This window comes from Barbus barbus, assembly GCF_936440315.1.
Source record: "Barbus barbus genome assembly, chromosome: 5".
NCBI lineage: Eukaryota > Metazoa > Chordata > Actinopteri > Cypriniformes > Cyprinidae > Barbus > Barbus barbus.
The window spans coordinates 23513230-23801587 of record NC_136733.1 but is presented as its reverse complement, the minus strand read 5'-3'; the positions used below and the strand labels follow the sequence as shown (position 1 = coordinate 23801587).

The following is a 288358-nucleotide window of genomic DNA, read 5'->3' as shown; positions in this document are numbered from 1 at the left end:
TTGGCAACAAACAGAATTGCTTGTTTCTTCATTTGTAAGTCACTAAATGAATGAATACAGATGTCTGTTTTAAACACTCCCTATGTCTTTCATTGGTTAGACAAAGAAATCCCGCCTCAAACTCATGGGTCAGTGTCCTTTTGAATGTCTTACAGTTTATAGTTCCATTTCTCGCCACTAGTAGTGCAGAAATGACACACTTCACCTTTACAACTCTAGTTGTTATCACACTACATCTATATAGTTATCACACTACATCTTCAGCATCAGTCTCTAATCCCCCAGCAGACTCTATGATGCATGATTCAGATCTAGGCTGGACTCTCACAGGAACTGGAAATAATAACATCTAAAGGACCTCAAGGTAATGATGATGATAACATGATACAGGTGTGAATTCCCTGCCCCCCTCATTCCTGCACAAATATCATTAACCCCAGTGTTAGCTGCACAACACATTATGCCAGCCTGATGCAACCACATGTGCAGTATAAATGTCCATACTGTAACTCACGCTTCTAAGAGTGTAGAGAGATTTTGAAATCTAGTCCACCGGCTGAGATTACAAGGACAGGGTGGAGAGGCGACTGGTTGTGACGGTAATGTGATCTTTCTGGCAAAAGTGAAGGACGATGTGGAATGATCAGCTCCAGTATGCTGGCACCCTCAGCTCTGTGTCATTCTAGCTGCCCTCAGAGTCCTGAGGGTTGACAGACAAGAGGAAATGGAGTAATGAAGAAGACACTATGGAAGATTTTATGGGGTGAAAACTCAAACATAGGGTTTAAACAGTGTTCTCTGTATGGGCGGAGATTCATAAAGCAAAACTGAAGAGCCACAATGGCAAGTCGCTCATTTTTGCAGTGTCTAATAAGTTGTATAACACAACACGCCAATATTATAAAATTATTCATAAATTAAGAGTCTGTTTGGAAAGCAGATTTTAGGGTTATTTACTGGCAAAATAATATTTCATATTAATTTCCTCATATTTCATGATATTTTGTGACAACTGAATTCACTTTTCTTTCTACATTATTCAGCAGCCCACTCAGCCTACTGACATCACCAAAGGTTATTTCAAAATAAGAGAAGATAAGAACTGTATAATTAAAGGTTAGTAATCTGAATAAATATATCATTATGATTACAAAATTACTCAGAATAAAATGCAACAATGAATCATTCATATTAAGGCTAGGAACGTGCATAAGAAAACTAAATGGGTCAGTTTTGATTTCATGTTGACTGAAAGCAAACAATAGTTTCTTAATAAGCAGACATTTTCAAGTAAAGACTACTGGGGTTTATGTCAACTATATTTGAAATGGCCAAGTGCTTTGGTTATGTCTTTCCTTTATGAGTTTATGGCAGTAACAAATAATTTTAGTTGAACATAAGTGTCCTAAAACAAGTCTCCATTTATTCTTTATTGAGAATCCATACAGCTTCTTAAATATTCTAGACATAATACGCCTCACATAATATTTCCATTCCAATTTGGGATGTCTGAAAGCAGCAAAGGCCACGGAAGGCCGAGATGGAGTGAAGCTATATTAATTGCCTCAATACAAGAATTCCATGAAGATAAATGATTAAGCACCACGAGTTGTCAGGGAAAAAATGATCTTACCACAGTGGAATGTCATCTTCTTCCCTTTGCCAAAAATAGGATGGAAATACTTAGCTGGAAAGCTACATGTACTAGAACAGCTAATAATTTGCTTAAAGAAGCCACATCTGGTATGCTCCTGACAGCTAAGTTTAAGAGACTGACAAAACTAGAGCTCTAGGCCCTTGCCAGGCAGTGGCTGAGAATAGGCCTGAAGTTAAACAAAAATCTTAACTACAGCAAATTAGCCTGTTATCATAACAAAAGCATTTACATTGGCCAACGGCCTGTGTCACACATTAAAACCACTTGTTTACTATTTTTAATAAAGCCAGAAGTTTACATATAAATAGTGGAGACTCTTGCAAAGCAGCTGCGGATTTCAATGGTTTATTTAGAAAAATCTCAGCCAAAAAACTGTTGCATATTCGCAGAACAAGTGCAAAAAGAGTTTGTGTTGACGCTTATCATCAGAGTTGATGATCTTTAGAGTATTACTCCTATAAACCTACAAACTGAATGAATCGATCAGCTGTGCTACAGAAGGAGAAATAATTACATCTAATTATTAACATATATAACTAAATAAATAATTATTTTCAGAATTATAAAGCACATCGCTCCATTTAAGCATCCCGCTCCGCCTGACAACAGCAACAGTTTAAAGCGGGGCTTGGTGTTTGATTTGGAAACCTGTTTGAAAGCAGTCATTATTTTTGGAATTCTATTTGGTGCCACTTGTATTTCAGAAATTAAACACTTGAGCTTTTAAGAAAAAATACTTATTCATTGCAAATCTATCGTTTGTTGTACCATAGTCAGGTTTTTATTTCAGTAAAATCTGAGCTGACGTTTATGCAGAGAGATATATTCAGATATTCCAGCCAACAATGTGGACCAGATTCACCCTGTGTCTCAGCTCTGTGGTTATTAAATCGGAGCTTAGTCACCAGTGCTTGCATGCTGACTTGAATTGTGTGCAAAATAAATGTTGGGACCCAGGGACTGTGCGGCACCCTTGTTAAGACAGAACCCTGCCGAGAAAAGTGTTACGTAAAGGGGGGGAAAGCAGCTGGGAACACTTAAAGCAAAGTACGGAAATTAAACTTCAGAAAACAAAGCAAAAAGGTTTTTCTTATGTTTCCAATTCCACTGGTAAGAAAAAGGAGAACCTATTTCTGCTTCAGGGATGTTAGCTGATTCGTCTGCCAAAACGACATGTTTCTGTTAGTTCCTCATGATTTTTTTTCAAATAAAACAGCTTGAAAAAGGTCAAGAAGGGAGTGGTCAAAATGGTGGGGATGTGACATCATGCCCAATTATCCACTGAGAAAATCAGCTTGCTTCCCAAATTAGGCACCAATCAAATTGCTCTCATTCAGCCTTATCTGAATACCAAGCTGCTTTGATCCCAAGTGCACTTAATGGCAGAGAGACTTGCAGCCTCTATCATAATGGTCAGTTGATTTTGAATGGAGATCCAAATAATTATGCTTCTCCCACTGGTCTGTTTAACTTAATACCAGTTTTCCTGAACTATTACCATGGTATTATTAACTCCGACCCTATACATCAGCGAGACAATATAGAGTCCAGTCTTCCGGTTATTTTTAACATTTAAAGAGAGATATCAACGGCTGGGAAAGCTGGATATAAACCTAATGAGACTAGTAATTTGAAAAGCATCCTAATGTATCTTTCTTTCTGTTAAATTCTCACTGAAACACACAAAACCAATCTACCACACACATTGTACCTAAATTGCAATGGTCTGAAAGGAGACCCAGAGGAAGTGCATTATACTATCTTACTGTAATCCATGTCTCGTTTTTGGAGAGGTTCTCCAAAAGAGGCCTCATCAACATACTGTACACCTATCTGTTGAATTACTGTAATGAAACAGTTTGTTTCTGGCTGCACAAGCCTCTGTTACTGCATTTTGATTTAAAACAATCAGTGCACCATTTATGAAAAATAGCCCTGTCTGGGCAGTAACTCAGATTTTTAAGCAGGGTTGTGTGTGAATGTCTTATTTGTTTCCCTCCCAAAATGCCTCCATTATTCCAAAAATGTCAAAAGGCAAACAAAGATTTTCGGCACACAGCAGTATCTCAGCATCAGAGGAAATATAACGCAGGGGACCAAACTCAAAGTATAATCTACAGTCTCTCCTCACTCTCATTTTCCCCATTTTTTTCCTGCTTCACAATGAATTCCAGATGTGTGTGTGAGTTTAAGTGAAATTGAGTTGGTGGTGGGGGTTGAACTTATTTCCTGCGTGTTGTTCACCTATTATACTGCAAGCGAAGGCAGGCGTTGAGAGTTTGAGGAACCTTTTAGGGTGTTTTGGGGGTGAAAGGATAACTGGTGTATAAATAAAACCCTATATACATATAAAAATACATTCATATCAATGTTAAACTTTGTGAAAATAACACCTGAAAGCCCTTTAAGTTCTTTGGCTTCTTACTGTAATACTGATTCATGCTGTCATACTGATTTCCATTTTGCGTGACCAGTTTTAGCAAATCATTAAGGATTTGAATTCTTGTTTTAAAAGAGAAATAGTGTGTTCCCTAAATACTGAACTAATGCTTTAAATCCTAACTCTTGTGAGTTTGAATCCAATTCACATTGTGTTCTTTCTATTCATTCACCCAAAGTATTAATAAAGTTGTGTGTTTTTTAAAGTTATAGGGTTTGCCAGAGGCTCAAGAGTTTTCCAATGTTTTACTAGTTCACTTTGTAACCTGCCATTACTGAAGCTAAACAGAATCAAATGAAAACTCTGGGAAAAGAGACTTGAAAAAACTATAAGAAAAGAAAACCTTTTCATTCTGATTTGTGTGTGTGTGTGTGTGTGTGTGTGTGTGTGTGTGTGTGTGTGTGTGTGTGTTGTGTGTGTGTGTGTGTGTGTGTGTGTGTGTGTGTGTGTGTGTGTGTGTTTGCCGTAGTGTTCACATATGTCTGTATTCATGTGTATGGGTCAGAGCGTGTGTGGTCTGCTTGCACAGTGCAACCCCTGAAAAAGAGTCATGACTAAAAGAAAAATACTCTCTCTATTTTTAATAAATCTTAAATCCTCTCAGCCTAGGGGCCAGAATGTAAATCGGCGCAGAGTTTAACCATGATGTGTTATACAGAAACAGCCCTTATTGCGTGTATCCAAGATGTGTGCACCTCAGACTTATTTCAACATTTCTTTGAATTGCCGACCAATCGGTCTTGCACCTATTTGGAAGTCTTTATATAACATAATAATCAACATATGTTAGGCTTTTTTGTATTGAGGTTTCGTATTTTCAGAAAATGACTTGAGCATTTTAAGTCACAACACAGACTGTACAAACAAGTAAAATTTTACTGATGCTTTAAAAATTTATACTTAATACCAGAGTTATCATTTAATTTTACTGGTTTGTAAATTTGGGTTTAATTAGCATAGCAGTGGACACACCAAATCTACCAAATATTGACCCAATAGGCAGCATAAATAATTAGTTTAGTTTATTGGCCTTTCGAAAATTATTTTTGTATCTGTGACAACCCTTCAGTCATCAACAACAACAGTTTACAAATACAAACAAACATCTACAGATTACAACACGTTACAAATACAACCAACAATAAACAACAACATCCCTATCACAACAAGTCACTGCCATAGATGTAAAATGACAACTGTGATATCACAAGAATTTATTTAACAGAGCTATACTGGAGGATATAAAAGATCTTTGTGCACGGGCAGTCCGTAATAATGGTACCCTTTACCTTTGACCAGATGGTAACAACGCATTTTCACTATAAAGAGGATTTTATACATCCCAAAGGATTGCATGCCTTTTCTTCAAAGCTCAAGATTCGCTATTTTGTCAGACTGTGTTGCTGTTTACCTGAAATCTTACTAGCCTTATTGAAAATAGTAACGGTACCAGAATTGAGCCCTGGGGAACATCACAAGGGAGGTGAGTGGTCACCAAGTCTAACAGAAAATCTCCTATTCAGAAGGTAAGACCATAACTATGTACAGTGCCTCTAATTCCAATACAATGTTCCAGACAAGATAAAAGAATCCCATGAATCTCAAAAGCAGAGCTCAAATCTAAAAGCACTAAAGCCATAGCATTGCCAGTATCGGTAGTCAATTTTAGAGTTTCTCAAAAATAGCCAATGCTATTTCAAAAGATTGTCATCACTTTATAAAAACATTATCTACAAGAGCTAATATTTAATGCCAACAGACACAATGCCACCCTGTTTTACACAGTCTCTCTGATCTTGTTTGTTTGTCCTTATATTTGTCACAGTGGTGCACTTTTGATTTTTACACACAGGCTTCTGGCAGCAGATGCTGGGAGAAGTGGCGAGAAGCAAAATATACTGACCGCCTGCAATCCGTCCGCAAAAGCTAAATATTGACTTAGTGACCTGTAATCAGATTCATACACATGACAGAATGGAAATAAACACCAACATGTGCACTTCGCCTCTAACTGCCAGCAGCCCACAACAGAGGGAGAGTGTAGAATGCTGGGAGAGCGAGGCCGCCTGAAGCTGTCTGTAAAGTTAATCTGGTAATGGGTGCACAGGAACGGGAGTTAAATGATCCCATTCATTGCATGTATAAATATATATTCAACACTGTACGTCAAGGTTTTTTCTGCTTTCATTTGTTCACTTTAGCATATGACGGATCGAATTTCAATGTCATTGTTGTCAAAAAATTCATGACGTGTCTCACAGTTGGAAACTGCTGGCTGTGAAACTCTGCTGCACATGTGGAGTCATACACAAGCTGTTATGTGCTGCATATGCTTTAATGTGTGTCAAGTGTTTTTTTTAAAACATTAATCTCTGCTGATTATCCATAACCAACATCAGAACAAAGGGTTTAGTGGTTTTATTCATGCTCTTTGTTCTTTATCGATGGACAGAGATTTGGTGCGATATCAGGTGTGATTTCATTGAACTTCCCAATTGCCTGTCTGGCAGAGAGAAAGAGAAAAAGAATGAGAAACAGTTTTCATATTCTTAGCAGACTTCCATGTGGCTGAAATCTGCATGACTGTGAATTATTCATTAGTGTATACATGTGCACGGCTGAGGTCAGGTTAACGTATTCATATGCCATCAGTGAACTAGAAAGCAAGGAAATGTGATGCAGGCATATCAATGCATCATAGGGCTCAGTTGACAAGGTAAGAACATAAAGGTACAATTCAATAGAGGACATTTTTTCTGTATCAGAGTTGTTTCATTATGGGATTTTTTATGACTTTTTAGACTTTTAAATAAAACAAAATAATAATACATTCTTCGTTATTTTGAAGTGAAGAAATTAAGTAGTGGTCTTGAAGTAGCCAAGTCTTGGCCAAGTTCATAGCCAAGTCTTGAAGTAGTAAAACGTTACTACTTCAAGACTTGATAGCAATGTCAGATTCACGAGTGAGTCATTTTTTGAGCCAATTCTTTTAGAAGAACTGGCTGAATTGGTTCACAAATTGTAATGAATAATTCTTTTGTGATTCAACCAACATTCTCTCAAGGCAAATTGCAACTTTTATGTTTTAACAAATTGATGGCTAACTCATATGAATTTGTACAATCTCATTCATACATTTTCTTTCGATCTGCATACGCCCTTACAGATGGTTAATTTTATGGATGGGGTTGGGGTGGAACTTCATGCTTACATTTATTTTTTTCCAAAAATTGTAGGTTTTTGTACTAATCACATTGTGCAAATTCATATATTCATATTCATTTTATCATGAGATTGGGTTGATTCAATTATAAAATTATTTAACCTGTTAACCTTCAACCCCATTTAGGGCCTCGCAGGTGAAAATAACCTACCTGAATTAAAATGGTAACAGTTTGTGACAAAGTGTGCTTACACAAACAAATTAGGTATCTTTGGAAAGAAGAGACTCTGGGCTTTACTATCTATCATCCAGAGTTGATAATGCTCAAAAAGATAAAAAGTTATAGACACTGACGTGCCTTGAAAAATATTTTTCCACACTGAATGTTTTTTTATTTCATATACAAATACATGAAATAAGTCCTGGAGCAATCCAGAAAAGTAATGGATCGAAAGCCATGTGTCTCATCAGTTCATATTTCAAATTTGAAGAAGATACCATGAAAAATGAGATTCCTGCAATATTTTTTCTGAAACTATTTATAGTCCCCCCCACCCCCCTGTTTGAGGAAAAATAACCACCAAATGGATTACAGAATTATACAAGCTATTTTAGTCATTATACATGTTCCTGCATAGTTTTTCAACTATAAAATAATAGACAGATTTATTTGAGCACTAAAAAATACAAAAATAATTATTTGAGTAATAAAAAAGGAAAAAAAATAGAAAAAAAATGCTTTGTATATAGTATGTATACTGAAGTATTCTTCGTTATTCGTTATTACAATGATAAATATCACTGCCAGACGTGAAGTGATATTGCCAGACATGGTCATAGAGTCAGTAAACACACGCTGATGTGCTTCCATTCAGATTATAATCAAACAGATGGGCCATATAATCAATAATAGCTGATCAATGAATCACAATGATAGCCGTCATAGAGTCGCTAATAAACACTTGTCTGGTCGGTGCGAAACCTCATTCAACAACTCACTGAATCTGTGTTGTGCAACTCAGAATGAGCCAAAAACCATGAACAATGTCTTGAATGTGCCGTCTCATCTGTTTGACTGGAACCCGTCTCTCTTTAAATATATATTTTAAGCAGAAGGATGGGCTATATCAAATAGCATGTTCAAAATGCCTAATGCTACTGCAGATCTCCTCTGATTATGATTTCGGTTTACCCTGCCGCACCACTAGAGAACATTTCTCAAGCATAACTCTTAATCCAGATGTTTATGAATTGTGATTTGGTCCTGTGCACTTTTCCATCTGCTCTTAATTCATTTTCCTTTATGTCTCATATGAATTGTACACCAGTAGAACTGACGTCCAAGAGCCTTTTATCACATGCCAAAACATTAAACGATGAAAGAAACAGAATCTTTTATCCAGATTGTTTTGTTTTGAATTACAGTGTCTCCAAGTGCTGGTAAGAATTCACTCTGTGTTAAGGCCAATAGATGGTGTGCTCTGAATGTGTAGATGAATGGCGTAATGGCTTTTGAAGTGCTGAGTTGCAAGTGTGCAGGGTTTTTAATGCAATGTATCGGGAGCCCCAAATGGACTTAGCAGAGCGGAAGGCTGATCATGTGACACAAGCAAACCATTAACATTCTGTCTTCTAAGAAATCTGGAACTGGTTTAGCGTAACCAAAAGCAGTCAAAATGTTTGACATAACACACACACACACCTTTCTGTACTGAATAAAGGGGGACCAGTTAAAGATGCATTTTCATTACAAACAACATGTTGCCTCTTTGCTCTGAACGGCTCTAATTGGTTCCTGAGTAAACTGTTGGCCATACAGTGAGGTTTCTTAAACAGACCTCATTTTAATGGCCCATTTGTCTTGCATCGACACTAGCATGTTTTTGGCGGGACTACACATGAAAGCAGAGATAGCATGCCGTTGACGCCAAGCACAATCCTGAGTATGTGAACAGACTTTTCTGCAGTTAGTTGGAGGGGGATTGAGGCTAATCAAGCCCTGGGTTCATAGCCAAATATGACTGGCCTTTTGGGCCTTTGGCCTCAGTGTTGCACAAGCGGAGGCTATTTATGAAGTCGGTGAAAACTATAAAAAGCCAGAGGACAAGGGTTTGATCTGAATCTGAAGGTCTTCTTCAACTGAGACTACCAGGCAAAATTAAAGTTTTTAAATTATGCTCATTATCACATATTCTACTGGTAGTTATTCATTTCTTGGCACCCATTTTAGAAATTATAGTCCTCCTTGGTTCACTAAGCATGTCTGAGAGTGTGGTTAAATCTGTGGGAAATTCCGGCTAATCCAGAATCATGCCTTAACTATTATAATATTGTTATTGCTCAGTATAAATATGAATTATTAGAAGATAAAGCTTGACAGCAAAAAAAAAAAAAAAAACTAATTTAGCAAATTTATGAGACCACAAATGTGCATGAGACAGCATAAAAAAATAAATAAAAGAATCAATTACACATGTAATTCTCATCATTTGATATTCATTTTGTTCCGCTCTTTGTTGGGAAGTATAAAACATAGAAACTAATTTGATTTCTGAACTTAATATTTATTAAAGCACATTTCAAAACAACCAAGGTTGACCAAAGTCCTGTACGGAGTAGAATAAAAAAAACACAAAACTAAGATGGATACAACAAGACTATCAAATTTAAAACGGCACTAACAAAACAACAATTCAACCAATAATCAAGGGCTACTGAAAGCTAGAGAGAAGAGATACATCTTTAGAGCAGACTAGAAGCAGAAATAGAGGGGGCTAGTCTGATATGAAGAGGTAGACTATTCCAGAGTTTCGGACCTGCAGTCTGTCACAGTGCACACAGCAGGGAGGAGCAAGGAACACGGAGACGTGGAGTAAACTCAAATAATAGTCTTTAATGAAGAAGGCAAGGCAAGACACAGACAGGAACACTGGGGAGTAACGAGTAGACCAGACCAAATCAAGCTGAACAGACAGGACTATAAATACACAGGTAAATCATAGATAACGAGACAAACACAGCTGGACAAGGATTAACTAATGATTACATATAACAAGGACAGGAAACAAACCAAATATGGACACAAGAGGCAGGAACACATGACACACACGACAGAGGACTGACACAGTCGCAAAAGTGCGATCACCTCTTTTTTTAAGTCTACATCTAGGCGCGATGAGTAGACAGAGATCACTAGATCTCAATGTTCTAGATGGGGTGTATGGATGAAGCAAGTCTGTCAGGTACTGAGGGGCCAAATTGTTAAGGGCTTTATACACAAATAGAAGAATTTTAAAATCAATTCTTGGGTAGCCAGTGCAATGCCGATAAGATAGACTGGCTCATACTTGTGGGCACCAGAAAGAAGTCTAGCAGCTGCATTTTGCACTAGCTGTAGACGGGAGAGAGAAGAAAGAGAAACACCGTAGTAAAGTGAATTGAAATAATCTAGGAATCTTTTTTTTTTTTTCTTAGATTTAATGAACAAAGTCCACCTGTTGATATCATCTATCTGCACATCTGCTGTCCTTCTTGGAGGATTTTAGCATCTAATGTGTTATTTTGCAGTGTCACTGAAAGCTTCAACAGTGTAGATTAATAAACTTGGATGTCATGTGACATACCCACATAATTGCTATACTCATGTTTGTTTCAGTGCCCTGCAGTTATTCAATCTGCAATAATAACAGGTTTGGATGTGTGTAAGCTTGGTCATATTTGAGAGGAGGAACATGATTTTAAAACACCTAAAGTCTCCAGAGCAACCACAAGATAACTTAGAAATAACAAATTGACACAAATGAAACTGAGATGACAATTTAGGGGGAATGTCAATGTCACATCTGAGATTAAATGGTAATGTATGGTACATTCAATCTGTTGTTCTGGTTGCTTGATCAGTGTTTATGTGATTAAACAATCTTCTGTATGTGTAAGTGGTTAATGATATTGAACTAATTAAAGTCATTCAAAGATGAACTTTGGTTAATTCTTAAAATCCCCTAAAAAGTACTACTGTACTACAGTACTATGAAGTGAACCGATTGCAAAATGTGTTATTGTATTGTATACATGCATTATGATTTAAACGTTTGGGGTCAATAAAATTATTTAGATGCTTTTGTAGTAATATTAATCCCAGTTATATCCCAGTTTTATATATTTTAAAATGTAATTTATTTCTGTGATGGCAAAACTGAATTTTTAACAGTCTTCAGTGTCACATGATCCTTCAGAAATCATTCTAATATGCTGATTTGGTTATTTCATTCTAACCTCGGGAAAAGTAGCCTACTGTTTTTACTTAGAACCAATTCATTTTTAATAAACATACATTAATTTTTAGACATACATTAAATAATTAACATATTGTTGCTTGACTAAACATTTAAAAATAGCACTAAAGATGTTATAATTAAGGGAACTGAAAAGATAAATGCATCTACTCAAGCAATAATTCCAAAAAGAAAGAGGCATCGGACTTATAATGCAAAACATATTCAAGACACATTGCTATGGCGTTTATTTGGAAAAGCAACATAGCAGGAAAGCTAATGTTTTCTGTTATATTAAGCACAAACTTAGAAAAGTCAAACAAACCTTAAAGTCTCAATAGGGAAAAGCACCAGTGTTTTCCGCAGTGTTGTCTGTGGCGGGGCGGGAGCGGCGCCACAGACAACACTGAAAGCGGGTAGACGCTGCTTTTATTTGGTTCAGCAGAATTTGTCCAATCGTGAGCTGCAGTCGTTAAGTGTGTTGTGTAGCAGACTGACTCAGTCATTAGGTTTGTGCTCCTCTCTGACTGTCAAAGACTAGAATCTGCTCCGGTCGATGATAAAGGTCTTTAAGTGTGTTGAGGTCAGTCTTAGAATGTTTCCGCTAGTTGTGTAGTGTGTCCCCAGCTTTACCCTTCCCATGTACCATGTAGGTGTGATGTGTGTGTGTATATATGTATGTGTTTGTTTAGTCTAGTTATGTGTTTGTGATTTAGTTATTAAAACTTTGTGCACAATAGATATGAGTATTTGTTTCTGATTCCCTTCTTGCAACAAAGTCAATTTAACGATTTCGATCTTGTTACATGCTCGGAGTAGTACTGTACCTTAAAAAAGGGTATTTCTCTTACCCTGGAAATGAAGATTTCTTTGAATTCATAAATAATCAATACTGAGCGTTCACTAGACGACCTGGTCAATTGATTGTACTGTAAATTCGGCTTAATCAAGCTAATTCTATTAACCTGATCCAAATATTATAATTAACTATAAAAAGTTATGATTAATTAATAATATTCCCCCTTAAGCTAATTTGCAACAGTGCTCAAGAAATATGTCTTATTCTTATCAATGCTGATAACAGTTGTGCTGCTTAATATTTTTGTGGAAACTGTGATACTTTTTTTTTAGGATTCTCTGATGAATAGGAAGTTCAAAACAACATTTAATTGAAGTAAAAAAAAAAAAAAATTGTGACAGTGTAAAAGTCTTGAATGCATCCTTGTTTAATAAAAGTATTAATTTATTTAAAAACATCTTACTGACCCCAAACCTTTGGAAGGCATAGTGTATATCACTGAAAAAAACATGAAATATGCATTAAATATGCATTAATATTAATAATATGATTTAAAAAAAGACTATATGCAAAATAGGCATTAGAAAACTATGAAGATAATCTAATCTAATATAAACTAATTAATCCATTATAAATATCTATATAACATCCAGCATATAAGGGTAAATATTACATAGGCCTTGATTCTCAATTAGCTTGAATAGCTCAGTGATAAGTTTAGGTCATAAGGTCATGAGTACCTATTACCTCCTTCTCAGGCACCATATATTTGACTGTGGAGTCAGAGCTGTCAGACAGGCCTCATTGTGAGGGATTACTGCAATTAAAAGGAAAAAACTGGTGGAGAGGACCTAACAGAGACCCACAATCAGCCTTTATTCAGTGACTGTCTCACTGTATGGTCAGTGGCTTTATGTGTGTATAATTTAGATTGAATTCTGGCCTACAGAACTATTTGTTTTTCTGTCTTCAGTTTTAGGTCAACACACGTTATGATCCAATGTACAGTGTTTTATTATCAACATCCACACTATCTGTGAACCAGCACATTTTTTTTCAGCATTTCATGCAAGGGTCTCTTGGTTTTGGAAAAAACAAGAAATAATGAATAAAATCTTTACTGTTGAGATTTGCTTGACATTACCTAATTACACTGACTTATCTTAATCTTAGTTTACAAATACTTCTGCACTAGATTCTAGTATCAACAGAAACCCATTCATGAAAATCCCCATTCACCAACGTTGAATAAGTATTATCTAAAGGTCCGTGAGTCTCATTTTAGCACAACGTGATGATAAACGGATGTTTACTGAACACTTACAGAGTTGCTATTGTGAAAGCAACAGTTGTTCTTTGTAATGAAGCCTGCTGAACTATAAATTAAAGGACCAGCACTCTTCCCAAAGGAATTAACTTGAATGCTATAGCGTGTGGCAGCTATCGGTCTATAATCATAGATGAAGAATCTTGCATTTGAAAACACAACATTTTTGTGGAAATAAATTATGGACATTAACTTAATTCCTTATTAAAAATAATGATTTTTGGAGTGTTAAAACACATTAGTTCTTGAGTCTTCATTTCTTCCTCCTCCACTCTCTTGACTTGGATGTGGTTCTGTGGGATTCACATATGTAAACAGCAATGTTTCCCCACAATTTACTCTGTAAACCCCAAATTTGTCAGCCTTACAAGCTATTTATTGTGTGTGGAGCCTTAAGGTGCCATAAAGGAAATGTTAATCACACACCAGCTTGATGACCAGATGTAGTTAGCACCACAGACAGAGTTTAGACCAAGAAATCCTTCTGGGAGCATTGCAAAAGCTTAATGTTCTGAACTTAGAAACAATGCATTACAGTTTCCACAAAAATATTAGCAAAATGGTTTTCAGCATTTTAAATAATAATAAATGTCTCTTGAGCACCAATTCAGCATATTAAATTATTTCAGAATGGCTGCTGAGAATTTACAATGCATTACATTAAAATAGAAAACAATTGTTTTAAATTGTAATAACATTTATAAATACTGGTATTTTTCATTAAACAAATGCAGCCTTGGTGAGCATAAACTATAAAAAATTGTCATTATTCCAAACTTTTGACCGATAGAGACAAAAGAAAAAAAGTGTCAAATGGCCTGTGCGTGTCTGATGATTCACACCTGTAAGACAGTAAATCACAGAGATCGGCGAGCCTGTGATATCTGTGTTCGCTGCTGCATAGGGCCTGTCTCTACAAGCTCATCTCTCTCTTTACCTTGCTCTTATAGCTGGTTTTCCCAAACAGGAAACTCAAATGGCTGGAATGCCTGCTGAGGTGAAGTGCCTAATTCTCATGGGATCAATCCCAGATCACGGTCTAACTCCTTCTCCTTGAATCCCATGCTGCATTTCAGATTTTAAACATCTGGACGGTTTAAGTAAAGTAACAGCCCTGCCATCTCACCACTCAGAGGCTCGTAGTGAGATCATACACAGATCATTATCATACAGTCTAGACTCCGGTATCAAGGCTACTCAACATCTACAAACAGGCCTTTAAAGAAAATGGTTAAGGGCTGGCTTTGGATTTGGCTCTGATATAGCACGCTACATCACCTCTGTTGTGTAGTTAAAACAAATCATTCCCATACAGGAAGCTTGATGCATGGAGAGCTGAATAATGTTAGGAATGAAGATGATGGCGAGTGAATAAACGATGGCGAGTGAATAAACAAACAAACAGCAAGCGAGCTATTACCTTCGGAAACTTGTTGCATTATTAGCGGCTCACGCGTGAGTTGGTCTGATTAGGCTTTGACACGGAAAATGTGAGAGCGGAGGAAGAGGAGGTATTTCCAGAGCCTCATTAACGTGTCAGGTGCAGGGCAAATTTTTTTAGTCGTGACGTATTGTCAAGTATGGTGACCCATACTCGAAATTGGTGCTCTGCGTTTAACCCATCCAAGTGCACACACACAGCAGTGAGTAGTGATCAAATGCACACACACACACACACACACACACACACACACACCGTGAACACACACCCGGAGCAGTGGGCAGCCATGCTGCGGCGCCCGGGGAGCAGTTGGGGGTTCGGTGCCTTGCTCAAGGGCACCTCAGTCGTGGTATTGAGGGTGGAGAGAGCGCTGGACATTCCCTCCCCCCACCTACAATCCCTGCCGGCCGGGGGCTCGAACTCGCAACCTTTCGATTACGAGTCCGACTCTCTAACCATTAGGCCACGACTTCCCCTAAGGGGAATCTCCACTGTGAGGAAATAAAAGAGGCATTATTACAGCCAAGATGTTAAGAGACTTTCTGGTTTTAAAGCTTGCCAACATGTGTTTACAGCACCTGACCTGAGCTTAATCTCAAGCCTAAAATGAAGAAAGCATAAAATATAGTTTGAAAAGTGATAAAAAATGACCCACCTTTTGAAACATCCCTTAATTTAATAATGTTCCCTGTTCTTTATAACTCCTCAGTGCTCCATCTGTCTTTGTCTTGGATTAAGTTTATTAATGTAAAGTGTGTTGATGCAGTCAATAAATTCTCCTATTCGTCTACTCCTTCGTCGTGCGCTTTTCTACAACCACTACACGTAACAGAATCCAAGAATCCAACTCCATGGAGTTGGCTGATCACCTGATCGCTCTGGCCCGTCGAGATCTACCGCTGCCAGAATTTGCGTGGGAGTTCAGCATGATCGCCGTCTGGACGGGGCTGGACGACGCCACACTGAACTCCTTGTTCTGGATCGGGGCGAATTTCCATCGCCCCGTGGAACTTCCAAGACATCACCGGACATCGCCCGCCATCCAAGAATGTGGCAAGCCCGCTGTCCGGGAATATGGCAAGCCCTCTAGTGCCTGCTCCTCGCAAGTGCCCTCTAGTGCCTGCCCCTCGCAAGTGCCCTCCAGTGCCTGCTCCTCGCAAGTGCTCTCCTGCATCTCCGCTGGTCCCGTCCAGCTCTCCTGCATCTCTGCTGGTCCCGTCCAGCTCTCCTGCGTCTCCGCTATTCCCATCCAGCTCTCCTGCGTTTCCGCTATTCCCATCCTGCTCTCCTGCGTTTCTGCTGGTCCCGTCCAGCTCTCCTGCGTCTCCGCTGGTCCCGTCCAGCTCTCCTGCGTCTCCGCTGGTTCCGTCCAGCTCTCCTATGTCTCCGCGCTGCCCGAGCGCCCCCAAGAGTCTGTGCTGCCTGAGCGCCCTCAAGTGCCCGCTCCTCCCGAGCGCCCTCAAGTGCCCGCTCCTCCAGAGCGCCCCACAGAGCCCGCTCCTCCTCAATGGTTCCCAGAGGGGAACTTCCCCAAGAAAATTTTAGGGGGGGGCCATATAGTCACGGTCTGTGTGGCCAGGCCAAGGGCCAAGGCCACGGAGATCCCTGATCTGCCATGGCCATCCAAGCTCCCAGTCCCGCCATGGCCTCCCGAGTCCCCTGATTCGCCATGGCCTCCCGAGTCTCCAGTCCCGCCATGGCCTCCCGAGTCTCCTGATCCGCCCTGGAGGCTTCCCTTTTCTCCTCCCTGTCCTGGCCCTGCTCCTCTAGGGCGCCCATCCCCGATGTGACTGTTACGGTGCGGGACGCACCTTCTGGGAGGGGGGCGATATCTGTAACGGTTTGGTTTCTGCTTAGTTTCCTGTTTGCCCTTATTTGGTTTTGTTCCGGTTTTCCTCATCAGTTCCTTGTTAGTTCATCATTCTCATCTCCTGTGTTGTATTAATTATCTTGTTTGCTCCTTTGTTCCCTGTTCTTTATAACTCCTCAGTTCTCCCTCTGTCTTTGTCTTGGATTAAGTTTATTAATGTAAAGTGTGTTGATGCAGTCAATAAATTCTCCTATTCATCTACTCTTTCATCGTGCGCTTTTCTACAACCACTACACATAACATTAACACATTCAATTAGATTTACAACCCGAATTCCGGAAATGTTGGGACTTTTTAAAAATTTGAATAAAATGAAAGCTAAAAGACTTTCAAATCACATGAGCCAATATTTTATTTACAATAGAACATAGATAACATAAATGTTAAACTGAGAAATTTTAAAATTGTATGCACAAAATGAGCTCATTTCAAATTTAAGACCTGCTACAGGTCTCAAAATGTTTGGATGGGGGCATGTTTACCATGGTGTGGCATCTCCTATTCTTTTCAAAACAGTTTGAGGACGTCTGTGCATCGAGGTTATGAGTTGCTGGAGTTTTGGTGTTGGAATTTGGTCCCATTCTTGCCCGATATAGGTTTCCAGCTGCTAAAGAGTTTGTGGTCGTCTTTGATGTATTTTTCATTTAATGATGCGCCAAATGTTCTCTATAGGTGAAAGATCTGGACTGCAGACAGGCCAATTCAGCACCCGGACACTTCTACTACGAAGCATGCTGTTGTAATAGCTGCAGTATGTGATAGCAAGAAGTCAAATTTGGACTCGTCTGACCACTGAACAGACAGTCTGACCACTGATGTGATATGATTGCTCTTTGGCATAGTTTTTTAGCTTTAGTTAACCAACAGGAAAGTAGTATTCCTTCTGGGCACATTTAGCCATGATGCAGTGTCATCGAAGACCATGGGCATTTAATCCATCCAAAGTGCACACACACAGCAGTGAACACACACAACGTGAACACACACCCGGAGCAGTTGGGGGTTCTGTGCCTTGCTCAAGGGGCACCTCAGTCATGGTATTGAGGGTGGAGAGAGCGCTGTACATTCACTCCCCCACCTACAATCCCTACCGGCACGAGACTCGAGACTTTCACAGATTGGAGAGCCTCTGCCCATCTTTACTTCTGAGAGACTCTGCCTCTCAAAGACATCCCTTTTATGTTACAGACCTGATGTCAATTAACTTAATTAGTTGCTAGATGTTCTCCCAGCTGAATCTTTTCAAAATGTTTTGCTTTTTCAGCACTTTGTTGCCCCCGTGCCAAATTTTTTGAGACCTGTAGCATCAAATTTGAAATGAGATCATTTAGTGGATAAAAGTGTAAAATTTCTCAGTTTAAAAATTTGTTATGTTATCTGTTTCTATTGTGAATCAAATATTGGCTCATGTGATTTGAATGTCTTTTAGTTTTCATTTTTGTCAAATTTTAAAAACGTCCCAACATTTCCGGAATTCGGGTTGTAATAGCAAAATTAAATAATAATAAAATTGTGAATTGGGTGTAAATGAATTTCCCATCTATAATAATAACAACAACAATTATTATTATTGTTGTTGTTGTTGATGATGATGATGATGCTGGTTTGTTATTTTGTTGTTGTCATTCATTTGTTATTATTAAATTTAATGGTTGAGAGAGCAGGAGGAGTAAGAGAGACAAGAGGAGTAAGAGAGACAAGATCACAGTCTACGCACACACACACACACAGGAAACACAACTGTTAATTAAATCATACAAAACAGACTAACTTATGTCCCTATGGACGTAACTGTCACGCTGTACTGGAGCAAGGAGCAAGGAGACACGGAGATTTCCAATACGGAGGTTTATTGAACTTCCAAACACACGGAACATGGAGCTTGGGGGATGGATGGACAATACAGGACATGGGAGACAGGGAGACACAGGGCTTAAGAACACTGGGAAATCAACAGGGAAGAACGGAAACAGGTGCGGGGCAATTAAACACAGGGCTCGGGACTAATCAACTAATGAACATGGAACGAGGACAGGAACGGGAAGGCCAAATATGGACACGAGAGGCGGGGAAACACGAGACACAGACTGATATGACGCCCCCCTCCGGAAGGCGTGTCCTCATGCCATACACCAACCAATGGGGAGGGGGGGTGGGCGCTCTGGAGGCCTCCGGGGATCAGGGGGCAGGGCTACCGGCCTCAAGGGTGGGGCCCATTCCGGGAGCCATGGCCGGACAGGAGACACGGGAGGCCATGGCGGGTCAGGGGACTCGGGAGGCCACGGCCTTACTTCTTCGGGCCATCCGAGGGGTTCTGTGGCCCTTGGCCCGGCCAAACAGGCCGGGACCCTATTACCTCCCCCTGGGAGCCCCTGAGGAGCGGACTCTGTCGGGCGCTCTTGCAGTGCGGACTCTGTCGGGCGCTCTTGCAGCGCGGAGCTGGACGGAACCAGCGGAGACGCAGGAGGGCACGTGCGAGGAGCCGGCACGGGGGGGCGCTCTTGAGGAGCTGAGCTGGACGGGACCAGCGGAGACGCAGGAGAGCTGGACGGCACCAGCAGAGACGCAGGAGAGCTGGACGGGACCAGCGGAGACGCAGGAGTGCACCTGCGAGGAACAGGCACAGGAGGGCGCTCGTGAAGCGCGGATTCGCGGGGGCGCTTTTGAAGCGCGGATTCGCGGGGGCTCTTTTGAAGCGCAGATTCGCGGGGACGCTCTGGAAGCGTGGGTTTGCAGGGGCGCTCTGGAAGCACGGATTCTCGGGGGCGCTCTGGAAGCGCGGATTCTCGGGGGCGCTCTGGAAGCGTGAGCGGCGGGCTCGGGGGAGTCGCGGACGATGACTGGCTGGTTCTGGCTCGGGCCCGGAAGTCTCCCAGATACCGGTATATCCCTTCTCTCCAGGTCAATCCAGTGGTGTCTGGGAGGTCCATGGGGTAGTTGTAACAGGCCCCGAGCCGGAATAGGTGGAGGATGGCCGCGTCATGCAGCCCCGTCACCGCAGCGAGCCTGCAGAACTCCCCGGCGTACTCCACAAACGAGAGATTGCGCAGGATAAGGGCGCGGAGGCGGGCGGCGAACTCCATCGCCGTGGAGGGGGAAAAAACAGGAACAAACAAAAACTTTTCAAAACCCGGAAAACAAAACGGGGGTGGAGAAGTGCCGCTTACTGTTAAGGTCCTGTATTATGTCATGCTGTACTGGAGCAAGAAGCGAGGAGACACGGAGATTTCCAATACGGAGGTTTATTGAACTTCCAAACACACGGAACATGGAGCTTGGGGGATGGACGAACAATACATGACATGGGAGACAGGGAGACACAGGGCTTAAGAACACTGGGAAATCAACAGGGAAGAACGGAAACAGGTGCGTGGCAATTAAACACAGGGCTAGGGACTAATCAACTAATGAACATGGAAAGAGGACAGGAACGGGAAGGCCAAATATGGACACGAGAGGCGGGGAAACACGAGACACAGACTGACAGTAACAAGTAGGATAATTATGCAACAGCCAACAAGTGCCCAAGTGCAACTCATTCAATATGGTTATCCATTTATTTGTTTTAGTCATTGAATCCTTCCATTTGTATGACTTTTTTAATTTTCTGGATTTTAAATTAAAATATAGACACTGAATTTTAATTTTAAATAAATAAAAAAATATAGAATTTTTGACTGGTAGTGTAAACTGATTGACATTTGAAACAGAGATGCTAATAGGGAGAGAAACAGCTGTCCAAGCCAAACTATGTTATGAACGCATTATTTTAGGCTTAGGGTCTCTTTGAGGTCCTGTCAGTCAGAGTGTGAATGAATAGCTTAACTCCTCCACACCAGCTGATTCCTTCAGACCCTTTAGTGCTACATCTGCGATCTCTTCCTGTGATATGTGAAGAAAAACTGCTAAATGACTGTATGAATCATTTATTCATGTAATGGTTTAGCTGTAATCAAATCCATTCTAATTTAGCCACAATTAAGAAAAAAAAAATTTAGTTGTCTGTACAATGCAAGGTGTTTTTAATAAATAAATAAGCACTGCGTAGGACTTTGGATTCTATGTGTCCTTAAGAGTTTTGCAGTCTCAGCACTGCTCCCATTCATTGCTAAACTCAATGGTTTATCTCGAGCCCCCTCTTGTGGTGAAAAATAAATTAAAGCAGTTTTTGGGAGTTTTTAGCATGTACTCAAACGTTAAAAATGTATCTGTGTGTAACAATAAGTTACGTTAATTTAGTAAAATTGACAAGTAGACTATGTTTGCTTTATTATAATATATTTTGCTCATACAGTAAATGTCTATGAAGCACTGACTGTAAAATGCACATATATCTCAGAATTTTCCCCACTAAAAGATAAAAAGCAGGAGTCTTCAGTTAGTTTGACTTAAGTGTGCAAATACTTTTTGCCATCACTGTTTGTGTATACGCATGCATATCTTTAATACGCAGTTTTCCTTCTACACTTTCTTCCATGTCTTGAGGCACTTACTGCAATGTTTTTCTTTATACAGGCTTTAGAAACTTAGACATGTACCCAGTGCACACAGGAGACCTCAATTAGACCAATAATTAGGCTGTGCTTAAAGACCATTACTCTGATTGGCACAGGTTGATGAAGAATAGCGGCCCCACTGGGAGGAAACATCAGCTGCCCAGTGCAAGGAGGGTTCGGATGAGAGATGGAGAGAAAACGGGCAGCACAAAGTCCCAAGGCTTGATAAATATAACCTCTCTGAGGGGGCCACAGCTTCCCCTTAAAGGGACAGTTCCCTCCAAAATAAAAAATCTGTCATCATTTATTCACCCCTAAAGAGAAAGTTCACTCAAAAATGAAAATTCTGTCATTAATTACTCACCCTCGTTCCAAACCCGTAAGACCTTCGTTCATCTTCAGAACACAAATTAAGATATTTTTTATGAATTCCGAGAGCTTTCTGACCGTCCATAGACAACACGGTTCCTACCACAGTCAAGGTACAGAAAGTTACCAAGAATATTGATAAAGTAGTCCATGTGACATCAGTGGTTCAATCGTAATTTTATGAAGCTAAGAGAATACTTTGTGCACAAAAAAACTAAAATAACTTCATTCAACAATTATTCTCCTCCACGTCACCCTAGCGCCATTATGGAGAGTACCACCAGTGTTGCCAAGTCTGTGGTTTTCCCATGGAATTGGACTACACCTGTTAACAACGCACTCTGCTCGGCCGGGCGGAAGTGCTCACAGGCGGCGCCGAGATCGTAAACAAAGGAAGCGCGGAGGACTAAGAGCTAAGCTAAAGCTAACACCGCACCGGCTCTCTTTACCCAGCATTTTCCTCGCTAATGTGCGGTCATTGGTGCACAAAATGGATGAAATACGACTTCGCATCACCCATAGTAAGAAACTTTTGGACTGCAATGTCATGGTTTTCACTGAAACATGGCTAAATAGCGACATACCCAATAATGCTATTGATCTAACCGGACGCTACACGCTCCGAGCAGATAGAACGGCAGATGACTCCGGCAAGACCAGAGGTGGAGGATTGTGCATTTATGTGAACAAAGCTTGGTGTACGAACTCTGACATTGTTGGAAAACACTGCTCACCTAACCTAGAGTTTCTCATGGTTAAGTGTAGACCTTTCTATCTGCCGCGGGAGTTCACTTCCACCATCATAACTGCAGCCTATATTCCCCCGGATGCTAATGCCAAGCTTGCTATGAACGAACTGCATGCGGCCATTAGTAAACAACAGACTGTACACCCGGAAGCTGTATTTATTGTTGCGGGTGATTTTAATCACTCCAACTTAAAGACAGTGCTCCCCAAATTCCATCAGCATGTCTCCTGCCACACTATAGGAGAAAAAACTTTGGATCATGTTTACACAAACATCGCAGGAGCTTACATCGCGACACCCCTCCCCCACCTGGGACAGTCTGATCACCTTTCTTTGTTTCTCACCCCCAAGTATTCACCCCTCATCAACCGTGTGAAGCCATCAGTGAAGACCATCAAAGTGTGGCCAATGGGAGCAGAGTCTGTACTTCAGGACAAATTTCAACAAACAGACTGGAGTATGTTTGCTTCCCAGGCTGCCAGTGGCTCTCACACGGACATTGACATCTATACCACCTCTGTACTGGATTACATCAATACCTCCATTGACAGTGTTACAACAGAGAAACAGATCACAACGTACCCTAATCAGAAGCCATGGATGAACAAGGAAGTGCGGCTCCTGCTGAAAGCCCGCAACACTGCTTTCAGATCAGATGACGCTCAGGCCTACAGCATATCCAGGGCTAACCTGAAGAGGGGCATCAAGAAGGCCAAGCACTGCTACAAGCTAAAGGTAGAGGAGCATTTTTCCAACTCTGACCCCCGGCGCATGTGGCAGGGCATCCAGGTCCTCAGTGACTACTAGCCATGCAACTCCACTCCAACGGTCACAGACGTCTCCTTCCTTGATGAGCTAAATGACTTTTATGCTCGCTTTGAGAATAACAACAAGGAGACAGCCACCAAGATCACACTCTCAGGAGACCATCAGACCCTCAAACTCACCTCCACAGATGTCTGCACAGCATTGAGCCGGATCAATGCATGCAAGGCCGCTGGCCCTGACGGCATTCCTGGACGTGTGCTCAGGATATGTGCAGAGCAGCTCGCAAAGGTCTTCACAGACATTTTCAACCTGTCCCTCACCCAAGCAACTGTGCCAACATGCCTTAAGGCCACATCCATTGTGCCAGTGCCGAAACACTCCTCCCCGACGTGCCTGAATGACTACTGCCCCGTAGCACTCACACCCATTGTAATGAAGTGCTTTGAGCGACTGGTCCTGGCACACCTCAAGAACTGCCTCCCACCCACACTGGACCCACACCAATTTGCCTACCGTAGCAATAGGAGCACTGAGGATGCAGTATGCACAGTACTGCACTCGGTACTCACACACCTGGATAATAACAACACTTATGCACGGATGTTGTTTGTTGATTTCAGCTCAGCATTCAACACCGTCATTCCCTCCAAGCTGATCACTAAACTTGGAGACTTGGGTGTTAACACCTCCCTCTGTAGCTGGATTATGGACTTTCTGACCAACAGACCTCAGCATGTTAGGTCAGGCCACACCTGCTCCACCACCATCACACTCAACACCGGCGTACCACAGGGCTGTGTGCTGAGCCCATTCCTCTACTCCCTCTACACCCATGACTGCAGGCCTGTGCATGGATCCAACTCCATCATCAAGTTTGCTGACGACACCACAGTGATTGGCCTCATCAGAGACAACGATGAGACTGCCTACAGGGAGGAGGTACAGCACCTGGCTGCATGGTGCGCTGACAATAACCTGCTCCTCAACACCAGCAAGACAAAGGAACTTATTGTGGACTTCAGGAAGAAGAAAAGTGGAACGCATGACCCCATCCACATTAACGGGATGGTTGTTGAACGTGTCTCCAGCTTCAAGTTCCTGGGAACCCACATCTCGGAGGACCTGACCTGGACCACCAACACATCCAGCCTAGTCAAGAAGGCTCACCAACGCCTCTTCTTCCTTAGGACACTGAAGAAGAACCACCTGTCTCCAATCATCCAGCGGAACTTCTACCGGTGTGCAATTGAAAGCATCCTGACCAACTGCATCACAGTCTGGTATGGGAACTGCACAGTTGCTGACCGCAAGGCACTGCAGAGGGTGGTGAAAACCGCCCAACGCATCACAGGGACACCACTTCCTGCCATTGAGGACGTCCAGAGAAAACGCTGTTTACGTCGAGCTCGCGGCATTCTTAAGGACTCCTCTCACCCTGACCATAGACTGTTTAAATTACTGCCCTCTGGGAGACGCTTCAGGAGCCTCCGATCAAGGACAAGCAGACTCAGGAACAGCTTGTTCCCTACAGCTGTTTCCCTACTAAACTCTGCCCAATGATACCCCCCTCACACACCACCACAAACTCTTCACCCCTCCCCATCATTAAAATCGGTTCAAAAACAAAAAAAACATCCACACACTGAGTACTATGCACTGGAAATTTTTATTTCTATGCACTTTCAATGTTCATTGCACTAGTATTTATATATCTTAATGTATAGCTTATTCATATCCATTTGTAATTATATTCATAGTTTTTGCTCATAGTGTACATACATTTACTGTACAATCCATCTGTATAGTATGTTCATATCACCCATCTGTATATCATACTGATAGTATTTAAAAATTTGTAAATTATGTCCATAGTACTACTGCCTTATCTGTATATTCTGTACATATGTAACTATTGTAGACACTGTATATCCTGTACCTCTGCTTATTGCACTTCTGGTTAGATGCTAACTGCATTTCGTTGCCCTGTACCTTACATGTGCAATGACAATAAAGTTGAATCTAATCTAATCTAACCCGCACCAGGACGCCAGTGCACCAAACGCTCTCTGTTTGCATGTGGCATTGTTTACAAAAGATTAGATGAAACGGGACAAATTGAATCTTGAAAAACTATATATCATTCTGAATGTCTAAGCCTCAAGCATCGACGACAGATCGCTGTTTTTCGATGGAAAGCTTATAAGGAATGTATTTGCTACATTTGTGTAAGCAGTACACATCAAAACATGCAGAATAAAAAGCAGTAGGTACCATTATCATTGTAATAACGAGCCACAAACGTGTCCACTGCTGAAATCCTGGTTTAGTTAGAAGGGCAAGCGTCCACAGAACAACATCCCATAGAGCACTTTTAGTCCAACGAAACAATAACGTTGTAATATGGATGGATATTCCTTTTGTTTACGTTTAATCTCTTCAAGGGAGTTATTGTTTGTGTCCGTTATGGTATAAATTACGCTCAAAAACAGCGTCTATAAAAAAAGTATAAAAAATAAAGTAACAGTATAAAAAAACAAAAACAAAACGACAACAACAACACGTTATAGCATACATTGTTACAAACAGAATGAGACCATCCACTGAAAAAAAGTCACAGATACGCTGAATATTGTTTATTTGAACTTGGTGCTCTCTTATGACAGTCGGTGTGAATAAATGATCAGCTATTATTGATTATATGGCCCATTTGTTTGATTATCATCTGTATGAACGCACATCAGTGTGTGATTACCGACTGTATGACCATGTGTGGCAATATCAGTTTATGTCTGGCAATCAGAGTATATACACTTGAGAATGTACTACATAAAAAGCTATTTTTTTTTCCTTTTTTATTAATTATTTTTGTATTATTTTTGTGCTCAAATAAATCACTTATATGGTGTCTAAAATTCTGTCTATTATTTTATAATTGAAAAACTGTGCAGGAGTATTTATAATGACTAAAATAGTTTGTATAATTCTGCAATACATTTGATGGTTGTTTTTCCTCAAACAGGGGAGGTGGGGGGACTAGAAATATTCTCAGGAAAATGATTGCAGGAATCTAATTTTTCATGGTATCTTCTTCAAATTTGAAATATAAGCTCATGAGACATGTGACTTTCAACCCATTACTTTTCTGGATTGCTCCAGGACTTATTTCATGTATTTGTATATGAAATTAAAAAAAAATTCAAGGCACGTCAGTGTCTATACCTTTTTATCTTTTTGAGTATTAGCAACTCTGATGATGGATAGTACAGCCTAGAGTGTCTTCTTTCCAAAGAAACCCAAATTGTGTGTGTAGCACACTGTTGTCAGGAACTGTTACCATTTTAATTTAGGCAAGTCATTTTCACCTGTGAGGCCCAAAATGGGGGGTGCTGGCTAACAGGTTAAAGGTGTCATAGAATGGAAAACTGTATTTACCTTGGCATAGTTGTATAATAAGAGTTCTGTACATGGAGCCTCAAACACCATTATTTCCTCCTTCTTATGTAAATCTCTTGAATAAAAAAGACCACTGAAAAATAGGCTAATCAGAACATAACACCGACTGTGACGTAACAGTCGGGATCCCTAATAGTTACGCCCACAACATTTGCATATACCCGCCCATGTTCCAGGCAAGCTGCCAGTCAACCATCAGAAGTTCTGCAGGTATTGTGAAGAAACAAGCGAGGACAATAAATAACGTTCTAATAAAATAACGCAAGCTACTAAAGGGACATGGCTTCTTGCTAGTGGTAGCCTGTTACACTGCAGTACATAAGATTTAACTTACCACATAAACAGAGTAAGGAGAGATGAGGATGATGGTGAATGATTTACAGATCCTGAGCACCACTGACAAGCATCTGATCTTGTAAAATGTGTGGTAAGTACTGCCGCTCCATAGTATAACATCATATTTAGCCCCTGGAGCGTGAATTTTACCTGGGGAACCCCACCCAAAAACGTGTATTTTACCACCCATAACGCAAATCTTACTGGGGGACACCCTCAAAACATGATTGGGCTAGTTTTGGGCTAGATTTGAGTAGCTATTGGGAGGGTTTTGCTGTGAAAACCTGGCAACCCTGAGTACCACGACGCAAGCGCAGCATACTTTCCTCTGAAAGTAAACAAGGCCCAGCACATGCACGTTCTACGTCAGCAGCACCACGTGCATATGTTGTTTACGTGCAGGAAAGCATGCGCATGCGTTGTGGTACTCTCCAAACACATGGATTATTTTGTCGATCTTCTTGGTACCTTTCTGGACCTTGAATGTGGTAAGACCCTTGCTGTCTACGAAGGGTCAGAAAGTTCTCAGATTTCATCAAAAATATCTTAATTTGTGTTCTGAAGACAAACAGGTCTAATGGGTTTGGAATGACATGAGGGTGAGTAATTAATGACAGAATGTTTTTTTGGGTGAACTATCCCTTAGTTTAACATAAAAGATGAAATTTTAAAGAATGTTGGTAACCAAAGAGTTGCTGGTCCCCACAGACTACCACAGTATGGAGAAAAAAAAAAAAAAAAAAAATATATATATATATATATATATATATATATATATATATATATACTCAGTATCTAACAGAAGATTTTTGTAAATATTTTATTATATATTTTCATGTGACAACACTGAAGAAATGACACTTTGCTACAATGTAAAATAGTGAGTGTACAGCTTGTATAACAGTGTAAATTTGCTGTCCCCTCAAAATAACTCAACAAACAGCCAGTAATGTCTAAACCGCTGGCCACAAAAGTGAGTACACCCCTAAGTGAAAATGTCCAAATTGGGCCCAAAGTGTCAATATTTTGTGTGGCCACCATTATTTTCCAGCACTGCCTTAACCCTCTTGGGCATGGAGTTCACCAGAGCTTCACAGGTTACCACTGGAGTCCTCTTCCACACCTCCATGACAACATGGATGTTAGAGACCTTGCACTCCTCCACCTTCCATTTGAGGATGCCCCACAGATGCTCACCTATACCTTCAGCTTCTTTAGCAAGACAGTGGTCGTCTTGGAGGTGTATTTGGGTTCATTATCATGTTGGAATACTGCACTGCAGCCCAGTCTCTGCTTCAGTATGTCACAGTACATGTTGGGATTCATGGTTCCCTCAATGAACTGTAGCTCCCCAGTGCCGGCAGCACTCATGCAGCCCCAGACCATGACACTCCCACCACCATGCTTGACTGTTGGCAAGACACACTTGTCTTTGTACTCCTCACCTGGTTGCCGCCACACACGCTTGACACCATCTGAACCAAATAAGTTTATCTTGGTCTCATCAGACCACAGGACATGGTTACAGTAATCCATGTCCTTAGTCTGCTTGTCTTCAGCAAACTGTTTGCGGGCTTTCTTGTGCATCATCTTTAGAAGAGGCTTCCTTCTGGGACGACTGTTTTATTTATATATATTAGGGCCGGGACTTTAACGCGTTAATTTAGATTAATTAATTACACAAAAATAACGCGTTAAATTTTTTTAACGCATTTTAATCGCACTTATTTTTGCACCGCAGAACGTTTCTCACTGGATGAGTTTCGGCGGACCGATTATACTGGAGCACCAACTAGCGTTCTGTTTCTCAATTCCAAGAACGCAAAGAACGGACTTGGGTTCTCGTGGAGACCGGTCTTGCCAAGCTTCCTTGGAAGAACGAACTCGTAAGGACGCGAGAACACAGAACGCACACTTATGAGAATTGAGATGTACTGCATTCCTGCTTAACTGACCGCATAGTCTCAGCATAAGAAACGGCCAATGAACAATAAATATTACAAAATGTCATAACTTATTAAAACATTTCATACTATTATAGATATTACTTTCATATAATTGTATTGTTTTATTTTACAGCGTTATATGTTTTACTGTTAAGATTCATTTTAATATGCCAATAAAAATGCAGACTTTCTCCGGGTCTTATAACTTTATTAAAATTAACCAAAACAAAACGATAAATGTTTACTTTCAACTTGAAGAGCCGTATTTGTGAGAGCGACTTTAAATCTTACACCGGGCGGCCACCCACAGCGTTTTCTGGGATTTCTAGCGGCTCGATTCTCTCAAGTCTGCACTCGATGCATCCTCAGTTTCAAGAACATATCCGGGCACTTTCATGCATCCTCTATACTTGCGTTCTTGAGAACTGAACTTCAACGGTTAATGATGACGTAGAACGAGAACACAAGGACGCAAGATCGCTGAAGAACGCATATTGAGAAACAGCCAAAAACAAACCACAGTGAACATGGACAAAGAAGCTGATGAGACCGCTTTGGTTGGCCCTGTGGATGGGAAATTTAAAAATCCATATAAAAATGCGATTAATTTCGATTAATTACAAAGCCTCTAATTAATTAGATTAATTTTTTTAATCGAGTCCCGGCCCTAATATATATACATATATACACATATACATATATACATATATATATATATATATATATATATATATATATATATATATACACATACATACATATACATATACATATATATATATACACATGCATATACACATACATACACATTATATATATATATATATATATATATATATATAAAGCCCGAATTCCGGAAATGTTGGGACATTTTTTAAATTTGAATAAAATTAAAACTAAAAGACTTTCAAATCAAATGAGCCGATATTTTATTCACAATAGAACATTGATAACATAACAAATGTTTAAACTGAGATATTTTAAACTTTTATCAACTAAATACGCTCATTTCAAATTTAATGCCTGCTACAGGTCTCAAAAAATTTGGCATGGGGGCAACAAACGGCTGAAAAAGCAAGAAATTTTGAAAAGATTCAGCTGGAAGAACATCTAGCAACTAATTAAGTTAATTGACATCAGGTCTGTAACATAAAAGGGATGTCTTTGAGAGGCAGAGTCTCTCAGAAGTAAAGATGGGCAGAGGCTCTCCAATCTGTGAAAGAGTGCGTAAGATTGTGGAATACTTTAAAAACAACGTTCCTCAATGTCAAATTGCAAAGGATTTGCAAAACTCATCATCTACAGTGCATAACATCATCAAAAGTTTCAGAGAAACTGGAGAAATCTCTGTGCATAAGGGACAAGGCTGAAGACCTTTTTTGGACACCCGTGGTCTTCGAGCCCTCAGACGACACTGCACCACCCATCGGCATGATTCTGTCATTGACATCACTAAATGGGCCCAGGAATACTTCCAGAAACCACTGTCTGTAAACACAATCTGCCATGCCATCTGCAGATGCCAGCTAAAACTCTATCATGCATAAAGGAAGCCATATGTGAACATAGTCCAGAAGCGTTGTCGTGTCCTGTGGGACAAGGCTCATTTAAAATTGACTGTTTCAAAGTGGAAAAGTGTTCTATAGTCAGACGAGTCCAAATTTGACATTCTTGTTGGAAATCACAGATGCCGTGTCCTCCGGACTAATGAGTAGGGTGACCTTCCAGCGTGTTATCAGCGTTCAGTTCAAAAGCCAGCATCTCTGATATTATGGGGGTGCATAAGTGTATACGGTATGGGCAGCTTGCATGTTTTGGAAGGCACTATGAATGCTGAAAGGTATATAAAGTTTTTTGAGCAACATATGCTCAGCTCCAGACAACGTCTATTTCAGGAAAGGCCTTTATTTCAGCAGGACAATGCAAAACCACATACTGCAGCTATTACAACAGCATGGCTTCGTAGTAGAAGAGTCCGGGTGCTGAATTGGCCTGCATGCAGTCCAGATCTTTCACCTATAGAGAACATTTGGCGCATCATTAAACGAAAAATACGTCAAAGACGACCACGAACTCTTCAGCAGCTGGAAACCTATATCAGGCAAGAACGGGACCAAATTTCAACACCAAACCTCTAGAAACTTATAACCTCGATGCCCAGATGTTTTCAAACTGTTTTGAAAAGAAGAGGAGACCTATAGCAGGCATCAAATTTGAATTTCTGTTTAAACATTTTGTTATGCTATCTATGTTCTCTTTTGAATAAAATAATGGCTCATGTGACTTGAACATCTTTTAGATTTAATTTTATTCAAATTTAAAAAACGTCCCAACATTTCCGGAATTCGGGTTGTGTGTATATATATATAGGGGACCAACAACTCTTTGGTTACCCACAACATTCAAAACACCTTTTGTGTTCAGCAGAAAAATAACTTATTACAAATTTGAAATTTGGAACAGTTAAGTAAATGACAACAGATGTTTCTTTCTTTTTTTGTATGAATAAGAAATGAGAAGTTATTGCAAAAACAAGATGCTTTATTGCAGAAAGCCAAAAAAAGTCCTAAAATGTTTTCACCGTATAACTATTGATGTGTAAAGTTAGTACAGCAAACCCTAATAGTCTGGTCAGGTTAATTTTGTAGCAATTGTGATAGAGCACTTAAGGATAACACTCTGAGGAAACTAACTGACCACCAGAAAAAACGGCCAGCCTCATAAAAAGTTTTGTCCCTCTTGATAGTATTTTTCATTTTGTTGTGGTAGAGCTTCAACCATGAGACCTCGTCTGAGGTGTGTGGGGCTGAATTTAGTGGGAAAACACTCTTATAAGACAAATCATCTGATTTTGTTCTCACACCTCAGAACGAACTGTGCACTGCACACACTAACGTAATTTGACCATATTTTGAACTTCACTCTAAGCCAAAATTTCTGAGACTTATTGTTTTAAATTAACACTATGAGATATAACTGCTTACCCATGCTCCGTCTCATCAAGAGCCAAGTTAAACAAACTACAAGATGTCACAAAACCACTACACAATAACTCTGGTTGGGAACCGAGAATGGTTTGCTTTTTTATTGCAATATTTTAAACCATGAACATAGAAAGGCAGTTACATATCACTTACATCAACTCAAAGTTGAGTTTAAAAAAGTTCCAAGTTCTTTTCAGTGAGTCAAAAACATACTGTAACCTGACAAGTCCGATTCAAACGAACAAATGACTCTTATAAGCTGGTGAATCTAAAACATTGCAACTAGCGTATTGCGATTGTTGAACGAATGACTCTTATGATCTTGTTCTTTTTAGTGAATCGAAAACATCAATTGAAGAATGAATAATTCTTATGCTGGTTCTTTTTAGGGAAACAAACACACATACTACTGTGCGACTTATTGTATGTATATGGCATCGTGCAGTTAAAGATGTCAAAATTAAAAATAATTCCACTTATTGGGTTTCATTACAAAAAAAGTCAGTAAACGCACCTTTTTCAAGAATTCTTTTACATTTACATTTAATCGTTTAGCAGACGCTTTTAACCAAAACAACGTACAAATGAGGAGAACAATAGAAGTAATCAGTCCATCGATAGAGCAACAGTATACAAGTGCCATGACAAGACATTTTTTTTTAAATAGAATAGAATAGGTAAGTGTTAGTATTAGTTGGTCAGGTGCTGGTGAAAAAGATGTGTCTTTAGATGTTTTTGAAAATGGCTAAAGACTCAGCTGTTCGAATTGAGATCGGGAGGTCATTCCACCAGCTGGGCACAGTCCAGGAAAAGGTCCGTGAGAGTGATTTGGTACCTCTTTGGGATTGCACCACAAGGCCTCGTTTACTTGAAGAACGTAAGCTTCTGGAGGGCTCATAAGTTTGTACTAGCGAGTTTAGGTATATTGGTGCATCGCCAGTTGTTGTCTTGAAGGCAAACATCAGTACCTTGAATTTGATGCGAGCGGCTATTGGTAGCCAGTGTAACCTGATGAAGAGAGGGGTAACATGAGCTTTTTTCAGCTCATTGAAGACCGCTCTGGCTGCTGCATTCTGGATCAGTTGCAGAGGCTTGATAGTACATGCGGGAAGGCCCGCCAAGAGAGCATTACAATAGTCCTGTCTGGAGAGAACAAGAGCTTGGATAAGGAGTTGTGCGGCTTGCTCTAACAGGGTCTTATCTTCCTAATGTTGTATAAGGCAAATAAAAAATCTGCAAACAAAATCTGCAGGACCGGGCGGTTGTAGCAATATGGTCTTTGAAACTTAGCTGACCATCGATCACAACTCCAAAGTTCCTGGCTGTCCTGGAAGGAGTTATGGTTGACGAACCCAGCTGTATAGAGAATGGGTTGGCTGAGACCACGAGCAGTTCTGTCTTAGCAAGGTTGAGCTGAAGGTGATGGTCCTTCATCCAGCTAGAAATGTCACGCAGACAGGTTGCAATGCGAGCAGCTACCGTCGGATCATCTGGTTGGAATGAGAAGTAGAGTTGAGTGTCATCAGCATAGCAGTGATAAGAAAAGCCATGCTTCTGAATGACCGATCCTAATGACGACATGTAGATGGAAAAGAGAAGTGATCCAAGCACTGAGCCTTGAGGAACTCCTGTAGCAAGAAGTTGTGACTTCGAAACCTCACCCCTCCAAGACCCCCTGAAGGACCTATCTGAGAGGTAAGACTCGAACCACAGGAGCGTGGTTCCTGAGATGCCCATCTTTCTGAGGGTGGACAGGAGGATCTGGTGGTTAACTGTGTCAACAGCAGCAGACAGATCCAGCAAGATGAGTACTGAGGATTTGGAAGCTGCTCTAGCCAGTCTCAGGGCCTCTGTAACCGAGAGTAGGGCAGTCTCAGTTGAGTGGCCGCTTTTGAAGCCAGATTGGTTGTTGTCCAGAAGGTTGTTCTGTGCAAGAAACAAAGAGAGTTGGTTGAACACAACTCGCTCAAGTGTCTTTGCAATGAATGGAAGAAGGGATACCGGTCTGTAGTTTTCTAAAAGTGCTGGATTTAGAGAGGGGTTTTTTAAGCAGTGGGCTTAAATGCTGTGGGAAATGTACCAGTGTGAAGAGAAGTGTTGATAATGTGAGTAAGCACAGGTATGACTGAAGAAGAAATGGCCTGAAGGAGGTGACTGGGGATAGGATCTAGTGGACAAGTAGTGGGATGATTGGAAAGGATGAGTTTGGAAACTTCCGTCTCTGAGAGAGGAGAGAAGGAGGTGAGAGAGTGTGTATTTTTTGTCGTTATGAAGGTACTGGTCACTGAAGGTTCTTGTTTTATTAGTGAAGAAAATTTCAAAGTCATCAGCTGTAGGAGTTGATGAAGGAGGAGGGGGAGGAGGACAGAGAAGAGAAAGTTTTGAAAAGTGTGCGAGAGTCAGAACAGTTGTTAATTTTGCTGTGGCAGTACTGTATGCCGTTTTAAATGTGCTCTTTCTTATTGTTGCGCAATGAGAAGGAAGATGTCACTAAATACAGTGGATTCAGAAAGTAATGCATTCAGTGTTACATCCAAACATTTATTTGATAATAACAGATAACACGCTGAAAAATCACATCCACAGATAAGCACACTTATTATACTGACACTTGCAGCTTAACCATGAGAATCTGTGTTTTTTGACTGAGTTCATGTTTCCAGTAAAACAACCTTCTACAGTGCAGTGAACACTTGGAGGTGAGCGTCGATAACACAACTGCTCAAACCCACATGTGTCAACCGGCTGTGCCTTTTTAAAGGAAATAAAAAAGCACACCCTGCGAAAATTACACACTGGCATTTTCAGAGGAGCAGAACTTGTTACGTAAACAAACAAAGCCAAAGCATAGCTAAGGTTTCCAAATTGCTATGTGTGTAACCATCAAATTACAAGGCAACATTATAGATTATGCAGCAATAAAAACGTAATTATGTATTGTGGGTTCATGAATTGGTTAGCTCTCAAATTTAGGTCGCTGCTAGATGCTAAATACCTTTCTGTTAATTTGCTCTCTCTTTCTTTTGATATGCTTTTGTGGTGAGATAAACCCCATGAAATAATAGAGCCCTTGATTGGGACACACTGCCAAAGCACACCAAGCAAATCGAGTGGAATATAAATATGTATTCTCCTGAAATATTATAGCATAATGGCAATAATGAAACATTCATAATCATAAGGGAAGTGTTCAGAAACCAAAATGGCTTTCACAGAGAAACTCTTGACCTCTGGGTTATACTGACTCGCTTAGGTTTTTGTTTGAGGCCTTATTTAAAGGTTTAAATCTTTTTAATCTTTTTATATGAGCTCAAACATTTCCTTAGAGAAAATATGACATTGCCAAGAGACATGCAAACTTTCTTTGTAGAATGTGTCATCATGACATGTAGTGTACATAGCACTCACTTCAGAAGAGTTTGTGGTACCATTACTACCACATATACCTCAGTACTAATTGGCAGATAAATCTACACCAGAAATAGTGTAACCACAGCATTAGTTTGAGCACTCATATATTCACAATAAGGAGGCTTCACTAACCAGACAAATTGAATTTACAGCATAAATCAATCTAAATCGAGCATGGATTATAGGAGAAAGTGGGGTAATTTGACCCACCCCCTGTATCTTGGTAACTGTACACTTTTACTGTCATGTATTTTGGAACCACCCATCATTTCTGCCAGACGGTGAAAAGGAGAAACACCTGGGGGGAATGGAAGGCACCCATTTAACTGTTTTTGGCTTGTCAAAGCAATAACAGCTGTAATGTCTGTTACATCAAAGCAAATTATTTATCCAGGTCTAAATTTATAATAGGGGAGAGAGATTTATGATACATATAAGTGATTTAGCAACATATAAAACAACGCAAATAATTTAACTAAATATTAACCTTAATTGGTAAGCTAGCTAGTTTTCTCTCTCTCTCTTTCTCCAAAATGGCAGCTATTATTATAGCCATTTATTCCTTCATTCTAATTCAGTTTTTATTTAAAGTGCCCCTATTATGGGTAATGAAAGGTTCATATTTTGGTTTTGAGAGTCCCCAACAACAGGTTGACATGCATGCAAGGTCAAAAACACTTTCATTGTCTTATAATATGGATTAATTTTTACCATACTTGCTCAACGATTCGCTCAACTATTCAATTTTCTAAACCCTTCTTTGCGTGATGCTAATCTGCAGTGATTGGTCCAGTTGGTCTCATTTTCATTTCATGTTGACGTCAACATGAAACATCTTGGTATTCGTTTTAAAAACGCCTCATTTCAATGATTCAGAGTCGACTCTTTCTTTTGAGAAACAATAACTTTATACACGGTGCACTTTCAGATTTAAAACTTTGCAGGATGTTTTCATTCACTTAGAGCTGTGTACACACTGCATTAATTTGACAAGTTAATTGTCAAAAATCCATAATAGGGGCACTTTAATTTTACTCAACAACTTTGGTGTACAACATATTGTTTCAGAAATGCAAACAATTAATTATTGAAATTTAATTTGGGCATTTGGATAGTTTTATGTTGTTTAAGCTGGCTTTAAGAAAATAAATATGACTGTTTTTAAATATGAATCAAATATGAAATTTGATTATTTAATCAGTTTTAAAAGAGTTTTTAATATTTCACATGGGTTTGAATAAGATTCAGTCAGATGGACAGTTTACACCCAGATGGTACATCTCACCCACTCACTGGGGTCAACTTACCCCTAACCTGGAGCAAATTGAGCCATGAGAAACATTTTTATAAGCCATATTTTTAGAACTCTGTCATAGATACATTCTGATCATTTAAAATGATAGGAAACGTCCTGAAATTACTTTACATACTTTCATTGTACTTCTGCCTCATCTTGAGGAACACATTTGTAAAAATGGCTCATCTTACCCCACTCTCCCCTATAAAAAAAGACTGAGTAGCAGTTGTTGACATTCACTCTGCCTCAACCCAAATGGCAGGAACAGAGTTATGCAGGGCCTGATTCTGTAAGTAGAATTGTGTTCACTGAAGTAGATTATGGAATTTATGAAAGCAGTGTCAGATCCTATTTGGCCTTATATCGCCTGCCCATTGGAATCACTGACAGAGGCAAAATGAAGTTAATTAGGTACAGGACTGCTTCAGCAGTGTGCTCGCTGAACTGTGGCTATGGGGTCAGACTTCACTAATCCAGGTTTGGGAGGAAAACATGAGCTTGTGGCTCTGGACTGGCTGTGGTGCTTGGGGCCGACTGCATGCTGGAGAAAGTCTCTGGGGAATCAAGAAGAAACATGCAGCAAACGATGGTTTGAATGGATCTAAAAATAGTAGATTTTTTGATTTTATTATTTTTTTTTTTTTTTATGAAAGACAAAATTAGCAATTTGATTTCGGCACTCACAAGTATCCATTGTTATTTTATATTAGTTCAGGTCCATTAAATAATCTGAACAGATATGACTTTATAACAATAATAATATATTTGCACATTTTGAAATGAACTAGGATTAAATAAAAGTTCTTGAATTTTAATTGTTAGTTCATTTTAATGTCGTTAACTGTTAATGTTATTGTAAAGGTTTCCAATATTTTATTGCACACTACAATTCAAAGAGTCAGTAAGATTTTTTTTTTTTTCCAAATTGATCAAAAGTGAGAGTAACTTTCTGAGAACTTCCTATTCATAAATTAATCCTAAAAATATCATATTTCCGCAAAAATATTAAGCAGCACAACTGTTTTCAACATTTATGATAATAGTAAAAGTTTGCTGAGCACCAAATCAGCATATTACTAAAGAATCGTGTGACACTGAAGACTGAAAAAATTCTGCTTTGCCATCACAGTAATAGATTACATTTTTAAATATATTCAAATATAACACAGGTCATTTCAATTGTAGTAGTATTTCACAATATTAATATTTTTGCCGTCTTTTTATCAAATAAATGTAGCCTTGTTGAGCATAAGAGACTTATTTCAAAAACATTTAAAAAATCTCACCACCGCAAATGTTTGTGCATTATCATCACACTTTATCTTCTTTAGGATATGTAAACTCCTAATTTTTATATTAACAAGCGTGGTCAAAGTCTGTCTTGTCGCTAATGTGTGTTGACATGTGAAGTGGGCATAATGAGAGAGGTGGGAGGAGCACATTCTCCCATGACAGGAACACCATGGGGGATATAAGTAGGGTTGAAGAAAGTGGGGATGTCTTCCGATTCTTCCGCATCCCTGCTGGGCACCTACATCTCCAGCATTACATCTGAGTCAATCTGCTGGAAAAGAGGCTTTGAAGATTTGGCTTCTTTTTTCTTATTAAAAAACATTAATTTCCTAAATTTTATTTTAGTTCAATGCATATAAAAGCAAAGTCATTTTAACACCTGTTGATCATGTGAGCACATTTGGGAATTTGTGTAGAGGTAAAATCTATAAAGCTGACTTTACTGTAATGTAAGCATGGCAGCCCAAACCTTTTTTTTTTTTCTCAAATAAATGCTTGTGAAATGAAAAGCACCAGACAATAAAAAGGGAATCTGTAGGTGCTTTATTTATTAAAGGCCTCTCCCAAAAGAAAGAGATGAAGCGAGCCTGCAAAAATGAGATGAAATTCTTGAACATATTGAAAATGTGTTCCCAGTCAAAGTTTGGATGAGTTCAGCACTGGCGTTCCTCCACATTCCCACACCCTAATCTGAAACACTGCGAAGGAACGCTGAGGTAACACAACCAATGGTATTTCCATAAAAATACACAATTTCACATTTTTGTAAATTTTTGATACATTTGTATTAAGATATTTAATTATTGCAGGTTTGCATTTTACTGTTTTAATTCATTTTTGATGAATACTAAATCAGTTTTTTTGTGAGCGAGATGAATTAACGCACATTCACATTTAGTCTAGAACTACAGTAACATCATGTTCACACAGCGCACACAATGCCTCTGTACTTCCGATTTCTCCCAACATGGGGACGGGAGACTTGTCAGTCAATAAATGGGAAAACAAAGTAACTGGCATTATTTTTTTGAAAAAGTAAGTACTTGTAAATCAAAAAGTAATGCGTTACTTTACTAGTTACTTGAAAAAAGTAATCTGATTATGTAACTTACATTACTTGTAATGGGTTACCCCCAACACTGTTCCTTTTATTATGTTAGCATGCTTTCTGCATTAGGTCATGTGATTTTAACAGTTGTTTTTACTTTTTCCATCGAGTCATCGCTATTGCATACAAAACAGATCATAAAGGAGTAAACAGATAGCACTTGCATTTCACGCTCATACAAGCTACACCTATTTCTCAAAATAAATGGGTTGAAAAAGAAAATGGATTATTACTATCATTTTTTATTATTGTGGGGCCTGGATGACTCCTTTAAAGAGAGTTCCTGTCTCTGTGCAAGGTGAAGATGTTGAGATTGTAAGTGAACAGTCAACAAAAGCTTCAAAAACGCCTGTGGCTTCTACATGGTGGCAAGAAAAGAAAGACTCTGACAGATACTGTTACTGAGATTTTACAAGTACAAGTTAAAGCCAATGTGTTTACACCTATCATTTGGATGTCAAGATGGCTGTTTGTGTAACTCTGAGGCTTAGATTAAAGACATAAACTGTGGGACATAAAATGTGCAGGTACAGACATTTGTGGGTGTTTCCTCATGGTCGTGTGCATGTCGCCCCGCTTGCCTTCATTAAAGCCTGAATGTGTGTGAACAGCTGTGAAAACAGCAGTTATTTATGGGCACCGGTCGCCACACAGAGGACAGAAAACAGCACTTTAGCTTCTAAGTATGATGTAGCTCATTCTGTCACCCTCTAATCACATTTGGCCATGTGTTCTGACACTGACTCAACAGCATAAATATAAAGTTATCATAAGGGCTATATTTGAGTGACTATAAATCACTAAAAAAAATGTTTGTATTATTGTAATAATGATAAACTTTGATGAAAAGCCTTTGAATGCCCAAAAATATTTAAGTGTAGTTAATACAGGTATGTTATGGGGGAAAAAAATTATTTGTGTGTGTGAGTGTGTCAGGAAATGGGATACCTCATGTAGTGTAATGAAATTCACTGCTATAGGGATCAAGACTAACAAAGTACATAAATTCAAAATTATTATATATTTACTAGTGCTGTCAAATGATTAATCACAATTAATCGCATCCAAAATAAAAGTTTTTGTTCGCATAATATATGTGTTTGTACTGTGTATTTATTATGTCTATATATATATATATATATATATATATATATATATATATATATATATATATATATATACACAAGCATACATGTATATATTTATGAAAAAATATGTTATATTTATATATTAAATATATTTATTTGTAATATAAATATATACATGTAAATATTTTCAAAATATATACTGTATGTGTGTGTATTTATATATACATAATAAATATACACAGTGCACACATATATTATGAAAACAAATACATTTTTATGTTGGATGCGATTAATCGTTTGACAGCACTAATTATTTATTATCGTAAAATAAATAAAGATAAATAAATGTATAAACTAAATAGAGAGTTATTCATAGATCTTTGTACAACCAGCATCTTTAGAATATATTATAAATAGAAAATATGACACAAAAACATCTGAAAATTGCAACTGCACCTGAACATGTAAATTACACAAACAAAATACATTCAAAACCACTTGCGAATCAATTCTCCATAATCATATCAGTATGGCCAGGGCTATTAAAAACAGGTCAGCGTATATCTGACTTTCCAAACTTAAAGGGCATATTGCAGGTTAGAGACTCCAGTGAGTCGATGTATAGAAAAATACTGAAAAATACTGTAGGAACTAGATTTTCTTTAAAATATACTTTAAAATACGCTATTAAGGCTTCTGGAGTCGTTTTTGTGATTTTACTTCCGCATCTGAAACGTGCCAAAACCGGAAGTGACGCATCAAAAGGGAGAGCGGTCCATTTAAACCACTGGAAAACAATGGATCGCAATGACAGTTCGGACGCTGAGGAAACTTTAAATGTGTATTTATACTCGTATGACAGACCACAGATAAAATGATGAGCCTGCTATGCAGCCAAGAGAGCAGGACAGGCCAGGATTAGACAGAACAACGGTCAGAGAAGACAAATTGAGTTGATGTGAGGAGAACAGGGCAGGTGTTTGGTGTTAACTTACAGACATACACACGTTAGCTACTGTAATCAGGCAATAGCAATGCTAGTATTGGTCATCTGAGTATTGATACTCACCAGTAATAGAAACTAATACGCGTTGATCAGGCGTGTCACACTCGTTCCCACACTAATGTTACGTGATCACCACAGGAGAAAATGCAATGCCATGGCCACAGCTGAGGAAAGTCAGTGCTGCAGGGAGTTAGATACGTTACATACTGGGTCTTAGTGGAGAATGTGACCCCCACACTTGATGTGCAGTGTCTGACTCTACACCCAGGCTTTGAGGCTTGCTGTCTGAACCCATATGTGCTACAGATAGCCTATATGCACTTCAGTCAGGAGCAGACCTCTCCAGGCCAGCAGATATGTTTTAGGGCAGAAATCATTTATTACTCTAAGCTAAATACTTGTATACATGTATAAATACATAGTTAAAGATTTTAATATTAAAACAGTTAACTCTAGAAGTTAACTCTATTTAGGTCATGACTCATGACTACCTATATATAAGTAACACTTTTTGAAGCCATTGGTATAACACGATCAATAATGATAGCATACAGACAAGTTGTCCGCTGAGCCTATGGTGCATGTGTTGTGTCAGCCATTAGAAGATAGTTTACAGAGGAAGGAGGACTTTATAAAGGTTTTGAATGGCCCCATTTTGTTGATAATCAATAAAAAATAAAATCACAATCAAGTAGATCTGCATTTATGGTTAATTCAATTCAGTTTTATTTATACAGCACTAAATCATAAATATTATTTCATAGCACTGTTAATACCCAACTCAAAACACAACATTTCAACCGTTAATATATATATATATATATATATGTACCAAACATATACTACTAAAAGAAATACCATCTGACCAATTTAAAAATATTTAACAATCTTTCAGTCTGGGTATCACACTAATGTGTTGTTAAAGTGTGTTAAATGGTGAAGGCTGTGCTAGATATACACCAACAGCCTCATCATGTTGATCCTCTGACTGGAGGGATCTGGAGAGAGGAGCAGGTGTAGTGGACATGACTGGAGGGATCTGGAGAGAGGAGCAGGTGTAGTGGACATGACTGGAGGGATCTGGAGAGAGGAGCAGGTGTAGTGGACATGACAGTGCTGTGTTCTCCTGGAGCCTGTGGTGACCTGCAGTATTCCTCTTTCAGACGGCATATGCTGGGAGAAGCAAACACAAGTTTAGATCTCATTCACTGATGACCATGCTTTTCCACTTGGCCTCCATCACATCTGCGTCTCCATTAGGAGTGGAAGCTGTGGTCCAGTAGAGGTGGTTCATAACAGCTGGCCTCCTCTGCTTCAGATCTTCACACTCCCATCTCCCAAAGCCTTAAAAACACACAACATGACAAAACAAATTACCAATTAGCTGTACAAACAATGTCACTAAGCTGTCACTAGACTTGATGGTAATAATATTAGCAAAATGAGGTTAACTTACCAGTTATGCCTTCTCATACGGTTTTACACGGTTTTAAATATATAACGATATTGCAAATGCTTACAAGCTAGCTGCGGTGCTTTACAACAACTTATACACATCTCGTTGTGACTCATTATTTAAATAATTATGTTCACTGTTTTGGTAAGTTAGTTAACAAATGTAAAAAAAAAAAACCAAGACTTACGGTGCACAGTTGACATTTTCGTGGAGCTGCATCGCTGAGGGATCCGTGAGCATCATATCTCCCGCCGGCGGCCGAACACAGGCGGGCCGGGACCCGATGCACCGAAGGAACCGCACCGAGTCTCACTAAGTTCTTGCTTCAGCATCTCATGTGAAACTCATATCGCCTGGATGATAATCCTCCGGTGTAAAGTGATCGTTAAATTACACACCACCGCGGTGTTTGAAGCAGATGCATTAGTGAAGTCCCGTCTCCTCGGCTGCACTAACGCACCGAGGCCCGGAAGATACCGTCCTAGTTCTTGTTAGGAAACCTGTGGACTCGATGTCCTGACAGGCTGGAGTTTGTGCAACCTCCACAAACACAATGATACATTGAAATAAAAATAACTACCAAAAACACACTTAACTCGCGCGCGCTCAAAGCAGAGTGCTGCACACGACTCCCTTATGTGACGTAATATGACGCGATGTTGAAAAAAAGCGTTTTTGAGAACCCTGTCAAGGAAAGCGTCACCTTTTCATCTAAATTTGTTCCCTCGCGTCTTGTAAAACCTTTTCAAATCCTGCATTAACGGTTCATATGATATTTTCATACAAGGTTATATATTCATTTGAAAAAAAATGTAACCTGCAATATGCACTTTAATAAATTGACAGTAATTTGATTAAGATTTTTCCTCGTGTAAACTGGGTTAACATGAACTTTGGACAATAAAACAAAACGGTCAAATTTAAAAGCCAGACCTAAGGTAAATATATTGAGAAGAACACAGGAGAGATAGAGATGCAGGCTGAGCATCTGTCACTTCAGGTTAATTAAAGTAGAAAAGGCCACACTCACACACACAACACTCACCCCGAGGACATGAAGGACTCCCAGATTGACTGTTTGAGAAGAGACTGCAAAGCACCGGTGGAAAAAGGATCCCTCGATAGTCACTAGTCTTACATACAGAATGGAGGGACTGTGGTGGTAATGTTGACTGACTGAATATTTTGTCTCATCAAGAGCCAAAGCCGGTCACCAAGCATGACAATCATCTCTGATTTAGTTTATGTTAAAAGAGGGTGCACAAATTTCAAAGAGTTTTCACTTGCTTGTTTGATTTAATTGTCTAAAGCTTGGCCAAAACGGCCTAATACGCTGCGCTGACCATTTTAGACACAAGATGGCGCACTAAAAGCACATGATATTTTTATTTGTAATGCTTTTTTTCACAGAGGACTTATTTCAAATCTTTGACAGGACTGTGTAAATGCGTTCAATATAGAAAAGAAATATGTGAGATATTAAGTACATATAAAATCATAAGGTTGCAGCATACTATTGCAGAAGCTCAATCGAATACTCAAGTATTTAAATAGCCTATATTCACTATTCTGTCAGTTACATGAGACTTGACAGCAAAACATAAACAGCAAATTATCATGGCAGTACAAGTCTGACACTTTCTATAAGTGCAACATATGTCGTCAATGCGGGGATGATAATAACCACCTTACTAATCAATATTTCATGAGGGCACACATCAGTCAAAACATATAAAAGACTAACGCTAACGATCTGCTGTCAACAATGAGTTGAGAGGCATGTTTATTTCAACACACTGTGAGGTTTTTAGTGAAGAAAAACACGCCTTTGTACTAAACTGAGCACAAAGTGTCTGATAAACTGGGAAAAAAGTCTAATAAGACCAGTGTATGTGCTAGGGGCCGTGGCCTTTAGCCTCCTCGTTAGAGCGCCCGCCTCCCGCGCCGGAGACCGCGGTTCGAATCCCGCTCGGAGCGAGGCGAAGTAGAACCGTTACATATGCAATAAAATCTCAAATATTATTAGACCGTATGTATAGTTGGATGTGTGTCTCTTATGCAAAATTAACCATGGTTTTATTGAAGTAAAAGTGTAGTATGTTTTTGTATAATAAATGTAAAAAAAAAAAAAAAGTACCACATAGTGTACCATCCAGTTTTACTCAAGTGGCTTTAATTTGACAGCCTTTGCCCGTGGAGATCAGCAGCACCTGCATTGTAGGCCAAATCTGTTCCAGTAGATGGTGCTAGTGTATCAGTCAATCTGCAAATAGTCAGCCATCATAGAAAAAAAGTGCTTTAAAATAAAATATCATAATACAGATATAAATATTACAGGTTTTTATTTTTAATCAATTTATAAATTGTATTGTTAGAAACCTTTCATGAGACACTACAGCATTCATTAGAGAATAATTGCTGGAGTACAGGGACCATTGTCAAGTATACAATATACATTTTAAGAGAAATATGTAAAGCGTTTATGCGGAACACGTTAAGATTTACCGACAGACAGATCAACGGACAGACAGATAGACAGACACAGTCAGATGGATGGATGGATGGATGGATGGATGGATGGATGGATGGATGGATGGATGGATGGATGGATGGATGGATGGATGGATGGATGGATGGATGGATGGATGGATGGATGGATAGATAGATAGATAGATAGATAGATAGATAGATAGATAGATAGATAGATAGATAGATAGATAGATTTCGGTCTTAGTTATCTTTTAACACGTGAAGAAAATTGAACAAAATGTCAAGACTATAATTCTGTTTATGACGAGCGTTTCTCCACAGCGCCCCCCTCAGGTGGACTGCTGGCGGTCTCATTAACCAGAGCCCCGCACCATCTACATTGTTACAATCCTCCCATTTCCTGCAACACAACACTTCCATGTCTCGCGTGAAGGGTATGCTGTTGTATCGCTTCATACTGGATCGTACCTGCCGCCTGGACATTGACAACGATGGAAATATAAAGGTAAGCTACTTTGATTCGCTTTTATCGAAGTAATAAGCATGTTACCGGTCAGAGCATGCTCTACTCTGTTAGACCGTGTGAGCAATGAAGGAATACGCCAGGTTTCTCTTACGGTATGAAAGCTACAAGGGAGGGCGTAGGTTTAATGAAACATTGGGACTTTGCGTGAGGTGTCAACCGCCAACTTCTCAGTGTGATTCGGTTATCTTGCCCTGGTGAATGAGTGAACACAGGGGTTACGTATGATCATCAAGCAGCGCTGTTCACTTGGCAACGCCAAGCGCCATAGACGCCTTAACAAATCCACTGTTACCTTCTCTCGTGTGGGCTTGGCTAGATTCTACCCAGCAGGTTATAGCAGCCTGCGCGTACACAAATACTGGCTGACATGCGGTGAGAGCGGTCAGCGTCTCAGAAGATAATTTTATGCGATTCGTGAAGACACTGAGCGTTTTTACGCACGACACGCGCGTTGCCCTCACGCGCCTCTCTCTCTCTCTCTCTCTCTCTCTCCGCAGAGCGAATATGAGAGGGGTTCGCCGCAAACTGTCATTAGGTTGACAGAGATGGGCTGCTGATTTGGGAATCCCGGAGAGCTGGAAGCGCCCAGGAGCACCATGGCCGTGTTCAACCAGGAGAATGTGGAGGATTATTACGAGATTGGAGACGAGCTCGGGAGGTAGGTGATGGGTTTCACCAGGTTTTGGGTTTGAGGTGAAATTAATTTCGTCCAGTTAGTTGTTTTGGATGAATTAGATACACAGGGGCTATTTCAGGTTAAGTGGGGCTTTTTGTTTCCAGTCATATGAATGGCACAAAGTCTCCCAGTTTACCTGAATTCACCTTATATATTTCTTACACAACTATATTATTGTGATTAACTAAAGGAGTTTTTTCACAGTGATGCCATAGGCATAGAGGAACCATTTTGGGATAAAAAACAAAACAAAAAAACTTTCAGTGAACAATTCTTAAAAGAACATTTTAATAAACTGACTTTTTCCATAAAGAATGGTTTATGTAATGGAAATGTTCCATGGATGTTAAAGGTTCTTCTTGGAACCTTGTATTCCATTTTTGAAGAGTGAAGCATTGAATACACCATCTAATGTTGTTCAGTCTGCATGCATAAGTCGTCTTTAATATATAAAGTGGTCCATATGGCTCTCGGGGTGAGCTGTACTACTAAAAAGTACCTAGAGAACAATGGTATTACTTTAGGTTGACATGGCATGGTAAGTTTATGGTATTCTTTGATGTAGCTTAAGCTGCCATGCAGTTACCAATTAGTACTGTTGTATATATCTTTATTGTCACAATCACTGTACCATGGTACCTCCACAGTACTGGTCACCCTGAAATAAAGGGAGGGGTTGTTGCCAGGGTGGTCTCAACTCATTATAGGGTGTCCCAAACCCTCCTTCAGTCGGGAAAATCACTGATTTCACTCTAGAGAGATGTTCATGCATTCCTAGTTGTAATGATCTTCAATGGCATTTATGGATTAATGGGGTTCAGATGGCTGTGAGGGTCTGCTGTGTAGATTTCTCTTCTGGGAGTCCCACTTGACAGACTGATCACGATAAATTGGGTTAGTCTGCTATGCTGAGATGCCACGACAATTAAAATTTTATTGTATAATTTGGCTGTTAAAGACATCCAGTCAGCAACTGATTTCAGTTTGCAGGGTATCGGTCTCACTGTACTTTTAATTTTATTCACTTCTGTTTATATGCTTGTTATTTTAACAATTTGTTGAGTTCATGTTTAAAAAAAAAAAAAGCCACTGTTTGACATCATGTCACGGTTGCAGTGTCGGGCTGTCTGCAGAAATTTCACACGTTCAAAATTTAGTGTGACCACCCCTTTACGCATTGCATTAACACAGTGAGTTTGTGGTGGTCCTGTGACTCTGGAAATATCAGCTGTGTAATATTATATGTAACATTTCATCATTGGTGGTCAGGAGATAGATGTTCTTTTGAACTGGTTTTCATGAGAATGCAGTTTCTTGGATTCCCATTGACTGCTGTATGTGTGGGTGATAAATCACCACGCAGAGAGGGATGAGTCTTCTCCTTGTGTGGGTTGTGGGAAATCGGGCTCTTTTGTATTTAAGAAAAATATTTTATGCTTTAGTGCTCACGTAACAGTCTATAGGATGCCAGTGCATTGCTCACGCTCAGTAAAATTGATTGCATAATGTGTATATGTACTGAGGGGACTTTGAATCGAATGTTGAAGATGTACTTGTCATTGGCTCCTGAGGGTTGACCGCATCTTTCGGTCATTCTGATTACATAATTAACTCAATGACTGCAAAGCTGACTAGCTTACTCCAGTTATTGCTGAATTAAATCGCTTTTGTTATAGAGAAGGTAGGAAGCAGTGTTATTTTTCACTTAGGGGTTCTTGCATCTGAGATTGGTTATTTGTAAAATACTGTTAATTTGCATATTCATGAGTATTGATTTCATGTTCAAATCTGGACAGGTTTTAATTGACAGTTACGTGTTTTAACTATTTAAATATGCATGATCTGTCCCTTTATTTATTGGTAATCATTGTAATTTGAATGTTTAATTGAAGACGCGCTTAAAATAATTGTGATGAGTAATTTGTTTATGCTGTCATTCTTATTCATGTGTAAGGGTTGGTGTCATTTTTGACTGGAAAAAGTTGACGAGCGCTTTTTTAGTAAAATAAAAAACTGGCAGCGTTTTGGTAACAAATAGCAGTCGAGGGCGTGTTTTGTTTCTATAACAACAGCTGCAACGGTAGCCTAGCGTTGGCTTTTGAAGTTAACGAGGAGGGTATGGAAAGGAAACTGTATGGTGCTTCCAACAATTTAGTCCAGGAGCTCCGGTTGGATGATGCACGGATTCATACAACTCCTTCTGCTCCGAAACTAGTACGATCTGTCTAACGGCTATCTTCTCCTTTTTCTTGTTGTTTTTGTTATTATGGAAACGACTCGCTTGTCATTAGTCAGCTATCAAAAAGGCGCTTGACGTAGGGCGTTTTTTTTTTCAGAAAAGTTAAACAATTTTCAACTTGAAAAGATGCTCTGAGCTGCAGAAAAAGACGCCGGTGGTGGCATTTTAAAAAGCGCTAAGGACTTTTTTGAAAACACAGTTTACTCCATAGGATTATAACAGATGCCGGCAGCTTCAAAAAAGACGCCAAGTGTGAACATAGCCTAATATGACATTTTACATATTCAAAATTATTTGAATAGTATTGAAGACAAAACATTTGAATAATATGGTCTCACCATGACGACTATATGACTATCTTGAGTTGCCAATCCCGCTATTGACATTAAGCAATGAATGGATTGAAGCTTGTTGAAGGAATCTACGACCCTGCGTCTAAAAATAAAAGTCTGACATGAAACAATGGGACCACCAATCAGTGAAGCCCACCAGCACATTTTAAGTACCCCCTTCCCTCCCCCACAGAACAAAACCTCCGAATCATCACTATTCACTGTTCTCAATTCAGCCAATAATTTCTTTACCCCATTCACCAATATTTAGTGCTTAGCTTTGATGCCTCATCAGTTGGTAAAGCGTACCCCCAGCACTGAAGCATTAAATAACTCTGCATCAGATGGTGTTTGCGTGCTACTCTGGCTGTAAGGTTAAACACACAAGCTCTCTTCATGGGGCTTATGAGGCTCCAGTTCATGGACACTCTTAAGTTAGGAGGTCTCTTTATTCTGATGGGAACTGCTCCGGGTGGTCCTCCTCAGAGTAGGAGGAGCAAGTGGTCTGTTGACTAAATTTGAAGCGGGGGGACTTGGATGGCATTGCTTTTCATGGATTAACACTATGAGTTGCTGTAACTAAAAGGTGAAGTGTGTTGTTTTTCTCCAATAGTGCCACTGAACTAAAATTTCAGATGTTTCCCAAATTCCTCCACATTAGGGTTATTATTGTTAACTAAAACTATTAAAAAATATTGTTATTTGAAATGTAGCTAAACATGTAAACACTTAAGTTTCACACTCACTTAAAACTAGAGGTGCTGTACAATATTTGAAGTACATTAAACATCACTGAACAACTTTTGAACAGGAGTATGCTTGTCTGTCTGTTTCATGCAGTATGGATAATTTCTAGCCCACTCTCAGCTATAGCACTAATGCTAAAAGAGAAGATGAATTCTCAACCAATAAGAGGCTCATCTCATTTTTCAGTTCACTGATATGCATTCCTCTATTGCATTAAGTCTCATATCTATAAGCTTGGCTGCTCCCGGTCTGTCCTGCCACTAATTGGTTCCCCTTTGTGTCTGTTTGCTCTGGCTGTGTGTGTGAAAGGGGGGGGAGCAGCTTTGCTGGATCTCGCTATCACTTCAAGAGGCAGTGCTTCTGATGGTGTAGTTTTGAAGAGTGTGCTCCAGAGAACTTATTACCTGGACCCTGATGCTAATGAGACTCCTCCAAAAAGCTGAAATCCCAAACAATTTTTAGGAGCACCACTTTAACAATTTCCCCACCCCTTGTAATGATATGCAAAATATGCAAGTTGTTTGTTGTTGACCTATTTTTGTGCCCCAGTGAAATGTGTCAGAGTGCTGGTGCTGAGGTGTGACCAGTGTGGGATATGAAAACAATTTTTACCCAACAACCATGGCGATTAGTGCATGCCAGATGTTACATACATGTACCATTTAAAAAATATATATTTTATGTATTTACTTTGTTCAACATATTTACCTTGTTTTTGACTTCTGCATTCTGACGTTGCATACAGTCTGTCTGTCTATCTATCTATCTCTATTATCTTTTTATCGCTCTTTTATCTAACATTTTCCTTAATGTGTGTGTGTGTATTTATATATGCATAATAAACATACACAGTACACACACGTATAGTATGTAAACAAATTTTTATTTTGAATGTGTGTATTATATGTATAAAATATAAATAAAATGTAATTATATTACATATTTATAAGCTCATTTATTTATTTTATGTACTAATAATGAATACTGTAGAACAATTTGAGACATCTTATAGGTCTGGTATTTATTCATTTTATTGATATATAGGTCATTGTAGACCTATATATTATATCATGCTGAAGATATATGCTGGAATCTGTGGCTTTGCACACCTAGCATCATTCTGAGTGCTCTAGTGCGTAAATGCAGCTACTCATCCGTCTGTGTTCAGTGGGTGAAGTTTGGGTGCATTTGTGAGCGAGCGTGCCGGGAGGGTCATGGTACACTGTAAGACAATCCTGCTGTGAAGTATTAGCCTTGACCAGTGAAGCATGTGTAAGACAAGAGTGAAAGTTTGTCCCCTCTGTCTGTCATTTTCTGTTTGGCATGGTGAATGCAGCTTTTGAGGGTACGAAATCTATTCTCCCCCCAGCATCCAAAACTAACCATCTTAACTGGGCTTCCTGGATAGTACAAAGGTTAAACCGACCACATCTGACCACAGCATGTTAATCAGTGCCAATAAAGATCCATTGTTAGTCATTGACAAAATCATGGAACATTTGAATTATTTTGGTTATTTAATTTAAACTAAAAGACAGAAGAATTGGGCATGTCAAAAGCTTCAAGGATTGGCTAGCTAGCATGATCCAGGCATTCTGTTGGCATAAATTGTCTTTCTCAATTGATGGCCATTCAAGAGCAGCTGTGTATTCTGCCAAAATACAATGTATATGTTTCTTGCAAAAAAGAAAAAGAAAAAAGTAACACTTTATTTCGATAGTCCACATTAGACATTCCAATAACAGTAACTTTGCAACTGTCAACTAGCAGCCATTAGAATATTAGTAGACTGTCTGCTTAATATCTTCTAACACTTTATTTTGATGTGTCCACAACAGCATGAGAAACTTTGCAAGTATAACTTATTCTACTAATCCTAAACCTACCCTAACAGTCTACTCAGAGAGTTAGTAGACATGTAGTGGCAAATTAATGAGAATTAGTTGACATGTAGTTACAAAGTTACTTATAGTTAGTAGAATGTCTAAAGTGGACTCAAATAAAGTAGTAACCGAAAAGAAAAAAAAAAGGATTCTATGCATGACAGTTACAGCCCACTTTATTTTTACATTTACATTTGTAATTTTTAAAAAATAATTCTTAAATATGCATGCTTGCTTATCGTATATTTACATTACATAGATTACCTTTGCCTTCATCTTAGCCTTGTTCTAGTGTTTTACTGTGTTAGTCATTATTTGTAATTTAGAAAAATAGTAACAATTTTATCAGTTATCAGTCATCAGTTACTAACCAAAAGATTCAATAGCTGTTGGATTATTGTTTTCAGCTAGAGTAGTAATACCATTGCATCCCGATAGGAAGATTCCCCGATTCGCTCAGTGCATCGGCATTAAAAAGTTAACGAAGTGATGCATCGGTTTATAAAGTGTGGATCAATTACAAGTCGGCATTTGTATTGTGATGCATCGTTTCTAACATATTTGCATCAGTAAAAAAATATTTATATATCATTTTATTTATATATAATTACTAGTGGATACGCTATACTTTTATTATTTAGAACAGGGGTCACTAGACTTGGTCCTGGAGGGCCGGTGTCCTGCAGAGTTTAGTTCCAACCCTAATTAAACACACCTGAACCAGCTAATCAAGGTCTTACTAGGTATACTTGAAACTTGCAGGCAGTTGTGTTGAGGCAAGTTGGAGCTAAACTCTGCAGGACACCGTCCCTCCAGGATCAAGTTTGGTGACCCCTGATTTAGAAAGTGACCAATAATCTATGACTGATTTCTCCCGTCTAAACTGTTTCTCAAGAGCGTTCTCTCACCACCTCTGCTGCTGCGTGAATATGACGAATCGCAACACCACAGAGACCCAAGGAAAAGCAGGGATTAAAGTCCAAAACCTTACTTGATATAACCTAACAAATCAATCGGGGCTAAAGCTGTTTCATTAACGACAAATTAAGTTCACACAATTTCACTACTTTGTAGACAATTATTCTTAAGCAGTCCTTAATGTCAGTCATGGATCAGATCGATCCACTTTGGCAAACAGCGAATATATTTGTGCTGTTCAATGCATTTGAGACATTGTGTTTTGAGGAAATGTTTTGTCCTCAGTGCATAACTAACATGTAACACGTATATTTTCCATCTGTAAATGTCAGAAAGTCGCACAAATATATCCATGTTGCTGTCAGGAGTGGGCGAGGCTTGCGCGAGTGAACGAGCAAAGGGACTACTGTAATGGGTAAATCAAATGTAATCGATTGCAGTCCTAATTACTGTGCTCAAATGAGTTGGTATGCGTTTCTTGTAGCAGTTAGAATAGCCATTTTCTTCATTATTTTCATTTTAATTCGGCGAATTTAGTTATTTTAATGCTTTAAAGAGCAATTTTAGATTGTAATGTTCTAATGTTATGCTATCTGTTCTGCAAAGGTACAGCTATCATAAAACCAGAGATAAAGGCTGCATGGCTAGAGACTGTAAAAAAAAAAAAAAGTAGTGTTCCTATTGGTCAGTGTTAGAGGAACTTAACAGTCTGACAGTTAACCTGCTTTAGACCAGATTAGTTTCCCAGTATAAATTGCCACAGTGACTGAGGTTGATCTATGTTAAATGTGCTTTATGGAACCAAATCATTTGACAATGAGTCAGACTAACTGAAATAAGCCTGGCTTATTTGGTAAACTTGTTTTATGAAACAGGCCTTGAGGAATTAAAAGTTATCATATTTTTTCCATTGCATTGGATTGCATCAAATCACATTGTGTTGAATCGAATCGAAATCGTATCGCACTGCATCTTAACAGAGGTGAATCGCATCGGTAGCTGCTTCATATGTATCTTTAATGTATCGTATGCACGGTGTAAAAAAAAGAAAAAAAAAAAAAGAAAGTTGGGCAAACTTAAAAGTTTAAGGCAACCAGCTTCAGCAGATTTTTTTGAGTTTTCTCAACTTCTTGTTTTAAGTTTATACAACAAAAATTAGAAAGTTCCTAAAAAATAAGTTGAGAGAACTCAAAAATGTAAAATGGAGAAGGACAACGATATATCACCATATCAATTTATTGTCCCACCCCTACTTGATACCGTCAAAGACATCAGCCACAGGCGATATCTCTGACTATCGTTGATACATGATAATATCGTCAATCGGCACAGCCTTAGTCGACATTTTAAGTGTGAGAGATCATTTTTCCCTAATTGTCTTAAAATGTTAAAATAGACTTTCACATCACAGCTCGGGATAGTCACTAGTAAACAAATTTGTAACTGTAAATTTTTCCAATACCATTAACCAATCAACATCGTCAGCCATCATTTTCCTCATTTTTGGCTTCAGAGTGAAAAGTCCCATGGCCATGGCATTCCAGCATTTTCAAATGTGCTTCCTGTGCCGGGTGAGCAACTATATGAATGATAATGCTAACGGATAGATTTATCCAGGCATTATAGACCTCCTTGCTTGTGTCTGGTTCTTGTTTCCTGTGATTTAACAGAAGCCTGGTCAACAGGAGAATGCTGTGAGCTTGGATACAGAGGAGAGTTAATGTGTCATGTAGCTGGTGGCCTGTGTTGGCAAGTGTTTATACACAATTAACCATGTGTACATAGAAACCTGGCTACTTTTTGTGCCACTCCTTTGACAGCTGGCTTGCGTGGACTGTGAGATTATAATATTCATCTTAATAACATTTGAATTTTATTCATTTAATCCTTTGAGGCATGAGTGTTTTTTATTACACAATGTTTATATGTCCAAATTTAACAGTTCTTATATCATAATGAGCTTGACATAGTCTTATTTACATTTTGAAAAAAACATTCATCATGCCTTTCGTATATTCTAACCACCTGCTAGAGTCGTTGCCACTGTGGGTATAATTATGTTTCACCATTAAATGCTGTTTCATTGCAAGAGTTAATGTCCCACGGTGTTGTCATATACACAAGAGACCCCTTGCAGAGTCCAGGAAGTGTTGCTACAGCGACCCATAGTCGATTAATCGACTTCATGTGCACAGCCAACACGTCTTCATTCATCAGGGCCTGGTGTTATGATGCAGTCACGTAATGATTGTGCGCATCAGCCATGATGGGGCTATTTAATGTCAAGTGTTAGCATATGAATATGAATAATGGGAATTCCCCTCCTGAATCATCATTCTTAATAGCAAACTGCTGCATCTTGGTACTTAAAAGGTGGCTTGACCAAGAGCTGTGAAACAGCATTTCCTCAGGCACATTTGTTAATATTCAGCAATAAATTGTGTGAACATGTTATGAATTCTTCTCACAGATCTCAAAGCAGCAGCACTGTTAATGCTGTTGCTAAGCTACTGGCGAAGTGATGTTGTGGAAGGAATTCAGACTCCCTGTGCTGGCTATATATTACTTCATATCTTGTAAGCCTTTGTCATTGCCTTGTTGTTCATTTGGTCTGCGTCTTTTTATTCTTTGTTTTCAAGTATTTGACCCTATTTAAAATGGCAAGAGATACTTTGTCACAGTTCTTTCATATTGCTCCTTGAAGCGAGTCCAGAGTAGTTAATGCTGGCTAATCACATTCCTAAAAGCTTTCTTATTTTCGTCATAATTGTTCTTTTATGGAAGGGGTTGAACTACTGTATTCTCAGTTACTGTAAAGACGTCAATACTGAAGCCGCAGAATGTGCTTTCAACACTCAAGTTTTGACAGTGAGCAGTACGAGCATCGAAACCAGGTGAATGTCAGTTTCTGTCTACATTAGGGCATTTGGAAGATAAGGCCTTCAGCAGACTTTAAGTCTCCTCCCCTGGGTTGCTATGGGAACCACCCATTTCTCTGGTTCTTTCCAGGCGTAGCTATCAGTTAGGCTCGGTCATCTGTAGGGCTTCCTCCATTAGCAACGCTTCCCCAAACGAGTTCAGATTGACTGAATGTGTGACACAAAGAGAAGAAGTCCTTCATGCTCATGGGAGATGGCCAATTAATCGGGCAATGCTGATTTTCTGATTGGTTACACCGTTTTGATTGAATTACAAATGCAAGCTTGTGTTGCAGGTGGATTTTGAGGAGTAATGGTTACTTCAGACCTGGTCGTACACATTTGCCTCTGGTGCTTCCTCACAAAATGTGTGCTTTGTCTTTAAATCCTGCAGAAAGGACAAAATTACATTCCACTGACATGTCAAATGCCTTTCATGACAAATCAAAGAGAAATGACGTGGTGTCATGAAGGTTCTGTGAGGTATTTATTCATTTTTTTCCGAATGCCAAGCATAAAATGTCACTGTTATCTGACTTGATAAGTTACTGATTTCAGAGATCACTGAAATAGGTGCTAGACTATTTCTAGAAAAAAGGGTCCCACCCTTGACTTCTCCGTGTTTACCAAGGCTGCATTTATTTGATCAAAATACGGTGAAAACAAGCTGTTTCCTTCCAACGTTACGAATTAAACTTATGCACAAAATTGGAATATTGCATAAAACATTTGCGAATAAAGCACCGTTTCCGCCCAGTGAACGAAGAGAACAAAATCATCACTTCCTGATTAACTTGCGCTAAATATCCCAAAGAAAAACTTGATTTATTTGTATACAATAAATTACGAGCTTCAGTGCATGCAGACTAAATATGGTCATGTTATCTTATTTTTGGAGACTGCTGTTTGGGAACGCGGTTCTGAGAGTTAATTATAACAAATCACTTTGAGACTTTGCATTTTAGAATGGCAAAACTAACATTTCAAATTGGTCCGTTGGTTGGCCCAGTTATGCTTTTTATGCCTATTAAGGAATTTATTCAGTGAAAGTGTTTTCTTCGTAGTTTATGTGCATGTTTTTTTACCAGATAATAAATTATTAAAGTTTTTTTTATGCAAATTTTTCGAATTTATGTGCATCTTGACGTTTCCATCCAGCGTGTTTTTTTTGTTTTTGTTTTTTAATGCAATATCCCAACATGTGCATAAAATAGGTGGATGGAAAGATAGCTATAGTAATATTTTTGTAATTTAAAATGACGTTTAAAAAATGTTTTCCATTTGAATATATTTTAAAATGTAATTAATTTCTCAGATGGCAAAGCTGAATTTTCAGCAGTCATTACTCCATTTTTAAGTGTCGAATGATTCTTCAGAAAGCATTGTAATATTTTTTTATTATTATCAGGGTGTAATTTGTGAAAAAACCAGAGGGGGGATGCTTTTGAAAACTTTTTATAGACCTATAAAACTCTACAGACAGAGGTACCCGTCTTTTTATGCAAGTACCAGATAATTGGTGGCATGTCATGAAATGTTTTTACTATGACGGAAACTGTATTTAACGTGATCACCGTTTAATAAAAACATTGTATGTTAGGCCTGTTAATTGTAGGCTAATGATCCACGGTGATTCAAACAACGAATGAATTATATAGAGAAAGCAAGCAAAGAACACGGAGGAACTGAGCTTTTTGAAACTCTGAATCAGTTAAAACATTGCATCGCAAAATGATTCACTGTTTCGAAGCGCTCCAATCGGATTGCGTATCACAAATCATTTGATTCAGATTGGGATGTCGGAGGGGGTTTGCGGGATAATTCGGCAGAGGCAGGGATGCATAGACCAGAAAAAAAAAGGTTTTTATACCAGTGTATTTCAGTTGTAAATAAACTACTAGTAATAAAGTTTTGTTTTCCTGTTGCTGAAGTCTAGCCTTTGGCTTGTCAGTGAACATTCTTAGTTGATGTGCAGTTGCGACGTGTCCAGTGTAGACTTTTTTTTTTTTTTTTGTAGAACTTCAAATAGTTAAAACTATAGGTAAAAATATGTTACGTGGCTTTTGTGTACATCTTAGAGTGGATGTTTAGCAGTACATGCAGTGTGAACTGACAAGCAAATATGAATCTAAGTGTTGCCTGTCTCTGAGAAGGATTGCTTATAAGCTCCTGCAGATTGTATACACACAAACCCAGACAATGTTCCTCTAAAGCCCTGATATCTTCAGCTCAAATCTCAGAGTGTGTCAGCTCTACTCCAACCACAGCTCCGTTTCCTTGGTTACTCCCGTGTGGCACTACGGCACTGAGAGATATTGCATAACGTGTGCAGTTTGGGCGCTAAAGATTAGTGGGCTCTGTTCTCTGTTCTCTGTCCACCCACATTAATTTTTCACTAATGAACCAGTATATGACTGACTCGCATACATTATCATTTCAAATTATGCACATCTAAACGGGCTTATTTCTTGTGTTAAGATATATAGATATGTGCCCACCATTGCTATTTAGCATATATGAGTAACCCAGCACATTGCAGACATGCTTTGATAGTTGATAGTTCTGATCACTTCACTCTGCTGAAGTGCTGAGAAATATTTAGAAAGTAGGTTGATTTTTGTGCAATGTGTCTGTGTTGCAGTCTAAAAACTCTCCAAATCCCAGTTCACATTTAATTGCGTGGGATGACACGGCAAGGCTTATTTAATTACACTTGGACTGGATCAGCAGACTACAAAAGTCAGTTCAGACTCTGCCAGATTCCTTCCAGCAGACTATTCTCTGACCCAAACAAAACTCTGTTCACCAGCGGAAAAGAGGATCGCTGTATTTTGAGAATAAAGCTAATTTAGCTGAGCATATTTGGCATTGCATTACAAAGCCACCACTTGCTTTTTGTTAGATTTAATATTTGTTAATGTAAGGCATTTTAAATGTGGTGATTTGTAAAACTTGAAGTGGGTTTTAAAATCAAGTTCAAATTATGCTAGCATAACTGATTATGCTAAAGTTAAAGGGATATTTCACCCAAAAATGAAGACTCTCATTAATTACTCACCCTCATGTCGTTCCAAACCTGTAAGACCTTTGTTCATCTTCGGAACACAAATTAAGATATTTTTGATGAAATCCGAGAGCTTTCTGACCCTGCATAGACAGTAACACATCTGACACATGAAACCCAGAAATGTAGTAAGGACATCGATAAAATAGTCCGTGTGACATCAGTGGTGCAATCATAATTTTATGAAGAAATGTTTTTTGTGCACAAAGGAAAAAAATAGGAAGGTCTTATTTGGAACAACATGAGGGTAATGAGTAATTAATGAGAGAATTTTCATTTTTGGGTGAACTAACCTTTTAAAAATTAGTCAGAAAATATAGTCAGATTTTGTCCTTGTTCTTTTTTTAATCCAATTTTGGGTCTCAAATGGATTTTCTAAATGCAATTTATCGATGAAAGTGTTCTTTTGGTTCCTGGAAAACTGGCAGATTGCCTGGCCTAGCCTAGCCTGTGATCTTCATGCTGTTTTACACTCTATTGATCTGACAGCATTCGCATTGGTCTGCCCAACCAGTTTGTATGTGCATAGTCGGCATTTCTAAAATAATCCTTTTTTTTCAGTTGGATGACAATGCTGATCACTCATATTAAAAACTGAAATCATAGAAGAAGGTTGTATTTTCAATGATGCATTTTTTTTAAAAGCCATATAACGCAGATTGATGTTTTACTATACCAGTCGATTATTGCTGTAGCAATGTCTATGCATTCAACATGTTGTGAAATAATTTGATTGAACGGCACAGTCACATAAGTTGTTCCATCACTAGTGATCTGATCTATTTGGTGGTAAATAGCAACTATTTTTTCAGCAAGGAAGCTTATATCTTCCTCTTTCTCTTTAAAAGAAATAATTGGGAGAAATGAGTCTTTCCTGTTTCTAAAAGTGTGTGTGTGGGGGGGGGGGGGGGGGGGGGGTGTTTCTATTCTAAATTTGTTAAGTGATCTTGAAACGCTGTGAATGTATCACGGCTTCCACAAAAATATTAAGCAGCGCAACTGTTGCGAAATTGATAGTGATAAGAAATGTTTTTGCATAAAGTCATGATCCTATAAAAATCATTCTTATAACATGAGACACTGAAGACTGGAGTAATGAAGCAGCTTAGCAGCATGCTAATGGCAGACTCTGTTGGAGTCAATGCGATATCTCATCATATCTCTAGTTTGTGTGGTGCACGAGTGGCACGTTTGAGTTCACTGGCCTTCTATGATATTGGCAAATCACTGGCAGCCTTTTAATGGCTCAGTGCCTTCATCATTTGTTACTTTCATGCTGTTTTCACCTCAGTAGTCAACTCATGCTCAATCTACTCTCTGTACAGCTTTTGTAATTAATTAAGCCCCAGCCAGCCAGCACAGCTAATGTTTTGCCCCACCATCTGAAGCACACCAAGTTACACTCCATTCCTTTATGATGGTTCAAAAAGTAGATGTTTGGCAGGAATGCTGACTGCTCTAGGATCTGCTGCCAGGAAGCAACTTTGTCTTGCAAAAGTCTCTTCCTTTGACCTGAGGAAGTGAGAGGAAATGAGGGTAAGCGGAAAGAGCGCCATATTCCCAGTTGTGTCTCCCTTGCTCAGAAGTTCAAAAGTTCAGGGCTTTCAATAAACGGTGGGATAAGATGTATGGTAATCCCGATACTGTAGTGCTTTCAGAATCCAAAATTGTTTATGGATCAGGCCGGCTTAAATTATGAGGCACTCTTATCGCGGCGCTCTTTGGGTGTAATAATATGGGGGTTGTTGAACGTAATCTCAGGGCCGGTGTTGTGCTAACCAGTCAGGCACCCCACTGAACAGGCTGACGAGCCAATGGTGGGCCGGCACAAAAGCTGCTTTGTCATAAAGCTTGCAGGGGTCGAAACTCAGCCGACATGATTATACAGAGTAGTTATTATCAGACTAAGTCACAGGCCAGTCTGAAATGTTCACTATAGTGTTCATGTGAGTCTTTGTTTATGGGTCAGTGACCTGTTTTTTTTTTTTTTTATCTATTAATTTATTCAAAAATACTTTAAAAATTAAATTAATACATACATGCTTGAATACAATGATGAGCAGGATTTTACTTCCAGTATCAAAATCTTTTTCAGATATTTTTTGTATATTTAATACATTTTTCATGCCATATCATGATGAAGAAAAAGCATGAAAAATACTAGTTAACCTTGTTATTTAGCTGCATTACGTCCTATTTTAAAATACCAGGTTTATTACATTTACATGTATTACATGTTTTTGAAAGCTATTTATGAGTTACTAATTTGATATTTGTAAACAAATTATTTTTCCTTGATGTATTTGAAAAAAAAAAAAAATTGTTAATTACACCACATTACATTTTTAGTCATTGAATTCCAAACCAAACCTTTATTGAAAAATTATTTAATTTTTTAAACCAATAGAATAAATTATGTATAAGTCAAAGAATTAACTTATAAAATACAGCGCATTTTTAAAGGGTTACTCCACCCCAAAATGAACATTTTGTCATTAATCACTAACCGCCATGTCGTTCCAAACCCGTAAAAAAGCTTTGTTCGGCTTCGGAAAACAATTTAATATATTTTGGATGAAAACCGGGAGGCTTGTGACTGTCCCATTGACTGCCAAGTAAATTACACTGTGAAGGTCCAGAAAAGTACAAAAAACATAGCTAAAATAGTCCATCTGCCATCAGTGGTTCAACTGTAACGTTATGAAGTGACGAGAATACTTTTTGTACAGAAATAAAACAAAAATAATGACTTTATTCAAAAATGCGGCACAGTAACGTCACCGTAGCGCCATTTTGGAGAGTTTTGCTGCACGCAAAACGCATACGCTCTTCCGTGTCAGCCGAGACACACAGATTCGTTTTCTACGTGGATTTGCGCTTTGATTTGAACACAAACAGCGCATCCCTATGTCGTGGCTGACACGGAAGAGCGTATGCATTTTGCGTGCAGCAAAACTCTCCAAAATGGCGCTACGGTGACGTTACTGTGCCGCATTTTTGAATAAAGTCATTATTTTTGTTTTATTTGAACCACTGATGGCAGATGGACTATTCTGACAATGTCTTTCTGGACCTTGACATTACTTGGCAGTCAATGGGACAGTCACAAGCCTCCCGGTTTTCATCTAAAATATCTTAAATTGTGTTCCGAAGACGAACAAAGCTTTTACAGGTTTGGAATGACAAGTGATTAATGACAAAAAATTCATTTTGGGGTGGAGTATCTCTTTAAAATATGTTAGTTTGCTTTTATATTGTAGACTTATGTGATTTGATTAAACTGAATATGTTCTATTAACTGACACACAACTGCAATTAATACGTTCTATGTTGCAGTTCTTATTTTTAAATGGTTTAATTCCTGAGAGTTTCTCGTCTTTGGTTGTTGGATCCCAGTTGAGTTGAAACCCTTGGTTGGATTTTTCCTCTCACTCATGTGGATGGAGGCCTTTGAGACCTCGTTCATCTCATTGCTGCTATTCTAAGCTTGCATGACGTTGGTTTGGCACCAGGTGCAAATGCATCTCACAGTGTAAACATACTGATGGGAGCAGAATGGGAGTAAACACATTCCCTGAGCAACCTGACAATGACTCCTTGAGGTGAGACAATAGGGAATGAAACCAAAGCTGGAAAAATCCAGCAGCTAACTTCGTGTCTTGAATTTGCTGGTGAAAAATTCTTCACCGTCAAAGTTCATTATGTTTTTCTTTCCGGTAAGCATCACAGATCTCTCTTGTGAATTGTACAAGCTTTGTTTTGTTCCAAGGTCAGTGGTGGTTATTTAGAGGAATACAATACTCTGTGTCTGTAATATATCGGTGTATGGTTTGTACTCTGAAAATGAAAAGAGGAACTGTTTCTTGAATTTGTCTTTTTTTTCTACTTCCTTGTTCTCCTTTGACTTTTTCAATTTCCCGCTCAAATGAGCAAGCTAGCGTGCAAAATTGGTAGGTGTCCTTCTTCGTAATCGACAATGTGTGTACACTACATTTTAAAAAGTGTTGACCGCTGTCTCATTGTGCACTTTTCTGAGCCATAATCTGCAGTCATTCAATATGGAATTCGTTTTATGCAGTGTTTAGGATTTACTGTTGTGTGCTTTCTTTTCCCATGGCTTCAAATAAGATTGACAATTAATTGTCGGTCCCAGTGTAAAGTGGCTTGGTCTAGTGTTTCCTCTTTGGCACACGCAGAGGAGTCTGCAGTCAACGATGAGGCCGAGTAATGGGTTCGAAGGTCACTGTTCGCGGTACGCTGACATTTTCTCTGCTATTAAAGTGTTTTGATGGGCCCATCAATCTTTTTGATGTGGATTACAGCAGGATTGGGGACAAAGATTAGAAGGATGGCTATCTTCTGCCCTCAAACTGCGTTTTTCTCATATTGCTTTGCTGAGCCTGGTCTAAGAACAGCAGGAGGGCAGCTCATCTGAGGTCTCTTACTAGAGATCTTCAATCAGTGGCAGTCTTAGAACCCAAGCAGGTATTTTTTTTGACATCTGAAGGAAAGTAAATTTAACTTTATAAATGTTCTAACAAGAAATAACCATTGCAGTCTTTAAACATTTGCTCAGTTATCGGTAAAAGCTCATTTGAATTAGTTCTACATCATTTGACTTGACGTAATCGTGCCTTGGAAGTCTCTTCAAAAGTTTACTTGCAAGGTAGCGTACAAAAACATGAAGTCACTGACTGACTGGCTTATTACTTGCATAACTAAACTGTGTATGAACAGAACTGTATTAAACGGATAATTCATTCAAAAATGAAATAATTTACTTACCCTCATATTGTTCCAAAGCCGTCTGACTTTCTTCTGTGGAACACAATAACATATATTTAGCAGACTGTTTATGCTTCTCTCTTCCATACAATTAAAATGGATGGAGACCAAGAGCTGTCAAGCTGCAAAAGTATAAAAGCTTTATAAAATAATCCTGGGACTAAATCTCAAGTTTTCTTAAGCCAGAGGTGTTATTCATTGAAAATCTTGCTTGACATTGGTCACCATTCACTTTTATTTTATGGAAAAGAGCAGCTTGGACATCATATTAGGCATGGCTCGATACCATAATTTTGGCTTCGGTACGATACCAGAATGTAGTACCTCGGTATCGATACTAAATCAATACCATAGGTGACAAATAACCAGCCTCAAAAGATAAGTGAATTAAAAAATATATATTATTAATAATAATAATAAAAACAGATTCATATGTTAATACCTTTGTATCAAACTGTAACAAAAAACTTAAAGGGAGCATAGGTTACATTTTGATGTTGGAGAAAAAAAAAATAGGCTAACTGAAGTAATAAGATGAAAATATATTCAAATCTTATCTTTTCAGTGCAAACACAGTGCAAACTAAATGTCTCCTAAAAAAAAAACCTACCGGAAACATAGGTTTCATTTTGAAGAAGTTTGAAGAAAAAAAAAATAGCACTGAAGTTGCGCAATTGATGCAACAAATGTTGCTTTATTGTAAAGTGTTATTCTAACAGTCAAAGTAATGTTCAAAATCATTTTATTATTTCTCTCTCTCAGATTGTTTTCAGATTTCAGACTCAACCAAAGAAAAAGCATTAAATATAAATCTCACTCTCTCACTTGCTTCATATTAGCGATCAGCAGCGCGTCAGAAACTTTCCTTTCATATCATTAATACTAAAATTAATATAGCAAAACTCTTGCTCAATCCATATCCAATTAAAATGTGATTGTATGAAATGCAAGTGCATGTATTACGTGACCAAAACTTCATTGATTCTAGCGTGTCTCACATGCACATTTGCGCTTACTGTATTACATCTGAATGTGCGTTGATCAGATGTAAATAAAAGGTCAAATCAAATCTGAATTTATGAATTATGCACTCACCTGTCGATCCCTTAATTCTTTGAAAAGATCAGGATGAGCAAGCGACAAATGCTTAAAAAGATTTGATGTGTTCCTGTGGCAACATGATTTAGGCCTATAGCAGCGCTTGCATACAGGTGCAGTAAAGGTCAGTTCCTTCACCTTTGTCATCTGTTTTTTTATCCAAAGTAATGCCATATTTCACTTCTACTGTTCTCTTTGTTTATTAATTTCGGGTGCGTTGATAGAGTTTCATCTGTTTGATCCATCGTGTTGTTCTGTTGTCACATTTACCGGTTGCGCAGCAATTTGGGAAGCACTGCCACCTACAGGTGCATTTTGCAACAGCAGCGTATGAAATACCGAATTGAGCAAAATTATGATATCGTACCGTTTGAAATATAATATATACCGGTATTTTTCCAGTATCGGTATACCGCGCATCCCTACATCATATCTTCTTTTGTTGTGAAGAAGAAAGTAATATTAGTTTGGAATTGCAAGAGGTGGAATAAATAATGACTGAAGTGTTATGTCTGGATGAACTGTGCCTTTAAATGCTTCAAACATGACTAGAACCTTTTTTTTTTTTTGCAGTGTGAAGGTATCCTCTGAATGTGTCTGTTTATAAATTAAAGACAAAAATATCAAACATTATCAGTTTTTAATGGTTTGTGACTTTCATATAAATATACAATAGAGCAATAATGTATGCTGTATCTTCTTTACATATAATTTACAAATATTCCCTTGGTCAGCAAGAGATGAGACATCTGTCTGTCTCTCAGTGGATGAAATGCTGCATAATGGCTGTGCAGCACAACAAAGCTGCCCTGAATCCTAATGGCATCCTGGACTGGTGTTCAGCTGGGAGGGTCATTTGGAAGAAAATGCATTAAATAGAAGAAAAGACAAAATGTACAATAGTAAAACCAAGAAAAAAAGAACAAGCCCTGAAGATAGTGGCATTTGATTAAGCCCCGTTCATTAGTCGCCTATGTTCATTTCTTCTTGGCAGTCATATAGGTGATTTTGCCATGACACAAGGTTAGGCTAATGCTGAGGATTTTGACAATGACATTCAAATCTTGAAAAGCTTGCTCAGGCACAAGAAATCTGTATTCAGATCGCGCTAACCCACTTAAATATTCATCCAGAGCAGTGCCGGCTGGTAAGGACTGTCCGTGTGTGTTACGCTAATGGTACTGAGAGCACCTGGCATTGTGTTTTCATTAGGAGCCAACCACTTAGTGAAGGATCTCTCATTTTTTTGATAGTTTCTTACCTGCCATCCTTTTTATATTTACTCTTTCATGCTCAATCTCAACCCATTGTGACACAATAAAGGCTTCCTATCTGACAGGAACACCTCTGACCTTATTTGCACACCTTGTAAAGCTTAATTTAAAACAAAATGTGATTTCATCACAACCCGGAATTGCTTTTGACACTTTTTTTACAAAAAACTTGAGTATTGAGTATTCAGAAGATAGCACCTGCAAACAAAGTGCTCCCCTCTGGGAATACGTGAAATCTTACAGCCAAAATGATCATCCTGACATCAAATTAATTGGAATTAAATGTATATAAAATTATGCATTATATTAATTTAATATATAATGTGTTTAGGTGCATATGTATTTGATTTAGTCATTTTTTTAAATATGTATTGTGGTAGGATAAAAAAAAAAAGAAAATGGAAAAAAAAAAAGATAATATAAGCAATGGATTGAAAAATAGTGTAATGATGCTATGAGAATTTGCTTGCTTCTCCGCTTGAATGGGGATTGGACTTTAACAGGTGATAGAACACATCAGTAATTAACAGTGATCCTTATAATAAAGGCATGCACAAGATTGGTGCCTAAAATCATAAATGTGGCACTGAATCAAACACACTCTGCAAATGCGGTTTTCCAGATCAGCATAACAACCCCATGTGGGTCGAGTAATGCAAATCTCTCTCTTGGCTCTCCTGGCCTAAAGATCTATTCAGTCGGGCCTGGACTGCGATAGGTACACAGAAAACAGGACGCAAAAGGGAAACAGAGGCTGTTCACATCCCTCCCTCCAGCCCTCCTCCACAACCTGACTCAAGTTTCACTGCAAACGTTGGGAGCCTTTTTGCAAAGAAGTAACAAAGAACAACATGATCCCTTGCAGTAGCGTGTCTGGGAGTGAAAAATTAAGTTGCTGGCCCTCTTTGTTTAAATAATTTTTGATGTGTCCTGTAGTTATAAACATGCAAATTAAGTCATTATTAATGATAGTTTATTTTGCCTCATTGAGGTTTAGCGGGAGTGTAACTTGCATTTAAAGCATGTGGGGTTTCTCCTTAGTATACTATGGGAATAATTACAGAGCGGGATTTTCTGCTGAATGGGTTGTTGACATTTAGGCTCGTTCATAACCTGGGTCCCGTTGCTTCAGAGCAGCCAGTTGCATTACAGAGTTATCCTATTACATTTTTCCTTTCGTTTTTATTGTTAAAATCATATTTTGACGAATTGACAGTGGCTCTAATCTACTCACATTAGCCCTTCATCATGTTTTTGCTCTGCCCTCGACATCCGTATAATATCCGTCTCATGATGAAACATTTAAATCTGAGAATTGCTATAGAATTGCAAAGAGATGGTGTTAATGATTCTGATTTATTTCAAACTCCCTCAAAATATTTTATATTATATTATATTTTATATAAGCAAATGTTAATTATGAAGGATCAGGTTTATGGGAAGTCGTGGCCTAATGGTTAGAGAGTCGGACTCGTAATCCAAAGCTTGCGGGTTCGAGTCTCGGGCCGGCAGGGATTGTAGGTGGGGGGAGTGAATGTATAGCGCTCTCTCCACCCTCAATACCACGACTGAGGTGCCCTTGAGCAAGGCACCGAACCCCCAACTGCTCCCCGGGCGCCGCAGCATAAATGGCTGCCCACTGCTCCGGGTGTGTGTTCACAGTGTGTGTGTGTTCACTGCTGTGTGTGTGCACTTTGGATGGGTTAAATGCAGAGCACGAATTCCGAGTATGGGTCACCATACTTGGCCGTATGTTACTTCACTTCACTTTATAATCCATCGTTGATAGTGTTACTACTGACTTAATTTTTTTATGCTTTGCTCTGTTTCATATGTGATGCAAGTCCCAGGTTGTAATCCTGATTATGAATCTGGAAAACTTTATCAGAGATTTTAATTTAACAAAGCCATCTTTATCTTTATCTTGTAAAGGAGTAATCAGCCTTCTAACAAGTTGTGCCTTCTGGTGCACAATGTGAAAGGGGTCATGTCATGTGACCCCATCCTTTTACACTGTGAAGTTTCATTTATATGCACTGAATAAATGTTGGTGTAGGATTTACATTGAAAAAAAATTATTCCAAAATTGCTAGTAAATTTTGAAGTAGAATGACTGAAACAGTATTTTCTTGTAAAACATGCTCCAAAAGTTTTTATTTTATTTAAAACTTTAAATTTTTAGTGTATGGTACATTTGTATTTACAGACTTGATGTTGAATTATGTAAAAACATTATAAAATACAGAGCTGTCAAACTATTGTGATTAATCATACAAGCAAATATGTCTTATAATATTGGTACGTCATGTCAGAAGATTATTATTTTTAATAAGGTTTTTCTTCACTAAAGTGCGGATGGCTCGCTTTATACCATCAAGCATATTGCAGCCGCAATGACAATAACTAGGGCCCAAATTAAAAGGTTTCATTTGTTGCACACATACTGAAATGTGCGTGATTCTCGCAATGTTTTCAGCTTCTGCCGCCTTAATATACTGTATGAGTACACACAAACACTTCACTTCATGAGCATTTTACCATTTAATTTGAGAAAAACTATCCTTATATCATATACAGAAACTTAATTACTGAAACTTAAATATCTTCAAAGCAACCCGTCAAAATAAAAGTTCAGTTTAACGTGAAGAAACTGTGACATATGTTACTTAATGTAATGATAGTACAATTATTAATAATAAAATTCTTAAAACATTATTTTTTAAAGAATAATAAAACAATTCTTCTTCCATGTTTTAATTTTAACCATAAACCTCTGTTGTGCATCACTTTGATAGCCAAAAAACGAAGGGTTTATTTCATTTTCACTTGATTTAGATTAGATAAATTAACGTGTTATGCCGCCTTTTATTTACTACAAAAATTTAAATACACAACACAGTATTTAAAAAAAGTTTAAAGTTATGTATATATATATATATATATATATATATATATATAAAATCAGTTAATTACAGGTGCTTTTGATTTATTAAAATTTAATTGAACCATAAAAATGGAACACAGAAAATTAAAATGGAAAACACAGGATTTGGTAAAAAAAAATTAAATGGAATTTGAGAATTTTTTTTTTTTTACTTTTAATAAATTGTTGTTAAATTGTGTAAGTTTCATGATTTCTATTAATTATACATGCTTTTTTTTATTCTTAATTTAAGACCAGAAAAATTTTAATGGAAAAAACTGAATCCAGAAAAATTTACATGAAATAAATGTAATTTGGAAAAAATAAAATTGAATGAGAAAAAATAAAACTGATTTCACAGGGCCTTAAATAACTGAACCAAATTCACATTTCTTCAGAACAAAGCCTGAATGGCTTACAGCACACCTAACCCTAGATGGATTCCATGTCAGCTTCAGCCTTGAAAATGTGGGCTTGTATCTTGTCCAGATCTTGCATCTTGTATGTGTTTCTTGTGCCCACTCTGAAGAGCACTTCCTCTGGGCAAGATCTTTAATGTCTGCTGTGATTGCCGTGGCTCTTCATCACCATGGCGCTCCAGATTTGAGGAGTACAAGAGCCCTGCTGTACTGACATCTTGATACACATATTTGCCCCATCTTCCATTCAGAGCGGACAGAAACCGCACTGAAAAGGACTTTGGGAACTTCCTGACTTGTATAAGGGAAAAACATGCCATATCTTTTGTCGGCTGGTTGCCGGGCTATGTGTGACGATGTTTGCAGTGGACCGTTGTGCTCCGCAGGCCTCTTTCTAGCTGACACGACCCCCTCCTCTCCCGCTGCCCTGCCCCCAGCACTGCTATGGAAACTGGCACAGCTCAGCAAAGACCCATGCCCTGCTCTTACTGAGGAGTGTCACTGAGAATAACGTTTAGACATGTCTGAATGCCAAAAGCCACGCTGTCAGAACCACTAGGCATGACTTTCTGATTTTCCAGACTTTTTTTATTCAGTTCCTGAAATGTGAAATATGCCCAAGCCTGTGCAATATTATTTGTTTATTATTTAGTATTACAATCTACAGAAAATAACAGTGCAACTTAATAAAAGCAATCTAAGAAAGTTTTGGGGGCAGTGCTGGTCCCTAATTAGTAAAGTACTTGAATATGGAAACATTCCAAACCAGTTCTTCCGTAAAGGAAGTAAATGAGGACAGGTGCAGTCAAGCTCCAAAATCTCCAAAAAGTATCATAAAAGTGATTCATACTACTTATTTTTGTGTGAGGAACAGACTGAAATGTTTGACTTTTTTTTGTGACAATACTGTCATCTGGTTCTCTACTAGTTCATGAGAGGAGCAACAATGTCTTAATGTCTTATATGTAAAAAAATAAAAAAATAAATAAATTCCCCAGTAAAATCTTTTCATTGAATTTGTTGATTCAATTCATAAAACTGGTCTAAATGTCTTCAGATGGATCAATTTTGTGAATGGGATAGGCTTAGTTCACCCAAAAATGAAAATGATGTCATTACTCACACTCATGTCATTCCAAACCCATAAGACTTTCATGTTTATTTTTGATGAAATCCGAGACCCTGAGAGAGTACCACGACACATGCGTGTGATGCTGCCGACGCAGGATCCAGCATTCTATTTATATGCATTTCTTTTACAATGTCTTTATGAACGTTTTGAAGTGTCATTGAGTTGATGAATGGACTTTCACTGTCGGGACAAACATCTGTCAGGTTTCATTAAAAGAATCTTTATTTGTGCGTTTAAGATGCACAAAAGTCTTGTTTGGAACATAAAAGGTTGAGTAAGTGATGACAGAATTTTCATTTTTGTGTGAACTATCCCTTTGAAAGTCTGCTGAAGGTGAAGCTTAGCAGTGACTTATGATTGTTGTTTTAGTCTGTTTGTTACACAGGCTTTCAAGTGGCTTTAGAATAAATGAAACTGATTTTATTATACTTTTTTGTACTTGTCAGCCCCAGTCATTATTCACTTTTAGTATGTGGAAAGAAGTGGCTAGTGCGTTCTTCAGAATTTCATGTTTTGTGCTACATAGGAGGAGTCAAATGCCTTTAAAACTTGCATGATGACACGGTTTTCATTCTTGGGTGAACTACTACTTTAAGATTACTCGGGGAGGATGTCTGCTTTCTCTGAACCTGTCAGGCCCCAGATAAAATGCAAATGTACTGTCTCTCGTTGCTGTGGGGCCTGATTGCTGTCTGGGTGACAAAAGGTGAAGCAGGCAAGAAGAGAGGCCCTGTGTTTTGTATTTGCATCAGAAAGCCCCATCCCAAGGACTCTTTTTCCTTCCCCGTGTTGTATAGCTTTTTGTTTCTTTGCCCAAAAGCGATTGTTTTTTTCCGTAGAAAGAAACCTCCCAACAGCTGTATAACAGCCACATTAAAAAGAGCCACAAATGTTGCAGAGCTGTGACATTTTGAGAGGATCCTATTGGGAAATTCCTCACAATATATGCTGCTTGCTTGGCAGAGTTATAAGCTTCAGGGTACTGAATATGCTTGTCGGTGTATTATACTGGTGTGTTTGTTGTGATGCTTTTGAATGGCATGACGTGGGAGTGATTGTTATCCACCCTGATAATATTATCCATAGAACAGCACTGAATATCTACAGCATGTGGGAAAACATAGTTAACATGCAGTTTTGTGTTTAATCTGCTGAAGTAATAGGCCTCATTTATGTCATTCAAAAGAATTCTTACATTCTCACACAGCTTGATATTAGTGATTTAAATGTGGTTGTGATGTTAGCCTGACTTGGGTGACTGTTGGTTTCTGGCAGTGGTTCAGAACGCATGTCGTGACTTACGGAGACTGAGTTGGGAACATGTCAAAGGGGAATATGGAGTCCTGCCTATTGGCAATATGTTATAGAGGAGCAAAACTGAATAAACACATTAAAGAGTCATCTTCTCTTCTAATTTTAGAGCATCATGTCATCATGAGCATCAATATTACAAACCTCTGCTTAATGTTAAGACTATTGCATTAAGATGTGTAGTGAATTTAGTCCTATTTTGTAAAATATTTAATTTCTATGTGCTTTGAATGACTGAGTATTTAGTTGTTAGTGCTTAAATATGACAACAATCATTATTTTTTTCAGTGGTCAGTTTGCCGTGGTGAAGAAATGCCGTCATAAGAACACTGGAATGGAGTATGCAGCCAAATTTATCAAGAAAAGGCGCAGCAAATCCAGTCGGAGAGGGGTCTCCAAAGAGGACATTGAGAGGGAGGTCAGCATCTTGAAGGAAATCCAGCACCCCAATGTCATCACCCTGCACGATGTATTTGAAAACAAGAGCGAGGTCATTCTCATCCTGGAGCTGTGAGTCATTATTTTTCCTTGCATTTACTGAATCATGAAATCATTACAGCCTCCATTTCTGAAAACTAAGAACTCCGACTGGTAGACACTATAGTACATGAAGAGAGAGCTCTGGAACATGATAGTATAAATAAATGTATAGAAGAAATTTTCAAGGGCTTCTCACTGAATTCAGTAGCACCAACCTTTACTTGCAAAGCAAACACTTGACAAGGTCAACAGTGGAGGGATGAGGAGAACCAGTCCACTGAGTAGGTGAACCAGTTTTGCCTGTTGTTCTGTGCACATTCATACACTACTGCCAATGTGTTCAAAGAGAAAATATATGTATTGATGTCTCTACTGTCTTAACTATACTGGTACACAAAGACAAAGACCTTTGACTGATAAAGCAAAGGTTATTTTAAGTAATATGTGCATTAAATGTAAAAAAAGCCGATATAAAAGCCATTTTACATCTAATCTCTTGATGAAGGTTACGTCCTGACTAGACTGGCTGCTAATAAAACTGGCATTACATTTGTTTTTTATTTTTTCGAACATCATTAAATATGTGTGTGCATATGTATATATGCAATTTTTTCCATTTTATATATAAATGGAAAAACTTGCACTCTGTTGGTGCTATACAATGTTAGGATGTAGTATTACCCTATTGTGCTTCAAGAATCACTTCCTAGAGTAACAAGTCTGACTTGAAAACCAACATGAAGTCTAACATTCCAATAGGGCTGCCACTAACGACTATTTTTATTCCGATTAATCTATCGATTAATTCCGATTAATCTATCGCTAATTTTTCGCCTACTCTATTAAACTAAACGATTAATTTCCCACAAAAAATAAATAAAAATCAACATATTTACTTACAAATATTTTATTAAACCAAATGAAATTCAAATTTCTATGAAATCTTTTTCTAAAGCAAAAGTGAAGTGCAACATAGAGTGCAAGAAGCAAGTGTCCATCTCATGTCCAAATCACTGAAATCAAAGTTCAGTATTATAGTGTGAGAATGACAACATATCCACGTGTTCTAGTCTACTAATAATACAATTATAATCAAAAAACACTTTTTAAAGGAGTATTTACCAGAAATATTATTTACCAGAATTTATTTAGGTGAAAAATGTAAATGTGCAGTATTTCTGAAAAAATACTTTTTGTAATATAACATCAATTAATTGGAGATGCGTTTTATTATTAAAATTTAATGGAACAATTACAATGGAATCCAGAAAATAATGGAAAACCGAATTTGGTACAGATAAAACTCAGGCTTTTTGATTTAATCAAATTTAAAAAACTGAATTTGGAAATAAAACGGATTTCATAGGGCCCTATAATTATTTAATTTATTTATTTATTTATTTATTTGAGTGTGGTAATAAAAATGGATTTAAGTGAACTATAGCTTATACACAAGACAAATGTGTTAACGTAATCAGTGTCTGGAATGTAAAACCTTAAGCTTTTCAGCAGAATAGTTTTGTTACACATAGATTATGTGAAGGAAGTGTCTTTCCTCAGAACCTCTTGAAGTGTCTCTTCACCCAACTGGTTTTCTTTGCTTCTTCATACTATGTGACAAAGGGCGTCCCTGCAGCTATGTTCTGAGCTCATATTTGTTACACGTTACTCATCAGTGAAGCTATTTTGTTTACTAACTGAGGCATCTGGAGTTAAGTACCTTGCTTAAGGATATAACCACACAATCCTGACCTCGGAACTGGAGGTCAAGTTTCATTTTCAAGTCATTTGGCGTCCTCTCAAAACCTTTGTGCTGCCAACTAATATTGTGAAGTGAGATGTTACAAGCTATAGTCTTGTGTAGTGTTGTTTTTTTAGTTTCAGATGGCATACTCATGGACCGCCCACAGTCCGTTCACTGACTGGTCTTTTCTTGATTAAGTGGCTGGTTCTTTGCCAGAACAAGCTGTAATGAGGACTAGGCGAGTCAGAAATCTGGCTACGAGACTTGTGTTGTTCAGGGTGGGGGCTGGTGTTTTTCTTTCTGTTTCTGTGAATGGAATAGAGATATATCTGCTGCCGGTGTTTTTGCAGCTGGGTGGCTCATCTCTGCACTTGCTCAACCTCACCATTAGCAGCAAGCGTTATCATGTCATCAGTGTGCAGCTGGTTTGCAGCTTCCTTTTGCTGAATAAATATATGCCCAGATCCTGTTGTTCCTCTCCCAGAAGCCATGATTATAGCACTGCCAGCATCCATTTCTGTCAGAGTAAATCACTCAGAAAAATCAGTTTAATTAGCTGGACTCACTCTGTGATTTTTATTTCTGTTTATTTATTTTATGTTGCACTATAGTGATATCTTATTCAAAATTAATTCTCTGGTACTTTTATTGATCTTTTTCTTTCTGCTTTATTCAGTGAAATTTGATTTGTAGTGTTTCTGATTCTCACCTAAATCACTTTTTTTAACCTATTTATCCATTGTCTTCTATCTATTGTCCACATCTGGCTGTTTAGTGTAGAACTGGTTCGAAAGGTTATATTGATATTTGAATTGCGAATGTTTAGAATTTTTTTTATTATTATTATTCTTGCAATTTGCAATTTGTTTTTTTTACTAATTTGTCAGTTGTATGCAACTGCTGGTTATTGTGTTCTTTGCTGCTGTCTTGGTTAAGTTACTCTTGTGTTTAAAGGAATAGTTCACCCAAAAATAAAAATTCTGTCATCTTTTACTCACCCTCATGTCATTCCAAACCTGTATGAGTTTCTTTCTTAAGTTGAGCACAAAAGAAGATATTTTGAAGAACCAAACAGTTGTTGGTCCCCATTGACTTCCATAGTAGAGAAAAAAACACGATGGAAGTCAATGGGGACCATCAAATGTTTGGTTCTTCAAAATATCTTTTGTTGTGTCCAACATAAGAAAGAAACTCATACAGGTTTGGAACGATGTGAGGGTGAGTAAATGATGACAAAATTGTCATTTTTGGGTGAACTATCCCCTTAATTCTTAATTAGTTTAGTCTTGGTTAAATGAAGATTATGAGCTAACCAAGGGCCTGTTTCATAACACAAGTTTACCAAATAAGCCAGGTTTATTTCAGTTAGCCTGACTTATTGTCAGTTGATTTGGTTCAAAATAAGTCAGACTAACTGAAATAAGCCTGGCTTATTTGGTAAACTTGTGTTATGAAACAGGCCCCAGCTGTATTGCAAGTGTCAACATCTGTCCTCTCTCTACACAGTGTGGCAGGTGGGGAGCTCTTTGACTTTCTAGCTGAGAAAGAGTCATTGAGTGAAGAGGAGGCCACCGAGTTCCTCAAGCAGATCTTGGATGGAGTCAGTTACCTACACTCCAAACAGATTTCCCACTTTGACCTGAAGGTACTGAGACATGTTTGAGTTCTACCCCAATGGCAGACTGTGGCGATTAGCATCACTGTGGACCAGCCACAACAAATCAATTGAGGTGCTTTTATCCTCCCTGCTGGTTATTCAATTATTTCCACCCTTTACATAATTGCTGGGATGGTCATAAATTCAGTCCTTGTAATTTTTGACAGGTTTTATTGCAGAATCGCATTAAAATTCTAGTAGTCTCTGTTTTGAAAGTTTCAGATGTTGATGGAGTTTTTACCTCCCACTAAAATCACTTAACCTGAATAACTAGTCTAACTGAAAAATGCAGCCAACATTCACATTAACCAACTTAACTGAGACCTAAAGAATAAAATAAAATAGTCAAGCTGTGACGGAGTTGCTCATTATTAGCATTTTATGTCTAATCCCTCATGTTACTCCTGCAACGGCGGTTATGTAATTAGATCCACTTCTTTCAGAGCAGTCATCCACACAGCTTTCCCCAACATTTCTGTTAAATATTTTGAAGTCATTGGAGCTTTTAAGAGATTAGTTCGTGCATGAATAAAGCCCACTGAAGGAAGTATTGTTTCTATGGAATGTCCAGGCAGGGATCTGTTACTGCCTGGCTTGAGTATGCCTGTGCTTTCTAGTGAACGTTTCTCTAGCTTTGCATGTGATTTCCATGTGTTATGGCAGATTTCCTGCTCGCTCTCTCTGTCTGTCTCTCTCTCACTCCTGCTGTGTTTTTGTTCTGCACCTATCATTAGTTCCTCTGATTCTTTCTTTTGCATTCTCCCTCCAATTCTTTCTCTGTTCTCATCTCTCTCAGCCGGAGAACATCATGCTGTTGAAACGGAGTGTGCCTCACCCGCGCATTAAACTCATTGACTTTGGCCTGGCCCACAAGATCGATTTTGGCAACGATTTCAAAAACATCTTTGGTACCCCGGAGTTTGTAGGTCAGTGTCATCCGCTGGTCAGTCTATAGAGATGTGTTGTAAATACACCCGCTCTTATTGTTATGGTCCTCTGTCCAATCCTCTCTTTTCTTCTTTCATGTGTAATCTGAACCACAAGCCTGACATAACTGTAAAGAAACACCAGGCATCACTGCTTTGTGACCCAATGAAATGCTTTATGTAAGCATATATATATGTATGTGTATATAAATAAATAAATAAACATATATATATATATATATATAAATAAATATAAATTTTACATACTAATAATAAATTTTCACTTTTTAAATAAATCATAATTAATCATTATTTATAATTACGTAATTATGGATTAGTGAATTGTATAGTATAAATATAATTATATAATAGTAGTATGGTAAATTATATTGTTATATATTTGTTTTTGTTATTATTTTTTGTAAATATTTGTGTATTGTTTTTATATCTTTGTTACGTTCCTCAATTTTACATGTTTTGGACAATTAGTTACCTAAACTATGAAAAAATATACCTGGAATCAAATAGAAAATAAAAATGTTTTAATATTTTAGTTTCTTCAAAGTAGGAAGAGGCATGTTGGGTTTTTATTAAAGAAATGCACATGTACACTTGGCAGTTTTGTAAAGAAATTCATGGCATAGATATGCATTTTCTTGTGTTTAAGCATAGGCTTTTAAATCAACAGGTTTTTAAGAAAAACATTATTTCAGTCAAGTGTGTCCATCCTTGTATGTCAGTGTTTGGATTGGTATTTTGGTATTTATAACTACAACCTTCCTTAAATCTTACTGCTTTTACTTAACAATATGAGTCAGCTTTGCTGTTTTCAGTCACATTTTACCAGAACAAGCTTCCAGCCATCCCAGAAAACACATAGACATGCACACCCACACCACCCCCATCCCTCTATGCAATTGGCATCCCATCCAGTCCAACCTGAATTGCAGCCAGTATGGCTGCAGGCAGTGATGATACAGCAGTCTTAATAGACACACAATGCTAAAGGCCATGGTCAAGCATCAGCTACCCCACAGTGCAGTCTATTTCAGTGCTCAAAGTTACGATCAGGCTTCATGGAGGAGAATCCGGTCAAGCTAGACACCTGATTTTAAAGATACTAATCCAATCCAATCCCAGAATAGTATTAGCTCATTACTGAGGCATGACTTCATTGATTTTTTTAAGGAGCAGCTTGCTTCCTCCCAGCCCTGGTCAATGACCAGATCTAGTGCATAATAATATAAGTAGTAATTCTAAGTCAATTCTCAGGAATAGAGAGCAGCAGCATCTCTCCCACCTCAGACTTATTTCCTCGTTTCCTCATTAACACATCAGAGATTGAGATCCTCTGAAAGCAGTGACTCATTTCACAGCTCATACAGTGAGAAACCACCAAAATATACCACCATCGACTTAGCATTTCTAGACATTTTTGCTGACATTTTATTTTATGTCACGGAGAGTGGAGTAGGTTGATGCTCCATTCCTCTTGCAAACTGTGCATTATTTTTAGAAAGAGTTTATTATATAGCTGTCATATTTAACTGTTTGAGACATGTGTGCAAGTTATAAGCATTGTTTTAATGCTTAAAAACTGTATTTTGCATGTCTAAATATATATTTTATATGGCAGATAAAACCATGTAAATTACTAGGCTAAAGATTAAGCGTTAGAAAATTGAAGTATTTTCCCAAAAATGTGTCATTTTTATCTAAATGCAGACTTGAACTAAAAATGCTAGTAAGCTTCACCTCCAAAAGCCTAAAATACTATAACAAATATTATTGGAATTATTTCATTGCATTCAAATATTAAAATGGTTGGTCTTGGTTGGTTTATGAAAATGTGAAAAATGGAGGTCAAAATAGTGTGATGTGATTTGTGAATTAGTTTTTTTTTTTTTCCTCATGTTCGTATTTTATCTGAAATCTGATGTTGCAATCTTTCTTTTTTGTTATCTTGAAGTTTAATTAGGTGTATTTAGGATTTGATTCTCATGTTTATACCAAGACAACAAATTCAGTTAAATCTATCATGGCTCACCCTAAAGTCTTCTGTATTGTAAATGATATTATTTTGTGGTTTGCAGCTCCAGAAGTGGTCAACTACGAGCCACTTGGCCTGGAGGCAGACATGTGGTGAGAATGAGCATTATATCATTATCTGACCTCGCTGTTACCTCACTTCCTGTCCTAATCATGTGTTTTTATTTCTTTCAAACTCTAGGAGCATTGGGGTGATCACTTATATTCTGTGAGTAGTCATAATCATCAGTGTTGTTGTGATGCTGTAAATATAGTTTATATCATTACAAATTAAATCTAAATGCATTTATGGATTTTCTCTTAGGCTGTAAATAGCATCCATTTTCGTAATTGCATTATTTTTCTCAAATCATAGCTGTAAATCAAATCACATTCTGCTGTAAAACGAAGGTATGACAAACAAATTTAGCTGAATATGAAGCAAATTAAGTTGAACTAAGTGTTTTCTAGTCATCTAGTATAGCAGAATAAACTCTTGTTGTGCAACAACTGTCATAATTATTGAGGTTTGAAGTAAAATGATGCATCCAGCCAAATTTGAGTTCTGGTCAATTACATTTCCCTACTTTAGAAGCATTTTTACAATAAAATAATCTAATAGGATTAGAAGTGAAGAACAGGCAAAGATTTGAAGGGGAGCACAGAAAAGATGAGGTTTTGGGGAGATAAATTAGAGTGTTTCCAGGGGGGGGGGGGGGGGGGGGGGCAATTCAAGCACTTGATAAGACTAAAATATCTCTTTCCACAGAAGTTCTTGTGATGCCAGTATGGCATTAAAAATACCAAGCACTGTAGTGTTTTAATGCCATATAAAAATAGAGCAAGACATGGAATTTATAACCCAGTCCATCAGTGTGATGGATAATGATTATTAGCACAACCTCTGGGTGCAGTGTCTAATTGTAAAGCTTGTGTTGGTCTTTCTGTGGAAACACTGAGGTAGCTCTCTCTCTATATGTGTGTGTTTTTGTTCATGTGAGAGGGAACTAAGCATATCACAGAGCAATATAAACAATGGAACTTGCCTGTTGCTTGTGATAAGACATGAGGGGACCCTCCTTTTTGATGGGAACCAAATCCTCATGTCTCTGACATAAACGGTTAAATGGGTGAATCTCACAAAAATCCAGCTCAAAAATATCCAGCTCAAAAATATCCAGCTCATATTTCACTCTGTGTTCAAAAGAGGGGCAAAAAAGAAATTATCACATAAAGAACATTAAGCCTACTTTTAGGATTGTTAGAGCCGCGTTTGATCCAATAATGCATTTCCCTTTTCTCTCTTTTCTTCTCTGTCCTATCTGTCCATCACTATCTGTCCATCAACGTGTGCTAATATTAGCAGTCTAAACAGAGCTGGAAAGTTCAATGTCTATCTTAGGGCTGTTCCTTACACTTCACTTTCATCATAGGCAAATAAAAATAGAGCTTCACACCAGGTAGATATCGCACACCATTTTCACATCTAATCCATTCCTATTCCACCGTTATTTTCTTTTTCTCACACTTTTGAAGACTTCTTCTCAACCACAGGGAATGCCATTAATTAAAAGTGTGAATTTATAACAGCTGTAATTTTACAGTAATTAATAAAATGTATCTCCTGGCAGTATTTATTAAAGCCATGCACAGATTTTTCACTTCAGATTTTTAATTCACAACAGCAATAATTTTAGAATTATTATAGTGGAAAGAGAGCATGTTGTACTCCGCGATGGTACTGTGGTCTTTTATCACAAAATAAAAAATGGAATGGGGCATGTAAAGTAAAATAAAATGCTTATGCTTATCACTAAATGGCCTTTGCCTGTTTTTTCACACTTTAATAATAATGGTCAGAAAAAAATAAGTTGGTCTGCAGCTTATAATATCACACATTGTTCCCATTAAACTTGTCTTTGTTTGAATGCTGCTATACTGAAGCCCTTCACATAAAATAAATTAGAGATAAAATGATCTTTTTCTCTGTATCTTCAGGCTTAGTGGTGCCTCACCTTTCCTGGGTGAAAATAAGCAGGAGACACTTGCCAATGTGTCAGCTGTGGACTACGAGTTTGATGAGGAGTACTTCAGCAACACCAGTGCTTTGGCCAAAGACTTCATTGCACGGTTACTGCTCAAAGATCCAAAGTAAGAACCACTGAAGAAGCTTGTTATGGTTTGTGGTGGTTTGGTAGGGTTCACCTTATCCACTAGTTGTTTCTTTTATTGAGAAGTTCCTTTTTAGAAACCAGCTGGCTTGAATAATGTCTTATTGTATTATTTTATTTTTGCTTTGTACTATTTATGTTGTTATTTGTTAACTGATTATCTGTGGTTATATTGAATCAGTGAATCCTGCGAAGAACATTCATCCCAAATCATGTCGCTTATTAACTAAGTAACTGAGGAAGTGGGTTGTGTCAACAAACAAGAACAGGTGCTTTGCACATTAATGTGGACACATTAATAATTCCTGTTTTGGTTCCATATTGGTTTACCAAGTTGCTTCTCTGCTGGTTGCTTGCTCTCATTTAGTCTTTATCTACACTGACCTCATTTTCTTCGGATGATATTTAAAAGAGAACTAAAACTAATTCTGCAGAAGTCCTGTCGGTACTTTACTAAAATGTGTTATTCACAGCATAAATGTCCGACTTCCCCAGCTGTGGGGAAGTCGTGGCCTAATGGTTAGAGAGTTGGACTCGTGATCCAAAGGTTGCGGGTTCGAGTCTCCGGCCGGCAGGAATTGTAGGTGGGGGGAGTGAATGTCCAGCACTCTCTCCACCCTCAATACCACGACTGAGGTGCCCTTGAGCAAGGCACCGAACCCCCAACTGCTCCCCGGGCGCCGCAGCATAAATGGCTGCCCACTGCTCCGGGTGTGTGTTCACGGTGTGTGTGTGTTCACTGCTGTGTGTACACGTTGGATGGGTTAAATGCAGAGCACGAATTCCGAGTATGGGTCACCATACTTGGCTGAATGTCACTTCACTTCACTTCATAAATGCTGTTTAAGTCTAAACATTGTCACGAATGCTGATATGCAACATTCCAGAGCCCAGTCCCACAATTCCTTGTGTGTGTTCCGCAATGCACACTATGATAAATATCTTTCGATTTGTATACTGAATGCCTTCTCGTTTACTCCGAAGGCTCTTTTAGGTGCTTATTTGTGGGAGCTTGTTGTTTAAGTTATATGAACAGAGGTCCACAAACTGCCTGCCTATGTTCATTACATTCTGTATGTTAAAAAAGTAAATATCACATCATGTGACGATTATGTTTTCATGTTTACAGAAAAAGAATGACAATCTTGGACAGTCTTCAACACCCCTGGATCAAGGTTTGTCCAGCAACCACTACATATGAAGCAGTTATCAAACACGTTGTTATCTTAACACTTGGTTAAAAGTGTGAATGTCTTCTTTTAAGCCAAAGGACACACAGCAGGCACTGAGTCGTAAGGAATCAGCAGTGAATATGGAGAAATTTAAGAAGTTTGCAGCCAGAAGAAAGTGGAAGGTGCTTTTTTTGTATTTGACTTTCGACTATGTATTCGGTTTAAATGTTCAAAATTCAGATAGCAAGCATCATGTTCTGCTGTGAAAAATGTAACTCTTTGACATAAAGTGTGAGCAGTGTTGTACCCTCAGTAGTGCATTCTGAGGAATCAGCATTATGTGCCACGCCAACAAGTCACGATATTTCCACACACGCTGTTAAAAGTACGCAAAACAAACCCTTAGAGCTATGAAACAATAAAGAAGCACGCATAGTTACAGTGCCCTCAAGCGCAGAATTAAGCTTGTGTCATAAAAACAAATAAAGTCGGGTTAACATGTCATTTGAAGAGTTGAAATATCATTTAATCTATTGAGAAGAGTTTTAATCGTTGTTTGATGCTTTTGATAAAAAGCCTGTTACAAATTCTATAGAATGTGTCACAAATATCATCTCTCCTTTAATATTGTTTGTTTGTTTTGTCTGACTTCCTTAGCAATCGGTGCGTCTCATCTCTCTGTGTAACCGGCTCTCCCGCTCCTTCCTGTCTAGGAGCAATATGAGTGTGGCACGCAGTGATGACACACTGGTAAGAGTTCAGTTAAAGTCATCCTTCATTTCAGTCATGTGCTACACTTTTAAAAAAGCTTGTATTAAGGATTTACGAAGATGAGGAACTGGCAAAAAGAAGCAGCAGGAACTGGTAAAAAGAACAACAAAACCTAAAAGGCATGTGATGAGCCTGGCAACAGCAGAGGAACCCCCGTATCCCTGAGCTCTGCCGTGGTCTGTATTTATGGGATGAACAGATCTAATGAGCTTCCCACACACCTGAGAATAGAAGCAGACAAACACATGCAAGAAAACTCCACACAAAATATACTTGGACAATCTTGAAATACTCTGGTTTTGGAATGGTTACTGTTTAACACATTAATATGCATGATTGCTAATTGCAGTGAAGCTTGCCATTAAGTCAGATGACTCATCCGACCTAATATGAGCAGCACATTCATTGACACTCGTACAGCCATGTGTGGGGTTTTGCATGGTCTTTATACTGGCCAGATATTTGCTTAGTGATGTGTGATAAGCCTGAAGAGAGAAGTGTTATTGCCGTAGTGCTACATAAATTATCTAAACTTTACAGCTTACGATCTCTTTTTTTACCTGCTTCTTACACGTCACACATTGCCATAAAAATTTTTTTTTACTTCACCTGAAGTGATCATATAACTTAAAATGTATATTTAATATCACCTGCATTATGATAATACTGTAACCTTAAGAAATATTTCAGCCTTTATAGTGCACTTAAATCTGTGAGAAATCTGGGGTTTTTGTGTGAACAGGAAATGGGTGTTTCATACAGGAAGGGTGTCAGCAACAATAATCAAGATGTGACATCCTTTATCATTCTAAAAATCCATCTGTACATTACCATTCAAAGGTTGTTTTTTTGAGTGGGGGATAATACTTTTATTCAGTAACAATGATACAAAAAATGCTGCTCTGTTCTTTTTAGAACTTTCTATTCCTTAAAGAATCATTTTCAGCATTGATAATAATAATAATAATAAATGTTTCTTGAGCAGCAAATCTGCATATTTCTGAAGGATCTTGTGACACTGAAGACTGGAGAAACGGCTGCTGAAAATTCAGCTTTGCCATCAAAGAAATAAATAACACTTTATTCAGACAGAATAATAATATTTCACAATATTGCTGTTTTATTATGTTTATTCTTTCAAAACCTTGATAAAATCTGACTGACCTCAAACATTTGAATGATAGTTAATGATTTTAACAAGTGCCCGTTTTTATGCAAAATTGAGAAAATTCCATTTTAAATGAATATGGCTGTCAGTACCATATTATATATTGTAAAGTGCATGGTATTATCATCTGATACCATTACTGCGTCATGGTCTTTCCACAATATTTGTTTTTCCAGGGACAGAACAAATTTACACCCAAATCACCTAAAGGTCACATAAAATGACACCAAGTCACATATAAGTCTTGTTTTACGCTCCATGAGTGACTCCAGCTTCACTCTCTTTAGAAGCCTCTGGCTGTTTGTAGAGTGTGTTCAAGTGTGCGTTGTGTAATTGGATACACTCGTCTAGTATGAGATGTGTATGTGGGTGTTATTCCAGTACACTCCTTCATTAAACACAAGCTCACATACTCTCTCTTTCTCTTTTCTGTCCCTCACGGCCAGTCCAATTTCCCTCTATAGCTTTGTATTTGAGTGCTTTGTCCCACACGTCTGAACTGTCAGATGCTGTTTGGAGGTGGTTGGGTCACAGCACACAAAGCAGCGGTCGAGCGGTGAAGAGAGAGCGCGGTCTGTACTCCGCCCCTCGTCTGCATTATTCAATAGGATTAGAACTTCACGCTGTGTATTTGCTGATAAGACCAACTGTAGTACTACTGAGCATAAAAGGATTTGCTCAAAGTGTGACTGTCAAAGGATGCTTGCTGTTGTTTTTCCCTCTAAATCTTGTTATATAGTAGCCTAAATACTGTCATGTTGGCAGTTTTTCATTTGATTTTTATCACAGTTGACCTTGTTAATTTTTTTTTATTTTTAAAAATTTCAAGTCAGAGCTGTGCAAGAGACATATTGGAACTGTGTAACTCTTAACTGTGTAATTAACTTGGTTAATACAGTATAGATTTAATTCTTACTTGTTATAGTTTTTTTTCAAAATTCTTTGAATAGAATGTTCATTAAAGCATTTATTTCAAATACAAATCTTTTGTAAGGATATAAAAGTCACTTTTGATCAATTTAATACAAAAATATTAAAAAGTCTTAACTGATCCCAAACTTTTGAATGGTAGTGTATCATACTGGCATATGTAATGTGCGCATGTAGTACGTTTTTGGGTCCATTATCATGAAGTTATTGTTTATATTCAATAATTCATCGATTTTGTTTTTGACAGGATGAGGAGGACTCATTTGTCATGAAGGCTATAATCCATGCAATCAACGACGAAAATGTTCCAGGTCTAAAACACCTGCTTGGATCGCTGACCAGCTATGATATTAATCAACCTAACAAGGTAAGGAGACAAAACAAGAATCATAGAGGTGATATGGGGATGGCAAAAAATAGAGATTTGATTTGATCACTAGCCAACTTGAGCTCGATTGAGCTGATAAGTGTATCATTGTCACTGTACGCCAATGACGTCTGAGTTTACATCGTCGTTTTCACCAATGACATTGAGAAGTGCAGCGAGTGACTGAGAAACAGTCACTGGACCATATCTCATCCCATTTGTGTGAGGCTGTGCTTTGTATGGTCATAGTCACAAAGGGAATTTTGAATAGAATGACAGAGACTTAAGGGTTAATTGCCATTATTATGCTAATAATTTCAGATATTTGCAAGGGAACACTGCAAAAAATGTCTTAGTCATTTTGTCCAGTAAAAAATATTTAAACCTCTTTATAGCAGGATAACTTTTAAAGACATTTTTAATGGATAATTTTTATATATCAAAATGACACATTTTTAATTAACAACACAGGTTTATAGAGACTATCTTGAGTTAAGGTTATTTTTTTACTCCACTTGCAAATTGTGTGTGGATCTGAACAAATTTTATTGTAAACAGGTTTTTTTTTTTTTAAAGAGGTTTTGAATGTTTTACTAGAAAACAAGACGTTCTGGTTAAGTCTTTTTCAGTGAGTGTGTCTGTATATGTTGGAATGTCTTGTGTGTATGGCACATGTGTGACACAGGAAAAAAGTGTTTGTTTAGAAGGAGGGAATGAGGCTGAGGTTGATGAAACCGTAATCTGCTCTCTGATGTGAAGAGACAAGCGTGCTTTTAACTGTATTGCTCAGAGCTGTCCAGTGCTATCTGTGTTTTTGTATGCACAGTGAGCACTATTCCCATGACTCTCATGCATTTATTCATTCAGAGGAGTTTATTGGCATTCTTGAGAAACAATTCCAGTCTTGTGCTTGCAAGAATTTTTTTACCAACCACTTTGATTGCTCTTTGCCAATTAAAACTGCTGTGCGAACAATAAAAAATGAATCAGGCTAATTTGAATTGGCATGTTCATACTGACTCAGAATTATAGGCTTAATTAAAGCTGCTTTTGAATGCTACGAGGAGCTATTAGAGCGTTGTTCTATTCAGTAAAGTGATTGCTGTTTGTGTATGTTTCTGTGTGTGTGTGTGTGTGTGTGTGTGTTTACATATTTCAGCACGGAACCCCTCCGCTCCTGATTGCTGCGGGCTGTGGAAACGTCCTGATCATTGATGTGCTAATGAAAAAAGGAGCAGAGATTCAAGCCTTTGATAAGGTGTTGTACTCCATTCTCTCAGATAATTAATGTACAAGAAAATAATGTACTATTCAAAACTTTGTGGCGGGTATGATTTTTGTTTTTTTATGTCTTATGCTCACCAAGACTAAATTTATTAGATCAAAATACAAAAAAAATATATGTATATAATATTATTTCAATTTAAATATTGATAGGATATAATATAGTATATAATATGTTAATATAATAAATATTACAGATTAGTATTTTCTATTTTAATATGTTTTAAAATGTAATTTATTCATGTGATGTTTTCAGCAAGTTACTGACCTTCATAGTTTTATCATTTTAATGTGTCTCTTCTGAACAAAAGTATTAATTTCATTCAAAAAAAATAAATAATTGTATCAACACCAATCTTAGAGTAAGACACAGAATGCATGTTTCACCAGTAGTTTTAACAGAGTTTAAATGGTAAATTTGGACATGATAGACACCAAAACAGCTGAAAATACATACAACTCCACACAACATGCCATTCTTTTCCTCAGACTGGAGCCAACGCTATCTACTACGCTGCCCGACATGGTCATGTGGGGACCTTGAGATTCTTGCATGAAAAGAAGTGCCCTCTGGACATCCAAGATAAGGTGCCTCGATCTTTCTCTATCTTTCTCACTCTCTCGCTCTCACACACACACTCAACAATCACAACCCCAGGGAGAGGACAGATTTGATTTTTCAAAGGCTTTCCCCATCCGGCACCTTTTCTCCAGAAAACCTTTCCTACTGAGTTCACACGCCTCTCTACTTCCCATTGGTAATTTGCAGTTGCTATGGTTACTCTCTGGCCTGAGGTTTGCTGTTGTATGAAATAATTGTTGACTGCCTCACTAGCCAGTGAAGTGCGCTCAGTCAAGCGAATTTGCGGGGTAAAGTGTTGTTGAGTTTGTTGGGAGTGCCATACAGAATCACACTTGGAGTGTCCGCAACTTCATTACGGGTGTAAAACGATTTCTTGAAACATCCGCCTCAGCCTGAACTGTTTCCAGGAGGAAGTCCAGCGCAAAGCTGATTTGGGAAGGGTTTTGGCAGTTCTCAGCACACAAAGATCTCTCCCTTGAATTGGTCACATTCTGTTAACGCAGCCTTTCCAGTTGCTATAACCCTACTTTGGCAGCAGGGAAATCCTTTAATGAAGTTCTTAGCTGTTTCTTGTTCAGCAGTTGTGATAGTTTCCCTTATGTACACATACACATGGTCATTGCATTTTTTTTTTCAGATCATCAAAGTGTAAACACATTAATGAAATGCCTGCTCATCACTGAATTATGGGCAGATGTCAGCATGTAATTTGTAATGTGAGTAATGTTTGATATTTTCTGTTCTAGTCTGGAGAAACGGCTCTGCATGTGGCAGCTCGCTATGGAAATGTGGATGTAGTCCAATACCTTTGCAGCATCCATGCCAACCCTGACCTAGTGGACCGGGTAGGTATCAAACACACACACACAAACTGATCTACACCACACTGAACAGTCCAAGCCATTGTAGACTAATATGACACTTAGCAGTGTGGATGCAGCATCACGCAAAAGTTCAGTTACCATTGTGCAAATGTGATATTAACAGTAATTTAATTTAATTAAATTGATTAAAGGCAGGGTAGGGGATTTTAGTAAAAAAAAAAAAAAAAAAAATTGTTACACTGCTTGAAAGTCTTTTCACATCCTGATAGCAATCAGTAACTTAAGTGGTCTAATTTAATTTATATATATTTATATTGTCTGTGGAAGGCATAGAACCATAAAATGTTCATCCAATCATATTCCTTGGTTCGAAGGATTACGATAGGCTGTCCTACCTGACTCTGTGTATGTATTTGCATATCTCTGCACACCCTGTTTGTGCAAACATGATATGTTATCACCTTACATTTTAAAGGGTAGTTATAGATATAAAAAGAGTAGTGTTGGGTTGGTCATGTGATGTTAGTTTTTTTCATCAGTCATGAGATGTTTGCCCCCATGAGGCATGTAAATAAAACCACTCTTATTAGTCTTCTGATATGACTGGAGTCTTCATGTCATGTGAGTCCACATGAAGTACTATTTTTAATGATGAAGAAATTGAGTGTATCTTTTAAGTATTTCTTCTTATTATACAATTCATAATTATTTTAAAGTAGTTTTCAATATACATTACAGTAGCCATTAAGATTATTTTTGCGAGGATACATTAAGTTGTTAAAAAGTGACAGTAAAGACATTTATAGTGATATAAGTATTTCTGTTTAAAATAAGTACTGTTCTTTTAAACTTTCTAATCATCAAAAAATGTTTCCGCAAATGTATTAAACAGCACAATTGTTTTCAACATCGATGATAATAATAAGAAATGTTTCTTGAGCAGCAAATCAGCATATTAGAATGATTTCGGAAGGATCGTATAACACTGAAGACTGGAGTAATGGCTGCTGTAAATTCATCTTTGCATCACAGAAATAAACAGACATTTTAAACTGTAATAATATTAAAAGTAAATTCAGTATTGGTGAGCATAAGTGACTTATTTTTGAAAATCCCACCAACCTCAAACTTTGAATGCTAGTGTATTTATATTAGTAACTTTCAACTTGAAAAAAAGAAAATGTTCTTTTATAAAAGAAAATACTTAATCTCAGATGTCTTTGATGACAGTGGGACATGTAAATGTAATAAATGGTTTTGCAAGTGCTGAAGTGACACGAGTGCTGAAAATGAATCATGACCAGCCCATGCCTCACTTTATTTATTCAGCACTATGAGCTCACAGCAGTAATGTTCATAGGCAGATAGTTTTCTGTGCTTTTAGAAATATTGCTTACGGGAGCATCCATCGACTAACAAGCAAAAGTGTCCTAGTCACTATTAAAAACATGCTGTACTTTAAATGAATGAGCCTGAAGCACCACTCCAGAGAAATGCAATAAAGAAAATCGTTTTAGGATAATGTTAAATTATTACAACAACAATCATTATTGTGCACAAACAAATTATTATTTAATAGTATTACGGATTCATTTTATAGTGGTTGCTTTTGCCATTATCACAATATTAGGTTACCATCCTACTTTTGCGTTTATTATAATTGTTCTCTGAAAGCCAGTATTGCAAAAGAAAACCAATATTCACATGCCATCCCAGGAGGCAGACACAGAATGTTTAAAATTGTTACATTCATTGGAGGTGTCAGGGTCACAGGCTAATTAAGAGCAATTCGTCATGTGAAATGGCCTTGACACAGACTAATGTTGTTTTGTTAGCTCCATGTGTTCAAGGTTATTTATGAGCTCTTGGTCTGAATGCCAAAGACTGTTTTCATGCCTCCACAGGAGCAGGAGACACCTCTCCACTGTGCAGCATGGCACGGTTACTCGGCGGTGGCCAGAGTCTTGTGCAAGGCTGGCTGTGATGTTAACGCCCGGAATCGTGAGGGCGAGAGCCCGTTACTCACTGCTTCTGCCCGCGGCTTCAAGGACATCGTGGAGTGTCTGCTGGAGCATGGGGCGGACTTGGACTCTGCTGATAAGGTAAGGACAGACACTTATTAAATATTAACCTGGTAGGGTGTTTTATTGTTCTTTAACGGTGAACTGTGTCGTTTTTTTTATATTAAAACACCTTCTTCTGTTTCTCCTCATGCATGCTGATTTTGTCGTATAGATTCATTGATAGCTTGTCATTCAAAATAATAATTGATTACCCTTCACCCTTGATCATGGTGTGTTTGCATGTATATATTTCAGGATGGTCACATTGCTCTGCATTTGGCTGTGAGGAGATGTCAGATCGAAGTGGTGAAGTGTCTGCTCAGCCATCACTGTTATGTGGACCAACAGGACCGCCACGGCAACACACCCCTTCACATCGCCTGCAAGGACGGCAACTTGCCTGTGGTCATGCATATCTGTGCGGCTAAAGCCAATCTGGATATTCCTAACAAAGTGAGTTTCAAACAGGATGGGTATAACCTTACTGTATAATATGCTTTTGTTCGACACCTAAATGTGTGTTTTCATCCAGTGTTATTTTAGTATCATTTATGTGTTCTTATATTTTTATTCATATTTTGTATTTTTATATTTTAGTTCCGTTTTTAGTAATTGCATCATGTCATGTCACTTTAGTCATTTTAATGTATTTTGTTTTAAAATATTGCTATTTAGGATTATAATTGTTTATTTATATTTCAATTTTAATTTATTATTAATTTGCTTCAACTTTTTCAGTTATTTTAGTTTATAGTTTTTCATCTAATATTTATATTTTATTTTATTTCAGCTTTATTTCAATTAACACAAATATTTTTAATAGTTTAACGAGACTTTTTTTTTCAACTGTTTTTATTAATTTTGTTATAGAGCCTCCATGAACCCCCCATGATACTGTTACAGAATACAATTTTCCCACCCCAACATTTATCATTTAATAAACACTTAATAAGCACTTAAAGTGCATATAAAATAATGTTAAAGAAATAAATTATTAAATAAATGAATACAAAATGTTTATATATATACAGGTTGAATGACGTATGATAAAATACCCTTAAAAATAAATAATAATTTTACGTCAAGTTTCAAATTACAGTCATCACAACTTTATCTACGTATTAACAAATTTGACAAAAGGGGACCATATTTTTAGAAACCCTCTGCTTTACCTCTAGTTACATATGTTCATTTTTCAAGAGCAGGGTTATAAGTAATCTCTTTGGTCCACTGTGAAAGGACAGGTCTTTGAATGTTTTTCTGTACTAAAGCGATTACACTTTGGCTTTTAACAAACTAAAATCCTTTAGCTTCCATATTTGCATTTAAAGAAACACTTTCAGGATATATATGTGATAAACATAGTTAAGGTTCCAAAGGGATTTTTTTCTCCAGTCATTTTTTCTTATTCAAGTATTAATGAGTGTGCTTTTTCTTGTCAGTCTTGAATCATCATCCACTCCTTTTTCAGTTCTTAAAATCCCCTCAACTGACCCCATTTACTTCGCAGTTATGCATGCTTGTTAATTCTGTGTGAAATTTTTAAATGGCACTTACATTACAGCTGGAAGACGATTTGAGTTTTACAGGTCAAGAGGAATATAATTGTAGTAATTTTGAAATTCAATCATCAGCATTCTTCAAAAGGATTTTTTCACCTTTTGTTTTCTAGTTAGCATTTGTGATGAATCATTCTCAGAAAGAGTGTTTATAGATGTTTGATGTCTCTTTGTCTGTAGTTTGGGAGAACACCTCTTCACCTGGCAGCTAGCAACGGTGGTCTGGAGGTGGTGCGTCATCTCTGTGTTACAGGAGCCAACACTGAAGCCATCACTAATGTAAGTTCAAGAACATCAGGGTTTTGATGTGAATAAATAAAATGTCATTTGTAACAGTATAATATAAAGTATCATTCAAAACAGGGTCAGTAAGATTTTTTTTTTTTTAAGAAATGAATAGTTTTATTCACCAAAGTGACAGTAAAGACATTTGTTACAAAGATTTGCTCCTCTTTAGAACTTTCTATTCATCAAAGAATCCTAAAAAAAGTAGAATTTTTCCTCAAAACCATTAAGCAGCACGACTGTTTTCAACATATCAGCATATTACAAATATTTCTGAAGGATCATGTGACACTAAAGACTGGTTGAAATATTTTTCACAGTTTTATAGTTTTTACTGTATTTTAATCAAACAAATGTAGCTTTAGTGAGATTTGTAAAATTTGTAAAACCCCAAACATTACAGGTTTCTCTATAATAAGGGTCACTCACTATATATATATATATATATTAGTGCTGTCAATAAAAACTAAATTAACTAATTAATCTCACATTAAAGTATTTAATTATACCTTTATATTGCAATAATTTCACATTCAATCTTCAAATTAATGTAGAAACAACATAAAGACAGTATTTTTTAAATATTTGTTTAATGCCATCTTTTATGACTGAAGGCAAGTATCAATGACAACAACTGATGTCTCTATGAATTTTGTTTCTGACTATTTAACCATCGATTAGCCATTCAACATTACAGTATAATTGAGAGCTATCAATTTAACATTTAGACTTTAAAAAACTTCTAATTTAAGTGAACTTAAAACAATCTTCACATAAATAAATTGTGAAAATATAGCCTAATTTAATAGTTATCAAACACTAAATTCTAAATTAAATAGAGATAAAGATTAAAACTACAGAAGTGATTGATTTCCTCTTTTTAATTTTGTTCTTTGATTAACAGACATCACTGGTTAAGGTTATTTTGGCTGCTACTTTAAAAACTGCCGCTGCTGAACTTGATGCAGAGCTGACACTGCTTTACATGTGACACATAAATAATAAAGACTTGCATGCATAGTTTTAAGGCAGCTTTAATTGCCTTTTTTGTGACTTCATGACATAACTACAACATTGCATACTCGTAGTTTCATTTGGGTTTGAATATGATACAGCTCTTTAATATAGCCTATGCAGCATTATAAGCATTTTAACGCATTAAACTGAAAAAATTAATCGCCTGCGTTAACACACTAATTTTGACACCACTAAAATATATATATACAGGGTGCGATTTGTAGTGGGGGTGGGCGGATTTCCCCCCCTCTGGTCTATGCATCCCTGCCTCTGCTGAATAATTTTTATCCCCGGTGGGGATAAAATGATTCGCGAAACGCACTATGAAGTCCCGATCTGAATCAAATGATTCGTGAAACGCGATCCGATTGGAGCACTTTGAAACAGTGAATCATTTCAAGCTCCGTGTGTGTGTGTGTGTGTGTGTGTGTGTGTGTGTGTCACATGCTCTCAAAAGCTTTTTTTTGTTTAGTTTGGCTGCTGTCTTCTTTTAGTGTTAGATATTAAGGTGTCCTGCCCTCTTAGCACATTAATCAAATTGCAGCCTCTTTATCTCTTTAAATAAGTGTTCATTTATCATTCAGGACAGCCTAGATTACCATTCTGTCCTTAGTCTTTCAGTCAGTTGTGTCTTGCCTCATATAGTGCCTCTCCCATAGAACGTGTGTTGGTTGCTGTAGGTTTGCGTGATCTTATGTGATTGTGTGGGTGTCCCTCCTTTGAGTGACTGATTTTTAATCTAACTCATTCAATTATACAAATAAACTTGAACTCATTCTGAGTCTTTGTGTTTGTCAGGATATATCTGTCTGGTATTTGTGCATTTCTTTAGTCTGTAATCTAAAGATGTGCCTTCTACAGAAGTTCTAGCCTAGTGCATTAATGTTCTTTGTTAGAGTGAAGGTTTTTAATTAAAATGTGCCAGTGGAGAATCATTGTTTCAATATCAGCAGCGGTGAAGGACAGCATGCCCCAATGAACCCCCAACCTACTCATCCTAAACAATGTATGTTTTCAACCAATAATCTCCGGCATGCCTCCCCTCGGCCGGCCCACATGGCCCTCGCTCATACCCCTTTACTCAACACCATCTCAAAGCGCTCCTCCTCTGTGTTAATATTGTATAGTGGCTGGTGCACAGTGCATGTTACAGCACACGGGAATTTTGAGAATCCATAATTCATTGCCAGAGGCGTATGGGTCGGCGGCTTAAGAAAGAAATAAAAATTGCTTCCACATATAGGACGCCATTGATTAATGTGGCCTTCACACTTTATATTTTGCTCCTTTTCTCACTGTTTTGTTAGGTTATACGTTACTGTTCAAAATATTTGAGGTTGGTAAGATTATTTAACTACATCGCTGCATTATATGAGCTAACAATGAAAAATACTTCTGAATGTTAATTTCAACATTTATTAAATGTTGCATTATTAAAATCAAATTTACTGTTATTTATGGGGCCCAGGCTAACTAACAATGTACAGTTGTATTTTATTAACAGACATTTACAAGATTAATAAATACTGTAACCAATGTATTGCTCATTGTTAATGTTAGCTAATGCATTACCTAAAGTTAAGTAATGGGACCTTGTTGTAAAATGTAAGCAATTTTTAGATAGGTCTCATATGCTTACCAAGGCTGCATTTATTTGTTTTCTGCTTTTATGCTATTTTAATAAGTAATTTATTACAGTCACACGATTTTTCAGAAATCATTCTAATATGCTGATTTTCTGCTCAAGAAACATTTATTTTATTATTATCAATGTTGAAAACAGTTGTGCTGCTTAATATTTTTGTGGAAACTGTCATACATTTTTTTTTAAGATTATTTGATGAATATAAAGTTAAAAAGAACAGCATTTTGAAATAGAAATGTTTTCTACTTTTATAAATGTATTTACTGTTCCTTTTAATCAATTCAATATATTCCCTCTGAATGAAAGGATTAATTTCTTACAAAAACAATCATACTGACCTAAACAGTGGCCTTATAAACAGTAGTGTATGTAGATTTCAGACTATGATTTTCACCTGTTTTATGATAAAATGGGGGAAAAACATCTAGGAATCAAAATATTAGAGACTTGGGAGTGGCCCTATTAGAGACTTGGGCCAGTAACCAATCACATTGCCACTTTATCAACTCTGTAGATTGTGCTAAAAGCCCAAGCATGATGGTTCACTGTCTACTATGTCATCTCTTCGTATATTTTTCATGTCTCCCTTTCCAATACGGTTATGATAAGCTGCAGTCTCAATGTGTCAAGCAAACACTAGATTTGGTTCTCTCACGTGAGGATGCTCCATTCAGCCTTGAGATTTTTAGGCATCTTTTGGGAGACAACCATGAATCAATAAACTGAATTCAAGCACATCCTCATGGGGACACATAGCTGTGCTGGAGACGAGCAGACAGACACAAAGAGAGTCTGTGAATAAGAAAATGGGCTGTTTTGTGCAGAATTTTTTGCAGTCATATCTCATGAAGTCTAATTGGCAGGAAAGCTTTGTGTTTAATCAAGCCACGTTAGATAAGAGTAATTACGGTGCAGAAAAGCTTTCCCATTACTATCCTTTTCATCAGTGCTTTAACACCTCTGCTCCATTCACCACATCCCCTTTCGCTGTCATCTGCGTGGGGTGTGTGGGGGCTCCCTTTCAGAGGGAGGCTGGTTAATTTGTCCCCATCGGTTTGAGGAGGAACACAGCTGTTTCTGGTTGTGTGGTTTGCTTGTGCTTGTGGCCCCAGGTGTTAGGTGTGGGTTTGTGTTGCTGTGTGTGAGATTGTGTACATGTATTCTGAGGTGTTAAATCATTAATGGTTTTGGTCGAGGGCTGCGACTGTGGTGGGTTTTGGGTAAACAGATTTTTTTCAGGGAACCAAGACTGCCCTGAGGTTAATGTACAGAGTCTCAAGGTTTTTCTAATGCTCTCTTTGAGTTTGTATGTTTTTGCAGCATTTTTACATATGACTTTTCTTTGGAAAATACTTCCTTCAGGCAGGTTCTCTCTGATAGTCATTCCTCCTCCACAGCTGGGGTCTCCTAATGCTGATTTCACAATCACACATGTGCTGCCATCACAGCCTCTTGGGACATTCCCATGTGTGTCATTTTGATTGTAATAAAATAAATGCAGATTTGTATTTCCTTTTTTCTTCTTTTTTTTCAATTCCAGACAAAGACAAATAGCTGTTATAGAGCTCGTGAAACAAGACAGCATAGGAAGTGCACTAGTTGTATAATTGATGCTTTCATTATGTATTTTTGTTGTTCCAGTGCTACCAAGTAAAATGATGGGAAATGTAGATTGGTCGGTTCTCGTTAACTGCCTTAAATGAGTACCATTTTCTAGGGGGGTTGCTAGATATAAATGACATGTGGGGTTTAGCTCATTAGTGCCGTATTATGGAGGCAAAGCTTCCAGGTTTCAATTTATTAGATTTTTAATTTGATGGCTAATACTGAGGTTTATATATATGTGTGTGTGTATGGATGGGAGTCGAAGTCGACTAGTCGCTGATGACATCATTAATGAACAAATAAGTCTGGAGCTGAGACAAACACCTTGTGCACAACTATGGCATATGACACAGGATTGCCCACATGGCTATTGCTCCTATAACAGTTTATTTTTATCAGTTCTTTCGTCTTTGGTCGTTTTATTTCTCACAGATTTCTGCTCGTTCTAAATCAGACACAGATAAGTAGCACATAGATTACATTCGTATGAATGAATGCATTAGTGAGAGATACATTGCGTGTGTGAATTAATTCTACCTGGCAGCGTATCTCTACTAGTAGGGAAGCTGTGGGATTTAGTTAAGAAATATATGCAGTTTCTAAGCTATTTTATTGAGAAATCACAGAATAGTGTTGACGATACATTTCCGCGCTGAATGATTCTGTGCGTGCGATCTGCGCGTGATGTAAGCGCTACTACTGTCTGAAGCCTATGTGTGTGGCTATAATTTATATAATTTATTCGTTGTTTGAATAACTGTGGAAATGAAATATCTGACCTAGGATAGGCTGACAATTCTGGAATTTCATGAAATACATGCTTATTTTACTGCTTATAAAACATACAATATGCTTCGAATGATCGTTCATATCTAGCCTATAAATACACTACCTTACCGACAAGACAAAGGGATGTAGTTGTTGTGAGAACAGCAGTGACGGCAGCAATGGTTGTCCCTTCTGTCATGTTGAAAGTTTATGACCTCGGAAACTCTGGTATCAAAATTATTTCCAAATTTCCCAGTAGTAAATACGACTTGAGGCCGTTCATGTCCAATTTCCAAATTCCGATAGCACGTGAAGGCAGCATTAATACACATAGATCACTAACAAGCTACGCAATATCGCGTTCATAATCGCAGATGAATCGCATTCGATTTTGAAGGCAATATTGCATAGCTTGTCAGTGTAAGTGTTTTTATTTATGCCATTAATGATTTTGTTAATACAGCGTATAGCACTAGTCAACTAAATGAATGTAACATGGTAAAGATGAATGCACTTTTGGAAGTTGAATGTAAGGGAAATGTCAGTTTGGAATATCTGTGGTCTAATGAGATATTGTTGTTCTTGTTCATGATGAAATTTACTTTTATTGTTGTAATTAATTTATAGCATTAACAAGATGACCCTTTGAATTCATTTTTGGAGCGATGACTGATTGAATGTATTTTTAGTCCAGTGCCTGTATATAATATTAGTATTTACCAAGATCAGAGGCTGTCATATGTGGATCAACTTGCTTTGTTGTGTATTTTCAACAGTTTCATTATGAAAAATAACATTTATATTTATTCAATGGATTTATTGCATTTAAAAAAACAAAAAAACGTGTCATGGATTTATTGCATTTTGGGGGAAAAAATCTGTTTTTATAATTCTAATCTTTAATCTTTATAATAAGCTTTGAAAATCTAAATCTGGATTTGAATTTTTAATGTTATTATAACCTAATGATGCTATGTGAAAGTTTGAAACAGAAAATAGTGCTTTTCATCTTGCCACTTTCTTGGTAAAGAAAACACATTTTTACTCAAATTAGTGTTTTGAAACCAATCTCTTTGTGTGTTGTGTGTGTGTGTGTGTGTGTGTGTGTGTGTGTGTGTGTGTGCGCATGTTTATGTGGTTTATGAGGACACAAATTTGTATAATGACATGGGTATGACAGAGGTATTACAATATGAAGGTTTATGAGAACACTGCCTATGTCCCCGTAAAAAGGCTCAAAAGGCTTACAAAACATACTAAATGGTGTTTTTTTTGAAAATCTAAAAATGCACAAAGTCTCCTGTGAGGGCTAAGTTTAGGTGTAGGGTTGGTGTAGGGCAATAGCACACACAGTTTGTTCAGTATAAAAACCATTACGCCTATGGAGAGTCCCCATAAACCACAAAAACCAACGTGTGTGTGTGTGTGTTTTTTTTTTTTTTAGGGATACACCGATACCGATACTGGCCAATGCTGAGCTCCTGTACTCGTACATGTTAAAATGCCCCCGATACCAAACACCGATACCACACAGCATGTTATAAGTGCCATATTCACACAAAGAAACACAGACAACAGAACAACAGGCAGCAGAATGGAGTTATTAGAGATTAAGGATGTCTACGAAGCAGATGTATGCAGTGAATAATGTTAAACATTCAGTATTAATGCCTGTATAGCTTATGTCCGCGAGCTGATAAGCAAAGCACGCTGAGTGGATTGAGCGCGTGGCGGCTCAGATGCGCGAGCTTGTCAAGTGAATATCCCTTTCTCACAGACATCACTGGAAAGTTTGTAGTTCGGTCAGATGTGTCAAGAACAAGTAAGTAAACAATGCACAAGTTACTTAACGAGGGGGAGCATGCACTTCTGTTTTGTGATCTTTATTGATGTTCGCTCACTTAGCACGCATCATTTGGATTAAAACTAAATCATAAATTTAAGACAATTTATAGGGGCATTCACTATAAACATCATTTAGTTTCAACCTTAAGCATACACGACTTTCTGGCGAAAGTGAAACTAGCAGCCTGTGTGAAATGCGCTAGCTAGGCTGTACTGAAGGAGCACTGTGCTATATGTCCGAACTGACTGCAATGAATTTTATGTATAATCATTTTCTTAAAATTTATTTTAAATCAATTTCTATATCATTTTAAAATTCCTTGTTTTTATTATTTTTATTTCCATGTTTTTATTGATTTTTAATGTCTTTCACTTTCTTTTATGTAAAGCACTTTGAATTACCACTGTGTATGAAATGTGCTATTTAAATAAACTTGCCTTGCCTTGCCTGCCTTACTGTACTTGCCCCTCTCCTTCTGCACCAGTACAAATACGTGCGCGTTTTGCTTGCTTCATGAGTGATTATGCATTATATGAGTGGCTTTGGAATTTAAATCGCTGCATGTTTCAGATTTAAAAAAAACGAGACTTCTATTTCTGAAATTATCACAGTTAGGAGATTTATAACGAGTGGTTCCCTGCATTATTACAGCAAAAAGTACTAAGCCGCTGTAATGGAGCAGCTCTAATGCTATTAAATTAAAGATGATGCACCATAGAGAACAGTGAAACAAATGAACAGTGAAAGTAACAAAAACTTGTAAAATACATTTTAATGTGCATAATTGCACATAAAAATTAATTGAGTGTGAAAATAACCAAAGGATATACAGTCAAACTAAAAATTATTCAGAGACCAAATATAATTTTTGATATTTTTCACTAGTGGGTGCAGGACCCTATAGTTCATTTATGTAAGTGAGGATAGCAAAATAAAGCATACTGTGACATAACTGTGACAAAAATTATTCAGACCGAGTCTGGGAAAAAATTGAAGGTGAGGTTTGCATGAACCTGGTTGACAGCATGTCCAGGAGACTACAGGCTGTCATTAAGGCTAAGGGTGGCCCGAAAAACTATTGATAGTTGTGTAAATATTGTCATACTAATGGCTGTCTGAATAATTTTGAGTTTATTTGTAAACCGTTCTTGTCATATTTTATTACCATAAACTATAGCCAATAAACTGGGATAATGTGAGAAATGTTAAAGGTGTCTGAATAAATTTAGGTTTGACTGTATCTATTTGATAAATGAAGTTGACCAATTTACATTATACCAACTCTTTTGGTTTCTGTAGCCAATATTTAAAAAATGTACAAATGCAATGGAAATATCGGTATCGGCAAGTACCAAAAATAAAAGTATCGGTATCGGGTGAGTACTGGAAAAAGTGGTATCGGTGCATCCCTATTTCTTTTCCCCAAGGACACATTCAATTGATTAACATGATAATAAAGGCATTGATTGTGTTGAAAAAGATTTCTATTTCAAATAGATGCTGTTCTTTTGAACTTTGTATTCATCAAATAATCTTTAACAAAAATGTAACATGGTTTCCACAAAAATATTAAGCAGCACAACAGTTTTCAACACTGATAATAATAAGAATTGTTTTTAGAGCACCAGCATGTTAGAATTTCTTAAGGATCATTTGACAATGAAGACTGGAGTAATGGTTGCTGAAATTCAGCTTTGTCATCACGGGTATTTATTACATTTTAAAATATTTTAAAACACTTGTATTGTAATGTTAAAAAAAAAAAATCAAATTTTGGGTCAGTGGATATACACTCACCTAAAGGATTATTAGGAACACCTGTTCAATTTCTCATTAATGCAATTATCTAATCAACCAATCACATGGCAGTTGCTTCAATGCATTTAGGGGTGTGGTCCTGGTCAAGACAATCTCCTGAACTCCAAACTGAATGTCAGAATGGGAAAGAAAGGTGATTTAAGCAATTTTGAGCGTGGCATGGTTGTTGGTGCCAGACGGGCCGGTCTGAGTATTTCACAATCTGCTCAGTTACTGGGATTTTCACGCACAACCATTTCTAGGGTTTACAAAGAATGGTGTGAAAAGGGAAAAACATGCAGTATGCGGCAGTCCTGTGGGCGAAAATGCCTTGTTGATGCTAGAGGTCAGAGGAGAATGGGCAGACTGATTCAAGCTGATAGAAGAGCAACTTTGACTGAAATAACCACTTGTTACAACCGAGGTATGCAGCAAAGCATTTGTGAAGCCACAACACACACAACCTTGAGGCGGATGGGCTACAACAGCAGAAGACCCCACCGGGTACCACTCATCTCCACTACAAATAGGAAAAAGAGGCTACAATTTGCACGAGCTCACCAAAATTGGATGGTTGAAGACTGGAAAAATGTTGCCTGGTCTGATGAGTCTCGATTTCTGTTGAGACATTCAGATGGTAGAGTCAGAATTTGACGTAAACAGAATGAGAACATGGATCCATCATGCCTTGCTACCACTGTGCAGGCTGGTGGTGGTGGTGTAATGGTGTGGGGGATGTTTTCTTGGCACACTTTAGGCCCCTTAGTGCCAATTGGGCATCGTTTAAATGCCATGGCCTACCTGAGCATTGTTTCTGACCATGTCCATCCCTTTATGACCACCATGTACCCATCCTCTGATGGCTACTTCCAGCAGGATAATGCACCATGTCACAAAGCTCGAATCATTTCAAATTGGTTTCTTGAACATGACAACGAGTTCACTGTACTAAAATGGCCCCCACAGTCACCAGATCTCAACCCAATACAGCATCTTTGGGATGTGGTGGAACAGGAGCTTCGTGCCCTGGATGTGCATCCCACAAATCTCCATCAACTGCAAGATGCTATCCTATCAATATGGGCCAACATTTCTAAAGAATGCTTTCAGCACCTTGTTGAATCAATGCCACGTAGAATTAAGGCAGTTCTGAAGGCGAAAGGGGGTCAAACACAGTATTAGTATGGTGTTCCTAATAATCCTTTAGGTGAGTGTATATTAAGAGCCAGGCAATATTTTATTCTGTGGTGTAATTGACATCACCTGAACTGTATGGCGCTAAATAGACTAGCAGCTGAAGAGACTTTTTCCATGGGCGGACAGACAGATCGCAGCAGAAGTGAGAGCTGGTGGGTGACCAGTTGAAGGAAAATATTACCCACTATATCACAACTCTCTTTCAACAAGAGCCACAGTCAGGCAGAACGGAATCACATGCAATCCCATGAAACTGTTGCAAATGAGCGAATTGACTGTGCCAGGACGCCACACTTGTTCTGACTTACTATTTTTTGGACTGATTTTTATGGTGTCTTTTATATACACCCATTTCGTAAGTACAATCATCTAATAAGTCTTGAAGGCAGCATTACACCTGTCATTAATTTCAGCAATAATCATCAGTGTACCTGCTGTTGTAATGTACTGTGAGTCACGCTGTTGCGCTGTTAGGTGATATTCTCTCTCTTCTCTTCTCACTTTCTCTTTTACACCCTACCCTGCAAACTCTCTCTCTCTCTCTCTCTCTCTCTCTCTCTCTGTGTATCTCTGTATCTATCAGAGCTTTATTAGTGTGGTGGTCTGGTAATACTGAGCAGATGAAAGGCTGACAGACTTTTATTTATCTAGCTTTACTTATTCATCTGTGTCACTGGATGCTGACGGGCCCTGCATTGCCTGTAATGTTCTGTAAGCTGCAGTTTATCCATCACTGTCATTGTCTCTCGCAGGATGGGAAGACAACGGAGGATCTCGCGATTGCAGAGCAGCAAGAGCATGTAGCAGTGCTGCTGGCCAAGCTGAAAAAGGTGCGAGTCTTTGTTTATTATTCATCTCACTGAGACTCAAGAGACATTAATTTGCATTACATGAATGATTTGTGAAGGCTTATGAGATCCTTGTTGTATTTTATATGACACCTGCTGGAGATGTCAGTTTTACTCAATAATGACCCCCACTGAAATGTATGCTGATTTTGATATTTTTTAAATAAATATTTGACTTTCAGAATATATTTTAACCCATTGATCTGCTATTGGTCTGAGTGATACTGGGTAACCCCCATTGGTCCAAAATCCAACTCCATGTAGATATCAAAGTTTGTAAGATGTTGTGAAATCCATATGGGAAAATGAATGGGAAAATACTTTCAGAACTAAACGTGGATAGGCATTGTTGAACTGTATAGTGGCATGTTCTTAATATGTTTTGTTGGATATGTACTGTGGTATTCTTTAAAGTACCATGGAATAACATGTAAATATGACGGTACAATAATATGGTAGTCAATCAGTGCATTGGTATTATAACTGAAGCTTGCAGCCTCTCAAACATGGCATCCTATCTGCTAATTAATCCCACTAAAATCACAGATGGTGTTTTGAAGCTCTTGTGTAGTCCTTTAATGTGGCGAAAACATTTTCAAGGTTACTAAAAAGAGATTTTACATATTCTAAGATATTTCACATCTAATTTGACCTTCACTCTACATCATTTTTCTTTTTTAAATCTTGCTGTTTTTATTCCTTCAGTCAAGTCAGATTTGATCTAATGTTCAGATGAACGGTTTATCTATTAACCACAGACTTGACTTTAGATTTTGGAAATCTTTTAATTTGAGATTGAATATATGGCATTTAGTGTCTTGCTATTTGTTTTAAAAAGTGGATTATGCTCAGCTAGAGGACTCTGAATACTAGCTATTAAGAGCCTATTAATTACACTTATTATTCTCAGACACATTAACATTGTCATTGGTCCATATGTCATATTGTAATGCCATTGGATTGTGTTAATTTACATACCCTTTGTGACTGGTCTTACAGGACAACCATAAGAGCATTTACATCCAGCAGCTGCGGCCTACACAGACCCTCCAACCTCGCATCAAACTCAAGCTGTTCGGCCACTCGGGAGCAGGGAAGAGCACTCTGGTAGAGTCTTTGAAGTGTGGCATCTTGCGGAGTTTCTTCAGGAGGAGGAGGACCAGGTTGACCAACCCTGTCCGGCACCCAGCCTCACCTGTCACCTCCAAACCTGCAGGTAGGATGATGAGTTTTCCTTCATCTACGTAAAAGCTGAAAATTCATTAATCTTTTCAAGATGTAGATGAGTTTGTTTCTTCATCCAGAGAAATTTAGTATTATTTTAGTATTATTACTTGCTCACCAATGGTATCTCTGCAGTGAATGGGTGCCGTCAGAATGAGATCCCAGACTGCTGATACAAAAATATCAGTAATCCACAACAAGGTTCCAGTCCATCAAATAACATCTTATGAAGTGAAAAGCTGCACATTTGTAAGAAACAAATCCATCAAGGCGCTTTACCTTTAAATTGTCATTTCTGGCCGAAATACCAGTCCATAATCCATAATAATGCTCTCCCCAGTGAAAAGGTCTATCCCCTGTTGTCCTTTCACATCAAAATCCACCAACATATTTGTTAACAACTGTTTTGGTCTGTTTTCACTTATAAATAATGCTTGATCTGTGCATATTTCTCTCCTGATTCAGACGAGATGACTTTTTCATTGGAGAAAGCAATGATTTGAAGTTAAAAACAGTTTTAAGTTTCCAAAGGCCTTGATGGATTTGTTTATTACAAACATGCAGCGTTTTGCTTCGTTTGACATTAATTGATGGACTGGAGTAGTGTGGATTACTTGATGTTTTTATCAACTGTTTGGACTCTCATTCTGACGGCACCCATTCACTTCAGAGGATCCATTGGTTAGCAAGTGATGTAATGTTAAATTTCTCCTAAACTGTTCAGATGAAGAAGCAAATCTTGGATGGCCTGATGGTAAGGACATTTTCAGCAAATGTTCATTTTTGGGTGAACTATTCCTTTAAGATGGGTAACTTGGAGTATATTTTTCTGGGCCAACTTTGTTCATTTCCTCACTCATTCCCAGATTAACACACGTCATATAGCGCTATCCTTGCAGAGCGCAATCACATCAATGTAATGCGTTACACGTGAAGCTAACTGTTTTTTCTCACAATTACTGCCACAGCCAAATTGAGGAAGTTGTCTCTAGGTTTCTATTAGAAAAGTTTTTAGAGAGAACCAAAGTTCTGTGGAAAGCGTTGATTGTGCGAGACATATGCAGCACAGTGTGACTAACACTTTTGCAAGGTATAAAAAAAGAGTTTGAGTCATCTGACTCTCTCATGTTATTTCTCCAACTAAAATGGCTGTTAGCACTTCTGTGTTTTTTTTTCAGGAATTTAGTTTTTCCCAGCTGAACTATTTTAATTATGTATATATATAGTGATACTGGCTCATCTCTTGTGGATTTTTTTAACATAAAATCTTTGTCCATTACCTGTCCATATCTTTATCCACTCGGCAACAGTTTTTTTTTTTTTTTTTTTAAATCTCAAAAAATATATATCGGCAAACGAGAACCTTTTACTAAATATTTATTTTTCTTTCAACACTGGGAAATCTGGAATCAGGCCTTTAGGAAAGAGCTCCCCCATGTGGTGGGTTTCCACATTTTAAGAATTGATTTTGAACCGCTTATTTCATTACATTTTATGAACCCTCATATTACATAATTTATCCTTTAGCTACAAACATATCCTTATTGTATATATTGCTATCTATTATAAGAAGGCAATTCCATCTAGTTTACAGTCTTTCTTTCTTTTTGCTTCCCTGTTTGTGTGTTGTGTGCCTGTAGTGTCTGTCAGCATCTCTAACCTGTACCCTGGCTGTGAGAACGTCAGTGTGCGTAGCCGCAGTATGATGTTTGAACCCAGTTTGACTAAAGGAGTGCTGGAGGTCTTTAGTCCTGTTCATAACGCTCTCTCCACGGCTGACGACACCGCCACCAAAGCCATCGACATCCAGAACGCCAATGTCAATGGTAAAAGTCGTTTATGATAAATATTAAATAAGTCTCACCGAGGCTGGATTTATTTGATCAAAAGTACATTAAAATAGTAATAGTGTGAAATATTAATACCATTTGATTTGTATTTTAATATACTTTAAAATGTAATGTATTCATGTGAAGGCAAAGCTGAATTTTCAGTAGCCATTACTCTGGTTTCCAGTGTCACGTGATCTTCTACAAATCATTCCAATATTCTTTTTTTTGTGCTCAAGAAGTATTTATTATTATTAATGTTAAAAACAGTTGTGCTGCATAGTTTGTTGTGGAAACTGTGATTCTTTATGTATAGAAAGAACAAAAGAACAGCATTGTTTTGAAATAGAAATGATTTGTAACTTTATAAATGCCTTTAATGTCACTTTTGAACTATTTAATGCATCTTTGCTGAGTAAAAAATATCTTCCTTTCCCAAACTTCTGAATGATATTGTGTATTTTATGTATTGTATTGTGCAATATTTTTTAGGTGTTGGAGACTTCAGCATATGGGAGTTCTCTGGTAATCCAGTCTACTATTGCTCATATGACTACTTTGCTGCGAATGACACCACAGCCATTCATCTGGTCTTATTCAGCCTAGAGGAGCCTTACGAGACTCAACTGAACCAGGTCACATTCTGGCTCAACTGCCTGAAGGCTCTCACGCTGCCAGAGGACAACATCGGTATGTGCAAGTGTGTGTCTCCTGAGACTACAGTGTACAATGTATGGATTTCTTCTCGTCCTTTGTAGAGGACTTTCCATTACAGTAATTACAGGGATCAGCTGAAGCTGTGAAGTGTGCGATTAAGAGGTCTAAGGAGCAGTTATACTGTTTTTCTGTTTTGAATTTAACCTTTTTACTTGGTTACTATAATAGTTATTTTGTGTAGCGTCATTTATTTATTTCTTTGATTATTTTGTTATTATTTATGCTTTTTTTAATCTCAAAAATATATATCAGAAAAATGGAATCTTTACAAAATAATTATTTTTATATTTCAATATTTATGTTCTATTAATATTTAGACCAATGGGCAACTGTACAATGAAGTTACCCCTCAATTGATTGACACATTTTTTTTAAATGCAATAATTACACGATATTGTGTTATTTTGACAAATGAGTAAAGCATTAAATAGACACAACAAAGTCTGGCTTTAGAAGTCGATATATAATTTGTTTTATTTCCATGTAATTCAACACATGTCTATAATTGGCAAACTTTTTTTTTTTTTCCCCAAATTTTAGTTTGTTCACACAGAATGCATCCTCACATTCCATTTGTGCTATTTCTACTTGGTTTTTCTGTGTACATATAAGCTAGATGGATGTTTTGACTACTGCATCCTGTCTTGCTGTTTTCACACCATGAGCACCATATATTTGTTCTCTGACAAGTTAAAAGCATTTCTGCTTTTGAAAGCATGTCTTGAGACCCTTTGCATTCCCCATGTGCTTGTTTTTGAACAAATTTTAAATAATGTTAAATATTTTTAATATAAATATTTGTATTGAATGAACAAGTTAAACTGACAGTCATGCGCTGATGCATGTTGTGGCCTAATGGTTAGAGAGTCGGACTCGTAATCCAAAGGTTGCGGGTTCGAGTCTCGGGCCGGCAGGGATTGTAGGTGGGGGGAGTGAATGTCCAGCGCTCTCTCCACCCTCAATACCACGACTGAGGTGCCCTTGAGCAAGGCACCGAACCCCCAACTGCTCCCCGGGCGCCGCAGCATAAATGGCTGCCCACTGCTCCGGGTGTGTGTTCACGGTGTGTGTGTGTTCACTGCTGTGTGTGTGCACTTTGGATGGGTTAAATGCAGAGCACGAATTCCGAGTATGGGTCACCATACTTGGCAGTATGTCACTTCACTAGAAAATGTAGTTTTGTTCTCTGTGTATCACTGTTTCACTGTTCTCCATTCTGTGTGCTTCATTAATGCTGTTTGTAGTTTTCTCATTCTTGTCTCTCTCAAACTCTCTCAGTAATTTCAGCCTAGCTTGCCTTTGCTTTCACTGTAGTGATGGTTGATGAATTTGTGTAAGTACTGTAGCAGGCACATCCATAGTGCTATGGATAATGCCAAAAGAGACTTCATTAGAGTCGGTGCATCAGTCTTAATCTAGGAATCTAGTTTTTGCTCTATGGTTCTCAGATATTTTGAGTTTATTTGAGAGTTGAGTTTATGCATAATGATCAAAGATGTTAAGAACAGAAAATAAAACTGCCTCTTTGTTGTATCCACAGCCTTTGGAGGGAAGATCAGGAATCCACTGCGTGTGGTCCTGGTGGCCACACATGCTGACATTGTGAATCTGCCCCGATCGTTTGGGGGAGAGTTCAGCTATGACAAGGAGAGATCTCTACTTAAGGAAGTCAGAAACAGGTGATTAAATCAATATAAAATGTCAATTTGAAGCTATGAGACCTATAAGTACATTAAGTGATAATTTTTGACTGACTAGATCATACTGATTAAAGTGATTTGATGGATAAGCCAAAGTACTAAACTGATTATAATGTTTGTTTGTTTTTTCCTCTCAGGTTTGGGAATGATCTGCATATTGCAGAGAAGCTCTTTGTCATGGATGCAGGAGCGTCCAACTCCAAAGACATGAAGCTGCTTAGAAACCTTCTGTTAGAGCTCCGCAGCACCATCGTCTCTGTAAGATCGGTCTCCATTCTACTACACCTCCCAGCACTTTATCATTTCAATTACTTAAAGGTAGCACTGGCATTAAAGGGATAGTTCACCCAAAAATGAAAATTCTGTCATTAATTACTCACCCTCATGTCGATCCAGACTCGTAAGACCTTTGTTCATCTTAATGAACATAAATTAAGTAATAACATTTTTGCTGAAATCTGAGCGCTTTCTGACCCTGCATAAACAGCAAGGGAACTACCACCTTCAAGGCCAAGAGAGGTCATTAGGAAATTGTTAAAATAGTCCATGTGGTTCAACCTTAATGTTATGAAGCTATGAGAATTCTGATGTAGAACCCGGATGCGCTGTGCCTTGTTTGCAAGCAGATGAATGCACACTTATGCGTCGTGTTACTCTCGTGAACACATGTCAAAGACTGACACAGAAGACAAGAAATCGTTGAATAATGTCATTCTTTTTGTTTTCTTTGTGCACAAAAAGTATTCTTGTAGCTTCATAAAATTAAGGTTGAACCACTAATGTCACATGGAATATTTTAACAATGTCCCTGCTATGTGTTTGGGCCTTGAACGTGTCATTTGCGTTGCTGTTTACGCAGAGAGCTGTGTTGTGTGAACAAAGATGAATGAAGGGCTTACAGGTTTGGAATGACATGAGGGTGAGTAATTAATGACAGAATTTTCTTTTTTTGGGTAAACACATTTTTTATTCTGATCTGGGTCTGATCTCTATAATAAAGCTCTCTTCTTTTCTTTACCATGCACACACACACACACACACACACATGCATGCATGTTCTCTCTCAGAAATACACAATATCAAGCACTGACACTCCAATCCCTCACTAATACATTCTGCTCGTTCTCCTCCTACATCTCTCTTTCTGTCTCTCTCACTCCTACACATACCTGTACAGATTACTTTCTCATCCGCCATTATATTGTGTCTGGATTTTTGTGTATATTGTGAAGAAAAAAGAAGTAATTACTATAGTTTTTTAATATGTAATTTATATAGTCTTTGAGGTGTTAAAGGAGACTTTCATTTATCAGTGGTGATTTCTACTATTGCTCCTAGTTTCACTTAATGGGGGGAAAATTAGACTGTGTTTCAGCACGAGACTATCAGAGATACCTGGGGGTCTGTTCTTTTGACTTGGGTTAGAAAATAATTACCTAGCAACCACTCAGAACAACTTAGCTACCCCATTGGCATTTTTTAAGAGATGTAAAATTGCTTTTCTCTCTCTCTCTGTCGTTTTCACAGACCTGCAGGCCAATGACTCTGCTAACAGAGAAGCTGTTGTCCACTCTGCCTTCCTGGCGGAAACTGAACGGGCCAAACCAGCTGATGTCATGGCAACAGTTTGTTGTGGATGTGCAAGAGCAAATCAACCCTCTAGCCAGTGAAGAGGATCTGCGGGAACTGGCTTCACAACTTCACAGCATGGGAGAGGTGTGTGTGTGTGTGGGCGGCCCAGGGAATGTGTGAGAGTGTGTGTGACGATGAGCAGATGAATAAATATGTATGAATGTTTGAATTATGGTTATATTGCTGTGGGTATAGCGTATATGTTTGAAGTAGATGCACTGTATCATTAATTAAAATGATTGTTTTCAGACATTATGCTATCCTATCATACACGCCCCTGCTATTAATGCCACGTCCATTACTTCAAAACCACACAAAGTATACAATGCAGAACATCTACAAACATGTTTTTATGTGGATTCAAAGGAGTTGGTGGGTGTCAGCAACTGAGTAGGGGCCTTTTGCAGTCTATTGACCACCCACAACCATTACAACAACAGCTTCACCGATAGAGAGAGCAGGTGAATGAGTCATGATCATCAATATTAGTCATTTGTGTTTTCAGCAGCAACACTTAAACACATTTTAGGGAATGTTTTGATGTTGATGTGCTGAAATGCCAAGCTGTGATTCAGTTTTATTGACATTTACTTACATAAGATACTCTGTTTAAGGCTTCAGCTCCCCTGTGTTTAACCTCGGCCCTTTTAAAATCTGTTATGTCATGTCTCTTCAAAGAATAAGCCACACAAAAACAACAATTCACATCAGCCTGTATGACTGATTTTTGTGAATCAAAATGAAAAATGTTGAAGAAGGTACTGAAAGTGCATGAGAATCTGGGCTGCCAAGCTCCAAAATGCCAGAAAATCACTATATAAATCATATATTTCATAAATGCTGTTTACCAAGTCTTCTGAATTCATAAAATAGCTCAAAATAATGAACTGACCCAAATTCAAGGCATTTCAATTGCGCTCCCATAACTATTGATTTCCTGACATTATTTTGATGATTTATTGCATTTATTTGAAAAAGAATAAGTGAGTTTAGCCCCAAAAGTGACAGTTTAGATCGACACATCTGCTGAATTGTTATGGAGCCCACACAACACAAATATTCAACATTAACTTTCAGTCTGATTTTCACATGTGATCTGTCTATTCAGGCCAAAGTGTATTCAGATTTTGTTTTTGTATTCACTATGGTCTTTATCACACACCATCAAATACAAAAGTAAAGAGACTAGAGAACCGGTTCTATTCACTGGTGTTTTGCACAATTATCTGTTTGTTAGTGCCACCTTGTTGTATTTTTATGTAACAACATCTAGAACAGCTCTGGGGATGTGACCAAAAAGCATGAATCTTGCTGGTTGGCCAGTTTTCTTGTTAGTATGATGGAAAACGGTTTAGAACACCGATTTAGAATTTTCATGACTGCCTGAACAGATGCATTAAGAGCCGTTCGTTTAAATTAAAATTTCATCTCACTGAATATTTATCTTGGTGTCTTTGGAATCTTACAATCACTCATTTGCTTGCACTCAATCCTTTTTATACCCTTCTTTCTTCTAGATTAACATCATGCAGAGTGAGACTGTCCAGGATGTTGTCCTGTTAGATCCTCGCTGGCTTTGTGGTAATGTACTCGGCAAGCTTCTCTCAATTGAAACCCCCAAAGCAATCCACCACTACCGTGGCCGCTACCGTGTGGAAGAACTCCAAAACCTTGTCTCCGAAGGTGACATTGATGAACTTCTCCAGGTGCTCGACGCCATGGATGTATGTGCCCGTGACATAGCCAACCCGGGAATGGTTGACATTCCTGTCCTCATACGCACGGGTGGCCTACAGCACACCTGGACGGACGAGGAAGACATCGAAGGCGAGGACACTTTGCTTTACGGTGGCGTGCGAGTTGTCCCTGCGGAACACTTGGCGCCATTCCCTTGTGGACTTTTCCATAAGTTCCAAGTGAACTTGTGCAGGTGGAGCCGGCAGCAGAAGCCAGAGGTCGAGGCTGAAGATGTGAGGTTGTGGAGCGGCGGAGCTCGGGTTGGACTTGGCGGCGCTGAGGCACTGGTTCTGCTTGTGAACCACGGGCAGGGCATGGAGGTACAGTTACGAGGACCTGACTCGGATCCCGGGCGTTGCTATGCTTTATTGGACACTTTGTGCGGCATGGCAGAGGGTCTGTTAGCTGCTACGTTACCTGGTTTGCTTACCGCCCGGCATTATCTTAGCCCTCAGCAGCTGCGGGAACACCACGGCCCCATCATGCTCTACCAACCCAGAGACTTTTTTCGTGCTCAGGCGCGAGGCGAGAACGCCCTTTCGAACACCATGGGCGGCTATCGTGAGAGCTTTGTCAGTATCGTAGCATTAGGTTGCACCCAGGTCTACAAACAGGGCAGTCTTGGTGGGGAAGTGCCCGTGGCGGAGGTCAGTCATCTGGCTCGACGCAAGCTCTGCCGCCTGCTGGACCCACCTGATGCCCTCGGAAAGGACTGGTGCCTGCTTGCCATGAACTTGGGCCTTAGCGAGCTCGCTGCTAAATACAGTTCTGGCACCAACGGGACCCTACCCGCTGACCCCCTTTCCCTTCCCAGTCCCACAGCCACGCTCCTGCAAGAGTGGAGTCAGCGTCCCGATTCAACCATAGGCATTTTGGTCGCAAAGTTGCGAGAACTCGGCCGACGGGACGCGGCAGATTTCCTCCTTAGAGCTGCACCGGTATTCCGGGTCAACTTGGAAATACTGGGCACCCCGCCAGAGCCCTACAGCCCGGTGTGTAATGGGGGCGGCACATCCTTCAACTCCATCAGTTCCGTGATCTCTCGTTAGGACGTCACTTGTGTCTGTAGAGAAACGTGCAATTGACCGGTGGAGCGGTGTTAAATCTCAAGCTCCCTGGTGTCCTGAGACTGAAGTATTTGAATCAGATACTCTGCTCATGTCCATTTTGTTGCCCTTCGCAAATACTGAATGTTCATTGTTGGTGTCTTTGAAAAGGTGCCTATGTGCTTTTTTCTGCAAATCTTTTATTGACCGTCTCACATTCCCAAGGTGAAACTGCAGGCGGCCTTTTTTAAATGCCCTTACTAAAAAACATTATATTACTTTTATAAATTCGGACAGCTGTTGTAGGGGAATTGCGCTAAATTTGATGACCGAATGATAGATCACCAAGTGCTTGGCAGCATTATTTAATAAACGACTCAAGCTATTGAGTGCCTTGAAGATGGTAAGCTGTTGACAAAGAGCCATCGTTATAGATTTCAAAATTGGATGTGTACCTCTGCAAGTGTTTCAGTGTTTACCTGTCTTAGGAAGCTTTTAATGCACATATCGATTAGATTTACACTTTTTCTCAAACATACAAGATTGGGTAATTTGCATTTACTACCTGATTGTTCCATATTGAAACTAAAACGCATCATTTTTCAGACAGGATTTTATTCAAATGATTGAAGCACAAAAAAAAAACATACTAAACATTCCTTTAAAAATCAAAATGCATGGTAAATTATTTTTAAGTCTGGTTTCTAAAATCCCTCACATTTGTCTTATTCACACTTATAGCCTACTTGTCACATTCACTTTTGTGAAATATTACGGTTCTGACCACCTGTCAAATGGAAATGATGAAATATTCCATGCACTTACATGACAAGTAAGATTTCGTTTTTCTTCATAAAAATTATGTCTGCTGCAGTGTCTTGATAAGCATGATCTTTGTTACAATTGTTCAGCATATTTTAATATATTCTGTTTCGCACATCTACACTGTTGTTGAGTGTTTAAGACATTTCTTTTAAACATGTAGTCATGTGTATTCTTTACACTGAAGAATTAATCATAAAATTCTATTCTAAGGGACTTAAATTGGGCAAAAGTGTCTTAAAATATGTTGACATTTGCATTGAAACTGTTAAAAGCGATGCCATTCCTCAGTTATAGGAATACCTGTCTGATTGTACTGAATGTGGTATATTGGACACAAGTGAAGTGACAACTTGAAAACTGTAGATGGCAGCAAAGACTCAAGACACAAGCTATAACTCTTGCTCTCCTTTGTAAGACAGTTGCTGTTTCATCATCATCTTTTGTAATGTCTGAAAGTCCAGAGAACTGTTCCATATTATATTTTGGGGCAGGTCTACCCTCCAACCTTTCATCATTTCCCTTGCAGGCTTAAAATCACAAACTTTTCTAAAAGGGAATTGGGCATATTGTGTTCTCTCATTCCAAAAGGTACATTTTTATATTGTGATTAAGTCTATGTATTATGGAGCTCTTTCGCTGTTTAGCTGTGGTCAAGGTTCATGATTTGCCCTCTTAAGACTTTCACAGGGTACATCAGAGGGGAACCTATCCTGGTGTATTTAAGACTTGTACAGTCATCTCTTTGCACAAGACCTTCACGTTATTGCTCTATTTATATTATGTCCGCATGTCTCTGAATGCCATGTCCTTAATACTTCCTCAAACTTTACAGTGTACTACTTTTTTTTTATAATAAATTGTTTACTCAATGAGTGTTCTTTTTGAAAAATATATTTTAGTGTTGTTCATGCAATATTTTGCCAATTACATTTCCCTATTTCAGAGATTTAGCACAATAATAATTAATAAAGTGCATTTCCCAAGAGCAGTGTTAAAGACGTCAGTTACAAATATTCACAAAAAAATAAAATAAAAAAACTACATAAACATTAGAAAGCAGTGCGCTGAAAAAAAGAAAAAAAAAGTTTTTAGCTGAGAATTGAGAGGTGTGATAGATTTCAATACATTTTACCTTACAAAATGTTAGATTTCTTAGTCCAAATTAGTTGATTTGTAACTTAACCTGTCCTAATAATAGCCCATGTATTTTAAAGTTTTCTCAAATACTTCAAAGTGCCCTGAAGTGAATTCTGGGTAAAGTGGCCTCCAATTCAACCATGAGATGCAGAGCCTGCTAAAATGAATCGGAAAAAGACAATGATGACATTGCTGTGGATGAATAATTAGTGATGTGATGTTTTTTTTTTTTTTTTTTTGAGTGGCATGACTGAACTTGCATTATTCAGCAAATGGAATTACCGCACCTATATTTCAACATGTCATATAGAAGCTTTCCGGTTCTATTCTTTTTACAGCTCCGTTTATGAAATGGTTTACATTACTTATGGTTTTAAAATATGCTAACTTCCTATTTCGTTAGAATGTAATACTGAATGCAAATACACTAATCAGAATTTTCAGAGTCCTGAATGCTCAGTTGAATTCAGGCTTGATCAATTGTACTTCTTTTAACTGCTCCTTTTTGATCATTGCTGGATTGCACTGCTGATAGGTTTAAGTGATAACTGAGCAATCTTCCCATCTATAGCGTCTGTGTGCTAGCGTCTTGTGACAAACGAGCCCATTAATCAGTCTGTTTTCCCCTTTGTTTGTATGTAGATTCAACAGCACTCTAATTCTGGCCTGCCACAAATCTTAACAGTGACCGTAAACAATGTGGAATGTTGTTACACAGTTATAGAACTAGATAACCTGCACATAGACATACTGATAATAAATTCAATATACACTGGTTTTGGTGTTCTGTTGATGTGTGAGCAGTGTCATCGTGCAAGTTACTTGTGTTCTTTGTGAATATGATAGACACCCTTTTGTTTTATAATTTTGTGATTGATTATATTAACATTTTAAATGAGATTAAATCTAGCATTCAATCAATTGCAATGTATTTCTAGCTGTGTGAAGAGCTTGTATTTGAACACTGCTGGCTAGTTAATAACAGGTATAATAACTGAAATGCCCTTGATTTCCGTATGGCAGTGCTGTGAATGGATTCAATATCTAAGAAATAATATACCGTTGCAAAGAAAACCGATCAATCTGTATGTGCATTCCAATTTAAAATGTATTTGACAAGCAGTGAGTACTGTAGTAGACTAACTCACACAGTATTGGCTTTTAACTTGTGCTTTTTAAAATAACAAATAATATACATTATTGACTTAAATGCAACATTTTTACGTGGATTATGCTGTTTTTATGACTAACACCATCTGTCGGGAAGCCATCACGTGCTGGTGGGTCACATGCTCTGACGCGTTCATCGGGGGCGGGATCGATAAATCTATAGGCAAGGATCTCGACCAATCAGAAATTGAGGAATTTGCCTTCAGATGCGTTATAAACCAGGGGCCCCTCTGAGAAACAGAATATTTCCTTCTGAGTTCAGGACCGCTGGGTGAGTCAGGAGTTTTTACATTTGTTTTGTTAAAAAAAACGTCGATATGGACAGTTCAATGTAATTTTGTAATATGCATCTATGTTTTGTTTAAGATTTTTAGCTTCATACAGAACAAAATGGAGCTTTTTAGGTCGCTCTTTTGTTGAGCCTTTTACACAATAGCCTACGGTCTTATGAATTTACTTTTTTTCTAGCGACGCTCGGTTTTACCATCTTTTAATGGATGAGTAAAGCGTGACGTTTTGTCCCATATCAATTTCTCTAAAACCGCTCCAGTTGTTTCTTTTTCGATTTCCGTGGCCTGGTTTCGGTCTTTGTTTTCTTTTCCTGGGAAACTGGGCTGTAACCAGGAACATCGTTCTGTGTCCAGACCCGTGTGTCTGTCCGGAGGCCCGTGGAAACACACACACACATACACACATATATATATATATATATATATATATATATATATATATATATATATATATATATATATAAGATAGACAGACAATGATATATGTTCGGCTCTGTAGGTCAGCGTCTGTTTTCAATGAATGTTTCATGAATAATACGTCCTCTCCCTTTAAATTACTCACTGGTTTTTATTACTATTCATAACAACTTAACTACCGGTGGCTCTGTACACGGTGTAAACAAAGATGTCGGGGCAGTAATCTGATCTCATGACACTGTAAATATACATTAACGTTTAATTATAAAGCAGTGAAGTGACAAAGGAATAACATGACATTTCAAGCAGTTTTAGCCATCTCTTGCGGTGTGACAAACTTGAAACCATCTAAAATACGTTTATGCGGTATTTGGGGACATGCAACGTCTGACCTGTTGTTGTTGTTGTTGTTTTTCCCCCCTCAGTGTTTTTCATCATGAGGGTGTATTTGGCAGCGTTCACGTTGTGCGTCAGTGCGGTGTTTGCTGCTCCTACTTTGGACAAGCAGTTAGACGACCATTGGGAGCATTGGAAGAGCTGGCACAGTAAAAAATACCATGAAGTAAGAGTTAACATTTACATTAACAAGATGAAAAAGGAGCAAGAAGTGGAACTCAGTGTGATCTCTTTCAACAGAAGGAGGAGGGGTGGAGGCGAATGGTCTGGGAGAAAAACTTGAACAAGATCGAGCTGCACAATCTTGAGCACTCCATGGGCGAACACACTTACAGACTCGGAATGAACCACTTTGGTGATCTGGTAAGACTGCAGAAGATCTTCACTTGAGGTGTTTGCGTGTTGATTTATGAAATTCCTTCAGCTTTCATCAAACTATTCTATATCTACAGACTCATGAGGAGTTCAGGCAGGTGATGAATGGCTACAAACACAAGAAGGAGAGACTATTCAGAGGATCTCTCTTCATGGAGCCCAACTTCCTGGAGGTCCCAAACAAGTTGGACTGGAGAGAAAAGGGATATGTGACTCCCGTGAAAGATCAGGTGAGGAAAAAAAATCTAGAAAAACGATGCCTTTGAACATGCCGCCTTGTAGCTCAAACAGTAGAGCATGGCAATGGTCATGTGTTTGAAAGACTGACAAAATGGTTACTTTGGTTAAATGTAAATGCATTTTAATTCCACGGGGGACAAAATGTTCTAACCACTTTGGAAATGGATGTATATGATATGTGTGAGAGACCATAGTTGTGTTTTCCGAATGTACACCAGGAAAACGTTACAAATAAACCATTTTGTATTGTGCACGATATTAAAACGCCCCCTAGTTCTCAAAACATGTTTTAATCTATAGGATCTCTTAACTTCTGTAAATAAAAATATATTTTTAAAAAGTATAAGATAAAATTATATTTATAAGAATTCATTTTTTTTATAAAATTTTCATGGTTACATAAGTTGAATTTGTTTTACTCACCCATTCTACATAAGTATTTTACATATAACTAGTAAAATGCCATAACTAGTAAAGTGTATATTCATAAAAAAATAGCTATGATGTTTTAAGATTTTAACTTTTTCAGGTTTAAAAATCACACATTTAAAATTGTTACCTCATGTATCCAGTTTTCAATCTTCTTTAAAGAAAAAAACGTTGAAGAGGAGAATCAAAATGAGAAATATTTAGATTTTTACTTGTAGCTTGCTTTAAATTATTTTAAGTCAGCTTTAAGCCAGCTGGTTGATAACAACTGGTTTCAAATGTGGTATTTGCAGGGTGAGTGTGGTTCTTGCTGGGCCTTCAGCACTACTGGAGCCATGGAGGGTCAGATGTTCAGGAAGACCGGAAAAATGGTGTCTCTGAGTGAGCAGAACCTGGTGGACTGCTCCCGTCCTGAAGGCAACGAGGGCTGTAACGGAGGTCTTATGGACCAGGCCTTCCAGTACATCAAGGATCAGAATGGTCTGGACTCAGAAGACTCCTACCCCTATTTGGGAACTGTAAGTTACATTACCTTTTATTCCTATGACATTATACTGATTAATTATATGAAGGATTACCATAACGCACATTCTGCTTATCATTTTCAGGATGATCAGCCCTGCCATTATGATCCCAAATACAGCGCAGCTAATGACACTGGATTCGTTGACATTCCCAGTGGAAAGGAACATGCTCTGATGAAGGCTATAGCCGCTGTGGGGCCGGTATCTGTGGCTATTGATGCCGGACACGAGTCTTTCCAGTTCTACCAGTCAGGTATTTATATTTGTCACCATTAGTTGTTAATGGTAGTTGTTAAATCCCACTGCTGAAGAAGTGAAGAAGATGCCATTGTGTTCTAATGGATGTGTATTTCTTGTTAGGCATCTACTATGAGAAGGACTGCAGCAGCGAGGAGCTAGATCATGGCGTTCTTGCAGTTGGTTATGGTTTTGAGGGGGAGGATGTTGATGGAAAGAAGTATTGGATTGTCAAGAACAGGTAAGAAGATCATTTACACTCTAAAATTATGAATGGGCAATGTTTAAAGCCAGTGTTTTTAACCCAATGTGCGTTTTCTGTATTCTAGCTGGAGTGAGAACTGGGGTGATAAAGGATATATCTACATGGCCAAGGACAGACACAACCACTGTGGTATTGCTACAGCTGCTAGCTACCCTCTCGTCTAAGGAAGATGCCTCCAGTATCAAGACATAGTAGCAGAAGGTCACATTAGTGTCTCAGTGCCTGAGTGGTTCACTGAAACCCACTAGTGTAGTGAATGAGTCACCTGACACAGGGGACTGTGTCTCACAGCCTGATTGAGACTCTGGGAGAGAAACCTGAAGCTCTAGGTATTGTGTGACACTATTTTAGGGAATTCATGCAATTGTTTTTGATCATTTTAATGCCACTGATTTGGTTGATTTTTGCCTCAATGTAAATATTCTTCAGTGTTTAAATGTACAAATGTGTTTTTTATTTCAACATTCTGTATGATCAATAAAACTTTTAAAAAAGTAACTTCTTTTTTGGCTTGGATTTATATTCTTCTATTAGGTTTGTATCTTGCATTTAAAAGAGTTCATAACTATGTACACTGCTGTTCAGTTGTTGTTTGTTCAGCAAGGCTACATTAACTGCCATCACAGTAATAAATTACATTTTAAAATGCATAACAAAAAAGGTTATATTTCACAATATTCCTGTTTTTGATCAATAAATTGCAGCATTGTAACTTCTTTCAAAAACATTTTCCAAAACGATTCAAACTTTCAAACTATTATATATATATATAATCGGCTCCAAAACATTTATTCCCATCACCTCATCATGATGTTTTGTTGACTGAGAAGAGCAAACAGAAATCAAAAGTAGTGTATCAGCCTACATAAACGGGAAGTTGTCTGGTTGTTTTTGAAAGGTTCTGTATTTACAGTAATGCTTTCTAAAGCTTTAACCTAAGTAGCATATCCAGGATAAGTATTTAAGTTGTTTTAAAGGGAAAAAAGGTTTCTGGAAGTGCCACAAAGGTTCTATTTTTCCTTTCCTATGCCTGTTGTAACCTGGTGAGGTGAAAATTAACTTGGAGGGCTGTTCTTTTGCTCCAGAAATACAACGTGTCCTATCTCTTGGCACATAGCCATTACATGGGCCGTAATCATGACCAACAAACTAAGACTTGCGGAGAGGAGATTATTGGGGTTTTGGCTCTTGTACTAGTAGGGAGGGCTCTGTTTGAACAAGAGGGTGTAAACGCTTTACCAGCTAACAAGCAACACACTGCTGAAGGCACAATATGTTCACATAAAGACACAGAGCAAATCTGAACTGAAAAGACCTTGAGTGAGTGATTTGTTAAATAAGGAAAGAAAATGATTTAAAATACTGGAAATTTAATGCGATTCTGTTTACAAAAGCATTGCTTCTACTATTTAAAAAAAAAAAGCTGCTGTGATGTTTTGTATCTCAATGTCATGTGGGCTTTCAATGGATCTTATCGCAACCAAAATCTTTACTTTTTATGTTTCTTGACAAACGACAAGTACTCCTCCACATCGTCTGGTGATCCCACCACAAAGGGCACCCTCTGGTGAAGTGACTCGGGAATCACATCCAGGACGCGCTGGGTGCTTGTCGTGGCGATGCCTCCGGCCTGCTCGATCAGGAAGGCTATGGGGTTACACTCGTACAACAGCCTTAGCTGGAGAGAATAAAACACGCGAGAACCTTACAAGTTGCATAATGCTGATTTGCACATTTCAAGTTAGTTTTCAAAGGGTCCATTTTATGCTAAACCATGAGCAGTTATCATAGTTTTACCTCTGAGTTTACAACCAACACGTTGTTGTGGATTTGGGTCAACTAAGAAGCATTGAACATGTTGAGTTCATTCAGAATGGATTCATTTTATTCTTATCTATGTAAAACAGAGAAACTGGACTGTGGCAATACATACTAAAGTTTGTACACTGGCATTTCTTGAAAAGCAGCATGAACTGCAGATATAATATCTGGCTCACTGCTTTCATGCAATAGTGTGTTTTTGTTCCAGTCTAGGCTCATGTCATGTGTTTCGTCACTGCCCATTATCAGAAACGACACAGCCCTCGGCTGTGAAATGAGCGGTTATCGCTTATCAGAATATGACCTGCCTGTACCTGCTCTAAACCCTAAAGTATACTTAAACTTTTCTGTGCCTTGACAGTGTAATTTACTTGGAAGTCAATGGGACAGTCACAAGCCTCCTGGTTTTCATCCAAAATATATTAAATTGTGTTCCGAGGACAAACAAATCTTTTATGGGTTTGGAATGACATGGGGTTAAGTGATTAATGACAAAATTTTCATTTTGGGGTGCAGTATCCCTTTAAAACACGTGAGCTAAAAATGATCATATCATAAAACCTTAGCCGACTCACCTTTCCTTTTGGACTCTTCTCATTGGCTGGGTACATGAATATGCCACCATAGGCAATGGTACGGTGTATATCAGACACCATCGACCCAACATACCTGGCACCATATGGGGCACTGCCATCCTATGAGACGATCACAATTTGTAAAATATAATATCAGGACTCATATACAGTGGGGAAAAAAATATTTGATCCCCTGCTGATTTTGTAAGTTTGCCCACTGACAAAGAAATGATCAGTCTATAATTTTAATGGTAGGTTCATTTGAACAGTGAGAGACAGAATAACAACAAAAAATACAGAAAAACGCATTTCAAAAAAGTTATAAATTGATTTGCATTTTAATGACTGAAATAAGTATTTGATCCCCTATCAATCAGCAAGATTTCTGGCTCCCAGGTGACTTTTATACAGGTAACGAGCTGAGATTAGGAGCACTCTCTTAAAGGGAATATGGAAGAAACACAAAATAGCTGTCAATCTCCCTCGGACTGGGGCTCCATGCAAGATCTCATCTCATGGAGTTTCAGTGATCATGAGAACAGTAAGGAATCAGCCCAGAACTACACGGGAGGATCTTGTCAATGATCTCAAGGAAGCTGGGACCATAGCCAAGAAAACAATTGGTATATGCTGTGAAGGACTGAAATCCTGCAGCGCCCGCAAGGTCCCCCTGCTCAAGAAATCACATGCACAGGCCGTCTGAAGTTTGCCAATGATTCAGAGGAGAACTGAGTGAAAGTGTCCAGCTCTTTGGCATCAGCTCAACTCGCCGTGTTTGGAGGAGGAGGAATGCTGCCTATGACCCCAAGAACACCATCCCCACCATCAAACATGGAGGTGGAAACATTATGTTTTGGTGGAAACATTATGTTTTTCCGCTAAGGGGACAGGACAACTGCACCACATCAAAGGGACGATGGACGGGGCCATGTATCGTCAGGGCCAGGGCATTGAAGCCTGCCAGGGCATTGAAAATGGGCCATAGATGGGTATTCCAGCATGACAATGACCCACAACACACAACCAAGGCAACAAAAGAGTGGCTAAAGAAGAAGCACATTAAGGTCCTGGAGTGGCCTAGCCAGCCTCCAGACCTTAATCCCATAAACATCTGTGGAGGGAGCTGAAGGTTCGAGTTCCCAAACGTCAGCCTTGAAACCTTAATGACTTGGAGAGGATCTGTAAAGAGGAGTGGGACAAAATCCCTCCTGAGATGTGTGCAAAGTCTGCAAACCTGGTGGCCAACTACAAGAAACGTATGACCTCTGTAATTGCCAACAAGGGTTTTGCCACCAAGTACTAAGTCATGTTTTGCGAAGGGGTCAAATACTTATTTGACTCATTAAAATGCAAATCAATTTATAACATTTTTAAAATGCGTTTTTCTGTATTTTTGTTGTTGTTATTCTGTCTCTCACTGTTCAAATAAACCTACCATTAAAATTATAGGCTGATCATTTCTTTTTCAGTGGGCAAACGTACAAAATCAGCAGGGGATCAAATAATTTTTTTTCCCCACTGTAAATGAAACCTCAATCTGTCTTCATATATTTGAGTTTGAATGAGATACTTATATGTATGCATGATTTTCTAGGCTTGGATCTCTGAATCCAAAAAACTCTATATGATTTCTACGACAATTGGCAAACGATCTAAAACAAAAATTGTCAGGAGCAAAGGTCACAAGTGCTTCAATAGAAGACGACAGGAAAACAGGAAGTAGTGTAAGCTCTAGGAAACTGAAACCCAGCTGGACAGCTAAAATCAAACATCTGTCATCTAATATACTGCCTTTTCCTTCAGAAAGATGTGAGCAGTAAAAATGACAAAAGTTGTAATGTTTGTCTTTAAATTTAGATTTTAAGAAGCGGCAGTGTGTTCCCTTAGCTAACCCCACTTCAAGCAATGACAGACACAATATGCAAACAAATCAATACGTCATGAGGCCAGAGATAGCAAGTTTCTGACAACACATCTACGAAAACAACATGATATCCCACATAAAACATGACTGATAAGAATGTACTTGATTAGCAATTTTTCAATTTCGTAATGCATTATTTTATCTAAGTTGAGCTCTTCAGTCTTTACTCTTGTTTACTTTTTCCTTTTTATCGCCATCAGACTGATTAAGATGATCTTCAAAAATGAACAGACAAGAACACGTATTCCTGGAAAGACAAGATCTCACACGTATTCACTAAAAAACAGTTAACTTTAAAAATTAACCAACTGACCCACAGAAAAATCATACTCAGCATATTTTATGATCACACTGCTCCCGAGGCTTGTGATTAGCAAAGTAACATGAATCAATAACATATGCTAAGTCTATGTTCCAGTTCAGAAAACAGAACATGAATTCCTGCAGAGGAAGTCGCTCTTCGCTTTCCAGCATGTGTAAACGTCAGCTGATGCTGAGCATAGCCATGCAGTCATGCAAGCTTTTCACCAGTCAGTAAGCATTATTCAGACTCACATTTTGTTTGAAACTAGGTGTTCTTGAGGCCAGCTAAGCAACATTACTTGTTCTGTCACAACTTCATGAACTTGTATGTTTGCTTGATCACATGATGTGGTACACAACAAATCACAGTGTACACAATGGTTTGATTTGTGCTGTGATCTTACAGTCACATTTAGGTAAAAAAAATGGCTAGCAATGATAAGACTTTCCCAAAATAATAAAAATAGATAAAGAGATTCTATATGGCTAGATCTGATCATATTTCTGTGCAGAACCCACCTCTGGGTATTTCTTGTGCTTTAAATACTCATTCACTGCAGGCTCAAAGTACTTAGCGTAGCCCTCGTTGATACTGTAAGTCTTCCCCTTTTTCTTGATCTTCACATTTCTGTCTGTCAGAATGAATTCTCCAATCGCCTAAAGAAGAGGAACATAAAAAGAATAATTCCCTTGATCTCCTTTGTTACACACTGACACACAACTGTACAGTGTTGAAATATTACTGAGTAACCAAATATAAAAGGGCCAACGATGAGGGGAAAAAACTAGTTCACTACAGCCACAAAATATTCAAGACATCCGAAATTGAAAAAAAGAAGTGTCCCCCTGAAGCATCCCTTTTACTGTGTAAACGTAACCATAAACAGAAGTGAAACATACAACGTTATATAAGTGTACAAAAGTTTCACAGTTTACTACATAGCTGTTTTTGTTTTTAAGACAATATTATGTTTGGCATATGTGCACTTTGTTCATAGTTGTGAATAAACTGTAAATGATTCACTTGAATCGTTCAATGAACTGATTCCTAGCACATTAAAACCCTGATCAAATAGAAGGAGATGGTCCTCACTGCAGAACACAAGATTCAGGAGGCATGGTTGGATCTAGATCCAACTCCTTCTATGGCAAGCCGTTTTAACATTTAATCTATAAGCCGCACTAGTATCTAATTTAATGTTACTGGTACTTATTTTTTGGTCACATTTTATATTAGGTGGCCTTAACTACTATGTACTTACATCAAAAATTAGTACAATGTACTTATTGTGGACATATTTTATTGCAAAACATGTCTGCTGCTATCGAGGTGGGATACGGGTAAGTTTAGGGACAGGTTTGGTGGTATGGGTAGGTTTAAGGGCGGTTAAGGTGTAAGTGATGGGTCAACAGTGTAATTATAAATGTAATTACAGAAATGAATTAAAGATGTAATTACATATAGTTTTTACATAAGTACAATGTAAAAAACATAAGTACAATGTAAAAACATGTATGTACACAATAAGTGCATTGTATCAAATGATTAATTTAAATGTAAGTACATAGTAGTTAAGGCCACCTAATATAAAGTGGGACCTATTTTTTAAATACTAGTATCTTTTCCATTAAGTACTAGTACTTAGACATTAGCTACTAGTGCTTATTCTTTAGTTACTAGTGCTTATTCTTTAGCTACTAGTGCTTATTCTTTAGGTACTAGTGTCTTTTGTAAAGTTACTAGTACTTATTCATAAGATACTAGTACTTAATCAGTAGATACTAGTATGTTTTCATTAGATACTAGTGCTTATTTATTAGGTACTAGTACTTATTCATTAGATACTAGTACATATTTATTAGGTACAAGTACTTATTTATTAGATACCCGTACTTATTTATTAGATACTAGTACTTATTCATTAAATACTAGTACTTATTCTTTAGATACTAGTACTTATTTCAGTAGTGACTAGTAACTATTATATTGTTACTAGTAACAAATTTAAAATTTTTGACATTGACTTCTATGGGGATCCGTCATCAAGATATCAACTATTCAGTTTTAACTAGTAAGTATTCCACTAGTGACTAGTACTTAATTTTTATGTACTAGTAGTTATTCATTAGGTACTAGTACGTATTTTTTAGATACTTTTACTTATTCATTAGATACTAGTACCTATTATTAGATACTAGTACCTATTAAATAGACACTAGTACTTATTCATTAGATACTAGTACTTATTATTAGATTCTAGTACTTATCCATTAGATACTAGTACTTATTCAGTAGATACTAGTACACATTTATTAGGTACTAGTACTTATTCGAAATGTTACTAGTAAGATTTTTTATTTTACTTGTACATTTTTTAATTGAACTCTACTGTAGCCATTTGGACTAGTCATAACATAAGACGAGTAAAAAAGCAGATCTGACTAGTAAGATAAGAATTGTTACTAGTAGTTATTACAAAAGATACTAGTGTCTAATAAATAAGTACTAGTACCTAATGAATAAATACTAGTATCTATTAAATAGGTACTAGTATCTAAACATAAGTACTAGTAGCTAATGAATGCTTACTAGTAATATTTAAATAGATACTAGTCACTGTTGCAATAATTACTTGTCAGAAATTAAAAGATGATATCACAAACAGAATAACTACCACTACCTGTTCATTTGGAGATATCTTCAACCTCATAAAGAACTAGTAAGAATGTATTTGGAGATATCTTAATTCAAACAAATCATTACATAAACATGAGTACCTCTCAACCGTCCAATCAGAGTCCACATGGCAATACATACATTAATATGCTGATTTAATTTGATTGTTAAGTAGGGCTAACTGGCTTTGTATATTAGCCTACCTTGCTAATTGGTTACCATAAAAACACAAAGAAAAGATTACAAACCTGTTGTCCAACAAAAGTATATTGATATGTTTTTACTCCAAATTCACATCACATCAGTCGAGCGTTGGAAATAAGTTCCTTTTGTGATCTGACATGGTTTCATTAAACAGAATGAGGCAGAAATCATGCCACTTTATATTATTACAGTGATAAAGGCTATGTCAATTAGCATTGCATTTTAAACATACTTTATTCTTATAAAAATACCCGAGATGGCTTGAAGAACATAGATAAAACCATATATTGCTGCAATCATTGTTTATTTTCTTTATGCTTCATCATTAAAACGTCTATCTGCATAGCTACTAGGCTACATAAACAGCGAAAGCTGAATGTTTTTGTCCATATGGGGAATTTTCTGGAAGTGAGTCTCACTAGTGGAGTTTCGTGAGGGAGCCCTTCGGCGAAGAGTATGAATGAAAAGAAATTACACAAATTGAGTATTCGTTATTGCTCACAAAATAACGAGTAAAAATAGCTAAAATAATTATTAACTTTGAGGTAAACATTTGCAAATCCTTACATTTTGCTTCAGTGTAGAGAAGTGTAATTGTTTTTCCCTTTTGTTGCAGCTATATTTATTATTATATTTATTCTTAAATACTCAGTTTTGTATATTATAGTGAAATAGTGTTATTACAAAAGTAATATTCCTTATTTTGTTTAATGTTTTTATTTATTGGTATATTAAAACAAATTTGTTGACCAAATCGTGCAGCCCTACACATTGTTACGAATCCTGGCCATGCTCTCCCGGTTAACCACCACTAGAGGTCACCCGTTCACCACAGTGACTATTTTCACTCACAAGCACATTGGACTCCATTTCCCACCATCCATTGCACTCCCTAATCACGCACAGCTGTTTTCAATTATCACACCCACACCTGATCACCATTTCACAATCACCACCACTCACTACTTAAGCCTGGGACTTGCTCTTGCACACGGCCGAGTATTGTTAGCATGCTACCTTACAAAGCGTTCTTAGTTTTCATAGTCTTGCCTTGCCTTGTTTTCCTTTCCGTGTCTGACCCTGCCCGATTTCTTGGATTACTCTCTCTGCCTTGCCCTGTCTGGATTTTGTATGCCGATCGTCGACCCTCGCTTGTTCCACAGATTGCTCTGTCTTGCCTCTGCCATACCTGTTTGCTGTCTCCCGACCCTGCCTGTATGGCCACGTTTTACAATAAAGCTTTGCAAATGGATCCGTACGTCTCACGTCTCGTCAGCCCTGTAACACACATACAGAAAACCTGTTTTTTTTTTTTTTTTTTTTATAATGTTTGGCCTTTTTTTCCAAATAAAGAAAATGTTTGTCTGAAATCCATAAGGTTTGGATTTTGTGTGCCCTGTACAGAACATTAATGTAAAAACATTCAGTGTCTGTAGCACCAGTGTTATATGCAAAAACATTAACGTACAGCCCTGATATGATATTTATTGTTTTTACTGGAGGAAAAAGAGGGAAATAACAGATAATAAAATTGGTGTCTTATCTCCATCCTGCCAAACACATTAGACTACTATGTTTATGTAATTACAGTGTTTACAAAACGGACAAAATAGGTTTTCTATGTGCTTGTGTACAAATGATTGTTTCTTTTCTATGTGGTTTCCACAAAAAAGTACATTCATTCATTCAACTTTCCGTTTCTTGTCTAATCTCTCTCCTATATGTTGCTGGTTCATTAATATTCAACATACGATTAGCATACTGGGCAGAAATGCTAATTTTAAAAGTACTAGTATCTATTAAGTTCAGGATATCTCTGGTCTAAAAAGTTACTAGTAACTAAAAAATAAGAACTAGTTCTATTTTGTCTTAACAAGAAGAGTATACGTAAATACTAGTCACTATTGGAATAAGTACTAGTATCTAATAAATAAGAACTAGTATCTAATGAATAAGTACTAGTAACTTTAAAAAAGACACTAGTACCTAAAGAATAAGCACTAGTAGCTAAAGAATAAGTACAAGTACCTAAAGAATAAACACTAATACCTAAAGAATAAGCACTAATAGCTAAAGAATAAGCACTAGTAGCTAAAGAATAAGCACTAGTACCTAAAGAATAAGCACTAGCTAAAGAATAAGCACTAGTAGCTAAAGAATAAGCACTATAGTACCTAAAGAATAAGCACTAGTAGCTAAAGAATAAGCACTAGTAGCTAAAGAATAAGCACTAATAGCTAAAGAATAAGCACCATAGTACCTAAAGAGTAAGCACTAGTAGCTAAAGAATAAGCACTAGTAGCTAAAGAATAAGCACTAATAGCTAAAGAATAAGCACTATAGTACCTAAAGAATAAGCACTAGTAGCTAAAGAATAAGCACTATAGTACCTAAAGAATAAGCACTAGTAGCTAAATAATAAACACTAGTAGCTAAAGAATAAGCACTAGTAGCTAAAGAATAACACTAGTAGCTAAAGAATAAGCACTAGTACCTAAAGAATAAGCACTAGTAGCTAAAGAATAAACACTAGCTAAAGAATAAGCACTAGTAGCTAAAGAATAAGCACTAGTACCTAAAGAATAAGCACTAGTAGCTAAATAATAAGCACTAATAGCTAAAGAATAAGCACTAATACCTAAAGAATAAGCACTAGTAGCTAAATAATAAGCACTATAGCTAAAGAATAAGCACTATAGCTAAAGAATAAGCACTAATAGCTAAAGAATAAGCACTAGTAGCTAAAGAATAAGCACTAGTAGCTAAAGAATAAGCACTAGTAGCTAAAGAATAAGCACTAATAGCTAAAGAATAAGCACTAGTAGCTAATGAATAAGCACTAGTAGCTAAAGAATAAGCACTAATAGCTAAATAATAAGCACTAGTAGCTAAAGAATAAGCACTAGTAGCTAAAGAATAAACACTAATAGCTAAAGAATAAGCACTAATAGCTAAAGAATAAGCACTAGTAGCTAAAGAATAAGCACTAGTAGCTAAAGAATAAGCACTAATAGCTAAATAATAAGCACTAGTAGCTAAAGAATAAGCAGCTAAAGAATAAGCACTAGTAGCTAAAGAATAAGCACTAGTAGCTAAAGAATAAGCACTAGTAGCTAAAGAATAAACACTAATAGCTAAAGAATAAGCACTAATAGCTAAAGAATAAGCACTAGTAGCTAAAGAATAAGCACTAGTAGCTAAAGAATAAGCACTAATAGCTAAATAATAAGCACTAGTAGCTAAAGAATAAGCACTAGTAGCTAAAGAATAAGCACTAGTAGCTAAAGAATAAGCACTAATAGCTAAAGAATAAACACTAATAGCTAAAGAATAAGCACTAATAGCTAAATAATAAGCACTAGTAGCTAAATAATAAGCACTAGTAAAGAATAAGCACTAGTAGCTAAAGAATAAGCACTAATAGCTAAATAATAAGCACTAGTAGCTAAAGAATAAGCACTAGTAGCTAAAGAATAAGCACTAGTACCTAAAGAATAAGCACTATAGCTAAAGAATAAGCACTAGTACCTAAAGAATAAGCACTAGTAGCTAAAGAATAAGCACTAGTAGCTAAAGAATAAGCACTAGTAGCTAAAGAATAAGCACTAATAGCTAAAGAATAAGCACTAATACCTAAAAAATAAGCACTAATAGCTAAAGAATAAGCACTAGTACCTAAAACATAAGCACTAATAGCTAAAGAATAAGCACTAGTAGCTAATAAATAAGTACTAGTACTTAATGGGAACGATACTAGTATCTAAAAAATAAGTACTAGTAGCATGAAAATTGATACTAGTATGGCTTATAGATTAAATGTTAAAACGGCTTGCCATACTCCTCCCACCTTACATTTTCCTAAACCTACCCGTCTCCACCCCCTGATCCCTAAACCCAACCATCTCCACCCCTAAACCTACCAATCTCCACCCCCTAGATGTGGGTCCAACCCAACCCCTGGAACTTTGTTCTGCAGTGAGGGGCTTCTGTTGTAAAGCCCTGGCAGTGTTATTCATGCTTAATCGATAATTTCAGCAGATTTAACTGTTTGTACTTACTGGATCCAGCATGAAGAAGTTAACTCCAGCTCCTGTACTGAGAGCCACTAGCGTGGCGCTGCCGTAAAGAGCGTAACCCGCACACACGATCTGATTGCCCGGCTGCAGGGCGTCCTTGTCAGTCGGTTCTCCTTCAGAGATCTGAAACCAGGAGAGAATCAGGCGCCTGCCATTGAAGCCTCATATAAACACAAGACGTCCATCAAAAATTATTTAAATGTCTGTTGTGACTGTATATTTTTATTAATATTATGTGAGTTAAAAACGAAGAAAGAATGAATTTAGGCTCATCGTGATTAAATGAATGTTAAATTTCTGTTAAACCCAATGTCACCATCTAGAGTGCATTTTTGTTATTGCAGAATATAATATAAAAGCACAATAAAAGTGAAGCAATAAACGAATAAGATCAGTTGTGCCGTTGCAATTAGTTACACTCAAGCGCACTTAATAAAATTTAATTAAAAGTTCAATTGAATTTATTGCTTAGCCAATGTTTGTCACCAGGCAGGGTCAAATCAATGCAGTCACCTCGTCAGTCTGTGTGGGAAAGTAGCACAAGAACACCAATCAAACCAGTCCTTTTCACACACCACATGTTTACATGAAAATACAATTATGTTATATTATTAGTGTTCATTTTTGTTTGCTTATGCATCAAAAAGTAGGCTACACAAAATGCACATGCAAATCCAAACATCAAATTCCGCCCAAACACTCACTCTTTTGTAAATGGCAAAGATGGTGCCAATGGGGGCCAAACAGTCGATGTTGGAGGAGCCATCCAGAGGATCAAAACAGACCACATATTTCCCCTATAAACAGACTGAAGTGAGTTTGCAGCTGAAATATAGACGTAGCTAGGCTACCTCATGTGATAATTATCTGAATGAACTCCAATAAATGTGCATTAGCAAAGAAAAGTACATTAGCCTGACACAAATAGTTTACGTAGCAGCCATAATTAATTTGGAACTAAATGAACGTTTCTTATGTTCTATTTATTTATTCCAGATTTTTTATATTAAATACCTGACTTTTAAAGTTTCTTTTCATTAAACTTTGACTGATGTGTGATGGAAACTACCAGGCATTTAGTTGTCTTAGTTTTTGTTTCCTTTTAAGCAAACACATTTTAAGCCACATTATTCTCTTTTACCTAATAACCTTGTTTTAAATGTTTTTGTTTGTTTGTTTTGTTTTTTGTTCCATTTAATCAGAAGCACCCATTGTCATATGCTTAATATTTACCGGTTAGACCAGGTCTAACTCACATAATAACTCCAATTCATATATATTATTTTTCTTGTCCCTTTGGTTCGTTTATAACACATATGAAAAAACATCATGTGTTAAAGAAATAGTTCAAATACATTAAAAGAGTAGGCTAACATAAACATCCTGCCTATTTTGTGGACAGAAAGAGCATCCTACACGTTTGGAACGACATAAAGGTGAGTAAATAATGACAGAATATTAATTTTTGGATCAACTTTTCCTTTATCAATCAATATGTAAAAAGTATTCCTAAGCAAGCCTATTGAGAATGATCATACTCTTTTCTCAGCAGGTGTGTAGATGGCATCCTTGTTCTCCTCAGAAACCATCAAACAGGTGCCATAAGAGGCCTGCAGCATATTGATGACCAGATCATTGGAAAGCACATCCAGCTTTTTCTGCTCATCTCCTGTAACATTCACCTGTCCCGCAAGGCCGTGACTGTGTTCAATGAAACCAGAACATATGTTATTGAAAAGCAACTACTGAGGTTCAAATGCCAAAACAGAGCAAAAATGATGTTTTTTCACTCACTGCTAGTAAAACTCATAAATAATTATAATAATTATAAAGAAATGGCAAGTAGAAAGACTAAAATCTTCTCCAATCTTTTTTAAAGTGCGATATTTCCTTGTTCTCACATAAAGCTGCCATGAGAATCACTGATCAGAGAATTAGAATTAGCAGCTTCAAATCTAATGAATCTTTTTTTAATATTATGATTATTATAATGATCATATTGATATTATTTCTTTACAAAGACAACCACATTGCTAACTAAAAGAGTTTATTGCTTAACTAACCATACTACAAGTATAACTTTAACTAGGACTTTCTCAAAAACCATAACTATGTCTGTGATCTCACATTTTGATCATTTGCTGAGCTGAAGGAACTTTCGTGTACTCAAAATTCATATTTACAGTCACAGCATGTTTTACAGTGAAACATATTCATTCACTCAAATAATGCAAAAGAATTCAATGAAACTTACAGGTGGACGAGTCCTGCTTTCCTGACAGCAGATGAAATAGCTTTAATAGCTGTTAACAGGGAATTAATGAGCTGTGTGAGTTCTCCGGTGGCCCCCTTTGCCTGCCGCCCCATCTGCATGACAAAGCGTGTGAGGGTCCATACGTCCACATCAAAGACCGACTGATCCGACATCCTTACGGTGTCTGAGTGTACGAGCAGTTGGACAGGCAGAGACTAACTAACTGTAGAGCCGCTAGGCAGTCTTTTTACATACACAGTGAGTGGATGAAGGCCAAGGTTATATTGGTGAAGCAGATCAAGTGACAGTAGTGTAGTCTGAATGCTAGCAGAGCCAGATCTCAAAGGGCCCAACTTATAAAGCACGTTCCTTGGCTCTCAGCTAATTATTTATGTCCACTATTGACACATGACATATACTCAGAGGTTAGAAGGTCATGGATCATGAAGCAAAGCTCACGATTGTTTATGACAGTCATGTCCCAATGAATACTGAAGGTCTATTAAATGGATCTCATTAATAATACTGTGTATTTATTTATACGTAAATGTGTCCCCTATAACTTAAAATCAAACCTGTAACCGTGACTAAACACATCAAACACATGTTAAGAAAATAGATATATAGCATGCTGCTCATGCATTATATTTGATTCACAGCACTGAAAAGAGCAATTAACATGCTTTCTGAAAACATCATTTAAATTGTAATCCTCAACTAGCACTATTTATGCAATACATTTCAGCATTGGTATATACGTCACACTTTAGATTCAACAGGTTGGCTGACGTATTTCCAAACAAGCACTCAATCTATTCCCTCCTGCTCTTATTACCCTAAACGTGGGTGCCTCCTCTGCTACAGAGCCCAAAATAATAAACTCATTACGATCAGAACCTTCTAGACAACATTTTGCTCACAATAGAAAAGCTGAGATCACTGAACACAGGCAAGCATTTCTCTAACCATTTCTATACTCAAACTTAACTTAGTATGCTACAAATACTAACCATCATTAGCTTTTTTTTTTTTTTTACTGTAAATGAGAGTTTAATTTATAAACAGATATGCATGCACATATGTTGACCAAGATCGTGTAGAGCAACACCCCAAAATGTGTCTCAAATGTCAGCAGGGCTCTTTGCGCCTACTGGTCTTTACAGAAAAGGTCATCTGCCCTTCATTTGGTTGCTTGAACTTGTTGTACAGCATGTCTTGTATTAAAATCTCTGTTTATATAGGAATGCATTAGGTACGATGAAGGAAAAGTTGCATTTTTCATTCAAAAATGATATTATTGTATCCTCAGAGGCTTACCGAAATGTGAGCATGGTACAGAATTTCTGTAGTTGTAATGTTTAGTGTTTGCATATTATAAATCATGTACGAGTTGTTAACACAGCACATATCTCACAAAGTCTGGTTTCGCCAAGAACTTTATTCAAAGCTTCCCTCAACAGGGTGCAATAAGGCACAAGTGATTATTTGGTCTGTACAGACAGAAACAAAAGCAACCTAAATTCAAATCATCCTCATTCCTGCCATGAACTTGCTTCTTGTCTTTTTGGCCATCAACAATTTCAACTACTGATAACACTCAGGTAGACTGTCTAATGCGTTTCTCTAAAAACAGCCTCAAAATAAATCCTCTACTTTGGTGTAAAGTTTAGATAAAAAAATAAAAAAAAATCACTGTCCTTCTTATATTCTTATTATATTTCTTCATGGAGGTATAAAGTGTATAAAACATTTGGATTTTAGGGGTAGTGATTTGATTTAGAGGTATTTTGAAAGTAAGAATGTACTTTGGTATCGTATTTGTGTCAAGTATATGTATGTTCTTCATAATTTCTCATTCTGACTATTGCTTTTCATTTATGATGTTTCTGAAAGATAGAGATGTACTCTTGGACATCATCAGGGGAACCCATGACAACAGGTACCCGCTGATGGAGGCTCTCAGGCTGGATGTCCAGGATGTTGGTGGTCCCTGTGGTGGCCATGCCTCCGGCCTGCTCCATGATGAAGGCCATGGGGTTGCACTCATAGAGCAGTCTGAGCTGAAGAGAGTGGAACACAAACAAAGTTTTACAAGTCTCTGTCAGCCTCCTCCCATATTCATTTAAGAACATTTAGTTAGGGCTCCCTTCTATTAGCAACTGGGTGCTACAGCTCCCTCTACAGGCCTTATTGTGGATGTGATGTATGTCAATGAAGACTAGCAAGTTTTCTCACCAAGGTATTTGAATCATGATATTGTGTAATGATAGTATGGCACAATGGTTTTTACACAAGGATCTACAATGTAACTGTAAGTGATCCATTTTCAGCTCAGGTCTTGAGGGTAAGAGAGAGCAAACACTCTCACACCTGTAGATGTGATGTCAAACAAAAGAACTGGAGCAAAGGTCATATATATACTTTACATGTCTTTACTTCATTCATGTACTTCACTGAATAGTACAGTGTTCCCAAAACGATACGGACACTTTTAAGTGAATATATGAATGGTACATATCAATTACCACATATAGTCAAACACAGTGGATCATGTGACAAACTGCTGTGGTTACTCTGTTTGAACTTGAGAGGAACCCCTTGGAACGTATTAGTTAAAACCAACTGCAAAATGGCTCAGAAAAGTATTTTATTAAATGCATTCAGACATTTTATTTGCAACTTTCTAATTTTTTTAGGCTGTTGAATGAGACTTTTATCAAGACCCGAGTAACAATTTGATGTGAAAATAATTATTTCAATCTAAAGTCATGTAAATGTAAACAATGTTTAGATGAAGTACCTTTCCCTTGGGGCTCTTCACATTTGCAGGGTAAAGGAAGATTCCTCCGTAAACAAGCGTTCGATGCACATCTGCCACCATTGAGCCTACATAACGGGCCCCATAGGGTGCACTGCCATCCTGGATAAATTTGAATAGATATAATATAAATGTGTCCTCTAGTATCTGGATATAATAGTATTATTCATATTTATTTTTCTGATGGACCATGGTTTTGATTATGCAAATGTGATTGAGGTGTATTTGAAATGTGAACGTTTGTTCAGCTTTTATAATGATTTGATTTGTTATAAATGAAAAAGTTGATTTAATTGCATACTGAACCTCTGGAAACTTTTTCTTCTGCAGGTACTCTGTGACAGCAGGATCAAAATAAAGGGCATAACCTTCATTCAGACTGTAGATCTTGCCTTTCTTCTTAATCTTCACATCTCTGTCAACCAGAATGAACTCACCAATAGCCTGATGTTACAATAAATAACACAATAAATTAATTTAGAACTTATTGCCTATGGACAGGACATGCTGTAACATGCTGTAACAACCACAGCAATAACTCGGATTCGTCCTTAAGAAGAAGAAGAGGAAAAAGAAGAACACACATTTACTGTAATATACTTTATAAACTTGGGCAAGTTGGGAGCAATTCAAATAAAAAATGTCTCCTAGCTTTATGAATCATATAATTTCAAGCTAGAAATGATTTACAACACAAAATAAAAATTCTTAGTTTGCTTTGTGTAGACTGAATAAACTGTACCCACTGATTCATTGCTAAATGATCCAACAATTGATAACTGTGCATGTAGAGTAAAACTGACTCACTGGATCTAACATGAAGCAGTTGACTCCCTGACCAGTGGAGAGGACAATCATGGTGGCACTGCCATATAGTGCGTATCCAGCAGCCACTACGTTTCTGCCAAGTTGCAGGGCATCCTTCTCAGACGGCTCGCTGTCTGTGCTCTGTGAACACAACAATCATTTCAGCAATGTATTTCTGCAAATCTATTAAATATATGCAGTCATACCTTCCTGTAGATGGCAAAGATGGTCCCAATCGAAGCAAGACAGTCAATGTTGGATGAACCATCAAGAGGGTCAAAGCAAACCACATATTTACCCTTGAACACATGGAAGAAGCTTTGGTTAGTTAAATATTACTAAAGTGGTGCATCTTGACTAGTACATAGTCATTTAATGATTAATGATGATGTTGCTCTATTATATGAGGACATTTGACCTTTCCATAACCTTACTACACTCAACTCCTTATTCAATCATCACAAGAAATATTTATGCCTGGCTTATGCCTGATTTTAAGTCATAGAGGGTTTCCAAAGCTTTCGACTAATATATTTCCAAGACTTTATCAGTCATTCATGACTACTTGAGAAGGATTTTGTAATCATTTTATAGAATATGTTTCTTTGAGTTGAGAACTATAGAAACATTTTATTCCAAATTAAATTTCCATAAATGTTTCAGTTTTTGTAATATTCAGGATGGAAATGCCTTTAAAAATGTCCTTGATTTACAGTTTTTTTTCTGACTATTCATAATACATCTTAGCACATGCCTCACATTGTCCTTTCCTTAGATGTCAGATTAGATTCAGGATGGGTTTCTCTCCAACAATGTTCTGAATTTCACTATTATGTACAAGTTAAGACCTAATCTTTGTTGCCAAAATCAGCTGGAGTCACGTGACTAGCTCTCCATGCTCTGCACAGGATACACAAACTTTTCCATTCTTGGAATCAAATGTGAAAAGTTACTGTAAACTAATTGGCAAGTTTTGGCAAACACATAAAAAAAAAACATTGGAGTGATTAAACAGAGTATAGTTATTCCCCAGAAAGCGTGTATAATGTCCTACTCGTGCAGTTCTTACCCGTCTGTCTGGCTCAACAATGATTGCGGTTTCATGTTCCTCAGTGACCAGCACACATGAGGTGAATGAAGATTTGATCATGTTTATGATGAGGTCATTGGAAAGGATGTCTAGCTTCTTAACCTGGTCACCTGTCACATTGGTACTTCCAGCAATGCCGTACCTGTTAGACATTTTCCAAAGTCATGAGTTGAATCAGATCAGAGGGACTGAAAGGATTTTTTAGGTATTGTTTCTCAATGTTTGTTCATAGAACTGCAATATATGCAATAGAAAGCAATATAACACAGAACAACAGCACTGTTTGCATAAATAACTTATGGATATTCTGAAATATTTCAAAACTTGTAATATAAAGAGGCCCTAGAGATACCAACCAGCTTTTTGTTCTTGCTGGCATTTCCCAACACTACAATGTCAACATGGTTCAGTTTCAAAACGAAGCTAACCACAAATTTGTAAAAAAAAAAAAAAAAAAAAAAACGCAAGTCTAAATGAGCAATTGTGCAAGAAAACCACATTTTTCATCAAAATGTGTCAGGTTTAAATGTCCAGGTCATATTTCATTCAAAAATGAAAGACAGAAGTGATATTTTGCAGAAAGAGAAGAAACAACTCACATGATACATTGTGACATTATTTTCAGAACAATTTTAGCATAATTTGACTACCAATTCTCATTATCTTATGCATATGATGTTTTAATTATTGACATTATTTTCAATGATGATTCTCATTACCATGTTGCATTATTTTTTTACTACCGTAAAACAACACTGTTATAATTTTTTTTTAAATAGTAAACTATATAAAACAAAATTACAGTAAATATGCAGCCTTGATGTATACATATTTATTATGCAAAAAAAGAAGAATAAAAAATCTTTATTGATAACTTTTTGACCTGAACATTTTCTTGCATGCTTCTTATGCTTTTATATTAAAAATAAAACAAATAGATTATTTTTGCAGCTAATGTTTTTGCATCCCAAACTTTTTGGGGTCGCAGTCGACTGTGTAGGCTATAACATACTCACAGGTGCGCGATACCTGCTTTCCTGACCGCGCTGGAGATGGCTTTCACAGCCGTGCACACCGCGTTCAGCAGGGTTGTCAGCTCACCCGTGCCTTTGGCTTTTCTGCCCTCTTCAAGCAGAAATCTCGTCAAAGTCACAACGTTAGTGTCGAAAGACCCCCGGTCTGACATGACTGCAGATTTCAAGATTCTTGCTGTTGGAAAAAATAAATAAAATAAAAATCTCGCTGTCAATAATACTGTATCAATAATATGTCTAAATCGTGCAACTCGTTCTCTCGCGGAGACAAAAATATGAAGGCGGAAATGCTGCGGAAAGGGGTGTATTGAGATCTAAACCAACGAGAAGTGCACAGCCAGAGGCTCAGAGGTGTGACTGACTGACTGCGTGGAACTTTCAAAACAATGATGCATTGTGGAAACGGGGGTGCGGATGAAGCCCCCCTCGTGCCTGGTCTGTGCTGTGTCATCATGATCATGGGTCTGACCCAGTGAAGAGCTGAGTTACTACTACACGAGTGGGGCAGTTTAGGGTGAATGGATCGAGGCACTTAACTCATTTCATCTCAGCTGAAATATTTCTGACCAAATTTTTGCATTTGAGCGGTCTAAAAAGAGTTGATGATTTTCCACAGAGTTGTCAACTAAATGCAAGTGCACTCTTCATTCTGCCATGTTTGTTGGTTTTAGTTTGTCTCCATACTAGTTAGGCTGGTTTGTTGGCTGGTTTTTACATTCTAGAGAGGCTTTAGGCACTTTTACCTCTATTTTTCAGTTCTCCTCATAAGCTTAAAATAAAGGTCAACACACAAATAGAGTGGTTCCCCTTAAGACAGTTCCCCTCATGAATTTATCTTTTTTATTATTATTATTAATGTCAGTGACTCCATACTGAACTACCTGTAACCACTAGAGGTCAGCCCTGATTAATTGTTCTGAATTCAATTAGCCCATCTTTCCTCGCAGAGCAGCATGAATGATCCCATTTCAGCATACACTTTGTTCTCATAAACTTTAAATAATTAAAAACATAGACATTAAAATAGACTTTATAAACATTAAAATCACAGCAATATATGTTATTTGCTCATTAAAAAGTATTAGTAAAGAGCAAGATACAGAACTCATGGCTGTTGGCAAGTTTGTTTGAAAGCATCCAAAATGTTAGACTTGTTAATATTTTCAGAAATTCTCTCATACTGTATAAAATGTTAATGGCCTACATGAAGCCACACATCCAACCCTCCAAGATTAGCCACATCATAAAAAAAAGATAACAAAAAAAAGTGGATGATCCAGGTAATGACATAGCATTCGGAATCAATAGCCTACATGTTTTTAATTTTAAATAGGGCATTTTGCTATTCTGTAATTCAGAAGCCTTATGTGAAAGTGCTCATTCAGGAGAGCAGTCTGTTCTAGATAAAAAAACAACAACAATGAAAGGCAATGTTATGACCCCTCTTATTTTGTTAATTATTATTAATAATTATTAATATTTTACAGATTATGCAAGGTGCAAGTCAACTTTTGACCATGACTGCATCTCTACAAGCAAAGCTCCTGCCTGATATTAGTGAGAACATTCAAGTTAAAGTTTTGGATCCTATTTAAGGCTTAACATTTCATAAAACCAACATTAAAGTCACGACTTTGCAGAGTTCATATAGCCTATTGGCAATGCATGGCTTGAGGAAAAAGTGAAAATGCCCCAGAAGAGATCTAGAGATCCCAGCTTTAGCGTAAACAATTCAACTTAAATTATAAAGCATTATAATCCTTTAAATGAAACATATAACATGTGGGTGACTTTCAGTAAGCAGTAAGAGGAGCACCTGCCTTTGTGTACTCGGCTATTTGCACTCATGTCTCACGTCAGTGAACATGTATTGTGCCTCGGGTCGAGTTCAGCGATTCGTGCTGCTCTTGTGCGCATGAGCGAAGAGGACACTTCACCGGGACTTTTACAAAGGGAGCACGGGCACGGGAGAGGGACGTATAAACAAACTTCTTTGGAAAAAAGGTAAGTCATTGTTCCGTTTTAAAAACCGCCGGCCGCATGTTTATAAACTAGACTTTATCGCTCACTTCTGGGCGCGTGCGAAACCTGATCCACCTACAGCAGGTCAGCAAACACTTGTCTTTCTGTGGTATGTTAAGCTGATTTATTTTTCTCTCAGTTTAAATAAATGAGTCCTGGCGATGATATAAGAAACACTGAAGCTGAGCTGCAGAAGTAACGTAGGAATACAAGATGTGGGGATTGCGCGTGCAATGGTCGCGCGACTCTTGTTGTTGCAAGATAAGAGATTAGCTACAGTATATAATTTTAATGGTTAATAGGGTCACATCTTTGTGGGCAAAAGTGTTTTCTTCTTTCAAGTTGTGTGTCGAGACTACTCAGTAATCCGATGTTTTGTCACACCTGTTCGATATTGATGTAAATAGTTTTTGTTTGTTTTTTGCACATTTTTGCGTCTTGAAGCATGCGTTCTTCAATTTTCCCGTTACACAGTGTGTTTGAGGTTTAAGTTGTTTTATCCGTTTGTAATTGTGTCATGTAAGTTGTTTGCTTCATGGTTGGGGTTGGTTCTCATAACTGAGAACAGTGAGCTAAAACAATTGTTTCAAGGTCTGTAGCTCGGTGGGTTTGTGTCTCAAACTTTGATATACTGTTTGTTAGAATATGTGTCTGTTACAAATTAAAGTAGTTTAAATAATACAACTCATCATAAACTGCGTAAATGAATGTCAAGACAAAGAGTTCTGGTGTGAAGACTGCAAGATGGTGTGTTACACTTATAGAAAACAGACCATTTGTGCAAGACGTTTATATTAAAAATAATTTTGATATACTAACCTCTCAGACCTCAGTCATGTGTGACAGTGTATGAGACACGCATGTATATTTATTTATTTATAACCCCTTTAGCTAAATTAGTAAAAAATAAATTGCCTGGTATACATGAAGTCAAGCAAATTTTGAAACTCTTCAGATGTAACTACAAGTCCTTAGCTCACTTGACAGGACGTAATTATGATGGTCGCCCTTCCTGTGCAGATTTGAGGAAGTATGAACTGATTTTCATGATAACCTCAGCGTAAATGACTGATATCCTAAAACTGGTGGTTTAAGTCATTGAACTGCCATTTAATTAAATTCTTATGTTTTTACCACTGAATATATCAAGCCATTATCCAGACATATGTAGAGTTGTAGTACCAAAATCTGCTTTGTACCTTTAAATTATACTGAAAACCATCATAATACAGAAAAAATAAAAGGCCACATAATGAATCAAAGTTCATCCTAAGTGACCTATCAGTAAACCGTGGCAAAGACTAGACAGTGTACAGTGCCATACAAAGGCAAAACTCCATCAGGGCAACTCACGTGGCACTGAAGTAATTGCATAAACATTCACAGAACAACATAAAATGAAACCGACCTTAATTTAAATAAAAAAATAAATTCTAACTTAAAAATGATCAGATGTCCTGTTATTTATTTTTGGTGTAAATTACAAGGTTACTCCAAGTATTTTACTGTAATGGTACATGTATTAAATACTAGAATTTTTTTTTTTTTTTTCCTGTAGCATTTTTTTCCATTATCTTCCATTTTTGTAAAATGCAGATTTTAAATTTAGCTCTAACAGAAGGCTTTTAGACAGAATCACATTGTGTGTGCTGTGTTAGCATGCCCATTCTTCCAGGTTGGCATCATTGCCATGTACAGTCTAAAAGACTCTCACAAAGACATTATTATGCTCTAGTGAAAAGGATTGTCAGCGACCTACAGATATCACTGTCAGAAATGAAACCTCTGTTTGGCGTATCTGAAACAAGGGAGCCCTTTCCCTTTTCAAACATCATTTATTGGATGCATTCACCCATCATTTCAACAGCAGACAATTTTTAAATTCTTCTTTGTTGGCTTCCTCTGATTCCTCCAGTTGCACTCCTTAACAAGTCTGTGACCTCTTAGACCACAATAAACCTGTGATAGTTTATTTTGTATGGGGCTAATCCAGAGGAAAATTGACATGTCCACAGGGTGTCAAATGTGTGCGGTTCTGCTCTGAGACTGTGAATGGAAGAAGGCTTTGTGATGCCGAGACATCTTTTGGAGGTAGTCCCAGTTGTTTAAAGAGGGAACTGTTTCAAGATGAAAGCCTCCTTTCACCAATGACATAATGAAAGACCATATTAAAGAATGTGAGATCCCTGTCTGCCTTTATGCTTGCTTTGCGGATGGATTCTTATTGTTAAAAGCGAGATGGTTATAACATGTCTTTGAAGTTGAGTGCTGTTCATGGGTGGTAATGTGACCGTTTCAAATGAGAAGAGGTTTGAATGTGCATATAGTGTGCAACTGTATGTGAATTTCTCTTCCTGTCCATGTGAACAGAATACATGCTACTATCAGTTTGAAAACAATAGGAAGGGGCTATAAACACATTGTGTCCCTCATTAAATATTTATCCTGTTCTATTTGTTTTGTACCAACATGCATTAATTAGCAACAGCGGGCTTGGTTTCTGAAAAAATTGCTACATCTACTGTTAAAAGGGATAAACCGAAAAATCATTTACTCACCTTCTTGTCATTCCAAACCTGTATGAATTTCTACTATAAAAAAAAAATATTTTGGCCATACAATGAAAATCCATCTGGTCCAGATTTTGACATTCTTCAAAATATCATATTTTGTGTTGCACAGAAACAAGGAAATGCATACAGGTTTGAAACAACATTTTCCAGTGTGAAAACATTTAGATGTATACGTTCAAGCCTTTGTGGACATATGGCAGAAGCCTCCTCAATTTGCACCTTGCTGGCAAAGCTTTGCACATGGGGGATCAAAGCTCAGTTCACAATGAAGGGAACTGTCACCTACATCTCTCTCTCTCTCTCTCTCTCTCTCAGGCTGTAAAATCCACACTGCCACTGCCGCCTGTTTATACAGGGGAAATTACTTCCGCTTTGCTGCTTGGTTAGAACTGTTTGCAAATCTAATCTACCCCCTTTACCATTGCTCCAAGCCTACCAAACATCTCTTGCTAGAGAATTGCTCACTATATTGTAGATGGGTTACTGTGACCCTGACCTTTTAGGTTGGTTTCGAACTTGCTTTGAATAGTTTTTAGTTGTATATTTATTTATTTTAATTATTTAGTCATTTAGCAGACACGCTTATCCAAAGCGACTTACAAATGAGGACAAAAGAAGCAATCAAGAGCAACAACATGCAAGTGCTATGATGAGTCTTGGTTAGCATAATGCAGTACACGTAGCAAGTGTTTTAGAATATAGAAAAAAGAAAGCTAGTGTTAGTTTTTCAAGAAAAGCTAGCAGTTACAGAATATATGCAGTTGATAGAGGGTCAAGTGTGTGTTTTTTTTTTTTTTTTTTTTTTTTTTAATAAAAAGACCGATAGATAAAATAGAATTAGAATAGAGAGTGCTAGAGTTAGAAGGTCAAATAAAGATGGAAGAGATGTGTTTTTAGCCGTTTCTTGAAGATGGCTAAGGATTCAGCTGCATAAAATTTTTTTTGTTGACAATGAAGATGTTTCATTACATATTTCTGGTCATTCGTTCAAAACATAGTTTTAATGTCTTCGAAAGAAATAATTCTAATTTGCTGATATGTGCTCAAGAAACATTTATTATTATCAGGCTTTAATGGTAGGGCTGCTTAGTATTTTTGTTGAAACCGTGGTACTTTTTTTGTCAGAATTTGTTTATGAATAGGAAGACCAATAGAACAGTATTTATTTGACATCATAAATGTCTTTACTGTTGAATAAACAGTAATTTTATTTTATTTAAATAAGTGAAATAAAGAAATCTTCAATGTCTTCAGTTTCATTAACTGGCTATGCTCTATTGTCACAATTAAACTTTTATATAATGTTTAGCAATATGCAGACAAAAATAAATAAATTAGAGTTAATCGTTCAGCTAAGTGCAGTAAAATAAGGTTAACAACTTGATAGTACTTGTCCTCTAGTAATCCTTTATAAGAGTAAATGCTGCTTTCTATCTCTTCAAAGTAGAACACATGATTTTTTTATGACTTCCTGGTGGAAAATGGTTGTTTGCCTTTTCCGTGCAGTTTTTTAATCACCTGCATTTGATGCCTCATTAACTCTGTTTTTGTGGATGTGCATTTTTAAATCAAATCAGTCATTTTCCATTAGATGCAGTAAGTGTGCCTTCAGTTAAAGCTTTTTCTCATAATAATGTACCCGTTTTTGTCCCACTAGCATGAAGGAGGGGAATATTCGAAGAAGAGACTGGTGTACAGGGCAATTAATGTCAAGAGACAGGAGGTCCTGGTCTTTTGTTGTTGTTAACCGGTCGTATCCAATCAGGGACCATCAGACTGGCTTTTTGGACAGTATTCAAGACACTCATGCTGACTAGAATCAAGACAGATTCCAGAATGACTTTTTGTTTAGGATGCTGTCTAGACGTTCATGTTTACATATTAATTAGGAATTCATTATCTAGATAAGTTCTGTGGGAACATCCTGTTGTTAATTTAATGCTTGGAATGTTTACTAGAACAAAAGTCAAATGGATTTTTAGAGTATACTGCTTTGGTTTTTGTAGTTTCTTTATTTTTTAATTAGTTACAGAAACTTTCCTCACAGCTTTGCCTTGAGAACCTAAGATAGGGCTTCAAAACAGGGTTTTGGTCTTTGGTCAGTTATAGTATCAGTACATTGCTTTCCATTTTGCTTAAGAGAAATAATTGGTGAAGACTTTTCATTAGAAGAGTAAAATAATTAAATCAGTATTGGTGATGTATCAAACCTGTGTAGTGCTTGTTTAGGTTGGCTATTACTATATGAATGGAATTGGGTCACAGACTTGCACTGCTTTGTAAGATTTGTCCTTTCTTTTGTTAGCCAGAATGGATAGATTGAATGATTTCCTGCATTCTGACACTCAATCCAAAACACTGGATTAAGAGGAACACCTGGTCATTTGACGGTCCTTTTATTTAGCTAGAAGCATTCCAGTAAAATAGAGAAACAAAGGATCAGGTTTACTTCATCCCAGAGAGCTCTCAGCACTTTAAAGTTATTCTCCTGAGATTATGTGGCTGCCTAACACAGTGACTTTATTGTAGTCTGTTTTGAAGTTTTAGTTTGAGTAGGAGGTTGAGAAACACTTTAACAATCCATCCATTGGCTCATGTTTACATGTTGAATGTGGATAAATATGAATGTAACCATTTACAAAACAAGGTGTTTAACAGTTTGTTTCCCATTTTCTTCTTATAGAGGATGTGTATGTTCAACTTGAAATAAAAATATACCCTTTTCCTTTTTTATAATGTCAGGCCCTGGCCTGCTGTGGTCATATTGTCAAGAGCATGAGTGAAGTTTCTTTTGTCAGGAGGACAGAAGCTTGCTGATCGTGTTCAGCTTTGAGGTTTCAGTCAAAGTGTGTGAAGCTCTTGTAAGGAACATCTGCTGGATCGAAGGAACAGGCTTTTGTCTAAATGTCATGTCCTTTCTGACCTGACTGTATGGGTGCACTGTCTTTAACTCTGAATGCAGACAGAACACATCAGGAGGATGCTAGAATTGAAAGTTATTTTTAAAACTGACAGATTGAGACATGGTGGCCCTTGTTATTTATTTCATGCATAAGTGGCCACCCTCCTTGTGAAAAACTGCTGTCAACATCACAAAGATGTTCAAACTAATCGGGTATCTAAGCAATTTGTCTGTACAGCTCTTTATTGCAACTTATCTTTATTTTTCATCATGTAAAATAAGTAGGGTCCTATGATTTCCACGATGCAGGAAATGCGGACGGAATCATGGAATCCAGTCATTAAAAACGGAATTTACAGTTTAATGCGGAATGTCACGGAATTTGTCAAAGTTTGGATGAATTAATCAAAAGTAGGTCATTAAACTTAAATCAAATCGCGATATGGAATAGTATCTGTAAATATTAAAGCCGCAAAAGTCGATTTAAATATTAATCCTGCATGTTCTGCACGTCTCTGTATGAATGGCGCAGACGCGCGGGTTTGTTTACTACATACTGCTGTCTCAATGAGGACATAAATACATGAACAATATCTCCAAAACTTATCTGAGAGCATTTTACGATTTCATTTGAGTAAAACTAGCTTCATATCATATACACACACAGAACTTTAAAGGTATTCACGACAACCCGTCAAAATAAAAGTTCGGTTTAACTTGAAGACATTGTGCCAGAAATAGGCTATATTACTATTATTTAGTAGAATGTACGTAATACTACTACTTACTACTACTGTTAATTTTTTTTATAAAACTTTATTTTTTTTAAAAGAAATAATCACAAAATATTAGTATTTTAATAGTAAATGCCAAAAATGTAAATGTTTAATTTTCATCAATTAAAATATAAATTAAATCAATGTTTTATGCCTTCATCTGATATCCAGTAAAATTTAAATACACAACAGAATTTCTGAGGGGGAAAAAACATTTCATAAGGCTACTGTAAGAATAAATAAAAATAGTTTGTGTGCATTCAAATAATTAGACATGCTAAAACATAAGGTGAGACAAAAATAAAACATTTCATACAAAAACATGTCATTTTTGTTACACTTTTAATAAATTAATGTTAAATTGTATAAGTTTCATGATTTTAATTAATTAGACATGCTTTTTGATTAAAAACATTTAATTTGACCATAAAAAAAAAAAGAGTCCAGAAAAATTAAAACGGAAAAAAATGGAATCCAGAAAAATTTGAACGGAAAAAATGAATTTAGAAAAAAATACAACTGATTTCATAGGGCCCTAACTAAGGAAGATAAATTCTCAAGTAACAGTGTAAAGATCTCTGCTGGTGACAAGGATCTCTCAAACACTGAGCAATGATCCAGCTGGGATTAGTGGGTGCAGAGGAAAAACTCCTACTTTCTCAATGTGCCAGTTGTTTCACAGAAGTCTTTTTGTTTGTCTTGACGTGAGACATACCCACATTTGCAAGTGACATTCATTTTTGTAAACATGGTTAAGTCTTTAGATGTTTTGTAAACTGTGCCGTTTGACAGGAAAGATAACAAAACTCAGAAGGCATACTGTTTTGTACCAGAGTGTGCCACACTTGTGTCCACTACATTCAAAATGTTGACATGCACAATTATAATTGAGTTATACTTGTGTACGTGACACAGTGTGTATAGAATATTTGAAGGACTACATGTCGAGTGTTCCCAAATCAAGCCCTTAACCCTTGCAGTCTTAATCTGAGTCCACACTTTTGTGATATAATGCCACTTTGATTATCAGGTAGAAGTCTGCCATGGAGCTCGCCTCACTGCGAGGGCGCATAGCAGTCGCAAAGGGCCCTTCTGAAAGCTAAAATGACGAATGAGACACCATACGGTCTTGTGGACTTAACGGACATGCGCACGTGGCGGCCATTGTAAGACCGCAAGTGCATGTGAAGTGTGCCATTTGGGACAAGGACTATGTCTTTAGGAGCATTCCAAGGCCAATTGTAGTACAATTAAAACCTGAAATACACTACACAACTTTTGGCCAGATTTAGAGTTTGGCCGAGTCGATGCTAGTTGCCAAGGATCATGTCAGCTGTACTCATGATGCATTAAAAGCTTAGGTGCTTGGCCCGCACATTGCAGCTGAACATATAAGTTAGAAAACACAACATAATATGATATAAAGAGAAATAATATACATAAACAGTGCAGACCGCAGAATCATCGCTACAACATGCATCACAACACGTTATACAAATAAATGGACTTCACAGCAGTGGTATAGTCAGAGCCACTCAGCCAGTCTGCAGATTTCCAGTGGAGTTAACAAACAAATATACTTTTTTAGATTCAGTCTGTGGATATGAAATATCTGCGATCTTCATTCGTTTAGTGTATGATGCCCAGCTTTTCTCTGTAAGCATTTACAAAGACGGCACCTGTAAAATGCATAAGCCTCTTTTACACAGCCATTCCGGAAAATACACGGAAAATGTGTCCCGGGATGATCTGATTTTGGTTCATACACTCTGCTAGTGATTTTCCGGAAGCTGTGTGTGCGTTCACACACAACCCGTAAAGATCCTGTAAAGACACGTGGCATTTCATGTGACATGTATAATGCGCTGCGTACCATTTCACTAAACTGGCAAACGATTTTAGCTTCAGCGCGGGTAGTGAGGAGCTCCCTGATCTCTGATTCATTCCAGTTTACACACATTTACACATCGTGAACGTTGATCTGCCTTCAAAACACCCGGTAAAACAGTCGCACGATAAAGTGTGTCATCACTACGACACCCTTTACGGCATTGATCTGGCTTTTGTTCACACAGCGCTCGTTCCGGGACTAATCCCGGCAATGCTACTAGGTCCCCAACCCCAGATTTGATCCCGGGACGTGTTTGCGTTCACACAGAAGGCACTCTGGCAATTTTCCGGAATCAACGCGCTGTGTGAAAGGGGCTATAGTGTTTTAAAATACGTTCAGATTATTTTATAATAATAATAATAATAATAATAATAATTCATTACATTTATATAGCGCTTTTCTGCTTCTCTAAGCACTCAAAGCGCTCTACATTGTGAGGGGTGGTGTCTCCTCGTCCACCACCAGTGTGCAGCATCCACCTGGATGATGCGACGGCAGCCATAGTGCGCCAGAACGCCCACCACACACCAGCTTACTGGTGGAGAGGAGACAGCGTGATGAAGCCAATCAGTGTAAGGGGATGATTAGGAGGCCATGATGGTCAGAGACCAATGGGGAAATTTGGCCAGGATGCCGAGGTCACACCTCTACTCTTTTCGAAAGACATCCTGGGATTTTTAATGACCACAGAGAGTCAGGACCTCGGTTTAACGTCTCATCCGAAAGACGGAAAGACGGAAACCCTTATTTTAGAGTAAGGGTTATTCATGTAATTTATTAGCACTAACATTATTTCAACCTCAGAAAACCCAGACTGGTGCGATTTCTGTCAGGTTCCTTTTATAGCCCATACAGCGCGTTTGACATTGTAAATTTCATTTTGTGCCATCAAATCCGCACTATAAAGATTGCCCCCTGGGAACTCTTAGAAATGTTGTGTTTGAGGCCTGTTCTAATTGGTTGTTTTGATGGCTGTTCATGATAGAGCTTATGTAGACATGAGCAAGAAAGACACAGAGTCGTTCATTAGCCGTAGATGTTTTATAATAGGATTCCTGTCTCTCACTGAAGGTCTGATTGAAGTGATTTAAAGATAATCAGGGAATGAACCCTCCCCTGATCTCCCCTACGCTGCCTTCTAAAGTTCAGCACTCAATGGAATGCAGTAAAGGGTAGCATTGATGAATACTGAGCTGAAGGTTTGGGGCAGGAGCAGGCAGGTCTGAGGAACGTAGGTTTTAACTAAAGAAAGGCAAATGCAAAATATTCCAGGGTGTGAAAAATCCTGAGAATGGTATGTGCAGGCACTGTTCAGATGAGTGCCCTCCATTTATGGAAGTCTGCCCTTTTTTTTAGCTCTTTTGGGACACGTTTAAGGCTAGCCATGAAGTAGCTAGTCTTTTCCTGTTGAAATCTGTGTGTGCTATGAACAGATATCCAATCCGCAATTGGCACTCATGTCAGCTAAAAGCCTGGAAAAAAAACAAAAAAACATCTAGATTTCATTTCTAGCAAGACCTGATTGGTTACAAACAAGAGGTCAAGGTTTGGCTGGTTAGCATGGTCTGGTTAGCCCCTGCTGGTAGATTTTTATTCTTGATGACATTTAGCAAAGATGGCAGAATTAAAAATGTATCTAAAGTTAAAGTTAGCAACTTTATTAGTCCCACAAGGGGCAATTCAAGTCTGCTGGAAAAATGCCATTGATATGAATGGGAATGGTAAGAGTTTTTCCAAGTATTATTGACCTCCTTGCTTAAAAAGTAACACATACGCCATTATTTAGGCAATGTGTATATGTAAGCTCTAATTTATTTAACCTCCCACATTTGACTGTATGTGTTGTGGCAAACTGACAACCTGCAGAGAGCTTGGTTGACTGACCACTGATCTCCTCAGGTTTCAGATGAAGGTGTCTACCGCTGCCTGTCAGACTGCTTGAGTTACTGCTTGAGTCAGTGTCGGCTAGGCTGATGTCCTCCTACACTCACTACCTTTAGTTGTCCAGTGGTCACATGCTGCCTGGCTTGTCTGAAAGCAGTAAAACTCTTTTTGGGCCCGTATGATATAAAGAATACTTGAGAACAGGTAGTTTTGAGTAACTTATTATTATAATTATTGGTGTTTATTGTGTAGACTGTAAGAAGAAAACAACAAGTTATATTTTCCTTTCACAACTTTCCATTATTAAAAATGCTTTCAGTAGTTTTTAATTAGTGTTAGCATCGTTGTGCTTTTTGTGCTTTAGGTGCCAAATGCTGTTAGATGCTGCACTGTCATCTATTAACGTGAATCACCATAATAGATGTATTTAAAGTTTTAGAGAGCAGTCTACACAACGATTCTTTAACTTACTGGTCCAACAAAAAAAAGAAACAACTTGGGCATCACTATTCAGGATTTTGTCTGTCATTAAATCTTGTATATGGTGTGCATTTTTTTTCTTTTTTTTTTTTTTCTTTTTTTTTTTTGCGGTCTTCTGGCTTAAAAGCTTTTCTGCTTTGGCCACTGATTTTTGTTTTACTGATTCTCCTGTCTTCTCCTCTGGTAAAGCACGATAAACGTTCCATTGTCAATTTTTACTCTTTGCATTGCCAAGAAACACTACACTATGAACTACTTAAACACTTACTTATCTACAAATGTGGCAGCCAGTGAGCATGAAGATTCTCTCTAACGTTTAGTGAAACAAGGCAGGTCATGTCATTTCAACATGGTAAATACACAAGCTGAAAGTGACCTGCACCATGCATAATTCATTTCCTAATGAGTTTATTAATAGTGACCTAAAATTAATTTTTTATTTTCAAATGGTTAGATATACAAGTGCCTTAATTACTGCTTTAGGTCATTCATCAATAAACACATTCATATTTCATATTTGGGGGTGTGAATGGGAAAGGCACCCTTGTTTTGGCTAGTCTTTAATACTCTGCCACTCTAAAAGAGTTTGCACACCAGATGAGAAGCATGTTAATGAGAGCACACCGAGAGACTCTGGAGGCTGTTCAAAATCTTGCCACACCACACATATAGTTTTGTATTAAATTTCATTATATTTGTCCCAAATCATTGATAAGCCTATATAATGTACATAATGACTTCACCGTATTATGCGGGAAGATTGTATATTACACATTTTTCAGAGAAAAACTTTTTCTTGAATGAAGTCTATATGCTTCATATACACTGTTATAAAAATTTGCAAAAATCATACCTTTAGGGATACACGTGCACCTTTTAGGGGTTCAAAAAGTGCAAAGGTGTCTTTCTTTTCCTATACATGTAATCAGCAGATGCTTGCAAAGTTTAAATCAGGCTGTCCTTTTCCTCTAAGCCATGCTTTCTGTTGGCTGCTTTCCTCCCTTCAAAATAAGCCTGTAGATAGATACACGGCTAACAAAGTTTTGACTAACTTTAGTGTAGTTAAAGGGACGGTTCACCCCCAAATAAATTCTTTATTTACCTCATGTTGTTCCAAATCCCTTTAATGTTTATTTTCTTCCAGTTGACTTTCTACAAATGTTTGTTGTGAACATCCTGTTAATTGCTAAACATTAAGCAATTGACTTGATTGATCAATGATCTTATCATAACTACCACAAGCCTGCAACCACAGGCTTGCTCTTTATGTTCAGACATGCTTCTGTTGATAACACATGTATAAATACTCTAACATGTGATTAAACACCACATCTGATATCAGCCTCATCTGACTCTCTCCCCTCCACAATTAATCTAACAAACCAATTGCTAACTTCATATTTCTGTTTAATATTAATCAGAAATGACCTAGCTATCTGTGTCTGTGTGTGATTCAGTTCTTAGCTTCTCTGAGCTCAATGCTGAGCTAAAGCAAAGCCCAGTTCATAATAGTCCTCTCAGGTTTCTGTTTTCGCTAATAGGTAATAGTTTCACCTAGGTAACCAAATTTCCATCTGCATTCAACTTTCTAATGTGTCTTTTCATCCACCCTTCATGCTTTTGAGAAAAATCAAACAAGTTAGTTTTCTGACAGAAAAATCACACAGAGTTTTGGAGCATTTGTAAATGACAGAGCAGGATCTCACCACCTACTTTATTGAAATGAACAGGCCACCTGCACATCAATTTGACCTTTTTAGCTCGAAATGCTCGACATATTGAATTATCTGTGGGACATAATATTCAGATTATCAGAATATTAATAAACATTCTATGTATAAATTGTTGTCGCTGATGATGCCTGAAGTTTGTAGTGAGAGAATTTGGGGTTACGTATGTGAAAGTGCATGTAAATAAAACCTGGGGGAAGTTGGTGGTCATAAGTTACCAGCCGGATCTCATTTGTCTTTTAATGAATTGGTGGTTTATGAATTCAAGTATTGCAGAAGCATGTCCGTACAAAAATTAGTTCAAACAAATTCATATGAATTTGCCACTAATTCGTACAACGTAAAATATGAACTACAATGAGTGTGTTGCAAGTTACAGGTAAATGTTGTAGATCACAACCTTTTAATCAATTGAACTACATTAAGGGATGAGAGCATATCTCACACGCTCCTGTAAATTCTGCATACACATAACCTAGTCAATGTAAGCAAACATTTTTTCTTCCAGGAGCTTGTGGTGTGATGACTTGATTAAAAATTCCTTAACCTTAACCTCAGGCCTTGGCAGACAAGTATGCTGTACAGTGACAGATCTCTCCCTGAAAGGAAGATTAATACTGTCGTGATTTGGCAAAGCCTCTAAGCAACAGAGAACTGGTCATGTTTGAAAGGATTCATTAGCTTTGAATGCATACATTTTGCATTCAATTGTTTACCTTTAGTTTTTTCAGTTCTTCTTTATAAGATTCACAAATCTCCATCCTCCTTTTGAACAGTTTAATAATCCGCTGTAAACCCCATTAAAACCTTAACCTTAAAAGCCTTAGGGATAAGATGCAGGATTCTTAAATTCTGATCCTTATTTATTTCTAAATACCCCTTATTCTCTCTCTCAGTAATGCCAGATTACGTGCAAGTCCCTCTGACTGCTGCTCCAAACCCAAACATTACGTGGTTGTGTGGCTACGTGACAGAACTCCTGGGCTCTATTTACAGGCTCCTCTGCATGTCCACAGCGAGAGGAGTGTCCCTGGAGTCAGCTTTGCGGTCGATAGACAATGCTTCTCCTAATTTGATCAGTGCTTATTGATTTAGTTAAGCCATGCTCGCAATTACTGAGCTCATTACCAGGAATTCCTCTGGTGTCAGGCTCATGAACCGAGTTGTGTTCTGTAAGATCAATCCACTTGGGGTGTCATGTCTAATAGACACAAGCAGCTTGTAGACCAGAAAGAGCATCTGACTGCTCACTGGCTGCCCACGGTGTCCTAATGCAGATTACACAGTTCAGTGTTTTGGAGCAAAATGAAAGAAAATTTGGAAGTATTTATTTATTTACTTGTTAGCTTTTCTGATCACATCTCTGCATGAAATATGAAACAACAAATAAAAAAAAAAAAAAATAGTGCTGTCAATCATGATTAATCGCAATAAATAAAAAAAATGTTTACATAATATACAGTGCCCTCCAAAAGTATTGGAACAGTAAAGACAAAATTGCTCTGTTGGCTGTGGAGTCAAGACATTTACAAATATGATTAAAAGATGAATATGAGACAAAACTACAGGATGTCACATTTTATTATTAGCCGTTTCAACACATACATGTTTTACCAGCTAAGAAGTTCAGCACTTTTAGAGTTTCATCCCTCTATCTGATGTGAGCATAAGTATTGGAACAGTTGCCTCACAGGTCTTTCTAATTGATCAGCTGTGTCATGTTGCATTAATTCTCCAGATATTAAAAGCAGGGAATGTGTCGTATCAGTTATATTCATTACTTCTGTATTCTGAATCTTGCATTCGATGATGACACACACAAACCAGGATGAAGACGAGGGAGCTGACTTTGAGAGAAAAGCAAGCAATTTGGATGCTAAAACAAAAGAGGAGAAGTCAGTTAGAGCTCTAGCAAAAACAAAGGGCATGGAGAAATCAAGAGTTTGGAAACCACCAGCAACCAACAACAACCTGATCGGCTGAGAGAACAACAGTAGTTGTTGACAGACAAATCATAAAAGCTGTGAAAATGAATCCTAAAAGACGTGTCTGTAAAATCACCAACAACTTCCAGAAAGCTGGGGGGATGCTCTGACTATTTACTGTCTTCAGGAGACTTTGACACAGAATTACAGATGCTACACAGCAAGATGCAAACCTCTGACCAGCACCAAAAATAGAAAGGCAAGATTAGAGTTTGCAAAAAAGCACAAAGGTGAGCCAGAAGAGTTTTGGGACTGTGTTTATGGACCGATGAGACAAAGATGAACCTTTATCTAAGTGATGGGAAAGCAAAAATGTGGAGAAAAAAAGGGAACTGCAAATGATCCCAAGCTTGTAAAGCATGGTGGAGGTGGTGTCATGGCATGGGCATGCATGGCTGCCTCTGGAACAGGCCCTCTCAACTTTACTGATGATTTAATATATGATGACAGTAGCAGAATGAATTTGGAAGGGTACAAAACCATTGGGAAGTGCTTCATATTGCATCAGGACAATGACCCAAAACACCCTGCCAGTTCAGTCAAGGAATTTATAAGGGCAAAGAAATGGAAAGTATTAGATTGCCCAAGTCAGTCTCCAGATTTAAATCCGATTGAACATGAATTTCACCAGCTGGAGAGGAGAGTAAAGGCAGAAACTCCCCAAAACAAGCAACAATTGGAATTGGCTGCATTAAAGGCTGAGAAAAGCATTTCAAAGGATGAGACCAAGAGTCTGGTGATGTCTATGGGTCACAGACTCACTGCTGTGATTGTGTGCAAGGTATCTCCAACTAAATAATAGCTTTTAATCTTTTATAGCTGCCTTATGTTCAACTGTCCCAATACTTATGCTCACATCAATGAGTGGGATGAACTCTAAAAGTGCTGTTCTTTTTATTTGGTAAAACATGTGTTGAAACGGCTAATAATAAAATGTGACATTCTGTAGTTTTGTCTCATATTCATCTTTTAATCATATTTCAAGTCAAGTTTATTTGTATAGCGCTTTTTATGATACAAATCGTTGCAAAGCAGCTCTACAGGAATGTAAGTTTCCACAATATATTTATATATTGCAGAACCTTAATATGTTTGACTTATGGCAAAATTGGGTAATTCTGTATGTTGTCTGAGCGTTGGCATCCTCCGAAGTCCTCTGAGGGGTTGGCATTATCTTTTCTCAGGTGTTCGGTCATCTCAGATCATTTAAGGGGGTGGTGATGGCGCAGTGGATAAGACACATGCCTTTGGTGTGAGAGACCCGGGTTCGAATCCACTGTGAGACACCAATGTGTCCCTGAGCAAGACACTTAACCCCCTAGTTGCTCCAGAGGCGTGCGACCTCTGACATATATATAATTGTAAGTTGCTTTGGATAAAAGCGTCAGCTAAATGTAAATGTTAAGGGTTGGATCCAGACTGAAGCTTCTGTCATTCCTAGTTACCAAGGGATGTTAATCCCGGGGCAGAAACAGAGAAACAAATAGAGACATAATTAGCGTAGCTGCTGTTCCATCTAAGAAAAAATGATTTGTTCAACCCAAGCTAAAGAATAATAATAAATGTACATTTGATCAGATATACTACAGTACAAGATTATAAAATGCATTATGTGAATGCTTGGCTAAAGAGATGTCTTTAATCTAGATTTAAACAGAGAGAGTGTGTCTGAACCCCGAACGTTATCAGGAAGGCTATTCCAGAGTTTGGGAGCCAAATGTGAAAAAGCCCTACCTCCTATAGTGGACTTTGCTATCCTAGGTACTACCAAAAGTCCAGAGTTTTGCGACCTTAGGGAGCGGGTTGGATTGTAGCGTGGTAGAAGACAAGTTAGGTACGCATGAGCTAAACCATTTAGGGCCTTATAGGCAAGTAATAATATTTTGTAAATGATACGGAACTTAATAGGTAGCCAGTGCAGAGACTGTAAAATTGGGATAATATGATCATATTTTCTTGACCTGGTAAGAACTCTAGCCGCTGCATTTTGGACTATCTGTATCTGTATATTTGCAAATGTCTTGACTCCACAGCCAACAGAGCAATTTTGTCTTTACTGTTCCAATACTTATATAAAGCAGACACCTACAGTGCCCACCATATGAATACAAACATGTATGTATAGATTTAAGAAAAAAATATATTATGTTTATATATTAAGTATATTTATATATAATCTAAAATATAAGAATATAAATATATACATGTGTATATACATGTAAATATTTTCAATATATATTGTGTGTGAATTTCTATATACATAATGAATATACACAGTACACAAAAAAAAAACTTTAATTTGGATGCGGTTAATCACGATTAATTGTTTAACAGCACTAAAATAATAATAATAAAAATATATATACAGGTCCTTTTAAAAAAATTAGCATATTGTGATAAAGTTCATTATTTTCTGTAATGTACTGATAAACATTAGACTTTCATATATTTTAGATTCATTACACACAACTGAAGTAGTTCAAGCCTTTTATTGTTTTAATATTGATGATTTTGGCATACAGCTCATGAAAACCCAAAATTCCTATCTCAAAAAATTAGCATATCATGAAAAGGTTCTCTAAACGAGCTATTAACCTAATCATCTGAATCAACTAATTAACTCTAAACACCTGCAAAAGATTCCTGAGGCTTTTAAAAACTCCCAGCCTGGTTCATTACTCAAAACCGCAATCATGGGTAAGACTGCTGACCTGACTGCTGTCCAGAAGGCCATCATTGACACCCTCAAGCAAGAGGGTAAGACACAGAAAGAAATTTCTGAACGAATAGGCTGTTCCCAGAGTGCTGTATCAAGGCACCTCAGTGGGAAGTCTGTGGGAAGGAAAAAGTGTGGCAGAAAACGCAGCACAACGAGAAGAGGTGACCGGACCCTGAGGAAGATTGTGGAGAAGGACCGATTCCAGACCTTGGGGGACCTGCGGAAGCAGTGGACTGAGTCTGGAGTAGAAACATCCAGAGCCACCGTGTACAGGCGTGTGCAGGAAATGGGCTACAGGTGCCGCATTCCCCAGGTCAAGCCACTTTTGAACCAGAAACAGCGGCAGAAGCGCCTGACCTGGGCTACAGAGAAGCAGCACTGGACTGTTGCTCAGTGGTCCAAAGTACTTTTTTCGGATGAAAGCAAATTTTGCATGTCATTCGGAAATCAAGGTGCCAGAGTCTGGAGGAAGACTGGGGAGAGGGAAATGCCAAAATGCCTGAAGTCCAGTGTCAAGTACCCACAGTCAGTGCTGGTGTTGGTCCACTGTGTTTTATCAAGGGCAGGGTCAATGCAGCTAGCTATCAGGAGATTTTGGAGCACTTCATGCTTCCATCTGCTGAAAAGCTTTATGGAGATGAAGATTTAATTTTTCAGCACGACCTGGCACCTGCTCACAGTGCCAAAACCACTGGTAAATGGTTTACTGACCATGGTATTACTGTGCTCATTTGGCCTGCCAACTCTCCTGACCTGAACCCCATAGAGAATCTGTGGGATATTGTGAAGAGAAAGTTGAGAGACGCAAGACCCAACACTCTGGATGAGCTTAAGGCCGCTATCGAAGCATCCTGGGCCTCCATAACACCTCAGCAGTGCCACAGGCTGATTGCCTCCATGCCACGCCGCATTGAAGCAGTCATTTCTGCAAAAGGATTCCCGACCAAGTATTGAGTGCATAACTGAACATAATTATTTGAAGGTTGACTTTTTTTGTATTAAAAACACTTTTCTTTTATTGGTCGGATGAAATATGCTAATTTTTTGAGATAGGAATTTTGGGTTTTCATGAGCTGTATGCCAAAATCATCAATATTAAAACAATAAAAGGCTTGAACTACTTCAGTTGTGTTGTAATGAATCTAAAATATATGAAAGTCTAATGTTTATCAGTACATTACAGAAAATAATGAACTTTATCACAATATGCTAATTTTTTGAAAAGGAACTGTATAACATTGTGAGAAAGTTATCATAAATGTGGTTGCGTCTGCAAAGCCTTATTCAAGACACATTTTGTGCATGTATTCTCGAAATTATATGTGTGGAACTCCATGTTTTACAGCACATTTTAATAGATTATTTATTTATGTTTACCTGTAAAACCTTCATTTATCTTCGGAACACAAATTAAGATATTTTTGATGAAATATGAGAGCTTTCTGACCCTGCATAGACAGCAACATTACTGAAATGTTCAATGCCCAGAAAGGTAGTGAGGACATTGTTAACAGTGTTGGGGAGTAGTTAACTACAAGTAGCGACGCTACTAACTTAACTACATTTTTCAGTAGCTTGGCAGTAGCTCAGTTGCTTTTTAAACAGTGTAGCTTTTCCAGTAGCTAACTACTTTTTGCAGCAAGTAGCGGTGTAGCGCGAGCAAAAGCTACATTGCGTTTTGTTGAGCCTGCGCGAATCAGCGCGATGCAAGGATATTCTTCTTGTTTGATTACAAACTCATTTTTTGCCATTACCGCCACCTGTTGTTTAATCACGCATCTTGCGGCTAACGGTTCACTGACGTACAGAAGTGGGTTGACACACCCATATTATCCACGATGGAGCAAGACGTGGCGGCAGATTTGGAGGATGGAGAAACAACTAACGTTAATTACCCATGGCCTTATTTGTCCAAGTTCATGTCTCTCAAAGAAACGACAAGTAAAGGTTACACTTTTTGTAACAGTCTGAGATATTTGAGTGTTGTGTGTAATAAAACAATACTCTTTGAAATCATAATTGTATTGCATTGTTTTAAACACTAAATATTTTACTTAAAACATTCCTCAGACACTTATTCAGTTATTTATAATATACGTTGTTCAAAAAAATCAAAAGTAGTTTCAATGTAGCTAGCTACTTTTTGATAGTAACTTGTAGTGTAGCTAACTACTTTTCCAAAAGGGTAGCTTGACTGTAGTTTAACTACTTTAACTTACGAGTAGCTTGTAGCTTGTCAAACTACAGTTTCAGAGTAGCTTCCCCAACACTGATTGTTAAAAAATAGTCATTATGCGTGGTACTGACGTAACGAGCATCGAAGACTGACACGGAAAAGAAGAATTTGTTGAATAAAGTCATTATTTTTGTTTTCTTTGCGCACAAAAAGTATTCTCGTAGCTTCATAACATTACAGTTGAACCACTGATGTCACAGGGTATTTTAATGATGTCCTTACTACCTTTCTGGGCCTTGAACGTTTCTGTTGCATTCTGAATATTAATAAAGGTCTTGCGGGTTTGAAACAACATGAGGGTGAGTAATTAATGACAGAATGTTCATTTTTGGGTGAACTATCCCTTTAAATGTGTCATTTTTAAGTAGAAATACTTAATAGCTAATGAATGGTTTAGATTAATGAGATGATACTGAATGCATCTAATAAGTTTCAGCGAGATCTGATTCACACACATTTTTATCATTTTTAAGGCACATCTTCATATTATAATTTACATGAGTTCCTCCTGTTCTCAGAGCTCTTGTAATTACAGGGACGGGTTGGATGTGTCATTCCTGCTTTGATGTGAGTGTACAGTGACCTAAAGGGTTACAATGCCACTGTCTGTTCTCCTCCAGAGCTCACTTACCACACCTCTCAACTTTCTGCGGAGAGCAGAGTTCCAGTGATCTCCACACAATACAGTGCATTATCTGCAAGAGGGTGCGCTAGTATTGTCATAACCTTATGACCCTTTGACCCCTCACACCATAAACAAAAACACAATGTCAGTCTTGAAGAGCTAATGGTCCCACAGAGCTCAGTTGAAGTTGTCCAATTGTTTCTGGTGTTACTTTTAAGGAATCTGAAGCAATTTTCCTATATTGTATATCTCTGAGACATGTAATGATGAAAAATAATACTTAATGGAGAGGACTGGTATGTAGAGAGTAGCCTACTAATACAATTATCTTTAAAATCTTTAATCACTGTTTATTCTATTGCTTTGCTTGAAAGCTTTTACACTTACAGATACTTAAAGATTTGTTATACAAGTTGAAGGTTTAGTTTGCCCTCATGTCTTTCATTAAATTAGATGCTTTTTGTGTGTATGTTTATTTTTGATCAGCTGCTTGTGAATAGTTTGAAAAACTAGTCACAGCTGTCAGCACTGTTCAGCTCTAATAACATGTCTGAACATTAAATACATTAAACAGGCATCATCATGTCCATGTGCAAAATCAGCTTTCGCTGTAGGGGACAGTTAAATTCTTAGGTTGTCAGATGTCATGGATAGTGACTACAGCAGAGCAACAGCTGCTGCTTCATCCATGCAGGTTATACATTCCTTATGGCTGTGTTTGTTGTATTTCTTCAATGTAAATGTCAAAGGATAAGTTGACATCATCCTGTTGATCTAAGTATCTCTTTGTCTTTCTTCAGGCAATGCTTGTCATCTGTTAAAGGGTTTCCTGCTGCACATTTTAGTTTGGAGAACGTAAGCTCTGAAAACTGTGGGTCTTCTCACCACTCAACAGCAGGTGATGTTTTGTTTGTTTCTTCTCACTGTCATCCTTGTTTTGTTTAAAGGGTCTGTTTAGCCAAAAACTGAAATTCTATAACCATGTTTTCTCAAACCTGTATGGCTTTCTGCTGTGGAACACAAAAGAAGATATTGTAAAGAATGTTGGGAACCAAACAGTTTCGCTTCTCTTTGACTTCCATTGTATTTATTTATTTTGTTCATACAGTGAAGGTCATTGGTAACCAAAACTGTTTAGTTCCCAACATTTTTCACAATATAGTCTTTTGTTACACAAAAGAAAGGTCATACAGTCAAAAAAGTCAGGTTTGGAACAACTTGAGGGAACTAGCCTCTCATTAGGCACAGATTTTAATTTTTTATCTCCTGACTTTTTTTTTTTTTTTTTTTTTAGTGTGTTTATTATGAAATGACTTTTTATTTAATTTTTTCCTGAATGAGCTAGTGATTTTGGACATGCTGTATGCATGAATACGTCGATTCGTAAACAAATGCCATTTTAACACATTCCATTGACTTGTTTTATGAAGAAAATACCTTTTGGCCTCAACTTATAGAATTCCATGGTGTTCAATTAGAGGCTTGTTTGTGATTTTACTTTGGTTGCTTGTATGTGAGTCCTCACACAGAGGCCTTTTGTGAACATGCTGGATTTGTCATTGCTTTTGTAGATGCTGCGGACACAGTCAACCACAACACTCATTATACCTTTCAGTTTAGGCAGACGGAAGGGTACATTTACAGACTATAATGTCTCTTTCAAAAGAACTAGGGAAAGTATCGCACACACAAGGTGTTAATCTTGTAAATTATTATTTTACTTTTCGTGGCTAACCGTTTCATTCATTCGTTTTTGTAGTCTAAACAGCGTCTTTAAAACTCTCAGTTGATAAGAACATGGGTTATTATTAATGTACAAAATGGGGTTTGAAACCATTTATTTTTAAATGAATTAAGCTGAATTTTCGGCAGCCATTATTCCAGTATTCAATGTCACATGATCCTTTAAGTATACAATCAAAAAATGTACCTTTTATTCACCAGAGTGATGACATATATGTATTTTTTACAAAAGGTTTTTAAATCTACCTTTATGGGAAGCAAGTCACAGCCCCGTCTACGTATTCATGCCCCTCTCACTATTGTTCAGTTTATTCCTGCTTCAGTTGTTATAGTGAAAGTGAAATTGAAGTGACATACGGCCAAGTATGGTGACCCATACTCGGAAATCGTGCTCTGCATTTAACCCATCCAAAGTGCACACACACAGCAGTGAACACACACACACCGTGAACACACACCCGAAGCAGTGGGCAGCCATTTATGCTGCGGCACCCGGGGAGCAGTTGGGGGTTCGGTGCCTTGCTCAAGGGCACCTCAGTCGTGGTATTGAGGGTGGAGAGAGCACTGGACATTCACTCCCCCCACCTACAATCCCTGCCGGCCCGAGACTCGAACCCGCAACCTTTGGATTACGAGTCGGACTCTCTAACCATTAGGCCACGACTTCCCTTAATTGCTTATACAGGAAGCAATTCAAATTTCTACTGCCTGATTGTGTCTATTGCATTCATTCTAGTCATGAGAAGTTTTACAGAGCATGCTTTAGTGCTCTGACAGTCGGACAGATCCCATGGGGAGAATAGAACGGGTGGGAAAGTGTGTGTGTGTGGTGGATGGCAGTTACATGGCATAAATATGGGGGATTCCTCAAACTGGCTTCGTCTACCAGTGTCTAACCCAGATGGGATCCTCAGTTTCTCTTCCTTGTCTGTGTGGTGCGACAAATCACTTCACCGTGACAACACCATTATCTGTCTCTCTCTCCCACACTTGCTGCCAGTAAACAACAGAAAATTTTAGACAACAAATAGCTATGCTGGATTGATGTTTTGTTTTCTTATTTTTAACCTAACAATTTTTTTGGCTGAAACTTTTTATTTGTTGTGTCTAAATTGTCAAGGTATCTACTTAATCAAATTTCTGTTCCCACCAAGCTCTCAGCTATTTCATTCTCAGATAAGATTATATGGCTTATCGTTTAGCTATGGGAATATGTCCTCTTTGCGTATCTGAAGACCTTAAAGAGCATCTCTCATTCCTGCTGATAAGCTCATGCCATAGTGGTCCACTTAATAACAGCATGAATGGCCGAATAAAGCCAGCCTTGGCCATGACGTCACCTCAGTAGTCCCTCTGGACCAGCTCAACAACTAGAGACAAAAGGCTACCAGGATAGTGACCGGCTAGTGGAGATTCTATCTTATTTAGAGACTCAAATGTTGGTGTTGGACAGCTGGTCCAGTCAATGCTCAACAGATGGCCGTGCATAAACAGTGGATAAGGGTTAGAAAATTAATTCATAGGGAGTACATTAGGCCACTAACAAGTTCCTTTGCCATATTAACGTTTGTTTAGTACATCTCTTTTTCGATCTGGAAGCTGAGATTGAGCCAGTTGTTGCTTTCCTTCACCTGTGTATGCCATTGGCATCTATTAGAGTGAGTTTTATAAAGCGTATCTGAGTAACTCCCTGAAACGTATGTTGCCTGCTTTACGGTTGCTCACTCGATTGAAAGCATAGCGGATGAATGATTTCCCAAACTTTCACAGTTGATGCTCTTGGTCTTTGTTGTGCTGATTTCGGGCAGGGTGACAGCTGTTGATGTGGCTTCAGGATCATAGGGACCCGTAGCGTGGGGAGCAGAGGGAAAATTGATTTTCAGTGCATTTTCTGACAAAACCTGGTGGGACGCTTGTGCTAAAGCCAATGGTTGCGATGTGGGTAATTTCTTAGAGATCAGAAATCACTGCGAAAAGCTCTGGTGATTGTTGACACTTATGATGAAATGTGCCTGTGAGTTTGTGTATGTTGTACCAGTTCATTCTTCTGGTAATTGCTTTTTTAGAGGGTTCATGTCTGTTGGATGCCAAGGTTTGCCCATTCCATGCATTTCCCAGCCTAATCCACCTCCTCCCTTCCCAGCCCCCCGGAATGGGCCCTTTCTCATTAGCACCATTATAGCCTAGCCAGCTCAAGTGGTTAAGCCAAACAAAACCCTTTAGCCTTTAAACACAGCTCTTATTAAGCCTGGCAAGGTGTGTTTAGAGTTGGAATTTCTCCTGCTTCTTTGTAAATGCTGTCTAAAACATTCCTGTAGTGTCTGTTATCAAGGAGCACCCTTTGGGTTTCCAATTAATTATTTTCTTTTTCTTTTTGTCGGTCTTTTTTTTTTTTTTTTAGTCTTGTAAACAGTAAGTCTTCATTTGGATTTAGCATGTAGGTAGGAATTGTAAGCATCCTTTGAATTCATTTTCTTTTGGGGTATGCATGTATGTATTGACGTGACCCTGGACCACAATACCAGTCATAAGGGTACATTTTTTCGAAATTGATAGCTGAATAAATAAGCTTTCCATTGATGTATGGTTTATAAGGATAGGACGATATTTGGCCGAAATACAACTATTTGCAAATCTGTAATCTGAGGGTGCAAAAAAAATAAAATATTGAGAAAATCGCCTTTAAAATTGTCACATGAAGTTTTTAGCAATGCATATTACTAATCAAAAATGAAGTTTGTGAATAGTTCGCACCTGATGTGAATAGAGCCTCATCACCGCCGCCGTTAAATGCCGAGCGCGCCTCTCCTCGGGAGACCGGTCTCTTCCCCGTGCATGCATGCTGGTGTCCTCGTGGGTCCAGGAAAGGGAGCGTAGAGGGAACTACCCGCCGCCGCCAGAGAAGCGAGCCGCCGGACCCGCAGTCCGGTCGGTACCGCACCCGTGATACGGCCGTCGGGCCAGGACGCCGGGCCGTGAAATCCTGTCGAGCACCCGGGGATTAAGGAGTTGGACGAAGCCGCCACAGAAGCCGTCGTCACCCGCGCCCCGGGACCTCCAGACGGGAGCGCGTGCGGCCGCCGGACTCCGCCCCTTACCTGGACCCTTCCCTCCTGAACACTGCCCTCCTTCACAAGCCCCGCAGCACAACGAGGACACCAGATCCCTGTTTATTTTGAACACTTTTCCCCCTTTGGACACTTTATTTTAATATTTTGTTTAATAAAAACCTCTCCGAGGCTTGACGCCACGCCCACTGTGTCTGTCGTTGGCTCCTCCCGCCACAGTATAAAACAATAAGTAAAAACATTAAGATATTAATGACTAAAATATAATTAATTTTATATGATTTTTTTCTGGTATAAAAACATTTGTGTAGCTGTAACTAAAGGTCAATGTATGTAATGAATTTAAAGTGTTATAATAAGCAATATTATTTTAATTTAATAAATTTATAAAATTACGAAGTTACTTAACTAAAATATATTAATATTTTTTCTATTTGTAGCAGTAAATAAATATTTTAAATGTGTATTAAATATTAAAAATATATGATATGATAGTAAAGACATTAAAATATAAAATGTGTTAACATGTAAAGTATTAATTATTTAAAGTAACAGCCTAATCAATCCATATAAAAGCATAAGGTTAATACTCCTCAGAAGTATTTCATTCCCGGAAACGGTCCTCTGGTCCCTCAGTTGACTGGCTGAGGAAACCAAAAACTTTGTGTCAGTCATCAGTGTCAGTGGATTTCAAACCAAGCAAGTGTGAACACAATTAAACATTTTTAAGCCTTTTTGTTTTTTTAGAAGGACAATTTTAATCCTGCAGTATAATTTGATATGCATTTTGATAAATAAAGCATGGTATTGCAGCATTCAGTGGCCGTAACTCTGGGAGGGTCCCTTGGCCTCCAGCCCTCTCAAGGCTCTTTATCATGAGAAGAACGGCCGCTGGGCCTCTCAGTCTGTCTGGCTCCACTGGAGAGCAAAACAAATAACTGGCTCCAGTCTGTCCTTGGTCAAATGCACGGTTGGACAGAGGTGAGGAGATAGGATGAGAACGAAAGCTAGAATGGAATAAAATGCACATTGTTTCATTTAGTTACAAAACTGATAGAACGAGATGAGTAAAGAAAGACATTCATCTGTCAGAGAAATGAGGGGACAGATAGTGAAAGAGTGTATGGTTGATAGGGACTACCCACTCTGTGTGCCTGTCCCTTCTTTACACCCCTGTGGAGTGAAAGGGCTGGATCATTGTTAAATGAAGCGGTGAGTTTGCTCTGCAGTGCTACGTGGAGTGAACGGTTTCCCCTCAAATGCTTTCATGCATGCTTTACATGACTTTTTTTTCCCCCCTCTGATGAGATAATTGGAATTAATGTATGTTTTTTGGTATCTATGTTTTTCTTTCCATTTTGACTGTTGGTGGTTTGATTTGATATGGAAGAAAACTTGCATTTAATTTTATTTGTTCTTGGGGAAAATCTTTATTTGTTTATTAATTAGGTTTATTGTGTTTGTTTGCTCCTGCACTCATTTACTGAAACTGTGTACGTTGGAAGCCTGTAGATGGCAGTGTTGTCAAGGTTGGAGAGTTGGACTGGCACTGGACTCTTGAAGCCTTGTAGTATTGGCTGGCTCAGTGTAACCCCAATTTAGTCTGGTAGAGAAGTTGATACAGTGTCTGTTGGCATCTTTTATGTTGTCTGGCTGCAAGCAGACAAAAATGGAAGTGTATTCACAGCACTACATTCCCGCTAAAGAGAAGAGGTAGAAGGTGAATAGAAAGTGTATCGTGTTGGATGCTCCTGAAGCTGTTTGGTTTAAAGAACACTCTGCTTTTCTCACATTTGAAGACATGTTGGCTTTTGTGGGTTTATGGGTTCATATTCTTATTTCTTTGAAAATCAGTCTGTTACTAAAGTCAGACAGGCCAGGCACTCGTGATTCGGTTTAGGGAAATAATAATTTTGGAAAGACATAACAAGGAACTGTCAGACTTTCCCCATTAGCTTAATTGAAAATTTAGTTTAGTTTCAGACTGACAGTGCAAAAGAAATATACTATCAGCTCTTGTCTTCAGGGTGTTTGTAGTGCTTAGCCATATTTTGGGGGCAAATTTGTACCCAGAAGTTACCTAAATCTGATAAAATCTCGATTTGGGGATGTCCTCATTTGTATTTTTTTCATTTTGTAAAAATGCTGAAAGTTTACTGTTAGAGTTAGCTTATTATAACTTCAGATGTTCTTGTTTAGTGAATGAGTGTTTGTGTGTGCTTTTGTGGATTTGGCCCTGTTGTGGTAGAGTCCCGTTTTAACAGATGAACCGCATTCCAAAAATAGAGAAGAACTGGAATCAGAGGTGCATTTCGAATCAGCCTCCTAAATCTGTCCTCAGGTTATGAATAGGTACCAACTATTAGCAAATAAGTATAAAAGTACATGAACAAAAAACAATACATTTTTTGAAAGTTATTGTATTTATTTCATTTGGTCAGCTTTTTACTTTAGATTTTTTTTTGTCCTTTTTTTGTCCTCATGCAACCTTTTCTGTTATCAAATTTTTACTTCACAATCAGACAATTGATTTTCAGATTATAAAGGAAAGATCTCAGCTCTTTTTCAAAACCAGCTATCATTATTGCACAGGAATGCATTGAGTGCAAGTCAGTGTCTCTACCAGACCTCTTGAAATTAGAATTCAATAGAACAGACAATTCATACAAATAAAAATGTACTATTATTAAAGTTTATCAAATACAGGAACAAGACTGGTCTTGCTATATACATTAGTTCACATTTTGAGGTCCGTAAGATTATTTATTTATTTATTTACTTTTATTTAGCAAGGTTGCTATCAATTGATAAATGTTACAGTACAGACATCTATAATTTTGCTGTTTATTTGAGCTTTCCATTCATTAAAGAATCCTGAAAAATATATCAAGGTTTCCACAAAAAATATTAAGCAGCACAACTGTTTTCAACATTGAGAATAATAATAGGCCTAAATGTTTATAGAGCACCAAATCAGAATAAATTACATTGTAAATGAATAAATTACATTACAAAATGTGTTAAAATAAAAAGCAGTTATTTTAAATTGTAAAAATATTTAAAAATATTACAGATTGTGCTATATTTTTGATCAAACAAATGCAGCCATGGTGAGCATAAGAGATTTAAAAAAAGGTTTTACTAACCCCGAACTTTTGAACAGTAGGCCAAAGTTTATCTATAGTCTTTCTTTCCACAACAATCTATTTTTGACCATCTTAAAAATCTCTTTAACCTTTGACAACACTAGATAAGATGGTTTGGAAAGGCACAAATGGACTCTTCAAATGATCTTGCATTGAAGTCAGACTAATTTGTTCAAATAGTCTCCATTTCATACAGTTTGTTGTCTTGTTTTGAGTTATAAACATATTTGTCTCCAAAAGTAACAAAATGCATTTGTATATTTCCTGGATTCCAAATATATTGTATATATTTATGTTTCAGAGAGCATGTGAAGAGGAGGAAGCTGTAGTAGCTTAGAGCGATGTCCTTGTTGCTAATAATCAAACACTTTGCCTGCACTTACTACTGAATCTAGAGTCATATCACAAGACGCCGTTTAAGGCAAACAGACCAGACAAGAGGGTGATAATGACAAAAATAGGCTCTACGGCCCATGCGTTTCTCTTAACGGGTCTGTGGTTATGATTAAGTCACTTTCTCTTCGGGGTTCAAATGAGTCTTTATATTTAGCTGACCTAGATCAGGTTTAGGACCTTTCAGTCCGATCTTCAGTTTAAAACTGGTCGTCTAGTGCATCAGTCGCTTACAGGAGTTTGCACTCGCAGTTTTAAGGTTGACTTTTACAGCAAGTTGATGTCGGGTTCTTGGAATATCCTGGATACAGTTGATTCAGATGAACCGGGTAATGACTATGTGGTTGATTGTGATTTATTTGTCAATTACTTATTTAATAAACCAAAGCAGCACTCTTAATATGCTGCATTGTGTGTCTGCCTTTGCATGTAAAAATGGTTTCGTTGAGTTTCACATTGCTTAGGCTGAAAACCCAAGGACAGAATAAAAATGGTCTGCGGTTTCAAAACCCCCCTGTGCCTGTCAAGATAATTATAAGCTTTGAAGCTGGATTTGGAAGAAGGGGGATCAGCATGGTTGTCGTAAGTAATGGTTGGGGGCATTTGAGCCCGGGTCAGACCTTTGGCCCCCCTGCCAGAAGCTAACACGAATGCACAGGTGTGTTCAGCCCCTTGCTTTTCTGAAGTTCTTTTAGTTCTGGTTTATTTAAAAGCTCAGCGCTGTAATGAAATTCAGCTGGCTGCTTTCATGGTCAAGTTGCCGCTGACAAATCCTCCTTTTCCTCCAACTCTTGTCTTCATAATGACTGTGGCTGGTGTTAAGTGAAAAATGGTGTTTATGAGTCTAGGCTGTTTTTTCACTCTCTTAAACATTGTTGTGGAAGATCAAAAGGGAGTGTGTGGATGTGAGTGTGTTTCTGGCGTATAGTTTGCAAGTTTCAGAGGGAAATAATTCAGATTTGTTCATCTGAATCATTTCACTTGAGCATATACTCCTGCACTCTCCATTTTCTTGACTTCAGGTTATGTGACATTATGAATGTGACATCAGGATCCTCTCGTTGAAAATAGTCAATGGACACACCTGCAGCTCCACCTCAAACTACAACAGCAATATCCGAAATGGCCTTGTGGCCTCTCAAATGACCCTTCTCCCCTGAGGACATAAAGATCATGTTACTTTGACCCATTATTTGAATTTTTGTGAGAGCAGCATGAGGCTCTAAAGGTGGTCTCATGTTTAGAATGTTGTTAGTTTGAAAAGCTCCTTGGATTGTGTTAAAGGAAACAACAAATCTTGCATTTACTTACCCTGTATCACTTGTGTGAAGAAAAATGTCATACAGTGACTGTAGCCTTTCAAACTGCTCAATGGATAAGAAGCAGCATACAGGTAGCCTATATGACTCCACCATATTTCAAGATTACTGATGCCATATGATAACTTTGTATGAGAAACTGCATCTTCCCCTCCAATTTAGCTGTCATATCTGTCACACAAATATCGTTCAAAAGTTTGGGGTAAGACTAATTGATTGATTGATCTATTTATTTATTTATTCATTTTTAAGAAGTCTGTTGGGCTCACCAAGGCTGCCTCTATTTATTAAAAATAGAGTAAAATCCATAATATTGTGAAATAATAATAATAATAATAATAATAATACAATTTAAATGAACTGTTTATTTTAATATATTTTCAAATGTTGTGATAAAATAGAATTTTTAGCATTACTCCAGTCTTCAGTGTCACATGATCCTTCAGAAATCCTTCTAATGTGTTGATTTGGTGCTTAAGAAACATTTCTTATTCTCATTGTTCTCATTCCCATTTCTCATTATAACTATTGTAAGCTTTTTACTAACCCCAAACTTTTGAATGGATGTGTATCTCAAAGTTCTGCATTTATGTAAACTTGGCTTGACTCTTCACATTGCATTTTTAGATCCAAGATTTTAGAGCTCTTGCAGAGGGAAATATTTTAACTTGATCTGCTTTGTATTTGTATACTAATGTATCAACTGCTTTCACTGCAATTTAAATATAATGCAAGAATCCTCTGCATTCCTCTAAATTTCTCCTTAAGTGTTCCACAGAACTAAGTCATACGTGTACACTGTACAGAAACAACACAAGTAATTTTTTATTTTTTTTCTGCAAATTAACCATTTAAAGTGAATTCTGTGGAAGGTGTGATAGAAAGAGCAGTTAAATTAATTACAAGTGACAGGGAAACTAGGTGTGTTTGTGCATTTTTCTAAAGCAGTACACCTTACCACTCCCATTTTAGATATGTCTCCAGCAGTGGTGTGTGTGTTTGAACGCAGAGCTTTGTATGGACCTGCATTCCATGTTTAAATGCTGCCTCTAGCTCTGGTGTTGTGTCAGGTGACTGCCTCGTCATGCTACCCTGCCCTCACCTCTGGAGGTGTGCAATACCTCCCACTAGCATGCCACGTTTCTCATGCAAGATTTTCTGTCACATTCCCTCTATTTATGAAACTGTCTTATATAAAACATAGATTGCAACAATACTTTCTAGTCTATTTTCTAGTTGCCAGAACCGAATATTTTAAAAGTGTAGCAGTGCAGATTTATAAAAGGTATAAAACTGCTTTCTTTTCTCATCAGCATTAATCTTCACGCTCTGTGTATACCTGTTAGCAAGGCATTATGTGTGTCGTCTTTGATTACAGATGTCTTAATTTATCAACAATTTGCTTTTCAGGAGTTGTCAGTCTATATGACTCTGTTTTCTTTCATCTTTCACTTATCCCACTGACATACCTGGAACAAATATCTGGACATCTGTCCTTGCTGTAAGCAGTAGATTGTTATAAATGGCATTTATGTAATTCTAAGGTATTTTACTGTGTATCTCTCTAATTTTTCTTTATGAAAAGTCACTTCATATTGTAGTATTCAAGTTTAGACTTTGCTAACAGGATGTTGAGAATATAGGGAGTGACAATGAGTAAAAATTAAACACGCCTTTCTGATTTTTCATGCTATCAGAATGATCTACCTGCAGTTACATGTCAATCTGTGCTGGGCTGACCCTGTTTGCTATTAACAAGCAACCTTGTTGATGCCTTTGTGCCAATAGAGGACTTAACATTGAAGGAGTGTTTGATTTAGACGGCATCTACCTTTTTTGCAGAGGGTCTCCTGTTAATGGTCTGGTGACCGACGGATGGATGCATCCTTTCCTCTTATAGGATCTCTGAAATCTGAGCAAGTTAGCTAATCTTAGCTGTAATATACACTCCATGGTGGCGCATAGATGTTTTGGCTTATAGGTTACTAAGGCCGTAGTAACACCATTCTTTTTGACTACGTTGAAGAAGTTTAACAATGACTGAGCAAGGTAGGTGCACTTTTTAGTCTAATGTCACGTGTTTCTAATGTACATGTGATGTAAATTTGTTCTGAAACTGAACTGACCCATGTCAGGCTTTGTCTGTAGAATTTGTGATGCAAGCTAATCTGTGTGATATTTTTAAGTGGTCAAGCATTCTGGGTTTAAAATATCTTCCAATTCAAGCCACACATTCATTTTAAATAGCAGCTTTTTAGTCATGTTTAGCATGACAAGCTCAAAATTGACTTTCACCCACATGTGCATGTTTTCATCAAATTAGCTTTTGTACATGTTTGCGTCTTTTGAGACTGAGTGATTATATTTGTTAAAACTAAACAACTATGTACAAAGTGTTGAACATGTCTCATTGTTTGCAGACTGAAGTGATTTATTGATGAGCTCTTTTGCTGTGCTTGTTAATGGTGAAAAGGAAAAGTTTGTCCTCTGCCTTCTATTCAAACAAATATCAGCTTTTGACTTGGTGTCTGTTGAAAGACATTGCACAACAAATCTGAGTGGTAACATCAGTTTAGATTAGAACTTTGACCATGCTTTGTCTGCCCCCCCCCCCCCCCCCCCAAAAAAAAGAAAAGCAAGAGAGAGACATGTTGCTGTATCGTTGATGTAATATGTGTGTTTGTGTTTTTATGCAAGTTGGAGGAAATTCCAGCATGTCCTGTGTTTCATAATACTCAAGACTGGTCCAATCATTGTTTTTACTAGTTTCCTAAGTCTGTGTTCTTCAGAGAATATGGCAGACCTTCGATTGGTCCTTCTTCCTGTCGTTCTTCCACTAGGGGTTTATGAGACCCACCACTGTATCTGCTGCACGCATGCATGTCTGCTGCTCTGCTTACACAGCTACCAATCTGCTGTTTAGTAGCTAAATGTTTGTTGGGAAAAATGCACAGCTTTTCCTTTACACACACAAAGTTTGGCACTAGAATCAATATGAAGTTTGAGATGGTTACAGATGGTGTGCTGGTTGCCCCACATCAGTATTTGGCCTTATTGCTTTTGAGGTTTGTTCGTTCCTTCCAGTTCCTGTGCTAATTTAGAATAAGTGCAGTTTTATTTTAGAGTTCTTATAAGGTGCAGGAATGTGCAACTTTGTTCAGCTATATAAGGCTGGCTTTATCTGGGCCTTTCAATGCATGGCAACTCAAATGGAAAAAGATATCAAATTAATAGTTCATACAGAAGTTATGCAATTCTATCATACATTACTTACCCTCATGTTGTTCCACACCTGTATGACTGACTTTCTATCTTCAAAATGTGAATTTTTGAAGAACATTTTTTATACCATTTAATGAAAGTGAATGAGGACTTGCACTGTCAAGCTCAAAATGATTAAAAAAAGCATTATCAGAAGCATCATAAAAGTTTCAGTGCTCATGTACCAAGTGTTTTGAAGATACTATAGCTTTGTTTGAGAAACATTCTGAAATTTAATGAGTTAAAAATGATGACACTGTTCTAGTCTTTGGGTGAACTATAACATCTCAGATTTGTCACAATGTTATTTCTATATCCCCTCTATATGTTGTTAAATGTTAAATGACCTTAATAAAAAGTTCATGTTTTGGTTAAACGTCCCACAAGGTCATGCACACAAACAAAATTGCAACACTAAGGTGCGTCACTAAACTTAGGCCTCACCTATATCAGATCAGAGCCCATGATTTGTTGCACAAACATCACTTTTTTTGCATTTTTTCATAGTATGTGTTTGATTTTGTGAATCGTGCATGTGGCATTGTCTGATGTTTTGTTGTTTTGTCCAGTTTGCAGGTTGCATGGCAAGCTGATTTGATGCATGACATTTGCATGAGTGCATTCAGGCTCTCTGTGGGATTTCGAGCGAGTGTCTGCAGCAATGGCCCAAACCATGCACGTTAACGGCAATGCCTCAGGTAACACCCCTCCCTTTTAATTGGAGCAATTGTCTAATTTGTTCTCTAATGAATCATCATTGTTTATGCCTACAATTGTTCTCAGGTAAAACTGAAGTGTGTATTTTTGGCACCACTAAAATCACCAAACGGAATTGCAAAAATAATAATTGCTGTTAAACAGGTTTCCCAAACACTCCTCCGTCTTCTAAAAGGTTCCACCCCAAACTCACGGCATTGATTGAACCAAAGTTGGGCTTTATTCTTTGTTGGGTTGCTTGCGATGCTCAAAAAAACCAATAGAGAAGTATTTTAACATCAAAAAATGTACACACTTCAGCTTTAACTTTGCCAAGTGAAGACCCAGGTGAGCATTTGAACAGATATATTGAACATGGATGTACAGTACGAACAACAGACGCTTGTGTGTTTTGAGATGTTAAATCTGTAGTATGCAGCATTGGGAAAGTTACTTTGGAAATGTAATGGGTTACAATTTACCCTATTTCAAATATAATAAGTAGTGTAACTATTTCAATTACTTTATTAATGTAATTTAATTTGATTACTTTTTTATTACTTTTCTAAATGTCTAATGAATGTTTTCAACTGTTAATCATTTTAAAACATTTATAGCAAGCCGGGTTAACCTCACAGTAGTACTCAACACTGATTACTGTCAGAAAATCTTTCTTCACTTTAAGATTATATAAAAAAAATCCTATTGTGTCCTAAAATCCTGAAACATTGGTGTCTCATATTTTAGAGAATTCGATGCAGTTTGGGAAAGGAATCAATTAAATCTGTATATGTGTGTGAAAATATAAAGATGTAACCCCATTTGTATTTTTTTTTTTTTTTTTTCTTAAGTACTTGTAATTTAATTATACATTTTTATCATTAACTGTAACAGATTAGTTACATTTGTTTTGTAATTAAATTATGTAATTCTGCTACATGTAACTAGTTACCCCACAACACTGGCAGTATGCTATATTTTCTGTCTATGTATTCTGTTTTCAAATTAATTTCATATAGAATGTAATGTATGTTTTAAGACTTTTCCAATTGTTGAGCGCTGTTTTAGGGTACAAGTCCATGCTTCTGTTTAGCACCTGCACAGTCCTGCAGGTCTAACACAGTATAGAAGCGTGACTTTCGCAGAATGCCTTGCACAGCTTCTCAGCCATGCTCTGAACACTCAACCACATCCTCAACACATTCCACTGTGCATTCCTCCTGACAATAAAGTGAAAGAGCAACAACATGAGTAATAAGAACTGTTATGTCAGTCACATATTGAAACAATTGAATGGAATTTAATTGAATTATGGGTTTTGCTCTTTTTTTTTTTTTTTTTTTCTTTTTTTTTTTTGGCCAGCCTGTGTTGACAGAAGGTCATTTTAATACTTTAAATGTCAAGCAGGCATGATTTTGTTGTAGATTAAGGAAATCATCTTGATGAAACTAAGAGAGTCAATATATTCTTTCTTTAAGATATTGTATCTTCTTTGGGCATTTTGGTTGTCTGTGTCACTGAACCTTCACCTTTGATGTTTACACAATGAAATTCAGGTCAGTAACAGCCTAAAGGAGATTTTGTTATCTTGGACCCTTTCCATATGGCAGCTCCACAGCAAACTAAGGCCAGAGCACTTAATGTTAAACAAGGCTGTCAAGCTGTGCCATTATGAAGTCTAGAGTTCTAGTTGATTAGAATGTCAACATTGAAGGGCTAATGGACGTGCTAAATTGTTGGACGCTAGTGTTACGGGTACTTGATTACTGTTGAGTTACAATGGTCGTCTCTATACAAATGATCTGGTTCCTCGTTAACATTTTAAACATCTTTCTTTGTGTATTGACTGTCAGTAAAGTCAAGTTTTCATTCTTGTCTACGGTGTACAAACTTTCAAAGCAGATGTGTGACTGCTAATATATTTTGTGTTAGAACAAGTTTGAGTAGATGAATTCAATATATGGTACAGTACAAGTTTAGTTTTGTAAAAACCCCATGAATTTATGATGAAGGTTTTGTGGCTTGTAGTCCACATCTGTTAGCTTAGTGGCCATCTGTGGTCAAAGTTGAGAAAATTATTAGATATTTACAGTTCAAATGTGCAGTTTTTAATCCTGGGAAAATAGACAAAAAAAAATGCATGCATGCAGGGGTGCATAACAGATTTTGTCCATTACTGCTATAGCAAATCACACTAGCTGTGATGTACAGGTGCATCTAAAAAAAATAGAATATGGTGAAAGTTCTTTCTTTCTTTGTAACTTTTCAAAAAGTGAAACTTTTATATATTCTAGATTCATTACATGTAAAGTAAAACATTTCAAAAGGTTTTTTTGTTCTTTTAATTTTGATGATTAGAGCTCATGAATGTCAATAGTGAGTATGTGGAAAAGTATCAGGAAAAGTGGCTTTGTAGCCCTTTTCCTGAAGACATCTGAGTGTAGTGACTTGATGTCTTCAGCTTCAGTCCACTCCTCGTGAAGCTCTCACAAGTGTTTGAATCAGCTTTGCTTGACCATATTCTCAAGCTTGCGGTCATCCCTGTTGGTTGTTCACCTTTTCCTATCCAAATTCTTCCTTCCAGTCAACTTTGCATTTAATATGCTTTGATACAGCACACTGTGAACATCCACCCCTTTCAGTAATGACCCTCTGTGACTTACCCTCTTTGTGGAGGGTGTCAATGATTGCCTTCTGGACCATTGCCAAGTCAACTGTCTTCCCCATTATTGTGGTTTCAAAGAACAAGAGATACCTGTAATTTATACTGTAGGGATGGTCATTTAATGAAACTCAAATATAAACATTCTAATATTTTGAGATACTGTATTTTTGACTTTCATGAGCTCTAATCATCAAAATTAAAACAACAAAAAAACCTAGAATATATAAAACTTTTCAAAAAAAGAGAGAACTTTTTTTCACGATATTCTAATTTTTGAGATGCACCTGAATGCTTTGCTTCCATTGTCCTCATTTGTAAGTTGCTTTGGATAAGTGTCTGCTAAATGTAAATGTTTACTAAAAGATACCGGATTTACAAACGTTACACTAACACAGAAAAGAGAACTGCACTCCTCAAGCCATTTCATGGACTATTTAAGTTCTTATCAGAGCATGTCTGAAATCTTATGCAGTCTGTTACGAAATGAGTGATGAGTGAAACAGGACTATGATTCAGCCTTACTAATTGTAATTAATTTGAAGTTTATTGTCTACAACAACAACAACATACTCTGCATATACTTTACCGCCATTCCTTCTGATATTCTTGGTTCAGTTACTGTTAATATTGGCTGAATTATTTAGTCTGAGAAGTACTCCAGGTTTAGTTAATATGAATGGTTAATACTGAATCTGTTTACTGTTTTGTTTGGGTTTCACTGTTATTTCATGTCAGGACTATTCTTAGAGAAACTTCTGTATCTGTTCCAGCATTATTGTTGTGCTTGTTTAATGGCTCCGTGTGTGTTTGTTAGTGTGGTCTTGACAATGACGTGGATTTCTGGGATAATTAAACTGGGAGACTGACGTGGTTTCCATGGGCCGGGTCAGGAAATACCAGGCCAGAGTGAGGAAAAAGGGCCTCTGTTTTCTCTTCTCTGTGTGTGTGTGTGTTTGAGAGAAGACTGATATGCTCAGACGAGTAGTGCTAGCCTGCTACAGTACTACTTGTCAAACTCTTGCCCAGTAAGTCACAAAAACATATTATATTCAGTGTTCTAGGCATTTAAATGTAGACTGAATGAATAGCCACTAAGTAAAACAGATGAAATGTTGTAGTTACAGAATTACTAAATGCATGTCAACTGTGTTTTGCTGCTTTGTTTATAGAAGGAAATGTTAAAGAAGTTGCATTTGTATGTTTCATGTTTCAAGCTATTTAGTTTGCTATTTGAAAGAGTTTCTATTTAAGGGTCTTGCACAACAGATTATTATTTTTTTTTTTTTTTTTTTGTGGAAACATGTTATCCATCAGGCAATATCACGCCCCTTGTCTTATTCTATAGCACCAGTACAGTAGGTAATGTTGTTGCATTGTTAATGTTTTAGACTGTTTGAAGAAAACTATTGTACAAATCTGGAGGCCATTGATGTAGGTTTTAGTTTTTGCAGTGTGCATGTCTGAAATGCCTTTTGAAAGACCTCGACATGTTCCATGTTTCAAAGATGACCAAAATATCTATGTTCACAAGCTCCAGCTGAGTCTTACAGGCTTTTTTATCATAGTATTTGCATACTGAATTTTAAATGGTCATGTTTTCTCTGTATATATTTAGCTATTTACTATTTATTTATTTCTGTCTGGGAAATGGCTAGCATATTCTTTGAGTGTGAATCTTCACTGTAGAATTTTGAAAAGCAAATTATTGGATAACTCACTCACACTGGATAACAAAGCTTTCATGCTTATGTGAATTTCTGACATGCTAATCTCTTAAATTTTCATATAGGTTTTGTGGTTCGCAAAACAAGCTGATTTATGAAGTTTGCTTTTGCTCCCACATCATGGATTTGGGCATCAAAGGCCAGACATTCAAATAGATGTTTATTTTCATTGCTAACATTCAGCAGATTCGTGCCCAAGGTGATCCTGGACTCTGCTAGAGATCCGCTGAGATTTCATTGTGTTACATGAGAACTGAAAACATTGTCCTTGGGGCTTTGTAATTGGTAATGAATACTCTCATGAGTGTTGTATTGGAATAGACCGCAAATGTAATAGGCAGAACCTAAAAGAGGCCAACAAAAAACAGTCTAGTCGAAATGTTTCTACTTTCTCAAGGCATCATATTGTCTGGTGCCAACGTAATGCTGATCGCTCAAATATTTAGCAGCTACTTGCTGACATGTCTTCAGACAGTTTTTGTAGACACAGTAGATAAGCCATGACTTTTTAAACTCAAAGATTGTGAGATACACTTGTACTAATGCCTTTCTGTCCACCTCTTTTAGAAAAAGCAGTGCACAAATCAAGCAGGAAAAAGAGCAGGGTTGTCTGTGGATGTCTATTTTCAGCTGTTTACATGACACTGTTACATTTGGTCAAACATGGATGTCGTGTGAGACTTTAGCTGAGAGAAATCGCACCATCCTGTCTGTTGGCTAATGCAAGTGAACACTTTTTATTTTTTTTATTTTTTTTTTAAAGGAAAGAAAGAAAGAAAACACCCCTTGTTCCATATTTTAGAAATATTCCCATGGGGTTTTTCAAACCATTTCCCCTCTACCAAATCAGACACATTTTTGGAACTTTTTAAATGGTCTAGACAGATTGGACATTCATTTAAATTGCTCCTAATGTGGGCTGAATGTACTTAACACTTGACTTTTTATATTGACATAATTTGTCATTATTGTTTGAACAATAAAGCTTCTTGTAGATATGGCACTATTCCATTCCTTTTACAAACACCGTTTACATGGTGTCTCTTTCTGCTCATTTTGTCCACAAATAACTTCATGACAACAGACATGCCAAATGATCATGTCATGTTTGTTTGTCCACCTGTCAGAACACTTCCTTTTATCTGCTCTCTTACTGGCCACTGCCATATCCTTACATTTTGTTTTAGCCAATCACATTTTTTCTTAAAAAAAAAAAAAATTGCGTCACCCTCAATTTTCATTTTTTTCCCCTTGTGTCAAGCACTTTAACTTGCAGTCTAAAGCAACCTAGGAGTAGGAAACCTATACTCAAAATAGGAGTGGACTACCATTCATTTTAAATTTACACAGGTGGAGTGTGAATATTTGTCTTAAGGATTTATTCTGTAAGTACTGTCACATTTTTTAATCTTTAACTTGCTGGTTGCTGAACTTTAAACCAGCCTAACTCATTCCATTCAAAGTGCTTTCCAACATAAAGTAAGTTTGCTTCAGTACATTGCCCGTAGCATAAACTATTTTGATCTGAACATCCTCAAGGCTGTTTTTGTGTCTGATGGTGGGTAGTGTAATTCTAGACTGCTAAAATAGAGTGTGGGTGGATTATTCTTGGAGCTGCTTCTCTCACTGCTTTCGTTCGTTTCCCTCGCTTCTCGCTTGCCCCTTTAGTGTTGAAGGTTTACACCCCCCAACCAGTGAGGTCGGCATTCAGCTGCCTAAGTGTCTGTTCCTCGTACCAGACAAGCCTGTCTCGCTCTCCATGACATTGCTGTTGTGCTCTTGCTATAGTCAGCAAAGCTAGCTGGTGTGCTGAACAAGCTAGCAATTGTTGCAGTGCAAATACAGTAAAAGAGGTTTTGTCAATGCTTTTGAATAATTGTTACGTGGTTGAAATAAGGAAGCTTTTTAGTTAAGTTGGAGCATTTAGAAAATATCTGATTTACACTTTTAATAAAAAAAAAAGCTACGTTCATGTCACAATATATTAGTGTTTTTATCTGTAATCCTGAGCATTAAGAAGCAGCAAATGCTTAAATGAACCTTGTGTTATGTGTCTGGTGAGTTTAGGCTCCTTAATATGACTGGAAAGAGCGCTTAAAAAGGGACCACTGTTTGAAGGGGTTACGAAGTGTTTATAGAGCACTTTGAGAGAGGCAAGACAGAAGAAAAGTGTTGCATGATTGGTGGAGGCATTTAGCCTATCACAGGCTGCGCTGAGCTAAGCTAAGTTTACACCAATAGTGGAATTTTTTTCCCCTTATGGAGTGAAGGTTGAGAAAAGTGCTCAGTGAGTGAGGGGAGGCAGCCTGCAGCTTGTTCCAGTTATAAAACTCTATTACGGCTTGTAAGGGAACAGGCGCCGCTGCTTGAGGACTGCTGTTTGACTTTGGGTAAGTGACGCTTGAACAATGAGGGATTAGGCTTTTCAGTCTATAGAATGGACACGGGAGGCAGTGTTACATGGTCAAGGAAACTTTCTTGCATTTTGCATATTTAATTAAAATGTACCAAGAAATGTCTTTTAATGGTTTGTTATTTGTTCTTAATGCACTGTGTCTGCTCTCTAAATCATCTAAAAGTGCGTTTGCTTCCAGAGAGTTAATCTGTCTAACTGACGAGAGGAATTCTCTGTCTGGTGTGGAATTTGGACTGTGATATAAGCTCTGTTGATGGATATTCCTTGGCTTCTAGCTGAAAAGAAACCATTAACATTTTTGCCTCTCTGTCAATGCATTTCTTGTCTGCTAGGTAGTGAATGAGTGAGTAAGTGAAATGTTTAAGATATTGCCAGTTGCATTGGACCAAATGGATCTTTGGAGAAAGAAATATTTGCGCTCCTTGTTTTCCCTTAACCCCACCCCCAATTACCCTCCCCGTGCAAATGCTCCGCAAACACATGGAGTTTGTTTTGCCATGAAATTGTGTAGAAAACATCTTTACAATCTGGTGTTGGAAATCGACAGATGGAAAATACATTTTTTGTTAGTTAATAGTTTAACTCTTAGCAATGTATTTAGTAAGTGTGAAGTGGTGTTGGAATGACACTCACACTGTTATGATTGCTGGGTAATACCGTTATCACACCTTTAGGCTTGCAACCATTGGAGTGACACCTTTTGGCAAGAGAGTTACACACTGTATGTCTTAATGTGCTAGGCAGTCCGACTGGAGAAACATTGTCAATGTAAATGTATTTTTATGTTTTTACTAGCTGGCTGTTTTAGTCATTTCGGGGATTGCCTTGATGAATGAATTTGACGTTGTTGTATTGCTTTTGGTTCAGTAGCCTGCATTGATGTGTAATATTTTTATGATATTGCAAGGAAATCATCATATTTGGGGAACTGAGTTGTCTGGTGTTATAATGCTTTAAAAAAAAGTTACAAATTTTTAGGGCCGATTACACATTTTCTTCTCTTTCGTTATTTTGCATATTTTAAGGAAGTAAGTGAATAACTGTACAGTGATTTAGATAACTTACTCAACTAATTTCACTTTTTGTTTTTGTCAGAAAAAGATGATGATGAAAAGGACCCTTACTGTTTGGAAACCCCGTATGGTTATCAGCTAGACCTGGACTTCCTTAAGTATGTGGATGACATCGAGAGGGGCAACACCATCAAGAAGCTAAACATCCAAAGGAAGCCAAAAGTGGTCAGGTCTGCGCCTCCTCCTCAGAGTAGTTGCAGTGGCCAGACTGAGTGGACTTCAACAGACTCCTTATCCTCTTCTAACAGCGATGAGAGCAAACAGTCGCCAGTCTACTTTACACCTCAGAACCAGGTAGCCCCCCCTGGCCATACTGCCCAAGTCCATGAAGCTCCCCAAGCCTTTGTGAACGTCCCTGAGACCAAGCAGCTGCTACCTCTACCTTCTCCCCGCCTTCTTCGCAATAACCCCCAGGTGGAGAAAACACTGATGGAGACCCGAAGGCGACTGGAACAGGAGCGGCTCCTGATGCAGCCACCAGTCAATGAGCCGCCTCGTCGACGGTTAGCCAGTTTTGGAGGAATGGGCTCTTCCAGTTCCCTGTCCTCTTACAGTGGCTCCTATGGGCCAAGCCAGATTTCACCCAGCTCACATTCTTTTCAACATAATGGACATCTAGGCATTGGCGAGTACAACCCCTACTTCACATCCTCTATGGGCAGTTCGATCCGCCACAGTCCCCTCAGCTCAGGCATGACCACACCAGTGACCAATGTCAGCCCACTGCACCTCCAGCACATTCGAGAACAGATGGTAGTGGCTCTAAAGAGGCTAAAAGAACTGGAGGAGCAGGTAAAGACCATCCCAATCCTTCAGGTCAAGATTTCAGTCTTGCAAGAAGAGAAAAGGCAACTAGTGTCCCAGATCAAGAACTCCAAGGTAGCGGGGCAGAGTCCAGGTGGAGGTTTCAGGAAGCGCTCCTATAGTGTTGGCAGTGCTGATCAGTATGAGCCCCTGACCCAGCTCAGGACAGGCTCTGAACTCCACATTGAGGAGATGGAGAACACTGAGCAGAGCACTCAAAGGCTACAAGAGTTCAGGCAACTGACGGCTGAAGTGGAGGCTTTGGAGAGAAACCTGCAGGATAAAGGTGAGGAAAGGAAGCACAGCTTACACCAAACAGAGGAAAAAACAAACCAAAATGTCCAGCGGTGGAGGCGTGAGAGCAAGTCCATTGGTGTTGGAGCTGATGAGAACATGAACAATGTGGTTGTATATAGGAGGTCACCTGGGCAAAACAGAGATGTGGCAGTAGGAACAGAACAGGAGTTGAAGAGCACAGGAGTTGGTGTGACTGAAGCCATGCTAGGCATGAGCAGTGAAGTAGAAGCTGAAATTGAGATGCAGCACCAGACCATCGAAGCCCTGAAAGAGAAGATCTACAGACTGGAGGTTCAACTTAAGGAGACCACGCACCAAATGGAAATGGGAAAGCTAAAGCTTCAGCTTCAAGAGGCTGGATCAAGAAAAAAGGCAGACAAGGGAATGATGGCAAGGCCAGAAATGTACAGCACTTCAGTGGAGGCCAGAGTGTCCACACAGAGCCAAGGTGTGGGAAACCATGTTGAGTTTAGCAATGCAAGCACAAATCTTGTCCAACAAATGAGTTCAGTAGGCATTATTTGCAAACCAGAGGCAAGGCATGTTTCGGTGGGTCCGGAGTTGCCAATGGAGCGGTGGGTTATACGAGAACGTGCTGAAGTTAAGGAACAATGTGTTGGCAGGCAGGTTGTGATGTGCAACCAGGGTGTGGGAGTGGAATTAAGTGTATGTGAAATGGGGATCAACACTGAATTAACGGCCGAAGGTTTAGGACTATGCAAAACCGAGGCTGAACAAGCCAAGGAGTTCAGGTCTATTGGATGTGGAGATTGTTCAGTCGATGTAATAGTCAGGCCTATCAAGGAGATGGCAACCCAGAGCACAGCAACAGATGAAGTTCACAGAACTGACTTTGGAGTCATGGTCTTACCCATGTGTGCCTCACAGTACACAAATACAGAAATTGAGACAATAGGCAAGTTAACCAATACAGACAAGGTAATTCTTATTGATTCCTGCACTACTACACAACCATACTCAAAAGACAAACAAGTTAGCACCGTACCAGTGGAGACTCGTACAATTGCCATTGGCGATGGACTTGTGAAAGATGTGCCGGCCACATTAAAAACGCGCTCCGTTTCAGTAGGTACAACAGCATCTGAAGAAGGTATGCATGACAAGTCGCCATCTTGCAAAACCAAAGAGACTGGGGTTGGCCTCACGAACATAAATGAAAACTTTTTAGTCGGTCACAAGACAAGGAACATTGCATGTGGCCCTTCTCAGTCTCCTACCTTGATCCAACTTGAGAGTGTTCCTGTGGGATCAATGTCATCAGCAGGACCCATCCACTCGCCGGCTGGGACAGGTGTTGGACTCGATCACTACATAGAGAGAGTGCAGAAGCTCTTGCAGGAACAGCAGATGTTGCTTGCTCAGAACTACAGTGAGCTGGCAGATGCATTTGGCCCACCTCAACAATCCCAGTTTAGCTCCATCAATAGTGAGCTGGTTACTACTCTATCATCCATCAATTCAGTAATGAAGTATGGAAGTGTTGAGGAACTCTCCAATATGGACCTTCTGAAACAGGAGAATTCAGATCACACCGTGAAAGGCAAGTTGCCGTTTACTTGATCTATTATGCTATATCAGGGGTGTCAAACTCAGTTCCCGGAGGGCCGCAACCTTGCAGAGTTTAGTTCCAACACACAAACCCATCTAGTTTTCAAATAAGCCTGAAGGACCTGATTAGCTGGATCAGGTGTGTTTAATTAGGGTTGGAGCTAAACTCTGCTGGGCTGTGGCCCTCCAGGAACTGAGTTTGACACCCCGCTGCTATATGAACAAAAGAACATACATGCAGAAGAAGAAAAAAATATCGCTGCATGTTTAGAATAAAGCACTACTGTACTCCAATTGCTATATTTACACTCAGGCCCCCTTTTCCTGCTGAGTATGGTGAGGAAGAGGAATGAGACAAAAGGGTACACGGTGCATTTGTGTCTGTAATGATGCCCGACACGATCTGACAGGGTAAAGTTTTCTCTGACCCTGAAAAATACATAGGGGCATTGGCTATAATCCAACAATGATCTCATCTCTTTTGGAAGGCAGCAGCTTGTGCTAAATGGCTAGTTGTTGTTGTCTTTGCTGATGCTGATTCATAAGTCCTCAGTGTTATGTAATGGAGAGAAGCTTTGTTTAAAGACTTTCTCTCTATATGACCAGACTCGGGGAGCATATCCAAAGTGTCTTTAAGTATGTGCACAAGTACTTTGTTTTTATTTCCAGGAAGGCTTACAAGTCAAAAGAATCTAAAATTTCTTAGTTCAGTGGTCTCATATTCCTCTATCATCTTTTCTTTAGAAATACCAGGCTTTTAGCCTGAGTTTTTATGGAATGCTCTGAAGTTATAAATAACAGTTGCTTCTAGTCTGCAGGGAATCGAGAGAGAATTTTTTTAGACATGCACATCAGAAGATTATGGCCAATGGTCAGTCAAAATTGCTGCCAAGATTTTAGTGTTTCCATGTCTGCTGTGAACTGATTTGGCTCTTGATAAAGCAGGAGATGTGCACAGGTATTCTCCATATTGGACATTCTTTTGCAGAAATTTTTATTACGTTACTACTGGTCCATTACCATGAAAGACCATCTGATGTGAAGAATATCTAGAGGCTAGAATTCAGATTCATAGCATAATCATTGCACACATTATCTTAAACTGAGAGAGAATCCGTAAGCACACTATTCTGATTGTGTGCTGTCCAAAGTTGTCCTTTTTTTCAAGCAACTTTGTTTTGGCAGCAGCTATATTAATGTCTTGGAGGTATAATTTGAGAGTGAATTATTATGTACAGTATCATACCTTGTTTGCAGCTGCACCTAGAAAACCCATACCTTATTGACTGATTTGCAAGGCTTCTATCGGTGGCGTCCTACAAGTCTAAATATAAGCAGCTACTGACATATACCAAAATTTGGTGTTATTTTTGTCCGCTGCTGTGTAATTTTGAAGGCTTTTAGCTTTATTGCAAAGTTGTTTGCTTTTATACAGCTGAAAGTTTTTCTTTTTGTTTTTTTGGCCATTCATGTTAAAAATTAGTTCTTTTAAGCTCTGCAAGGATGAATATCAGATTTTCAAGATGCAAACAGCAAAACAATTTCCTGGTATTTTGGTCCTTATCACACTCAAAACCATAAAATGCAATTAGATGAAAGGAACGCTGTGAAATCACACATCTGATATTGAGGGGTTTCAAATTACCTTTTCATGTGTTCCTCCTTTTTATCAGCAAAATGCCAATAAAACAAAAATGATAATTTTACTTTCATTTTAAGAGTTGATTGTCCTGAGCTATTAAGAAATGTATGTTTTTTTTTTTGTTTTGTTTTTTTTTAATACATTGTTGTACCTCATGAATGTCTTTTTCTGTCTTATTTCATCCTGTTTATCCAGAAACACAGATGGTCAGTTCCCACTCGAGTAGTTCGAGGACAGAGGTCACAAGGATAGAAAATGTGTGTATTGACGATGCACATGGTACAGCAACACAGAAAAGCCGCATGGACCAGCAAATGTCCACAGCATTGCATGGTATGCCCAATTCTGTCATTAAACAAGCAAGAGATGCGTGTACATATATTTTTGCAGTTACAGTCAGTTGTGGTTGACAGTCAGTGTGTTTTATATGAAGTTCTTGCTGCTGTGTTTCCATGTGTGCTGTGAATTGATTTGGCTCTAGATAAAGCAGAAGATGTGCTCCGGTATTCTCCATATCAGACATTATTTTGCAAAAATGTTTTATTACATACTAACTTTGTCTCATTGCAATGCAAAGACCATCTGATATGAAGAATATCTAGAGACTAGAATTCAGATTCATATAATATGAGAGAGAATCAGCTAGCACACCATTCTGATTGTATGTGATCTTAAGTTGTAGTTGACAGTTAGTGTGTTGATTTGATGTGATGTAAGACTGTGATTAACCATAATAAAAGAAGCCACTTATTCATGTTGAACTCCCCCTGATGGATGGCTTTTTTGATGAAAAACCCCTTGTGTGAATGTCTCAGGAGAGCATGTAACAGATTAACAGCTTTAAGACACACTTAATAATAATAATTCATTACATTTATATAGCGCTTTTCTGCTTTTCTAAGCACTCAAAGCGCTCTACATTGTGAGGGGTGGTGTCTCCTCGTCCACCACCAGTGTGCAGCATCCACCTGGATGATGCGACGGCAGCCATAGTGCGCCAGAACGCCCACCACACACCAGCTTACTGGTGGAGAGGAGACAGCGTGATGAAGCCAATCAGTGTAAGGGGATGATTAGGAGGCCATGATGGTCAGAGACCAATGGGGAAATTTGGCCAGGATGCCGAGGTCACACCTCTACTCTTTTCGCAAGACATCCTGGGATTTTTAATGACCACAGAGAGTCAGGACCTCGGTTTAACGTCTCATCCGAAAGACGGTGCTTTTTGACAGTATAGTGTCCCCGTCACTATACTGGGGCGTTAGGACCCACACAGACCGCAGGGTGAGCACCCCCTGCTGGCCTCACTAATACCTCATCCAACAGCAACCTAGTTTTCCCAGGAGGTCTCCCATCCAAGTACTGACCAGGCTCAACCCTGCTTAGCTTCAGTGGGCAACCGATCTTGGGCTGCAGGGTGATATGGCTGTCAACTTCCCAGCATACATCTGCTCTCACCTGTCAAAAAAAGGGAAACATAACGAGTGCCTTCACCACATACAATGTTAGAGATACAGACTGTTAGAGGGAGTGTGTCCATCTGTAGGGCATGTTCTGGCAGTTCTCAGAACTGTTCTTTTTTCAGTCTCTGTGGAGAGGGGCGGCGATCCTCTTCGGTATTTGGCAATGCGAAGCCTGTACTTAACATGTTTGCCATAGCTTTAGGCTGTGGGTTGTGTTTCTTTTGCTTCACATAATTTTTTCAAAACTCATGTTTGATATGCAACTTTTTTTTCTTTTTTTTTAACTAGTGGTGCTTTATGATTATTACTTTTTTTTCTGTTGAAAAGGACAACGGGTTGTACATTGTACATGTCTGTCATATTTGAACATGTAGCCAGCTCCAGCTTATGGTCTTGATTAGCTGTTGCTGCCTAACATAGATTCAGCTTGTTCATTTCCCATTACAGCAATAACACTGTATATCATATTAAATCATGATGTCAGCGTTATGCATTTCTTTCCATTTTGATTGGATGTGTAGATTTTGGTCAGAATGTTTGGTGAAAACAAAATATTGTTTGCAGATCTATATTAAAACACTTTTTTTTTTTTGCACTAACAGTGTACACTCACCGGCCACTTTATTAGGTACACCTGTTCAATTGCTTGGTAACACAAATTGCTGATCAGCCAATCACATGACAGCAACCCCATGCATTTAGGCATCTAGATGTGGTGAAGACGACTTGCTGAAGTTCAAACGGAGCATCAGAATGGGGAAGAAAGGGGATTTAAGTGACTTTGAACATGGAATGGTTGTTGGTGCCAGACGGGCTGGTCTGAGTATTTCAAAAACTTCTGATCTACTGGGATTTTCACACACAACCATCTCCAGGGTTTACAGACAATGGTCAGAAAAAGAGAAAATATCCAGTGAGCGGCAGTTGTGTGGATGAAAATGCCTTGTTGATGTCAGAGGAGAATGGGCAGACTGGTTAGAGATGATAGAAAGGCAACAGTAACTCAAATAACCACTTGTTACAACCAAGGTATGCAGAATACCATCTCTGAACGCACAACACGTCGAACCCTGAAGCAGATGGGCTACAGCAGCAGAAGACCACACCGGGTGCCGCTCCTGTCAGCTAAGAACAGGAAACGGAGGCTACAATTCACATAGGCTCACCAAAATTGGGCAATAGAAGATTGGAAAAACGTTGCCTGGTCTGATGAGTCTTGATTTCTGCTGCGACATTCAGATGGTAGGGTCAGAATTTGGCGTAAAGAACATGAAAGCATGGATCCATCCTGCCTTGTCTCAACGGTTCAGGCTTGTGGTGGTGGTGTAATGGTGTGGGGGATATTTTCTTGGCACATTTTGGGCCCCTTAGTACCAATTGAGCATCGTTTAAACACCACAGACTACCTGAGTATTGTTGCTGACCATGTCCATCCCTTAATGACTACAGTCTACCCATCTTCTGATGGCTACTTCCAGCAGGATAATACACCATGTCACAAAGCTCAAATCATCTCAGACTGGTTTCTTGAACATGACAATGAGTTCACTTTACTCAAATGGCCTCCACAGTCACCAGATCTCAATCCAATAGAGCACCTTTGGGATGTGGTGGAACGGGAGAGTCGCATCATGGATGTGCAGCCGACAAATCTGCAGCAACTGCGTGATGATATCACGTCAATATGGACCAAAATCTCTAAAGAATGTTTCCAACACCTTGTTGAGACTATGCCACGAAGAATTAAGGCAGTTCTGAAGGCAAAAGGGGGTCCAACCCGGTACTAGCAAGGTGTACCTAATAAAGTGGCCAGTGAGTGTATATGTAGACTCGAATGTACCTTACCATTATTTATACCTGGAATTATATTTGATTTAAAATGTAAACATTTTGGTTCCACTTTAACAAAATAAAAAATAATTGATCACCTGCATTTCTCTTTTCTACTAGGCAGTCATAGCACCCTGAAATCCATCATGAAGAAAGATGGTCATCAGGGGCCTAATGGCACAAAAAAGAACCTGCAGTTTGTTGGTGTAAATGGAGGGTAGGTTCTTTTTCACAATATGAGGAGAAAACACCTTTATTATGAAAGAAGTGTTTTCAAAAAATTCTGTCCCCAAAAATAAATAAGTAAAATAAAAATCCTGAGGTTTCCAAATGCAAAGCTTATTTACCAAATGTAATATTTGTTTGAATATTTGAGATTGTTTTATTATATCAGTTAGTAGTTTAGCTTAAAGGGGTCATCGGATGCAAAATTCACTTTTCAAGTTGTTCGAACATAAATGTGTGTTGGAAGTGTGTGTACACATCCCTCCTATAATGATAAAAATCCATCCAGTGTTTTTTTTTTTTTTTAAATCCCTATTTTAAAATCCCTCTCTCAAATTCTCAAATCAGGCTGTTCTGAGATTCCTGTCAGAATGACGTTCTGTACAGTACTGTTAGCTATTTTAACTTGTGCTGAAAGAAAAAAAGAGACCACAAAATGATGACATAAAGTAGCTATGATTTGTTGCCATGAAGAACTATGAAATATACAGTTTAGCAGTCATTTTACAAAATCAGTGCTGCAGTTGAACAATCAGAAGCAAGTATTCCGGAACGTCATGTAAACATGCAGTGATTTAACTATGTGCATATCTGTGATTTCCATGTCTAGCTATGAGACAACATCGAGTGATGACTCTAGCTCAGAAGAAAGCAGCTCCTCTGGGTCAGAGGATGAAGAGGAGGACAAAGACAAGATGGTGAATGTGAGAGAGAGAAGGAAAGAAGAATTCAGGAATAATGAAGCAGTGGATGAAGACAGAGACACTGAAGATTTAGGCCAGGACAAAAGGCAGAGGCAAGTATTGCTAATAACTCTTCAGTGTTGCACCATTTTTGACTGTAGACCAATTCAAGAGTCTCTTGCATCAGGAGGAGAATTTAAAGTATTTTTGATGTTATGTCTGCAAAAAAGGAAAGTAGACTGTTTGGAGACACAAATGAAACATCAGATCTGTATTATCATATCATTAAAGTATCCTGCATACCAAACCTGACATGAGTTATGAGAAAGACTACCCTTCATAATCTCAAAGTCCTCTTTCCACCTGGAAATAATATTATTTCATATCTGGATAGTATCTGGATATTCTTTAGCTAAACTTAAATTTTCAACCATTTACTAATTGAAAAAACAAATGACAGTTTTAAATATATTAATTTCAAAAGATAAAATGTCTGTTGTCTTTTTCGCATTGTGAAAGTCAAGAAGCCACAAATGCAACATACAAGACAAAAAGAGCTCTAGCCACAGATGTTTTTAAAACAAATACCAAGCAGATTTTTAAAAATAGAGCATTACAGAAAACTGACTCAGACTTGTGGATAATAAATATTTTTAGCGCAAACTCTAAATTACAGATTACCTACTTGAATGCAGATAATGAAAATACATTTGCATCTTTGTCAAATGTGGTCAGTCCAGAATTCCTTGACCACTTCCAAGTCTGGTTTCCACTTTTGATTCAAAAACATGTTTATACACAGGGTTCTTTGTCCGATACTGGTTAGCACTCAAAAGAGTCTTGCATTTAATAAAGGTTTTTTTTTTTTTCTTCTCTCAGGTATGAGTTGAATGAGAAGATGCTTTCTGCATGCAACATGCTGAAATCCCACCTCAATGACCCCAAGGCTTTATCTAGTAAAGAATTGGTAAGTTTTAGCCGTGTCAACCTTCAGTGCACAAAAATAAAAACTGTGATTCCAGATTAGTCAAATTATTTGGTGAAATCCTCTATTTTCTTAATGCCTTTGACAGTTTTCCTTAGTCAGCAATCTTGTCAAACATGCGACTCAGAGCAAATTAGAGTTTTGGATGTTTCTTCAAGCTCTGCTTCACTGCACCTGAAACAGGAAGGATATTGGCTCCTTTGTGGTTAACGTGGTGTAAAAGAATGCTGGATCAACTCTTATTTCTGCTGACCCCCGAACAGAGGGTCTGTGACGCGCCCAGCTGTGTGCTGACTGGGCTACTGTTAAGTCTTGGCTTATGTCAAAGCTGTATTTGTCCTGAATTTCAGAAAAGATGAATCTGATAAGTGAATAATTTCGACTAATTAGGATTATTATGTAACAAGCTCCAGGATGTTTCTCTTTGTTTTACGTCTGTTTACAAATTAAAATTTTTACTTTGATCTGGAGGTTTCTGAACTGTTATTACTCAAATAGCACAATCCATGTACAGTAAATCTTCTATAATACATACTGATCTTTGTCATATTTATAATTTTGTGTCATTTCAGAAGCCATATGTGAACACAGTGCAGCACGAGTGGTTCCGAGTGTCCAGTCAGAAGACGGCCATGCCGGAGATGGTGGAGGACTACCTGAATGCTTTCAGATGCATCTCCCCTGCCCTGCTGCAACACATCGTAAACATGGCCGATGGCAACGGCAACACTGCCCTCCATTATAGTGTATCCCATTCCAACTTCCACATTGTGAAAAAGCTGCTGGATGCTGGTAAGTATTTGACTCACATTCAACATTTCCACATTTTTTAAAGCCACTTACAATCAGCTTTTTAGCACAGTGGTGATTGACAAGTGTGACGGCGGCATGTAGGTGTTGCCGGGAACGCATCAGCAAGAATAAAGAGTAACGTTATCACATGTGATCAGATCACAGAATTCTTTGGGCCCATTTAGCCCTGTAGTTAGCGCTGTCCATTTGCAATTCGATCAAGAGAGATGAATGTTAATAACAGTTGTAAATATCAGTGGTCTTTTGAGTTGAGCCAGTAAGCAACCACCCAGAAACCACCTTTCCACCAAAATATTAAGTGTATCAACTATTTTCAACATTGACAATAATAAGAAATATTTCTTGAGCACCATACCAGCATATTAGAATAATTTCTGAAGGATCATGTGACACTGAAGACTGGAGTAATGGCTGCTGAAAATTCAGCTTTGGCCTCACAGGAACAAAATACATTTTAAATATATTAAAATAAGGGCTGTCATTCGATTCAAATGTTTAATCCAATTAATTACACTGTGTCGCGTTTATCACAAATTACATTTGGCTATGAAAATACCCCCAAAAGATTATTTAAAGCTATTTTTGTGTTAAATGAGAAAGTATTAAAGTCCGTGTAAAGTCAATATTAAATGTGTGTTCTGAGTTTGTCACACCGCAGAAAAATGTGTTAACCACCCAGCCAAATTTGAATGCTTAAAAAAAACTGCCAAGTAAACAAAATAAGGTCTCAAAATCTTGAAAAAATAAGCAGTATTTACTGCTCTCAAACGCTGGGGGCGTGTCCACTGGCGGCGCTGAAACCACGCCCACTCTCGGGAAAGCTGCAGTCTCTCTCAACTTTCTTCCTCTAGCAGCTTATTTAATGAGGAGACCGAGCTGTTTTGTAAATGATCGCAACCAGGTATTATGCATTTGAGTGACGAAGGCATAGCTAGCTAACAAACTGTAGGCTGTAGTAACTAACGGTAATGACAGTAACTCGTGATTGAGCCGTGATCCACTGATGCTAATGCGCTCTAGTTATTAGGGGTGTTCGACTTGAAGCAGCGCTGCAGAACGATCAGTGACATCAAAGTACCGCGAGAGCGATTGGAAAGCATCAGGATCATCTGCTCTCTGTAGCTCTCACTGTACTTTTTTACACACACACTGATCGTCTGCAGCGCTGCTTCAAGTCAAACACACGTGTTGGGGAAGAGGCCGTGCTCGGTGGCTCGATTGTGTCATCGAGTCCTGATTTAGCCCCGCCCAAAAAATCCTGATCACAAAAATGGTGAAAAACTGTTTGGCGGTCTAACTCCACAATTAAGAACTACATAGTTCACAGTCCTATGTAACATGTTTCAGCAATGCATTTCTAACATTTAAAATATGTTTAAACAATTCTCAGAATTGACTTTACACAGACTTTAAGTAAACATTACAAATAGTAACTTTAGACAGAAATATTTTATTTTTTTCAACATAAAATTTATTACACAAACGTTTAGACTACAATGGTCTAACATAAACTATGGAACATAAAAGCAGATAATTTGAGAAACATCTCAGCTTTTTTTTTCATTCATGCAATGGAAGTCATTGGTAATTGTTTCATGTTCCACAAAATAAAGTAATGAAGGTTTAGTAAATGATGACATAATTCAAATTTTTGGGTGAACTATTCCTTTAAAGCCCCCCCCCCCCCCCCCCCCCATGTCTTCATGAGTCATTCACGATTATTTTAAAACGCAGATTCATTCAGAAACTAAACACCGCTTTGTAGCTTGCAGACTTTGTATAAATTCATGTTTGCACTCGTTATATTCGGGAAAAACAGCACTCGTGAGATATTGCTGCTTATATGATATAAATATGAGACGAAAATACAGGAGCATTTTTGCCCCAATATCTTGAATTTTAGGGCATAATTGCATTTATGGAGCTGTTGCCCTGCATCATATTTTGTCAACAGTCAACTGTATGAAATGTAAGATGATGCACAGGTCTGGGGGTGGGGCCAGTGCATTAACTGCGTGAAAATTTTTAAATCACTTTATATTTTCATAACTAATCAATTAAGTTAGCACGGTAAACTGACAGCCCTAATTAAAATAGAAAGCAATAAACATTAATTTAATTTAAATTGCAATAAGAAACTTTCAAAAACATTAAAAAAATCTTATTGACCCCAACTTTTGGCCAGCCACATCCAGACTCATGCAGTTTCCCACTGTTCCCCCTCCAAAAAGCACCAAAGAGCTCTGTGAATACCACATGATGAGGTGCCTTTACTCCTGAAAATAAAAGCCCATTATCCCAGTGCCTTTGTGCTCCTCTTCTATCTGACTCTTTTGGTGCGGCCCCCATTGTCTCAATTGTCTGCTTCCATTCTCAGACCCTCTAGCCATCTTTGCCCCGTTGCCAGTCAGTGAATCCCTGCTTTGGTCCTTCTCTTCTTCCACAACCCATGACTCTCAGTCTGAATAACCTGCATGTCCCCTCTCTTAAGTTCAAACAACAGACGGCCTCCTTCCAAATGCATTTACTACAAGGGTGGGCTCATCGGTCTCTCTGATTCCCTTGTTCTCTCTGTTCGTCACAGATGTCTGCAATGTCAATCAGCAGAATAAGGCGGGCTATACTCCCATCATGCTGGCAGCGCTCGCCGCCGTGGAGGCCCAGAAGGACATGAGGGTGGTTGAAGAGCTGTTCGGTGAAGGCGATGTCAATGCTAAAGCCAGCCAGGTTAGTGTAATTCTACTGTTGCACTTAAGCATTGCTTTAAACTAAACTAAGCACATTTATTAGTAGTAATTTTTTGCATAGATTGAATAATCAGTTACCAGCGGCCGCAGGCCTGGCAGGTTCATCATCAAAGAAAAAGTGTCAGATTAAGTGATGCGGAGTGTCTATTTACACTAACTACGCCCACCAACGTGTGATTGGGCTAGTCAACATTACAAAGGATGGCTAATAGTCGTCAGGTCCAGTGGTGTAGATGGGAATACTCGTGTGTCATACTCCTTTTGACGCGATCAACCCGGGTTCGAATCTGCCTTTTGGCAAACTTTTTTTTCCTCCCTTTTCAAATTTCAAATCACATCAGAAAAACATTAATTTTTTAATCAAAATGAAGGAAATTATCAAAAAGTTGAAAATAGTATTGGGTAGGGTTAGGGTAGGTGTAGGGAGGGTTTTATTGTCCCAATAAGGTGGCATCCATTTAATAATTTGAATTAAAATTAATTTACACTCACTCAAGTTATTGCATACTGTTTTATAATGTACTACAATACTGAGGTTCAGATAATTGCCACTATTTGCAATAAGTAGTATAAATAGCAGAAAATCCTAGAATCTATAGCTATTTACACGGTGTAAATAGCATCTATTGCTAAGAAAATGTTATTTTCACTTAGTGCAAATAGCCGCTGCCTTAAGTGATTTTACAACGGGTTACATTTGAGAGATATTGAGTTAGAAAATACAGTAAATGAAGTCACCTATAAGGTGATTAGTCTGATTAACATGACACACACATGTAAAGAGACATATTCAAATTGAAGAATTCTGTTGTTTCAAGTTTCTAGATTCTAGGTTTATATCATTGTCATATATTATACATTTTGTGTTCTGCTCTTTTTATGTAGTTTAAGTATTTTAGTTCATACAGTAATATGTATTTATTTCAATCCCATGCTGAAAAAAAAAAACCAGCACATAATTTGTAATGGTTTTACTGATTTATAATGAGAATTATAAAAAAAAATAAAAAAAGAACACTAAATCCTAATGTAATATGTCCCAAAACACACTACAGGAAACCATTATTTAATTGTTTTAATGATTAAAAATTGATAGTTTGTAATGATATTTGTAGTGGAAATCATTAGAATTTCTTTGATGGTTTCTATTGTTTTTGTCAGCAGGCTCACCATGGGTTTTGTGATTGTTATTTGCCATAAATGCGACAGGATTGCTGCAATATTGTGAGATACAGCGACTGTTTGTACTGTAGTTGTGGTGGGCCTATTTGGGAGAAAATCCAGGGCCGTTTTTTACTCCTAGTCCATCCTTGGTTATACTTGACAATAGCCTACACTAAGGAACCTAAAAAAGGTTCCAAAAGGGTGTTTTTGCAGTGATGCCATAGAAGAACCATTTTGGTTCCCCAAAGAACCTTTTAATGAACAGTTCTTAAATGAACCATTTTGAAGAACATTAAAAAAAAAAAAAAATCTAAAGAACCTTTTTTTTGGGGGGGGATTATGAAGAACCTGAAAGGTTCTATGGCTGCTCGAGATTCTTTATGGAACTATCAATGCCAATAAAGAACCTTTATTTTTAAGAGTGTATGGTCCATTTCATATGGTCCAATTATATATATATATATATATATATATATATATATATATATATATATATATATATATATATATATATATATATATATATATATATATATATATATATATATATATATATATATATATATATATATATATATATATATATATATATATATATTTGTTTGTTTGTTTGTTAGAATTGAATAAATATAAATTGACTCATTTCCACTTGAACTACCATTTCAAAATTTGGGGTCAGTAAGATTTTGAAATATTTATTTATCTTGAAGTCTACTTCCCAAGTCTACATTTGTTTAATTAAAAATACGATAAAAACAGTAATATCATGTAATATAATGTAAAATAAATAGTCTATTTTAATATATTGTAAAATGTCATTTATTCTAGTGATGGCAAAGCTGAATTTTCATCATTACTCCAGTCTGCAGTGTCACACTTTTTTTTTAGGGTTCTTTTGATAAATAGAAAGTTCAAAAGAACAGCATTTATTTGAAATGTATAAATGTTTACTGTCACTTTTGATGAATTTAATGTTTGTGCTGGATAAAATATGAATTTCTTTTTACAGATTATACAAGAACAATAGGCGATAAACAATAGTATACTTACTATAAATTAGCATTAAACTAGTTTATTGGCTTTTGAGGCAGTAGTCTGTTACTTTTTAAGTCTCTAAACTGATCTCATTGACCCTGTGAGTCCAGGCTGGTCAGACAGGGCTGATGCTGGCTGTCAGTCATGGCAGAATGGACATGGTGAAGGCTCTGCTCGCCTGCGGTGCAGACGTCAACATCCAGGATGATGAGGGATCGACCGCGCTGATGTGCGCTAGTGAACATGGCCACGTTGAGATAGTCAAGCTACTGCTGGCTCAGGGGGGCTGCGACGCCACACTTAGCGATAATGTGAGTGAGCAGTCGCAATTTGACCTAGATAGTCCACCAAATATGTTCAATGAACATGAAGTATATTTATGCAATGTGTTCAACTCGTTTCTCATAGTGGATACTGTTATCAGAAAACAAGTAAGCCTAATGAGGTGTTTGCCATTTGTATGTTTGTTTTCTTGTCTCTAGGATGAGAGCAATGCCCTGTCTATTGCTCTGGAAGCAGGTCATAAGGACATAGCAGTGTTGCTGTATGCCCATATGAACTTCTCCAAAGCTCAATCACCAGTGAGTGATCGCAATTCCCATTCAGCTGATACAATGTGCATTCAATTGATCTATTTGTACATTGCGCTGTTGATTGGCTTCTAATAAGTTGGACTGTTTCAGTGGATAATCACAAATTATTTTGTAATAAGTAGAGTTTAGAGTCAGAAGGAGCCCTATTACAATAGCTATAGATTTTGCAACTGATTCATGTTTGGCTCCGTTAACTCTAAATCATATATTGTACGTCTGTCATCTCTTCACAGGGTACGCCTCGACTTGGGAGGAAGACTTCACCCAGTCCTACAAGGAAAGGGCATGTTTGATCATAGAGCTTCAACCCCACCCTGCCTGAGCTGCTATTTTTCAGGTTCTGCCATGCCTACCATTTTCATCAGCTAGAAACCAAATCTACAGCTAAAAGACTGAAAACGTACTTCAAACCTCAACTAATGGATAGTAGGCAATTATACTGAGCACTTTTTTTCAAACTTCTCCTGGGTTATATCTTTCTCCTTGGCTTTTAGATTATAATACAAAAGGACTTGCTAGCTAAGAGTCAGTCCCTTAAATGTGTACTCACCCTGAATGTATTCAGAAAGTATTCTTCTGCCTGAAATCACCAGCGTAATGATGTCAGAGCTAGACGACAACTGGAAAGTGGCTATGGAGTTGCCTTCAGAATATTGTTATTCTCATATAAATGTTTAGTTTTATAATATATGGATATATCTTTCTATTCTTCCTCCTATGAGTGGTCTAAAATTAAGTCAACATTTTTTCCCTCTCTCTTTTTTTTTTTTTTTTTTTTTTTTTTTTTTTTTTTTTTAATCAATAATTTATAATTCCAAGATGTGGCCAATGTTGCCTGACAATGAGCTTTATTTGAACCATGTACATGCTGCCCAATATGTTCAGCCTTTGGGGTTTAAATCTGTTCTCCTCCATTAAATCCCCAGTATAAATGTCCAGTGGGTATCAGAGGTTGAAACACAGACTTTCAACATGTTATTTTACACACATTTCTAGATTTGCATTTGGTCCTTACTTTTATACTTGCCATTTCATCTATTTAAAAATCGCAGTATTTAGGACATTTGAGATTTACTTTGTAACATGAAGTTATATATGTACCTATTAAAAGTTTTTATCGGACATAATTGTACTTTGAATGTATATATTGTATGTTTGCATTAAGTGGTTGCAGTAGCTTGGCCTTCATGTAATAAACTTATGTCGTAGGTCTAATATGTGGCTTTTCATGTGGTCACAAATAGAATAACAGATAACTACAGATAGTAGCCAATAACTTGATAAAGTACTAAAATGACATGGCTTGTGCCCGTCTCTTCTTTCAGTTAGTCCACTTTCTTACAGGTCAATAGTACAATAACTCCCTCTACTGGACTCTACAGCTAATGTAGGCCTGACATGATATCTTGAACTCTCTTTTCTTATTAGGCATTGTTATTCAAATAGGAAATATTCAGTTGGAAATGCAATTGTGTATATTAAATGTATCATAATTTAATATCAAACATTTTAATTGTACTTTAATTTGAACTAATTAAAATTGTGCTTACAAGTTAGCTCGACTCCTTGCATGTGGGGAGATCGGCAGGCGTTAAAATCTGATGAGCAGCAGCTGTATTTTAATTTGGACACTACAAAGTAAGTTACAAACATGATCAGTGTCCTGGTTTGGCCCGTTAGCCCCTGCTGGTCGACCCCGTAACTGCACCATTATGCTGCAAAAAGTGACTTTCTCTACTGGCCGTCATTACTGAGAATTAACGTTAGTGTTGTGAACTTGTGATAATTAGCTATGTGTTTCTGCGAAACTGCAGTTAATTTAATCTCATTTTCAAGTAAATATTATTTCAAATACTATAAAAAAAAAAAAAAAAAACCTTGAATATTCAATTTCTGTTGACTCTGCCCTTTTCTTCCCAAAAATCTAAGTACTTTTAGATATATAAGCTTGAAAATAAACTATATAAAATGTTGACTATAATAATTCTCATAATTTCTTTACACTATTTTGGCCCCTAGCACTTAACACGTACTGTGGTTTTATGTGCAAATAATCACGTTTTATGAATAATAGCATTTTTCAACAACTTCAGATTCAACAACTGACTGGAGCCCATATCAAATCTGTGACACCCTTTCACTTAGGCCTATTACATAAATCTTATTCCAAAATGTATGCTCGCATTTTGTTTTGTGTCTTATGATGCATGATTTCATGAGACAGTTTGGCAGTCACTTAGTCTCAGTGGGAGAAACTGAACATCATCTCCCACGCGCGCGCTGGAATGCACAGGTTCCTCGCGCCAAACTTGAGTATCAGACCTGTCCCCCCTTTTATAAGCGCTTCACAATCGGCTAACGTGACATTTTCTAAGCAGAAGCAGGATCATCTTTATCACCTGCCGGCATGAGCGAGGAAGAGCAGAATAACGGCTCGCTGTCTGTCAGGAAACCGTCTCGTATGCCGAAGTGTTCTCGCTGCAGGAACCACGGCTTCGTGTCGCCGCTGAAGGGCCACAAACGCTTCTGTAACTGGAGAGACTGCCAGTGTCAGAAATGCAGACTGATCGCTGAACGACAGCGGGTCATGGCCGCCCAGGTAACGCTACTCTAGCCATCCTCGACGGGATGCCAGTTCAACTAACTTAGTCTCTCTTTATTTTATTTAGTTTATTTATTCATTATCTCCCGCTCTTTTGTGCTCTATTTTCACTGTTTAACTTACTTATTTGTTTATAAATATAAAAGGAAACCAACTCCATATTTGATGCCTTCCCGATAGTTTTAAAATTAATTGTTACTTAAAGAAGACTACCGTATGTTTTAGCCGTGTTTACAGTTGAGTTTACAAATAATTGGCTTGTTTGCTACAATAATAATGATAAATCATGGGAACGTTGTGTAGCTAGTTAACTTACATTGCAGGTTTTCAGCTAGCTGCAGTTTGGCGCCTTAGCGAGATCTTTTCAGAAATAAGGCGGACGGTAGAAAAACATAATTTTATTCACTTTAAATCAAATTATAACTCAAATGCCTCGTGGTACTTTTATTACGAAGAGAGTGAAGTGGCTTGTCAGGCCTGGAGGTGACTGTTTGTTTGTCGTGGTAGGTGGCGTTACGGAGGCAGCAGGCCCAGGAGGAAGAGCTGGGCATTTGCAGTCCGGTTAGCCTGTCCGGTTCAGACACTCTGGTGAAAAACGAGGCCGCCGGCGATAACCTGTTTACTATCATCTCAGAGCCGCCATCACCCACCTCTCCCACCAACCTAGGTGAGTAAACCGCATTCATTTGATTAAAGAACAAACTTACACAGATGTGTATTTTGACTAGAACTGGATGTTTACAGTATGTTTGTTTAAAATAAATAGCTAAAACATTATTTTGGAAATTAATTTTAGCAGAAATTTCCAACATCAGTATTTGTAATGGCTGTTGGGTAACGAGTCAGGTCAGTAAAACCTCACTGAGATATATTCTGGTGAGAGTCAACTATATTATCAAGACTGATTAAGATTTTTTTTTTTTTTTTTTTTTTTACAATTTATTTTATTTTTATTATTATTATTATTATTATTATGCAAACAAACATGCTATTTACAGGTGACAAATCAATCTGATTAAGATTTTTACTGTGAGGGCATCTTTCATGAATGTCAACTTGGGGCAAGTTGTCATGGGTCACAGCTGTGTCAGTTTACAGAATCTGCAAAATGTTACATTATTTTAACAAACCAATAGGGACACTCCAGTATATTTAAACAATTGAACTGGGTCATGTTTATAAATTCAATTATTTTGTCTTGTGGGCTATATAAACATCTATTATGTCTTTTTGAGGACAGAATAATAAAAAAAAATAGCATGCAATTTTGTTAAAATAATTAACATTTTACAGATTCCTCAAGGTGTATGCAAACGTTTGACCACCGCTGTGTAGTATATGTTGTAATTTTATGGAACTTATTTAATTTCTTTGTTCATTTATTCGATATCTGTTTGCCGAATCATTTTTCCATACATTGTTTAATAACTTTGATAACTGTTTTACTGAAAATCTGAAAAGCCATTAAATAGCCTGTAATACATTTTAATTAGAGAGATGTTGTGTAAGATGGCTTTTATCTACTTTAGAATGTAGTATGTAATATATATATATATATATATATATATATATATATATATAAGATTACTGACTTTATTACAGCAGGTTACCACTTACTGTGACAACTTACCCATACAGTGTTAAATAAATGGTATATTTTATTTCCTTTTGGAAATAATGTAAATATTCAGTAGATTTTTGTAGATAAATGGTACCCGAATTAGCTATGAATAAAATGACCCTGAGAAATTAACTGTAGCAAAAATGTGGACGCTAGACCCGGTCTACCCTAATTTAATGTAATTAGAGGTCGACCGATTGATCGGCCGATTTTTGGCATTTTTTTATTAATCGGCATCGGCCGATTGTGCTGCAAATTAGGCCGATTAATATACAGGCGCGTCTGCAAGCAACACGTGATGCTGCCTCGTGCGGCAAGCAGATTGCCATTCCACTGGTACAACGGATAACCCTGGGATGTCCCCCTCTGTCTGCTAACTTTTTGAAGAGAGAACTACCTGGTAGAGCTGCTCGATTAATCGAAATCGAATCGCAATCACGATTTGAGACGTTGCGATTTGCTAATCGCAAAGTCTGCAATGTGGACGCGATATTACTCTGATCCAGATCATATGCACGACTGCCAGCCTTGAGTGACAGTCTTACTAACAACAGAGTGAGCGCACCTTCTCCCCGATCAGCACTGCTCTAGCCAACTGTGTAAACGCCCACCGTTTAAAAAGGGTCAGATCGAAAGTTAGGCTAATTAAAACTAAAGAAAACACATATATACTGCATGTTCGCTAATTCAGAAGACCGCACACACATCCCGTGTCTCTGAATGCTTCTCATACTCGCTCCGCTCTGCCCCAAGCTGCGCGTCTCAAGGACGAGCCGCACACACTTTTATACTCACGGTCTCGCGCCCGGTTCTGCTCCGCAAGTCTCTCACGAGCGCATCTGGCAATATGGACGAGGCCTGACACACGCGCGCGACCTGTGTCCACTCGCGCCTGGCTCCGCGTTTAAAACGAATGTAAATGAAGTCTAACTGCTTGTTAATTTCACTTGGATGAAATGAAACATTCAGCACATGTTCCACTTGTTCTTAAAATCCCAAATACTTAAAAATGAATAAACCAGCCCGTGTAACATGTAATACTTTAATAATTGACTAAAGAAATAGTTCTTTATTTATAAAAAAAATAAACAAATCTTTCCTGTGAAATTCAGTAATTCTGTGAAGTACAGGTCTATCTCAATACATTAGAATGTCATGGAAAAGTTCATTTATTTCAGTAATTCATCTCAAATTGTGAAACTTGTGTATTAAATAAATTCAATGAACACAGACTGAAGTAGTATAAGTCTTTGCTTCTTTTAATTGTGATGATTTAGGCTCACATTTAACAAAAACCCACCAATTCACTATCTCAACAAATTAGAATACTTCATAATTTTTTTAGTGAATTGTTGGCCTTCTGGAAAGTATGTTCATTTACTGTATATGTACTCAATACTTGGTAGGGGCTCCTTTTGCTTTAATTACTGTCTCAATTCGGCGTGGCATGGAGGTGATCAGTTTGTGGCACTGTTGAGGTGGTATGGAAGCCCAGGTTGCTTTGATAGCGGCCTTCAGGTCATCTGCATTGTTGGGTCTGGTGTCTCTCATCTTCCTCTTGGCAATACCCCATAGATTCTCTATGGGGTTCAGGTCAGGCAATGAATCTAAAATATATGACTTACAAGAAAAAAATGAACTTTTTCACCACTTTCTAATTTATTGAGATGCACCTGTACATAATAAATAATATTTTGGCATTCAAATACATCGCGAATACGGAAACATTTGATTTTGTGTCGAATGAGAGACCCAACATTGGTTTCAGTTTCGTTTTAGCCTAAATTAATTCGTTTTGGCTTGTCGTTTATAGCTAGCTTCTTATATTTTTAATTCTTGTTCTTTTCTAAATACTGTTAATTGAAAGCATTTGTTGTGGGGTGAGGGGAACTAAAATAGCCTAGCTATGTTTACAGTGTTTATTATAATGTTTGTAAACATTTCACGTCGGCATTAGGCCTATTTCTGAATGAAATAATAAAATGCGACTTATATGTGACTTCTCTCTCGCTCTCTCTCTCTCTCTCTCTCTAAAAAAAAACACAATTTTTATACGCACAGCATGTATTAAAAAAACATGCAGCAAACCTTTTTAAATATTTTGATAAATTACTGAAAAAAAAATTAACATCCCTGAGATGAAGGGGGGAAAAAAAAGAAAGAGAGAAAATCGGCATCATATATCGGCCATCGGCTGCAATGATTTCTAAATATCGGCATCAGCCAGAGAAAAACCCATATCGGTCGACCTCTAAATGTAATCATACTTTTTGTTTTTAATTTTGCATTTGAAATAAATTTAATCAAATTATGTTATCATAAATGCCAGATAAAGTTAAAAAAAGGCGTACTTCAGCTTATTGTGGAATAAATAAGTTCTTGTTTTACTGTGTGATATGTCCTTGCATAGCATCAGAATATATTTAATTACAGTGACCTTCAGTATTTTTTCGTTCTCATTATTTGTCCATCAATTTACACCCTCTTTTATTAAAATAAAACCTAAGCTTAACTCATTGTGGGAAGTTTCTGTGAATCAGGTCTTTGTTTCTTGGCCATGAGAAAATGAGGAGATAAGCACTTGACCCCCTGAACTGTCCATGACTGTGTGAGTGGCAGAGAAAAAAAACCAAAGGATCCGTGACCATGGACATCTTGTACCCATCCCATGATTCTCCATTCTGCCACCCTCCTCAGAACACAATACAGTCAGTGAGGTGCACCTCCATTCTCATATGAGGGGAGGGGAGGCTCTCGGCATTGATGGCCATTGTGCCATGCCAAACCATATCCACAGAGGGCTGTTGTGTTCCATGAACACCAGAGACATCCTGTTCCTAGTGCTCCGATAGCACTGAGGAAGGAGTTTGGATAGCAGACAGGTCAAGGCTACATATGCTCTGTAATTGTACTCAGCTGCCTCTTTGGTTGCTGACGGATGAAACAGGAGTTTCTGGAGGTTTTCAGTAATTGTCGTCAGAGATAAAGTGAGACATGGCATAACACACATGCTGAGCCATCTGTAATAGACAAAGTAACCTCTTATATTACTGTGAATCTGCCATCACGTTCACTTAAAGCACCAAAGCGTTTTGCATTTGTTGACCATATACATATATTTTATGCCTTGCAAACACACAGTATATGAGGTTTGTTGTCAGAGAAACTGAGCAAAGTGAATGATTTTAGTTTATGCTTCAAACAAAAACAGATGTGTCAGTGGGGTATCAAAAATAGTTTTTTAAAATTAGGTAGATTTTTCTGAGCCCATTGGAAGATATTTGTTATTGTTTTAGTCATAACTTCATTTTGATCAATTTCTTATAAAGCAAGACTGCCTATTTTTGTCATTTTGCTTCTCAAGTAAATGTATCTTAATTTAAGAATTTTTAGACAAACTGAAAACAAGACAAAAATACTGATGAAGAACATGAGGATTTTTTGCAACTTGATCAGAGTACAGTGAAAGTTATTTTCATATTCTAGTGTTTTTTTTTTGTGTGTGTTTATTAATTTGTATATCTGGCATAATTATATAAGCTGTACAATTTCCAATTCTGCACATTGTTAAATATGTCTTCTCATCGGCGCCGATAGCCTTGTGGGCAGCACGTCGACATGTAGCGCCGTTGAGCTTCGGGTGTCCCGTGTTCGAGTCCCGGCTCGCGGATCTTTCCCGATCCCGTCCCCCCTCTCTCTCTCTCCAACTTCGTTTCCTGTCTACCTACCATCCTATCAAATAAAAGGCAAAAATGCCACAAATAACTCTTAAAAAAATAAATATGTCTTCTCATTTTAAGGCATAAGACTAAAGCTGATGAGCTTGCCAGAGAAGAGACCTAATTTTGACCAATTGTCTGATGTTTCAGGGAGCCGTTCCATGCTGGCTGTAAGTCCTGCAGCGACCAGCAGAGGGCACACTGAGGGCACGTCTGACCTGATGGTGGATGCCTCCTACTACAACCTCTACCAACCCACACCATACTCATCCTACTACAGCAACCTGTACAACTACCAGCAGTACCAGGTGAATGACATGCTCCTCATGTCAAGTGCAATTAAGCACCCCTTTTCAGTTTTGTAATTAAAGTTATACATTTATTTGATGCTAATATGTACCACTATTATATGCTAATAATACATATTATTATTATTATTATTATTATTATTATTATTATTTAAAACAGGACTGGATAGTTTAGGGTTAGTTCACCCAAAAATTAAAATTCTGTCATTATTTACTCACACTCATGTTGTTTCAAAATATCTTAATTTGTGTTTCGAAGAATAACCTAATAATTTGAAGAATAAGTCTTATTGTATATATTTTTTGGTTACACTTTATTTTAAGGTGTGCTTGTTACAGCATAATTATACATTGAACTACTGAGTAATATTAATTAACTACAAGTACTTACTATAAGGTTAGGATTAGGGTTCGGCTTAGGGTTACTTGCACGTAATTATGCATAATTTATTGTTATTATAATAGTAAGTACATGTGACGTGTAACAAGGACACCTTAAAATAAAGTGTTACCTATTTTGTATATTTATACCAATGTCATCTTATATGATTGATATTTCCTTTTTTCAGAATATGTATTTTTTTGGTGAACTACCACTTTAATACATACACACATTAGGTGCAATAATAATCATAATAGTAATGGTAGTAAACCTGATATTTGTAAGATACCCAGTCCCTTTTGAACCTTCAGGCACCTTTATTGTGCATGTAAATTTGCAACCAGAGTTGTTACACGTGTTGCATTACTTTAATTATTTTTAGTAGCATAATTATGCACTGAAAATATCATTGCTTTTCTCCTGCTAAAAGGTACATGTCTTGTAGTTCTGGCTTTAGATTAGATGAAAAGTGTGGTTCATAATGTTTTATAACTTAACTTTTTTTTTAATATTATTTCTTACACATTAGCGGTGGTATTTTTTAACTATAAAATGAGTTGTAAAAAGTAACAGGAACTGTTCATGACAAAGTTGATTATTATTATTTCTTTTTTTGTCATGATCATGATCATGATGTACATTTTATTTTGAATGAATCTACTGACCCCAAACTCTGCCCCTTACTATATAGTATCTTCAAACCAACCCTTCAGACATACAGTACCTCACACTAGCACTCTAGCAAACATCCGTGTGAACGCCAGCATGGTGCACACACCTCCACACTCACCCAGTCTGCATCCCATGTAGCCCAGGCCACGGTAATAAGGTGATTAAGTGTGTTGCATCCGTGTTGATAGGGGCCGCTGTCATTGGACCCGTCTGGCTTGTTGAAGTTGGCAGACCGTAGTGAGCTTCTGTCCTCGGTGTACAGTGATAATACCTATGCCATCGTTCCAAGCCACTGGCCAAACACAGCAGGAAGGTGTGGGGCTTTCATGCATACGACACCTCTTACATGCTGTTTACATTTCCCCGCTCCCCCCAGCCGGAACTGCAACTAATTCTGTCATTGGAGGTTTTTTAACCCTTATCCTTGTTGTATAGCTAACTAAATAGCAGTGCCATCATTTAAGTCTAAATAATCACTGCTTTTAATTAGTTTAACTGTTATTGCTTTATAATATCAGTTATATGTTTTTGTTAGTTTAATGATATTTAATAAAATAAATTCTAATCTACGAAAATGACATATTTCCAGTTTTCTCATCATGCTGATCAGGCATTGACACTCTCACTCTTCTGGTAGTAAATATTCTTTTAAAACTAGCGTACTGTTGTAGTTGTTGTATTATAATTACATTTTAATGTAGTATAATATATTGCTAGTGTAAATTACCATTCAAAAGCTTGGGGTCAGTAAGATTAAAAAAAACCCATTTTATTTAGCAAGGATGAGTTGATCAAAAAGATTTATGTTTTAAATGAATGCTGTTCTTTTGAGTTTTCTATTCACATTTTTCAACATTGAGAATAATAAGAAATGTTTCTTGATCATCAAATCAGCATATTAGGAGGATTTTTGAACAATGTTTACAATGAAGACTGCAGTAATGACTAGTGAAAATTTAAGATTTACCATTCCAGGCAACAAATGAATGGAAAACATTTTAAAATTGTAATAATATTTCACATTATTACCGTTTTTATTGTTGTTTTGATAATAAATCCATCCTTGGTGAGCAAAAATATACAGCACAAGTTGCAATGTTAAAACTGTTAAAGGAAATCTAATATTTTGTGCAAAAGATTTATGTGGTCAGTGTCACAAATTAGCTGCAGAATAAGTGGTTAGGGGTTTCAGTTTGTAATGATAGAGACATTAACATTTTAGCTGTTTGGTTAAAGAATTTACACCAATGTACAATCAGATGTACTGTGCTTCAAAGTAATTATCAGTTTCTCTCAGAGTCAGATGCAAACCATGCGATTCTGAGTCCAGGCACATGAATCTGTCCTGGCAGCAGCTCTCCAGTGTGGATGTTGTCTGCATCGGACCATGCTGCACAAGTTTAAAGATGACTGTCTGAAGATATCAAACTGGACAGCATGAAATTGAGGGCATCCTCAAAGTCATGGCCCGTTCAACTTTGATATACCTTCATCACATTGCAACAGTTTTACAAGCCTGTATTAATCAGCCATCACCCACTGACAATAGAAAGAGTCTTCATACCATGACATAATCTGATTTTCATATGGAGATCACCCTGTGTATACGGACTCTGATTTATATGGCAAAGTATCCTCATTGTATCAAATCTGATCTACTCAAGTGTGAAGTAAATTAAATCTCTATTTCTCCAGGGAGTCGTTCCTGAGTGTTAAGTCAGTGATGGGGCCATATTTTAGCATATTTGTGCAGTTGGGACCCTCATGGTGACACATTGCTCCAGGGTCACCGCCTCCATCTTTTTAGTGTGTCCCGGGGTTTGAATTGCAAAGGTTAATGATATTGCTCATATGAAGATACAGCTCTGTAGAGGGGGAGTAACTTTAATTCTGATCTCCCATTGCCAGAATAGGACTATTTGGAAGATGAATGTAGGAAATATGCTATGATTCTTTGGTGTTTTGTAGTAAACTGTTGTCTTGGTTTATTGTTTCATTGTCTATTGGTTTGCTTTTAGCTTTTGAGAGAAAAAGGATAATGTATTTAACATTCAGATTTAGCAAGTTTTATTTGTAACAGTGTCATTATTTTAGGATCAAAAATACATTAGAAAATGCAGTTCGTACAGATGCTGAATTAAACACATTTTTTTTATTTTCTAAATGTTTCTCATTTCTGAATGAAAAATTCAGGCAACACTTTAAGATGTCCTTGTTACACATTACATGTAATTACAATTATAATAACAATGCATAATTACATGCAAGTAACCCTAGACCAAACCCTGCTAACCATATAGTAAGTACATGTAGTTAATTAATATTACTCAGTTCTAATAAATGCAGGATTAAACTGTAACAAGGACACCCTAAAATAGTGTGACCAAAATTCATTAAGCCTTTTTTGTGGAGGATTAAAATTGCAAAACGTTGTAGCAGAAGAAAAATAATGTCCCATGTAAAAGCTTAAGTTCTTAAATAGTACAGTATGGTACAGTACAGTATAGTTTAGCTTTTGTAGTTTCATAAAAATTTCATTAAAGAAGTAAAGGAGCAGTTTACAAAATAATGTTTTAAGGGCTTGTTCATCAAATCAATGTAATTCAAGCCATTTTGAAGAAAGGAAGAAAACATAATATTAGGAAGTCACAGATAGGACCCCTAAAGATCCTCACGACTGTCATTCAGTTTTTTTTTAAGGTTACATTAGTTCAGTTGTCGCGTCAAATGGAATTACCTCAAGAAAAGTTGTGATGTCCATGATTGAAAAATTTATTATTATAATTATAAAAAATAGTTGTTACCATGAAAAATCTGGTAGTCAATAGAAGCATGAAGCATGAGGTCTTTGTTTCTGCAAGAACAATGAACCTGTAAGGAAGGCGTTATTGTGATTTTAGGTTGCATCACTTCAGAAGGATTTCTCTTTCCATCAGGCTGTTTTGTAATCCAGAAACTTCAGTTTTTTGTAGGACATTAGGTTGTATTCTATCTTATGATCAGGAAATCATAACTTGTTCCATGAAACTTTCCATCATAGCTTCTTCTCTTTATTAGGGTTCAATTGATAAGGAAGTAATAGGGTGAGGAGCTCATCTGGCTTTTATCTTAGTGTGTCCATCTCCCGCCCTCTCCCACCTCCAGCGAGTGGGGCTCCGCTGCACTGCAGGTGGAGAATGAAAATATGAGGGTTGCGTAGAGGATCCAGACAGCTGATGGTGCCAGATAAGAGCTCACTCAGGGAGGTAAAGGACTCCAGCCAGCCCTTATTAATGAGGCTGCTCTGGATCTAACACAGCAGAGGTTGCACAACGCTAGCAGGCCTGGTCATTTCTGTGGGCAGTTTTTTTATTACATGAATTGGAAATCACAATGCACTTTTAAACCGCTGAAGCTGTGCTAAGCAAGCACAATGCAGTGTTACTAGATTTTACCTAGATATGTTCATACCTGAAATAGAGATTGGAATCACAGGGAATGACGTTGAATGATGCATGAATTTTATTCCACATGGACTTATTTTGATATAAGTGTTATGGTAGGTTAAGAGTGGCATAGAAAAGGCAGGAAATAGTTGAGTAGCATAGCAAACATTTGGGCACATATTCAGTGTTTGTCTCTTGCTTGTTGTGGCACATGATTTTTCCCCACCTCGTTTTATTTCATGTACGCATTGGTGGGTACTGTTGAAAAAATTCAATTCAATTTGTATTATATTTGTCATAAGCAATATTAGAGGCTGACATTGTTTAAATAACAGTTTATAAACCTGTCAAGAGTTGATGGGGTGGACAGTAAATGGTGACATATTACTGGCTGACAGAAATCAAATTCCATAAAAATGAAATTGAAAACACCCTAAGGCCTCTGTGCCGTCAACTTATTTTAAAGTTCTCGCAAGAGGGAAGAAAAATTGCCAGAGCAGTTTGTTGCAGTTTATTTTGAAAAAAGAGAAATAAAGCAATCTAGACAGGAGGTCAGCCATAACACACACTGGCCATTTTTTTCCTCCTCCTCGGACTAGAGGTTTATACATCACATACAGAATGTATAGACTCTTACTGAAGCACTGAAACACTTGATAAATGCACCATGCAGTGTGCAGATAGAACTCAAGACCCGGTTTAGGACCGTCACTGTTGAGGTACCATACACCTTGTCCAATTATATGATTAAGTATGTCTTCTGCTTCAAACAGGGACTGTATGAGGATGGGGGGATGGACCAATTGTATATAAATAAAAGAAATTGCAAAACACAAAATAGCATCTGTAATAAAGGATGTTCGGCCTTTCAAGTAAGACTTATTGGTAAAGCCACTGTATAGTCTTATTGTTTTGCCATGTACATGAACATTAGCTGGACCAACATTTTAAAAATAGAAAGAGTCAGTGCATCCTTGCAGAATAAAAATATTAATATATAAAAAAAAATAAAAAACACTGACCCCAAACTTTTGAACAGTAGTTTACTTTTTTTTTTTTTTTTTTTTACTAAATAAGCAAAGTGAACTGTCTCGCAAAATCTTTGTTGCATTCATATTGCTCAGCATTCATCGCATCATTCATTTTATTGAAGAGTAGAAATTAGACGAGCTGTATTCAAATCTTGCGGTATGCTGAGCCTTGCATATTGACATGTTTAACTAATTTTAAAATTGTGCGCGAATGTCTGCACCTGCAACTTTCAAAGTGTGGTTGTCTTTCTTTTTGATTCTTAACTGTTGATACGATGAGATTCTTTGTCTATTTGTCTTTTTTTTTTTCTTCACCTCCCCCAAAATCATATCCCTTTGAAACAGATGCCAAGTGGTAATGGTCGCCATAACGTGTCCCCCCAGTACCGAACACACTCCTACTATTCATCTTACCGGAGTCAGGGACTCGGCACAACTGCATGTGTGCCACCCAGCACCTGCCCTGAACCCAAAGCAGCAGGTCAGTCCCACACACACACACATACTCTTAGGGCCATAAACTTTTATCCAGAGATTATCAACAGTGTGAGCAAGTACATCTGAGGGAGGTTCATACTCTGAGTCAAGGGCGCTGTAAAATTTATAAAAAATAAATAAATTCATAGGTAAAACTTTTATGAGAGTCATTTGTTCTGGTGACTTCAGATTTAAAGAGACAAGGACCATGTGCTAAGTGCACCAGTTGTAGAACATAGAAATCATAAATTGTATTTCCAGAATTTTCCTGTGCCTTTCACTTTGTAAGGCTATACAGTTTGAACTGACACTGTCTAAAATTATTTATAGATTTTAGAAACAATATATGGCTTATTGTGCTCCAAGTTTAGAGTGTTGAAGGACATTTTAGTATGATTATGGTCTTTCTGTGATCCACCATTCCCGTATACGTCCAAGCTTGTCACCTGCCCTGGCTGTTAATGATTTTTACATGCTGATTTCCAGTGGTTTCAACATGAGGGTCTCTGTCTCCCCCACTATCACTGCAGGGGGTGTTATGTTCCATTACACGCAAAAGACTCCAAGCTGGGTGGTCCCATCTCCAAAACAAACTTACTTGGAGCCCAGTGAGGAGTTTGTGGTCTGTTATTTGTTTCCTGTACCTTTAATGCAGGGTTTTTGGGGTCTGGGGATCCACTAAGGACTCTGAGTGGGGGAAGAAAATATGATTTTACCATTGTTTTAGCAATGTCAAAGTTAACGTGTTAAGATATTGAAAAATTATTATTAATGAAATAGGGATGGGACGATGCACCTACCTCCCGATTCGATACATCACGATACTTGGGTGCCGATACGATATGTATTGCATTTTTTTTTTTTTAAGAATTTCGTAGCAGTATTGGTATTCGATATTGCTATGTTGCGATTTTTTGTTTTTAACTCTAGACCATGGGAAAAAGTTGAATGATGCACTTAATACACAGACTGTCACAATAAAAAGAAAAACACACATCTTAGCAGTTACTATTGCGATTCTATATTACAATTTATTGTGATTTTTTTTTGTTTGCATATTAAAGACTAGACAATGGAAAATAGTTGATTATACCCTTAAAAGAGACCGTAAATGATGAGTCATGTTAACAAAAACAATGCAATGCATCTTTCTAAACTTTTATTTGAGGAGCTTACACAAAATCCATGAACCATGAAACGTTAAAGTACCAAAACCCTGAACTTGCACATGAATATAATAGTCAAATGTTCAACAAAATGAACAAAAAAAACACTTTCTGAAATAAAATAAATTGCTGTTACTTTGCATACCGTTTCAGTCATGTTTAGTCATGTTTTCCCGGCAGTTGGGATTCAAAACGTGAAAGTGCAGAAAGAATTCTGAAAGAGGTTTGATGCTCTGCCTCCGTCATGGATTTGCTTTCTCGCACCGGCTTTAAACGTATATGACGTCATCTAATGCAGCGGCACGCAGAGCTACAGAGAACAGACTGGTCCCACTGATCTATATATAATCACTGCTCCGCATGCTTTCGAATCGCTCTCGTGGTACTTTGATGTTATACACTGATCGTCAAACACACATACATTTCACCCTCTGTTGGAATTACAAAGCGCTAACTTCTCCCCACCACCTCTTAAAAATAAAATGATGAAATAAAATAAAAAATAAAATGATGAAATAAAAATCGATTCTGAGGTAAACCAATCAATTTTTAAATGGTTTTAAAAAGAATCAAGATATTTAATTATAGGGGTGGGAGAAAAAAATCGATTCACTTAACTATGTACAGTATATGGTGGTGTAACGATGCATCCCGAACCGGTTCAAAAGAAAATAGTTGGTATTGTGAGTGCGCACAAATACAAGTAGACCCTTTACAGGTCGGAATGATGTATTATTCTTACCTTTATCAAACAAACAAACAAAAAATGACGGCATAGGCTATTTTAATTTGTTTCCACTGAAAGCAATCCAAGTGTTTGCTGGTGCCTCCATGTCCTGCAGAGCGCGCTTTAGCTTCCACTCTCCGCACAAACTTACTTATAGGCTAGCGCACATTATTATTATTATTATTATTATAGCAGGTTTAACGTTTAAACATTGTTATATACTTGAACTGTTTTAGTATATCTATAGATTTTATTTTAGGCAAGTCGTGATGATATGAGAAGGCTAAATTTATCAAACATAGGCTATGATCAGCTCATGCCGCTGGCCGCTTGGTCGTTACTTTAAAAAAAAAAAAACCCGTATAGGCTATTTAATGAACCAAAATGCTCCCAACGTTTTTCTAAATTAACTTAATAAAAAAACAAAACAAAATATAATAATTTTGCCATTACACACAAAAGGAACTATTTTAATAGCCGAAACGGTAGTATAAACTGTTTTAGGAGAAGGGGGAAAAAAAGGGCTCGGGTCGGAAATTCTGATAAGCTGTCGGACGTGGGCCGGGCCTAGTCTGAGCGTCTCGGGCCAGGGCCGGGCTAGGGCCTAAATTTGAGGGCTGTGCAGGGCTCTGTTGAGTGTATGCTCTTTATTTTTTTCTGTTTAACGACCGCCTAATATTAAATGATGATAACGCGAGGCAAGCATAATCATGACCTATTTTTAGCAGAATTAATTGAGGGATTTGATAGTGTGATTCAAAGATTTAAGTATTTGAAGTGTAGGCTGTTATATAGACACACGCACTTTTTTTTGCCATTTTTTGGGGGTTTCTAGCTTTTAGACTAGTCGACTAGTCGGATACAAAACTTCCGTTTAAACGACAGTCAAATTAGTCGTAGCGCACATCCCTAGTGTTTATAATGTTTGTAAACATTTTTGATTTACCGGCATTTTAGCCTACATCATTTCTGAATAATAGGCCAATAAAATGCAGGCTTAGCCTTTGTTTTTTTTTCCCTCAAAACATTTTATACAAGTAGCGTTTTTTTGTTTTTTTTACAATTTGCAGCAAACATCTTTAAAAAATTCTTTAATGTCTTTAAAGCATTAATAGATTTTTTTATTTTGTTTAGTAGCCTACATTTAGAAATGTAAAAACACAGTACTTTATTATTATTATTATTATTATTATTATTATTATTATTATTATAGGCAAAGACAATTTTAAAAATAACGGTATTAACAGTTATTTTTTCTACTCAAGCCGGTTTCGGAACGGTAATAGTACAGAGGAACGCAGGAACGGAAACGTTAAAATATCGATTCTGCTCGGAGTGAACCGATTGACATTTTTTTTCGTTTTCAAGCCCTGACTGAGTGTCCTGTTGATTACAGTGTTTACTCCCTTTTTTATTATATTTCTATTAAATATTTATTTATTTGTGAAAAATACTTTGTCATCTAATGTATATTTATTTTACACATTTATTTTTTTAATCCATTTTCAAATTATTAAAAATTTCTTAAATATTAATTAAAATAAATAAAATTATATTGGCTTTATATCAGCCTGCTTTGCAAGATATCGGCATTGGCTGTCAAAAAACCCATATTAATTGCACACCCTCATATCGTTCCAAACTCATAAGAACTTTGTTCATCTTCAGAACAGAAATTAAGATATGTTTGATGAAATCCGAGAGCTTTCTGATCCTCCATAGACAGCAAGCGTCCTACCTTGGTCAAGGCACAGAAACATAGTAAGGACATTGTTAAAATGGTAAAAAATAACGACTTTAATTCAATGATTTCTTCTGTCCCTGGACAGTCCATTATTGACACATGCGTGTGATGTTGCTAATGCAGCATGTGACCATAATGGGGGATGATTGTCCCAGGAGAGAAGAAATTGTTGAATAAAGTCTTTTTTTTTTTCTTTGCACACACAAAGTATTCTCGTAGCTTTGTAAAATTACGGTTGAACCACAGATGTCACATGGATTATTTTAATGATGTATTTACTGCGTTTCTGTGCCTTGACCATGGTAGGACCCTTGCTGTCTGTGGATGGTCAGAAAGCTCTTAGATTTCATCAAAAATATCTTAATTTGTGTTCCGAAGATGAACACAGGTCTTATGCCTTTGGAATGACATGAGGATGAGTAATTAATGACAGAATTTAATTTTTTGGGTGAACTATCCCTTTAAATCAAAAACTGCTCATGTGGCATGTATGTAGCATCCTTGCTTTAATCATAATTAAAATGCAGTGGTTGACTGTATGGAAAGAGCACAGACAAAGCCTTAGTTTGTTTATAAGCTATTTCTTTTATTTGTAATATTTGTTTTTAATTTTTTGTAATTTGAAATTTCAATTTGCTGAATTTTGTCTGAGTAATAATAAAGAGACACCTTTTCATTTATTATTTGCCTTAAACCTTATTTTGTTAAAACAAATTGTGAGAGAATCATATTGTGAAATCATCGTGAATCTTTACATCCCTAACAGTATATGTCCAGGAATTAACACGTACAAATAATTTGGCAATAATTATTTAATTCTGCTTTCTATCCACTTACTTTTTATATTGATAGCCCTATAACATAAAGAAAATCTGCATATACTATGTATATACTGATTGAAATATGCAAATTTGTATTGAATTAAAATTTGTCTTTTCAGGTTTTTAATACATCTAATATTACTCTAATTGTAAGTAGAAATAAAAGATATGTTAAGTTGATGCAAAGTAATTATTTTCCAGATAATATTTAAATTATTTGCTTCAGTATAATGACATCATAAGAGCCACTTATTTCATTTATTTCAAACAACATCTTTGTATTTGTTGTATCGCAATTTAATTTTTTTCACACCGTAAATTAGCCTGTATAATGTATGTAGCTAGCTGTCTTTATATTCCTTGAAGAGGGTCTTCCAGAATATGATCATCATATATATATTTGGAGGTCCTAATGAATCTTTAATCAGCTTAAACAGACATTTTTATTTAGTTATTTATTTTGGTGAATGAAACTGGGCTGATCATTTTTAACATCCTGTTCCAATCCTTTGATTAGCGAAGATGGCCGAATGAAACCGAGTGACCATCCAGGCAATTGTTACCTGAGTTTGATCCTTTACAATGAAGTCTGCACCTCCCTCTTCAGTCAGATCCCTGAACATCTCATGGTATTGTTTTAGTGTCATATTAACAACTTTTAGTCAGACCTGATTAGCTGCCACACTCCCATAATTGTTGTGTTCTAAGTAAGCATCGTATTGTTAGGAGATATTTAAAAAGCATTTCATTATTTTTAAAGTAATATTACAGTGAGAGACCATGTGGTGTGGTTTTCAGACGACTTGTCTCTTGAGTTCTCTGCACTTTATCTGTGCCTCCAGTGCTTGTGCGGCGTGTATTTATTTTCCCTAGCGCTGGGGTAATCAGTTGGCCAAATATGAGGCCAAATAACCTTCAGGAGTGCGACGCTGTCCTTTCTGAGCGGCCCCCACAGCTGTCTCTGGAAAATTGCCTCTGGGGTTAGTGAGCGGGAACAAGTTAAGATTTACAAACAATGATGAAGCTTGTCATGCGTCTTTCTCCATCCGTCACGAGCGGCGGCCTGCCGGGGCGTCGAAGTGTTCTTCATAAAGCTCAGCTCGCTGTGAAATACGCCCCTGTGTGCTCTTTACTGCTGGGAGCTCGTCAGCAGCGCTCCGCCATAAATTGCCTGGGCCGGAGGTGACACTGCACTCCATCACCCGCCAGGGCAGCCTTACCTCCGCCTGCATCCGCCCCCACCCGCAGCAGCCGCCTAGCCCATGAGATGATGTGCCCACTGTGAGTTATGTAGGAATTTCAGTGTTATACGAGACAGTCTATGGGTTTTACCATTTTCTCTTGTGCTCTGTTTTTTCTTTTTGTCGTTTATTATTAAAGGATTAAAAGTTAGTTTTGTTTGCAGACTGTGCAAAGTTTACAGCATTAGAGAGCGTAGACAAGGGCTTTTCGTTTGCAAACAAAACATATTTAAAGATAATATGTGGCTTTCAGAATAAATTCTTTAGTTACACTATTAGGTAACACTTTATTTTAAGGTGTCCTTTGTTATTATTATGTTACTATAATAATAACAAATGATGCATAATTACATGCAAGTAACCCTAATCCAAACCCTAACCATACAGTAAGTACATTTAGTTAATTCAGTACTTGAATGATTACACTGTAACAAGGACACCTTAAAAATAAAGTGTAACCTACTACAAAGGTGACGTTGTTGCAGTGTAATAACTCAAATAAGTATTGAGTAATATTAATTAACTTACTGGTTAAGTTTAGGGTTTAGTTTAGGGTTAGTTACTTTATATTTATATAAAATGTGACCCTGGACCACAAAACCAGTCTGACATCGCTGGGGTATATTTGTAGCAATAGCCAAAAATACATTGTATGGGTCAAAATTATAGATTTTTTTTTTTTATGCCAAAAATCATTAGGATATTAAGTAAAGATCATGTTTCATGAAGATATTTTGTAAATTTCCTACTGTAAATATATAAAATCTTCATTTTTGATTAGTAATATGCATTGCTAAGAACTTAATTTGGACAACTTTAAAGGCGATTTTCACAATATTTAGAATTTTTTTGCACCCTCAGATTCCAGATTTTCAGATAGTTGTATCTCGGCCAAATATTGTCATATTTTAACAAACCATACATCAATGGAAAGCTTTCAGATAATGTAGAAATCTCAATTTCTGAAAAAATGGACCCTTATGACTGGTTTTGTGGTCCAGGGTCACAGACGTGTTGTTAGTGTTATAATAACTATAGTGTTTTTACTGCAGTGAGTAAATTTAACACGCGTAACTACGTCACCTTAAAATAAAGTGTTTTTGGACATAGTACTATGGGTAATACAGTGTTTTTATTTGGATTATTCCAAGCTAAAGCCATGTTATTCTTTGAAATACCTTCTAGAACCCTTTAGATATAGCATGATGCTTATTCAAGACCATTGTACATTGTAAATAGTGCCATGGCATTATCATCTCATAACTTTTTTGTTAGACGTTCTAATTTTTTGATGCTGTCAATCAGTAATGCTTTTATTTAAATACATTTATTTTTTTGGCGGTAACTAATTACACATTCAAGTCACATGGATACTTGTGGAAATCATATTTAATGTGCTTGTGACATATATTGATCAGTCTGATGCTGTTTACAAACCACAAGTTTAATGCATGTAATTCTTCTCAGTCAGAATGTGATATCGTTTTCAGAGGTGGCAGACCCCCCCATAAAAAGTTCCAGGAAAACACAATCTCATAGGAGCCATCAAAGAGCCCATTCATTCTCTTTCAATGAAGAATAACAAAGGGCAATAATGATTCTCTGCAAGCTTCAAGCACAATTGAGAGTTAGCGCTTGAGCAGGAAGAGGTGTAACGTCTCAACTGACAGAGAAGCCGTGGAGCTTTTTTTAACTTTTAATCCGTCCTGTTTGCATTATTCGTCTTTGGAACATGCATAGAACTCCGGCACAGCCTGTGCCTTCAGGGTTAAGTGCTGTTACATGTGTCCCTTTATTTGGTTGTTACACAGTTTCACTAACCTGGCTAGGGTTATAGGAAGGGCAAGATTCATAAGAAGCTGCATACACTAAATGCATTGCTGGTTTTAAAGGAAAGATGGTTAATCGCTGCATGATGTTAGTTGGATGAAAGATTATACTGTTGTACTCTCCATATTTACCTGCTGACAATTGTTGATTTTTCTGTTGCAGATCAGTTGAAAAGAGATTTTCCCTACCTACGCGCACGCACACGCACACTCACAAAACAAAGCAAGCACTTGGTAGCTTTTGTAATCTTAACAATAAGTATGTTAGTAGTACAGATAACAAGGATGGCTAATGTGCCACATAATGCATTCCAAAAAATTTGAAAGGAATCTGTAAAGCCTGACGTGTTTCATTCAAGTAAATCATAGGGTGAATCAGTGGCCTGCAGGCAAAATCTCTGGCTGGAGTGTTATTTAACCACACAGTCAGTAACTCCTCCGTGTCATGCTGTCTTCTCTTCTCCAGTGCTGATGCTAAATGCTCAGTCTTTTCTCTCTATGGATCGGTTAAATACCAGTGTAATTGGCTGCTTCAGGCTCAAGCACTGTTGTAATGTGTTGTACAACATTTCCATTAACACTTGCCTGAGGCACTGAGGAGATAAAATGGGTAATGACTGCTGCTAAAGGTTCTGCTCTCTTTAGCACACTGTCCTCCTCAAGAGACTGTCTTGTGTGAAAGAAAGCCTAGAATCTCAGTTTATATAAACTACTAGTGTTCAAAAGTTTAGGGTGGACTTTTTTTTTTTTTTTTTTTTTTTTTTTTGAAGACATTCAGCAAAGATGCATTAGCTTTATTTAGATTAAGAGTAGAATGATACAAAAGATTAATATTTCAAATAAGTGCTTTTCTTTTGAACTTTCTGTTTACCAAAGAGTCCTGAAAACTGTATCATGGTTTTCACAAAAATAATGTTTTCATCATTGATAATAAATCAGACACCATATTATAAATAACTTACAACTGGCTTATTTCCTAGGTGTTTTAGAAGTTATTTGATATTTTTTATCAACAAATAAAATCTTTTTCATTTTTATTTTATGGGAATCTTTAGTTTTTGAACCTGGTCTAAATTGTTAAAAGGCAGGCGTATTTTGTGTCTTTGCTGATGCTACTGGTTTCAGTAACACTTTAGTATAGGGACCAATTCTCACTATTAACTAGTTGCTTATTAGCATGCCTATTATTAACACATTGGCTGTTTATTAGTACTTATAAAGTTATGTGAAACATAAAATAAAAATACCTAAACTACCTTACTAACTATTAATAAGCAGCAAATTAGGCATTTATTGAGGCAAAAGTAATAATGGTTTGCTAATAGCAAGAATTGGACCTAAAATAAAGTGTGACCATGGTGTCTTTTCCACACAGATTTCTAAGAATTATTTATTTGTGGTAGCATTTTATTGGTTTTGCTTACTAATGGAAAGTGGACATTCATTGTTGACCAGAATGGTCATATTCAACCTTAACTCGGAGCGTAACATAGTTAATTCAGCTGAATCTATTAAGTAATTTATTTCACCCAGAGGGGCTTTAGTCTCTCTCACAGCTGTGCTAACTGATGCCTGCAATGCTTATTCTGCACTTGTCATTATTTTATCTCCTTTAAAGATAATGACACAAAATTCCTCAAATCATTGATCCTATGTCTCAAGTCATTATAGTATATCCATAATGTTTCGACAGAATGGAGTGTAGGCCGGGAGAGACGGACAGGTCATTTGCAGGGATGGCAAAGCGCTATATCAGTGCCAGCGATTTAACAGGGAGGAGGGCCTGTCAATTCTCTCAGAGACACTTTGAGACTGGGGACAGATTGGGGAACAATACAGGTCTGGAGGTGCTTATGTGTTTAATTAGCCTCTGACCCTGGCATGATGCCTCCTGTCAGACGTTACAGGCCACTCATGCAGATCTCTAATAGACCGATAATGGGGACTGAAGTGTCCAATGTACTCGCATGTGAGCTGAATTTTCAGCAGCCACAACTCAAGCAGTCGTGGCCTAATGGATAGAGAGTTGGACTTGTAACCCGAAGGTCGTGGGTTCGAGTCTCAGGTCCGGCAGGGATTGTAGGTAGGGAAGTGAATAACCAACACTCTCTCCACCCTCAATACCACGACTGAGGTGAGACCCTTAAGCAAGGCACCGAATCCCCAACTGCTCCCCGGGCCGCAGCATTGGCTGCCCACTGCTCTGGGTGTGTGTTCACTATAGTGTGTACACTTGGATGGGTTAAATGCAGAGCACAAATTCCGAGTATGGGTCACCATACTTGGCCACACACCACTTCCCTTTCCCTTTCAAGTCTTCAGTGTTACAGGATCCTTCAGAAATCATTCTGATATACTGATTTGGTATTAATAATGTTGAAAACCGTTGTGCTGCTTAATATTTTTTGGAAACCATGATTTTTTTTCCAGGATAATTTCATAAAGTTCACATAAAGATATATTTACATGATAGATTTCGGTTTTAATCAGTATTAAGTGTTTGGTTTTTTTTTTTTTGCTCAAATAAAACCGCTACACCACTCACTCACATTTTCCTCAGTCTAGTTGTATTTTGTTATAATACTATAGATGTGCCACCTATAGATCTCTTTTTTTGAGTTACATTATCAAAAACACAGTGCACATTTATCAGTTCATCAGTAAAAAAAAAATGTAAATAATCGGAAGGTGCTATAAAATATTATGCATAAATTTGAATTTAATTTGTGCTTGGTTTGTCATTAAGTGTTAAACACTTCTGCATTCACCTCCTTTGAGTGCTTCAAACTCCAGTGCCAATGTGATTGAGTGAGAGCTCCACTCCGAGAACATCATCCGTCTCTCTGCAGAAGCCACGGCTCTTCACTCTTTGAGGATTCAGCAGCTGTTTAAAGTGCCACCTGCTTGCTGTAGGCCTGTGTTTTCTGCGCCATTAAGTCCTGCCACGACTCTAATGATTGAGAGAGACGTGCATGTCATTCCTTGAGGGAACTCCATCTCCCCCCAGCACATCTTCAGCCAAGTCATGTCGTACAGATGTGAGTGTTTGTTTCTGAGGGTGCTTTCATAGCTTTTGGTGCCAACCAGAGTTGGCCCATTTGGCTATTGTAAAAGTTTTTTTTTTTTTTTTTTCTTCAAATTTGAGAATGCAATCTGAGAAAAGCACACCCAAGTCCACCGGGCAAGGTTTAGAAGTTTGGTTCATGTGAATGCCAATATATTTTAGTAGAGGGATGCACTATCACATTTCTCACTGAAAATCTATGACTTTAACTAATAACCGCTAAATGGCTACTATAATGTTTTTTTATATTTTGTCAAAATAAAAAATAAAATGGTTCAATCAATTGTTTTATATTTATAATATTTGATGATGTGCAGTATGAAAATTAATATTAATTTTGACAGTTTCTAAAGATTAAATTTAACAGTCTGTTATTAGTGTTTGTAAACGATTAAGTGTAAAATGCAAAAGTATGAATGAATGAGCATGTTCAATTAAATATCCAATATCTAATAATATTGTTAATTAAAAATCTCTAATATCAGCCCCTTTATCTTAAACCTGACTTGTTGGACAGCTTTTAATGCAAGTAGTTTGAGATTTTCTATAGTAAGCTCTCTTAAGGACTTGTATAATACAATCTTAACAGAAATTGTTTTAGAATTTTAAACACCGTGTGTAATTTTATTTATAATATTTATTTTATTGTCGCAATTATACAGGTTATGTAATTGGTTAACAAAAAAAGTAACCTCAGCTGCTGACATGGCATTAAAATCTCAACTACCTACCTACGGCTAATATCAGCCGTCTTAACATTTACATTTACATTTATTCATTTAGCTGACGCTTTTATCCAAAGCGACTTACAATTGCTATATATGTCAGAGGTCGCACGCCTCTGGAGCAACTAGGGGTTAAGTGTCTTGCTCAGGGACACATTGGTGTCTCACAGTGGATTCGAACCCGGGTCTCTCACACCAAAGGCATGTGTCTTATCCACTGCGCCATCACCACCCCTCAGTTTTGACTGATTTTCATACTAATACAACTGCGATTTAGACTGATACAATGAACTATTAGTTTTAATTTTTAATGACTGTAAGCACATGTGTGTATGGTGCATCTTTATACACGTTTGAGCATGTATGCCTTTGTGTGTGAGCGCCTGTGTGCGTTATCTCTATGCAACTCTGTGTTTATCTAAGTGCAGGCAATATGGACCCTCATGGCCCAGTGCTGGCAGTATATGAGTTGCAGAGGAAAGAGCTTATCCACAATAGATCAACCCTGAATTACCATCTTCTCTCACATCTGGGCTTTTGTTCACTTTTTCCAAACTGCCAGAAATGATTGAGCTTCTTTCACCGTTTCCCCTCCCCTTTTCATGCTCTTTTTTTTTTTTTTTTTTTTTTAAAGCTTCCTTTTGTTAAACTACACAAAGACTGTTTAATAGTTTGGAAATCTAAGATAGTCCGTCGAACAAGGGTGAATAGGGCAAAAGTTCAGATGGGAGAAAAGTAAATCCTCTCTTGTTTCAATACTGTTTTAGACTCGACAGACGTGTGATTATTATTTTTTTTGGGGGGGGGGGGGGGGGCAATTGTGTTACTGCCAATGTGTAGGAAATGTCTTGTTTGGCAACTTTGTGGAGGTTTTATAAATGCTATTCTTACGGAGTATGTGCCCTGCTGAAACACTTAAGTTTTAGCTGGTTTAAAATCGTCTAAGCAGCCAGCTGTAAAGTACCTAAATCCCCTCTAAAAACCGGCCTGGGAGACCAGCAAACTAAGTTAGTCTGGTTTATTTATTTATTTATTTATTTTTCAGCAGGATAGTGTCAAAAAATTTAATTATTTTGAGAGGCATTTCTTCCAAGTCATAGTACAATAATGAATATATGGAAATCCATTTACTTGTTTCATTATTATTTGGTTTTATCTGCATATTTAAAGGCCTGATTGTCTGTATTACAGCGTTTACGACCGATCTGACATTAGTTTATATTAAGCGCTAATGCAATGATAATCAAAGGCAACGAAGCCATGACACAGAACATGTCCGCTTGCCAAACAGCCCCACTGCTGATTTACCCTCCCTACAAACGACCTGTCCACTCACCCGTGAGATCTTCCCTTTAATTACACCATAGATTTCCCCCTGATGAACTCCCTCAGAATTAAAACAGCCACGGCTAATTCCAGCCACTCCTCTTTCACCCTCACTCCATGTATTATTGTTGTACAGTGAGCGCCGGTGCAGTTTAGCTACACAAACATTAGTATTAACAATTGGCCAGTTTGGAATTGGTGACAAACAGCGGGCGGAGCGCAAAGTTTTGTAGCCTGAAACCAATCAGGAAGTTAATGAGGAGAAAAATTACTCCTTTTCGCCAGCACCCCTTAATTACCTCCACGCCAGAGCAGCGCAGATGAAAAAGAGGGAGGGCAGGAAGGGATGAGGCACAGTAATATCCTTTATGCTCCTTTTCTCAGGTTATGAAGGTCAGGAAAGCAGATGAACAAGATTTGCGTGTCGCCCCTCCTGACACTCGTAACTTTGATAGACTCGGTAGAGACTGTAATGTATTAGAATCATATGCATATTGAGATGAGCAGTGACCTGGCTCAATGCACAAACCACCATGCGTGTTTATAGGGAACTATAAAGTTTGTGCTGCTAGTGTTTCAGTTTTACATTTACATAAAGTAATTTATTTGAGCAGATGATTGTGATCCAGTGTAACCCAATAACTATCAGGGTTTATTTAATGCCAGCTAGAGCATATTTATATTTACATTAATAATATGATGTTTTTCGCTGTGCACACAGGCACTGGAGAAGGTCAAGACAGTACAGACTTGTCCTGCGCTATTTGCTCAACAGCCATGTGCTCACTCAGCAGTCTGTCTTGCTCAATACGCGTATCTTCAGCTTGAAGGAGTTTGCCAAAGTAGCCAGAACACTGCAGTGTGTGATTCATAAAATGCAGCACTGTCTTGTCATGTGGAGAGCTGACAGCACTGCTCATAGTTATTTGATGCTGTTTAGTTTCACTGGAGAAGCTGATAATCTCAAGATAAGAAGTGCTTCAACATTACTCTTTCTACACTAACATTGTGTTCTGTTCAAAGAGTCAGCTTGTTCACAGATTTGTTTTTGTTGGCAGAATGGTAACTTTTAAGTTGATGAGCTTTTAAATACAATGGCCCCCAACATGTTTGGACACATTAAATGTGTATAATTTCTGAGCCATTTTTACAATTATTTTAATTATTTTATTTTTAATCTACTTTCAAAATGGTTGTTATTGGATATACATTACTGTTGGGGTTTGTAAGATTTAGTTTTTAAGAAATTAATATTTATTCAGCGTGGATGTATTAAATTGATCAAACGTGACAGTAAAGACTTATACATTGCTATAAAATATTTTTGTTGAATAGAAAATTCAGAAGAACAGCTTTTATTTTGGTTTAAGAATTGAGAACATTTTCCACAAAATATTAAGCAGCACAACTGTTTTCAATTATAATGTTGAGCATTAAAGGGATAGTTCACCCAAAAAGGAAAATTCTGTCATTAATTACTCACCCTTATGTCGTTCCAAACCTGTAAGACCTTCGTTCATCTTCGGAACACAAATTAAGATATTTTTGATGAATTCTGAGAACAATTCGTCTCCTCCGCATCACTCTAGCGCCATTTTGGAGAGTATCACATACATAAACAACGTCTGCTGTTCTATGTCCGCAGCACTGTATGTGGATATGTTGTTTACGCTTTGATCTGAACGAAAACAACGAATCCGTGTACATACGTAGTTCACGTATGTGATACTCTCCAAAATGGCGCTAGGGTGGAGACAAATTGAATAGTCATTATTTTTGTTTTCTTTGCACGCAAAAAGTATTCTTGTAGCTTCGTAAAGTTACGGTTGAACCACTGATGTCACATGGATTATTTTAACGATGTCTTGCTACGTTTCTGGACCTTGACCATGGTAGGACCCTTGCTGTCTATGGACGATAGCTCTCTGACGATATCAGATAGCTCTCGGAATTCATTAAAAACTCTTAATTTGTGTTCGGAAGATGAATGAAGTTCTTACAGGTTTGGAACGACTTGAGGGTGAGTAATTAATGACAATTTTCTTTTTTGGGTGAACTATCCCTTTAAATCAGCATTTCAGTATTTGCTGCTGACAATTCAGCCATCTCAGTAATACGTTATTTAATATATTAAAATGCATAAAATTGTAATCATTTAGCAATATTACTGTTTCAATCAAATAAATGCAGCTTTGGTGAACATAAGGGACTTATTTCAAAAACATTTAAAAATCTTAGTTACCCCAAACACTTCAACAGTAGTGTATGAAAATGGTTGCCCTCAAGTTCACACTAGTTTCCTGTCAGAGTAAGCACAGGTGTATGCTCAGATTAGGGTTGGGCCGATAGATGATGCCATCGTCCATCGCCGACGGCTGACAGACATCACGATGTTGAGCCGGCATCGTAATCCCCCACCCCCCTCTTCCGCAATCCGCCGCATCCCAATTACGTGTTCGGAAAGGAAATTAGGTATACTACGGAACTCCTAAGGGGAATAAATAGCCTACGAGATGGGAGGATAAAAAAAAATAAATACTAAATTTCTAAATTGTATATAAATTGCTGGCATCAGGGAACCACTACTAATATGCAGGACACTGAAACCGCTTTCGAATGTGCGCTCTTATTTTACTTTCACTTTCGAGATTTGCGACCACGTGGACTCTATGCTACGGAGCAGCAGATGTTTGTCAGTGGTGCTCAGTATCTGCAAATCATTCGCCATTGTCCTATCAGTCATCTCTCCTTACGCTGTGTATGTGGTAAGTAGACTTTAATGTACTGTAATGTAACGGGCTACTAGCAAGAGGCTAACCACGTCCCTTTAGTGGCTCGTAGAACTCGTTATTTGTTTTCCGTGCGTTTCTGCCTACGGATTCACGCTTCGGGCACAGCCCTAACCCCGCCCCCGATGTCATCGTCCATCACGATGTTTCACTGTAGACATCGTCCGATGCCAATATGGTAGACATCACCCAACCCTAGTTCAGATCTATTGTTTATTGTTGTTTAAGCCTTAACATTCAGATAAATTCTGCTTGGACTGATATTTTGTTTCTAATCCAAAGACATTCAAACACTTTTATGTGAGGCTTAAATGTCCAAATACTCTTTGGCACCATTGTACTTTGTCAGTAAATGTGAAAATGTCAGGAACCAAAACGCTCATGTTACATGCATGTTTCAGGTTGCATGCATCACAGATGCCATAATCAGATTATGCTTTGGCACAAAAAGTCTTCAGTGATTAAACAAAAAATAGTTTATGTGTCATGATCCATCTCATTTCAGTTTTCTCTGATGGAGCTCAAGACGCAGTGTCCATCAGCTCAATGATCAACCCTGAGAACAAGCTGGAGTGTGAGAGCAGCTCAGAGTCAGGAACCTTCTCTGTCGACTCCATCATCGAGGGGCCAGCCAAATGAAAAACCCTCACCTACACCGATCTCCCATCTAATTGAATTGTTTTTGTATTTTAACTAAACGTATTATGATTTTGAAAGCAGGCCCTACCTTATTGTTCAACAGTTTGTAGTTAGTACTGATCAGGTTGATCATTGTGATTTGTTTTTCAAGATTTTCATAGATATGGGTTATGTTTTACTTAGTTTCTCAATGATCAGAAATACAGTTTACAAGGTTGGCTATGTTTCATATTGTTTGATATCTTCAGTTTGTTCTCTTTTAAAGTTTTTAAAGTTTAGAATGATTCATTTCCACTCTTATACACTAGTGAAAGAAATAGCAGTGAACAACGATTTGTCACATATCTGCTAAAGCTCAGTATTGCTGTCATTGGCCTAATGGACTATCTAACTTCTTTCCATGACCTTCAAGATGCAAAGTATATGAGCTCTTCTCCAGCATCTTCATAGTGGCTGTGGGACAGTTGAGTTAGAAGAGATACTATTAAATTATGCTTCAATCTCACAGTGAACGGCTTGTTTATTTATGGCCATCACTAAAGAACATCATTTCACTTTTGATGATTTGCATCTACCCTGTTCCTATGCAGGATCCAGCTAATGTTCAGTACTCTTCTCTGCTTTCTTTGTATAATATGAAGCTGTGCCCTTGATTTTAATAGTGTCCTCAGATAGCACAGATAGTGTCCTCGGTCAAGTCACGAATAAATGGTAAAGGAGAAGAGGGACACACAACTTTCTTTCCTTTTATGCTCTATTTGTTGCAGACGTATTTTTTCTGACAGTATGTTTGACTAAAAATGATGAGATTTTTCGATCTGATAGAAATGTTAAACGCATTTTGGAAATTTCTCAGTGTAATCAAATTTTTACTTTTTTTTTTAATGGTAGTGGATGGCCATTTATGATTCTTGCATCTGTATTTGTTTTGCACTTACATAGAGCTCAGTATTAATAAGTAGCTAACTGAGACTTTGTACAACTGTTAGACTAACAGTTCACAGTTTGATTAATTTGTTTTCCAGATCTTGATTTTGTGTAAACATTACTGTATTTTGCTCATGATGTGGTGAGCTCTTTTTCACTGACACCGTGATGTTACAAACATTTTTATTATTGTTATGATTATAAAACACTACAAAAGCTAATTTGCAATGGTTGTGTTTATGGCCAATTCTTGATGACCGACTTTCTCACAAGGCATGCCTGTTGAGAGCGCGTGATAAAAAAATCCAAAATGAAAATTACTTGTATTTTCTTTGCTCTGCACACTGAAAGCATTCATTTGATTCTGCCCCATCTGCTGTAATCAATAACCTGACCATCTTGTTTTTTTTTTGCTTTTTATTAAATGCACTTACTCTTAATTTCATCCCCCAGTGGTTTTAGTGAGAAGAATGTGGAGTTACCTATATGGCTTCAGCATTATAAATCACTTCTGGAGAGCAGATTGTACAGCAGTATCGATTGATCCTGATATATCACAGAAATTTACTGTCACTTCTGTTTTCAATTAAAGATACAATCAGTCAGATAATGACTTAATTGGATTTTACAGAAGATTGAGTTTTATTGCCCCGTGCTTTACGAGTTTAGTTAAGGAAGGCCGCTTTATCATAGGCTGTCAGCGCTGGGCTCCGCCGTGCCCCGTGTCCTTCTGTTGCTGCATCAGGTTTGTGTTCCTGCGACAGCCTGAAAAGTGTCTGTGGATTTGTTTTCCTTGAGCTGCTATTGTGCCATCAATCACGCTGGCTGCATGAAAGATAGAGCCGCCCCTGTCCCAAAGTCTCAGTGCATACAGGTGCTAGAGCTGCATTTTCTTAAGTCAGGGCTTTTGGATTTAAGAGAGGAAGAGGTAATCATAAAAGTGTTTGATGACTGTATGGTCTGAAACAAGGCCCGGTTTAATCTGTAATAATACATTTATTTGAATTGAATGCATTTTATTTCGAAGGGGTGGTAGAGATAATAAAGAAGATTACTGGACAGTGGGGTTAGAATAGAAATTGCAACATTAATAAAACCTTGACAGTCAAATTTATGGAGAACATCCGGTTGCTTGTTGTTTTGAAGTACTTAATATGTATTTTCGAAAAATCAATGATTTAATTCAAAATCAAATATCACCATACTTGACTAGAAATACTATGCCTGAGAACAACAATATTATGGTTGCATATTATTTGCCAACATATCAATGGGACTAAAAGAAAACAATTAGTGTTTTACATCATTTAAAAATAAACAGATTTGGGTGAATGGGTGCCATCAGCATGGGAATTCAAACAGAAAATAAAAACACGACTCCAGTCCATCAATTAACATCTTGACAATTTAAAAAGCTGTGTTTGGAATAAACACATCAATCATTAAGGCGTTTTTAACTTCAAAACTTTACTTATGGCTAAAGGGCTGTTCACACCAAGTATTAAAGATAAATATATTAGCATCCGGTGAACGGATGTCTGTTTATTATAAGCGCATGCTCATCTGCTGCTTTAAATTCTCGAGATGGATTCTGATTGGGCGTCGTTCATCAGCTGGAAAAAAACTCATTCTGAAAGTGATTTCCAAAGATATCGTTTCTCTGTGCCTTTATCGTTGTAGCTGTGGTGTGGACTCTGCTATTATTTAATATTGAGAACTATTTTTAGAACTAGCTTTATCGTTATCTTTATAGTTATCGTATTTGGTGTGAACGGGTCTTAAAATATGAGTCCTCCATCCATAATATTACTTTCTCCAATGAAAATGTTGTCTGAATCAGGAGAGAAATATCCACAGATCAAGCACATTTACAAGCAAAAACACTTCTAAACAAATATGTCTGAAGTTTGGTGTGAATTATTGTGATGTTTTTAGCTGTTTCAGCTGTTTTGATTCTCATGACGGCACCCATGCACTGCAGAGGATCCATTGGTGAGCAAGTGATGTAATGTGGAATTTCCCCATATCTGTTCCAATTGAGAAACAAACACGTCTTGGATGGCCTGAGGGAAAAGGCATTTTCAGCAAATTTTTATTTTGGGTGAACTGCACCTTTAATATGATTCATTTAGTTCATGCCCAACTAATGTCAACAATGTGATCAAGCACCTGTGAATGTAACGGCATGAATATGAAACCCTTTTCACAGGCACAGAAGTTGTAAATGAATACACTAACTGCGCAAATAAGCTGTAAAAAGTCTAATTGATTGGATATGAAGCTGTCAGTCAGTTGCACTTAGTTGTATAATCCAAGTCCCATTAGAGTGGGTTATAGAGGCAGACAACTATTTTGTTGTCTGTCTTTGTTCATGTTGAGATGGAGAGGGTGTGGGTCCTGTCAGAGTCTCAGTGATTTGGGTGCCCTTGGAGGCTCTGTCCATACAGAGAGAATAACCAGACATTTCACTGGACAGATGTCCTGTCATTACTCACAACATTGAAACTATTGGCTGCCTGTCAAGAGAGCCGCAATTAAAGAGCAGCCGATTGGCTCTCAATAGACAGCTCACAGATTCAACATTGAGTCTATACATAATTACCACCTCAATCAAAACCGACAGGAAATACAAAAAGAGCAATCAAATTAAATAAAAGAGCATTGCTGAGTTAAGTGCAGAAATCAAACAAAAATATATACTTCAGTCTTACTAAGGTTTTTTTTAAGGTATACGTTTTTTTTATGTGTATAAATATTGAGATATTGCGTCAAAACTGCAGTAGCTGTACAATAAAGTGGAAATATTTAGATTAAACAGAAATTATGTGGGTGGAAATCTGTGCTCAATGGCTGAAACCTTAGAACTTCTTACAAGCAGAAATAAGTCATCTTTTGTGTCTGTAACCTGTGTATAGCACTATTGTTTCCTCTCTGAGATGAATCTCTATTATTCTCATTTGTAAATTGCCGGGATAACTGCATTTGCTAAATTAATTATGTTGTAAATGACTAGAGAGTACAAGTACCTCCCACACCGAGTGGTTGACTATAGGTGTAGTTTGTGTCATTTACTCAGTTTATGGTTTCTTGGATCTTGGACCTGAGACATTTACTGGATTTATTCTGTCCTTTAGTTCAGTATAAAACAGCTTTTGGGCTCCACATTGATAGCTGCTAACAGTGGTTCACTTAATCCACAGAAAAGTTTCGTAACATTTACCATTAGACATTAAATTATTTTAAACTTCTGTTATTTTTAATTAGTGGTATTATAACTTTATTACTCTTAGGAGTATTGTTTCTCTCTGTCCAAACATCAGACTTCCCTTCTCTATTCTCTCCCATGTTCTTTCAGAAGCACTTACTAAAATTATCTTCCTAATGGATTTAATCTGTGAAACTGTCATGAGACAGAAGGAGTGTATAGATACATCTTAATCTGAATTTTACTGGTAGGCATTTGGCTTCATTCGTTTTCTTCACCATATGTAGCTACTGTATAATTAATCACCTTCAACAGAGCCAGGTATTTATTTATTTCTTTGCTGGTTGGTTGGTTAGAATTATTTCATTTAACATGTTTATATCTCACACAAGACTAAAGGCAAACAAGTTTATCAAAAACACTCTTTACTTGTAAAAATAAAGCATTATAGTTGTTAAATGGATTGCACTCCTTTTACATTTGGAGGATTTGTTCATCTTAATTTCTCTTCATTCTTTATATCTATGTCCATTGATGCCAATCACATTTAACATAAAAAATATTTATTTTACATTAAAATGTAAATTTCTTTTTTTTCGGAGAGAGAGAGATTTTTTTATGTAGCTTATTCATTTTCTGCAGTGTTGGTGAGAGACGTAAATAATTGTATTAGAATTTGTGTTGTCCTCCCACTCCCCTTGCTGTGAATTCCCCTCGCCAAACACAGACTGCATGCGGCATTATCGTCACCTTGAAATTTCATCTGCTATTTTCCAATTAAAAGCTTAATAGCCCTGGAAACCGAGTTCATGTGGTGAAGCTAACCGTGGCCCCCAGTTCTCAAAGTTGTGCAGCCGGGATCCCATTACGTGCTTGAATAACCCCATTTAGGAACAGAAACGGGACTCGAGGGTGCCCGGTGTTGAGTTTCACTGGACTTAAAAAGCGATGGGCATCAGTTTAAGAAAGGTGTGCTGCAATTTACACCCTACATCGCGTGCCAAATTGCATTTAAAGTCTATGTATGTTTACTGTGTGCACAAAAACAAACAGACTTGTTTAATGCAGTTGACATCGCCCAGTTCGCTTGATTCAATTAATTTTTTCATCTGATCCTTCCAGAATTCATTTGGTACAAGTCCAAATCATATTGCTCAATTAACTCTTGCTGCATGTCGGACTATTCAACATTTTTCATGGGAATAAGTTAAGAGCTTATTCAAATGCAAACCACCATATTATTGTCGCCTGTGTTTAATTCGAATTCACAGCGTGAGGTTAAACTAAATACCAAAGTGGTTGCAGGATGTTCATGAAAAGCGCACAGCAGTTATGTGAATTCTTCTCTACGCTCCCAGTTAATTCTTGAAATTACTGCACTCCTTAGATCCTCATACGATGTTGAAAAATTGCTGTGGGTCCGAATTCAAACAACCAGTGAAAATTATATATTATTATTGTTTATTTTATTATACATTTATTTTTATTTTTCCGCAGTTTGCGTATAAAAATTGAAACCTGTTTTATGTTAAAACCCTAGGCTACTGTGAATTGAATTAGGCAGTTTAAAATAATGTAAATTAGACCTATTCAGTTAGGTCTATTTTGGGTATTTTGCTAATGAAGATAATTAATTTCACGGAGCCGATTTGTTTCTGGTAGCCTATATAGTTAGCAAACACTATAAATGATGATGACTAACTTTTTGTTTGTGATATATCTTGTGTTGTGTGGCTATTTGTATTAGAAGGCTGCATGCATGTCGGCAAAATATCCCACAAAATTCTAACTGTAGCCTAATTATAAAAGCGAGACTTCCTCCCTCCATCCATCCGTCCATCCAGTGTCAGGGGAATGTAAATTGCTCGTGACCGTGATGTGAGAAATAGAAGTCACTCGTTAGTGCGTGTCAGATCGCCTGATGCACTTCTTTATTGCGGGGCGAAAGGTGGATCCTCGTCTTAAAGAGTCAACACCTCTCATCACGAGTGTAGCGAGCAGCAGAGGGGCTTGATCTCTTCTCTGACAGCACTCTTCCTCTACATCTTATCTGATGCACTTGCGCCTCTGGCACCTCTGGAAACGACTTGAGAAATGAATGGCTACGGATCGCCCTACCTCTACATGGGGGCCCCGGTGTCCCAGCCGAGAGCGCCCCTCCAGAGGACCCCTAAGTGTGCCCGCTGCAGGAACCACGGGGTGCTCTCCTGGCTGAAGGGGCACAAGCGTTACTGCCGTTTTAAGGACTGCACTTGCGAGAAATGTATTCTGATAATCGAGCGACAGCGGGTCATGGCGGCTCAGGTGGCGCTGAGGCGGCAGCAGGCGAATGAGAGTTTGGAGAGTTTGATCCCGGAGTCTCTGAGAGCGCTGCCAAGCATCATGGTTGGGAGCGGAGAGCAGAGCGCGAACCCGCGACCAAGCGACATAGACCTGCGCTGGAGCTCAGAGACGGTGACCCCTAAACCGCCGCAAGGTAATCGCTTGTGTTAGTTACACAATATTTGAGACATTGAAGCCTACTCTTTTAAACTTCGTTTTAGGAACACCAAAGACAACACGTATTGCGTTTCGCACGCGGAAAGATTCTCTCAAAGTAATTATAATTCATTCATTCATTTTTATTAATTATAATTATCCTATTATTTGTATTATTGTTACAATATTCATTATAAAAACGAAACAGAATGATCTTAACTGAGAACACGACTGAGTTTTCTTGAAATAACTTCACAACATTAAAAAAAAAAAATCACATATATCTAACAAAAATTACTTAAGTTTCTTACTGATCGAGACAATACGATAATGCAGAATGCGAGAATTTTTGTTTCCTGGAAGTATAGCCCGTTTTCCTAAACCGGCAAAAATACACTTGCTATAATAACTGTTATTATTAAAAATACCTTTTATTCTTATGGTGTTGTTACTGAAATTTTAACCATCACAAACACGTTTATTAGGCTACACCAACATTTTTTTCAGTGTTTGCGTTAAACACATTAGATTAAAATATACACCCCAAACCTGAATGTTCTGCTAAATTATTTAGTCCGAATATTTAAAACACAAATATTTAGGACAAACCGAACGAAACTGGCATCGCCCACCATCCGTCATAAACTTGGATGCTTGAAAGATTATTATTATTTTTATTCTGTGATCGACAGTGCACATCAGGTCATAGGGTAGGCCCTGTCGGTCATTTCAGAGGAAGGTCAAGCTGGAAGGTCAAAATGTTTCTAAAGTAATCCGTTTGCAAAACTGTAGTTACGTGGAATCGACGAGAGGTTTTTCAGTGCCACCGCGTCAGCGTTTTAATGTGAACAGCTAATAGAGTCGCCCATTATAAATCACAGCAGTGCTGACAGGTCTATAACCTGAATGTTGCACTTCTAGTCTGCAGAATCGGACAGTGTTTGAGTATAGCGAGTTAGCTGGACTTTAATGTGTTTACAGTTAAGCTATTAACTTTAGCTATTTAAAAAAAAATGTCAGTCAGGCCTTAAAAGATTTAAATATATATTACAGTTTGACAGTTTTGTAATTGTTGACTGGATAACATTTTAATGTCGCTGCAGCATCACTGTATTACCATCTTTGATTATACAGTACATAATGCTCATGAAGTCTTTGCTCGTGTGTGTTTTCCAGACCTAAATGAGGACCTGTCTGGTGAGCAGTCTGGTGGAGAGAACGGTGGTAGTGCCAGTGATAGAGAACCAGAACCAGCCAGCTCCCCTGAGGAGTCCAAACCTAACCTGTGTTGCACCCCTGACACCTCAGACCCTACTCCCCAGGTTGAGGAGTCCCGCTTTGGCCTGTCTAAATCCTGCACCGACCCAGAACCCAAAGCTGACAATCCCAAATACTCCCCTGAGCCCAACATCCTCATCGAAGGTCTCTCAGGCTCTGTATCTCTCCCTTTCTGCCTGAGAGCCAACCGACCTCCACTGGAAGTCCTGAAGAAGATCTTCCCAGCCCACAAACCAGCAGTCCTGGAGCTCATTCTGAAAGGCTGTGGTGGCGACCTGGTCGGCACCATTGAGATCCTGCTCTCCAGCCGTTCTACGATGAAACCAGAAAAGGTTCTGTCTGAGAACTCAGATGCTCTGGTTCTCCCCTCAAACGGCCATCTCTTTGAGCACCCGCTGAGTTCGTACCCGATCTCGTCTTCCAAGTGGTCGGTCGGTTCGGCCTTCCGTGTTCCCGATTCGCTGCGCTTCTCCTCGGAGCCTTCTGCTGGAGTTGTACCAGGCCCTCTTAGCATGCCGCTCCAGCACGGCTTCCCCCAGCCGCCTCGATACCCCCTCATGCTGAGAAATTCATTGAGCCGTGGCCAAGCCGGGCCCTTCGTGCACAACGATGTGACTCTGTGGAATACCATGACATTACAGCAGCAGTATCAGCTGCGCTCACAGTACATCCCTCCGTTCTCAGGCCCCTCGGCCGGAGTGATCCGCAGCTCACCGCTCCTCACCAGCAGGCCCACTGAGGAGCATCGAATCAGCATCCAGGAGGAGAGCTGTCCTGTCATTGCCAAACAGAGCATGTTTGCTGCAGATGAGGAGTATGATGAAAGATCTGACTCCTCAGACTCCAGGATCCTGAACACTTCCTCCTAACTCCTCGGCAGTTTGAATAGCTGGATGGAAAAAAAAAGCTCTGAAATATGTTTCAAATGGGTTCTTGAAATGATACAAAAGAGACACTGCTCATCAGGGAGCGCATTGAAAAGATATACAGTGCATTACTTGAGGTATTGTATTTCTAACAGATTTGAGGTTGTTGTGCCAACTTAATCATGTGTGGAATAACATTAGCTTTAATTTTGGGGGGAAATCATTAAGGTACTATTATTTGACCAAAAAGTCTGAATAACTTAATATATATGAGCACAGTGATCTCTATTTCCACTTTGCATGAAATGTACCATTGATAACAGTTTAATGTAGAAATATTCCAGCAGTCCTGCATGTAAAAGTATGGCAAATAAACCTTCTATATACTGTTATTGTCACTGTTGTTTGCCTCAGTCAAATACCTAGGCCTACATGTGTTAGATATCAGCAAAATAAAACAAACTCTTTCAAATACAACAAAGAAAGAAAGAATTGAAAAATGTCTTAAAATAAAAAAAAATCTTCAAAAATTCAATAGCAACTCTTTAGATAAAAAAAAAACAAAAACTTAAAGGGACCCCTGGTATCCTCCTCGTATTTAATCCCCCACAAATTCAGTTTTCATGCCTCCATTTATGCAGTAAGTACATCTGTAAGGTATGCCATATTTTATCGTTCTCTTTATTTGTTTATCATTCATAATGATATAACATTTGCTCTTTATTATCTGCTGATTTACGCTATTTAACGTAAATACGTTATTTAACGTAAATGGGAAAAGCGTGATTATAAAATTAACACTGTATTTTTCTTATTGGGAAAAAAAAATCTTTCAAACGGATCAAAGCGTAAGCGTTTATCAGTGACAAATTAAGCAGAAAAATGAGCTAACTGTGCCATCTAGTGGACATTCTTAACAATAGAGAAACTTTCGAAAATACTCCTGCTTCCTGTGTGGTATTAGTCGTAGAAACATAACCCACACCGAGCCAACATCAATACAATATGTTTAGAATGCATTATGTTATAGAAAACATCAAGATTCAATGAAATTAAATTTACGCTAAATCTTAATTCTCTGTTAAAAAAATGTTACATCATATTTTTGTCAAATTTTATGTTTCATACTGTATTATTATTATTATTATTAATCATGGAAATATATTTTTGGTGCTCTGTTGCCTCAAGTAGGCCTAAATGGGTTATGTGTGCAGGAATGCCTGACTATTCAAGCATCAATAATGACTCAGCAGGCTACTGTCAACTTGTGAAGAAGACATGGCTAAAGTTGTTTGCTATCTAGGCATACAATAGACACGGCTTAATTAATGTTAATAATGCAAATGTAAAACAGAACTGCTAAAAAAAAAACACACAATAGAAACCATCACAGAATTTGGTAATGGTTTCCATTAAAATACCAGTATGAACCATAAGCTTTTTCAAGTAAAACCATTACAAAATTTATTTTTGTAGTGTGTTTTGGGCATTTTTCCAATATGATTTAACATCCCACCAATAGAATCCATCACATACCAGTAGACACCATTATAGTTTTCATTAAAATTCCCATTATAACCTTTAAATCCATTAAATGTTCTATTGTGTTTTGGACAGGGTTCTGTTGGTTTTTGTTTTGTTTTTGTTTGTTTTTCAGCAGGATTACTCAGGTTCTGAAATAGGCCACCTAATTTATAGGCTGCATTCATTCAGAGCTAAATGGCGTTTTGTTGTGACTTGTTGCTTATTTAAGACACCCTGTTTCGATTTCATAGTGTTTATAAACGTACAATGTGATGCTAAACCAGCGGTCGCTGAGTTTGCAGGTGTTGCAGTTCTATTTAACACATCTGTTGACTTAACCGAGCGACAGCTTTTAATGCTGACATTTGAATTTGTGCCTCTAAGTCAACAAGGCCTTGCGTTCTCGAATACATCAGTCGGACAGACAAATTATGAGTGGTTAAGCATTCAGCAGGTTGCACGTGCTGCCGATCCATCAAGCGTCTTCAAATGCTAATTAACATAACAGGGAATTCAGAGAACTCACAAATCTCTAGTGTACACTCCGATCAAGTTACATTGCAGTGTGTAACGTGTGACACACCCTGAACCAAACCGAAAGGCCTGTCACTGATCATTGGTTGTAAATAAATATCCTCGAACGTGTCTGAGGGCGTTTTGACCGTGATGGACCTGCATTTTCACTGTAATGGAAAGTAAACTATTGAATAACCTGAACAAAGCAGGCCACTATTAGGCCTGGCTTCTCAACACAAGCTAGTCAGCAAACAAATATATCCTGTACGTACTCAGGGGAAATAACGGGATGACAAAGAACCGAAAAAGTCATTTTTGGGTAATAAAACAACCATTAAACTATAAATCTTAACGCATAGGGATTGCTCAACAATAAAGACACTGCGATTTTTCTCCGTTTGGCATTGTCATATGTGTTTAGAAGAAGGAAGAAGAGAAGATCAAAGCATTCCTCATGGGGAAATTGCACCCTGGGTAGCAGTTGGGTTTGCTGGCCGTAACCTTGCTAATAAATTAAGAGGGAAAAGAAGGACGAGTGGCAAAGCTGCACCTGCACGGCAAACATCTTCAGCACATGTGAGTAACAGATGACGGAGCAAGACCAGACAGACAATTGACCGAAATCACCTACCATCCTGCTTATCAATTAAAAAAAAAAAAAAAATGTGTTGCCAAATCCAAAGAGATCATTTCCCTGGATAGCCTAATATAAACTAGTTGAACATTTTCTAAATCCTTATTAACTCTTTTATTTATTTATTTTAAATTTGGTTAGACTATATTAATTTATTGTTTTTAATATATAGGCCTATAAAAATATAGCTAGCTTAGACAAAAAAATTCATGAATGTATTAACCATATTCTGGCGCCATATATATTTCTTTTCACGAACGAAAAAGATGACAGCTTGTTCTATGCATTGTATTAGACCTGGGTGTCGATTATTCAGCTGACGTAATAATAAAACCTGCCCCCCCCCCCCCCCCCCCCAATAAATAAATAGCCTATATAATTATAATTATTATTATTATTACTTAAAAAAAATCAATCTATATATTTTTGCCACATTTAAATATAGGCCTATAGGCTACTGACAAAATATGTTAGCCTACAGACATTTCGTAATAACCTACAAATTACGGAGGACAATTGTGGACAAAATGCCGCTCTGGATTAGAAAGTCTATGTGCATGCAAACTATAGGCTACCCATATATTTGTTGTTTATTTAAACCAAACAAGCTTTAGCTACTCTCCCACGTCCCGCATGTGTTTCAAACCCATCCCGAACAGTAGCTGTGGCATTCTTTAGTGTCAGTTGATTTTGCTTTGTTTTGAGAAACATCACACATGCCAGGTCGATCGGGACAAAGAGAATTGTGTTTTGTGTAGCCTTCCCGCATGCTCAGTCAATGTTTTTTAAGTATCGCTTGTTGTGTCAACTGTCATATCACGCTCTATCTAGAGCTGAAAACTGTGTGTAAATGCATCCCCGAAGGGTTGTGGATTGTCAATAGCAACTCAGAAAGATATTAATTGGTGTAACGAGATCTAGTGTCTTGTTAACAGCCAAACTAATTTGTCAGACAACCGCTCCTTATCATTAAATTATAAATTGGTTTCTCGGAACTGCAATCTTTATGTAAATAATTATAGCTTAGTGTATTGCAATGTAGCCAAAATATAGACACATGTCTTAATTAACAAGATGAGTAGACTTTGAAAATATTTCGGCTTAACGTTTTAAGATGTGATGTGTTTTAAGAAAAAAATATGAACACTTTAATGCTCGTCCAATTAATAATTAGCCTAATATTTATATAATATTTATATCTTAAAGCAAAACACCTGTGTGGCAACGCTGTTAGGCGCATTTGAATAAAAATGAAAATCCATCTCCAGTTTTTGCATTGACCAGCTGTAATTTGAATATCGTCAATTAGTGGTTACTTTAGCCACTGCAAGCACATTAACGAAATATTACAACGTAACTCGCAAAAACGCGTTTGCTATAAAATTAAACATCATAATTGTGTTGTTCAAACATTCAAGGGTAATTTAATAAATGTAAACCGAATAATCACAAAATATGAAAAGCGTTTATTGTTTAAGCAACCGCCAAATTATCAAGTTTATTTATTTTTTTCTTTTATTAAAGTTATTTTTTTATATACTACTCAGTGCCGTGTATGAGCTGGACAAATAATTTAACATACATGATAGTATTTGCAATAATTAAAAGCCTAGGCTATATGAATGAGCCGAGACATGGGGGTTTGAAACTAGACGCATTAAACAGCTGAGCCCCCGCTGTCTTCCGTGATTAATTGATAGTTTCCTAGGAATGTTTTATTTGTAACTTCACCCCATTAAGAACTTCGCTCAGAGAGTGATTCCAATTCCAGCCAATGGACAAGCTCCGTTCACATCAAGCCAATCTGGACATGCTGTCACACGCCGTCTCCTGATTGGCTCGTTGTGAGCGGAGCTTCCTCATTGGCTGTGGCAGATTTGCTGCGCGGATCTTAGAGTTGAAAGGCTGAGAGAGGCTCTCATCACATCGCAGTGACAGATCAGGAGTAAATGTCGCTCACTGATGTTTATGTGAAGGTGGCCTAATTTCCCCTGGAGTAGCACTTCAAGCGCTTCTTGTCTTATAGAGACTCTTGGATAGCCACTCATCCTGTTTTGGTCTACATTGGATAGGTAAGTGTCTCTCAAAAAACTCGGAATGCCACTGATTTTTTATTTATTTATTTTTATTATTATTTTTTTTAATACACTGTAAATGCCAGAACATAAGTTTAATTGGTGCTTTCATTTGAAAAAGTAAAATCCAAGTCACAAGCTGCAGTGCTAAATTCATTAAATGTTTTGAACCTATGCAAATCTAATTTGACTCACTGAAACCTCAAGTAGAAATGACAATAATTAATTGACACGTTAAATTATTTACAAATATTTACTATAGACCTCCTAAAATAATTGACTAATTAGTCATCTTTTCTTCTGGACAGCATCTATTTAGACGCGTTCTGAAAATGACGGATCTTTCCAGCTCGGAGTTTGAGATCGACGTTGAAGGCCTGGAAACGGAGAGCGATGATCAGGCGGTGTTCGCCGGCACCAGGGAGGACGACGTGGGGACCAAAGACGGCGACAAAACCAGCCGATTAAACCTCGGCTCTGGAGACCAGCGCAAACTGAGCCGCACTCCGAAATGCGCCCGCTGTAGGAACCACGGCGTGGTGTCTTGTCTGAAGGGGCACAAGAGATTCTGCCGGTGGAGAGACTGCCAGTGCGCGAACTGCCTGCTGGTGGTGGAGAGACAGCGCGTAATGGCTGCTCAAGTGGCACTGCGGAGACAGCAAGCGACTGAGGTGAGAGCACGCAAACTAATGACCCTTTACTGTTATCAGTATCAAACTGAGGAAAACAAAATGTAAGCCTAAAATGTTGAGTAAGTGAAACAAAACGGGGGGAAGGAAGACTTTTCTGAATGTACTCAGTCAGGTCAAGACATTACTGCGTTGCAACAGTGAATAAAAAAACACGCTTTAGTCTAATCCAAGATGCTACATTATAGAGGAAAATTTCTTACAATTATGTATCATTCAATTTTAGGACAAAAAGGGAATATCCGGGAAGCAAATACCGGTGGAAAGACGAAATATATATCAACGACACATCCGCCCATCGACCATGCTGGCAAAAAGTATTTTAGAAGGTGGGTTTAAAATAATTTAACAAACAAATCGCATGCATAAACTGAGAACTCTTGCTTGCTTCTTATTAAAAGCTGATGGTTGATCTTTCTTACCTTTTGCCCTTTTTCCTTCTTTTGAAAGCTAATTTTACCCCTCTTTTTTCCTCTTCTCTCAGCCTTTCTTGGACTTCTGTCTATTTCATATTAATTCACTTGGTTCCTCTCTGGATGTTTTCATGGCGTAAGCTTCTCTCAAATACAGCACATGTTTAGCTTCTTGATAAGCATAATAATTAAACAAATATTACAAATAAAAGCTGTGCATGATATTATTGATGCTCAAAATTTAATCAACACATTAATGTGCGAAATACAAATTCCATTGGGAAAAAGGTTTAAATTACTTTAGAAATTCTTAACAGAAAAAGAGGCATAAATCATGTCTTTTGTTATGTGTAAATAAAACCAAATACATCTTCTTCATTAACAGGATATCGTCCAGTGCAGAACGACCCATTTCTGGGTGCCAGTCCCGCTCTGCCCCCTCCTCTGAGCGACCGCATGAGGAAAAGACGAGCCTTTGCCGACAAGGAGCTAGAGACCATCATGCTGGAACGAGAGTATAAAGAACGAGAGCTTCTCGAGTCCAGCCAGCCCAGCTCTGCCTCGCTCTTCCTCCCTGGCAGTATGGTCCATGCCGCTGAGTATAACTCCTACAAGACGGCTTTCTCATCCTCCTCAGCCCCTTCCACGGTCGAACCATCTCCCAAAGATCTCTGTGGTTTTCTGCCCGGCTGTGTGGATCTCTCTCTGCAGTATGCCGCCACAGGTGGGACGACAGCTAACGTGGAGCTCATCTCCTCCAATGTGAGCGTAGCGACCACCTACCGCCAATACCCGCTCTCTCCGCGCTTCGTAATGTGGCCGCGGGGCAGCAGCGGTATCAGCGATGCCCTGTTATACCAGCAGTGTCTCCTGAATGCCACCACAGTCCAGAACTTGAAACCTGGAGCTGTTTGGGATCCAAAGATGATGACCTCCACCGAGAGCCACCCGCCCGAGCAGGAGCCGGCCGCGTCCAGGCTCGAGGGCTCTCGAGTGGCTCCAGAGCCGTGTGAACTCCAGCCGGGGCTCAGAGAGGCTCAGACAGGACTCGGCCAGAACGGAAATGCCCGTTCAGCCTTTTCGCCTCCTAAGAGGGTGTATGGACAAGCTTTCCCTCCACATGCAGGGAGCCATGAGCATGTGATCAACAACATGAGCAAAGACACTGCCAAGCACACACTGTCCATGAAGCTCAACTCCTTCCATTCCCTCATACAGCAGACACTCAATGACAAGAATCCAGAGATGAGTGGGCCGTACTGTAAGGAACTGCTGGAGGAAGCAGCGAAAAAGTTCAGGGAGGGTACCATCAAAGACACAGTGGGACTCCAAAGCTCGGAAAGAGCGGAAAAGGACCTTGTAGCAAAGCCGAGGAGCACCAAGGTCACCGCAGGAGAGTCTCTGTCGTTCTCAGTGGAGGCCATATTAAAAAGACCCGCACTTTCTTTAAATCGGACATCCCAGTAAGGCTTCCTGTAAAAAACAAAAAAACCAATCATAAAAGTACTTTCTTATTTTGTACTGACTGTATATTTATTCACACACACATACATATATTTGGAATTTTAGCAGAGAAAAGACAGAAAATTATTAATCTAAGCAGCATCTAAAACATTTTTTGCTGCTTTTTTTGACACTTCTGTATATATAAAAATGTACATAGCATTTCAGACATGCATGTTGTACATTATAATACATCATAATGTGTAGAGTATTTAAATGTAAATGCGAATTTTGCTACTTTAAACGTGCCAATAAAATAAAAAAAGGTTCCTATATTATTTTGTAATTGTGATATTATTTTCACAAAGTAATTGTGTTTATATTAAAGTAGGATTTTAATCAATGCCGTAATGATCAATATTATTTTATGGTAGAACCTTATAAAAGAACAAAAGGAAAATGTATATATATATATAAAAATTGTTCATTTAAAATATGAATAGGCCTACAAAAACATGTAAAATACTATAGAACAATTATAATGACTTTGGTACATTTTAACAAACAATTACTGCTTGAGATTTGAATTTCTTATTTAGATCCTGCAGTTCCACAAACACAGCCACTATAATGTTAGTGTCTTAAGAACTAGTGTGACCAACTAGCATTTAGCCAAGTGGTAATCAGTCTTACTTTTTAGATTCAAATTAGATGATTTTTTATGTAACATTTTAAAAATGAAGTATTTAAAAAAAGTTACGAACTGTCTTTCAGAAAAAATCAGATGACTAACTTATAAGATTTGACCCCAGGCTGGATTGTGGTTACTACATTCTAGAGTCAATGTAAATATTTGCAAATACTGAAACTATATAAATGTGATTCTAATTCAAGGTTCGATTCTGGACAGGAATGACGATGAGTATTTTGTGTAAATTTTTATAGAAGTGACAATTTACATTGGCCAATACGTTTATAAAGTAACAGCTGAAAAAAAGGGCAAATGATTCTGTTTAAACTTATTCCACTTTATGTGCAAATATGGAGCACCTGCTCAAGACATTAGTTATGAACATGTATCACAGATGTCATTGATGGAAACATGAGAAGTCCATAAATTGTAAAATACCTTTTACAATTCATTTTTTTTTAAACATTTAACTTTAGCTGACGTCAGATTATGCTGGGCCGTATGTAAGTGCAGCAATTGTATGAAGACAACAGATTCAGAGAGTAAAAACCGGACCGCTAAATGGAGAAAAAGAAAGTAAACAAATGATTTTTTGCTACATTAAGGCTTGTATCTGATTTGATCGCTACACACAAATGATTGTAAATGTGAACCAATAAGACATTATAGTTTAAACATTCATTGCACAGTTCCTTAGTTCAGATGGAATCATTTCTGGCTTCAAATGGAGCAGGGAAGAGTCTCTTAGGAAAGACCTCTGCACGATATCTCCTAAAATGACTGAGAGGCTAGCATGAAATTATAGATTGACTGCAGCTGTTCTGTTAGTCAAATTCTGCTTTTTTAGAGAGAATTTAGATCTACAACCCTGAAAACATCCTGCTTAAACGATCACATCGGTTGTTCTATGCTCATTTTACCTGTTATCTCCTTACTTATTTACTGTAAACAGTTTCTTTAAATACCTTGCGATGTGGAAAACGGGTCAGTAATTATGCAACATAGGAGAAGATTTTTAGTTCAAATACAGTGAAGTCAGTGAGGGTACATAGACGATTGTAGCAGTAAAACACTGGATCTGCTGATGTCATCAAGACCGATGAGCCCTGTTCCCATAGTGTCAGATTTAGCACATTAGCATAGCGCCATCACTAGCATTGCCAGCATGTTTGTTTAGTTCCTTTTACTAGGCCCTTATGTCAGTCCAAGTTAACTTGTCTGTTTAAACACTGTTGCTACTGTAGCACATGAGGAAGGCAGGTCAGATTATGTTAACATTGGCTGTGCAATTGTTTAACCTGCTGTTCCACATATACATTTCTTTAAAGGAATAGTTCACCCAAAATTTAACATTTGCTGACAATTTACTCCCCCAAGGCCATCCAAGATGTAGATGAATTTGTTTCTTCTTTTGTAAAGATTTGTTGAAATGTAGCATTACATCACTTACTCTTCAGTGGATCCTCTGCAGTGAATGGGTGCCGTCAGAATGAGAGCCCAAACTGCTGATAAAGAAATCACAATAATCCACAAGTAATCAAAATGACTCCAGTACATCAATTAATGTCTCGTGAAGTGAAAAGCTGCATGACTGTTAAAAAGTAGTTTGGACTCACATTTTGACGGCACCCATTCACTGCAGGTGAGCAAGTGATGTAAAGCAAAATTTCTCCTAATCTGTTTTGATGAAGAAACAAACTCATCTACTTTTTGATGTACTTCAGGTGAACTATTCTAATTGGCGGAGTTTGGGAGTAAGTATGATAACGAGGTTTACGTAAAAAAGGCAGTTTTCTCTTTCAGCACTAAAATTTTCAAGAGCTCAGGGAGAGTGAGATAATAAAATCAGATTTTGATAATAGACCAAACATTCACAGCAAAAATAAAAATTACATTCTAAATCAGTATTTGTTTTTAAATGATATTGAAAAAATATACCACCCTTAAAAAATATTTGAGAAGCAATCTTTTAAGAATAAACCTCACTAAATGCATTAGATTTATGCTTAAAACAAAACAAAAACTGTGTGTTAATAGTTAACAATGTGTAAGGAAAAAATACAAACGACTCTTTTTCACTTCTCAAGTAAAAGTATCTTGGTATAAGAATGTGTAGAAATTTTGACTGGAAAACAAGGCAAAAATACTCATTAAAAATGTTTTGTGCAGTGTTTATAAAGCACTTTTGTTCATTTGCATTGCTGCACGGTTTACACCCAAAACATTTGTCTGTCCAGAGCAAGTGAGGACAACTCAAATTGGCCAGGCCATGTCATTGTTCCGACAAACACCTTTTTCCCTCTTGAACTCGTTGCTCCCCAGGTGCTGAGCAAACCCATCTCTCAGTCTGTTGACTTTGTCGCCTCAGTTACTCAGCACACTGGCCGATGCCACGCTGCAAGACGCTGCACTTTTAACATACAGATTAAACTAAAGAAAAGTCACAATTCCACAGGTTTATTTTGACATATAAAATAAATGGCATACTGCTAATTTTGCATTGGCTTTCAACAATGCATGAACGAAAGGGGTAGGATCCCAATTTTCTTACCCTCATTTCAGGACAAGCAGCTTTTGTGTGGAAATTCCTGCAAGGCAACTTGTAATATAATAAGAAATGTGTAGCGCAGAAGCTTTTGTCAAATTTTCGGCTCTTAATTACCATGTTTGCTAAGCTGACAGCTGAAGAAGTCAATGCGGGCAGTTGAAGTTGTGTCTGCTCACACACACTCACACACACACTATACCATCATCCTCTAGGTTTCCATGGTGGAACCTTGTCAGGCAGGTTTATATCATTAACACCTGTGGGATGTTTTTCTTTTCTCCTTCCTTTCACTTCTCTAGCCCTCTCTGTCAGTGTTTCACCACATGTGCAAAGGTCTTTGTTTTACAACACTCACTGTATCTCCAATAAATACACAACAGCTGAGTATATGAAGAGTGTTGCCCCTAAACAAACGATGCTGAAAATCTCACCTCCCCCTTTCATGACAGGTTCATAAAGTAATCAGCCAAAGTGACAAGAAGTGGAGCGTGTGAATTGTAAAACAGAGTAGCAATGAATATCACTTTCAGAAGTTCATATCGAAGCCAAGCCACGTTGTGCTTGTGGTATTTATTCAAAGGGATTATTTACATGGATCCAAACAATAGTACAGTCCTGACCTCCTCGCTGTGCTCCTGCGTTTAAGCTCTCGTTTTTCGTTGTATTTTGTTCGCAACATTTCCAAGACATTCAAGTAGATAAGCAAATCGCCTCAAGTTCAATGCAAATGCTTGTAAATCCAAATGTTTGTGAAGCACAGCCTGTAACAACATTTCGACTGGATCTGCTCTGGTTGGCCTTGGCACGTATGTCTATTGCATGTTTTTGTATCGTTTATTCAACTGTTATTGTTGGGGGACATTTTGTGTGATTTTAGCGTGAGTGTTTTTTGTATGTACAAGAGCAGCAAACTATCTTCTGTATCCAGCAATGCATGGCCTTAATTTGCTTTTCTGAAAGGAACATGGAAATTGTATGGAAATCCTTGGAGAGAGGCATCAGATTTTACTGCAAAAGTCATTTTCGAAGATCTTCGCGTAGGCTCATTTACAGTGTCCTTGCAAGAGAGCCAAGCAAAGATGCCATCGCCAAAACCACAGAGGACAACATAATCAAAAATAAACTTTGACCTGTTCTACTGAGCTTTTAGGGTAATAAATGCTAATTTTGCTGATTTGTTGCAGATGATTGCTGGACTGTATCCACCATAGACACTGGGAAAGATACACTGTTGATTTATTTCAATAAATATTGAAAATATTTTAGAAATGTATACTTTTACTCAGCAAGTATGCATTGAATTGATCAAAAGTGATAGTAAGGATTTTTATATTGTTACAAAAAAGCTTATTTAATAATAAAAAATCACGTTCTTTTAAATGTTCTATTCAATAAACATTCCTGAAAAAAATGTTTCACACTTTCCACAAAATATTAAACACAACTTTTTTTTCTTTTTTTGAAACACTGATAATAATAAGTTTGAGCAGCAAATCAGCATATTAGAATGATTTCTGAAGGAACATGTGACACTGAAGACTGCAGTAATGATGCTGAAAATTCAGCTTTGCCAACACAGTCTGAAAAAGAAGACAGTTATTTTACATTTCTAATAATATTTTACAGTATTACTGTTTCAATGTATTTTTGATCAAGTAAATACAGGCTTGGTGAGCATAAGAAACTTCTTTCAAAAACATAAAAAAAGAGTCATTAAAAATAGTGGTTTTAAATGGCAGATTTTGACCTCTATGATCCTGAATATTTAGTTACATCATTGGATAATCCTTTTAATTATCATGAAATATATTTAGGGCCATCTAGTTTTTCTCAAGCACATGTAATGCATTCAGGGAGGAAACATTAAGAAGACATTAGCAGAGGGGGCTCAGCTCCCACGGGGGCTCTCATGTGGTAGCTTTGCTAAAGAAGTTATCACCCATTATTGGAGTCCAATGACAAAACACAGCTCTGTTTTCCCAGAGTGCATGCTGTTGGCTTCCCAACTCTGTCCACAAACCCTCAGCTTGGGGTTAAGAGTCCAGCCCCTGAGGCTACTTGACATCTGCCCTGGTCATGGCTCTCTGATTCCTCCTCTCTGAGCATTCTTGGGGTGCTGCATGCTGGGAGTGTGGTCTTGCTTCCCTCGCGCAAGCAGCCCCAACAAAGTCTTGCTGAAAGATCAGGCAAAGGGGAAGAGATTACATGTCAGGTTAAAAGTGGGTGAGAAGCAAACACACGATCCCCTGATGAGAACGTGAAGAGGCTCTGAGGGAGGAATGTACACAGGCGATTGTGTTTGGGTTTCTTCTGGGGTGGTTATTGTTGAGTGGCATTGAGTGGTGAAATAGGGGGTGAAAATGAAAATGGTTATATAGAAAAATATATGAATGAACACATTATTTTTGTTCTAAGGCTATGTTCACACCATAACAGTACTTTTATTTTATTTTATTTTATTTATTTATTTTTATTATCATTTTATTTTATTTATTTTAATGTAATACCATCTTAAATTAAACACATCATACACACATACACCATAATCATGTTTTTGTAAATTTGATCTATGTGGAAAGGAAAACAAAAAATATATACAAAATTATACAGTTAATAATTATATTATTAATTATATAGTTTCTTTTCTTTTTTTACACAGATCATCTTTTTTGTTTACTTTAAATTAATTAAATGACTAAATAAATTACATAAAATTTATTTACATTATATTAAATTTGATTTAATTTTAAATTCCAACGATCAAATCATGCACATTCATATCATAATTATACTTTTCTCAAGTTAATTGTTTGTGTGAAAAAGTATAGAATAAATTGAATTATTATTGTAATTATTTTATTTCCTTTTTTATTTCTTTGTATTATTTTATTTAAGATTGTATGATCTCAGAACAACAACAAATCATGCACATCATAATCATATATTTGATCTGTGACACAAACAATATAAAATATATAAATTATTTGGTCTCACTCTATTTTAAGGTCCAATTATCGCCATAAACAAACCATTAACTACGACGTTTGCCTCAATAAACTGCTAATTAATAGTTAGTAAGGTAGTTGTTAAGTTTAGGTATTGGGTAGGATTAAGGATGTAGAATATGGTCATGCAAAATATGAGCTTTACAAGCACTAAAAAACAGCCAACATGTTAATAATATGCATGCTAATAAGCGACTAATAGTGAGAATTGGTCCCTATACTAAAGTGTTAATAATTATTTTATTTTATTTTTTTTATTGCATTTTATATTATTTTAGTTAGCAGGTTTCATTATTCTCTTTTCTGCGATCTTATACAATGTCACTCACTTTCACTTCAAACAATAGGAGCCTGTTAAACTTGATAGCCATTGCTGGCCACGCTAGCACATGTACACAGCAGCGTCAGTGTGGGTAGCGTGCTAGCCTGGCAAGATGGTAGCTAGTTGTTGCCATTATGGCGGATATCCAGTGGAGGACTGGCAGAAGCATTTTTTACAAGAAAGTCATTGAATGATTCCTTTTATGTAATGCTGCTTATAATGCAACACACTATTCAAAGGAGTCATGATCACATTTTGAAAGTCGTTAAAGTGGATTTCTCGTACAAAGAAACTTGTTTGGACACACACCACAAACTTAACCTTGCTGGAGGGTAAAGACTGAGTCGTTGCTACTCTGACACTTAGACTCTATTTAGCCAACAATATGTGTGCTAATCTCTGTGTTGTCATGTAAACACAGATTGTTTCCTGCACAGTGTTGTGCAATAAAACTGGTTCATACCTTTGATCCGCTTTGAACATTAGGGACGTGATGTCTAAATACCAGCCAGCAGGGGATCTTATAATGATCCAAACATCTGCAGGCTATTTGATTTGACACAACAGGCGCAGACTGACCACTATACCACTTTTTCAGTTTTTTGCCACAATCAGCATGGGCTGACCACTACAATAGCTGATTTGAATCCATTTGAATAACTCATTATCGCTAATGTGGTTTGGGCTCCTATTATACAGGAAAGTGAAACAGGGAATATCTGCACTGGTAAACACATTTGTAAACGATTGAATTAACTCTGTCTTATTAAACAATGTTCTATATGTTCTAAAATATCTACATTATCATTCAGAATATTTGGAGGTTGCTCCGATTTTTGTATGTTTTCAAAAGTGTGTCTTTTATTAGATTAAAAACACAGAAGAAAAAAAAAACATTAATATTGTGAAATATTCTTACAATTGAAATGTATTGTTTTCTATTTGAATATATTTTAAAATATTATTTATTTCTGTGAAGGCAAAGCTGAATTTTTAGCAGCCTTTACTCCAGTTTTCAGTGTCACACGATCCTTCAGAAATCATTCTAATATGCTGCTTTGGTGCTCAAGAATTATTTCTTATTGTTATCAATGTTGAAAACAGTGCTGCTTAATATTGTTGTGGAAATTTTTTTTTCAGGATTCTTTGATGAATAGAAGGTTCGATAGAACTATTTGTCAGTTAATTGCAATGATGAATCACACAGACTTTAATGATAATATAAACATGATACTTGTACAAATTTGGAAAAACTATGAAATCATGTAACTTTCAAAGACTTGGAATATACAATTACAATCTAAAGAATTTCCGGTCATACTTTTTATTTTAAGGTCCAATTCTTACTCTTAACAAACCATTAACTGTGACTTTTGCCTCCATAAACTCCTTATTTGCTTCTTATTAATAGTTAGAAAGGTAGTTGTTAAGTTTAGGTATTGGGTAGGATTAGGGATGTAAAATTTGGTCATGCAGAATATGTGCTTTAAAAAAATAGTAATAAACAGCCAATATGTTAATAATAGGCATGCTAATAAGCAACTAAGAGTGAGAATTGGTCCCTAAAGTGTTACCGGATTACCTTACTCTTACTACTGTTGTAACTGCACTAAAACTAACACAAGATAATTGTAAGTTGCATAGAGCAAATACTGTTATGACAACCTGCATCGTCTCAAAATACCATCAAATGAAATTCCGTTGGGTCCACCTGTTTCTTTTAAGAATAAATAGCAACAGTAAATATCTTGATTTGTGTGCTGTGTCTAATTCTCTCACTGAAGGCCTCTGCATAGCGGAGAAGTTAGGTGTGATGAGCTGTCACATCACAGATATTTAGATTTAAGACTCAGACCGGCCTTACAGGAGAAAGACTACACAGAGGAGCCTGTTACTAAACTGATCCATACCATATCTGACAATGAGGAAGAGCTGTGAACGTATCATGTTTCCCCCTCTATCCAGGTGGCATTTCCTCTGCCAGCCCCTGCCTCCCTCTCCCCCACACCATCATCTGGCAATAGGCTACACTGGACTTTACTGTGGAGGTTACCTGAGATGGGCTCCTCTGAAACAGCGCTGTCTCAAATCCAGTCGGTACTATGATGCATTTATACAAATTATTTTAATACAATAAAATAGTTACTTTGAGAGTTTGGTAACTTTCATTAATTGAAAGTTTGTAAAAATGTGTAAAAACCAGTTGTGATTTAAAATACAACAATACATTTTACGCATTTCACTGCCAAAATAGCAAGCTAGCATTTCTTCAAAGTTGTATGCATTGGTTTCTGGAGCACAACAGTAAAAACACTCACTTGACTCTTTTAAATTTCACAAGATGTGTTGTCTTTTACACAGCAACATGAAAGACATGAGCTGGAACCTGAGAGACTGAGGGGTGATGCCCCTCATGTCAGATTGGACACTGAAGTCATCAGATATATCTCCTGAAACACACAGATATGTCTCTTGAAACACAGCTATACCCTTACTTTGATGTGTAGGACTGAGATAATAGCTGTCCGATTGTTTTGAAAGTATGTCCTCAGAAATACAACAAATCATGGACATTCACGCATTCACATCATAATTGTATTTTCATCAAGCTGATCTGTGTAAACAATAAAATTAAATTAAAGAACCATCTCTTTCTTACCTTTTTATAATCTAAAGAACATTCTTTGACCACAAAGAACTTTTTGTGAAATAGAAAAGTTCTTCAGATGTTAAAGGTTCTTAATGGTCTCCAATTTGTTCCGTGAAGTACCATTAATTTTTAAGAGTTTATATAGTTAATAAACATATAGTTAATAATTTATACAGTATATAGCTTGTTTAAAGTGTGTGTGTGTGTGTGTATATATACATACACACACACATATATATATATATATATACAGTGGACTGAAAAAGTGTTGGCCCCTTCTTGATTTTTTTTTTTGTTTGCATGTTTGTCACACTTTAATGTTTCAGATCAACCAAATGTTTTGTATCAAACAAATTTAAATATTAATCAAAGATAACACAAGTAAACACAACATGCAGTTTTTGAATGAAGTTTTTTATTATGAAGGGAAAACAAAATCCAAACCCACATGGCCCTGTGTGAAAAAGTGCTTGCCCCCTAAACCTAATAACTGGTTGGGCCACCCTTAGCAGCAACAACTGCAATCAAGCGTTTGCGATAACTTGCTATGAGTCTGTTACAGCGCTGTGGAGGAATTTTGGCCCACTCATCTTGGCAGAATTGTTGTAATTCAGCCACATTGGAGGGTTTTCGAGCATGAACCGCCTTTTTAAGGTCATGCCACAGCATCTCAATAGGATTCAGGTCAGGACTTTGACTAGGCCACTCCAAAGTCTTCATTTTGTTTTTCTTCAGCCATTCAGAGGTGGATTTACTGGTGTGTTTTGGATCATTGTCCTGCTGCAGAACTAAAGTTTGCTTCAGCTTGAGGTCACGAACAGATGGCCGGACATTGTCCTTCAGGATTTTTTGGTAGACAGCTGAATTCACGGTTCCATTTATCACAGCAAGTCTTCCAGGTCCTGAAGCAGCAAAACAGCCCCAGACCATCACACTACCACCACCATATTTTACTGTTGGTATGATGTTCTTTTTCTGAAATACGGTGTTATTTTTACGCCAGATGTAATGGGACACACACCTTCCAAAAAGTTAAACTTTTGTCTCGTCAGTCCACAGAGTATTTTCCCCAAAGTCTTGGGGATCATCAAGATTTTTTCTGGCAAAACTGAGACAAGGCTTTATGTTCTTTTTGCTCAGCAGTGGTTTTCGTCTTGGAACTCTGCCATGCAGGCCATTTTTGCCCATTCTCTTTCTTATGGTGGAGTCATGAACACTGACCTTAACTGAGGCAAATGAGGCCTGCAGTTCTTTAGATGTTGTTGTGGGGTCTTTTGTGACCTCTTGGATGAGTCGTTGCTGCGCTCTTGGGGTAATTTTGGTCGGCCGGCCACTCCTGGGAAGGTTCACCACTGTTCCATGTTTTCGCCATTTGTGGACAATGGCTCTCACTGTGGTTCGCTGGAGTCCCAACGCTTTAGAAATGGCTTTATAACCTTTTCCAGACTGATAGATCTCAATTACTTTCTTTCTCATTTGTTCCTGAATTTCTTTGGATCTCAACATGATGTGTAGCTTCTGAGGATCTTTTGGTCTACTTCACTTTGTCAGTCAGGTCCTATTTAAGTGATTTCTTGATTGCGAACAGGTGTGGCAGTAATCAGGCCTGGGTGTGGCTAGAGAAACTGAACTCAGGTGTGATAAACCACAGTTATGTTTTAACAGGGAGGGGGGGGCAAACACTTTTTCTTTTCTTTTTTTATGTGGGTTTGGATTTTGTTTTCCCTTCATAAAAAAAACCTTCATTTAAAAACTGCATGTTGTGTTTACTTGTGTTATCTTTGATTAATATTTTTATTTGTTTGATGATCTGAAACATTAAAGTGTGACAAACATGCAAAAAAAAAAAAAACAGGTAGGGGGCCAACACTTTTTCACACCACTGTATATACACACACACACACACAGACACACACACACACACACACACACACACACACACACACACACACATACACACAATATTTTAATTTGACAGTAATTTTTTAAAAACATTTTAAAATATTTTTTTTAAATTGAAAATTAAGTATATATATTTAATTATTTAACGAAAACCATTTTAAAGTTGTTAATACACTGAGATTTGTGCATGCTCTGTATTTCCAGAAAATAGTTTATCCCTCACATTAAGGGTTAATAGAGTCTGATACAAAATTTGATCAATCACACAGGGACATCTACATTTCTTGGTGCTGTCACTTTAAGGTTGGTTTGAATGTGTGGTAGCAAATGATTTATGTCTTAGAGCTCATTATAGAAAATTGAGGAGTCTTAAAATACTCTCACCTGCAAAACAGCTTTTGGAGCATGGCTATCACTTGATCAAAGGCATTCTGATGAAATCTATGAGAAAAACCCTCATGTTTTCTTAGAGGGAAAAAATTGGATCACCCCTGTAAAAATGAACTGTGTGCAGCGCTCCTTGCTGAACAACTGCAAGATCATATGTTAGGACATTACCAATACTGATTTATAGGAATACAATATTTATATTTGCCCTTGAGTGTTTTGTTAAAAATGATAATGTAATAATTAAGTATATTGTAAAGTATTTTTTCTCCTCAGAAATCTATTAAGAGGCCCTTTGAAATGCATGGGGTCTAACATGTGCAGCTCAGCTGCTAGCAGCAGCCAAATGTAAGACTTCCTGCACAAATTACAGTAACAGAGTGAAAGATTTATGTCCACTGCACCAAATATGACCCCATGAGGCAACATTCAAAACCATCATTATTAGTCCCACACCCACAGGTTAAATCAGCTCATATATGTTTGCCGTTATAATTACTGCACTTTACAATAGCGTCATGTTAGGAAATTGTATCAACCCATACACAATACATCTCTTCTGTTTGCTCTGTTGCAATTTGCTGTCACTTGAGTCATGTCAGTGATTAGGAAAATAAAGGGTGTGTTCAAGCTTCAAGTCCACACAAACTAATTGGATTCAAATGAGCTTTCTTTGCCAATGGCAGTAAACAATCTGTCATATCTAGTCCTGCTTATAATAGAAACATCCAGCAAACTAATTCACAGGTTTAAGTGCTGTTGATTCTTAAAGGAAATGGGGTGGATCGCTCTGTTTGATGAGAGCATGGCTATAAATAAGAGACAGCAATGGCCAAGTGTCAGCTTCACTCTGTCACTCATCACGTGGAAAAAGGTACTTCACCATATATGCGCCCCTTTCACTAATGCTTTTCATAAAGACCAACCCTTTCTGTGGAACTAAGAAGCATTATCTGCAAGTGATAGTTTACCAAAATACACACATATGCACAAAACATCATTTATTTACCCTTATATCACACTAAACCTGTATGACTTTGTGTGAAATACAATAAGAGAAATTTAGTACAATGTCCAAGATGCTCTTTTCTCTGGTTCCCATCCAATTTCATCATATACTCTCAGAAAAAAGGTACAAAAGCCATCAAACGTTATGTACCACTGAGGTAAAAATATGAACCTTCAAGGTACAAAAATGCACCCTTAAGAGTGTAATGGGCATTCTTCTAATTATCCCCTTTTGAAAAAGCCATACAGGTTTGGAAGGACATGAAGGTGTGTAAATGATGAAAGTTTTTTTTTTAAATACATATCATCGTTAAATACAATACGTCACAGTGTGGATTGATGTAATTGACACTGCAAATTCAAACAAGATTACCTATCAAAATCTTCAGAATAGCATTGCTTTACCAAACGGCCTTTCAATGGCAATAGGCATTGTGCACATCAAAAACAGGCAGGGTAACAAATTAATATTATTCAACATAGCCTAGCTTTTTACAGAAAATATTCAGATGTAACCCCTTTGTAATCGGTAACATTTAGGTAACTGTACTTTAATTACACATTTTTCTCAGTAACTGTCACGGATTAGTAATTTCTTTTGTATTTAAATTATGCAACACTGTTACATGTAACTCCCCAACACTGATAATTGGAACGGCCTAAAGTATCTTTTGAATCTTCAAATCTTCACACTATATGCAGTGACTTGACCCAGCATAACTGGAGGACAGAAGGCGGTGTTCGTAATGAATGACAACAGAGCTGGTCACATTTAAGAAGCGGCCTCCATGCAGTCAGCCATGTTTGATGTGATGGTAGCGTCTGCAGAGGTGATGGAAAAGCCAGACCACTAGTGCAGTCTTTTACAGTTTCTTCCTCAGTGGAAAATCCTCATTTCCACCGAACACGTTGGTGTCTCAGGCACTGAGTGACCAGAGAAAGTCTATATAGGGCTATACCATGACATGTGTAAGAGGATATTGGTGCATTTGAAGTTTTAAAAGCTTCTGCCTGAAAGATTTAGTAGGAAGAGAGAAAGGGGAATTGTATATGACACCTTTGTGAGAGCAGTCTTATAAATTGGAATCAATTTTTCAAAGGAAATAATAAAATCTTTTAACCCCTCCCACCCACTGCCATGCTGATAGGCTCCTTTCAGGCTTGACAATCCACATTTTTTACAATTACTGCTAAGTATTCACTTCCAGGCCCGTACCTTCAATGGCTGCTCTTACAGTCTAAGCTAACTTTTTAATGGTTCAATTCAACCATTTTTATATCACTGCAGAAAATATGGGCTATTATTTTGGAGGAAACTCAGGATATATACTGGACCGTAGAGAATGACAAAAGCATCAATTTGGTTTTAAATTGACGAACTGATGGGAAAAGCAAAGTGCATATAATATCCTGTGTGACTTCAAAAAGCACCACATGTTGAAAAGGGAAAAAAGGATACTGTTCTGGTGTGTCATGCTTGACTGCGCTGGCTTGTAACAAACCTGACCCAGTTGAGCTAGTGGTGACGCAAGACAGACGCAGCGACATGTTCACAACGACTTGTTTGAATGTTCCCTGCTTTCATCAGGACTCAAACAGTCTTGCCAAAGCTATTGGATTTACTTGATGTCATTTTCAGAAAATGAAGTCTATTTCAGCTCATCAACATCAGTTACCTCACCCAAAGGTTAAAGGTCATAGTGAATATTTTGTGGGGAAAAATAAACAATAAATAAATAAATGAACGAACGAACGAACAAACGAACGAACGAACGAATGAATGAATAAATAAATAAACATTGAATTTTAAATAAATACATACACTTCCATTGAAATGTTTGCAGTCAGCTTGATTTTTGGGTTACACTTTATTTTAAGGTGTCCTTGTTACAGTACTGTAAATAAAGTAATTATAATGTATAATTACATGTGTAATTATACATTAAAGGACTGATTGATATTAATTAACTAAATGTACTTACTATATGGTTAGGGTTAGGATTAGGGTTTGGCTTAGGGTTACTTGCATGTAATTATGTATAATTTATTGTTATTATAATAGTAAGTACAGGTAAAGTGTAACAAGGACACCTTAAAATAAAATTTGTGTTTTGTTTTTGTTACTTATGCTCAACCAGGATGCTTTTATTTGATCCAAACTACAGTAAAAATGGTAATATTGTGAAATATTATTGCTCTCTCTCTCTCTCTCTTTCTTCATATGTGTGTATATGTGTGTGCGTACACTCATTCTATTTTAATGCATTTTAAAATTGTATTTATATTTGTATTCAACCAACATTTCTTATGAAATAAATAAATAAATACTACATCCTTGCTGAATTAACAATTCTGACTAACACCAAACTTTTGAACTTTTAATAATTTTTCGTAGTGTATATTTTTTATTATGATTTTTCACAAGTATTCTTACTGAAATTATATAATTCAATTCTGAGTCATAATTAGGACAAAACTCTTAAAACGAACCGAACATGCATAACCTTCTATTTCCAAGCTTGACCGTTACAAATCTCATCCAGAGGCTCTGTTGTAACAGCAGGAAGAGTTATTCATTCATGTAGACGAGACCTGTGGTTCAGATGGCTGAGCCGATCCCTCTTCTCCACAGCCGCTGAACTCCATTACCTTTATGCACAAACATGGCTAATAAATACATCAGATGGACAGTGCAGGGATGCTTTCCCCTTGTGGTCAGAGAGGTCATTAAACCTAGTTCTGCTTTATCAAAATGATATTTTCTGCATCTGTAATAAGTATCAAAACTCAGCTGCTCTTCCTGCCTCAGCTGCTTCCCAATGGAAAGGGGTTATTTACGAGTGGCTTGGCGCAGAATTGAATACAAGCAGTTGACAAGTTCTAGAGCAGTATGACGATACGGAGGTGCCTAAAAGATGGCATGAAGCTCCTCAACCTCACCCTCCAGCCTCCATTCTGGTGGACGTGTCCTACTGAAGGTCCCAGGAGGGGTTCTGACTGTCAAAACTGCATCATCTTGGAAATGCCATAATTGTCACCAGACCTTTCAGTCAATATATATTTCTTTCAATGTCTTTCAGCTGTATTTGTCTTCTTCAATATTTGAATGATGAGCTATCGTTGGGATGATTTTCACATATTCATTTTTTATACACATATTTTTTTTGCTCTCTTGGTCCATTGTAGCGGTCCATAAAAGCCATTTCTTATGTAACCAAAGGGCTTGACATGGCTCTCACTGGATATCATTTGGCCCTTGAAACCTTAGTTCGCTCAAAGCCTGACATGTTAAAGCCTTCCAAACACTTTGTTGGATAGTCTTACCGCTTCTTAAGAACATTTAATCCATATAGGCCCTGGAAGGTAATCCATGAGAGACTGGCAGGAGAGGACCTGGAACATGGGTCCTTTTTTTGGTATAGAGGCCTTACAGGTTTCCACAAGTCCTCTGCTTCACTCTCACTGCGGCTTTGCCCTTGTGCTCCCCATGACTGCACTATTGTCCTTTTTAGAGTTCAGATCTCACACCCTCATTTTAACCATGCCACAGCACCAAAAGCACCAAGATTACAACGCTTCGTGAGAGAAGAAGCTTTCCTAAGAAGAGACATAAAATGAGAAGCAGGTGTGGGAATATGTTTTAGTTTGCAAGCAGGTATGTGGCTGCAGCTCTGCGTTACAAATTGATTTAGCTGTTTATTCAGAGTTATAGAAAGGCTTTCATAAAAAAGAAACTGTAACAGTGTCTTAACCCATAAATCGTATATGTACAAGAAGGGATTCACTGAAAAAAAAAAATTAAATCCTAAAAATTTAAAAATAAAAATATAATAAAACATAAACATAAAATAAACTGCAAACAGTTTTGTTTTTAAAGCATAAATCCCACTTATAGTTAAAATAATAATAATTACAAAAATTGCTGGGGTAATGAATCAAATAAATTCATTAAATGGGAAAAATGAATTAAATTCCAGATATTGGAAAACAATTTTTCTTCTCAATATAATAGCTGTTTACTTGAAAACAAGACAAAAGAAAAAGATATAAATGTGAAGTGGAAATTCTGAAGGTCTAAAAAGGAATGCAAAGAAATGTTCTGACATGTCCCTAAATATGTCAAACTGTTTCTCATAACGGTGCCCTATCAAAAAGAATAAATATGATATTACTCTTTTTAGCGTCCATCCGAAAGTGGGATTTCATGCAACACTCATCCATCATGGGATCAGTTACTGAGTCCAATATTATCCTGGGCACAGGGAAGACTACACAAAATACAGCACAAGAGGCACACACTTAGTAATCGATGCAATGGAAACTTACAAGTCTTACATGTTTGAACTTCTAAACGTTCTTGTTCACTAATGTTCTATTTATTTTTTCTACTTGGGATGTCAAGTGCATTTGTACTGTTTCTCCTGGATTTGTTTGTCCTTTTGGTGTGCTTCCCCTGGTGGGAGACTAGTCGTTTAACTGCAGAGGACTCAGCAGGACACAGCAAATGTCCACTTCCTCTCCCACTGCCAGTGCTTTACCAGGGAATGTGATATACTGTGGTTTTGAAGGTACAGCTCTTTAACTTGACCCCTTCATAGAGATGACTAAACAGGCTCTGGCACACAATTAAATAAGTGTCACACTTGTTTTAACCGTCATGTTGTGTTCTGGTCAATTTTACCCTGAGAGGATTTTCTTTTAACAAACCATTGACTATGATTTTTTGCCTCAATACTATACTAATTTGCTGCTTATTAATAATAAGTTAGTTGTTAAGTTAAGGTATTGAGTAGGATTAGAGATGTAGAATATGGACATGCAGAATATGTGCTCAGATCAGTGAGGCCTATGATCAATCACCTACAAAAAGCCATACAAAACCTGTGCAAATTGAAAGAAAACAAGTTGACAAAAAGACTGAATCCAAGATTTGGTGATAATAAAGGATAATCTGAGATTTAAAGCAATTTTTAAAAGTCACAAAACAAAGCACATAAAAACAAAAAGGTTCTAGCTCTCCAAAACAGGACTGTTAACCATATTCTGCAGCTGTGAACATTTGCTTTTATGTTCTGTGAGCACAAAACACTCAACCTCAGTGTAAAACCCTGCCCGTGGACAAGAGAAGTATAAGGCGGTGTCCCTGACCCTGCATAAACACTTTCCATAAAAGTTAACATAAAAGATTTGAAGAACCACAGGCCTTGAGGTTTGTGTGAAGATGAAGTGGCCAGATCCGCTTTGCTTGAACACCATCAGATCCAAACGGACTGCCTGCAGTTACTGCAACGCCCTGCCGAACAGGGTGATGCAGCTATTTCCGTGAGCGTACAATACCAAAGGAATGCACCGAAAGCCATAAAAGAGAAGCAGATCTGGATTCTAGATCGGAATATATAGAGGAGAACATTAATCTCTGCTAGAGGTTTTCCTTTTGTTTCTGGAAGACTCTTTCCAGGCTGGACTTTTTCTGGCTGGACAATTCTGTCCTTCATCTGTCCACTGCTTTTTTTTTTTTTTTTAGTCAGGAGCTCTTTTCCACCTCTCAGCCTTTTGTAAAAAAATTTGGGAGGGAAGCAAATGTGTAACGGATGTGGAGTGATGTGATCTACCGAACTGATCTGTTCTTAGATACACTAACCTTTACGGATTGGAATAAATCAGAGGTGAAGCCTCAGTCTTCAACCCCCAACCTTCTTCTTTTATTCTCTCTTCTCTCTCTCTCTCTCTTTGTACAATTCCACATGTGCTCAATATATCACTTAAAGTATATCACCTAGGATAACCGTGTGGAATCCTCATGCTCATGCGTTCCATGTCTATAGTATTTCCAAGCGCATTTGACAAGAGATCAGTTACTGAGCGTAATGCTTTGCAGCAGCAGCGCTGGTAGCGCACATGATATCTTAAATGTAACAATCAAAGAAGTAGGCTATGCGAGATTGAGCTATTTCCGCTGGCCTACAGATATGCCGATGATTCTCTCACCCCATCGTCCCTTTAATGTCAGTTTTGGTGTAGAAAATACCCTTCAAACACACTAACATCGTATCACCATGTGTCAATATGATGTTGAATACAGAGCAGATTTTTTGTGGCAAGCTATTTCTCCTACCTCTGCTGGTGTGACACGGGCCAGATTTACTAACTGCTTGCGCCAATGTGAAAAATACTGTAGGATTTACTAAAGACACACAGTGAAATATTAGTGATAAAAATGGTGTGGACAGAGTTGTTTTTTAGACTAACCTTGTTATTTGTTGGATTTTTGCTTTCACATGCGACATTTATGGGAGGAGTATTGTGATTTACTAAGGTTTGCGGTAGTCAGTCTACTGTAATTTGTACCATTATTTAACGCCACCAAAAAGCGTGTCTTAACCCATTTTGCACTGCGTCCCTGATTTTTAATTTGCACACTGTCAGTTGATCAAGTGCAGAATTTTCCACTCCCATTGGTGCTTTTATAGGATTGCATTATCATCCTAATTCTGTATATATTTTGTATACTGATGTATCCAAAATATATATACAGAATTAGGATGAGAATACAACATTTTTTTAAAATTAAATAATTAAATATATATATATACACACACAAAAAAAAAATAAAGAATATAAAAAAATCCCATGTAGACAAAATAAACACTATTGTTATATGATTTAAATAATTAAATGATACACTATTTTAAATAATTTCCTTGCTTTGGATTGAGATATTTGCCATGCTGTTAACTGGCACTACCTAGTAATACTAAATATGCTACTTTTATTTTCTTAAATTTAAAATGTTTTAAGCAAAAAATGTTTTCTTGGTATTGTTTTATTTAGTAATCATTTTGATATACAATTACACAAACCAACCAACAAACAAAAGTTCTCAGTTTTACTTACCATTTGGTTTATCTTTAGCTATTTGAGCCAGATCCTCATGACACCAGTCTCCAAGAAGTAACATTATTTTTGCTGGGAAAACAAAAGCACAAGCATTTGTAGATATTAAAAACAGATTTGATTAATTCTGTGATGTTTTGTAGTATTAGTTGGTTTATCTTGCTCTAAAACATTCCATGCAATAACTCATAGAATACACTTAGTATGATAATATCAGAATATATAATATATCTTTTTAAACTTCAAGGTGACACCCTAATTTAGGCAAACTCTCAATCCCTGAGAAATGGCAAAAAGTTGAGAACTTTATTTCCATGCTGTTAATGTAATTTTCTTGCTGTTGTTTAAATAGTGAAGCTATCATTAAGTTTAAATGTATGGGCATGTTTCTTTTCCTTCTTACCGAGCACATACAGTAAGGCGCTGCATAACAGAAATGACCCACCAAATACTAACAAAAACATGTTTTATGATTAAAATATGATCCATCATGTCAAGTATTTCATTAAATTGAAAAGAATGAAATCTCAGGCTATCAGTCCTCACTGCACATGTGGAAATTATCACTTTGTTAAGCTAAGTAGAAAATGAATGTGCATGTACATACTCAGTTATTCATTAGTCATACCATGTAAATCCTCTACGGAAATTATTAATCTCTAATTATTATTAATGGCCAGTGACCATTTTCTAAAATAGCATCTTTTTGACATTTGAATGAATGAAGGCTTAGAGTGACTCACAAGCTGTATGTGCATGAACAGAGCCAAAGAAAATGAAGGAATAAAAAAGGAGTGACACTGGAGATAAATGAGCCTCCTTTCTGCAGGCTGAGAAATGAATGTGGAGTCAGAGAGGAGTAGGACGTTCCATCCCAAACGTCAGCCAATCAGTGCTTTCACAGAGAGGCCGGCGCTGTCTGCTTCTGTACAGCTGGCTGATGGGACAAATGAGCTTTTGACTGATGACGAACAAGGGAAAGACACGTCCAAACTAAGTCGGCTCATGGCCAAACCGCACCAATAGCTGCCTGGTGACTGTCTAGTGCCTTCATGAAATTGTTCTCGAATGTAAAGCCATACGACCAAAACAATTTACAAAGACAGGCCCTTATGATATCATCTTGTATTAGTAACTATTTTAAAATATAGTTTCAAATATGGTACTTATATGCAAACAGAAGCTCAATCAGTATCCAATTTCATTGTTTTTAAGAACAGAGTAAGGATTTTGTTTTACAATGCTTGTCCACATTTACACACACACACCTCAGAGAACATGTCTATCCATTTCTCTTGGAAAAAAAAGAAACGAAAAAAAGAAAAATATTGTATTGAATAGACCAAAAGGTCAAAAGGAGGCAGCCAGATATGGTGTGTTAATGTGACCAGGAAAAGTGGAATTAGTTTTAATGTTTCACATGCTAATATTTTTATAGTCTCCCACAGTTTTGTATTACGTGACACTATAGAAAAGGAGGGGGGCACCTTTCAGATATTGAAACCTTATGAACGCTGCTGTCAGTACTCCAGCTTCATGTCTGCTTGAATGGAGATGCACAGGCAGCTCTCTCTCTCTCTCTCTCTCTCTCTCTCTCTAGCAGTGGTCCTTTTATGTTCACATGCACCCGAGTGAAAATGTTAATATGTTTTTGAGTGTAGAAGGAATGAGGGTGAAAATGTTTAAGAAAACAGAGCCTTGTTTGCAGAAAACAAAGAGGGTGTTTAAGTTCTGATAAAAACATGTAGCAGTATTAACAGAGAATAAGTTGTTCATATCGGAAATTTCCATGAACTGAAGAATGGGCAGGTCTGAGATGGAAAATGTTTGCTTTGTGTAGATGATAAACAGCATGTGTGTGTGTTACATTAAAATATAATTAATACATTATCACAAAAAACTCTGTGTCTACACCTGTCAGCGAATTGAAATAATTTATCAACCATCATATTTATATTACAGTTTAATATGAAAACAATCTTGTTCATATGACAGTGGGACTAAACACAAAACAAAACAAAAAAGATTTAATGGCTCCAAAAAGTAACAAGTAAATAAAATAAAGTCATGAATATTCTTTGAGCATTGTAAGTATGTGTGTTCTGTTGAACACAAAATAAGACATTTTGAAAAATGTTGGTTACTCAACAGTTTCTGGTTCCCTCTGACTTCCATAGTATTTTTTTTTTCATATTATGTAAGTCAATGCCTATCAACTATTTGGTTACCAACAAATCCTTAAAAAATATCTTCTTCTGTATTCAACAGAAGAAATAAATCCATGCAGGTCAACAGAAGAACAACCAGAATTTTCATCTTTAAGTAGCAGTTTAATGCCTTGTCACATGACAACAAATGTCGTCCTGCATTGTTTATATTGATGCTATTGATATTTTGCAGGAAAGAGTTTTTCAATCAGTAATAATATTTCTAAAATATAAGCAGTGAAGCAATTTTTGTTTTAAGACATAATATTGTTTTTCACTATTTTTGTATCAGAACAGATCTGTGACCCGTTTCTGGTGACCCACGAACTGACCTTTACTCTAAAGCAACTAATTGTATAATATTCAAAGAGTTCAGCAACACCTGAAATAACACAAGGCCTTCTGAACTGAGGGAAAGCTGCACAACAGCTTGTGAGACAATGAGAAAAAGAAAAAAGAGAAAAAGAGAGCAAGAAAGTGGGAGAGAACAGTAGATGGCCAGATAACTCATCTTTCCTATTGTGGACCTCTTAACGCTCCTGCATCTCAAGGAAGCAGTTGATCATATAAACAGATATCTCTGCGTCAGTGAGAATTCATCTTAATGCATACCTTTCTCTGTGATAACACAGCAAAGCACAAGACAAGTCCTGTCTGTTAAGTATGATTTGTTTAGAGAAATACATGTAATACTCTCTCATTGAGGTTATTCATATGTGGGACTCTTAGGCAGCAGAACATTTTTCAGTGGGGGCCAAAAAACCAAGCAATCCTTAAATTCTCCAGAACACAGAGCACATTTAACTCGCTTCGTTATCAACCGTCATGACTTAGACTGTGAATGAAAGCTTGTATCCGCACTTATTTTTTATTTTACAGCCAGAGTCCTTAATTCAATGATTCATGTTTGAAAGCTACAAAGCAGCTCCAGTTCACAATATGCCGACAATCTGATTAGACACATGTTGAAATCATTGCTGTTTACTTCCACTCCATCCAAGAGCTGCATCAAAGAAACGCTGACAGTCCTCATATAACATAATCCTTGGCAGGTGGAATAAACCAACAGATCTGGCTCAACTGCATGGATTCTTCATGGTGAATAAAGAAAGCAAGAGAGAGATGGTGGTGAGGAGAGACAAAGTGAGAAAGAAATGACATATTAGCTCTTACAAGGAGGCGCTGAAAAAAGTTTGCATACACACACACACACACACACACATTGGTTTCCATGTTTTATGGGGACATTCCATAGACTTAATGGTTTTTATATTGTACAAACTCTATTTTCTGTATTTCCCTCACACAAAACTTTATGCATTTATAGATTTTCAAAAGACTTGCAATATTATGGATGATTGCACTGTGGTCATCTTCACATTAGAACATCATGTTAAATAATTAATGTGGGAAAAAGTATGCACGGGCTCCAGTTTTCCTAGTGCAATATAAAATAGCCTCCTGAGACCCTGCATCCTCACATGAGTACATTATATTTGAGTGAATTTCTCTGAGACTATACATGCCACAGTCTGGATGTCCTGTACAGAGCACATTCAGGGCTTTTCAGAGATACTAAATGTTTGGATGTTTCACCATGACCACTCCCTCTCCTTGGTCTTCAGAAATGTCTAATATTAATTTAGTGACACTCTTTTGGAAATATAATAATATTTTGTAATTATCATTGTCATCATCAACTGTGTGTCATAAATCAACATCTCAGGAAAATGTTATGGGGTTTCAAATCAAAATATGACTTTCTGTTATGAAACAGGACGTTGATTTCATACATGTCCTCATATGAGGACACCGGGACTAAAAGCATGTTTATTACACATTTTAGGAGACACAACAAATGAATAGAGGAAAACATTATATTTCAAAATTCCTATGAAATATATTATTATATTTTATATATTATTATGAAAATGTTGTCAATTATTACTCCTAATATTACACTTCTTTTTCATTACATGTTGTCCCAAAAACACATTAATATGCAAATTAGATTTAGTTTATAAATACATTGTATATAATGAGAAAATCTGTTTATGGCCATTTTACACACATTTTGCATGAAGAAAAATCATACATAAAATCAACAAAATAGTTGAGATTCATCTTTATACAAAGTTTGGTAAAAAAAACAAAAAACCCTGAAAAATAAAAATGCATTGGTGATAAAAAAAAAAATCTATTGTTTTTGCCTATATTGTTCATTCGTCTTTTTATAGATTTTTTTTTAATTTTTTTTTAATTGAGTCTACCAAGGACAGAGCATAATTTATGGATGAAATATCTTTTTTTTTATGCTCTAAACAATGTAATGACATAAAAAAAAAAAAAAAAAATTTCCTACCCAAAATACACATTGATAAAATATCAAGACAAAACGTTTAACAAGATTGGTAGGAGAACATTGCTGAAGAATCAAGTGACATTACTTCATCACATCAGTGACATCACAAACACAGATGAACTGCAGAGTTACAAATATGTCAGGCCCTCTTGTTTGTCAGCGACATGATAAAGAAGTAGGAAAACTAATCATGGCCAAAGGAGTGAAAGGTTATGCTGAAGCAATTAGACCTTGGTGGTGGTCCATGAGTCGGCTCATAAAACAAAAGATCTAAACCAGACAGAAAGCAGGCACTGAGTTACAAAAGGAGGAAAGATGAGTCAAATCATATGTCACTGTTAAAAAGCATTGAGCTGAGGAAGTCTAAATCAACTTTTACAGTCTGTGAAAAAAGTGTAGCACATTAGCTCTTTTTATAAAAATTGAAAAAAGTTGCTAATCCTTGACGAATCCTGGCATGCTACTTACTGAGATTTGACTAGCCTCAGTGATAAAAACTAATATTATTGATTTAAATCATGTCATGTGCATATGATTATGTGTTAGGTGCTGTTAGGGTTACAGTCTCTATGTTAGCGCCAGTTTTCTAGCTTGTAATTGTAAAACCATGCACCAAGTGAATGATATCAAAGCAAACTGAATAAAACTACAAAATTGAGACCAAAATTACCTCATGGCACAGGCCTTATAAAATGTCACCATTTGGCAATATCAAAAATATTTTATGACAAAATGGCATACAGTGTTTCAACAGGACTGAGGAGCCATAAAAGGTTTAAATCATTCATGTGTTCTTTCCTCTTTGCGGTTTATCACAAAGAGTTGATTTCGCATATGATGCACAGGAAAACCGTGCTCTACAGAATGGCATTTATCACTATTAGAAGTTGTCGAGTCAAAAAATGATGTTTATTGTAGGTATTTTTGATGTTTTATATAGTTCTTTAAAAAAAATATCATTAACATGCATGTGCTAACATGGGCAAAATTAAATAAAATAGGGTAATACTTTATTTTAAGGTATCCTTGTTACATGTTACATGTACTTATATAACAATAAATGATACATAATTACATGCAAATAGCCCTAAGACAAACCCTAATCCTAACCCTAACCATATAGTAGCCCACATGTAGTTAATTAATATTACTTAGTACTTAAATGCATAATTACACCGTAACAAGGACACCTTAAAATGAAGTTTAACCTAAAATAGTAATAAATACATACACGCTACCATTTAAAAGAAATTAATAGTTTAATTCAGTAAGGATGCATTAAATTGATCAAAAGTGACAGTAAAGGCATGTATAATGTTACAAAAGATTTCTATTTCAAATAAATGCTGTTCTTTTGAACTTCTTTTCATCAAAGAATCCTGAAAAAATAAAACAATTTAGAAGTTTGCACAAAAATATTAAGCAGCAACTGTTTGGAGCAGCTAAACAGCATATTAGAAGGATTTCTGAATGGAGTAACGACTGCTGAAAATTCAGCTTGAATAAATACAATTACATTTTTAAACATTAAAATATTAAAACAGGTTTTTAAAATTGTAATAATATTTAACAGTATTACTGTTGTGCTGCATTTTTGACCAAATAAATGCAGCTTTGGGGAGCATAAGAGACTTCTTTCAAAAACATAAAAATGTCATCAGCACTAAACTTTTGAACAGTTTATCAAATTATTAAAAACTTTATTCTTGGTGCGTTTCCACACAATCCCTGTCAGTTTTGAGGAACACGGTGACAGAAACAAATGCTAAGACTCAGATGTAGAAGGTCAGTGATATGATCTCAATGGGAAACATTCCCCACCTCCGTCCATTATATCCTTAATTTTTGTGTAAAACTGACAAAGGCACTTTGAGATTTATGTGCTTCTTTGTACTGTTGACTTCCATGTGTGCAGCCTGTTAAGATGGTGACTGGACAGGCTAGCTAAGATTTTTTAACACAGACCACAGACACCTTTAATCTACCTCACAAAAACCCCTCACACTCACTTGGATTAGATGTGGCCTCCACACATGGAGAAAGCATAGAGGGCAATTAAAAACACACTGTATCCCTGCCGGTGGCCTTTTGCACTGGCAATGGCTTCCACACTTTTGAGCGGGGTGCGTCTGCTAAATAGATAAAGCGTCGTTTGGCTTCTGTTACACTTTGCCCGCCGTCAAGCAGAAGTTACACATCCGTCTACTTGAAGCCGCCCTCTGTTTATTTGCTTATACAGCATGGTAGGAGGCCATACGTTTGGTCGTTAAGACTTTGATTGCCACCTGCACCTGTCTCAGACAACGCTGTTTGTTACAAAGTCTGCTACTTCATTCGGAGCTGCAGGGGAACATCTGATGGGCGGGGAAGCTTGAAGTGAGGGATGACTCTCTGTTCCATGGCCTTTCACTCTCTCTTACCGGTCTGTTTGAATCAGCCTTTGTACAAAATATGGAGTGAGTGGTCATAGGGTAATTCTATACCGCATTTACCTCCAAACGAAGCAGCAGGATGAAGTGAGTCATTTGGTTCAGATAAACAAATTTGTGCAAACCTCAGCTCTGCCTGGCTCTGGCCTCAGATATGTCTTACAATGCAGCAGAAGTAATTTAACACGAAATGACCGAAAGTAAACTACCGGTAGATGATACTGCTTGTATTTATTTTAAGAGAGCGATTTACACAGTGAAAGCCATCTAATCCAATTTTTGAAGTGTGAAGTGTGCGATCTTTAGTTCTGTGTTTTAGTCATACTTTATAATCTTAGTCCTATTGACATATGATTACCTTATAACCATACAACAAAAATAACAATGATCTGATCCATGTCATATGATTCTACATTTTTTTTACATGCTGTATATATCACTTTATATTTGTTTTTGACTGAATGGACACCCCCACCCCCCAAAAAATAAATAAATAAAAAGGTATTAAACTGACCTAATTTCTTGAAATTGCAATTTTTATATCTTACATTGAATTTTTTTTTATTCAATTACATGCTTCATTTTTCAGTCTGAGAGAATGGGTTTCCATATCTGATGGCAAAACATGCAGAAGGCCATTTTATATTAACCAAAATATTTATTGCAGCTGCAAAAAGTGGTTATTTTTCTGGCAACAAATTGTGATATAAAAAGTGGAACACAAGTAAGAACAGGTCTGTTTTGTTTCATTCATGGTAAGCCACGCCATGCTATGCCTGAGTGCACAAATCATTCTAGTCTTCCATGATAGCCCAGCTATCTAGTGTAGGAAGACGCTATAATGACATCTAAATCAGTGATTCTCAATAACTGCTGTTGTTTTAGTATTTGTCTTGCTTCTGTTTTACTGCCAGACCGCTTTTGGCTCCGGATTTTCCTCTTCAGAGGCCAACAACATGCACCAAATGTTTCACATTATCGGTGTGAAAATCCCCCAATTCTTTCGCTTTTTTTCCTTACAAGTCCATGCATCCGTGGAAACTTGATATTTCATATTTCATTCTGGTTTGCGGATGTCATCACGAGAGATGCTGGTTCACATGCAACCGGCCGCCTGAGGCCTTTGAACAGCCTGACCACGACTAATTATGAATGGAGAACAACTGAAAGAAATATCGAGAGATTTCATGGGAATTGGCACAATTGCCCGAGCTTCCTAATTCCAAATGTTCACTGAATGTTCACTGAAGAGGTAATGCGTCTTTTCAGACTATGTTATGGTGTAAAATATAAAAGAAACAACACCTCAGATGACATTCAAGTATACATTAAAGTACATTTGTCAATGCCACATAAACATCACATGACACAAAATATTTATTCTGTTCTAAGAATATGGTTGGTTTCCGATCCAAACTGAAAGTGATCGTACTGCAAAGTTAATCAGTCGAATGTGACTATTTGAGTTTATAACTAAAACCTTGTCTTTGACACTTTGACCAGGAAAGGCGAACATATGTGATTCAGACTAATCAAAATAAAGACCTGCAGCTCTGGAAAACAATATCCCTGAGCTGAGATATCAAGGGAAAGATGTAAAAGGAAATTTAAAGCAGCATAAATGTTCTGAGTGTTTAAGAGTGGTGCAAATGTCCCAGGGGTCTCATCTGGCAAAGGCCTTTGTTCACAGGGCAGGATGTATCCAGCAATAGTTCCTTTCCATAACATTCCTCATCTCAGATTTTCTCCATTGTATGTTTGAGTTCCTTATCAGTTTACTACAAAACTACTTATTTTAACAAAATTGGGATGCCAAGAATGTTCAAAAACTAAACTGGAAAACGATCAGCTGAGATGGCATGTTAGTCCACAGTTTCTGTGAGGCATTTCTAAAAGGCTACAGATTTTTTCCAGAAGAGATGCCAGGTCAAGCCTGGTCACAGCAGCAGGTGACTCAAGTGAGGTCATTATGTGGTCGTTAGGGTGATTTGAAACCAGCGAGCAACTGCTGGGTTCGGAGGTGAGAGCTGTCACACATCCTGCAGGAGTGTTTTTGTTTTCATTCGGCTTTCTTTTTTTCTAGGGATGCTGTCTCACACCAGGCTTTTACCTTTTCCTAACAAGCGCGAAATGCACGTTATCTTCAAAAAAGAAAGAAATTAGCAAGACTTGGAGCTTCAGACGAGCGCTTGGCCCCTTATTGACAACAGCGATTCATGCCATTTAAAAAAAAAACAACCTTTGTTTGAAAGAAGTATTTTTCATGGACGTCTTAATCAACACAGCTACACTGCTGCTTTTGTCATCAGCGTTTCCGTAATAAATCAGAAAATTACAAATGTGTGTCGTACTTTTATTTCAGTTGTTCACACGGACAAATTCAAAGCTTTTATGGATCCGTGAAACCCATTCTTCCATGTTTTGGCTGACTTTCCCAGGCCATACTGTGATCTGCCTGGATTCATCTTACATCTCTTTCTCTCCTCTGTTTGCAACAGGTTCACTGCCATAGAAAGTGAACTGTTCCACATTAAATCCTCTCAACTACCTGTCTGATAGTATGCCAGTTTGCCAGTTGTATCAAAGTCAGCCAGGCCTTCCCTGCAGGGCTGGAGAGCACAGACAGTCTTGGCCTTCATAGAGCTTCATAATGACTCTGGAATACACTTAGGGTGGTGTTTAGAAAGGTATTTTAGAAAACATAAGCAGGTTTTTAATCTAAAAGTCATAATTTTTGCTCTTATTCTTTCAACCGTCAAAAGTGTTAAAATGAAAATTCTGTAATCATTTATTCACCTTCATGCTATTCTAAACTCACATATCTGAATAATATTTCAGCTGTTTTTTTATTTCAAGTCTTCTGAAATGACATGATCACTTTGCACGATGAACAAACATATGTACAAGTGTTCAAGTGTTTTTTTTAGTCTCAAATGCTTACAAAGGCCACATTTTTAAAATCAGAAATACAGTAAAAAGAGCATTCTAACATGCTGATTTGGTGCTCAAGAAACATTTCTTATTATCAATGTGGAAAGTTTTGCAGCTTAAAATGTTTGTTGAAACTTTACTTATTATTTGATAAATAGAAAGTTCAAAAGAGCATAATTTATTTGAAATATTATTTTTTTGTAACATTATAAATGTCTTTACTGGCAATTTTATTAATTTAATGTCTAATTGCTGGATTAAAAAAAAATATTGAACTGAAAATTTTGAATGGTATTGCATACAAATTTGATTACAGCAACACATCTATAACATCAGACTTTATTGTTGCGCTTATCACGATGTCATAAAGTTATGTGACATACAAGAACCAAGGAGGTTATTTACGTCATCCTCATCATCATTTTTATTTTCATTCATATGTGAATCTGAGCTAATTTGATTTATATCTGAGCAAATAAATGAAATCACTGAGCCTATTTTTTATTTTTTAAGTTGCAGTATATTTTTCATGCAATTAAAGCTCATTATAGCAGAGGAACAGAAACTATAACAAATTTGAAAAATTTGATGAGCTACATGGCTAAGCCTTCTTCACTGCTTAACACTTTTGACATGTGTATCTCAATCACAGGCAGCTGTACATGGTGGGCTGTTTTCTATACAGTATAAGGTCGTGTGACGGAGATGATGAACAGTTTTCTAGATTATGAAGACATCATAGTTAACCTTTTAGCACACCTGACCAAGCTCTCCTAGGCAATCAAGCACAACAAAACAAAATACTGTAGATGCTGTATATATATATTCATTCATTCACTAAAATCACCTTGACACCAGCTGGTTAAAAGGATAGTTCACCCCAAAATGAAAATTCTGTCATTAATTATTCACCCTCATTTTCAAACCCGTAAAACTTTGAGAAAAGCTCTAGCATAATCTGCTTTCAAAACTATTTAAAAATCTTCTTATCGCATTACACAGTAAAAACAAAGTCTTATTTCGGGCATGACCTGTATGTACATTCTTCATCATGTTATTTCCTGAACATCAGCTACAGCTTCTTCTGTTTCCTACACTTCTGGGAAAGCGTCTTCAACAAGTGCAGCCGTCACATGCCACACAAGTAACTACTGTAACCAAGTCAGAACACATGGGCCGATGAGAGCACATTGGATCTGAATATCGCAGAACCATGAAGTTTGTCATGCTGGAAGATTATCAGCTGGGAAGCAAAAACACATGTGAAAAAAGTAAAGAAACAGAAATGTTGATCGATTTATAACTCTGCGTGTGATTTATTAAAAGGTAAATAACCCACAATGCAAAACTATCTCTTTTATATCAATTCCTACACCAAGTAAAGTATGTTACTGCACCCTTTCTTTTTTAAATACAGTTGTTGGGATAAAACGTGCTGTATATGAGCAGAAAACAGGTCAAGTTCTTCAGACAGACGAGTGAAAAATGTGCATCTGTTGACATTTCTGATTAAAAGTAGCCATGGTTTGAGGTAAAAAATGACTTCAAATGGCCTCCAGAATTCCTGTCCAAAGACATGCAAACCGATTTAGTTCTGCACAGCGTGGCCATATAATGGCGAGCCACCTGGCCTGGGTGCTTTTAATGTGGGAAATTTCAAACTAATTCCACTTCAGAACATCAGCTGGGGTTCCCAAGACAATGCACCTGATACTAAAAAGAAATTCACAGGACTCTACAGAAAGACAGATCACTCCTTTGAGGATGATCCTCACTCTCCATCTCCAATCCACTGGCACCTCTTAGATTCTCACTTGGTCTCATCAAAGTTAGTGCAGTAGGTGAGTGTGCACAGATGGGTCTCCTCAGAGGTGTTGACCACCTGAAGATGAGGAGGATTAGGGTTCAGAGCACCTACCATGGAGTTGTCTATGTCCCAACTCGCACACGGCACTGTTTTGAATGTGGTTAGTAATGGAGAAATGGCTGTTGTATTCTCCACAGACCATGTAACTTGAGGAGGCCGCCGTTTCTGCCTGGAGACATGCTGGATCGAGGCCACAGGTTACTTGACTCTTTCAGAGTGAACCTGTAGGTTGAAGCCACCTCTTGGGTCCTTCAGCCTCAAATGCGAACTCCATCAAAATATCATCTCTCATGTGCCGGAGACACCCTGCTCATTTCATCAACCCTTAACACCAATGAAACCAAACAGCCTAGATACCTCCACAGGCCTTTATTACTGCTCAGTCTTACAAAGATTTGACACAAAAGAGTCATAAAGATTACAAGATCCATACACCTTTCTATAAAAAGGTGGCAACCAACCCAAAAGTCAATGCTATTATTTCAGCAGGTCTTTCTCATTCCTGCAGTAACAGAACACTTCTTATATTAACCTGGTTAGTGGAAATGCAGAGCACCTGCTCTAAAGAAAAAATAATCTTACCATTCAGTTCTGGGGAGCACTCAAAGTAGGTACATTACTTAGCCATCTAGAGTAAGTTAAGCTGTTAAAATAACAAGCTAAGATACTGTAAGATACTTACAAGAAGTAATGCAAACAAAATGCTATAGCTATAGTTTATATACGTGGTATATACTGTATAAGCTGAAAGTACAACCAAACGTGCTCTTCTAAATGGCTCTCAAATGTAGCATTGGAAAATCCAAACCATTACGTGAATCAGTTCCTTTGCATAGTTGTGTGTAAATGAACCAATTAAAAATTAATTGATTCAACTCCGGTGGGCACTGCAGGAATGAAAGAAAAAAAAACAATTAATGAATTCACTAATTTGCCACTACAGCTTGTCTTATTGTAGTGAAAAATCTATTGAAGGGGTCCTATTACGCTTTTTCACATTTTGAATTTTAGTCAATGTATAATGTGTATGTTTGGGCATAAATAGATCTACAAAGTTACAAATCTCAAAGTGCACTCTAAAGGGAGATACTTCGTTTAAAAAAAAATCCCTTTTCAAGAACTACAACGAATGGCTCGTTTGGACTACAAAGTTGTTTTCCTGTATTCGTGATATCACAAATATAAATCCCGCCTATGGAAATCTGAATGGTTGGCGGGTGGGGAGAACCAGAGGCGTCATGCCCATTCAAAGTGAGGGGGCACCCCTAAATTGAGTAGATTGTATATAGTTTAGTAAACTAAAGCAGCTTATCCAACGCTGATTTTCATGCCTCAGAATTTGCCAGAATAATCTATTAAGAGAGTGACTGAAGAAATATTTTTTAAACTTTGAATTACTCAGTATTTCTGACAATATGGGTGGGCTTAGGAGAAAGGTGCAAGTATGCATACTCATGACACATAGCTGAGGAAGGGGGAGAGGACCCATCAAGCCATCAATAAAATGCAGATCTTTCACATGTAGAAATACCAGACCATCCATCACACAGCAGGTAGTCGAGACTCATGTGCACATCCTCTAAACGAAATCACACCACCATACGGAACATGTGTTCTCAAAATGTGCGACATCTTACCCACACTGCACCTCAAAGTGCAGGATTTCAAAGGCCCGCTGCGGCGTTTATTGTGTCTACTTGGACTGTATATTTTTTCACAAAAGCAGTTTAGTTTTTATCAGCTTGAGAAACAGTTTAGACTGCTCTAAACCACGTCACACATAAACTCTTTGTTTAGGCTGTAAACATGTAGGCATATGTGTCCCGTCACGTTACAGGTGCTCGATGGTGGTGTGATGATTTAAAGCAGTCTGAGTACTGAGATAACATCTTATGTGAGTCAGTTGCAGTTGCGTCTGTATCTTTTGGAACTACAGACTGTTATAAGCTACGAGATTGTTGGGAAAGATTGCGCTGAATTTCCCCAGATGACCACTAGAAAGTCTAAATAAGCAGGCATTAACCCACATTGTATAAGAGTGCAGATAAGAGTCGATAATATAGCAGAGAAACGATACAGAACAGAGATAATGTAATGTTAGATGACCACTTTCATTGATTACATGCACCAAGGGTGAATGCAATTCTGACACAAAAATTGTGTTTCCACTCACACTGCTAAAAACACTCAAATAAGCAAAGTTTAAGATCAAAATGCCTCCATCGTGTTAACAGAGGCGTGAATTTTCATCCCTTATGGTCAGAATCTCGCGTTCGATCAACAGTTTCTCAGGTAACTTCTCTGATGTGCCAAAATGCAGCAAACAACACCTGCATCCCAAAGTATTTTGCCATGCTTCGTCGCTGCAACAGATACACCACCACTGAAAGAATGCAGGGACTTTCTCAAGAAAGAAATGACCAATCAGACACAAGGAGTGCACCGAGACCGACTCCATCTGTCAAGTCCATAGCCGAGTCATGAACCCTCCTCTTCTTTCTCGTACTTTGAGCGGTGAATGTGAGCTCTTGTAAAGGTACCTGCTGTACTGCAGGTCTGATTAATGCCTCCAGACGTTTGACAGGCTTTGAAGATCTACATTCATGCATGCAGCGGGTCAGCGGTGGAGGCCGTGTGGTGGCGTGATGTAATTTTGTTTGTGGATGTTATAGCTGTCTTTGTGTCCAGCGATTCTCTTTACTTTCGTGATTGCCTTGATAGCGGTTCTGGTAGGGGAGCAAAATGTAATTCAGGATCAAAGCAGAAAACACAACATAGAGATAAATACAGGTGGCGTTCTGTGGAGCTCAGTCAGCTGGTAGATAAGACACATAAGAGGTTTAAAGGCAAAACACTGAAAGAAAAAAAAACACAATCTCAGTGCTTTGTGGCAATTTCACTAGTTAATTGTGTTGATAACGACTATGCTATTTGTGAAGTAATAATGACAGGCAGTTGTCTGCAGTGCACTATTATTCATTTTAAACAAAAACAATGCATGATTTGTGTAACACAATGAGAAAAGCTGTTTTTTTTTTTTTGCTGATGGTATGAAAAATGGTATGAACAGAACATCAGCCATAAATGGGATACATATGCTAAAGTGCTTTGGGAATGATAGAACATACTCTCTTTCCTCAATAGGAGCACAGTCGCTGGGGAATTATTAAGACTTCCTAGAGTTCATATTTGTGCTTGAAATGGCCAATAAAAGGCCAAATGATATCAAGCTGTGCTGAGGTATATTTTGTGGCATCCATTTTTGGTTGAAATATACTTAGGTCTATATGCGTTTAGTGAAATGACATGCATGCAAGGGGAATGATTAATTGAAGGTGCAATGTCTGTTTAAATTGAAATGACACAAATTACGATTTTTTTAAATAAACTAGTATATTGTATATATAACTTTCTATACATTCAATATGTAAATACAAAACAAAATGGCTACAACGTATTATTTATAGTATACTATATTGCATTAATAATATAGTATTTAAGTATAATTCTGACATGACTAATGACTAGACAGTGGAAAAACCCACAAATGAGAGCACTGCAGGACTGGAATCATCTTACCTGTTATGTGTTGTTTTGTCATCGGTTACAGTTTATCTTTGAAACAAGATTATAAAGTTTGTCTATAGAAATACAGGCAGCCTTTGTTTATGTAACAGACCTTTTTTAAGAGGTATATTTTCTTTATCAGAAATCAGTATTTACCAACAAACACTGCTTAGCTGTTCAGTTCAGTGTTCGGCTATTAAGCTTTTTTTCCAAAGAAGAGTAAATACAAGGTCAAATTGTCTAACACCTTTCTGAGAAATGTATTTTTACTACACTAGTTGCAGTAAACAAAAAATAAACAGTAAATATTAAGCATAAAATGAACCTGCTGTAATGTAATCCTAGACATTTTTCTTCTTTTATTCCTAGCAACTGAGTAACTGTCACTTAAAACAAATAAAAGATTTACATATTTACCACAAAAACATATTATTCCAATTACCTAAAGAAGGCTGCTTCTAACTCTATTTCTGAGGTTCTGCTGAACAATATGGAGTTGGTCAACAAATCAAGCCAATTAACAATACTGCAAATAATTAGATACAAATAAATAAATTATGACATGATAAATATGCTAAATTAATTAATTAAGTGCATGCAAATTTTAAACATACATTTGTTTACTCCTAGAAGCAGTTGTCAATAATGTGACTAATCAAATATTTGAACATTTGAGGTTCAAAGTAGGTCTAGTTCCATGTAATAGTAATCCGGTAGCTGCCACCTTTGTGCCCTTGAGGGAAAGACAAAGCTGGCCATGCAATAAGTGTGCTTCAAGTCACTTTGGATGAAAAATGCCTGCTAAATGGCAACCAAAACAGTACACGTCATGTCAGTTATTTCAGGAAAAATGACTGTTTTCTTCAAAGTGTTTACTGTGATGTTATAGGCCTGCCCACATATATGCACTTTTCAAAGGGTCAACTTTCTATATTACAGCACTTTCATTGTATCAGTTAAGAAATTGCTATAAAAGGTCAGAAACAACTAAGAAATTGACAGCACACATAATATTTAAATAGAAATCCACAAGATTGGGAACTCTGAGTGAGGGCCAGATATTTCACCATATAGGCGCGTTAAGAGAAACAGAAATTAACTTAGTTTAAAAGGGACTTCTGTGTGAGCTGTGCTTCAGGCATCATGTGCTTTTATCCCCACAAATTCGCTAATGTGACCATATATTGTGAATGCTTAAAAAACTATGTGCATTGTGAGTTCCCTTAAAATTCTATTCAATTATTATATTATTTATGGGTTTTTATTGTCATTTATTGTCTTGCCAGTTTTCTCTCTCTTTTTTTCTAAAACTGTTTGACAGTTCCTCAAACACAAAATACAATACAATTTTTTTTCTCAACATCTGCCTCAGTTATAGTTACAGAAGCCTACGTTCAAGGACACTGAACAGAAAAGAGCTCTTCTAAAAGCAAACACATCCAGCATATCTCAGATGTACGTTGTATAGAATTGCTGTTGACATGACAACTTATCTCTTTGGCAATGAGCTGAAGAGGCTTGTTACATGCTTCTGTGACACTTCCAATCAGCACTAGCACTAAAGTGATAGTGAAAGACAAGGAGGCAGAGGCCCAGCCCAGTCCCTTTGCCTGAGCCCATTCATCACTGGAACCGCATCATGCTTTATTCCAATAAAGCCTCGTGAAACAAGAGCTGATTTCTTGCTAAATTCCAACATTAGTCACAGGTCCATATTTCAGGATTAGCAAAGTCTACGGGGAGTAATTGTTACCCTACGAATGAGGCCTGTCTGGGTTACCGAACCACTCCATTAAAAGACATTTGTTTAGACATTGCTTTTTAAAGAAAATTACTGTTATGCTACCAGATCAACTGCCACAAATTCCAGTCTTTGGATCTGTCAGCGAAACCTTGTGAATGATGCCTGAGGGGCAAACAAAAGTTACGAAAAAGAAAGTGAGGTAAAGAGGCTTCAGCGTGTGTTGGAGTTGTCTAATGGTTACCTTGCAAGAGCTTAATTGTTACCCAAGTACTTGAAAGCTCCAATATCACAAGTTTATATGAGGAGGATCAAGACGGGAGACCTTTCATCAGAAAAGCACTTAAGATCTGTGCTGATATTCGATAGAACTTAATCACTGTTTAGAAAAAATGGCGCCTGTCTAAGCACTCTTGGATTGGGTTCCTTCATTTCCATGAGTGGATTGTGATTTCTTGGGAGACTTGCATTGACTCGTATATGATCCCCAAACATTCCAGATCACTCGTTCATTCATTCGTTTTCAGCACTGTGCTAATGCTCAATGTGTCTCTTGAGAGTGTCAGTTCTTAACAGTTCTACATTAGCATTTTACGTCCAACCACATGCTAAGATTCTCACAACATAGCTTCACTCCAAGCATTTTAACCATAATATTTAGTCAGCCCATCTTCTGTGGTTTAACTGAAAATCATCTCCTGTGACCCACGATTCCTCGGTTCTGCCAGCGCACAGTGAACTCTGTGTGAACTGAGAATTAATGAACACAGCGCTAATACACTGTACGGGTATAATGTTAATGTGACTGACTCTGGGTCTTCTTATGTCACTCCATACACTACAAGAAAAATATAGACTATATAAAAAGAAAAATATCATTTCTTAAATAACCAAGCACAGCTAATCTGACAAGATCTTGACAGTCAGAATAAATTATTTCATAGAAATATATATCATTAAAATTTGAATTTGACATCTAGGCAAATGAGAGTAATATTTTTCAGCAGATTTGGGTGTGTGTGTAGGCAAAATGAATGGATGATTTAAATAAACCTTAAATCAGCTTAAATCAAAAGAAAGAATAAAAAACATTGGGTAATGTTATTTATATCTGTTAAACATTACATGTAGAAATAATAGTAAATTATGCCCAAACCCTAAGTATATAGTAAGTACATGCTGTTAAATAATATTGCTCAATACCTCTTAGTGTAATTACACAGTAACAAGGAAACCTTAAAATAAAGTGTAACAAAACACTGTAGATGAGTTACTTGGATCAGTGACTGGGAAATAACAAGTCAGCGCAACCCTGCATTTGTAGCCTGTAATAACTTGTGATGGATGAGAAATAAAAGTAATGTGTGTGACAAGGCCGATATGATTAATGATAAAATCTTGACAGCGTAAACTTTGAATCAGACATCTGTGGAGAGCAGATCTGTTGTTATCAGACAGTCGTGGGAAGTTTCTCTCTGTTTGTGCACACTTACCAGGTGAAGTTGAGACTTGTAGAGCGCCACGGCCATTGAAAGGCAACAGAAAAGCTCATAAGGACTGTTTGGAGTTTGGACACATGAGATCTGGTTGTGAGGGGATGTTGCTGCTTGGTAAAATGAGAGGAAAAGATAATCAGCTTGAGCAGGATGGAGTGCACTGTGTTTGGTTTGTGACTTCACGGATTTGACCTTGACCAGTACATTTAGGTCAAGCGTTCAAAAAAAAAACCTTTTGCAAAGTAAAAGATTGCGCAGTTTACAATCACAACAGAACAGACCATTAAAATACTACACAGAAATAAACTGATATTAATAAGATGATATCTGATAATCATACAACATTGTATAACAATAACGATACTGAATTTTTTGTAACACTTTAGTTTAGGGACCAATTCTCACTATTAAAGTAGTTTCTTATTAGCATATTGGCTGTTTATTAGTACTTTTATTTGTACTGCTTAGAGTTTATTTTTAAATAATTTCTAAAATTATGTTTGTTTATTGTCACAGATATGAATTTTGTATGCTGATATCTATTTGTGCCATTATAAAGTATAATGTTGCAAAATAATGCAAATATGCAAAAAGATAACATCTAAATTAACAGGTTTCATTGAAGTGAAAATATTATTAAACATCACTGAATCAACCTAAATACATTAATTTATACCAATAAAACCAAATGTTAAATCAGGTAGAAAAAAAGTTATTTAAGGTAAGTTAAGTGAAGTGACATACTGCCAAGTATGGTGACCCATACTCGGAATTCGTGCTCTGCATTTAACCCATCCATCGTGCACACACACAGCAGTGAACACACACACACCGTGAACACACACCCGGAGCAGTGGGCAGCCATTTATGCTGCGGCGCCCGGGGAGCAGTTAGGGGTTCGGTGTCTTGCTCAAGGGCACCTCAGTCGTGGTATTGAGGGTGGAGAGAGCGCTGGACATTCACTCCCCCCACCTACAATCCCTGCCGGCCCGAGACTCGAACCCTCAACCTTTGGATTACGAGTCCGACTCTCTAACCAATAGGCCACGACTTCCCCGACTAATAAGTGCAGGTTACCACATTTTACATGTAGACAGTCATCATTACACATAAGAGTCACTATATAATACAAATATTTAGTAATCTGTTGTGCTGTGATAGAAAATGACCAAGTTTCCATTGCTTCCTCAAAACAAATGTAAATACAGCATTTTTAAGACACAACTAACAGTGTGTTTCAAGTACATAAAAAAAAAAAAAAACACGTGTCGAAACTAATTTTACTCAGAAATGGCTAGTAAACAATTACAATGAAATGGCAATAGCACACTGAATTAAACATTACATTTCGAAAGCTGAAATACAATATACTCTAATAATATTTGTTTTACTCTTTTTTTATTGTATGTGGGAGTATTAATAAAACATCAACAAAGGCTCAAAGAATTTCAAATCTCCAAGCATTCAAAATAACCCATCATTGTATTCTTTAAGCAATCAACCGCACGCAAACATATTTAAGATTCAGTAGATAAAACACTAATGATAAACTACACAGGTGCACCCACAACTTGCATTTAGGTCAACAAATGAAGCACAGAATGTGAAGTCTATCAATCAGCAGAAAGTATTAACTTTGCAACACCTTCCACTGAGAAACACAAATCACTCATATCAGTCATATGCCAAATTTGTTTCACGTGGGTGTTGTTGTTTCAACAGTATAGAAACACTCCTCTCTTGTGAAGGGTGGACAAGTTACCACTAGCTAGCACATAATTCTCTTTTTATGTCTTGTTAAAAAAACAAAAAAATCACAATGAACTGAATACCAGCACTTAACACTATATATAGCCTATAGAAACAACTCGCCAATCCAGTGCTGTTTGCTGGAGCCAATCCTACTTGTGAATGTTCTCAGCCATCAATCCATTTCTTAAATCAATTGAATTGTATTGTATGTCACATATGAGTGAATGTCAGCTGCATTTGTTGGTTTTTTGTTTTTTTTACTTGCCAATGCGTTGGCCTCTTAATAAACCTGAGGCTTTTTTGAGCAGAACTATAGCTCAGCATGCCTGAATTCTGTCAGAATCTCCCATGCATTTATGATGAAGAGTATATGATTACCTTTTGTGCCAGAACGATTTTATTATTTTGCACAAGTTGGAGACCGAACCACTTGTTTCATTGAAAACAGGTGTCACATTTTACCACTAGTTTCCATCAAGAGGCAGCTGCCCTGGAAATACCGCTCATCTTGCAGATTTAGAACATTCACGTGTATGATTTATTGACAAAAAATGACAGACAATGAGAAATAACATTGTGAACCTATTACAAAAAAGGTCTGACTCCACGGCATGAATATAACTAACAGCTAAGTAGTTCACAGCACTGTCTTATGAATATAAATTATATGTTAATGCATATTCATTAGCCGAGAAGACTGAAACACATTTACCAGCTATAACATGGAATGTTCTAGCAAGGTTCTTCCAGTAACATTAATAAAACGTTTGCTTAAAGTAATCTGGTCTTTAACAATTTTCTCAATACATTAGCACAAAAATGTAGTAAAATGCTAGAAAAAATGGCAAGTAACATTATAATCAGTGGTAATCAGTTTTATTTACAACTTACATATTTTATGCGGTGTAATTGTTTCTGAATGTTCAGAGACTATTCAAAAGTAGCTTTCTCATAATGTTTGTAAAATAATAAAGTTTACATAACTAAGACATTTAAAAAAATAAATATTAATAATAAAAAATTGTTATTCAGAACACATATTCACACACACATGGTTTTGAGAACCACAGCAAAACATTCTTAGAACATTTTTGTTATGCTCTGGTTTACAGTAACCACCTGGGGGGGGGGGGGGGGGGGGGGGGGGTTGTCGGATGGGGTCAGAGCACTTGGGTGGGTGGGTGGGGGGGTATTTTATAAAAAATCTAATTAATTACATTATGTGCTGATTAATTACATTAATCTCAAATTAATGAGATAGATTAATTAATTAACATGCATATCTTGTGCAGATTAAAGTTATTATTAAAGATAATAGTTATCATTGTGTTAATTTAGAAAAAAAAACACTTAATAGACATAACAAAAAAAGTAGCTTTAGAAAGAAATATTTTAATTCAACATACAAAAATACAAATAAATTGTGAAAGATTAAATTATTTAAAAAAAAGAAATGATAAATATAAAACTAAAAGCAGCAGTAGGTGGTGGCAAATCCTTGTCTTACTAAATGAGTCATTCATTCAATCGATTCGGCTATTTCATTCAGAAACGAACCAGTGACTGCCTTTATAAATGGCTCAGTGAATCATTGACTCACTCTTTGTTTAAAAATGTGGATTCTTTAATGAAACACCGCTGTGTGTTGATCAGAGATGCACAACAGTTCTCCTCAGGCTTTATTTTCATTGGCAAAATTACTGACAATGTGTCTAAAATGTAATTATTAACACCTTCACCTTATCTTCATGTAACCTATTTTTGTCTGTCTACCAACCAATGATGATTCTTAAAGAAAACATGCAGTGTTTGTTATAGTAACACATGCAACTTTCAAGCGCATCTGACTGACTTGTGACATTATAGTTCAGCGGCATTAATTTGAAGAGGGTACACTTTATCACTCGACTGAATCTATACACATGAATTTTAGGTGTTCTTTTTAGTGTTCCGTCCAATCAATAAATGCACATTTTTGAATGAGTGCTGTAGCACATTCTTCAACCACTCACGTATGTCAATAGGCTAGCCTTCATCTAGTTTTGATGTAAGGAAGGATCAAGCTTTCTTTAAGGGGATCAGAACCAAACAATTCACACACTGGTTATGCCTGACACACATTAATGATTAAAATGGACACAAAATAGTTCACATGCACAACATGTAGTTTGTAACTGAATGTAAAGCACTATCAAGGAACATACTGAACTTTCTCCTGAATGAATCAAATGAAAAAAGAGGCTGTATCATATACTAGTTGTTGCAGGTGAGTGTTTGCTGAAGCCTTATGTCAAATGCCATTCACCTGATGACTTCTCTTCTTGCAACAAGTCATCACGAGCATAACACAAGGTGAAAAAGTTACATACACACCCGTCCTACACAGCAAAAAACCATTCATTGTGTTTCCAGTGCTGAAAAATGAAAACAAAGATTTGCTTCTGAATGCTAACGTGAGAGGGCAAGGACGCACAAAATGATGTGTATGTACATAGGAATCAGAAATGAATTACAGATGGGGCAGCTGTCATTCTGCCAGTGGCAGCTCAACAAAGCTGAGCGGAATACCTGAACCGTGAGTTTAGAGTGGTAAACACTTAACTTATTCACTGTGCCTTCATATGGCATCTGCACTTCTGTCAGAAAAAGACAAGCACTGTTATGTCTACAGTCAATTGAGAGGCAATTACGTGGGACTAATCTGTCATTACTGCTAAAACGAACTAAACCCAGAGACATTGTATCAAGTCACATACATCTGACAAAGCATGCCTGTCAGATAAGCTCGTTGCATACCAATGAGCACAGCGCTTGTGTACTCAGGCATTGCATGAAAGAGAGAAAAGGTCAATGTTTACTGTATGTGGCATGCGAAAGGCCGATTAGCTCAAGTTGTCAATGATACAACAGATCTGCCTTCTTCAGAGTTGTTTTGGTTTACTTGTCACCAGAGCGCCATCGTTTATTAATTGTCTTTTACTGCCATCCATTTGGTGCCTTGATGATTCAATAGGCTCCGTTATGGCCATCAGCGTTTGGCCCCTGAGAATATGAGACTGACAAATTAAGATAGAAAGTCAGGTCAAAACAGTTTCTCACATACCACAAGCTTCATGTCATGCTAAAGTGTTTTGAAAACCTGAGATCTCCACTGACATGACTAGCTAATGTATGAAACTCCTCCTCTACGGCTTGTATTCATTACATGGTTCAGAACAGCCAAAGACACTGACCGGTCTTGTGCTGTCTTACTCTCTGAAAGCAATATCTTAATCCGGCAGAAGTCCTCAGAGGGCCGGACAGGATGTGCAGTTGATTTTTTTTTCTTTTTTCTCCATATGCATGTGTATGTATGCCCTATAGTGAAAATAAATATACTAAAAAGATTTTTTCACATTTATTTTGTGCTAACAAATACATTTACATATTTATGTACTTATTAAACTACTTTCAGTATCTAAACTAATATACTTACAATTTGCTAAATTGGAACAACTAATTTTGTGCTTAATGCACTTTAATTGTGAGGAAGTAGTGCTGACGTCCAACTAAAGATATACTGAAGAATATTTGATTGTGCTAAAGTGGAGCTATTGCAGGTATACCTTAAATATTTTGCATTTAAAGGCCGATATTATTCAAAGCTCATACAATCCCCATCAATAGTGACATTAAAAAACATTTTAGGCTTAATACTAAAAAATGTGGATTGTGCACAAGTAGTACTCCAAATAAAGTATACCTTTAAGTAATATGTCAGTAATTATGTTAATAGATTTGAACTATGCTTAAATAAATGTATTTTAAATATATTACTTTTGGACACTGCAGATGTTCAAGATATCAAGATATTACACAGATTTATGTAATTTCTATAGCATGTGTGCTGACATTTTAACATTTACTGTCTCTGTCTCCTCTCTCTCTCACACACACACACACACACACACACACACACACTTGACACTAAGGGTGCAAGAATAAAGTAACTCTAACTACTCCCAGATGCTTGTTGGTCATTGGTGTTAGTCAGGTATTTTGCTGACATCATCCCTCAGGAGTTGAAAGTATTCAGTGTGACAAGTTAAAAACACATTGTGAGCTTAAATTGCCAAGCTCATCGTGGTTTGAAGCTAAAAGGTAAAGCCAACACACTCTATTTCAGTGCTCCAGACTAAAGAAAATGTCTCAGACTGTCTCCTAAAATTAAATATTTAGGAGTCAATGGACATCTTAGTTGACAAATTATAGAACCATGCAAAAAATAAATAATAATAATAAAAAAATAAAATGTTCAGAGGCAATTTATTTCCTATTAGAGGCTGTGATTGTAGTGATCCTGATCGTATTTGTGCTATATAAATGTGCTTTAAAAAATATCGGTCCCAAAATGTCACCCAACTTATCTTTTTACTGCCAGTCAAAGATTCCATTATAATAGATTCAACATAACAACAACCGATTTTTGTTAAATATTTGAATTTTTTCTTTTGATATGATAAAAAATCATACCAAAGATGATATCATACTGATTCATGATTCTTTTTGACCTTCCTTTGAGCTACCAGTTTTGGTGACCATTAACTTTCATTATAGGGTCACACAGAGACATTTCTCAAAAAAAAATGTTATGGTCCACAGAGAGAAAATATACAAGAAATCATTGACCTTTGCTTGTTGGATCAGCGTTTACTCTTTTTTAACAACTTTTGCAAATGTTCGACTATCAGACAATGACTTCAAACCTGAGAGCAGGCCAAACCTCTGATTCTCAGTAAACCAAGACAACGTTAAGCGAGCAACTACCCAGTTCATGGACCTAATTTTGTCGATTCTCTGTATTTTTAGTGCAGATTCTCTTTCCTGATAGTAATGTGTCTTAGTTTAGCAGATGTCACACAGGTAAAGATGATGAATAGACAGCAGAGAATAACAGTGAGTGGCAGAACACCTGCAACAAAGGCAACTACAAAGAGGTCTTACTGACAGCGCTTCCTTCCCCCCAGCCTGTATCTTGACCCCTCTGGAATCCTGCACCATCTTGGAAAAAGATTTCCAGCACTGCTCTTTATCAGATGCTGGTCCCAAGAGAC

At 37.5% G+C, this 288358-nt stretch overlaps 8 protein-coding genes across 18 annotated transcripts; 6 read left to right on the top strand and 2 right to left on the bottom strand.

The window, feature by feature from the left end:
- The first annotated feature begins 45579 nt into the window (after nt 1-45579).
- LOC306870192 (death-associated protein kinase 1-like) lies at nt 45580-113788 on the top strand. Its single transcript, XM_079417305.1, has 26 exons — nt 45580-45725; nt 46244-46404; nt 71754-71975; nt 75196-75334; nt 76143-76272; nt 78366-78414; nt 78503-78529; nt 80299-80451; nt 81601-81646; nt 81736-81825; nt 82301-82393; nt 84760-84879; nt 86039-86137; nt 86653-86751; nt 87493-87591; nt 89475-89672; nt 89889-90086; nt 91373-91471; nt 102105-102182; nt 103200-103416; nt 105065-105250; nt 105746-105943; nt 107511-107649; nt 107808-107928; nt 109198-109386; nt 110820-113788. The coding sequence occupies exons 2-26, from the start codon at nt 46343-46345 to the stop codon at nt 112086-112088; spliced, it is 4320 nt and encodes a 1439-aa protein (XP_079273431.1). The 5' UTR covers nt 45580-45725; nt 46244-46342; the 3' UTR covers nt 112089-113788.
- Nucleotides 113789-115400: 1612 nt separating this feature from the next.
- Nucleotides 115401-118892, top strand: ctsla (cathepsin La). Its single transcript, XM_079417785.1, has 8 exons — nt 115401-115488; nt 116350-116486; nt 116561-116683; nt 116773-116925; nt 117658-117882; nt 117973-118141; nt 118249-118366; nt 118455-118892. Exons 2-8 carry the CDS (start codon nt 116361-116363, stop codon nt 118552-118554), a joined length of 1014 nt encoding a protein of 337 aa, XP_079273911.1. The 5' UTR covers nt 115401-115488; nt 116350-116360; the 3' UTR covers nt 118555-118892.
- Nucleotides 118893-119741: 849 nt separating this feature from the next.
- On the bottom strand, nt 119742-132397 carry LOC306869468 (fructose-1,6-bisphosphatase isozyme 2-like; the record flags this gene model as incomplete). Its single annotated transcript, XM_079416242.1, has 7 exons — nt 119742-120068; nt 120787-120906; nt 123533-123670; nt 129953-130093; nt 130675-130767; nt 131509-131671; nt 132225-132397. The coding sequence occupies 7 exons, from the start codon at nt 132395-132397 to the stop codon at nt 119880-119882; spliced, it is 1017 nt and encodes a 338-aa protein (XP_079272368.1). The 3' UTR covers nt 119742-119879.
- Nucleotides 132398-133643: 1246 nt separating this feature from the next.
- On the bottom strand, nt 133644-138271 carry LOC306869859 (fructose-1,6-bisphosphatase 1-like). The gene is made up of 7 exons (XM_079416785.1): nt 137956-138271; nt 136919-137081; nt 136056-136148; nt 135850-135990; nt 135349-135486; nt 135025-135144; nt 133644-134284 (listed from the first exon to the last, which is right to left on the bottom strand). Exons 1-7 carry the CDS (start codon nt 138123-138125, stop codon nt 134096-134098), a joined length of 1014 nt encoding a protein of 337 aa, XP_079272911.1. The 5' UTR covers nt 138126-138271; the 3' UTR covers nt 133644-134095.
- A 1617-nt stretch (nt 138272-139888) lies between these two features.
- On the top strand, nt 139889-198282 carry LOC306870320 (KN motif and ankyrin repeat domain-containing protein 1-like). 5 transcript variants are annotated; one of them, XM_079417526.1, is made up of 13 exons: nt 139889-139977; nt 160597-160694; nt 173296-173424; nt 181323-183962; nt 185808-185945; nt 189026-189122; nt 189741-189926; nt 190693-190780; nt 191371-191590; nt 194196-194338; nt 196668-196868; nt 197040-197138; nt 197384-198282. In XM_079417526.1, exons 3-13 carry the CDS (start codon nt 173388-173390, stop codon nt 197441-197443), a joined length of 3909 nt encoding a protein of 1302 aa, XP_079273652.1. In that variant the 5' UTR covers nt 139889-139977; nt 160597-160694; nt 173296-173387; the 3' UTR covers nt 197444-198282. The 5 variants fall into 5 exon arrangements, with proteins under 5 accessions (XP_079273652.1, XP_079273651.1, XP_079273654.1 ...); XM_079417525.1 differs by lacking the exons at nt 139889-139977; nt 160597-160694 and adding an exon at nt 171198-171514; XM_079417528.1 differs by lacking the exons at nt 139889-139977; nt 160597-160694; nt 173296-173424 and adding an exon at nt 177026-177112.
- Nucleotides 198283-199377: 1095 nt separating this feature from the next.
- On the top strand, nt 199378-229016 carry LOC306870318 (doublesex- and mab-3-related transcription factor 1). 6 transcript variants are annotated; one of them, XM_079417519.1, is made up of 6 exons: nt 199399-199749; nt 200260-200419; nt 205243-205400; nt 206643-206767; nt 211256-211391; nt 227325-228682. In XM_079417519.1, the coding sequence occupies exons 1-6, from the start codon at nt 199558-199560 to the stop codon at nt 227367-227369; spliced, it is 816 nt and encodes a 271-aa protein (XP_079273645.1). In that variant the 5' UTR covers nt 199399-199557; the 3' UTR covers nt 227370-228682. The 6 variants fall into 6 exon arrangements, 5 of the variants coding, with proteins under 5 accessions (XP_079273647.1, XP_079273645.1, XP_079273649.1 ...); XR_013784249.1 differs by lacking the exon at nt 206643-206767 and adding an exon at nt 221765-221953 and having other exon boundaries at nt 199462-199749; nt 227325-228611; XM_079417520.1 differs by lacking the exon at nt 206643-206767 and adding an exon at nt 211918-212009 and having other exon boundaries at nt 199462-199749; nt 227325-228611.
- Nucleotides 229017-233592: 4576 nt separating this feature from the next.
- Nucleotides 233593-236603, top strand: dmrt3a (doublesex and mab-3 related transcription factor 3a). Its single transcript, XM_079417518.1, has 2 exons — nt 233593-234066; nt 235245-236603. Exons 1-2 carry the CDS (start codon nt 233685-233687, stop codon nt 236213-236215), a joined length of 1353 nt encoding a protein of 450 aa, XP_079273644.1. The 5' UTR covers nt 233593-233684; the 3' UTR covers nt 236216-236603.
- Nucleotides 236604-240741: 4138 nt separating this feature from the next.
- On the top strand, nt 240742-244496 carry LOC306870073 (doublesex- and mab-3-related transcription factor 2-like). 2 transcript variants are annotated; one of them, XM_079417116.1, is made up of 4 exons: nt 240742-240958; nt 241270-241632; nt 241877-241979; nt 242449-244496. In XM_079417116.1, exons 2-4 carry the CDS (start codon nt 241294-241296, stop codon nt 243528-243530), a joined length of 1524 nt encoding a protein of 507 aa, XP_079273242.1. In that variant the 5' UTR covers nt 240742-240958; nt 241270-241293; the 3' UTR covers nt 243531-244496. The 2 variants fall into 2 exon arrangements, with proteins under 2 accessions (XP_079273242.1, XP_079273243.1); XM_079417117.1 differs by having other exon boundaries at nt 240815-240958; nt 241311-241632; nt 242449-243840.
- Nucleotides 244497-288358: the final 43862 nt, after the last annotated feature.

Coding starts and splice junctions, on each gene's coding strand:
- LOC306870192 (XM_079417305.1), top strand. CDS start 46,343: ATGGCCGTGTTCAACCAGGAGAATGTGGAGGATTATTACGAGATTGGA. Junction 82,394..84,759: donor CACGCAGTGATGACACACTG/GTAAGAGTTCAG, acceptor TGTTTTTGACAG/GATGAGGAGGACTCATTTGT. Junction 89,673..89,888: donor ACTTGGACTCTGCTGATAAG/GTAAGGACAGAC, acceptor TATATATTTCAG/GATGGTCACATTGCTCTGCA.
- LOC306870073 (XM_079417116.1), top strand. CDS start 241,294: ATGACGGATCTTTCCAGCTCGGAGTTTGAGATCGACGTTGAAGGCCTG. Junction 241,633..241,876: donor GGAGACAGCAAGCGACTGAG/GTGAGAGCACGC, acceptor ATTCAATTTTAG/GACAAAAAGGGAATATCCGG. Junction 241,980..242,448: donor GGCAAAAAGTATTTTAGAAG/GTGGGTTTAAAA, acceptor CTTCATTAACAG/GATATCGTCCAGTGCAGAAC.
- LOC306870318 (XM_079417519.1), top strand. CDS start 199,558: ATGAGCGAGGAAGAGCAGAATAACGGCTCGCTGTCTGTCAGGAAACCG. Junction 200,420..205,242: donor CACCTCTCCCACCAACCTAG/GTGAGTAAACCG, acceptor CTGATGTTTCAG/GGAGCCGTTCCATGCTGGCT. Junction 211,392..227,324: donor CCCTGAACCCAAAGCAGCAG/GTCAGTCCCACA, acceptor ATCTCATTTCAG/TTTTCTCTGATGGAGCTCAA.
- LOC306870320 (XM_079417526.1), top strand. CDS start 173,388: ATGGCCCAAACCATGCACGTTAACGGCAATGCCTCAG. Junction 185,946..189,025: donor AATGTCCACAGCATTGCATG/GTATGCCCAATT, acceptor CTTTTCTACTAG/GCAGTCATAGCACCCTGAAA. Junction 189,927..190,692: donor GGCCAGGACAAAAGGCAGAG/GCAAGTATTGCT, acceptor TTCTTCTCTCAG/GTATGAGTTGAATGAGAAGA.
- LOC306869859 (XM_079416785.1), bottom strand. CDS start 138,125: ATGTCAGACCGGGGGTCTTTCGACACTAACGTTGTGACTTTGACGAGA. Junction 137,082..137,955: donor AAAGCAGGTATCGCGCACCT/GTGAGTATGTTA, acceptor AATGTCTAACAG/GTACGGCATTGCTGGAAGTA. Junction 135,145..135,348: donor AGAAGAAAAAGTTTCCAGAG/GTTCAGTATGCA, acceptor AAATTTATCCAG/GATGGCAGTGCACCCTATGG.
- dmrt3a (XM_079417518.1), top strand. CDS start 233,685: ATGAATGGCTACGGATCGCCCTACCTCTACATGGGGGCCCCGGTGTCC. Junction 234,067..235,244: donor GACCCCTAAACCGCCGCAAG/GTAATCGCTTGT, acceptor TGTGTTTTCCAG/ACCTAAATGAGGACCTGTCT.
- ctsla (XM_079417785.1), top strand. CDS start 116,361: ATGAGGGTGTATTTGGCAGCGTTCACGTTGTGCGTCAGTGCGGTGTTT. Junction 116,684..116,772: donor TGAACCACTTTGGTGATCTG/GTAAGACTGCAG, acceptor CTATATCTACAG/ACTCATGAGGAGTTCAGGCA. Junction 118,367..118,454: donor TATTGGATTGTCAAGAACAG/GTAAGAAGATCA, acceptor TCTGTATTCTAG/CTGGAGTGAGAACTGGGGTG.